General features: G+C 34.9%; 5 protein-coding genes and 1 non-coding gene across 7 annotated transcripts; 3 read left to right on the plus strand and 3 right to left on the minus strand.

The window, feature by feature from the left end:
* Nucleotides 1–5,519: 5,519 nt before the first annotated feature.
* On the minus strand, nucleotides 5,520–209,903 carry LOC133325790 (serine/threonine-protein kinase NLK). 2 transcript variants are annotated; one of them, XM_061534513.1, is made up of 7 exons: nucleotides 209,719–209,903; nucleotides 33,355–33,484; nucleotides 19,862–19,917; nucleotides 15,594–16,185; nucleotides 15,315–15,516; nucleotides 14,377–14,470; nucleotides 5,520–5,614 (listed from the first exon to the last, which is right to left on the minus strand). In XM_061534513.1, the coding sequence occupies exons 1-7, from the start codon at nucleotides 209,874–209,876 to the stop codon at nucleotides 5,560–5,562; spliced, it is 1,287 nt and encodes a 428-aa protein (XP_061390497.1). In that variant the 5' UTR covers nucleotides 209,877–209,903; the 3' UTR covers nucleotides 5,520–5,559. The 2 variants fall into 2 exon arrangements, with proteins under 2 accessions (XP_061390497.1, XP_061390498.1); XM_061534514.1 differs by lacking the exon at nucleotides 5,520–5,614 and adding an exon at nucleotides 14,025–14,084.
* On the plus strand, nucleotides 159,985–160,056 carry Trnap-agg (transfer RNA proline (anticodon AGG)). The gene has a single exon. It is a non-coding gene; the product is annotated as a tRNA-Pro (tRNA).
* An 8,396-nt stretch (nucleotides 209,904–218,299) lies between the features above and the next one.
* LOC133325787 (UBX domain-containing protein 4) lies at nucleotides 218,300–220,633 on the minus strand. The gene is made up of 3 exons (XM_061534510.1): nucleotides 220,548–220,633; nucleotides 219,058–220,441; nucleotides 218,300–218,539 (listed from the first exon to the last, which is right to left on the minus strand). The coding sequence occupies exons 1-3, from the start codon at nucleotides 220,627–220,629 to the stop codon at nucleotides 218,308–218,310; spliced, it is 1,698 nt and encodes a 565-aa protein (XP_061390494.1). The 5' UTR covers nucleotides 220,630–220,633; the 3' UTR covers nucleotides 218,300–218,307.
* A 6,195-nt stretch (nucleotides 220,634–226,828) lies between these two features.
* LOC133325788 (UBX domain-containing protein 1) lies at nucleotides 226,829–227,764 on the plus strand. The gene has a single exon (XM_061534511.1). It carries the CDS (start codon nucleotides 226,829–226,831, stop codon nucleotides 227,762–227,764), a length of 936 nt encoding a protein of 311 aa, XP_061390495.1.
* A 1,432-nt stretch (nucleotides 227,765–229,196) lies between these two features.
* On the plus strand, nucleotides 229,197–231,774 carry LOC133325786 (anaphase-promoting complex subunit 5). Its single transcript, XM_061534509.1, has 3 exons — nucleotides 229,197–229,310; nucleotides 229,558–229,945; nucleotides 230,015–231,774. The coding sequence occupies exons 1-3, from the start codon at nucleotides 229,197–229,199 to the stop codon at nucleotides 231,772–231,774; spliced, it is 2,262 nt and encodes a 753-aa protein (XP_061390493.1).
* Nucleotides 231,775–234,969: 3,195 nt separating this feature from the next.
* LOC133325789 (microfibrillar-associated protein 1-like) lies at nucleotides 234,970–237,062 on the minus strand. The gene is made up of 3 exons (XM_061534512.1): nucleotides 236,264–237,062; nucleotides 236,076–236,200; nucleotides 234,970–235,405 (listed from the first exon to the last, which is right to left on the minus strand). Exons 1-3 carry the CDS (start codon nucleotides 237,053–237,055, stop codon nucleotides 234,970–234,972), a joined length of 1,353 nt encoding a protein of 450 aa, XP_061390496.1. The 5' UTR covers nucleotides 237,056–237,062.
* Between the last annotated feature and the right edge of the window lie 8,336 nt (nucleotides 237,063–245,398).

The following is a 245,398-nucleotide window of genomic DNA, read 5'->3' on the forward strand; positions in this document are numbered from 1 at the left end:
CCACGTCTATAAGACCAACTATTACGATTCGTGGAAATCCGTTAATATGCGGATGTGTTAATAAAAAAACATCTCACATTAAAGTCTTTGTACAGTATTGAAATCAAAATTTATTTTTCATTATATCTTTTTAGACAGAATTTTTTGACATTTTGACGGCTGGAAGTTAATCAAAATGAATTTCATAAATCTTTTTCAAACGATGACATTCGAAAATTTAAAAAAAAAACTGGTTTGATTTCTACTGCCTATTTTTAAGTTGATTTTAAAATAAAATTCTAGGTCCATATATCTTGCTTGTACTTCTTGGATTCTAGTACATACATGTGGGCAATGTATTGGTCTGTTCCCGTACAGCAAGAACCTACTAGATTTTACTATTTTGTCCGATATCACAAAGGAAAGTTCGTTATCGTAGTAAAAATTAGTAGATTCCTGCAGTACGGGAACAGACCATATATCTTTCTATATTATTCGAGTTTTTGTTTTTAAAAACTTATTTTTAAAAATATAAAAAAAGCCTCAACAACTGGGAATTGTGGAGTTTAGCATTTCCAGATCGATCTCTATTTTATATTGCCGAATAGGAAGTCTAACTTAGGTGTCACTGAATTACAAACTGATTAAATTAAAATAACTCAAATATATATTGGACTCCTCATCCGACATGTATGCATGTGGACAATGTTTTTCAAATGTGAAATAGACAAAATTCACATTTGGTTTAGAACGACTGCAAAATTTTTTTCGGTAAGGACTGAGAGACCATCAAAAAATATATTAACTTTTTTGGATAAAGGAAATCAATTTCGTTTTCATAATGAAATTTATAAACCTCTAGGCTACGAATATTTAATTATGAATTAATTTCAGGGAAATTTCGATTTTAGACACAAATCTAAAGGTATTGGTAAGCTAACTCATGTAGAGGTCGATTCCTTGGGCTGTAGAAAAGTTTGCTCTGTGTACTTTAAAAATTATTTATATTAAACAAACGTATTCACGCTGAGTAAATTATTAGGGACGTTTCTAGATCTCTAGACGGACAAGAAAATATTGACCCTATTCGGTCAACCATAGGTCATTTTGTAATTGCCTACAACTTCAGATTATTATAGTAATATTGGTAATTAACGTGAATTAATTTTGATCATAAAGGGATATGATTTTGAAATATTTTAACATGTACAAATATTTTCCAAGAGCAATAAAAAAAATTACACGATTCTAAAACCATGACTAATCTCTTTTTTTTTTCTTCACACAATATCTTTTGTTATCACTTTACAAACAAAACACAACACACAAGCAAACAACTTAAAATGCATAAAATATGATAGAACAAAGCTCATATGTTATAGAATGTGTTTAAATTTTTTTTATGGACAGCCAAATAATCTATGCTAATACAAATATTCGTTTTTTTCCTTTTCATCATTTTTAATCGTATTTTTTCTTTTGTTCTAAATAGAAGAGAGAATTCCGAAAAAATATATATGTATTTATGAAGAGTAAAAGTTTGTGTTTCATCTACAATCCATTAAAACTTATTAAAAAATTGTTATACTAATTTCTAATTAAATTTACATTTATGTTTACATGCGGTTTTTTTGTATTTTGTTATTAATATTATCATTTTTTATGTCTTTGTTGTTTTTGCTTTATTTTTAATTATATAATATATTAATAAGTAGTACGTAATAAATTTTTTGTTATTATGTAGTTGTGTGTAGTTTTCTTTATATATATACTTTTCATATATAATTTGTTTAGTTTTTCTTGTAATTACATATTATTAGTTATATATTTTTTTAAGAATTTGAGGTAAATTTGGCAAATTAATATTAAAAGTAAGAGTTTGTTTCTTGGTTTTTCTAGTAATTTCTATTATTTATGTTGTTTGTATGTGAGAGTTTGTTTTTTGTTTTATTTATTTCCAAAACAATGTTCTATATAAAATTCCAAATGTAAAAAAAAAGAATTTAAATGGGAGAACATTATTAATAATATACGATTTATATTTTCGATATAAGTTGTTTTTATTTACAATTGAAAATAATGTTTTAAAAAATTATTTTTTTTAAAAATACATAATTATTAAGAAATCGTTGCACAATTTTGTATTTAATCTCACTTTTTTAATAAACTAATATTTATAAAAGATTAATTATTAAGACTTTTTTTATTTAAAAATCACTTTGAAATTGTGATTTAGAGTTGTATTTTATCTATAAGCATATTAAAGGTTACATAAAACGATTCTGAGTAATAATGAGGACATCTCCTGAAATCACGGTATTTGGCCAGGAATATAAACAATAAAAGATTTCATATAATAAAATCTCTAGGCTTCTTTTTGTGATTTGGAAAACAATTGTTTATTATTAAAAGAAAAAATCAGGGCATTGATTTTCAGTGAAAAATTAAGTGCATTATCCACAATAGTAAATGAGGAAAGTATAGAAGAAAATCTAATTGGTAGATTTTTATTCAACCGGGTCATTCCATCCAACATTTCGAAAAATGTATTATTAGAAGCATTTTAATATTTGTTCATTATAAACATGTATTGAACTGATCTGCATTATTAAATAATAAAATAAAACCGATCCGTTTATAATGAACCGAAATGTAAAATATTTTGGTCCGGCTTGCCATATACCTTCAATAATCCTAGTACCAATTATCTAGCCCTAATTGGGTATCAGAATTATCTAACCCTAATTGGTATCAGAATTGTCCAGCTTCGCTGACTGGATGTCTAGTCCCTACCCGAAATTTATGAAACTAAATCAAAGTGTTTAAAGTAAATTCAAACACAATATGTTCAATATGAAAATATCCTGAGAATTTAGAGCAACAGGAGTAGTAACTATAAAGATCAGATATCAACATTAAAGATCTTATTCCATGATTTATGAAACAAAGTCTGACTGATTATGACAAGATATCCAGGCATGTGCAGAGCTTTCTTAGTATACGGAAAATGTAACCAAAGACATTTGCCGGTTTTTTTTATTACAAATGGCATTATGGCCCAAGGTGGCATTAAAGTCCACTGACGAAACTCCTATTGTCCAGTCCTAATTTATAATTTATGGTTATGAAAAATCGAACCAAAAATGTCATTATATTATGGCCTAATACCTATTTTTTAGTCCTAACTCCTTTCTGAACAAATGAAACTAAAATATTTAGCAAATATTTAGTCTGGTTTTTCTCATGAGCCAGACACCTATTGTCTTGTCCCTTATTCGGAATAAAAAAAATGTACTCTTTATTTTACAGCTGGCCTTATAAGTCCACTGAACTGGTACCTTTTTTCTAGTCTTGACTTGGAATTTATTAAAAAATCGAATGAAAATCTTTAGTAATTTCTTATCTCGCCCTACATGACATATTTTTAAGTATGGATCAACTTGAAATAGAAATGAACTAAATATTAGAAAATATGATCCGAAATATTGTATTAAGCTCCATTCTCACTATGAGGGATTTTTTCCGGTAATTTTATTGCCGAATGCAATGGGCTGGATTTCGGAATAATATATTAAACTTCATTCTCACCAAGAGCTGATTTCTATCGGTAATTTATTGTCGAATGCAAAGGGTTGTGTTTTATCAGAAATATTTACCTTCTATAATATAAACGGTAACTATAAAGTATCGATGTATTCAGAAAATATCTAAACCGTCAATGGCTAGAATTACCAGTCAAACTATTAAAAGTTTTGGCCAAATAGATTCCATAAATATTGTTTCAAAATTAAAACCATTTCGACTGATGTATTCAAAAAATATCTAAACTGCCAATGGCTACAATTACCAGTCGAGCTATTATAAGTTTTGGCCAAATAGATTCCATAAATATTGTTTCAAAATCAAAACCATTTCGATAAGGAAAAATATTACACAAATTTGCTAGTATGATTTCAAGGAGAAATCAAATAATTTTGAATAACCAACAAACGAATACTTTTCCAAAACCATTTCGCTTCCGGCAAGAGAAAGGGTTATAGAGGATTGCATCTGTATTACATTTCTCTGATATATACTTAGTTTACAAAGAATTATCTATAATAAATATATATTAAAAACTTTTTCATAACAAAATATTTTTGTTTAAAAAATTAAAAAAAATGTATGATAAATATGTGTATAGAAATTTTAACAATTTTGAAAGTATTCTTTAAATTAAAATACATAAGTGAGTACATATTTTAACGATTTTAAAAAATATATGAATTGAATTATAAAAAAAAGTTAATGGGTATTTTGCTTAAAATCATGCAAGCTTTTTCTTAAAAAAAATATTTATAAAAATATCTATATTTTTAAAAAAAAATACATATTTTTTTATTTTTTATTTTTACTTAGGAATTTCATATAGAACATGTTGTCTAATTGTCTTCTTTACATAAATTGTGTTCAATATTTTGTTTTTGTAGAGAAAAGTAATGATGTTGTGGGTGTAAAGTGTGTGAGTTAAAAAAAAATTGAGTTTTTTTTCATTTACATAGAGATAAGATTTGAAATTTAAAAGGGAAATTGCGATCTTTTTTTACAATTATCAATTTAGTTTTTCTCATTTCTTTCTTAAAATTTAGTGTGTGTGTGTGTGTGATTTCTTTTGCATTTCTCATTACAAAGTTCTATTTTAGCTGCTCTATGGTTGAATGGAATATTCACCGTTTAGCCAGTGATATATTCAAAATGACATTTTTGTTGTTTTCTTCTTACTCAGCTGGCATCCATTTAAATTTAATAAAATAATAAAAAAGAAAGGACTAAGACTAGTTGTATTTTATGGTTGCTGATGTTGTTGTTGGTGCGTTTGCTCCTTCCGTTTTTCCTTTTAAAAGTTTTAAGTTATTTGTTCTTTACGTTATCTTTTTTTTAATTCTCTTTTGATATACTTGTTTGGTTTGTGAGTGTGAGTGTGTTGTTTTTCGGTTCTTGTTTAAAAAAATTATCGGTGGTGGAATGATTTCTTTTGGTTGTTTATTTTTAACATCCTGGTTTCAATGTAGTAGCTTGCAAAGTGTCTTCTCTCGTTCGTCGTCTTTTAATTGTGGCAGCTTTCTTTTTTTGTAAAAGTTTCTATCCTCAGAAGGAAAGACTTCTGTGTTGCAATTTACTTTTCGTGGTTTCTTTCTTCCGCTTGAGTCCTTTTTTTTGTGCCGTGAAATAGTTTTTTTGTTCTTGTTTTTCCGTGTTGCTTTTAATTTTGAAGGAGGGCTGGGTTTTCTTTCATTACACTGTTTTGGTAGTCTTATATTTAAAAAAAATGGCTCCTGCTTGTTTGCTTTGTTGCAATGTTGTCCTAGTTGCTTGGTTTACTTCTTCTACGCCGTCATCTTCTTCTTCGTTTTCGTCTTGGTTACAAAATCACGTTCTTTAAATATGGAAGTCTTGTGGTTAGTGTGGAGAAATGTTATAGTAGATGTGTTTTCATAAAGATGATGGTAATGGTAATTGTAGTTTAGCTGGCATTTGCGTTCTTATGGGCTATTTTGTTTAAAATTTAAAATTTTAGGCTGCTATGGCCTCATTTTGCCGTCATTCCCATTGATGGGGTGATGGTGGCAATTCGGAAGGGTGTGCCACTGTTGAACTGGAAAATATTAAAAAGTGTTTTTAATAAAATTGTTGTAGTAAATGAAAGGGATAGGAAATATATTTTTAGGGGGAAATAGAAATAAAAAGCACAAACAACAACTTGTCATAGCTAATAATTATTAAAAAAAAAAAACATCAACATTGTTTTAAAATAAGAAGAAGTTGAAAGTTTTTTTTTACCGATAAAATGAAACCCAACACCACTACAGAAGAAAAACTAAATTTTATTATCCATATACATATTAATTAGGTGAAACATCCTAGGCATCGGTGGTGTTCAATTGTGAACAAGCATCTTGAAATGCAGTGCATGCAAAAATTGGAGCAAGGACCTATGTGAAGAATAAAACCTACTAAACCAATGCTCCCAAGGTGGCGGTTACCGAAATATCGTTATTTCTTAATACGATATTTCGGTGGCGGTTCCTTAATGGCCTTGGGAGCATTTTATAGCCACGGAATGCTTTATTTGACATTTCCATGTTGTCGGATGAATTCAATGGAGTACGTTCAAGTCTTGGAAGACAAATTATTGCCATTTTGGGAAGGCAGCAACAATCGTAATACTCAAGTATGGTTAAAATCGAAAAATATTAAAATTTCCGACCAGAATTCGATCGAGAACATGTGTGAAATCTTGACTCATCGTGTCTATGCAGAAAACCTCCAATACCAAACTGTATTTTACCTCCAAGAAGTGATTATCGATGAATGCCGGTCAATCGATGAAGACTTGCGAATAATTTTGATCAACAGTGTTATGGATAAAATTTTTGAACTTATTAAAAATAAGGGAGGCCCTACCCATTAATTATAAAATTTATTTAATATTTTTATGTTTTAAAAAATATTTTTTTCTAATTTTGTAAAAGTGCGTTTAGTTATGCAACACCAGCAATTTTGAAAGTGCAGAATTCGGCGAAAGAATAAATTAATTATTTTTGTTGGATAATATGTGTTTTTGATCGTTTTATTGTGAACAATAACTTAATGGGTCCATTTTATTTGTCAACTAACATACCAATTGAATTAAAGGTGCGTCTATAGTTATGATACGCAGTGTATTAAGCTTCAAAATTTTGCACTCTTACTGCTACAACTCCTAGAATGTTTGGAATTGAAAATTGCATATTTCAGGCCATATAACGGCAACGCTTAGTTCGGTAATTGTTAATGTTGATCCACTTTTTAGAATAGCCCTTAGAAAATCTCCCAATCAAAAGTTGTCGGTATTGACCGGAGTAGGCCTTATGTAATGACAGTCGCCATTATTTGGTATTTTTAGCTCTAATGTAATATTTTCGACTCTTTTCCACCATTAGTTGGGGCGTAAAATTATACGAGCGAGGCTGATATCTAATGTCACCAATTTATGACGTTTAGACAGATCTTTTAAGACTGGCTATGAATTTCATAGTACTTAATACAGAGGCGGAACCATTATATGAGGACTATGTCAAAATATAGGACTACAATTTTCTGCCAAAACCTTTTTATACTCCAAACCTCAGAAATTACTAATTATAGCCACATCGGTTGAAAAACAGGTCTTCGGCCATCAACATACTAAAATGTGGGGGATAACTACTCCGTGAAGAAGTGTTTCATCTTCCAAAAATCTGGATAAGAGAATTGTCTCCAAAAACCTCCATAATGGCGAATAAAAATCTTAACATAAAATTGCAAACTACAAAAGGCAATTCAATAATCATATTGGAATAGAACAGCGATGGTAGACTTGTCCTCAATGATAAAATCTAGGTAAAAATATTATTCACAGCCGGGTAATTGTCATCGCTATCACCTCTGGTGGAAATTAGATTTAAAGGTCATTAATACGCCACACAATGTTTGAAAAGTATTATTCATACTTTTACTTGCACACAACATCAGAAATAAGGGTTTTCTTCTCTCTCAAGTACGTTTGATATTATATAAAAAAACTGTCCATATTCCAAATTTGTAAAGACAAACTCAAAAACAGTTTTCGATTTTTATAAATAAGACTTTTTAATTGATGTACTTTTTATAGTTTTTTTTTTTCATTTTTTTACAGTTTTTAAAAACAAAAATCACCTGTTAAAACATCGTAGGAACATTTTTAATAATAAATAAATTTTTATCCGGACTTGAAGTGGAAAGAAATTTGATACATCTATAAAAATATAAAAACCCATGTATCTAAATAAGTTTATTAGAAACTTTGTGTCAGTTATTTATTTCCATATTCTATACCAGAAAATATGATGGACAATGAGGTTGCCTATTACTAAACGAATTTATATATATAAATATATATATATCTGAACCCATTTGAATCAACAATTATTATAGATAAAAGTCGAAATCCTTCACGTATATTTTGGTTAGTCCTTGGGAAAATTAATAGCCAATCCTGGACAATTAATTGACCATGTAGTGGGGATATGCATAAATCAATTATCAAATTCATAATACGGAGGTCATCAACTGTAACTATGGGTCTAAGTGTTTTGTTTTAGGGTGTAATATACAATTACACACTAACATATACGACAGGGTAGTATTAAATAATTAACTCAAAGCTGAGTTTTTAAACCATTAAATCTAAGTCTAAAGCAACTAATAATTTGAAAAATGTCTCTACGCAAAATGCCCTTTCTTTCTATATGTCCCAAAAATGCCTTTTCTTTCAATATGTCCCTGAATACATATTCAATCAAGATGGCTATTTTTTATACACAAATATATAAATTTACGTTTTTTTTGTTTTGTTTTAATTGGCAGCATAATTTTTATTTCTATTCTTATTATTTACAATTATAGATATTTTTTAAGAACAAACTTTTACAATTCGCTCATTTACAAAATATTATTTTTTTAGTGTATTAATTTATATTTAGACAAAAAGAAATTAAAAAAAAAATATAAAAATATATTTAGTACGACACCACAATTATAAAAAAATATTAAAGTATTTTCTAATGGAAACATCTCAAAAATTAAAACTTATTTAGAGAATAAATTTTTTTGCAGATGCTCTACATGACCTAAATTAAACATGTTTTGTTTACGAATAAGTTTCACAAAATTAATGAAAAAAAAACACAATAATTAAAAATGTTTAGCAATAATTTATGGTCAAGACTTTATAAGAGTCACAAGTAAAGTATTACAACAAAATAATTCTACTCAATAATCACTGCTGCTTTTTTTGCACGACACGACGTTTATTACAAAAAATTGACGCTCTGGGAAGATGATTTGTGGGGAAGGTTGATGGATGCATTCCAAAACACACAGGGGATGGACGATGTTCTTTTTTTTGCAAATTTGATCAATCGATGGATGGATGTGTGAGGTTATGCATTTTAGTGCCGTTGTTCTCTAATTGTTGGTTGGGATGGCAAATATTTGCCTTTTCTCTCTCTCTTTCTCGCTCTCTTACACATTCTGACATTATTACTTCGTCGATGACAAACTAGGGACAATAAAATGGTAGCATTAAAAAACAATAAGTTATTGAACAGATTATTAACAAAAAAATTAAAATTAAATATTTAAATTATATAATAATTATTATCATTATAAAAACGGGGGGAAATGTACAAATAGTTTACGTTATATTTATTATTATTATTGATTGAATTTATTTAAATGTGGTTAATAACTGAAAGTTTAGTCACACAAATAATTATTTACAAACAATTAACGAAAAGGAATTTTTAATATGAATTAAGTGATGAATGTATGTAAATGTCATTATCATCATTAACGCGTACTCACACACACGCACACACGAACTTAATTAATTGATTGAAATTTATAAATTAGTAAGAAGAAGCATTAAATATGATATATGTATGCTATTTGTGTGTGTTTGAAAATGAAATGAAACAATATGAACAGTAGAAATAAATAGTTTGATATTTTTTACATAAAAGGTAATTATTTAACAATTTTTGTATTGCAATTAAAAGAAAATTATTGTCAATTGTTGTTGTTAAAAAAAAAAACGGACACAAATACATACAATAAAATCACAAAATCATGTAAAAATCTGAACTGCTACATTATTTGGCAAAGTTTTATGACTAAGGAATCCATAAATATTAATCGAAAATATTTTGTGAAACTTTTTCAAATGATTCTTGATTACAAAGAACTATGCAATATAATATAATAAATAGTAATGTTGCATTTTCACAAAGCATGACCTATGAAATTCATACATTGGTTAGGCTACGCCCTTTTCAGTTATAAATCAAAACCATCAAGTATAGTTTTAATTATTTTATTCTTTATTCGAAATCTATATTTGTAAATAAAAAAATTTAATTTCAAATTCAAAAAATCCATTTACATTATATTACCAAATTTAAAATTTTACTTTGATTTGAAATTTTGGCAATATTAAACTGGCTGGCAGATTAATGAAATTGAAGACTTGCAACTTTACATGTATGTATTTGATGATTTCAAGAATAAGAAAATTAAATTTTGTTGCTGTTTTGGAGTTCTTTTTTTGAAATTAAAGAAAATTCCTCATTTCGACGGCCGACCACTGAAAAATCCGAACCCAACATTTCCTACGGCATTCGAAAGAGTGCATGTCTGGCTGGTATTGACTATATCTTCAAGAACTGTTTGCGACCCATATTAATCATTTTTGATAGAAAGATTTTACACTCAATAAGAACTCAAAATTTGCTTGAAATCCGTATCTAAAACACATTATTCAATTCTATTCTAGAACTACTAGCATATAGCTCCATCTTAAATATTGCGTGTTCTATGGCCATTTCAATATCCAGATGAAAATTAGTGTATAAATCTGATTTAAGTTATATTGCGAAAATACAAAAGGGATGACTACTGATTTGCCATATTTGGATCATTCGCACAGTAATCCCATATTAATCCCATTGAACGTTTAAGAGAACATGTGTGGATCGACAAACAAGAAAAAGGGAAATTATAGGTAAGGATTAACTCAAATAAAACCAGTAAGGAAAGTAGTAAAATCGGACTGGGCCGACTATATGATACCCTTTACCACTTTGGGAATACCCTTCACCACTTTGGGAATATGTACATCTGAACCGATTTCAGGGAAACTTGCCAAAGACTAATTTATATTACTTAAGTACGTTGTGTCAATCGGCCTAGCTATGGATCTTTTCACGAAGCTTAACAACATCATTCTGGACATAATTCAGTACCCTATACCAAAATTTGTACAAATCGAAAGGTATATAGGGACTTTGGTGCATCAATTACTTAAAATCGGATGAAAATATATATGAGATCTGTATCTAAATCGTAACAGATTTTCACGAAACTTAGCACACGTCATTCTAGCCATAAGTCAGTACGCTATCACAAATCTCGTGCAAATCGACTGATTTTCAGAGAATTTGGGGCATCAATTACCTAAAATCGGATGAAAATGGGAGCTATATCTAAATCTGAACCGAAACTTCGCACACATCATTCTAGGCTTAATTCAGTGCGCTATGTCACAATTCGTGCAAATGAAAAGATTTTCAGGGACTTTGGTGCACCAATACCTAAAATCGTGCGAAAATATATATGGGAGCTATATTTAAATCTGAACCGATTTTCATGAAACTTAGCACACATTATTATAGACGAAATTAAGTACGCTATGCCAAATTTCGTGCAAATCGAAAGATATATAGGGACTTTAGTATACAATTTACCGTAAATCGGACGAAGATATATATGGGAGCTATATCTAAATCTGAACTGATTTTCACGAAACTTGGCAGACATCATTCTAGACCTTATTCATTACGCTGTGCCAAATTTCGTGCAAATCGAAAGATATATAGGGACTTTGGTACACAATTTACCTTAAATCGGACGAAGATATATATGGGAGCTATATATGAATCTGAACCTATTTTCAGGAAACTTAACACACATCACTCTATACTTAATTCATTACGCTGTGCCAAATTTCGTGCAAATCGAAAGATATATAGGGACTTTGGTGCACCATTTACATTAAATCGGACGAAATCTGAACCGATTTTTCCCAATTTCAATAGGGTTCGTCCTTGGGCCAAATAAGTGGTCTATACCAAATTTCATCCAAATCGGATCATAAATGGGACCTGTACTTTGTTCACAAAAATACATGGACGGACGGACATACGTAAATCGACTCAGAAAGTGATTCTATGCATATTCTCAAAAGGAACCATGTGTCTATCTCGTTTCCTTTTGCCTGTTACAAACATATGCACAAAGACATAATACCCTGTACCACAGTGTGGTGAAGGGTATAAATACGAAGACAGTTCGGAAACTTCTTAGCCTAGCACAAAAAGCGCGGTATAAACAGAAAAAGTTAAGAGTTTTGGAAACATTCATCTCTATTATGAACACATATTAAATATTGCTTCTATCTGGCAACTCCTTCATATAGAAAGAGAAGAAACTACAGAAATTGTAGACAAAGTGCATGATATGGTTTTAAATGATCGACGAATAAAAATGCGTGAAATTGCTAATATCATGAGCATCTCAAATGATAGAGTCCATTTAATTTTGCATGAAGAACTACAGATGAAAAAGCTTTCTGCAAGATGCTTGCCGCATTTGTTAACAGTCGATCAAAAACGCATAATAATGAAAATTTCTCAAGCTTGTTTGGATTGTTTTAAGCGAAATAAAATGGTTTTTAAGCGTCGTTTTATAACTGTTGATGAGACATGGATCCACCACTCTGCTTCAGAGACAAAAGAACAATCCAAACGAGGCAAAAACAATTCAATCGGCTGGTAAGGTTATGGCAACGGTTTTTTTGGGACTTCAAAGACATTTTATTGATTGACTATGTACAAAAGGGTAAAACAATAAATTCACAGTACTATTGCAACTGTTTGGATCAATTAAATGTACAAATACGAGGAAAACGTCCTTGATTACAACACAACAACATTATTTTTAATCAAAACAATGCACCAGCGCACAAGATTTTTAACAATGGCTAAAACCTACGAATTAAAGTACGAGTTGCTTGACCACCCACCTTATTCTCCTGATTTAGCGTCCAGCGACTTTTACTTGTTCCCAAATCTAAAAAAATCTTGCTGGCAAGCGTTTAACCTCAAATGAAGATGCAATTACAGTTGTAAACCACTATTTTGAAGACCTTGAGGAAAACTATTTTAATCAAGGGATAGAATTGCTAGAAAAGCGTTGGACTAAGGGTTTTGAAGTTTCAGGAGATTAAATTGAAAAATAAAAATATTTTTGAAAGCCTTACTACTCTCTTTTATTGATAGGCTGACAATTGCCTGTTGCCTGAAGTACTAAACAGCTTTTGAAACCGATGTCGAGAACATTGTAGGCATTAAAATCAAAGGCAATCAAATAAAATTCTAATAATTTTCAAAGTAGCTATTTTAATATAGTAATTATTTTCATATAGAGAAAATGTACTGATAAAATTTGTTTATTTCAAACAAGAATTGCTTATCCCCATTTAAATATATATAATACAATAAAACATATACAGTAATACATACACAATATAACTCAATAGAGCAAATGACAGTAATTTCCTTTTAATTAACATTATCAAAATACTAATTTTCAATTATTAAAGCAACAAATAGTTATTATCAATTTGTTAAAGAAAATATTGTTGATTTATTCATCAATGAAATTAATCGGAATGTGAATGATAAATAAATAAAAAAGAAAATTGTTTTAATTAGAGTTGCAATTGCAATTATCATATTTGTGTACGCCTGAAAGTATGTGACATAAAATAATGCTAATTACGAGTAGTTGACAATGTCGTTGTTTGTGCTTTTTTGTTTGCGATATTGTTGTTTTACGTTAAAAACATGGAAAATAGGGGAAATATTTAAACATTGGGCGTAATAACAATTTGTGGGAGAGGAGGTTGATTTTCAAAAATAAAATTCATTTAGTTGACCTACTTGGCTTTCACAACAGCTTATATTCCTGTAACTGGCCACAATTCACAAACGGATGTTCGACGACTAGACTTTTTGAAGCAACAGTTTTAATGGATAGGCAGTTATGCTGTTTTGTTTTTTATTTTTTATTGTTGTTCTTTAAAAAATATTGCGTACAAAATGCTATCTCACCTAGGGCTTGGTTGATGAGGCGGCAATATTATATAACATTTTATTACTATTTCATCTATTTGTGAACTCTTTGATGATGTTTATTTTTTTAAGTTATTCATATCTAGATTTGTTTGTAAAATTTGTAAATGCATTTTGTCATTTTGTTTATTTTTCTTTAATAAGAAAAATCCGCCTACGCTAACAGATTTTCTTATGTACATTTTTTCGAATTTCGTTTTGTGTTTTGTTTTCAAGATCAATTATTTTGATCCGTCATTAATCATTACAGTAGTAGCAGCAGCAGTGTTTCTTGCAGTAGAACTATTTTGTAGTTGATCTCTGCTATTTTATTGGCTTTATTGTTATGTTTCGTTTGTTCGGTGTTTGTTTTTATTTCATTTTGTTGCAGTAGTAGCAAAGGAAGAAAAATAACAATAGGCAAAATGTTAAAAATAAATTTAAAACAAAAAAGATTTTAGTTGAGATAGATTTCTATTAAAGTAAAAATGGAAAAAGGGAACAAATTAACATGTTGTTAAGAAAAAATTCGAATCAGTCATAGTTAAGGGACTTGAAAGTTTAGAGAACTTACATTCAAAGGTTATTTAAGGAAGGGCAAGGATAGTGACAACAATATTTAGCTTACCTGGCAAAACTTTTGAATGCTGCACTTTGTGGATTTATACACAGTGGAACACGTCCCGTTTGTAATTGTTCGGCAATGAATTTGTGCATTTCCTCTGTAATAGTTTTATAAAAAAAAATATTAGAATATATTGATATATAGAAATTGGGTTCAATACTACTAAGTAAATAGATCTCTTAAATCTAGACTTCTCTATAATGAGGAATTTTCCATAGAAGAGACCCCTATCCTTCTCTGTATAGAAAATCTTTATATATGCATACGATTATATCTGTATAATAGAATTCTATCATATGAAAAAACCTTATGTCGATAGAGGAAGATCCTTGTTCATACAGAATAGCCTTTGTCACACACAAACACATTGAATTAATAAACAACGAATTTTTAAGAAATTTTTGGGGCTGCACAGTGTATAGGATATATAATACCCAATATTTTTAGTTATTATCACAACTTAAAACTTGTATTTTTTAATCATATTTTTCAAGGGCTATTACAGTACTTATGAATATTTTATAAAAAATATTTTCAAGGTCTATCGCAGCTATAAATATGGATTTTTTATAGAATATTTGTTGCAAGGCCTATCACAGTTTTTTTAAAAAAAATATTAGTTTTTTAATCCTATTTTTAATTTTTTAATTCTATTTTTAAGCACTATTACAGAATTGAGCTTTGATTTTTAAAAATCATTCTACAGATTATTAAAATCTCGTATTATCTTAGTGGATCTTTCTTTACGTCTTAGCTGCATGTCTCTATAGAATATACATCTAGTAGTAGAATATATACAGAATATCCTTGTAACTATGGAATAGCATTACATATATAGAAAAGCTATCTAACTACAGAAAAATCTATCCCTAGAAAAGTTTTTTAAAGACTTTTTTTAAATATAAATTCTATTGGAAAACCCTTCTTTTCATTTCACCCACCTTTAACCTGTTGTACTGATGTCAATTTTCTTTCCCATAAATCATCGAATGCCTGACCGGCCGATGGTTCAAAATCATTTGTATATTGCCGCATACCGGCCGGTGTGGTGAAACAACATTTACACATGCATGAATGATAACGTAAACGTCCTTCGTCCAAATAGGGATGGGCCAATGCATCCGTCACTGAAATACGCTTATCCTGCAAAACAAGCAAAGATACACACCGACATTAAATTACAAAACTCATACAAATGCAAATGCCACATTTTCACTTACCGGATCAAATACCAACATTTGACAAAGCAAATGCACAGCTTCGTGTGTGGCATGTGAACTTAGTGTATAGAGAGCTGAGAATGAGGGCAGTTTGGGTGCACGTCTTAGCATATGTGAACGAGCTCCGCCACAGGCATGACGCATATCCTCCATCGAGGGTGTACCCAGCAATTCGGTAATGAGATCTAATTGTTGTACAGGATTTTGAGCTTGGAAGAGTATACGGCGACCGAGTAGTTCGCCAAAAATGCAACCCACCGACCACACATCAACCGCCGATGAATAATGTCGGGCACCCATTAGAATTTCCGGTGCCCGGTAATATTGTGTCACCACCTCTTGGGTCATGTGTTTCGTTTGGTCGGGCTCCTCGACACGTGCCAGCCCGAAATCGCATATTTTCAATACACAATTGGAATTGACCAACAGATTGCCGGGCTTGATGTCACGATGCAGTATTCGGGCAGAATGTAAATATTTGAGACCACGTAGAATTTGATACAGGAACACTTTGATGTGATCGGCAGATAAATGTTGCGGCGAAACAATAATTTTATGGAGATCTGATTGAAGAAGTTCGGTTATCACATATCTGAAATAAAAAAAAAAAAAAAATAATAATAGTGTGAGTTAAGTACAATTAATTAAGTCTGTCATAAATTTAATTTTTATGTTTAGTTGAGATTTTTTATAGCTTCAAAGGTTTTTGGAATAAGAAACGTGTTTTAAATATAGCTCAAAGCGTAATTGTGATTCTTCAAAATTTTCAGAAAAAAAAGTATTTCCTTTTCTACTATTTTATGTTTATGTATACTTCGAGTGAAACTGTAAACAAATTGTATATACAATTCCATTAAAATTGATTTCCAATGGAAATCGCTGCAAACAAAACGTTTATAAATTGATGCACAGGAAAAATGTTGTTAAATGGAAAGACCCAATTAATGGGTTGAAATATAAATATTTTTTCTGTTTCAAGGATTATCAATTATTGGTTGGAGGACTATCACAGCTGTAAGCTTGAAATTGGTTAAGGATTTTTTTGTGTATGACAATACAAATAAATAATTTAAAAAATTGAATATTCAAAGAATTATTGTTCAAGAACTATTACAGCTCTAAATTTAGATTTTTAAAGAATTTATTGTTCAAGGACAGTAAGACCTATATATGTGAATATTGTAAGGCTATGATTACAATATCTATTACAAATATAGGCCTGGATTTTTAAATAATATTTTAAAGAATGTGGATTTTTTAAAGAATATTTTTTCAAGGGGTGTTTGATCCATAGGTTAGATTTTTTAAATAATATTTTTTCAAGGACTGCATATTTGGATTTTTTAGAAAATATTGTTTTTTAAGAATTGTGCATTTTTCGAGGAATATATTTAAAGAGCTGTGAATTATTTAAAGAATAATTTTTCTGGGCTGTAAGGGCTATAGGTGTGGAGTTTTGAAAGAATATTTTTTCAAGGTCTGTTAGGAATTTTTTTAGAAAATATATTTTTTAAAGACAAATTGTTGTCATAAGAATAAGCTTGGATTTTTAAAGGATGCTTTTATGAGGATAGGTTGAGGTAAACGAGAGGATTTTTTTTTTTTCAAATAGTATTTTTTCAAATAGAATATTTTTCAAGGACTGCCATAATAATAAGCGTGGATATTAAAAACTGTTTTTTTAATGGCAATTACAGCTATAAGCCTGAAATTTTAAACAATATTGGTCCAAGAACTATGACAAATATAAGCCTGAATTTTTAGAGAGCGTTTTTTTCAAGAAGTATGACAGCTAAAAATCAGAATTTTTTAAGAATATTTTTTTAAAAGATCAGAATATTTACCAGGACAATTATATTAAAATTTTATAATTTTTCCAGACAATGACAGCGCCAAAAAAAAAAAATGGCGTTCTCTTTGAAAACATCTTACTCGAGAAATTTGGTCGAGTAAAAATAGTAATCAGGAATGCCTACTTCTGATTGGCTGTTATGTTCATTTTGGCATATTTACTAGATTTGCGTTCCCGATCTTTTCAAATTATTTTGTACTCAGAGCAATTTTCAAATGTTTCCCTTTTACTAGATTTACTATTAAACAAGTGAAAAAGCGTTAAGTTCGGCCGGGACGAAATAGATATACTGACAGGTACTAGAAATGAATATGTAGGGAACATACCAAAAAGTGGACCTATACCGATATGTCTAAAAAGGGATTATGTAAACCATAGTGTAAACCATAATAAAAATTTCAGAACTTTTTAATTGATAATTCAAATTCGAAGATGGGGAATACCGGTCCACTCTTTCTGAAACCTTCACACAGGGGCTAGATCTAACTGCGGCAATAGTTCATTATCGAACATTACGCTCTAATGTTTTATCTCGCTATCCTCCGCAGGTGAAATGATTTCAACAGAGTCTTAGAACCAAACTCAAAACGTGGAACAAATGAGATAACTATTTTAATATAAAAAAGGGGGTTATTTGAAGACTATCCCAAAAAATGGGCGAATATTAAAAATTTTTGGTAGAGAGATTTGTTACCATATACGACTACGAAATACCAAATATCAGCAAATTCGGTTGAAAAACGCGCTCAAGGACCCAAAATACCGAAAATTGGGGGTACCATTATATGAGGGCTATCCGAAAACATGGACCTATATTCATAATTTTTTGTGGAGATATTTGGAACCTATTAAAAACTCAAAATACTAAATTACAACTAATTCGTCGGAAAAATACGATCAAAACCCCCAAAATACTGAAAATTAGGAGGTAGTGTTATATGGGGGCTACCAGAAAAAGTGAACCTATATTTATAATTTTTTGTGGAGACATTTAGTACCCAATAAGAATTCAATGTAGCAAATTTCAGCGAATTCGGTTGAAAACCCCGCTCAATAACCCCAAAGTACCGAAAATCTGAGGGTACCCTTATATGGGAGCTATCCGAAAAAATTGATCTATATTCATAATTTTTTGTGGAGATATTTGGAACCTATTAAGACCTTAAAATACCAAATTGCAACTAATTCGGCGGAAAAATACGATAAAAACCCCTAAAATACTGAAAATTGGGAGGTACCGTTATATGGGGGCTACCAGAAAAAGTGGACCTATATTTATAATTTTTTGTGGAGATATTTATTACCCAATAAGAACCCAATGTAGCAAATTTCAGCGAATTCGGTTGAAAAACGCGCTCAAGAACCCCAAAATACCGAAAATTGGGGGGTACCCTTATATGGGAGCTATGCCTAAACGTGGACCCATGAAGCCCATCTTCGAACTTGACCTGCCTGCAGACAAAAGAAGACCCTATGCAAAATTTTGGCGATCTATCTCAATTCGTTTAGACGCTAGAGTGATTACAACAGACAGACGGACATGGCTACATCGTCATAGAATTTTACGCTGATCAAGAATATATATACTTTAAAGGGTCGGAAATGATTATTTCGATGAGTTACAAACGGAAAAACAAAACTAATATACCCTCCATACTATGGTGGAAGGTATAAAAAGTACTGGAACAACCACTTATGTTTTACATTTTTTGACAGAATACATTTGACCTTGAAAGTCCGACCTTGAAAGTCTAACCTATTTAGATTTTTTGATATAATATATTTGTCCTTGAAAGTCTAACCTCTCAAATGATGTTACATTTAAAATATTGATTAATTTATCACAGATTTTGAAGGTTAATAGGACAATGCCATTTATTTTGACATCATTTTCCATGAATAGTGAAAATATAAGCAGAAAATGAAATAATCCTTACTAATTTTGTCATTTTTTAGGATTTTGTTGTTGCAAGCCTTTAATTTGATACTTGTGAAGATATTCCACAGTATCAACTTTCGACGAGTATGTATTTTTTTTCTTCGAATAAGTTGGACAAGCATTAAAGATAACAATTAAACAAGCAGCTTGTCTACACTACGCCGTTACTTAGGCAGCTATTTCTTTAATTGGCGGGTCATAAAGTGAAGTAAAATGTTTCTACTTATTTCAAGGAACCTTTGGTGCTTCATCGTTCCTCATTCTCCCACACACAAGCCAACCAAAAGTATTCTTGCATAGCATTATCCTTATAAATAATGTATACAAACATTTGATACATTAAAACCACGGCAAGATTACCCCCTGGCGGTAAAGTGGTTCTGGGAAGTTAAGGAACAGTTTTTTCTTTGAATGTTTATTTTTAAATGCTGAAACAAAACGTATAAGGATAGGAAAAAAGAAAACAAAATGGATTACATTTCTTGGAAGAAATCCAAATGAGGTGGCTGTAGTATATCCAATGCCGATAAGACCTGTAATGAGATAAAAACACAAATACGAATAAATTAGTAATGCAAAATATATAAGACAAATAAACTTATAATTACTATTTATTATGTATGTATACAAATTGTGCAGAGAACACAGATTTTATGCAAATTATAATTTACATATTATTAATTGAAGAAATTTGTTTATGCAGTTTCTTAAGAGATTTACATAAATTATTATTATTTTTTAAATAAGATTGAGGTGAAAATTTTAACAGATGGAATTATCGTTTAATAGCGGCTTCGGTTGATTCTCAAAAATGAATGGTAAGAATCAGGCTCAGGTTAATATCATTGATCCGAAACCTAGACCCACATTATTATACCGGTGAAGGAGATCTGGGTAAATATTAAACATAACTGCTCGAATAAAGATCGGTAAAAAATTTATAAATGTCAAATTAACCATGACTTTTGTATGAAAATTTGCCTTTAATGGAGTATATATTTACTCCGGAACAAGAGGTGTGGTTGGCCTTTGTATTGATACCAATATTTTCTGTTATAAATATTGTTTAGTATTAAGTATTATTTCACTATAGTGGGCGAAATATTCGCGTGGATCTTTACGAAATTCACCAATGATGACATCTATAGTTTTTGGTAATTTTTTGTGTTTTTGGTAAAGATCGGTTAATATTTAGGGGATGAAATGGACAAAATACTAAATTTTTGTCGGTGTTCCGTCTCTCTAGAGGCCGCAATTATGGTCCGAATTTTACATGGAGAAGGGAATCGGGCCAAAGAATAAGCATACCTGTTTTCATAAAGATCGTGCAATATTTAGCGGATTAAATAAACCCCGACTTTTGTGTGAAAAATGACAAAAATTGTATTCTATATGTTTACTCCTGAAGGACATAGACCCGAAGAGTTGATAGTATATCCAAGAGGAGTGGTTGACCTTTAAATTGATACCAATTATATTGTCGTATGTACTCGGATGTGGGAGTTACACGTAAATATTCAAAGGTCCTTACGTATTCAGATATTATTTAATAAACCATTAACCATATAGCGCAGATCGCTCATGATCAGATAATAATTTTGGGATGAAAACTTAATTTTTTGTGTCTTTTTCGAGTCGATCTATAGGCCACAATTGAAATCCGAACATCACAATACATCCCTCGGTGAAAGGAATCTGGAATATTTGTTGACCTCTAGTCGGCCAAGAGAAGCATACAATGTTAGATTTTCGTGGAAGTTGTGTAGGGTATCATATGGTCGGCCCGTCAGACTATACTGCTCCGCTCACTGGTTTCTTTTGAGTTTATTGGAAAGTGCAGTGTTGGTTCGAAAATTTTCGGACTGACGATTTTTCACTGCAAAATGAGCAACGCGTAAACCCAAAACGTCTGTGAAGAATGATGACTTGAATGATCTAGTGGAAGCGGATCCAGACGTATCCACGAGGGAACTTGCTATCAGGATGAAAGCTGACCATACAACGGTATTGAGACACCATTCTGAGATTGGCAAAGGTAAGAAGATGGACAAGTGGGTAGCGCACGCACTGACAGAGCGAAATAAGCTGGATCGGTTAAACGAAACTGAACGAAATGGAATATGAAGTTTTGCAGCATCCACAATATTCACCGGATCTCTTGCCGACCGATTTTCATTTTTTCAAGCATTTAAAGCTGTTTTTAAGGGGCAAAGACAGGCATCTACGCTTTCAAATCTCCTTGGGAGAAGTGTATTGAAGCGAATGGAGCATACTTTGATTGAATAAATAGCTTGTGAAGAAATATATGCAGTTTTATACAATCTCTTAAGAAAGTTTATAAATTCTGGCACAGAAAAATGTACAATACACCAGGAGGAATTAAAATAAATATATTTAAATGTTTTTCTCAAGGACTATTTCAGCTGTAAATACAGAATATGTTTTTCAACGACTATCACAGCTATAAGCGTGACTTTGTTAAAGAATATTTTCAAGAACTAAAATCGTGGATATTTAAAGAATATTTTTCTAGAACAAAAAGTGTGAATTTTTAATTAACATTTTTCTAGAACAAAAAGTGTGGATTTTTAAAGAATATTTTTCAAGGACTCTTATATCTGCAATCGTGAAATTATGAAGGATTATCTCAGCAACACCGTGGATTTTTTTAAATAATATTTTCTCAAGAACTACCACAGCCATATATTGAATTTCTTAAATATATTTTCAAGAAGTATCATAGGTATGCCGTGAATTTGTACACCCTTCACCACACTGTGGTACAGGGTATTATGTCTTTGCATATATTTGTAACAGGCAACAGGAAACGAGACAGGTGGTTCCTTTTGAGAATATGCATACAATCACTTTCTGGGTTGAATTATGCATGTCCGTCCGTTAAGGTTAAAATGTGAATAAAGTACAGGTAGCATTCATTATCCGATTTGGATGAAATTTGGCACAAGTCACTTATTTGGCCCAAGGACTAACCCTCTTGAAGTTCAAGAAAATGGGATCAATGGGATATATAGTTTATTCCAATTTTAAGTAAAATTTTGCACAGCGTACTGAATTCCAGCAACGTACACAGGATTTCATTTCGGGGGGCCCGGTAGTATAAAATGAAAAAATTCGCTGTTACAAACAAAAATTTACTGTGAAAAAATTCATTTCCTGCGTACGTCCCTGCTGAATTCAATCCTGTTTGGCGCCATTTCAAAAAAACTTCTCAGAGTTTTTGAAATCTCTCCAGATTTCGATATAGCTACCATACATAGTTTCGTCCGATTTTATGTTAATGGTGCCCCACACTCACAATATTTGTCCGATTTAGAAAACAATTTGTACAATGAAGTTTTGTTGAAATCAGTTCAGATTTACATATAGCATCCATACAAATGGGAGCTTGATTTCATACAAATGTTACATCAAAGAATCCAAGTCTGCCCGATTGACATAAAAATTGTTCATAGGTTTCAGAATGGTATGTGTATATTTATGTGGATTACAATTTTTTTCACCCCATTCCATTTCAATGGTCTTCAAGTGTTCCCAAAGTGGTGAAGGGTATCAAATAGTCGGCTCTGTCCGACTTTTGATCTTGCCTTACTGGTTTAACGATTATTTTGTAGTGGTAATAATCATATTACAAATTCTTAAGTTGGAAAGTCTATCAATAACCTTCCTAGGGTACGAATTAGTATTGTTTAGGGCTTGTTGGATAAACTATGACAAATCCAATCAACTCATGTTTACTTTTTTCTGCTTTACTTATAACCCGGTGTTGTCATATTCCTTAGTGAGGTCCGAACCTATGTGTTTTACAGTCTGCTTGTGAAAACTTTAAGAATTATTCCCATTTGAAAATTTCTCTGAATGCATGAGACAAAAAGACAGAAACACATGTGACGACACTGAAACAAAACAAAATAAAAAACAAAAACAAACGATGGAAGACAATGACAACAACAAAAAAAGTAGCGAACCAAATGAAAAGTGCCGACAATGTAAACATTTTTATTCACTTTTTGTAAGCTGTGCAGCTGCGAATAAAGTGCAGCAGCAGCAACAACAGCAAAAAACCATGTAACAACATTTGTAATGTAATGCAACTGTTCGAGTAGAAACTATGTACATACATACGCACACACACAGCAGCAGCATGACAATCAAGAATATTAAAGAGAGCTAGAGCGGAGAAAGGGGAAAGCAGCAACTTGAAAAGCCCAACTGCAAATAATTTGCCACAAAAGAAATCATTCAACAACAACATCATTCATAGGCCAACAACAGCAACAAAAACAACTCCACCAAACCATAATGTAATTTGTTGTCGGTTGTTGGGGTTTCATGCCATACCTACAACACAAAGTGTCTGCTGCAACAATTTGTGTTTTCTGTTAAACTGACAATTGACTGCCTGATGGGGTATGGGGCAATGCACATGCGCGTATTACTTCAACGAACTGAACCCCACTTCAGCACCTCCACGACCACAGTACCCCAGCAATGCACTGCTGAGAGAGGGGAGGGTCTGACAGCCAGGTCTATTTGATAGTAATTTTTAGTCTTTAACAAAATATTTTCAATTCATTTAAAGAGAGGAGAAGAACATCATTAGCTGGGAAGAGATACAGAGACGGAGGGGTGTTCGGGAGACAGACAGGCAGGCTGGTCGGCTACTAAATAAATTACTTGGCATGTTGTTGGTAATTAGGTGTAATTGTTGTGACACAACATGCATTTATTGTTCATCATTCAAATAGCAAAAAGGACAATACAATTTAAATTGCAAACGTTTTGTTTGAAGAAGAAGTCTAATGGGGAAATTGTGTGTGTGTGTGTTTATGAACAACATATCCACAATCCAAGTTTGTTTGGGCACGTAGACATGAACTGGGAATTATTCCCCGAAAGATCTCTTGATCTCAATATTTCTGTGAGGACCTATGATTATGATTACTTCGATCGGGCCGTTATAAAGAACATTTATATTTTTGTGAACATATTGTAAAAACATGGAACTATATCCAATAATTTCTGGTAGGAGATATTTATGTTTTGAGATTGGAAAACGAAAAAAATACTCTTCTTGAATGCTCCGAATATTTAAAAGGGGAATGGAACATTCTATCGGAACGATGTTAACACATGGATCAATATTCACAATTTACCCTTTAACACTCTGAAATTTTTTTTTACATCCCATCAGCCATGACACGGGAAAAATGTGCCTCATCGAAATATTCCTTTGAACCCAATCCGTTCGTTTGTCCGGACACAATAGCTCTCGAAGAGAGTAACCAAACTTTGCACATTGTAATATTTCTTCCAAACTTAGTTCAAGATCGAAGATGGGAAATTATCGGTCGACCCTTCTGGTACCTCCCACATAAAATGGTCCAAAATGTGCGGAAATGCATTTCAAAATATCAAGCGAACAGAACATTCGATTCAAATCAAACTTTACACAACCTAATATTGTTGGAAGATGGAACATATCGGTCGACTGCCCCCCAAAGGACAATATTTCGAAACTTTGTATATCATATATGAAACGAGATAAATATCTGTACCTAACCTATATCGAATACAGAGATGGAACGCATAAGGTCAAAATTTTAAATATTTGTTAACCCAATAACAATGGCGTGGACTGTCCGATTTGATGCCAAATGTGTACATGGCAATATTTATTTCAATCTTAACTTCAAGTTGGAAGGTGGGACCCACTGGTCCACTCCTTCTGGTACTTCCCCCATTAAATGGTCAAAATTGTTCTGAAAGGGCATTATATAATATCATGCGAACAGAGCATCCGAAACAAATCAAACTTTGGACAACCTAAAATATTTGCGACTTAACGGCCCACTCTTTCTAGTACCTAGCCACAATGGAATGGAACATCTAATTTCATCCAAATTTTCATGTGGCAATATATTTATCTTACATAGATCAAGCTTAAATTTGGGAGCCTTCCGTCCACTTCTTCTGGTACCTTCTCCACAAAGTGTCAACATTTTGAAATTCAAGATAATGGTAATGTCAGATTTGGTCCAAACTTTGCAAATCGTAATACATATTTTCCAATCATACATAGAATTCTACGATTGGTTCTTTAAGGCAACCACATCTAGAACCATTCCAAAGATGGTCAAATCTTATTACTCCCACACCTTCTAGTATTGTGTCCAAATTCTTTGGTTTCCTAATTTCAACTTTATTTCTATCGAATTACTAAGAATTAAAATGGAATTTATATCTAAACATATTTAAGGATATACAATAAATTAAAATCTAATTAAAATCTAAAATAAAATTTAAATCACAGCACAGCACAAATTGCAAAGCTTCTGAACCAACTATCCTCAACATATTAAGTGTAGACTTTTATATTTGAAAAATCCCACTTGTAATTAACTATTTATTACGGTGATATATCCAATCCTCATCCGACTCTCGACTATACAAGAGCACCCATACACATGTAATTTCATATTAAAGATTTTGCACATGCATGCGTACATTGATTCCTAGAAATGGATAATATTATTAATGGTATTATGTGAAAAATTCGATTCTATTAGTTCTATTCGTTTAGTTGAATATAAGTAATTGTTCAGGTGGAGGTCAGGCCAGAGATGGGAATACTGACAAATGTAATTTTTGCTGTATGACGATGAAATACAAAATTGTAATTTTTTTTCTATTAGATTCAATTGACATGGACATCGACATGTGTTAGTTATGTTCGCAATTGCATGTAATTGAGGTGGTATGTGTGAGTGTGTTTACGAGTGTGTGTGTAAGCAAATTATTGTTGAATTTTTACATTGACATGCAATGCAGCTACAAGTACCTATAGTTGAAAAAAAGTATAAATGAATGGGAGTCATTTATTGTTGCTATATTATCATCCTGTTGTAAAGTTTGAATTTTCAAGAAATGGGTGGAGTTTCCACGTGCTTGCAGTGTTACTCAATGTTATTCAAAAACAAATGGGAAATATGACCAAAGAACTTGTAATGAATTATAAATTTTTTAAGTGACCTATTAGGAAATTCCGCTTTGACAAAAAATGTGGGCTGGGTCAAAACATGGTCAATTTTCTGTCAATAAATTTTTTACTCTCCAATAAAACAAAATGTTAAAAATTACACTCAATTCCGATGTAGAATGTACCTATGAACATTAAAATATATAATCGGGTTTCGATCTTTATTTTGGTCAAAATATGAATGGATATTGAGAAGTTTGAGCAAATATGATTTCCATCACCCAAGAAGCCGAAATGTCGAAATACATTCCCTTTGGTTGGATAATGTGGGTAGAACTTTGGAAATAGGAAAATTTTATTGGTATCCAAAAATGGAGACTATACCGATTTTCAAAACTCTACCGTAAGTTGACCTCCCCCATTCTCGATTTAAAATTTTCAAGATTTTCATTGGGCTGGTAAGTGATTTAAACATAAATAATTTAAAATTTAAAAGAGAAGAAAAATTGCAAAATTTGGTTGTTGTTTTTGGTGATTTAAGAAATGTCCTTATTTTTGATGGCGGGCATGATAACTCCTCACTGGAATAACGGAATCCGGAAATTCCAACGGTGATAGAAAGAGTAGAATTATTGACTTCGCTCACAAATTAACAAAATGACGGACCTTTTTCACCGATTGGCTTTATTATATTTCATACGATAGCTATGCACTCCCCGAGAAACGTGTCAAAATTTGGAACCGATTGGATTAGTAGTTTTAGAGTTATCTTGACTACCATTCGTAAAAACAATACTTCGAGACAAATGCGTTGAACGTTTGAGAATCACTCTTGCCGTCACTTGATGTTGAAACAATAAATCGGTTATATCTTCAAGAGTTCTCGAGATTTTCACTTGAAATTTTGTGGGGACATTCTTGAATTAGTGTAGATTCGAATTAAATCAAAAATCTAAATTATTATTTTTGCCACCGAGAATGGGGGTCCCCTTAAGTACTTCAATGTGATTTCAACATTTCTAAATTTGATGAACAGTATATATAAGAGGTCTGAAAAAAAGAACTGGGTTTTCAACCCTTTCGGGAGTTACTTATGTTTGTTATATGTGTTGGTATTTCAGCTATACCAACTTTCGTGCAAATCGAAAGATATATAGGAACTTTGGTTCACTATTTACATTAAATCGGCCGAAAATTTAAAAACCTGAACCGATTTCCACGAAACTTCACGAACGTCATGGTGCACCTAGGGACTTTGGTGCACCATTTTCCTTAAATCGCACGAAATTATATATGGAAGCTATATCTAAATCTTAACCAATTTTCCCACAATTTCAATAGGGTTCGTCCTTGGGCCAAGTAAATGAGCTGTGCCAAATTTCAACCAAATCAGATCCATATCGACTCAGAAAGTGATTCTAGGCTTATTCTCAAAAGAAACAATGGGTCTATATCGTTTCCTTTTGCTTCTTACAAACATATGAACAAAGACATTATAACCTGTACCACAGTGTCTGGAAGTGTATAAAACTAATAATTTTATGAGCAGACCTAAATGTTCTTTTTTTATCGGACCTTGTATGGACCTATGAGTCTAATGTGGACCACCCCCATCGGTACAATCGGTGATATTTAATTTGTATTTATTTTTAGTCTACCCTCTAAAAACTCAATATTAAATATAAAATTTATATTCCAGTAATGAGATTATTTGAGCTTGAGGTTTTTTTCCAATTTAGTTTAAATATTCAAAGATTTCCCGATATTTCGCAATTATCAAATTGCATCTTCAAGGGTGATATCTACCTACTAATAGTCAGGATTTTCTTAATAGCTAATGTAGTTGTACTACAATTGTCTATAGTTGATATTGCACACTCGACATATATATAATTTATATATATAAAGAAATTATAGCTGCTTCGGTTGGATAACGAAGTCAGGACCTTCAAAACATGAAGGGGTATCCAGAAATAGGGACTATTCAAAAATATGGGCCCATATATTTTAGCATTTGATGTTACCCAAAGTAGAAAAAATATTAAATATTTTGTAACAGACAATCCACAAGCCATTTTTATCTGACTTGACCACCTTACCCGCTAAATTATTAATTTCGCCATTTTGAGTTTTTTAAACAAAATTCAATAATATGTTTATATGTCCTGGAATATATTTAGGCAACATATCTACATTCTTATTGAAACAATTTGTTTTTATTTTTTAAAAAATTTTACGCACACAATTAAAAGAAAATGGTGGTCCACATTACCCGAAGTTCCTCTACTTTTATGATTGATCCGCTAAATAGTTCCAATCCACCTCAATAAAATCATAACTGTGGGCACTTCCCCACAATGGGTCAATATGTTTAAATGGTCATTTGTCTAGGAAAACATATACGATCCGCTTCTACTTTTATCTTTCCCTTCCTAATTTTCTAGATATGTATATTTTCCCATATTACCATGAATAACAATGCAACACAAATTAACAACAATATAAGTAAAAAATATTACACTTAGATTTTTAGCACGTGTGCAATATAAACACGTTATCAATTTGGTCCATAAAATAGAATTGCAAATAAGCCAGGAAAAAAAAAACACAACAACAAAACCAAATCATTTTGAACCACATTTATTTTGTTCAATTAATAAATTTTCCATTTTTTTGTTTTACTTTTATTAAAATCCAAATGTAAATTCATTTGACACTTTATTGTTTTTGTGTTTTTTTTTTTTTTTGCTGTCAGTATTCTAATGTAAGGCGTCGCATTCAGCGGTTGTACCACAACAATGGATGCTTGCAGATTATAGCGCCCACATTCAGCTGAGCAAAAAATAAATCGTATCGAAACGAATCGAATTGCCTGACACACTGGGTGTCAGTTGGTTTTTCCTTTGTTTTGGCATAGTTCGGGGTTTTTTGTTTTGGTGGTTAGAATATGTTGTCAACATTTTTGACATAACAATTACGGCGATTTACTGACACCAAAATGACGTCCGCAGACTCACTGGCTCTGTGATACGGTTTTGTGTTGGCCGCCGTTGTGGGCGTTAAAAATAGGCTATATTATTTTGTATAATAGCATAGTTACAATGATTTGTTGTTGATGTATTAATAATGGCTAATATTGCCGGAGAGGTTAAGACGTTGAAGTTGCCGCTGACAGCAGCAAGTCATGGCGGAAAATTCGTATTTTCAAATAAATGCTAAAGTTATTTAAAACTCGTATTTTTTTTTTTAATCTTAAGATCTTCAATATAAAGAAACCAACATCGATGATTGAACATCATCATTGCTAAAAAACTATATACAACATATCGGTTTAATATTGGTCCATGTTTTGGAATAGCACCCTTGAAATTAAAACCCTACTTCGCAAGCCATCTTTATCACAACATCGACGTTAATCGACGAACTACGGGAAGCCAAAATCATAGCAGTGTCAGGAGCTCTTTATCATCCCCAAAAAATACAGCCCACTAGTCTCTCTGACGCTCTACATACTCAACAGCTTTGAGCATTGTCTATTCCCACTGTCTGTGCCCTGACCCCTAAGCACTGTGGCTGTAATTTCCTATTCTAGGGTCTTGGAGGGAAGATGGAGAAAAATACCATGTTTTAGCTGAGCCTCTTTACAAGGGTCCGATTTTATTTTATTTGAAAGGTTATTTCCAAACGGAACTTGGGTTAAAAAGTAATTTCGGTGGACAAAAAATCTTCTGACAGACACATTGACATAGCTCCTCCCATTTTCGGTATCTGTAATGCAGGGATGTACGCCCTTGCACTCTAGCGGTTAGCTCAACTCATACGGATTCTGACGCTCATTTGTTTAATCGTCGTTGAGACTTCAACGAGTAAACATATCTATGGTGGTGTACATCATTTTGCGGCTACGCTTAAGCGGCCCAAACACGTCAAACATGTATGTTTGATCGGTGTGAAGCTCCTAGACCACAAAAGAATCAACAAAACTTCATTTCCAATTTGGTTTTTAAAGATTGAAGATGGACAGCGATAGTGAGTAAAAAAGACCGAACTTTATTATTTAATTAAATTCTTTTGTTTGCACATTTTTGACGTGTGTGGACCGCTTTAGCTTTGTGTACTAGTCTCACAAATACATTTACAAATTGCCATCCTCTCACCGTGTGCATCACTGCTTTAATGTCATAGACGTAGAGTTGGGTAGTTCCGAGAAAGGAACGATCGGAACTAGTTCCAACTCTTTAATTAATATAGTTCTTTTTTTCTGATCTCGTTCCTTTATTTCCATATTTTTCATATTTTTGCACAATTTTCAATCATCTATTAAAAAAATCAACACGGAACTATGTGAGCGAAAAAAAAATAACGATGAAAGAGACTCAAAGGAACTATGTAGGAGTCGGAACTATATGGAGCAAAGGAACTATAAATAGCAAAGGAACTATAAATAGCAAAGGAACTATAAAGAGCAAAGGAACTATATGGAGCAAGGGAACTATTTAGAGCAAAGGAACTATAAAAAGCAAAGGAACGATAAAAAGCAAAGGAACTATAAAGAGCAAAGGAACTGTATGGAACAAAGGAACTATTTGGATCAATAGAACTATAAAGAGCAAAGGAATTGTGTAGAGAAAAGGAACTACATTGGGCAAAGGAACTATATGGAGCAAAGGAAATACATTAAGGAACTAGTTCCTTTAAAAAAAAAAAAGGAACAAGAGAGATCGATCCGCTACGTGAACTAGATTGCCCAACTCTACATAGACGCAATGTTTAACCTGCGTCTCTGTAATATAACATATCGCCTTCTCCAAGGTTACAAAAATACTTCCAGATACAGCCTCCATGGTATTGGTACTCATTTTCCAATCGAAGTGCCTGTAAATAAGCATTTCTGTTTCTCAGAAGATAAGAAACTTCCGCGCGGAACATTTGAAATGCGCCAGGACATTTGAAATGTTGACTATGGCGTTTGGCCAATCTATGATGAGCAGTTATGAAATAATGCTCGTCCTGATCACAGAAGTAATGAATACATTGAAGCAGTGAAATGATTTTGGATAGTGGTCGAATCATCACCTGCGATGTTGCTGATAATATTGGCATATCGTACGACCTAATGGCAAACAATGTCTACTAATGTGTTGGAAATGAAAGATGTGGCTGTGCAGATTACTTTATGGTCCTCCAGATTACATCAAAAATGTCATAACTCGTGGCAAATTATGGGTTTATGGTTATAACATTGAAACCAAAGTCAATCATTTAAATGAAAACCGAAAAAAAACTAGCCAAGTCGGTGAAATTATATTTTGCTCACAATTTTCTTCAAACGGCAATGGTGTGGTTCATTATTAATTCTTGCTACAAACCCGTACGGATTGGAAAATCTGAATCGTCGACAGGCTCCTGAAACACGTTTTTTGATATAAACAGTTCCAGTTCCATTTTTATACCCTTCACCACACTGTGGTACAGGGTATTATGCCTTTGTGCATATGTTTGTAACAAGAAAAAGGAATCAAGATAGACCCATGGTTCCTTTTGAGAATATCACATTATGAGTCGATTTATAGATGTTCGTCTGTCCGTCCATCGTCCATGTATTTTTGTGAGCAAAGTACAGGTCGCATTTATGATCCAAATTGGATGAAATTTGGCACAGCCCATTGGATTGGCCCAAGGACGAATCCTATTAAAATTGGATTTAGATATAGCTCCCATATATATTTTCGTCCGATTTTATGTAAATGGTGCACCAAAGTCCCTGAAAATCATTAGATTTGCATGAATTTTGGCATAGCGTACTAAATTAAGACGACAATGATGTGTGCTAAGTTTCGGGAAAATCGGTTTAAATTTAGATATAGCTCCCATATATAGTTTCGCCCGATTTTACGTAAATGGTGCAGTTGAAGAAAATTGTGAGCAAAAACAAGCTGGCATAGATGGATTATATCTGAGAGGGATTATTTGATAAAGGACGGTGAAGATTTTGATAAAAACTTTATGTTTCTTGTTTGACAGAACTCGTACGATCGTCCCCGTTCTGACATAGCCCCATTAAAAAAATCGCCCCTTTTTCGGAATATCCTGGCATCCTCTATATAATTGTATTGACCGATTTTAAGTATTCTTTTTATAATCGATTCTTGTTATAATCCAACTAGAAGGACTCAAGATCTATAGAATAAAAAGAAATTATATTTTGAGTTTGTGTGGTACGGCCATAAATAAATTTCATTAACGCCCTCTCCTCCCCCCCTTCGAATGACCATTTAAATTTTATTGCCACCGGAGCTTCTTTGTTTTGGCTAGCTAAATGTTAAAAATTATTTGCGTTAAATATATGGCGACTGATTGTCGTCGACTACACCATCAACGCCCTTCTTCCTTTCCAAAGTAATTTAAGGTTTAATAAATTTCCAAACAAACACGCAATAAATAGGAGTTTCCATTTTTGTGTGCCCTGGTATTACCCGAACACTTTAAAGTTTTGTGGCTAAAATTTGGTCTCAATTACCAACTTTGAAACAAGTTGCCTTTTCAACAAGAAAAATAAAAGTTAACCAAGGCATTGTGTGGCTCTGAGATGGTGGCTAATGTTCTTTGAGGAGAGAGTATTCTGAACAACAAAGAATAATTCTGTTAAAAAATATTTTCAAAGAGTTTAATAAATTATATGAATATGAAATGTGATAGCATGATGTGGAAATGTAAATCGTCAATGGTGGTAGCTTCAAATAACTTTTCTGCAGACTTTTACACTTTGAAATTGTAAAAAAAGGAAAAAGTTTTCTTTAAATCTTATTACGATTCGAAAAGAGGTGAGAATTTACTAAAGACTTCAGATTATACCTTATAAGTTTTAATTTATCGGGAGTTGCCGTTATATGTATTATTACTTATTATTTTTAATTATTATGTATAGATTTCTTAAAATAAATAAAAAAACCCAAATTTCATCGATACTTACATTTTCATGTTTGAAAAAACACAGCATTTTTAATTCACGAAAAACTCGCTTTGATGAAACCAATGACTGAAAAACATTTGGAAGTTTTTTCAATGCAACGCGACGTCCATCTCGTGGATCTGTGACAGCCCTGTAAAAAAAGAAAAAAATAATACATGAATTAATTTGAATTTCATTATAATTTAAGAACAAATATTACAATTATGTCAGAATCTGGATCTATACGAGATCTGGAAAAAACGTTATGTTTATTTCATTCTAAAACTATTTATTTTGTCATCAATAACTATCTTGTTTTTAAAACTGAAACGAGCATTTCGGGAATAGCTGTTTCGTTTTGTTCTTTGTCTCCTGAATCGTAGCAAAAACGATTGCCTTTCATTGGTGTCTTCAGTTTTTGGAAGAGGAAAACGTCAGCAGGCGCCAATTACAGTGAATGAGGCAGACAATGGTTTTGTTTAAGGGGACCCCCCAGCGAAAATCTCAAGTACTCTTGAAGATATAGCCGATTTATTGTGTCAGCATCAAGTGACGGCTAAAGGGCTTCTCAAACTTTAAACGCGTTTTTCGCATTTTGCGAATGGCGGGCACGATAACTCAAAACTAATAACCCAATCGATTCCAATTTTTTACACGTTTCTCTGTGAGTGTATAGCTATCGTATGAACTAGGATAAAGCCAATCGGTGAAGATCTTCCTTATTTTTTAACTTTTTAAAATCGGCGATTTTCCAAAAATATTTTTTCAAAAGTCCGCACATTTTGTTAATTTTAGAGCGAAGTCAATAATCCTAGTTCATACGAGAGCCAGTCGTGTACTCTTTCTAACACCGTTGGAATTTTCGGATTCCGATGTTCTGATGTTCATTAATTACAAAAACAACAACAAAACAACAACAACAAACATTTTTTCTAAATTATTTTTCTTCTCCTTTAAATCTTCAAATATATATGTGCAAAGTTACAAACCTTAACTAGCATTGGTATTGATATACCAGCCCATTGAAAATCTTGAAAAATTAAAATCGAGAATGGGTGGGGTTCCCTTAAGCGAAAGCATCGATGTGTCAACTGATACGTTATCATGTTGCAAAATTCGATATTGGGTTTTCCAAATTCTGCGAGTTTCTGGCGAACTGCAAACGTAATATAACTTTCTTTATGAAGCACCATTCTATTGCAGTCGAAGAAAACATTGAGCAAAAGTCTTGGCTCTTCGGTACATTGCTATAGTCACGACCGATTGGGTTTTGCTTTCCATTTCATAGCCATACATCCAAGATTCGTCAATATTTTTGAAAGATAATTTTCCAACGGAAGGGACTTTAACTTGGAATTTCGAATTTCAGAGGATAAAAATATTCTGGGAAAAATTGTCAATATATGAATGTCCATATTTTGACATAGCTCCCATTTTCGGCATCTTTAATGTCCAAGACGCATTGTCCAACTAAAGTTTCTGTAATATGACATATCTTCTTCTTAAAGGATAAAAGAAAACTTCCAAATACAGACTCCATATCATGGTATTGGTATTCATTTTCCAATCGAAATGCCTGTAAAGTGATATTTCAGTTTATCAGAAGATAAGATACCTCCTGAGCAGGGTTACCGTTGTGCGACTAAAGTCGCAATTTACACTTTTTGATGCTCCGTAACTCTGTTTGCAACATTTTAAGTTTCAAAAATTTTGGAAAAATTCTGGCTGCCGCTCGTTTTGTGGTCAACACATTCGCAAAAGGCGATTATCGATGTCTTTAGCATATAAATTTAATCGGTAGTTTAAAACCATCCTGATTATTTTCTAAAAATCCTGTTCAGAAATATATTGATCCGTATCTATCTCTCGCGAATATATTGTATTAACGCATTTAACTTAACGGGATGTATTTGTGGAAAATATTTCATATAATGCACAATTTATTCGAAATTGATTAGTCTTCGTAGATTTCAGATTTTCTGAACATGTATGGGTTAAAAAGTGGAAAAGGACGATAAAAACATACCAATTTCGTTTTCTTATTATCGGGGACCCTACCTAAAATCTTATAATCGAAAGTTTTGTAAAATATTTGGAGGTGAAGAAATCTCGTCCTGTGGTATTTAGTTTACGGATCAATAAAATAAAGACGTACAAGGACTCGAAATAAAAGGAGGACATTTTTTACAAAAATATTCCTCATTCGATTTGGAATGCCATCTCAAAACTAACCTGCAATATACGCAAATAAAGATGTTAAGATTGTTCTCCAAGAACTTTAAAGTTGCCCACATTTTTTGTATTACGGAATATCTGAAAAACTTCAACTTCTTGTATTTTCTTAATATACTCGCCAAGGAATTTCCACCTCCCATCGTCGATTGACGTCGATTTTGTGTCACATAGTTATTAATATCATTTAGTTTTATTTATTTTATTTTTTGTTTAAAATTGAAATCAATTTCAATTTTTTAAACGAATCATATTTGATTTTATATGATAAAAATAACCACAAAAACAATCAATTCGAAAATAAATAAAACAAGTGAAAAAGCATTAGGTTCGGCCGGGCAGAACTTTGGATACCCTCCACCATAAAAATACTGACAGGTACTTGAAATGAAAACATAGGGAAAATACTTAAAAAGTGGACCTATACCGACATTTCAATGGATTATGTAAACCATAATACAAATTTCAGAAATTTTTTATGGATAATTATACCGTCAGCCTTATGACTAAGGACGGTGTATACACTTTAACACGGCGAAAATGTGCCTCATCGAAATAAGAGGAGGAGGGTAGAAATATGGGGAACATACCAAACATTTCTACAAAACGATTAAGGTTCCAACTTATAAGACTTATTATTTCTTCCAATATTAGTTCAAGTTCGAACATGGGGAATATCGGTCCACTCCTTCTGGTACCTCCCACACAGGGGGTAGGCCTAAATGCAAGTTAGAGTTCATATATATGAATATATAAGGTTAATTATCGAACCTTATGTTCTAGTTTTTTTTTCGTATATCCCGCTGATGAAATGATTACAACAGAGTCTTAGAACCAAACCCAAACACGGAACAAATCATATAACTATTTTAATATAAAAAAAATTAATATACCCTCTATAATATGGGGTTATAGGGGACGACCCCAAAAAGGGGGCAAATAGAGATTTGGTACCTATTAAGAACTCAAAATACTAAATTACAACCAATTCGGAGGAAAAATACGATAAAAACCCCCAAAATACTGAAAATTTTGAGGTACCGTTATATGGGTGCTACCAGAAAAAGTGGACCTATATTTATAATTTTTTGTGGAGACATTTAGTACTCAATAAGAACCCAATGTACCCAATTTCAGGGTATTCGGTTGAAAAACGCACTCAAGAACCCTAAAATACGGAAATTTGGTGGTACTGTTATATGGGAGCTATGCCTAAACGTGGACCGATATACCCCATCTTTGAACTTGACCTGCCTGCAGCCAAAAGACAACCTATGCAAAATTTCCGCACCCTATCTCAATTCCTTCAGAAGATAGCGTGATTACAACAGACGGACGAACGGACAGATGGACGGACATGGCTAGATCGTCTTAGAATTTTACCCTGATCAAGAATATATATACTTTATACGGTCGGAAATGAATATTTCGATGAGTTACAAACGGAATGACAAAATTAATATACCCTCATTGCTATGGTGGAGGGTATAAAAACTATGCCTAAAAGCAACATTAATTGAGCACTTTGAGCAAATAAGATAATTTTTTTTATTTAAGAAAATTCATAATAAATTTATGGCGTCAAAAAATAAAAATAAGATTTCTATTTTATCTAGAAAAATATACATATATACAACAAATGAAAACACATTAAAGTTGGATATACATATGGGAAATTACAAAATTCTTTTAAAATTCCATAAAAAAAATTTTGAAAAATTTTTTTCCGAGCACATTCATGATTTTTGGTACATAGGTTAAGAAAAATATGCTGATTCGAAATATGTACGCGTTCACAAATTCGGATGCTGCGCACAAAAGTTATAGCGGTTTTAAATCTTGTATTTCAAATATAAATTAAATTAATTTCTATTTGTTGTAATTCGCGAATTCAAATTTTTTAGATGATTGTTAAATATCGGTATATTCATCTGATAAAAGTTTCGACTGTAAAAATGACTAAATATATTGCAGATACAATACATACAAATTACCAATATTTAAAAGCATGCAATTCGCGTATTAGTTGAAATCAGTTGATGCGCATGCGGTTTTCGTATAAACCGAATCAATGTCTTTCAATAATTATGAATTTTTCGATGTTTAATTTAGCGGTCAAAGTGTGCCGCTCGAAGCACTTTACTATGCAAAAACCCTAAAAATGGCTAAAAATCACACAACGTGTATACGATTTGTATGCGCATCCGATTTCAGTAATCTCCTCTGAAAATACTCAAAAGGACACCTATTTCAAAAGGATCGGTTAAGAACCGCGGATGTGCCTCCATAATCAATTTAGGATAAAATACGCATATTATTCGCGTATCGATATATTTTTGACCTATTTTCACACAGATTCGCGAATATGATAACACAATGATGAATGTATGTAAAATCAATTCGAAGAAAAACGCGAATTTGTCAAAAAAAGTTTTTGCAGTTTTTCCCACATTCAAGGTACCTATATCCGCCGTTTTATTGGGCGGAATTGAACATGGATGGGCTCATTAGATCCGACACGTAAAAAACTAAAATCACGCGAGGTTCCACGGAATTTGAATGGACTTTCTTAATTTTAGACTCAAAAAATATGTTTTTTATAAAAATTTACGCACCAAATTTTCGTCTTTGGAACCCAATTGCAAAAAAGCTACGGTGAGCACATTCATGAGATATACACTAAACGAAGCAAAAACACGAGTTCTACAATCCTATAATTAGTTTAGTCCATTATCTGGATGCGCATCCTAATTATAAGAAAAATTCAAAAAACACTGAAAATCCGGTTTCAAAATGTCAAAATGTCATCCTTTTTGGGTGGATGCAGTGATTATATCGAAAAATCGTACATTACAACCATATTGTCCATGGGGTATTCTGCAACTTAGTCACTGATCACATGTGCGTGCGTTGTGTAGTTTAGCCACAAATCGGGAACAAACACAAAAAAACTCGTTGGCTTCAACACATTTTCACCCATTTTTTTACATTACCACCATCACAGCTTCCACCAAACTTATTATTTATTACCAATATTTTAAGATTCTGACCAGAACACTTCATTTTTTAGAAATGAATTTAAATTATATGCAATATGTTCATATTGCGCGAGTTATAACCTTGCAAACCTCAGCTTCAAGGAATTTAAAAGATTTTTGTATTTTCCCAATATGTATAGACAGAGTATATAATTCTAATACTTAACTAAGAACTAAGAGAAACACAGCACTCAATTCGAAAATAAACAAATAAATAAACGATGCCTAAAAGTCTGCAATATTTTTTGAACACATCGCTACTCATAACGAAGTATTTTAGTTAAGAAATATCATAATAAATTCATCGCGAAAACAAGAATACGATTTCTATTTTGTCTAAATAAATATACAGAAATAAATGAACATATATATATATATATATATAGCCTAAAAGTATACTTTGAAATTGGCAATATATATTTACCAGAATTTTGTTGAATATAGCCATTATTACAATTAAAAAATTAAACGAATAAAATAAAAACTTGAAATATTGAATACTAAAAGTTTTATTTTATTTAAATTGCTTTAAAACAAAACAAAACAATTATATAAACTTTACTATGTTCTATATATAAAATTAATACTGAACTTACAACCACTGGAAACCTCAACACTCAATTCGAAAATAAATAAATAAATAAACGATGCCTTAAAGTCTGCAATATTATTGAGTACATCGTTGCACATACTTACAAACAAAACACATTTTATTTAAGCAATATCATAATAAATGTATAGCGTCAAAACAAAAATATGATTTCTATTTTGTCTAGATAAATATAGCAAAAAAAAATAAATAAATAAATAATTGGGAACTCTCACACACATATGACAATAAATTAAGTTGCCTAAACGTATACTTTGAAATTGTATATAGGTGTAGACATTGTTGCTGAATGTTGGCAACTTTATTTTGTAAACACACTTTTTTGTCTGAAAAAAAAAAAAATAATAATAACAACAAACACAATAAATAAATCTATGAACAAAGGAGGGTGCCAACCAGTCGCAAATAACAATCGTAACGTCATCTCTTGTCTCGCCTTTATTTTTTTGTTGGCTTCTGTGTGTGTGTGTGTTTTTTTTAATAAATGGAATTTTTGGCCCTCATTCTGTGATGCTTATAGATACATACATATATATAGAACGCACACAGACTTACTGTGGAAAGGTCCTGTGTCAAGTAAGTATACTATACAAATAATTTAAATTTAAACGCACGTGTATACAAATACATGAGTGCTACAGAAGCCGTTGGATAGAATTTTCCACTGCGACATATTTTATTTTGAATAATCAAAAATAAAAACATAAAAGAGAAAATTTGTCTAGAAAAATCTCCAAGCAATTAATCAAGGTATACTTTTAGGCGAATGTTACAACATTTTGGAGAAGGTATTTATTAATAAATTTATTACATTAATTTACAGTATATATACTGTATGAAGCCTCAAAACAATTACCTTGGACTGTTACAATACAAATATTTCATTTATCAAGTGTGTCTTAGTAATATATTTTTAGGCAACATTACAATTCCTTAAACAGTGCCTACTTTTTGGGCCTTTAATGTTATAAATAACTACAACTGATATCTAGAAATATTCACAACAACTTTGTCCCACCAACCATTGTGTGTGTGGTGTATTATGCAAATCCCCGGCATTTCGATTCAAGGTTATACACGTGTATCGAAATATGTGTGGGGTGGTTTTATTTCATTTCGTTGATAATCATTTCAACGGAATATTTCTATCTGATAAATGGCACACACCAGCAAATGTTGCATAAAATTACAAATTTGCATACAAATTTTCATCACAACCAGTTGCCGGTACAAATTGAATCAATTGAATTGCATGCACTTGTTTGCCGCCTCAACGGGATTTTTTTTTTTTTTTGCTTCAAATTAATACTCAAATATTGAATGGAAAAATTCTTTCGTACGAAAATTGTTAAATGACAATTTTCTGGAAGATCTTCATCAAGTAAGCGACATTTAAAAAAAATTCTAACCTCTTTTTGGAGAAAAACTCAGAGAGGCCTTTAGACATTTGATGGGATACTATATAAAAAAATTATCTTCTATAAGGAATTTTAAATGTATTCTTTTCATTGAAAGCCTCCAAAATATGTAGAATAATTCTGAAAGGAAGTACTCTACATATTCCAAGGGAAGTAGACATTTCATAGTTATTTTATGGACTTCTATAAATTGAAATTTTCGGAGTGAAACATTTCTCTACGTACTGAGGATCTTGGAAATGTCTTCTAAGTGCAGATGTATTCTTAGCGATCTTCTAGGCATAGAAGGATGCTTTTTAAAACATATTTTTTCTCTGAAAGGCATTCCTTTTGGAGATGATCTCAGAGAGGATCTATGAAAGGTCTTCTTCTGAAAGACCTCTACCATGGGAAGTAGAAATTTTTAGAGAAAGGACATCTATTGTTGGAAAAACTCGGAGAAAAGAATAAGCCGACTATGTATTGGGGAGCTTAGAAATGTCTTTTAAGGGAACCCCCATTCACGATTTTAATTTTTCAAGATTTCCAATGGGCTGGTAAATCAATACCAATGCTTGTTAAGGTTTGTAACTTTGCACATATAGATTTGAAGATTTAAAAAAGAAGAAAAATAATTTACAAAAAAAAATGTGTAATTGTTATGTTTTTTTGGTAATTAAAGAGAAATAATTATTTTTGATGGCGGGCAAGATAACTCCTCACTGGAACATTGGAATCCGAAAATTCCAACGGTGCTAGAAAGAGTACATGTCTGGCTCTCGTATGAACTAGGATTATTGAATTCATTCTAGAATTAACAAAATGGCGGAAATTTGAAAAAATATTTTTGGAAAATCACCAATTTTTGACTAAAAACCAAGTTAAAAAATAAGGAAGATCTTCACCGTTTGGCTTTATCCTAGTTCATACGATAGCTATACACTCACCGAGAAACGTGTAAAAATTTGGAATCGATTGGGTTATTAGTTTTTGAGTTATCGAGCCCGCCTAGCGCAAAAGAGAAAAACGCGTTTAAAGTTTGAGAAGCCCTTTAGCCGTCACTTGACACCGCCACTGACACAATAAATCGGCTATATCTTCAAAAATTGTTGAGATTTTCGCTTGAAAATTGGTAGGGACATTCTTGAATTAGTGTAGATTCGAATTAAATCAAAAAATTTTGACCCCGAGAATGGGGGGACCCCCCTTAAGTGCAAATGTATTTTAAAAAATCTATTAAAAATATTTATTTTTTTCTGAAAGCCATTATTTTTTGAAAATGTACTCTGAAACGGGGGGGGAAGGTGTCTAAATAACTATTGTCTAGGTACAGAAGCACTAAAAATTACCTCTTCTATGTATATAAAAAGTATTAATTTCATTGAAGGTCTCCAAAATATGTAGAATACTCCTAAAAGGACTTCGATATTTTTAAGACCTCTTCCATGGGAAGTAGAAAGTTATTTTATGGATCTTCTGAAAGGGCATCTATTTATGGAAGAACTCGCAAGGGTATTTTATACATAAAAATAGGTAAATTATGTATAGAAGGATGCCTTAAAAATATGTTTTCCTTTGAAAGGCTTTCTTTTTGGAGATAAATGGACTTTTGTTGGGATATTCTATTAAAAATATCCCTTCTATCTACAGAAGAAGGAAAGGTCTTATATAAACTGGACATTTCGGAAAGGGAAGTGAGGGCAAGTCGCCTCTGTTCTCAAGATATTGAAAAAGGTTTCTATGCTTAGATATCCTCTGAAAGATCTTTATTAAAAATACGTATTTCAAATGATTATCGTAGTATCTCTACGTGTAAATAATTATGGATTTTTTTATATATATTTTTAAGGCCCTCCATGGCTAAAATAGTGGATTGTTATACCCACAGTCTGATGGTAAACTTTTTTTGAGTTTCGACCCCTGTGGACCAAATCATATTCAGACAATTTAGTATCGATTTACAAATGTCCGTCTGTCTGCCTAGTTTGCACAATAACGCTTGAAGGCAGTAATCGATTTCTTCCATACTTCGCTCTTCGTAAAATTTCTTTCAAACTTATATCGAAATGGAAATAGAGGATATCGTTCCACTGATTTCTGATAGAAACTCTTCACATCCTTTCATTTTTTTCCTTTCGCTTTCATAGGTCAACTATCGCCTTTATAGGTCCATCATCTCTGATACACCCTCCTATTTTGAAAAATTACAAGTGAATGTTTAGACCGAGTTGCCCTTTTTACTTCTTAAAAATATTTTTTTTTTTATAATAAATTTTTTCAAGGACCATCACAGTGATAGGCGTGAATTTTTGACAGCTTTAAAAAAATGATTTTTAATGAGCATTTTTAGTTTACTTGCAGAACTGTTGTTGAATATCAGGGTGCGCAAAAATTCGCTCGCGAATGATTCAAAATACATTCTCTTCGTTTTGTGCTCAGTTTACGAATGAATTTATGGCGATAACTTCTTTACCAAACGAGCATTCGCCAAAGAATGTTCGCACACACATAACAAACGAGTGAGAGCACACAACAACGTCCGTTCGTTTCGTGGTTGAAATTTTTTGTGACATTCTCTCACGAATGAAAACAAACATTCCCGAATTCTCGCGAATGCTCAAAACGGCAACAACAATAACAACAAACGTTCGTGAAAGAAAACAACCACCGATCAGTCTCGTTTCAGGTGTTGATGAAGGCGGTTGTGTTATCGCTTGTTTTCATGATGTTGATCATAGCAATGTATTATTGCAGACGAAGTTTTTCGAGAGAGCAGGAGTTACTCTCACACACTTTGTGTCTGTGTGACCAAACAAATGCATATGTATTTGTTGCGGAACGCTGTTCCATACAAATTCTTTCATTGTTTGTGTGTGTTTTTATGATATTTTTGTTTGTTGTTGTTTTTTAACAGTGCTCGCGAGAATTCGCAAACATTTGCTTTTTGAGTTTTTCAAAAGAATATTCTTCAGCAAAGAATGCTCGAGAAAGATTGAATCGACGACGCTTGCAGCGAAATTTTATTGTTCGTGAATTTTTCGTACAATGCGAAAATTCGCGAGAGAATGCAAATGCTTGTGCATTCATTCTAACTTTATCATTCGCCATAAATTGAAAACATTCGAATTCTCGGCCGTGAGCATTCGTGAGAAAGAGTGTATTTTAATCATTCTTCGCACCCTGAATGAATATCAAATGTCATATGGTTAACGTGACCATGCAGATATTTTTTCCATAAAAAAACTTTCCATTTCGACGAATTATACTCTGTATAAACTTTTCTAAATGTTGTTAGCATTTTCGTGATGAATTAGTTATAAGAGGCAATATAGCAACTATATTTTTTTCGCTGTTGTTGTTGCCGTTGAGATGTGGGTTATAATATTCATCACACTGCTCACCTTCATGCGTTTTGGTTTTTTGTTCGAAATAAGGTCAATTTTATATTTCCTTTTTTCCGGAATTTTATTTCGAATTTTCATCCATGGCAGAAGTCACATCCAATGAAGGCGGTAGATATAATTTGTTCATGGAAAAGTTTTTTGTTTTAGTGGCTGTTTTTTTTTTTTTTTTTTTGCTTCGTTGTTTCCTTTGTAATGAAGATTGACATGCAATGTTGAATTTCACTTAAAGTCATACTCGCAATCACATGTGCGAAGTTATGTATGTAGATGTTAAAAGTAATGTTTGTTAAGCGTATAAATATTTTGATAGTTTGCGAAAATTGATTGAGTGGTATTTTACGAGTATTTCTACTTTCAAATATGGAAAACAAATTAGAAGTTTGGGATTTGTTGCTTTTACATAAATGGTAAAAAATCGGTGATTTTCCAAAACTATTTTCTCAAAGGACCGCCATTTTGTTAATTTTAGAGCGAAGTCAATATTCCTAGTTCATACGAGAATTAGACATGTACTCTTTCTAACACCGTTGGAATTTTCGGATTCCGATGTTCCAGTGAGGAGTTATCATGACCGCCATCAAAAATAAGGACTTTTCTTTAATTACAAAAAAACAACAACAAAACAATAACAACAATTTTTTGTAAATTATTTTTCTTCTCTTTTAAATCTTCAAATATGAAAATCTTGAAAATGTTGGAGGTTCAAATCGAGCTGGAATCCTGTAATATGAAATTAACATTACCGTCGGAGTGTAGGAATGGGATATGTACGTAGTTTTGAACATTTGTTAATGATGTGTACGAAAATTACAAAATCGTACTATAATTGGTACAATTTCGATTTGAATGAACCGATAGAGCGGAAACAATGTAATTTTGAGTCAGGATTACTGTAGGGGTGTAGGATTGGGGTTTAGTTTAAGCAATTTATATTCATGGGTACTAAATGGTACTAAATTTGGTACAATTTGAATTTTAGGCAAACCAATAGAGCTAAAATCATGAAATTTGGAGTCATGATCACTGTTGAGGTGTAAGATCGAGATATGTAGGAAGGAAGAAGAAAATTTTACTAATGTGTACTAAATTTGGTACAATTTGAATTGTGGGTGGACCGATAGAGTTGGAATCCTGAAATTTGGATTTACGATCACTGTGGAGGTGTAGGATTGGACGTATGTAGGAAGTTTTGGAAATTGGTACTACTGTGTACTAAATTTGGTACAATTTGAATTGTGGGTTAACCGATAGAGTTGGAATCCTGAAACTTGGATTTAGGATCACTGTTGGGGTGTAGGATTGGACGTATGTAGGATGTTATGGAAATTGGTACTACTGTGTACTAAATTTGGTACAATTTGAATTGTTGGTGGACAGATAGAATTGGAATCCTGAAACTTGGATTTAGGATCACTGTGGGGGTGTAGGATTGGACGTATGTAGGATGTTTTGGAAATTGGTACTATTGTGTACTAAATTTGGTACAATTTGAATTGTGAGTGAACCGATAGAGTTCGAATCCTGAAATTTGGATTTAGGATCACTGTGGGGGTTAAGTAGGACGTGTTGGAAATTCGTACTACTGTGTACTAAATTTGGTACAATTTGAATTGTGAGTGAACCGATAGAGTTGGAATCCTGAAACTTGTATTTGGGATCACTGTGCAGTAGGCCTATTCTGTAACTTTTAACGAATTTCGATATTGTTTAATTTTCTTTTGTTATTGTAAAAACAACAAAACAAACAAATGAAATTGTTGTAAATATCGAATGTTGTTAAAAAATTACCGAATAGGCCTACAGGTGTAGGATTGGGGTATGTAAGACGTTTTGGAAGTTGGTACTACTATTTACTAATTTTGGTATAATTTGAATTGTGGGACCGATAGAGTTGGAATCCTGAAACATGGAATTAGGATCACTGTGGGGGTGTAGGAGTTGGATATGTAGGAAGTTTTGGAAATTGGTACTACGGTGTACTAAATTTGGTTCAATTTGGATTTGGGTGAACCTGTAGAGCCGCAATCGTGAAATTTGGTACTAAATGGTATTTGAATTTAATTTATGGTCGATATTAATAGTTCCGTTCCAGAACCTAAAAGAATCTACTCATTTTACATGTTTTCCAACTTTTTTCTCGAAAACCGTTCCTCAACCCACAAAACTGGTAAAACATTAACTTCAATTTAAGAGAGCACAAAACAAAATGGCATTCTCTTTAAAAACTTTTTAGTCGAGAAATTTGGTCGAGTAAAAATGGTAAACAGGAATGTCTACTTCTGATTGGCTGTTATACGATTTTGAAGTATTGCCATCTAATTTTGGCATATTAACTAGATTTGCTTTCCCGAACTTTTCAAATTATTTTCTACTCTGAGAGCAATTTTGAAATGTTTCCTTTTTACTAGATTTACTATTAAAAAAGTACTGGAACAGACCAAATGTGTGGATAGCTAAGTTTTTCTGACATATGCAGTTTTCTGTGAAAATAAAATAATATGTTAATAGATGTTTAAATATATCCCACATTCGTTAACGAAGTAGCGGGTATATCCTAGTTCATCAATAAACTAATTTAGAATGTCGTCATATTCCATTTCCTATTGTAACAATAACAATTATACTATCATTAACGAATTGCATTTCGATTGAAATAATATCCAACAAATTATCTTTTAATATTGGTATTTTCATTTATTACTTCCAATTAATATTGTGGTTTCTTTTCCAAAGAAATTGAATTCGAATATATATATATATATATATATATATATATATGAATCCTTTGTTTACAATATAGATTGAAAGAATACCCAACAATTTACCTCTTTATATAGCTATTTTCATTTATTACTTCCAATTAACACTAGAACGCCGAAGGCAGTCATTTTGACCGCTTTCCAATTTCAAGTACAAAAGCAACTGTGCATTTAATGACACTTTTAAGAAGGGCAATAATTCTTGACACTTTTTTTAAAAATTCGTTCCACATTTGCTGTGGAGTGTGGAAAACCATAATTCTTTGTACAAATTTAGACAAAATTGGAGTCCCCACGTTTAATTTCGGAATTTTTTTTCCAAAAACTTTTTAAATTATATTCTGCATTTTCCAAAATTTCTTCAAAATTCAGAAAGATTACCTCCCTAAACAAGTCTAAAGATTGCCTCTCAGTTTCAAAAATAAAAGGAATTCTTTTAAAATATCTAGAAAAGAATTATTGCCCTTCAATTACTCTTCCAGGATCAATGTTTTAAGCACAATTAAATGAATTTAAAGTAAAACGTTTTAATATTTGGTTTGCAAGTTCTATATGAAAATTAATGCAAGTGCTAACTATTTTGTCTATGTCATTTTTGGGAAGTTTTTATTCTGAAACAAGATCTTTTGCATATAAACCCAAATATACTTCATCATATTCTAAAAAATTGTTCGTGTCCATGATGTAAAATGTAAACTAGACAGAGTACAATGCTGACAAAAAAATGCAGATTTTTATAGCCATTGAAAACGGCTGCGGCTATGTCGCCGATAGTTATAATGATTTAAAGCTGCCAATTTTATATGTTTGTATGGTAACGCCGTATTAAATTAAAAAGTTAGACAATTTGTGTTAATTGTTGAAATATCGGCAATTCTGAGGTAAAAATCGGAAAATCGGCATTTTTCCATTTTTAAAGTGAAAAATCGTCAAAATGCCGATAAATCGGCAAATATGGCAGCCCTGGCACACACATAGATCCGGTGGGAGAGTAATTTTCTGTCTCTCGGTACAGATCGTATATGTTAAAGCATTGCAAAGTATACGACATGTTCGATGTCGAGAATAATGTTGAGTTCGAACACAGAACTGTGATTGTATTGGTACTCTGCCAAAGCGCCCGTGGGCACCTGTTTGGTGAACGTTGCACTATGGTCCCATCCGACCATAGTGCTCCGCTGGTTACGCATATTTTTATATGTGACTATCACTACACCTGAAGAGAAATTGTAAATTGTCTTAGTGAAGACACAAACCAAACGGTTGATGTTAAATTATAAACAAAGTACAGGTCGCATTTATAATTCGATTTGGCTGAAATGTGGTACAGCTCATTTATTTGTTCCAAGGACGAACCCTATTGAAATTTTGAAAAATCGGTTCAGATTTAGATTAGCTTCCATATATATTTTTGTCCGATATACGGACTTTAGTCCCTGCAAATCATTCGATTTGCACGAATTTTTGCATAGCGTACTGAATTAAGTCTAGAATGATGTGTGCCAAGTTTCATGAAAATCGGCTCAGATCAGATATAGCTCCATATATAGAATTTGCGATTTTAGAATCACATGCAAATCATTGATTTGTCGAATTTTTATAGCGTACTGAATTAAGTCTATAATGATGTGTGATGTAAATATATCTGCTTCCATATATATTTTTGTCCGATTTACGGACTTTAGTCTCTGCAAATAATTAGATTTGCACGAATTTTTGCATAGCGTACTGAATTAAGTCTAGAATGATGTGTGCCAAGTTTCATGAACATCGGTTTAGATTTATATATAGCTCCCATATATAGTTTCGTCCGATTTTAGGTAAATGGTGCACTAAATATCCATAGCTAGGCCGATTGACACAACGTACTGAAGTTAATATAAATTAATCTCTGATAAGTTTCCTTTAAATCGGTTTAGATATAGATATAGCATAGCTTCCATATATAATTACGACTTATTCATGTTAATTGTACACCAAATAATCAATAGGTGTCTGGATGAGATTAAATTTTTAACAGTGCAGCAGATTTAAAAATTTCGTTTAACATGTGTAGAGGTTGCTGTCAGTCGGTTTAGATATAGATGAAAATCACATATTTAAGTTCGTTCACTTTCATGTCAAAGTTCTTCGAAAAGGTGACTTCTTTTAGGATGCATATGTAGGATATACCCAAAGTGGTGAAGGGTATCATATAGTCGGCCCAGTCCGTAAAGAATATTTTGAAGGACTATCACAGCTATATCCTTAAATGTTTTTAATAAATTTTTTATTGGGAACTGGAACTGCTAATGAGTGAATTTAGGATACATATTTTTAAGCGTAGATGATTTAAGATTATTTGTTTAAGATCTATCGCATAAAAGAACTTGGATTTTATACACTTCGAATATAGCTAATAAGGGTATATACACTTTGCTACAGCAAAAATATGTCTCATCGAAATATGGGTTTTAAACCCGATGTTTCGTTGGACGAAATCCATTTCAGAAATGAGGGAGCGATTTACAAATTTTCATCCGGCTATCCGTCTGGGTGGTACTCGCGAGACATCTGGAAGAGAGTAACCGATTCATTGAAATTGTTCACATCATAATATTTCTTATTATATTTAAATCGAAGATGGGGAATTTAGATTCACTACTTCTGGAGCCTCTCCCATAAAATTGTCAAAAATGTTATCAGCCGTCATTCCTGGTTGTTGCGCGCGAGAATTCTCGAATTCCATAAAGTATTGAATCTATAAGAATACATTTTTAGCGAATATATTTCATTGACCTTCACAGCTTTAAGCTTGAATATCTTGTTAAGTGCCTACAAACAATTTCTACTACATTTTTTGTCGAACACACCTTCAAATTCGACTTCCATTTGTAGGGGGTTGCATATTTATGGGCGCCCTGTAAATTACTATTACTATTGCATCCTGATTCGCCCTCAATCTATCAATGCAATTACTAGCTCAACAAACGGCATCCAACCAAGAACGACAACAACAAAAATCCAGAGTTAAGTGTCCAAAGTAGATTTTTCAATTTTGTATTGCCATAAATTGTATTTACCCACATAACAAAATCATCGTCACAAACATTTGCCACACTAACGTCAGTCAGTCATTCAGTCAGTCAGCATCAGAAGTTAAGTTGGGTGACCGTGGGTGGGTGTGTAAGTTATGTTTGTGGGTGTAATTTTTAAATAAACCCAATTACCTGTCAGCAGTTGCTTAAAGGATGGCTGTGTCTGCTGCATACCATCAGCCGCCACACTTTGCTATAAGAAATGTCATTATTGTCAAGCATAGTTTTAGGAGCCAAAAGGCAAAATCAGGCTGGTTCCTGCACTAAACGAAATGTTTAGTTATTTGTTAGAGGAAATTGTCCATTACATTTAATAATATAATCGTATTACACATTGGCATGATTTTATTTTCATAAATGTGTTTTTTTTTCATAGTTGATTGCTGGTCTAGTTGGACGAAAAATTATATTATTTAGGGCAAATGTATTTATACCAAACTGTAATTTCCTGTTAAGTATTAAAAGGGAATTGCAGGCTTAATTTAATAGTGTGTATAAAGGATTAAAGAGCGTTTGTGTGTGTGTTATTTTATATATATACTAGCAAAATGTCCGCGACTTCGTATGCGGAAAGGCAATATATTTGTATCAAATATGTACAGATTCCACATATAGTTCCATTTAACACATTTCGAACACATAAGTACACAATTTCAAAACTACCACCACCACTAAATTTAGTACCAAAAACCCTTTTGGTAGTTCTTTCTAACTCTCCGTCAGTGACCCACATTCCAAATTTTAAGTTTCCAGCTCTCTCCGTTACCCCAATCTAAATTTACTGTATTTTCTATTCTGTTTACTATTCATACACATAAATTCGAGTTTCCAAAGTTATCTCCATAGCTCAATACTACACTTCAACAGTAATCCAAATTCCAAATCTCAGGATTCAACCAAATTCAAATTGTTCCAAATTTAGTACCATTTTGTACTTTCGACCAAAGTCCAAATTGTACCAAATTTAGTACTTTCGTACTCATAAGAACAACTGCAAATGTACCTCAATCCTGCTTTGAAATAGTAATCGTAAGTCCAAATTTAAGGATTCCAGATCTGTCTGTTCATTAAAAAACAAATTATACCAGTTTTGGTACCATTCTGTACTTTTCGTACCCATATTCTAAACCTGCTTTCAAATAGCAATCGTAAGTTCAAATTTAAGAATTTCAGCTTGTCTGTTCTCCAAATTGTACTAGGTTTGGTACCATTTTGTACTTTTTCTACGCTCCCAAAGTAACCTAAGTGGCAACTTTCAGAATTCGAGTACAAACCCTTCACCCAAATTCAAATTGTAGCAAATTTTGTGCTTTTCGTACCTCAGTCATTCACTCCAATAATAACCTTAAGGGCACATTTAAGGATCCCAGCTCTATCCGTTCACCTACATCCAAATTGTATCAAATTTAGTACCATTTATTACTTTTCGTAGGCGTTACTACGAATTTCTAAAACTTCTCAATTTCACACTCCAAAACTATTTTTAATGACAAATTTCAGGAACACAGCCCTATCCGTTCACATAGATCCAAATTGTACCATATTTAGTACTTTTCGTACTTATGACTTCGAATTTCCAACACTGTCTCAATCCTGTACTCTAACAGTAATTTTATTTTGAAATATACGTTTTCCATCCCTATCCTTTTACCCAAGTGTAAATTGTACTAAACTTAGTACCATTTAGTACACATAATTACGCATTTTTAAAACTAACTCTATGACTCATCCTACAATCCAATCCTTAATTTTAATTCCAAATTTTATGATTCGCGCTCACACAAAACGAATTGTACCATATTTAGTACCATTTAGTGCTTCTCGTATCCATAAGTACGTAATTGCAATACTACCTTAATTCTGTAATCTTTCATTCCAAATTTAAGTTTTCCGTCTCTATACGTTTACTCAAATCCAAATTGTACCAAATTTAGTACACGTATTACGAATTTTCAAAACTACCGACACATCTCAATCCTGCACTCAAACTGTTATATTAATTCAAAATTTCAGGATCTCAGCCCTATCCGTTCACACAAAAACAATTTGTAAACCATTTGGTACAAGTAATTTTAATTCGAAAATTCTGGAGTCCAGCGCTATCCGTTCACACATAATTAAGTTGTACCAAATCTATTACAATTTTGTACACATACGTACTATACTTCCATATCTCAATTCTATATTCCAACAGGTTTCCAGATCTCTCCGTTCACCCAAATCCAAATTTTACCAAATTTAGTGCCGTTTAGTACTTTTCGTACACATAATTACGAATTTCCGAAGGTGTGTCTGTTGTTCAATCAGTAATCTTAATTCCAGGTTTTCAGCTATATCCTTTCAAGCAAAATCCAAATTGTACTAAATTTAGTACCATATAGAACTTTTCGTACCAGTAAGTACGAATCTCTTAAACTACCTCAATCCTACACTCCAACAGTCAGTTTAATTCTCAATTTGAAGACTCCAGCTCTATCCGTTCACCTAAATACAACTTGCACCAAATTTAGTACCATTTAGTACTTTTCGTACACATAAGTACGATTTTTTAAGGCTACCTCAATCATGTACTCCAATAGTAATCCCAATTCCTATTTTCAGCATTTCATCCCTAGACACTCAAATAAATGCAAATAGTACTAAATTTAGTACAATTTTGTAATTTTTACACACATAAGTACGAATTTCGTCATCAAGTACGAATCCATACATCAACGCCACTTCCCAATCAATTTTCCATATTAAATTTCAAGGTTTTAGCTATATATGTTCAATATATATATATATACAATTAGGACTATATATCGTAATGTTTAGTACACTTATAGGTCGAATTTTAAAAAACCCGTTTGTACATCTTTCTAACTTTCCATCAGTGACCCACATTCCAAATTCAAAAAGAATTCAAGCTCTTCCCGTTCGCCTAATACAAAGGGTACCATATTTGGTATATTTCCAAAACCCCAGCCTTATCTCACGCCTACATTCAATATTTCTAGCTTTAGCCGTTTCGTCTGGGCGATGATCTCTCAGTCACTCACTCACTTAACACTAAGCTCTTTTATATATATATATATATATATATTTAAGTCCAGAAAACATTCCTAATGACTTAGAAATCTTCGCAAGTAGAACGGATATATTGACCCCATTATTGATACCAAACATCCTACCTTTTCTAATTTCATCATATAAAAAATGTAACAATAGTAATGTAACATACCTGTAACGAGAAGAAGAAGAAGAAAAATAAATACATTTTAATTAAATTTTTTGTCATGTAATAATTTATTGAGTGACATAAAATATCACTTATTTATATACTAAACATAAACGCCATTTTTCTATTTAAGTCTACACATATGCTACATTATGATAAGGATTCTTTGGATTAAGGCATTAAAATAAATTTATTTGTATATGTGTGTGTGTGTTTTTCTTTCTTCTATTGTGTTTATGTCACGCTCGCTCACTCTATTACAACATGACACAGATGTAGGTGTGTAGAGAAGTAATATTGATTACTGATATACAAAAAATATATATTAATGACCCTAAAAGTATGCAATGCTAAATGTAAATAGCATATTTACTATAATGATTTATGCTATATAGCTGATTACTATAATCGTTTAGTTTTACAGGAAGTAATTGCTTTCGAATTGATTAAAGGCTAATTGCTTTATTCGTCCTGTCAAATAATATTAACAACAACAAAAAATATTTAGAGTTTAGTATAATTTCGGTGTGTAGGAGTACACCGGCTGACCTAATTACCATAATAATGGCAATTTTAGTTTCATGTGACAAGCCCTTATGAAGAGAGAGAGAGAGAGTAATTAACTTTGTAAGTAAATAATAGCATATTAAATGAATCTCCAATTCCAAGGCTATTTATTTACTTGTAAAATGGTTAAAAGGTGGTATGGAAGTTATTAACTGGGTTAAATTTGGGACTGACTAAGTATTTGAAGAAATTAAAATGTCTATATGATAAATGACATATTTAATTTCGGGCATTTGGTAATTAATAAAAATAACATCTATTAACAATACTTGTTATTGATTATATGTATGTTAATTGAAATGTGTTAAAACCATTAATTTTTTAGGTGAAGGCATTTAGCTAATGGCATGATGGAATTATGACAGTTTTTTTGTTTTGACATAACTCTCATATAACGGTTCTGCGCAATTGTGCATCACGAAGGGACCGAGCTGAACACTAGGACATGTTTACTTGTTTTGAAATTAAATTTAAACCCCGCCTATAAATAAAATTTTAACCAGTAAGGAAAGCAGTAAAGTTGGACGGGCCGACTATATGATACCCTTCAGCACTATGGGTATATTAAACAGGATTATTAACATGAAATTGGATGAACTAAAATATGTGATATTTATCGAAATGTGAATCGACTTAGATCAATCCATAAACAGTCATTCTTTTGTTACAATGGGACAAAAGTATTTTAATCGACCTCAAACAGGTAATTTCAGTACGTTTTGTTCATATCAGCCATATTTTGGTTCCTTGGTGCGTCAATTACTTAAAATCAATTTATAATATATAAGGGAGCTATATATAAATCTCAAACGATTTTCACGAAACTTGACACACATCATTCTGGACTAAATTCAGTATGCTATGCAATATAAGAAATTTGGTACATTATTTACATTAAATCGGACGAAACTATATATGGGAGCTATATATAAACCTGGACAGATTTTCAGGAAATTTGGCAGACATTACTCTAGGAGCTATATCTAAACCTGGACAGATTTTCACGAAACTTGGCAGACATTACTCTAGGCTCAATTCAGTACGATGTGCCAAATTTCGTGCAAATCGAAGGATATATAAGACTTTGGTGCACCATTTACATAAAATCGGACGAAAATATATATATGGGAGCTATATATAAATCTGAACCGATTTTCAGGAAACTAAACACACATCATTCTAGACCTAATTCATTACACTGTGCCAAATTTCGTGCAAATCGAAAGATATATAGAGACTTTGGACGAAAATATATGGAAGCTATATCTAAATCTGGACCGATTTTCACGAAACTTGGCAGACATGCATATTCTCAAAAGGAACTATGGGTCTATCTCGTTTCCTTTTGTCTGTAACAAAAATATGCACAAAGATATAATACCCTGTACCACAGTGTGGTTAAGGGTATAAAAATGCTGCCAAAAAAGCAACTATTGTAGTGGGAATGTATCGACCATTTGTCCCAAGAGAATTCAACGCTACGAAATATTGGTTCTAGGGCCCACCATCAGTACATCAAGCATTTGTCGACTAGCTGAATCGATTTGGTCATATGGGTTCGATCCTTCGACTCTCGCTAATATTTTGTAATCAAAGTACAGATCGCAATTATGTCACGAAATTCGATTAATATCTAGGGAATCAAATGAACAATTTTTTGTGGTCCCTCTAGAGGCCAAAAATTTTAACCTGAGCCGAAAAAATATGGTGTATTATGGCGTTTACCTGATAGTTGTTATCCACTATCATATCAGTGAATGCTTGGCAGAAAGTTAAGAATCAGTGGTGGTTAAGTAGAGCATCGCATAATCGATACTCTACATGTCAACCCCAAGTGAAACCCTCAGCCTATAACTATTTTCTATAGGTTTTACCAAGCCTGCGATGTTGGATATTATTTTTCAGGATCGATCTGTAAGTTTGAGCATTTGTGGTGGACGTAAAGACAACAGGTTGTGCAAAGTTCTGTTAAAAGCGAACATATCTTAAGTTTATAAATATTGAAAAATTTGAATATTTGTGGGTCCCATCTCCGGACTAGTAAATATAATAGGTTGTGCGAAATATGGTTCACATCGGACATAAAATTCGTCTAATATTGCATTTGTGGTTATTGAAAATGTTGACCATTTGTGGGAGAGGTACCAGAAGGAGTTGCAATAGGGGGGTACAATGCGCCCGATCTTGGACTAGATTTATGATTGGTAAAGATAATAGGTTGTGCAAAGTTTGGTTCAAATCGGATAGTCTGTTCGCATGAGTAAAAGTAAAACAATGTCAATCAGTGTTAGCGACAGATGTATAAACTCAGCCTATTGATTACGGAGATCTTCAAAATTACCCACAGGTTTTATTATTATCTCAAAGAGGCTTCGGTTTTTCAAAATTGATAAAATATGTTATTCAATTAGGTTCAAATTAAATTTACTAGTTCATAAAATATTGACCAGTGGGTCTCATCTTCGGAATTGATTTATGCTAGGTTATAATAGGTTATGCAAAATTTGGCTCCAATGGGAAATTTTATTCTCCTGATATTGCATTTATATATATTGAAATTTTGACCACATGTGGGGGGTTACCAGAAGGAGTTGAATAATTGGTTCCATCTTCTTACTTGATCTAAGTAATGATAATTAGTTGTGCAAAATTTGGTTCAAATCGAACATTTCATTCGATTAAAATTTGATTCATAAATTTTGAAAATGTTGTCCATTTGTGGGGGAGATACCAGAAGTAGTGGACCAATGGGTCCCATTTTCGGACTTTTTTTAGGATTGATAAAGATAATACGTTCTGCAAGAGTTGGTTCAAATTGTATATTACGTTCACATGATATTATGACATTAATTTTTGGAACAATTTTGACCAATTTGTGGGGGAGGTACCAGGAAGGAGTGGATCCATATTCCCCATCTTCGAACTTGAACTAACTTTGGTGGAAATATTACGATGTTCAACGTTTGGATGAAATCGGATACTCCCTTCGGAAGTTATTGTGCGCACCAGCCGGACGGACATTTGTAAATGGACTACAAATTGTCTGAAACAGATTTGGTCTAAAGAAACATGGGGTCCAAAATCAAAATTTCGATGAGGCACATTTTTGCCGTAAGAAAGGGAATATATCCGCAATAGACGCAACGCTGAGGGTACAAAAATTCGATGACTTTAAGTTCCCACTTTTTCTATAGAAACAATTCGGAGACCTCAAGTCCCCATTGCTTGTTTTTATAAAGAAACCAGTGAGCGGAGCCGTATAGTCGGACGGAGCCGACCATATGATGACCTACAAAACTTCTACGAAAATCTAACTTTCTGCGATACTATATTCTGAGCTTGTTGGCCTCTTGATCGACTAGAGGCCAAAAAAATATTACTAATAATCAGTACAGCTCTTCTAATTACTTGTCCAGATTCCTTTCACCATGGGTTGTGTTGTGATGTTCGGCTTTCAATTGCGGCCTATAGATCGAATCGAAAAAAAACTCAAAAAATTAAATTTTTGGTCCACTTCATCCCAATATTAGTATCTGATCATTACCGAAAATTATAGGAGTTGTCCTTGACCATACCTGGATACTCATAGAAAATTTCATAGCGATCAGCGTTATATTTCCGCCCTCTATTGTGGTAATGGGTTACTAAATAATATCTAAATACGTAAGCACGTGTAAATATTTAAGTGTAACTCCCACATCCGAGTACATATGACAATATAATTGGTATAAATTTAAAGGTCAACCATTCCTCTTGGATATAATATCAACTTCTCGGGTCTATGTCCTTCAGGGATAAATATATACGCTTTTGTCATTTTCTCACAAAAGTCAGGGTCCATTTGACCCGCCATATATTGCCCCATCTTTATCAAAACAGGCATGTTTATTCTTTGGCCCGATCTCCTTCTCCATGTAAAAATTCGCGATGTATAGACCATAATTGCAGCCTCTGGAGCGACCAGAATATCAGACAAAAATAAAGTTTTTGGTCCATTTCACCCCCTAAATATTAACGGGGTCTTTGTTGCCCAGAATTCGTCCTACATGCAAAATTTCGTGAAGATTGGTCCATAACTGTGGCCTGTATCGTGTTTACAAATTATAATGGACAGACGGACGGACACACATGTCTAGATCGACTCAGCTAGTCGAGATATGGTGATCGTGTGGGTCTAGGACCAAACTTTTGGGGCAGCAGAAAAGCTATAACAACCTGACAACATAGTTGTGGCAATGAAAATATTTCATTTTTTTTTTGTAATTTGAAAATGGTTTAGAAGAATAGTTAGAGTATGTGGAATATTTGGACCAAATCAGTTATTCGTGCGCTGCTGCCTGCAAGAAATGTAAGGAGATTTCTAAAGCGACTTCAAATTGTCTGCAACAGATTTGGTCCCAAGACACTTAGTTTTTAAATCCGCCATACGGTGATGCACAAAGCCATAAGACTGAGGGCATAAAAATCATAGCAAAAGAGGAACATTAAAATAACTCTTGTATGTTGAATTTTCAATAAAATGTGCTTTACTATTATAGATAGAGTACTTTTTAATTGAACTGTTATATAACAAATATCTGTATCCAAAATTATCGGAACTAAATTTTATAACAAAACATGATGCACAGTGTCATAGAGGTCAAAACATGTTATGGTATAAATAAAATTTTGTATTAAAAACAAAATCCCTTTTAACAAAAAAATAAATAAATAAAATAAAAATATTTTTTTCATTTTGAATAGATTTGATTACCCAGAAAACTTTTTGGATGGTATTGGTTTAACATTTTGCTGACAATCATTCTCTGTATTATCACTGCCTATTTCTGTCATTTCGAATAAATAATGGAAACAAAGAAAACGGAGGGCATGTGTGACAAGGGTGGAAGATGATGGTGTTGGTCTCATAGGGAATATTACCACAAGGAGAAAAATATAACGAAAATGGTTGAAAGTTTTCACACGTATGGATATTCAGTGTGTGTTTGTGTTTGAGTGTTAATGTTAATACGCATATGGCTTTAACAAAGTTCTTAAAAGCACAGAAAAACTTACACGCATATATTTGCGTGTGTGTGTGTGTTAATGTAATAACGTCTTGTAAACACCCACAAATTGTCAAACGAAAAAAAAGAAACGTAATGTAAACCTCTACCTATTTCACAACCATTACACAAATAAATGTCCTTGAGACTCTGAAGGATACTCTTGGAGGTCCAAGTCACATCAAGAATGCCAACAGCGTCAGTCAGTCAGTTACAGCAAAGGGGTGAACCTCTCAAAATAACATTCAACCTAACTGTCAGGATTACTCTGACATGTTAAGAGAACAAAAAAGGGACAAAAAAAAAAAACACGCACACTCAAGCCCCAAGAGGGTCGGCGGGGCAATGGAAGAATGGAGGAAAGAAAACAACCGTTGGTGTCACAATATATACTTAAGATATTTTGTTACTCATACACACACACCTACACACAAACGAACATACACATCAAATACTTATAAGTAAAGAAATGTGTTATTCCAGCTCCCCTTTGTAATAAGAAACATTTCTTGTGGGTAACTTTGTACGTTTCGTTTCTTTTTTGTTTTGTTGGCTTTGTTTTCATCTCCTTCATCTTGGTCGCCCAAAAAGGCATTTTCATTCATAATGGACAATGAAAAGTTGAAAGCTGTAACCAACCAGCAGTAACAGTGTGTGTTTTTTCTTTATTTTATTTTTTCTTCTGTTTCTTTTCTATTGTGAAATTGAAATGTTTTCTTCTAGGCTCCCACATTTGTCCTTGGAACATTTGAGGAGATCTCCTAACAAAAACGAAACTAACGTTCAAGCTGACCTTTTGCGTTTCTTGGAGAGGGTATGTACGAAAGGGATCAAATAACTGTTCTACGAATTTATTGTAAAGATTTTTTTTTCGAAGAATTTGAATTTTTTTGTATATCAAGGATGGATTAACAAGATTAAAAGAGCAAATCTCATAAATTTCGTATTGATTAAGTTTTAGGTTTTTTTTGTGGACTTGATAATATATTTTCCTACGAAGAAAAGACAATGTCATGATGAACAATGGGTAAAGGAAAATATGAATTTCCAAGGAAATTTGAATATTTTTAATACATCGTAACCGGGTTATTATGCCCTTATTTACATACATCGCATATCAAATGGCAGAAGGCAAGATATATTTGACTTCCAAATATTCCACAAATATCTACGAACACTAAGAAAATTCCAAAAAATCCCATCTTCCAACGGTATATACAGGCATATTTAAAATATTATACTTTGCTTTGCAATCGGAGATATTACATTCGCAAGATATTACAAAATTAATTTTAAAATAAGTGGACCGATTTTCCCCATACTAAGTTAGAAAAAAGTATTACGATGTACGTAATTGCCATCAAATCGGACGTTACAAACCATCGTTATTGGATTAACGAAGTTTTGACCCATTGTGGGGGAAGTACCTGAAGGAGTGGACTAGTTACAAATAAAGGCTAGGTAAAAATATTACGATATGAAAAATTCATTTTCAGCACAATTTTGATCATTTTGTGTGAGAGATACCAGAAGGAGTGGACCGATTTTCCCCATCTTCGAATTTAATATGGGTTTGAAGGAAATGTTACGATGTGCACAGTTTGGATCAAATCGGACATTCCATTAGCCAAATATTACATTTAAAAATATTGACCCTTTTCGGGGGAGGTACAAGAAGTAGAGGACCAAAGGGTCTTATTTTCGGAATTGATCTACGCTTGGTTAGGATAATAGGTAGTTTAAAGTTCAGTTGAAATCGGATAGTCCATTCGCAGGATATTATAATAAAAAGTTCAGCAAAATTTTGATCATTTTTTTGAAGAGGTTCCTAAGGGAGTGGACCGATATTTCCCATATTCGAACTGAAATTATGTTGGAATGAAATATTACCATGTGCAATCTTTGGATGGAATTGGTTACTCCTTTTGGGAGTTTTCGTGCGCACCAGTTAGCTACGGGCGGACTTCGACTTCGAATTGTCTGAGAAACAGTTTAAAGTTCAGTTGAAATCGGATAGTCTATTCGCAGGATATTATAAAATAAAAAAAGTTCAGCCAATTTTCGATTATTTTGTTGGGGAGGTTCCTAATGTAGTGGACCGATATTTCCCATATTCGAACTTAAATTATGTTGGAATGAAATATTACCACGTGCAACCTTTGGATGGAATTTGTTACTCCCTTTGGGAGTTTTCGTGCGCACCAGTCAGCTACGGGCGGACTTCGAATTGTCTGAAACGGATTTGTCGCAGCAGAGTTTTTGAGCAATAGGCCCATGTTAAGGTGCAAGGCATAAATAACCCAATAACGGCGGTTGCCGTTGATCTGCCTACGATGCACGTCTATCTGTATCATGGGAAGAAGCAGCTTCGTGAGTAAGCATCTCCTGCAGAATTGATTTGATTGACAAACACACAGACAACAAGACCAGACAAGAGCAATCTTGACCCATCCTTCCTATAAAACGGACCTCGAACTCAATGTCTGAGTCGGAAAACGAATATAAAACAGATATAACTGACACAGAATGCCAAAGTTGGGAAGAGGCGAATAAGAAGGTGGAAGATAAGAAAGAAGCAGTTATCTGGGGGACAGAGTCGGAAACTGGTCAGGATTAACGGGAAAAACCAGAACGAAACCCAGAACTATGCTCAGAAGGATAAACATGACGCTCCCTCAATTTCCCCGAAAGCGGCAATGTGGATAAGGTTTCCGGAAGAGCAGACCAATGTCAAACCTTGGAGAAGGAAAATTACTTCCCGTCGACTGATACAAAGAGAAAGCTGAACCAACCTTCGAATCCAATACATAGGAAATTATACTTTTCTGAAGGTCTTCACTAAGAATATCGAATTTCTATCTCATGGTGTTTACTCTGACTTTCAGGCTTAAGTGTATGCCCAACTTTTATAATATTTTTATGTTGTCTTTGTCAGGTTCTCAACTGTCATTCGTCATTTTCTCTCTGTTAAAGGTCCAAGCCCAAATTTTAAACCTTAGTGTCTGCAGTTGCATATTTATATATTTTATCCGGGCAGGAATTTACCACGATGTAGGCTCCATAGGAATGTCTCTATCGATTGTAAGTATGCTGAATGGTCATTTCGTTTCCTTTGACATTTAAAACTTTTTTTAATTTTGCAAATTTATTTTTTTTCTGTAAATTTGTATGTTTCTGAATCTATACTCCTCCACATATTTACATAAAAAAAAATCTGAAAAAAAATCCCTCATATACACATTTCCATTTCGTCCGACAATCAAATTTAAGGAACACCAAACTGAAGTAAACACTCTTTTTATGTACACCTCTGTGTGAAATGATTCTGGTATTCCCTGTTCCACATGAATGGATTCAATACGTTGACTGCATATGTCCATACAGCTGATAGGAAATTCTACAAACCTATCTTACACATTTGGTGGGAATGTAAAAAATGTTTTTATATATATTTGTATACATATTTTATGCATGTTTGAATGTATGTATGTTTTATATTGAAATATTCCTACCTTATTATTACATTATCAACACATGATTCCCTTTTACTCGCTCCCCTCTTATCGCTCTCAAAATTGTTTTACAATAATTTTTTACTTCACACCTGGTTGCCTTTACAATTGAATACGAGCTTAAGGGTTATATCCGAAACGGTGGGATTTTTTTCTTGGGTACGAAAATAGTTTATGTGGCAAAATGTTTCTTTTTTCCTTTTTTGTGGGAAACAGCAGCAACATAATTTAATGACACTTTCGTAACTGTGTTGCCATACCAACGGTATTCGAAAATTAATTAATATTTTGTAAGTCATTGAATTGCCCGAATATTGATGTCAATCAGTTGGAAATGTTTATCTTTGCGATTTCGATTAATTGTAATTAATTAATTGAATACTTACATTGAAACAAATTCCTATAAAAACATATTTTCCGTAATAAAAAATATGTATTGAAATCTACAAGTTCACACGTATGTATGTAAGTGAATTTTAATAAGCAATAGCTGTTGGAACTATAGAAGGTCTTCTATCTCTGGAAGACTTGTAAAGGGCCTAATGTTATAAAAATACATGAGAAAAATTTTTTAGGCCTTTAGTAGACCTCTAAAAGGTATTTTAGCCAGAGAGCCCTTTAAATGTCACATACTCACAAAATAACGTTAAAAAGGTATTGTAGATGCCGAAAAATTAGTTATCGATGATCTGAACAGGCATTTTAAGACCTATAGCATGTATTTTAAACACATAGGACGTGTAAACGGTATAAACGTATGGACGGGTAGGAACGTTATTTTGACCTTAAACGACCTGTAAAACGATTTCAAACCATAGAAGACGGGTAACTGGTAATAGAAGACCCGTAATAAAAGGTTTTCTATCTCTGCAAGAAATATAACGGGTTTAATATCGTTAGAACACCTGAGAATCTTCTATTCTTAAAAGACCTCTTATAGGTATTCTACTATACTTATCAAATATAAGTAAACCATGGAACACCGGTAAAAAGTCTTCTGTATCTAAAAGACCAATAAAAAGTTTTCTGGCATTAGAAAAACAGTAAAATGTCTTTAAGTGACAGAAGTCATAAAAAACGACTTCTGGGCATTGATGTCTATATGTACATGGTTTTGTACCCATAGAAGACCTATTATAAGTCTTCTACATATAAAATCTTCTATTCATAGCAGACCCACAGAGGCCTTCTAGCCACAGAAGACCTACAAAAGACATTCTAGTCATAGAAGATCTGTAAAATATTCCCTAGCAATAGAAGACACGTAAAAGATTCTTATAGATATTGGAGACTGTCTACTAAAAAACCTAAAATAGGTATTATTCTCATACAATTTTTTCTAATTTTAGAATCTTATAAAAAGTCTTTCAAAAATAAACAGAAAAAAATTTTAATGAATATTTTCAAAATTCCTATCATACGTTAATTCATCATATTGTCTAGGTACCTCACTTAGAATACGAGTAAAATTTCTTATAATCGTGAAAAATATCCTTTTTTCAAAAATATGTAAGAGTTTCAATTATATCAAAACTATTTGCTCCCAATTTTATTCTCTTTTTTACTATTCTCTCAAAAAAAGAAATCAAAACCACCATTTACTGTTCGGCTGTATTTTATTCTGACATAACCAATCCGTCTCTCCTCACCTCTTCGTTTCAGACACTGCATTGCTATTATAAAATTCGCATATGTATTTTACAAAATGTTTCGATATAAGTATCATAAGTAATGTGTCAACCATGTGTTGATTTGATTAACTTCTTCCATCCTTAGAAGACCTGCAAAAGATCTTGTGACCATAGAAGAAGAAAGTCTTATAATCATAGAAGACATTTGAAAGATCTTCCGGACATGGAAGATCCCAAAAAGGTCTTCTAGTGAGAGAAAACCTGTTAAAAATCTTCTAGATATAACCACAGAACTACAAGATACGGGACAAATATATTGTAGTCTTAATGGTATTCTACCTTTATAGATGTAGCAACCTGTAAAAGGTCTTCCAGTCCTGTAATAGGTATTCTGGCCTATAAGACCTTTAAATAGATTTTCGGTCTCAGAAGACTTGTTAAAGGTCTTCTGGCCGTAGAAGACATTTAAAATGTCTTGTAGCCTGTAAAATAGAAGACCTACAAAAAGACTTATTGGCATGGAAATGTGTAAAAGGTCCTCTAATCATAGAATACATGTAGAAGATCTTTGGGTCATAGAAGACATATAAAAGATCATCTAGCCATATAAAAGTCCTCTAGTCATGGAAGACCTGTTAAAAACCTCTAAATATAGAAGACTTTTGATTCTTTTTATAGAAGCTCGGTAAAAAGTTTTTTTTTAACCACAGAAGATCTGTAAAGGTCTTGTAGTCCAGTAAAATGTATGGCCTTCGTAGGCTACAAGTCCACTAAGGCCAGAAGTCATTTTTCTGACCTTAAAACATCTTTAAGATATATTTTAAACATAAACACCCTTTGAAAGGCCTTATTGCCCTTAAAAGTTCTGTAAAACCTCTTCTAGACCTAGAAGAAGGCCGGAAAAAGGGTCTACTGACCTTGTAAAAACTCTAAAATGTTTTTCTATATCCACAATTACTCGTACAAATTATTCTACCCTCAAAATATATTTGAACAAAAATGAGCAAAAACATCGTTAAATTCGGCCAGAGCAAAAGTAATTGGGAATCCCAGTTTGGGCAAGGACCTTGAACATACGGAAATTATGGATGGCGGTTGAAAAAGATGTTTGAAATCCTCAAAATCCAAATAGTGGGTGATTACAGTTATATAGCAAAACCGACAACGATATTGATTTTTAGTGGGAAGATGATAACCCAAAATACAAAATTACAGCTAATAAGGTTTCAACCTAATCCAAAATCCCTAAAATGGCGGCTACACCGAAACTTGAGTCAATATAATTGGTATTAATTTAAAGATTAACCACTCCTCTTGGATATAATATCAACTTCTCGGGTCTATGTCCTTCAGGGGTAAATATATACGCTATAGAATAAAAATTTTGTCATTTTTCACACAAAAGTCAGGGTCCATTTGACCCGCTAAATATTGACCGATCTTTATAAAAACAGGCATGCTTATTCTTTGGTCCGATCCCCTTCTCCATGCAAAATTTCACGATGTTCGGACCATAATTGCGGCCTCTGGAGCGACCAGAAAAACCGACAAAAATTTAGTATTTGGTCCATTTTATCCCCTAAATATTAACCGATTTTTACCAAAAACAATAGGGGTCTTCATTGGCCAGAACCCATCCTACAAGCAAAATTTCGTGAAGATTGGTCCATAACTGTGGCCTGTATCGTGTTTACAAATTATAATGGACAGACGGACGGACGGACACACATGTCTAGATCGACTCAGCTAGTCGAGATTAAAGGTGGGTCTAGGACCAATATTTCGAGGCGTTACAAACTTTTGGGGCTGCACAAAGCTATAATACCCTGACAACATAGTTGTGTAGGGTATAAAAAATAAAAATCTTTAAATATTCGGAATAATGGAGTATAGCGTTGTATGGGGGCTATACCAAAAAGAACAAGTGAAAAAGAGTTAAGTTTGGCCGGGCCTAACTTTGGATACCCTCCACCATAGATATACTGACAGGTAGTTGAAATGAAAATATAGGGAAAATACCAAAAAGTAGACCTATATCGACATTTCCACAAACCGCTTATGTAAACAACAATGTAAATTATAAAACAAATTTCAGAAAATTTTAATGGACAATTATATATATATATATATATATATATGGATAATGTGGTTGTATACATTTTGACACGGTTAAAATGGTTCTAGACCCCATGTTTCTTTGGACCAAATTTGTTTCAGAAAATTTTGATTTCATCCAAACTTTGGCCATCTTATTATTTCTTCCAATCTTAGTTCATGTTCGAAGACGGGCAATATCGGTCCACTCTTTCTGATACCTCCCACACAGGGGCTAGGTCTAAATACGGGTTATAGTTGATATATAGTTCATTATCGAACCTTACGTTCTAGTTTTTTATCTCAATATCCTCCGAAGGTGATATTATTACAACAGTGCCTTAGAACCAAACCCAAAACGCGGAACAAATTGCATAACGATATTAATATAAAAAGTGGGTTATATGGGGACTACCCCAAAAAGAAATTTGTTACCATATATGACTAAAAAATACCAAATTTCAGCGCATTCGGCTGAAAAACGTACTCAAGAACCTCAAAATTATATGGGGAATATCATATATGATATTTGGCGCCCAATAACAACCAAATGTACAAAATTTCAGCGAATTCGGTTGAAAAACGCGCTCAAAAACCCCAAAATACCGACATTTGGTGGGGTACACTTATATGGGGGTTACCAGAAAAAATTGGCATATATTTATAATTTTTAGTGGAGAGAATTGTTACCCAATAAGAACTCAAAGTACTAAATTACAGCCAATTCGGTTGAAAGCTGCGATCAAAACCCCCAAAATACTGAAAATTAGAGGGTACCGTTATATGGAGGCTACCAGAAAAAATGGACCAATATGTATAATTTTTTGTGAAGAAATTGGTTACCCAATAACACCTCAATATACCAAATTTCAGCGAATTCGGTTGGAAAACGCGCTCAAGTACCCCAAAATACGGAAAACTGGGGGTACGCTTATATGAGAGCTATCCCTAAACGTGGACCGATATATCCCATATATTCGGACTTGACCTGCCTGCAGACAAAAGACGACTCTGTGCAAAATTTTGACGATCTATGTCAACTCGTTTAGACGCTAGAGTGATTACAACAGACTGACAGACGGAAATTAATATACCCTCCATACTATGGTGGACGGTATAAAAGTGGACCGATATTTCCCATTTGCAAAACCAAACATTGTATAAGTACTAGCATACCTTGTGCAAAAGTTCAGAGCTCAATTTTAATTATTGTCATCTCTACAGACGGGCGTGTGTATATAAACAAAAAAAAAAAAAACGTTAATTTCGATTATATTGCTCATTGATACTACCGCCATGTGTGTACTTTGAATATAAAAATAAGAATCTCCACGTTATATATATATATGATAATGTATATTCTTTACAAAATTGATTAATGTGCTTCGCCAAAGAAAAATGTGTCACTCTCCTTACACTTAATCATCATCATCATCATCGTGAACAATATCCGACTCATTATTGCAGTGGCAATGAGTTCACCAAAACAAAATCTTATATAGGTATTGGCATCAAATCAAAATTAAGATCTTAAAAAAAAATAAAAATAAATAAAGAGAAATTCCGTAACATGTGGTGGTGATACGTCATCATCGGTCATCGATTTGCCGCAGCAAATACGTATTGGTGTTGTTGTTAATATTTTACGTTTTGTTCTTTTTCCCCCGATGAATATTTATAAGATCAATGGCCTAATTTTGAATTTTAAAAATATAAAAAACACGTTGTGAATTTGTATGAAAAAAAAAACAACAACAACAATAAAATAATACAATGAAATGAATAAGATAAACAAAGGAAGTGAATGCATTGCATTGTTGTAGATCAGATAATAATTTAAAAAAATAATGAATAAATACAGATGTCGCCAGTTGGTTCATTTGTTTAACCTCAGTCTTATGGCTTCAAATTGGAAACTTTATATTAGTTTGATATCGTTTTCATAGGACTTTTGTAAGTACTAAGAACAAGTTTAAGCTTTGGCCGAATAAAAAGTGCAATTGATGGTTAATCTGCCGTACAGCCAGACTGGATACGCACTAAAGATGAAGTAGAGAGTGTTTCCATAATTGCATACTTGGGCAAGCTCTTTCCTAAAGCAAAACGGAACTAGGTCATTCATTTAGTTCCAGAGTTCATGGGCTGATGTCAGTTACTTCTGTCAATAAGCATGAAGATTTAGATAAATGATTGGACCAAATCGAACTAGGTAAAGAACTAGAAAAACGAAAGAACTTGACAAGAAAGATAGGTACGAATATTTCCATTTACGGAATAGTTCCATTGAACTAGTTCCTTCCAAAACGACCGAACTCTAAAAAATCTTGGAGAATACTATGGAAACGCAGTAGAATTACTTTAATTATATGTCCAGAAATATATAGTACTCCGTAGCGTGACATCCCCCTCTCAAGTGTAAATAATATTTTTAGAATTGATCTAAACGAAAGAAGTGGACATAGTACCGATCGTTCAATTTACGGAATAGTTCCATTGAACTAGTTCCTTCCGAAACGACCAAACTCGAGGCAATTGGTTTCAGTGCATTAATAAAGAGATAATTCGAAAATAAATAGATTCAGTTTCATTATTAGGCCAGAAATATATATTGTAGTCCGCGTATAGTGATTGAAATCCCCTAAATTGTCGCCCGATTTTTTCATATTTAAGGCCTTTGTTATTTACCAACCAAAACTGCTCTATGTTGGTATTTTCGCATCGAAGAGTGAAGGAACACTCATTACACAAATGTACGTGCTTTATTCTGTACATTTTGTACTGATAAGAGTTCATAGTTACTTTAGATGTATCATTCCGGTAAATAATAAATAAAAGTGGCCCTAAAATACTACCTTGGTAGCCACAATTATTTAGAGAGATAGAACCTTTCGATTTGCTAATTTGCTCAAAGTGCCTCCTCCCATACAAAAAAACTCTGATTAAACCATTATCTTTACCTCTCACGCCACACTATTCCAATTTTTCTAATCAAATATTGCAAATGCTCTGCTGAAATCGTAGAATATTCTCGCTACACCAAAAACCCCAACATCCAGATCCTAACATATATTGTTTACAGCCCTTAAAACAAGTTCATCAGGGCCTCCAACTTTCATATATACATATTGCGATGAATACATTAACCTTTGATTTAAAACTTCATCAGCGCCTCCTACTTTCATATATACATATTGCGATGTATACATTGATAACCCTTGATTTAAAACTTAATTGTGTGTATATTATCCTTCAAAAATCATATCTATAGAAGACAGAAGCACTCTAGACCCGTAATGTTCTGCTGATGTTGCTCGAGTAATCTTTGGCATGGACACCAACTTATGGAGTTTTAAGATATCAGGATATAATATTGTTGTTACCATGACATTAAAAATTTAATCCTCACCAGGACACTTCACATTTCTCCTGTTTTTAATAATATCCCCAACATAGGTAATTGTAAATCTCTGAAATTCAAACCTGGACTTGTATCTTCTCAATGATCGTAATTGATTCCAATGATCACCAATACTCCTAGGTATGCTATTTTTTAAATCATTTACAGAATCCAACAAATTGTTATTTAATATTGGACATATTAGACCTTTCCAACACATAATTTTAAAATCTCCAGCACTTCTTTGGATTACGGATAAGTAATTCGACTTTCGATTAATCGACTTTTTGTATTCAAAAGTATAAAACTAGATTTTTTTATAATCGTGGAAATCCAAAGTCGACTTTCGATTTTCTTCATTAATTTTTGGTTTATTGCCATAATGTCCAAATTGCCCAATTCATATTCCAGAACTTAATTTCGTCTGTCGACAATAATTGATAAGAATAGTATGCTAAGTCTGAAAAGTAAGTTTTTCAAAAAATGTTCAAAGTATAGTTTGTTATATTTACGTGCCATGCTAAGTACATTTTTGCTTATAATTTGGTTTGGATTGGCCGATGATTACCAAAATTTCAGAGAATTTAAATTAAGAACCGTAGCATCTAAAAACGTAAAGAACTTTAAAACATGCTAAGTCGTTTTAGCATACTATGGTTCGGAGGCGTCGAATTGATATAAAAAATACAATTTTCAGAAGATTTTGTATTAGTCGGTAAAATTCAAAAATCGAAAAAGATCAAAGAGATGACTTTTAGTCAGAGGCAAAAATCGAAAAGTCTAAAATCGACTTTTTGGTTTTAATATCCTCAACAAAAATTGAAAAATTCTAAATGCCGCCTTTTGCTCTCGACAATTGATTCCTTCACAATACTGGATCACCAGTATTTATCACTGAATTACTTCTAAAAAAGTTGTTCATACATATTATTTGAGCTTTCCTTATAATACTACTAACCCTTTAAGGGAACCCCTCCCATTCTCGATTTTAATTTTTCAAGATTTTCAATGGGATGGTAAATCAATACCATTTTCTTCATTAATTTTTGGTTTGTAACTTTGCACATATATATTTGACAATAAGATTTTCAGAAGAGAAGAGAAGAAAACTAATTTACAAAAAATGTTTATTATAGTTTTGTTGATGTTTTTGGCAATTAAAGAAAAGTCCTTATTTTTGATGGTGGTCATGATAACTCCTCACTGGAACATCGGAATCCGAAAATTCCAACGGTGTTAGAAAGAGTACATGCCTGGCTCTCGTATGAACTAGGATTATTGACTTCGCTCTAAATTTAACAAAATGGCGGACTTTTGAAAAAATATTTTTGGAAAATCGACGATTTTTGACCACAAACCAAGTTAAAAAATAAATAATATCTACACCGATTGGCTTTATCCTAGTTCATACGATAGATATATACTCACAGAGAAACGTTCCAAAATTTGGAATCGATCGGAATATTTGGAATCGATCGGAATAGTTATCGTTCCCGCCATTCGCAAAACATTGTTTGGAGAAGAACGCGTTTAAAGTTTGAGAGGCCTTTCAGCCTTCAATTGATGCGGACACAATAAATCGGCTATATCTTCAAGAGTCCTTGAGATTTTCACTTGAAATTTTGTAGGGACATTCTTGAATTAGTGTAGATTCGAATTAAGTCGACAACATTTTTGACACCGAAAAGGGGGAATATTATTTATGCCTGAATCTCTTCTTCAGTTCCTCCTCATTTGCAATAATCTTTTCTTCTCGTCCATCAATGACCACAAGTTATTATTTATCCAAGGCGCTACATCATAATTATTTTTTCTAGATAAGTTTACAGCATTTTTATTATAATATCAATAATTGTCATATTATAATGTCATAATTGAAGGATTTCCATTGGCATTGATATATTCATCGATATTATTATAATTTAAATATACAAGTTTTCCTATTATTCTGTGATTTTATAAATCGATTTCATCCTGCAAAATATTTAATTATGATCACTTAACAACCACCAACACTGAAAATTATCCATTTACATTCGAGAACACGTTATCAATACTTGTACACTTCTAGGTCTAGTGAACATATAGTGGCATTCAAAATCGTATGAATGGAACAGATTAAAGATACTATCAACAAAAATCTACTCCCATTAATGTCAATATTTGAGTCCCCCAGGACAATAGACCGCCTTTCCTCTAATGCACAGTCGGGCGAACCACCGCACGCGTGCTCTCTCGCGAGAATAAGTATCACTATTCTCTCACACACATTCAACTGAATCAATTGAAATCCATTGACACACACACAAAGACAAGTGCGTGAGAACAGAATTTTTTATGCTCTGTGCCTGCTCTAATGTATCCAGTAATCTATAGAATGATATGATTTCACACATGTTTCCACACACCTTGAGATTAAGCGGTTGTAAATGAATAAGGTTTACAATAAATATTTCCGAAGAATATATTTTAAAGAAATTTGTACACAATAAATATGTCTAGTTAGTTTGAAAGTCATTTAAGCGTAACAAATGTACTCATATTTATTTATATAACACCTACGCATGCATGGGTGTGTGTTTGTTTGTGTGTGTGTCACCTGACATTGACATGAAAACCCAGCCGAGACAAATACCATAAACTTGCAGCAAAAACATTTTTTTTTAAATATTCTAAATAGGTGTATATGTGTACGTGTAGTGTATAGATACACTGCAGGATAAGAGGTATTCAAGGATATCTATATGAGACGATAAAAATATGGGTAAAATATAAATTTTGACCCCATAGTTACTTGTGGCATTGATTTACAGTAGTAATAATAACCACATGTACCTATATATACATAAATAGTGTATAAAAGGATTGAAATTTAAAATATTGTCAAATCAAAAAATTCCAAAGAATATCATAATGTGATGAGGAAGTTACACATTAAAACAAAAAGTATATTTTCTCCGGTGAACCTACAATATATAGGAATTACAGCAGTTGCACTGAAAAGCCCTTCAAAGCACCAAAAACCAATCCTATTGAATGTCGGTCAGGAACAAGTTATTTTATGTCCGATGGACCAATCAAGGTATTACGCAGGGCGAATATAGCCGTGGACCCTAAGCATACAATTGCGGCCGTAAAGCACGGAGGAGGAGTAAATCTCGTTGTTATGGAAAGAATTATGGATAAGATTTATTATTTTAACATTCTAAAATATAATTTGAAATGTAGTGTGAAAATATTGGGATTGGGACAGCATTTCAATTTTATCAAGATAATGGATGGATGCTTTATAAAAGTGATCAAACCCCTCCTCAGTCCCAGGATTTATATCCTATAGACAACTTAATCTCAAGCATACCAAGTCTGAATGGGAAAATTTCTGACTAGAGTTGGGCATTCTAGTTCCTTGAGCGGTTTTAGTTCACTCGTTCAATGGCAAACGACAGTTCGTTTGGTCAATGCTGCCGTCCATGCTTCTGACGACCGGATTCCTTGAGCTAGTTCGTACCAAAACGATAAAAATCTTATTCGGACGTCTTGCACGGAAAACATTTTTATTATAAACCAGTAAGGAAAGATCAAAAGTCGGACGGGGACGACTATATGATACCCTTCACCACTATGGGTACATGCAAGACATGTTAATATCTACAATATCCTGTTGATATAGAAATTTCGCATACATTAGTCCGCACCTAATTCGGAACTTTGTGCAAAATTTTGCTTCAATCGGAACAATATTGGGAGTTTGGAGCACAATTTACATTAAATCGGACGAAATGATATATATGAGAGCTATATCTAAATCTGACCCGATTTCAACAAAATTTCACATACATCAGTCGGGACTTAATTCAGTATTCTGTGCAAAATGTTGCTTTACATTAAATCGGACGAAACTATAAATCGGAGCAATATCTAAATCTGAACCGATTTCAACAAAACTTGGCATATAACTATCTAGACCCAATTCAATACTCTATGCAAAATTTTGTCTCCATCGGATCACTATTGGGAGTTTGGTGCATCAATAAGTTAAAATCGGACGAAAATATATATGGGAGCTATATCTAAATCTGAACCGATTTTCTCCAATTTCAATAGGGTTCGTCCTTGGGCCTATTAAGTGACCTGTGCCAAATTCATCCAAATCGGATCATAAATGGGACCTGTACTAAAATACATGAACGGACAGGCGGACGGACATGCATAAATCGACTCAGAAAGTGATTCTATGCATAGTCTCAAAAGGAACCATGGGTCTATCTCGATTCTTTTTGCCTGTTACAAACATATGCACAAAGACATAATACCCTGTACCACAGTGTGGTGAAGGGTATAACAAGTGCATACTTTTAACACCAATCAAATTAAATGTGAAAGGTGCGCACGTGATTACCATACAATGTGCTAAGGTTTCGTATTGGAAATTAATTGTAAATAAATATTTTTCGCTGCATGTCTTATCAATCAGGGGATGTAGCTCAGATGGTAGAGCGCTCGCTTAGCATGTGAGAGGTACGGGGATCGATGCCCCGCATCTCCAATTTCCTTTTATTTGAATCATTTTCTTTGGAAAGTTTTCAAAAAATATTGGTATGTGCAGACTTACTTGATAAAAAAAATCATAGTTTAATTTTTGAATATTCGAGTTACATACCTGAAATGAAAAATAAAACAGATTATAAATAAGTGTATCGACACATATGAGGTTGCTTTAAAAATTAACATAAATTTGAAATTTATGTGTGTGTTTGCTTTTACTCCTTAAATATATGGGACATTTTTATTAAATCGGTGTTAATTTTGACATCTGTAAGGACACATAGTGAGCACGTTAGTCCTCTTTGCTTCCAACAAACTTTGAACAAATGCTCGTATCGATTGGTGCAAAATTTATTTGAAAACAAGTCAAATTTACAAGTTTCGTCAAATGCAGACCCTTTGTAGGGGAGGTGTGTGCCTGTTATTTACGTTTAGACATTTGGAAGTTTAACATGTATCATGGAAATCCAACACCATCTTCTATAGAAAAAAATTAATCTCTATTTAACAAAAAATGGAAATCTCCAGGCGGAAATTATACCAACAATATCCTATTTTTAGATTCTATTGCAGTTGCCATTAAACTAATCATTAACAACAAAAAATAACATAGCCAACAGACAACATTAAATTCCGAATAGAATAAAATGAAAAGAAAACAAAATAAAATAAACAATTACGCACAATATCAACAAAATGACTGAAAACCGCTGGCAAAGACAAAGACAATTTGTCTGTGCCGCCATGTGAACTGGAACATAAACAAGGCTGGGTGCTCGCCTCTGTTCGCTGTCAGATGATAACATGGCTGGGCTACGTCAAAGACATGAAACAATGTGTGTATGCGCTGCAATATATATTCCAGCATGGTATTATTTACGCTGAGAACCAAAGTGAACTAAATGCAATTTATTCGAAAACCACAATATTATGAATTATATTTCGAAATAATATACATATCTTTCTCAGCCAAATGTTGTCATCTAAATAATGAACGAACGCTATTTGATTTAGGTCGCTTTCATTCTCATCGTCGAATTTTGTAAATAACGGCTAAAAAAATGAAACTTAAATATTGTGTGCCAGCCCCTTTGTCGTCAAAGCGGAATTGCCTATAAAAATTTAAATAACGAATATTATTTCGTCGAACGATATGACAAACGAACAAGTTTTTTTCTTCTTCTTCTTATTCGGTCACTTTCACTATCGTTTCAGTTGTTGTTAGTGTCGGTTCTCCCGAGCCATGGCTTATCATACTACAACAACATTGTACTACTACTTCCCCCACAGACATGGAACGTGATTTAGTGGTGTGGCTGGCTAGCTGTCGGGTTGCTTGGTTGGTCTATTTAGTGCGTCACTTTTGGGGTTAGTTGTGTCGACTACTTAAAGACAATTAAACTGATAGCGTAGTGGTGCTAAAAATAGAGCACGAATATTATTTTGTGCTTACCATATATAAAATAATAACGGTAAATATGGGGATGTAGCTCAGATGGTAGAGCGCTCGCTTAGCATGTGAGAGGTACGGGGATCGATGCCCCGCATCTCCAAGTGAAATTTTTTGTTTTATTAAAATTTAACCAAACATTTCATTCGATTTTCTATGTTTGGAAACTATTTTGCCTATATTCCGAATTTTTCTAGGGATATTCATTTTATATACATATTGTGATCTATGCCACTGTAAACGTTTGGTAGAAATATGCGACATCTACTGGGAACTAAATTAGAGCGCCACCAATTCCCAAAATCCCGAATAAATAGTAGGCCATTATTGATCATTTAGGAAGATTTACTATTCAAACGTACCCAAACTCCATGAAATAATGAAATTTGAAAATTACCGTTATATGGGACCAATGTGGATAATTGTTTGGCAGGGTGATGTGCTACACTATGTAAATTCAATAGAATAAATTATTGTCAATTGGATTAAAAAAATGTGCCCAAACTACCCGTATACACAGAAAACCAGTAAAAGTAGTAAAGTCGGACTGGGCCGACTATATGATACCCTTCACCACTTTGGGTATATTCTACATGTATGTATCCTAACAGACGAACTGTTTTTGTTATAAATCTATATCTGAACCGATTTCAGGGAAACTTGCCAGAGACTAATTTATATTACATCAGTGCGTTGTGTCAATCGGCCTAGCTATGGATCTTTTCACGAAGCTTAGGAACATCATTTTAGACTTAATACAGTACTCTATACCAAAATTCGGGCAAAAAAAAAAGATTTCCAGGGACTTTGGTGCACCAATTACCTAAAATCGGGCGAAACTATATATAGGAGCGATATCTGAATCTGAACCGATTTTCATGAAACTTCGCACACATCATTCTAGACTTAATTCAGTACGCTATGCCAAAATTCGTGCAGATCAAAAGATTTTCAGGGACTTTAGTGGACATTTTACCTTAAATCGGACGAAGATATATATGGGTGCTATATCTAAATCTGAACCGATTTTCACGAAACTTGGCAGACATCATTCTAGACCTTATTTATTACGCTGTGCAAAATTTCGTGCAAATCAAAAGATACATAGGGACTTTGGTGCACCATTTAAATAAAATCGGACGAAACTATATATGGGAGCTATATCTAAATCTGAACCGATTTTCACGAAACTTTGCACACATCATTCTGGATTTAATTCAGTACTCTGTGCCAAATTTCGAAAGATATATAGGGACTTTGGTGCACCATTTACCTTAAATCGGACGAAAATATATATGGGAGCTATATCTAAGTCTGAACCGATATTTCCCAATTTCAATAGGGTTTATCCTTGGGCCAAACAAATGAGCTGTGAAAAATTTCATCCAATTCGGATCATAAATGCGACCTGTACTTTGTTTACAATTTAACACCAACAGACAGACGGACGGACATTCATAAATCGACTCGGAAAGTGATTCTATGCATATTCTCAAAAGGAACCATGGGTCTATCACGATTATTTTTGCCTGTTATAAACATATGCACAAAGACATAATACCCTGTACCATACCCTGTACCTGTATGTAAACATTTCATTAAAATCATAACTAATTTCCTACTTCGCTTTACTGTACCACACCTTGCGCTCATTTTTCCACTCCCTCTATCTTATTTTGACAAAAAAAAAACAAATGTATTCGGTATTTAGAATTTTATGAATCGGTATTTAAAATTTTATGCAGAAATTCCGATATTGGGAACACTTTCTGACTAATTTTCATATAATATAAATTTTTTTCTGTGTATAGAATTCTGTAAAAAGAAATCCGTTTGGAAATTATTTATGTACAAAAGTATGGTCTGTTAGGATATCGGTATCTATCTTGTATCGGCAAACTATTAAAAGGTCTTCTGAGTATAGGACACCACGAGAGTATTCTTTTAGATGGAAGGTCTGTTAACATAATCTCTCTATATAACATTTAATATCGTGAAAGACTCCGAGAATATGTTTTGTTTATCAAAAGAAAACGGGAAGTCTTCCTATAATATCTATTAAAGACGATAAAGGGTTTAAGAAATTAATTTAAAAGCAGAATTAGGTCCTCATATAGTATAATATATAGAAAATTTGAAATTTTTATAAATATATGTCGTAATTAAAATCTCTAGTATGTGTATCTGTGGAGACATAGACCACCCACTTAGGTCCTCATATAGTATAATATATAGAAAAAATTAAATTTTTATAAATATATGTCGTAATTTAAATCTCGTGTTCGCCAATGGATGACTTCCAAAACGGCTTTAAAATATTTTTAAACGACATTTTATTAAAAAGAAATATTGCAGAAGATTCGATAAATAGCAAATATCCTTCCTTTAAAATGTCATAATGGATTTTCAGAAACTGTGCCATGTGGGGATGTAGCTCAGATGGTAGAGCGCTCGCTTAGCATGTGAGAGGTACGGGGATCGATGCCCCGCATCTCCAAATCGATATTTTGTTTACTATTTAATGTACTTATGTTGGTTAATGTAGACGAATGTCGGCCAAAGACAAATAATAAAGAGGTAAAGTAGCATATTGAAACAAGGGGATGTAGCTCAGATGGTAGAGCGCTCGCTTAGCATGTGAGAGGTACGGGGATCGATGCCCCGCATCTCCAAATAGTTATTTTACACTTTCATAAACTCCTTTTGGGGATGAGATCCCCTAACGGCAAGTATATTAAGATCCCAAAAGAATAAAAATTGGCATAGGTCATCGAATGGGGATTTTTGTTCCTGTGCATCTTTTTTGTCTACACTTTTTTTCAATCTTATCCTGAATACGACAGGACATTATTTTTTGACATCCAAATATTTAAGATAGAGTTCCCATAGACAATAACGTTCCACTATAAACCGATCATTGTCTTTTTCCACTTATACTTAAAAAAAAAACTTCGTATCTATGTGAAGACCTTAGCGGATTACTCTGAAATATTTACAGTCAAATTTTTTATAACGACATATCGATTAAAACGACTGTATCCAAAGTCCCGGGAACAGCTCTTCTCTTAATTTGACATTGTTTATAACCACATATTGCTTTTAGCGACCATTTGCGCCGGTCCCTTGACCGTCGTTTTAAGCCATTTCGATTGTACCATAAATTAATGAAAGACATATACGGATCCCTAATTTTTTAAACCAGATTTTAAAATAATAACCGGTGTTCATTTCAAATTTTGACATGACACAATTGAAATATAAAAAAAGTAGACTTATTTGTCGGTAGCAGAAATGAAAGAAATCGAATTTTCCCCTCGACAAATTTTAATTTAATTTTTATTTCCTCATATATTTATAAAATATTTCTTTTTCGGATATATTTATTTAATAATTACAAAATAAAAATTCGACAGGAACAAAATTTATCTCTAAAAAAAGTTATAAAAAATCCTGCCTCAAGGATTGAACCTAAGCCCAGAAAAAACTTAATTTCAAACGCATAACTGTAAGGGGATGTAGCTCAGATGGTAGAGCGCTCGCTTAGCATGTGAGAGGTACGGGGATCGATGCCCCGCATCTCCAATTTGATTTTTTTGGTAAACAGTCGTATATTATTTTTTTCTAAATATTGGAATATAATTTTTATTTTTATTACATATATTTTTAAATATTTTAATACCAGTAGAGGAATATCGCTAACATTAAAAAACATATAAAATTAATGTCGTTTTCTACACAAATAAAACGAACCATTTACAGTTAGTGAGCTTATTACCAATGCCCAAGCCACATGTCTTGACCTTGATTTGGTTGGTTTTAAAAACCTGAATATTTCAAAATGTGCATTGGTTTTGATATAAATTGTAGACAATACCGTTAGTTTGTGCAAGCCATGTGGGATTGGCTATTGAAGTTGTATTTAACACGGTCGAATATTTCGGCTTCGCTATTGTTGGGGATGTAGCTCAGATGGTAGAGCGCTCGCTTAGCATGTGAGAGGTACGGGGATCGATGCCCCGCATCTCCAAAGATTTTTTTATTTTATAAAATTTAATTTTTTTATTAAAAATTTTAGATATTTAACAAATAATATTTTTTTATAAAATTAAATTTGTATGTCTATGGATTCGCCTTGATTTTCAATAACACATTGATTACATAGAAATATTGAAAATATATTTTTCCAATAAGGGGATGTAGCTCAGATGGTAGAGCGCTCGCTTAGCATGTGAGAGGTACGGGGATCGATGCCCCGCATCTCCAAAATTATTTTTTTAATCACAACAAAAAAATTATAAAGGCTTTATGGAAATTAAACGATGATATATATAAGTCATTTATTATAAGCACAATATTTTTGCAAAATATTTTGTTAGTGCATTCCGGAAATCATCCTTGTCAATTTTTTTTATTTGTAGTATCGGAATTTTCTTCATCTGATGATGGCAAATGATGATTCCTTGTTTCCTGCTTTGCTCTTCATGCAAAATTCACAAAGGCAATACTGCACAACAAACCAGTCCCTATTACGCTATTTCCTTTGTGGCAACAACTCATCTTGAAAAATTGTGTGATTGATTACTCTTTGGGCCAGAAAAAATAAATCATATGCAAGAAAAACTTTACAAATCGACTAGTACGTAAATTAAAGCTCCGTAACTAAGCAATCACAACTCAGTGCAACAACAAAAAACCCTGTGAAAGAGGAAATATAAATAAATGGGAAATATTTATCCTAATGGGAATGATGTATAAAGAGAAAAGGTGAAGAACAAGTCTTCATTAAAACACACACACACAAAAACATGTTCTCATCAAAATCTGGAAGACTTTTAAAAGACTAACCGCGGCCCTCCTATAAAATATTAAATATTGCATTCTACAAAAGGATAATAGCAGATTTGGGTAATCTCGCTTCGGAAGCGGTTACATCGTTTTCGTTTCGCTCCGCAAATAGAACCAGGTTAGTCATTAAGTTAAATCGTTCATTGGTACTCTTCAGTTAAATCGCTCAATGAACAGGAAGACATAAGTGAGCGATTGCTAAAAATAAACTAAACGAATGAAAAAAAAACGAACCTAGTACCAATTGTTTTTCTTCGTGAGTAGTTCCTTTAAACTAGAAGAGCTATAGCGTATAGATGAAGAGATCAGTTTATAGAAGAAGTGATTGGTCTTTCTTTAAAACGCCAGGTAAATATTTCTACAAAAATTTATGAATATTTTCATAATTCTATTAACAGTTTATTTTTTCCATTTTGTACATGTACCTCGCCTAGAATACATGTAAAAATTCTTACAATCATGAGAAAACCACCATTGTTCCCAAAAATTTTAACATTTAATTAATATAAAGACTATTTTCTTATTTTGCTCTACTTTAGAACTATTTGCGCTCATTTTTCCTCTGCCTCTTTTCATAAAAACTAATGTATTCCTTCCATGAATAACCGCCACCACCTTTCATTGTGTTTTTTATTTTAATATCGTTCTCCGCATCTCCCCTCACTTGGTGGGTGTTACTGTTTCTGTTGCTAACAACCGCCGATTTCTCACTCACTCGATTGTGGTAATTTTGCTTTTCATTGTTTCTGTATTTAAGACACTGTTACAGACCACTGTTTTGGTGTTAGATAATTCGCATATGTATTTTCCAAAATATTTCGATATAAATGCCAAAGAAGATATACAGTAACGATACGAGCAACAAGCCCAACCGAATGTTTATCATTGTATATAACCAAAGACATAGAAACTGTAAAGACTCGACAAAATGCAAAATATATCTAGGGGGGATCATGCATAACGGCGGCATGTTAACAATAAAAACGCGAATACGCGAAAAAGTGTGTTTAAAACGTAAATAAAATCAGAGATCTGCACTTAAAATATATGTTTTTATTTTATAAGCTTGCGATACAGCCCTTAAAACGTTTAATATTGTTTGCTTTGTTGTTATGATATCGTAACAACAGAGGAAAAGCCATCTGTTGGAAATTGTTTACGTATCGATTGTCGTATCTTTATACTTTTATGTCAAAGACAAAAAAATTTGCTTCAACAGCAATTTCCTACCATCCTTTTGTGGTGCCGACTGAAGAATACGAAATAAAAAAATGATTAATGATGCACACGTTTTTTGTTTGTTATTTGTCATGACAAAAAGGATGTGCGAAAGAAAGTCAGAACGAAGATAATTTGTTCGGAAGTTCTGCAGTGCCAATAGGCATAGTTGCAAAGTGATTAACGGCAACCAACTATGAAATATGATTGACTATGCCAAGCAGGATGATGGTGGACGATGCCACCATCAGTTATACGCAAATGGTTTTATGACTTTCATGCCATCATCTGATAGGTCAATGACCATCAGTGGTAATAAAATGTGGATAGATGGTTTTTCGTACAGACAGTAAAAGTCTATATTTTACAGATGACGGAATGATTGACGTAAAAGAAAATTGAAATGAAAATGATAGTACATATTCCGTAATCAAAATGTGGTTCCTACATGTCTTCTGAGGAAAGGGACAAGTTCTAAGGGTTAAAAAAACAACTTATTACATTTTGTTAAAAGCTAAAATTTTTGCTAATTTGGCATTCTCATTTCACATATTTGTTCTTGATTTTTAAATCGCATTTATTTTTTCCTACTCTTAAACTTCACGTTTTGCTTTTATTTTCGCTTTGCTTCCCTCTTGTGCTATATTCGCACGATAGACAAGTGGCCTATTAACACGACTGGCTGTTGAACCATAACCTAACTCAATACCACAGCGATTGCGGAATTTGGGACATGGGAAAGGAAAACGAAAAAAACAACAGAGAGACAGAGATAGTGATAATTAACTTAACGAATTATAGCAAATGTTCTAGGAATAATGTGTTTTTCATTTTAAAATCATCAGCTTATCAGACTCTTATACGATGACCTTACGCACAAAAATATTAGATATATTAAAGGAACTTAAACACATATAAAGAATAAATCGTATTGTATATGAATAGGGTTTAGAAAGTGTTGCCAGTGTCGGGATTTCTGCATTTTATGAATGCAATTCATGAAAACTTTAAATACTGTTCTATAGTAAAAGAGAGTGACAAAAAAAACAACTTTAGAGTGTGTGTTTGGTGGAGGTGGATTTCTATTTTTGATTTTATATTCTCTTTTTCTTTGTTATATCTCCTCTCGTTTCTTCTTATTTACTTAAATGCTCTGCGTCATTAGAACAATTATCACTTGTCTAATATATCTTTTTTTGCATTTATATCGAAATAATTTGGAAAATTCATATGAGAATTTTGTAACCCCAATGCAGAGGTCGGTACGAGTGTCTGAAATAAGCAGACAATGGAATGCAAAACAAGACACAGTCGAGTGAGTGGAAAGTCGGCGACTTTTAACAACAGAAACTGTGGTCAAATAAGCGGTTGCAAAAGTAATCGGAGAACGAAACCAAAACACAACCGAACTATGGTGGTGATGTTTTTTCTTGGGAGGAATACATTTGCTTTTGTCAAAGTAAAACCAAGAGAGAGGTAAAATGAGTGCAAATAGCGGCAATGTAGAGCGAAATAGGAAAATACTTGTGATATTAATGAAATGTGTAAATTTTTTTGGGAATAAATAGTGGCTTTCTCTTGATTATAAGAATTTTAACATGTATTCAGATTAAGGTACATGTACAATATTAATAATTATGAGTATATAAAGAATATGTTGTTTCTGTGTCAATTAAAATATTTTATATTTATACCCTACACAACTATGTTGTCAGGGTATTATAGCTTCGTGCAGCCCCAATAGTTTGTAACGCCGCGAAATATTGGTCCTAGCCCAACCTTTAAGTATACAGATCGTCATATCTCGACTAGCTGAGTCGATCTAGACATATGTGTCCGTCGGTCCGTCTGTCCATTATAATTTGTAAACACGATACAGGCCATAGTTATGGACCAATCTTCACGAAATCACAATGATTGGTAAAGATCGGTTAATATTTAGGTTATGAAATGGACCAAATACTTAATTTTTGTCCGTTTTTTCTGGTCGCTCTAGAGGCCGCAATTATGGCCAAACATCTCGATTTTTTACATGGAGAAGGGGATTGGGCCAAAGTACAAATATGCCTGTTTTGATACATATTGGACAATATTTAGCGGGTCAAATGCACCCTGACTTTTGTGTGAAAAATTACAAAATTTGTATTCTACAGCGTATATATTTACTCCAGAGGGACATAGAGCCGAAAAGTTGATAGTCTATCGAAGAGGAGTGGTTTACCTTTAAATGGATACGAATTATATTGTCGTATGTACTTGGATGTGGGAGTTACACGTAAAAATTTACAGGAGCTTACGTATTCAGATATTATTTAATAAACCATTACCACACTAGAAGGCGGAAATATAGCGCGGATCGCTTTGAAATGTTTCATGAGGTTCCAGTTGTGGTCAAGGACAACGCCTATAATGTTCGGTGATGATCAGATAATAAATTTGGGATGAAGTGGACCGAAAACTTATTTTTTGTGTTTTTCTATAGGCTAAAATTATAAGCCGAACATCACAACATAACCACGGTGAAGGGAATGTGGACAAGTAATTAGAAGAACTGTAATGAATATTGGTAATATTCGGAATATATGTCAGTGTAAGGAAGAGGTGCTGTTTATTTCTAATCGGGCAACAGGGTGAAACTATCACGAAATATTGTTAGAGTTCCGTGGTAGTTGTGTAGGGTATCGTATGGTCGGCGTCGTCCGACTACCGACATAAATAAAAAAATTGATTTTCAGAAAATGCGTTAAAGTATTTAATCCACTCACATCTCACAAGGAACAGAGGAACTTCTACAGCTTCTCAGTCAGAGTGTAAGAGATATTCATCTGAATTTTTTGCACCGCCTAATACCGAGATACCGCCTAATTATGCAAAAGAATCAGTGCTTGCAACAGTTAGGTAGAGGTCATTTAAATGATGTAGTGCTTCACGCATAATGTCAATATTCAGACCTTCTAATAAAAAATATGTATCATGCAAAAAATATATGGTAGAAGTTTTATTTACTTTCAATTTTGAAACCTCAAAATGGGTAATCCTGTACAATTTATAAAAGGACACAATATTACCTCTTATCATGATCTAATTTAATTCGAAATAATTCGATTCATTATTTTATTAATATCGATCTTCTTTACCGCCTATATATACGTTTTAAAACAATACCTACAGTTAACCACAACAATTGTAGTTAAATTGTGATTTATTTCGATATAAAAAAGGTGTTTGTTATCACAGAAGTGATCCCTTAGGCCATTCCTATTGTAAAGTAGCTTTAACTATGACAACCTGTACTGGGTTACTAGTCCTACATCTGTCATATGAATCAAACGTGAATAATTTTTTTTATTAGATTCCCCCCCACACACAGACAAAATAAATAAATAAATATTTGTCTATTTATAAAAAGGTCTAATCATTGGACTATGTGGCTGGCGTCAGTTCGCCATACGAAAACAAAATACACTCATCGTCAATATTATCTAAATATACAAATCTACACTTAATGTGATATAGCGTCGTATCTATCAACGCGGTGATAAAGAGGTCAATGATTCGGGCAACTAATTTTTTTCGTCATATAGAAGCCAACAAATAATTGAAATAAGTTTACTGCTACTATTTGGGTTCAAAACACTCGATTGTATGGCATATTTTTCTTCTTCTTTCCAATTAACAAATTAAATTTAGAAAATAAGCTGTAGTGTTATTGTTTTTCAATGGCTAATGATACTGTGTCATTGGAGGAAAAAATCTGAAACTAACAAATAAAGTGACGTTAAAATTCTACAGTTTTATTGGGGATTTGGTGTACCAATTAAGTTTTAGAGATAGTCTAAAGTAAAAAACGTCAATTTATTCCATGTGAATTACAAGGCTACCTCCCGCCAGACCAGACTCACACTTTACAATACGCGGATAATACTCGTGCTGTTATATGGATCTGAAGCATGGGTTTTTGCGCAAGCAGATGAGGCAGCTCTTGGGGTGTTTGAAAGAAAAATTCTCCGAAAGATATACGGGCCGATCAGCGTTGACGGCGAATATTGGCGCCGAATGAAACACGAGCTTTACAATTTATACGCGGACATCGACATAGTCAGTCGTATTGAGCTGCAGCGACTACGATGGCTATGCCATGTTCTGTGAATGAATGAGAATACCCCAGCTCAAAAGGCATAAAAGAGCGAGCCTACTGATGTTTCCCGTAGAAGGGGAAGGCTAACAACATCTTGGAACGTGGTCATTCAAATTGGAGGAGATGCGCACAAGACCGACGCGCTTGGAAATCTTTTTTAAAGCTCGGCTTATGGAACAACCGGTCTGTAACGAACCAGCTAAGTACGTGAGTAATTACAATATTTTCACCATCAATCCATTTTCCATAATCTGCATTTTATTTGAAATTTTTTCGTTTTCGTAGGCATGAGGTTTTCCGAACAAGAATCGATAAAAAGTGCAAAACGACAAGTGCAAAAACATACGAATATCGATTTGTTGTCTTGGCAAATCTTTCAATGATCTAATGAGCGGTATTTTTGTAGAATATTTGGAGGTCAAAAACTCTCGATTGTGGTTCATCAAAATAGGGATAAAAAAAGATGTCAAAAATGTTCGCTTGTGGTTCATGAAAATAAGACTAAAAAAGACGCATAGATCTCGAAATAGAAAGAGGATATGTTTTACAAAATATTTGTCATTCGATTTGACTGGAGAAATAGCATTTGAAAAATTGTCTGCTGTAGCCACAGTAGCAAATTCTTCAAAAACTTGAAATATGGCGAATTTGTCCTACTCGGTTTTAATATACTCGCCAAGGGCTTTCATCTCCATAGGAAATTTCCCACTCCCAGACCAAACGCTTGACCAATATTATGCTTGAAAATGGGGGCCCCATGCGGTCCACTCCGTTGATATCGGCCTAACAGTGATGCAAATTTTGAAAATTCCTATATTTTCTATGAAGCTAACTAAGTCGGAATTGACACAATTTTTTTTCTCAAACATCTACCATGCCCTAATATGTGGCTAATCGGCTATATGGTCATACTTTTAAAAATCTTAATCCCATATCTACAAAATTTTAACCCCATATCTACAAAAATCCCAAAAAATCGGCCAATTCTATCTAACATCTTCCTAAAAAGTGCTCAACATTTTGAGAAATAAGTAAAAATAATAGCAAGATAGCCGAGAATACGAATTGATAAAAAATCGACAAATTGTAATATTTTTAACAATGGATCCAAAATGGGCCCACATGTTAAAACTTACTAAAACTTGGTGTATCCCATATGAAATCTGAAGATGGGATCTGTTTGGCCACTTTTTCCTTTACAACTACCATTGATCAGCAACTTATATTTAGACTGAGACAGTCCTATGGCTAGTAGGGTTATATGCGACGAAAATGCCACTCCGGGAAATATTGATTTTAGACCCCATGTCCCTGTGGACCATATCCGTTTCTTTCCTGGCATTTTATGAATGACCGTTTGTTTGTCTTGCTAGCTGGTGCGCACTATAACTCACGAAGGGTGTAACGATTTTCGTTACGTCGATCGACGTTTTAAAAAACGTACTTACTGAGGAAACATTTATTCTTTTCATGGAATTATATCCTTGTATGAAGAAGCCATGGAATTCAGAAATAAGGACTTTCGGAACTACAGGGAAACAATGAGGGATCTTTTCATTAGGTTGCTATTTTCTTCTGATCCAAAAATATCAAGTTTGCCTCGTAATACATCTCTCGTAGTACATCTATATCTGAAGAAGCCCTTAAACTACTGGAGGATCCTTAGCATTGGATTCAGATCAAAACTAGGATTCTAAATGTTATTAGTATTTAATAAGTAATGCCTAAATTTTATAAAATATATATAGTTCAATGTTTTAGATATATGTTTCGGAATTTTTAAAAGAAGCTCCCATTTTGGGAGTACTATGTGTAAAACGTTTCAAAATAGTAATTTTCAACTAAAAATTTAAGTTTTTTCTACAAAAAAAAAAAAAAAAAAAATCGGCGCGTATTGGGTTAATAAAAAATTTGCTAATTTTTTTCATAAAATAATTAAAATTGTCCATCTAAATCTATTCATATCCCAAATATCGATAAATATAGTGTAAAACATCTACTTTTATTTTCTGCGCCCTAGATGTGCATTTTTTCCCACTGTGCGTCGTATTATGTTTTCCAAACCTACGAGGGCAGTTCGGAAAGTTCTAAGCCTAGCACAAAAAGCGCGGAAAAAAGTTAAGTGTTTTGGAAACTTTCATCTATGTTATGAACACATGTTAAATTTTGTTTCCATCTCGTAACTCCTTCATATAGGAAAAGGTGTTCAAAAAAGAGACATCCGCAATTTCTTTACAATGAAAGCATGCATTTCTAATTTTATCATTGTAAAAAATTGCGGATGTGTATTTTTGAACATATGTTTCTATATGAAGTTGCCAGATCGATACAAAATTTAACATGTGTTCATAACAGAGATGGAAGTTTTCAAAACACTTCACCTTTTTCTGTTTACACCGCTCTTTATGTGTTAGGCTAAGAACTTTCCGAACTGTCCTCGTACATGTACTTCCTCACACATGGTAAATCCAAATGTCAGAATACTACATATCGCTTATTTGCAGCAAACAGTCGTGATTTTTGAGTTAATGATGCAGAATTTTTCGCTATATCAGACTTGATTAACACCTCATACACACTCTGATTGAGACGCTGTAAAAGTTCCTCTCTTCCTTGTAAGGTGTGACTCGATTGAGAGTTTAAAACGCATTTTGTTTCAAAATCTATTATTTTATTTATGCCGGTATTGAAAGACCTATAGCTATTCCACTTGAGTGAAACTTTAAGATAAAATTATTCTTAGTGAAAATGTTGCCATATTGATTGGCATATCTAATGTAGGTCCATTTTAAAATGTATGCTTTTGTTCTATCACCCTGACAGGTCTGCTTGTTTCTTTTCAGATAAGCATCCTAAGAAAAAATCTATTTACGTCACATCTTGACGAACTAATTAAAATGAGAATGCCTTCATCAACTGGAATAGAGGAGTTGGCTTAGAAAAAATCTGGTATTATATTTTTGTTACGCATTTCTTAATACGTATCTGTATGTACAATGAGTTATTTATATACACACATGCATATATACATATGTATGTTTGTACTGTGGAATATATTTGCATATATTAAAATTAATATGGGAAGAGTATCACTGTCAATTTTATGGCCCTGGGTAAATATGAAATTTCTTTGATTAGCAAGAATTTTGAAAAAAATCAAAAAAAAAAAATTAATTTAGACATATCGAATATCAATATACTAATTTCATTAAGTGATTTAAGGTGCCACATGTTGCTGAACAAAAAAAAAAAAAAAACGAAACCAACAACAATAAAATGTCATCAATGCCAATGTTGGCACAGACGAAATTTCTTTTTTTTCTGTAATTTTCTTTTCATTTAAAAATAAAAAAAAACGATTTTATAAAAAAGTACCTAAACAAAACAAACAATGCGAATCCATGTCAAGTTCGATGAAATTTTATTTTCGATTTTCTGGTTCATGACAAAAAATGTTTTTTATAAAAATAGAAATTGTCTGTGTATGTTTTTTATAAAACTGTGTCGGATTAGCGGTCAGAATATTTGAAAATGCCTAAATTGAGGCGGTACATTTACAGTGGGGTTTATTCAAAACAGGGATTTGAGGGGAAGCTCTGAAGAAGAAAGGCTAAATCCTTTGGTATACATCTTCAAAGAAGCTTTGAATTTTGTTGGGGAGGTACCAGAGAGGGTGGTCCTTTGGGTCCCATTTTCCGATTTGATCTAGGCCGAGTAAAAATATTACGATGCACAAAGTTTGGATTAAATAGAACATTTCAACCGTATGATATTGCTTTGGCACACTTTCAAAATTTTCATACTCTGGGGGAGAGGCACCAGAAGGAGGGGACCAATGGGTCATAACTTCGGACTTTATATAGATAAGAGAAAAAAATATAGAAACGGTTGTTCAAAAAAGACGCATCCGCAATTATTTACAATGGAACAATTAGAAATGTGTGCTTTAATTGTAAATAAAAATTGCGGATGCGTCTTTTTTGAACACCTGTTTCTATATGAAAGAGTTGCCAGATCGGGAAGTTTCCAAAACACTTAACTTTTTTCTGTTTGTACCGCGCTTTTTGTGCTAGGCTAAGAACTTTTCGAACTTTCCTCGTATTTATGCCCTGTATATACCCTAAATGGGCATGATATTGAGGGTATAAAAATATAATATTTTCCTATTCAAGTACTAAAGAAAGTATGCATATGCCAAACGTAGACTTCGAAGAGTATTTTTATTAAACTGGTAGACATTTCTCATGGCGTTCTCAAGATACAATTCTGTTCACAAAATCCAGAGACTATTTTTTATAAGAAGAATTTTTTGTCCCCATCAGGATACAATTTTCTTCATAAAAAGATCGTAGTTTACCCTCGAGACCCAAGCGGATTTATTTGTTGTGTCCTATTGGGTACACCATTCGATTTAAAAGAGGTTTTTAATACAACTATATTTTAATGACAAAATTATTGGACTCTCTCAGACGCCAAATCTTTCTACCGACAGAAATTGATTATTTCCGCAGGAGGCTGATTTTCCACAAGGAATTTTTTCACTACAAAAAAATGTGTTTGATCCCTATCCCAATTTTCAGGACGCCAATTAACCAACTATATATATATATATAAATGAGGTTTCAGATTTCTGTAAATTTTATGTGGGAAATGTTCATTTATGTGGGTAATTATCAAAAGGGGTGAACCGATGTAATAACACCATAGAGGACTATTTTTGGTGTGGAAGAAAATACTTAGGCTCAGAGGACTATTTTTTATCGAAAATATTTTGTTGGTGTGGCATATTCAATTGACTTACATTTTCTACAGAACATACATTGTTTCCACTGATCTATAAATTAATTCGTTTTGCTTACCTAGAAAAGAAAAGAAACAGAAAATTGTGGATTCAATAAATTTTTGCCATGACAAAAGAAATTTTGTTCGCAAATTAAGATATCACAGGTAAATAATTTATGAAAATTTGAATTTGCACTCCATTGCATGCACGATGTGCTTATCGCCAATATAATTTCGAATAGTCAGTCATAAATAAATTTTTTTCTCCATTGTGCGGCTCACCTGGGTATCGTTAGTTTGTATTTTTTGTAAGATATATTTTTGTATGTAAATCCACGAAAAAAATAGAGAATTAAGAAAAAACTCAAACATTGGGCAACAAACACCATAAACGATTGCTTGTTCTTTATTGATTTGTCGTCATAGTCCACGTTTTGTTTGCAGTTCGTCAGTTCAGTTCGAGTGCAGAGAGGGTGTTCGGCCATTGTTTCACAATAAAATGACCCCACGGCGAGGGTTGGCAATATTTTTTTTGGAAAATTTGCGGGAACATATATATGGAGGCTATGTCGAATATGGACCTATATTGAAAATTAGTTAATACACAGAAAACAGTTATTAATGAATATTTTCAAAATTTCATTCACATTTTTTTTAATATAGTTTTTTTCATATTGTACATGGACTACCTCGATTTGAATTCAAATAAAAATTATTATAATCATTAAAAAGTCACTATTTTATTTCCTTTCAATGTAAACTTTTCATTAATATCAAAACTATTTTCTTATTTTGCTCTACTTTACCACAAGTTGCGCGTATTTGCCCTCTCTCTTTTCACAAACAAATGTATTACTGCCAAGAAAAAACTCCACTACCATTATTCATTGTTCGGCTGTATTTTGTTTTCGGGTCGTTTTCCGCCTCTCCCCTACTTGGTATTTTGTTTTTTATTTTTCAACCGTTTATTTATCACACTCACTTAATTTTGTTACAAAATTCGCATATGTATTTTCCAAATTATTTCGATATAAATGCTAAATAAAATATCACGAACAAACACTCATCGCACTCATAAGACGATCAATAAAACATCTAAAAACACCTGTAACCGAGCAGTGCTAGTATGACCATATAGTCACAGCACAAAAATTGATCCTGTCAATTATTCTGATAAGAAAAAAGGATACAAATCAAATTTTTGGATTCAGAGACCCACAATCTAGAGACGCTGAAAGTTTCGTCTCACAATTCGAAAAAAAAATTACAGCACTATTCGAGTTAACATTGTATATGATTTTTCAAAGAAAACATGTATTAAATAAGAATAGAAGAAGAAGAAGAACACATAAAATCAAAATAGAAAAATTCAAACGAAAAAAATTTTCTGTGCCATAGAAACATGCCACCACCACCAAATCACACTCCAAAATGTTTTTGTCACTCTCTCTGCCAATAAACCTGTATTTGAACTTTTATGAATTGCATTCATAAAACACAGAAACCCCGACATTGAAAACACTTTCTGAACACTATTCATGTAATATATGAATTATTTTTTCCGCGTATACATATTTCGCTTCCTGACATTTATGACATTTACAACTTTCATAACGTCGACTCTTTGTGGGGGAGGTGCAACAGAAAGTGGACCAACAGAAAATACCTTTCGCTCTATATCAAAGTTTTCAAATTGAGAATTACTAATATTTGTTGTCTGTATTTTAGTTCCTCACCCACAAAAGCCCCATATTCGCACTTTTTTGCGAAAAAAATTAATTATTGACAAAGATTGAATCGATTGATGGGGATGGCAATTTTTCGAATAAAATTTTCTTCAGCGATGAATTACATTTCTCACCCGATGGCTATGTTAATAAACATAAATGTTATATTTGAGATTCTGAGAATCCTCGATAAATTGAAGAAAGGCCATTACATCCAGAAAAAATCACTGTTTGGTGGGATTATTGGTCCGAAAATGTGATTGGACCCTAATTCGTCGAAAACGACTCTCATCTTCTCATCTCATCTTTTTGGGGTAGTCCCCATATAACCCCATTTTTATAGTATGGAGGGTATATTAATTTTGTCATTCCGTTTGTAACTCATCGAAATATTCATTTCCGACCCTATAAAGTATATATATTCTTGATCAGGGTAAAATTCTACGACGATCCATGTCCGTCCGTCCGTCTGTTGTAATCACGCTATCTTTCGAAGGAATTGAGATAGGGTACTGAAATTTTGCATAGGTTTGTCTTTTGTTTGCAGGCAGGTCATGTTCGAAGATGGTATATATTGGTCCACGTTTAGGTATAGCTCCCATATAACATTACCCCCAATTTTCGATATTTTGGGGTTCTTGAGCGCGTTTTTCAACCGAATACGCTGAAATTTGGTACATTTGGTATTTATTGGGTAGTAAATGCATCCACAAAAAATTATAAATATACCTCCTAATTTTCAGTATTTTGGGGGTTTTTATCGTATTTTTCCACCGAATTGGCTGTAATTTAGTATTTTGAGTTCTTAGTAGGTACCAAATCTCTCCACAAAAAATTATAAATATAGGTCAATTTTTTCGGATCCGATATTTATAATTTTTAATATTTATATTAATAAAAAATTTTTAATATCTCTAATAAAAATTTTAAATATCGGTCAACTTTTTCTGGTAGCCCACATATAAGGGCACCCCAATCATGGGTATTTTGAGGTTCTTGAGCGCGATTTTCAACAGAATTCGCTGAAATTTGGTACATTGGGTTCTTATTGGGTACCAAATATCTCTATTAAAAATTAAAAATATCGGTCCACTTTTTCATTTCAAATACCTGTCAGTATACCTGTGGTGGAGGGTATCCAAAGTTCGACCCTGCCGAATTTAACGCTTTTTCACATGTTTTACGTTCACTTTTGAAACCAAGAAATATAAAGCCAGCATTATATTATATATATATATATATATATATATATATATATATAGCTTTTCCAAATATTTCCTTAATGCAGAATTGACTGTTGTTTTGGGCCAAATGGGTGGTAGACAATGCAAGGCAAAAAAATTAAATCCAATAGACACATGTGACCAATGAGAGACACAAATAAAAAAGAAAACCCGAAACTAAAGTGCACAGAAATACATTTTTTATTGTACTGCTGTTTGTTTTTCATCTATGTAAACATGCAGGGTAGTGAGTTAAAACGCACTGGCAGACAACAACGTCAATTGCAAAAAATGAAAAAAAAAAACAAAACAAAAAACAAAAAAACATTCGTGTGATAAATTATTTATTGCATTCCATAAACGATTAATTGTAATGAATTGCCCATTTTTGCCGACCATAAGCGTATGCATTTGGCTCCCGCCCAGACCACAACCGTCACCTATCTCACACAGAAGGCGATTACACAGTATACAGATACCGGTTTACACATGTCAAGTCGATAGACATGTCTATGCGATAGTGAATGAGCTGGGGAAAATGGAATAGATTTTTGTTTTGAAAAAAAGAAGGATCTGTATGACGCACAAATTTATGCTGCAACATATGTTGAATCATAGTTAGAACAGGAGGGTAGATTATTGTTCGTACAACTTGCGACACATTTTAGGGTGGTGATTCGCTCACACCTCACATACATAGGTATGTGTATTTGATGTTTAATTTTATGCTGACAGTTTGACAATTTAAATGCAAAGGAATCATGGGAGCTGAGTTGAAATTCTGACTCATTTGTCGATAGAGAAATAAAATGGATATTTCACAGAAGTAGGATAATGATAGAATGGCAAGTCTATGAAACTAAACCCACTAAATTGTAATACGGAATGAAAACTAAACATACAGGGTTGTCCATATTCGACGGATCCATCTGGCAACGCCATAACTTTTGACAGAGATGTCAAATCGCTTAATGACATACCGCGTTTGAAGCGTCAGTCCAAGCAGATTTTTACCATGAACCAATACACGCCACGCGAGCGCTCTGAAATAGTTGAAATATACATTAAACAGAAGAAGTCAATTGTGCCGGGACGTTTGATGTCGAAAAGTGGTGATTTGGACTGGCCACCGCCCGATTTGACACCGCCTGACTTCTTCTTGTGGGGATGTTTGAAGTCAAAGGTTTACGTTAACAAGCCAAGGGCCGTAGAAGAGCTCAAGGACAACATTCGTGAAGAAATAGCCGTTGTTCCGGCCGTAATGTTGGCAAAAACGATGGAAGATGCAGCAAAAAGGGCACAATACGTCATCAACGCCAGAGGCGGCCATTTGAGAGATATCATAGGTTATCATTTGATGTAAACAAATCTACTTGGAACAAATTAAATGATTAACATTGCCAACCGCCAAATTTTGATTAAAAAAAAAACATGGGTCCGTCGAATATGGGCAACCCTGTACTATAATCATATCAGGTTATAGGTTATTTTTTAATACTTTACACCATAAAAAGGAGGATATACTAAATTTTCGATTGTAAAAACATGAAATATTTCTCGGACACACAAGAGAATGAATCGAAAGTTTTCAGTAATTTGAAATTGAATGACAATCAACTGACTGTGTACACCATATGAGGGCTACTATATATATTTCGTATCTGCATATTGTCGAGGAATTTTTCCTCCTCCTCTTGAAACACAACATTTTCTTGCATCTGGGTATCGCATCAGGCTGGTACAATGAATGACCTTTAAATTTCTCGTATTAGCCGGTCAAAAGAATGCCGACTTGAGCCGATGTGTTGTCATTGTCATAGAGCCCAGAGATTTGTGCCTCTTGGTAGCTTTTCAAATTTGTCCGAAAACTTCACGCAAACCAACTGAGGTGTTCCTAGGTTATCAAACGGAATATTGTCAGTTTTGATGAAGACAAAGGCGACCATTAATGTGATTTTTTCCGGAAACATATTTAAATAACAAACAGTTAGCGGAGGAGTAGTCGGACGGGGCCGACCATACGATACCCTACACAACTACCACGGAACTCATTTTCTGCGGATGTTTATTCCGAGTCTCGCAATATTCTCTTCCTCTTCCTCACACAGACATATTTTCCGAATATTACGAGTATTCAGTACAGCTATTGTACAGATTCCCTTCACCGTGGGTTGTGTTGTGATGTTCGGCTTTCATTTGTGGTCTATAGATCGACTCGAAAATAACACAAAAAATTAAGTTTTCGGTCCAATTCATCCCAAAATTATTATCTGACCATCACCGAAAATTATAGGCATTGTCCTTGACCATAACTGGAACCTCATGGACCATTTCAAATCGATTAGCGCTATAGTTCCGCTCTCTAGAGTGATAATTGGTTACAAAATAATATACGAATACGGAGATACCTGTAAACATTTAGGTGTAACTCCCACATCCGAGCACATAATTGGTATTAATTTAAAGATCAACCACTCCTTTTGGATATACTATCAAATTCTCGGGTCTATGTCCTTCAGGGGTAAATATATACGCTATAGAATACAAATTTTGTCATTTTTCACACAAAAGTCAGGTCCATTTAACCCGCAAAATATTGACCGATCTTTATCGAAACAGGCATGCTTATTCTCTGGCCCGATCCCCTTCTCCATGCAAAATTTCACGATGTTCGGACCATAACTGCGGCCTCTGGAGCGACCAGAAAAACCGACAAAAATTTAGTATTTGGTCCATTTCATCCCCTAAATATTAACCGATCTTTCCCAAAAACAATAGGGGTCTTCATTGGCCAGAACCCATCCTACATGCACAATTTCGTGAAGATTGGTCCATAACTGTGGCCTGCATCGTATTTACAAATTATAATGGACAGACGGACGGACGGACACACATGTCTAGCTCGACTCAGCTAGTCGAGATATGACGATCGGTATACTTAAAGGTGGGTCTAGGACCAATATTTCGCGGCGTTACAAACTTTTGGGGCTGCACAAAGCTATAATACCCTGACAACATAGTTGTGTAGGGTATAAAAAATCGATTTTTTAAACCGAGAAGGTTGGGGTCCCCTTAAGTCAACTTTTTTGGCAAATTGATTTTTCAAATCTGACCCACTAATTCGAATGGTTAACATGAAGACATTCAGATTATAATAAGACCTTCAGGTCTTCTATAAGAAGAGCTCCAGGTATACTCTAAGAAAACTTCCAGTACAAATACCACCAGGTCTTCTATAGGAAGGTTCCCAGGAAAACATAATTCGGAAAATATGCCGCAGAAGAGCAGTTTACATCTAATAGGTCAATAGATTACGAATATCGCGAAATATTATCCAAAATCGGAATATAGATCTGCAGAAACTTAGAGCACAGTGGTAGTTGTGTATAATAATATATAATAAAACCTCCAGGTCTTCTATAAGAAGAGCTCCAGGTATACTCTAAGAAAACTTCCAGGACAAATACCACCAGATCTTCTATGGGAGGTCCCCAGGTCTTTGATAAGAAAACCCCCAGGTCTTCTACCTTGGGGAAAACATAATTCGGAAAATATGCCGCAGAAAATCAGTTTACCTCTAATTGGTCAATAGATTGCAAATATTGTGAAATATTAACCAGAATCGGAATATAGATCTGCAAAAACACAGTGGTAGTTGTGTAGGGTTCATATGGTCGGTGCCGTCCATTATGAAAGCTGTTATAGCACAGAATGCACTCGGCTAGAAGAAGGTCGGGACTGGGACTCTTCATAGTTGAATAGTGGACAGGGGAGATCCATAAAAGGGGGTTTCGAAATATAACTGAGTCTTTGAACTCGTTAAATTCCAACTCTCGACTAACAACAAAGATCTTGAAACCATAAAAGCCAGAATATCCAAAATAGTTATATCGAAAACTGTTGAGTATATACACTTTGATACGGCATAAATGTGCCTCATAGGAATTTTGGTCCTAGACCGCATGTTTCTTTATTTAGCTCCAATCCGAAGATGGGATGCATTGGTCCCCACCTTCGGGTACCTCCCCCACAAAGGGTCAACATATTCAATATTTATAAAACCAATATTAGGTAAATGCAATGTCGTATTCAATCCAAACAGTGCACGTCATAATATTTCTTTCAAACTCAAATTAAATTCGAAAATATGGAAAATAGGTCCACTCCTTCTGGCACCTGCCTCAAAATACCGACAAATGGAAAATATTTTATATGTGAGTAATTTGCTTTTGAAACCACAGAATGGATAACCCAATACCATTTATATTATCCATGTATTACCAACGGGTTTTCAACTGTTTCCGGCAATCATAAATCGGCATAACGCCACATCACTATGTATAACACTCCCCCATAAAGCTTCACTTCTGAATATCATCACATCAGATTTCGAACCGCAAAAGGGATACTCGAACACTAATTATTGGCCAGATATTTTTTTTATCATATTCTAAAACACATTTCTCTACAACAACAACAACATAAACACTTCAAACCAAATGTTGGCTGCATACTCGGTCATACGTAAAAACTCACTTCTACTCGTACATACATACATACGCTGTATATGTACCGAACCCAACTTGAGTTGATAACCTTGAGAGCGTTTTATGCGAAAGTTCAATGAATTGCTTACTTCCACATTTGTGCAAGGAGGAATATTTCTTGTTCTTGTTCATCTCGATGTCGTTGTCGATGTTGTTGTTATAAAATGGAGAGTATTAACATCATCTGCGATGAACAAACGCAGCAACAACAACACCACCATCCAGCCAGCCAGCCAGATTATAATCATCATCATGTTGGTTGGTTGGTTTGGTCAAAAGCCCAGTTCCCAGTTGTGATAGCTGGACACTAAGAATTTATTCCCAAATAAGGAAAATGGTGAAATACAAGAGAACAAGAATAACACAAAGAAGGAAGAGAGAAATATTAAAGACCATAACATAATTACGAAATGGTTAATAATGATGATGCAAAAACAAATAAAGTAGAAATAAAAAAAGGATTCTCAAATGTGCAACTACAAAACATAAATCCACAAAAGAAGATGAACCAGAACACAATGAACCAAACAAAACAAGGAAAATAAACCACAAACAAACATTATGATCATAGGGAAGCATTACAGGCTTGATTGGGTCCCTAAGATGGAGGTAGACCGATTAGATACCCCCTATCCACCAAAGTATAATTTTCACGTTCATCAACAAGGACTATTTCACAGTATTCCTGAACCATTTGAAAGACGCCAATTGACTCAATAGGTCAGATAGAGACCAGTGAGCGGAGCAGTATAGTGGGACGGGCCCGACCATATGATACCCTACACAACTTCCACGAAAAACTAACTTTCTGTGGATCTATATTCTGAGCTTGGGCAGTATTTCGCGATATTTGAACCATCTGGACCAACTATTAACCGCTCTTTACCCAAAACAATAGGGGTCTTCATTGGCCAGAACACATCCTACATGCAAAATATCGTGAAGATTGGTCCATAACTGTGGCCTGTATCGTGTTTACAAAATAAATACACATATCTAGTTCGACTCAGCTAGTCGAGATGTGACGATCGGTATACTTAAAGGTGGGTCTAGGACCAATATTTCGCGGCGTTACAAACTCTTCGGGCTGCACAAAGCTATAATACCATGACAACATAGTTGTGTAAGGTATAATAAGATATATTCTATAGTAAGAAAAACCTGCAATAGGTCCTAGATAACCTCCAGTAAAATCCCTGTAACAATTTTCTTTGGGGCTTCATTAACTAGACGACCCTCTATATTTTTTACACGCTACACAACAATGTTGCCAGGGTATTATAGCTTTGTGCAGCCCCAAGAGTTGGTAACACCGCGAAATATTGGTCCTAGACCCACCTTTAAGTATCATATCTCGACTAGGTTAGTCGATCTAGAAATGTGTGTCCGTCCGTCTGTCCATTATAATTTGTACAGGCCATAGTTATCGTCAAGAAATTTTGCATGTATTACCGATTCTGGCCAAAGAAGACCCCTATGGTTTTTGGTAATAATCAGTTAAATTTAGGGGATGGACCAAATGGACGAAAAACTGAATTTTTTCCCTGTTTTTCTTATCTCTTTAGAGGCCACAATTATGACCCGAACTCCATGAAATTTTACACAGAGAGAAGGATATGTTCATAGGATAAGTATTACAGTTTTGATGAAGATCGGTCAATATTTAGCGGGTAAAATGGACCCAGACTTTTGTGTGAAAAATTACAAAATTTGTATTCTATATCGAATGTAGTTATTCCTGATGGACACAGATCCAGGAAGTTGATAGTATATCCAAGAGGGGTGGTTAACCTTAAAATTGATACCAATTATATTGTCATATGTACTCGGATGTGGGAGTTTAATATTTACAGGGGTCGACGTATTCTAATATTGTTCAATATTACTATTACCCCACTAGAGGGCGGAAATGGAGCCTTAACCGCTTTGAAATTTTACGTGAAGTTCCGCTTTTGGCATGAAGTTCCGCTTTTGGCCTGTAATTTTTACGTTATGTTGAGATGATATTTAGGGGATGCAATGAACCGAATTTGTCCGATTTTCTAGTCGCTCTAGTGACAGAACATCACACATTTTGTTCATAGAACGGCTGTATAAATGATGATCGGTCAATATTCCGAGGGTCAAATCAACCAAATCCTAATGTGGCCAAATTTTTAGTTTATGACGTAAATATTTACTTCAGGAAAACAATATTTGGAAAATAGGCCAGGGTAAAAAAGTGGAATTCTTGACCTATAATCGATCAAAAGAATGCAAATATTGCGAAAAATTATCGGAATATACATCCGCAAAAACTTAGACTTTAGCGGCAGTTGTGTAGGGTATCATATGGTCGGCCCCGTCCTACTTTACTACTCGGCTCACTGGTTTTTTCATAGAGAGGCTATGACGAGAATCTTCTACGAAGCCTAACAACTAAGACAAGTGAAAAAAGTTAAAGTCAGGCCGAACAAAGTTCGGAAAATACCAAAATTGGAAAATACCAAAATTGAACCTATAATGATAAACGGATTTATGTAAACCATTATGTACACCAAATACAACCATTTTTAATGAGGATTATTCCAAAAATTTGAAAACCTCAAAGCATGGACTGATACTAATAACGCGAGGTAGAGTATAAAATCCTCAAACTACTGCAATTTAGATTGCAAAGTTATATGAGGCTATGCCTAAAGGGAGACCAATTTTGATTACATAGTGTAGGAATTAGCGAATATTTGGGATTATCATTATATGAGGGCTATGCCTAATTAATGACCGATATATATCAATTTCGAACCTAATATTTTAGTTATGTATCATTATATAGAGGATATGCCTAAATGCCTGCCGCTATACATGAAATACAAATTTCAGAATTTGTTATGGATATTTTTCCTAAAAACCCCAAAAAGCGAACCGATATTGACGACGCATGGCAGGATGGAAAATCCCCAAAATACTGCAATTTTAAGGTTACAGTTATAAAAGGCCATCACCACTGTTTTTATTTCGAGGGGTTAGGTGGAAACTGCTGATTCAACATAAAATGTTTCATTGCAGAAAAAATGTAGGCGATACCTAAATGGGGAGCAATATTGATTACATCTTGTATGAATTACCGAACCTTTGAAGTTATCATTTATACACAAAATCCCAAATTACAAAAAAATGGCTGAAAAACTCGTTCAAGAACCCCAAAATACCGAAAATTGGGGGGTACCCTTATATGGGGGCTACCTGAAAAAATTGACCTATTTGGTAATTTTTAGTGGAAAGATTTGGTACCCAAAAATAACCCAAAGTACTAAATTACAGCCAATTCGGTCGAAAAATACGATCAGAATCCGCAAAATACCGAAAATTTGGGGGTATCGTTATATGGGGACTACCAGAAAAAGTGGACCAACATATTTATAATTTTTAGTGGAGTGATTTGGTACCCAATAAGAACTCAATATATAGAAACCTAAATTACCGAAAATTGGGGGTACCCTTATATGGGGGCTATCCGAAAAAATGGATCTATATTTCTAATTTTTAGTCGGGAGATTTTCGATTCCATAATGACAAATTACAGCGAATTTGGTTGATAAAGGCGCTCAAGAACCTCAAAAAACCGAACCAGTGAGCGGAGCAGTATAGTCGGACGGGGCCGACCATACGATACCCTACACAACTACCACGAACTCTAACTTTCTGAGGATGTTTATTCCGAGTCTGAGTAATATTTCCTGATATTTGCCCCCTCTTGTACAGCCCCCTCTTGTACAGCCCCCTCTTGTACAGTCCTTCTAATTACTTGTCCAGATTACCTTCACGGTGGGTGTGTTGTGATTTTCGGATTATACTCTACTCGAAAACACACAAAAAATTATGTTTTCGGTCCATTTCATCCCAAAATTTTAATCTGATCATCACCGAAAATTGTAGGCGTTGTTCTTGACCATAACTGGAACTTCATGAAAAATTTCAAAGCCATCAGCGCGATATTTCTCCCTTTAATGTGGTAATGGATTACTAAATAATATCTGAATACGTAAGCACATGTAAATATTTGACTGTAACTCCCACATCTGAGTAGATACATCACTATATTTGGTATCAATTTAAAGGTCAACCACTCCTATTGGATATGTTATCAACTCCTAGGGTCTACATCCTCCAGGAGTAAATATATATGCCATAGAATACAAATTTTGTCATTTTTCACACAAAAGTCAGGGTCCATTTGACCCGCTAAATATTGACCGATCGTTATCAAAACATGCACGCTTATTCTCTGACCCGATCCCCTTCTCCATGCAAAAATTCGCGGTGTTTGGGCCATAATTGCGGCCTCTGGAGCGACCAGAAAAACCGACAATATTTAAGTATTTGGTCCATTTCATCCCCTAAATATTAACCGATCTTTAACAAAAACAATAGGGGTCTTCGTTGGCCAGAACCCATCCTACATGCAAAATTTCGTGAAGATTGGTCCATAACTGTGGCCTGTATCGTGTTTACAAATTATAATGGACAGACGGACGGACGGACGGACGGACACACATGTCTAGATCGACTCAGCTAGTCGAGATATGACGATCGGTATACTTAAAGGTGGGTCTAGGACCAATATTTCGCGGCGTTACAAACATTTGGGGCTGCACAAAGCTATAATACCCTGACAACATAGTTGTGTAGGGTATAAAAATGGGGGGTACCCTTATATGACAGCTATGCCTAAACGTGGACCGATATACCCGATATCATCGAACTTGACCTGCCTGCAGCGACTCTATGCAAAATGTTGGCGATCTATCTCAATTCGTGATAACAACAGACAGACGGACATGCGTAAATCGTCATAGAATTTTACGCTGATCAAAAATATATATACTTTATAGGGTCGGAAATGGTTATTTCAATGCGTTACAAACGGAAAACCAAAACTAATATTCCCTCCATACTATGGTAGAGGGTATACAAATGTCAAATTGAGATTTACAAGTTTTCAAAATGTTGATCCTTTTGGGGGTATCAAAACGGACATTCCATACCATTTTTATTGGATTATCAAGTTTTCAAAATGTTGATCCATTGTGGAGGAGGTAGCAGTAGAAGTGGACGGATGGGTCCCATTTTTCGATTTGATCTTTTCAAAATGTTGATCCATTGTGGAGGAGGTAGCAGAAGAAGTGAACGGATGGGTCCCATTTTTCGATTTGATCTAGGCTATGCAAAAATATTAAGTTGTAGAAAGTTTTGATGAAATTGGATGTTCCGTTCGCTCCCTATGATAGTTACATAGTTTCAAAATTTCGACCCTTTGTGGAGGAGGTACTAGAATGAGTGGATAGATAAGTCCAATATCCAAGTAATATACCGGCATGATTACTATATTAGGTCTTACAAAGTTTAGTATGAATCGGGTGCATAATATATAAAATGCATTTTCAGCTCAATTTTGACTATTTTTTGGAGGTAACAGAAGGAGTGGGCCGATTTTCCCCATCTTCGAATCTAATTTGAGCTCAGCTCAATTTTGTCTATTTTTTGGAGGTAACAGAAGGAGTGGACCGATTTTCCTCATCTTCGAATCTAATTTGAGTTCGAAAGAAATGTGCACATTTTGGATCCAATCGGACATTGCATTAGCCCATCATCAGACTTGATTTAGGTTTGGTAGAAAGGTGAAATGTTGGATTCAAATCGGTTAGCCCGTTGATATTATAAAATTAATTTCCAGCAAAAATTTGACCATTTAGTGGGGAAGTTAGCAGAAGGAATGGGCCGGTTTTTACCATCTTCGAAGTAGGAAGGACATTTGTAAATCCAAATTGTGTGAAACGGATTTGGTCCAAAGAAACAGGGAGTTAAAAACCAATATTTCAATTGGGCACATTTTTGCTGTAGTAAAGTGTATAGAGCCTCCTTAGCCACAAGACTGAGCGTATAAAAATAATTGTTCATCAAGAACTATACTGTTACCTTTGAAGTAATCCAACTTAGATTTAATAAACGCATGCCAATATATTTTTCAATCCTCAAAACACTTCTTAAACTCACTTTTGCCGACTATTTTTAATAACTCCTTCATATTTTGTGTCGTTTATAGACCCTTCCATTGAACTACTCTCAATAATTTAGCTCTTGATGAAAGTCCGTCATAGTTGTTATATATATAGGGTCTCATATATAATTTATGTTTCTAAACTGTTTTCATTTGATTTGAAACTATATATAGCCCAAAACATTTTTTGCAGAAAAAAAACACGGACAGAATAGAGAGCCCTTGCTGAGCCAATAACACATGTCTGTACACAGCGAAATAAATGGCTCATGAAAAGCTGACCGGAAGAGAGGCGGAAAGAAGGTGGATTATTGTTTCAACGGGATATAACAATGACGCCAAAATATAAATACACAACTTTTTTTCGGCGAAGGTGGTAACGAAAAAGAAAAACAATTGTGGGGCCAACTTTAAATGTTGGCCACACTCCAGAATACAAAAAAAAAAAAACAACAATTCTAAATTAAAGCTAAGATAACACAAAATCCACTAAGAGGACGTGGAAAGAGAATTTCAGAAAGAAAGAAAACACAGTCCTCTTCCTTTTTCCTTATTTTGAAAAGATGATGAAAAACAAAGTAACAGCTAAAAACAAAGAGGAAAAAAGAAAAAAAAAAACACACAAACAAGCCATCAACCATTTTTTTAACTCAACAAAGTTTGTACTCTCGCTTTCTCTGCGCTACAAAAAACGTCAGTAAAACAAAAACCACTAAGACAGAATTTTATAGATTATAGAAAGGAAGAAAAAAACTCGAATTTAAAACTCAAACACTTGTGTCTCGATGCAATTTTCAAAGGCATTTTAACATAATCGCCAAATAGGGGTTGATTCAAGGCATCAAGGAAACTCCGACAAACTTTAGTCAAGTTGAGGTAAATATAAAAAAAAAAAACTTTTCGGGGGCTGAGTGGCGACAATCACAAAATAAACAAGTGAAATAGCGTTAAGTTCGGCCGGGCCGAACTTTGGATACCCTATACCTACTGACAGGTATTAGAAATGAAAATGTAGGAACATACCAAAACGTGGACCTATACAAACATTTCTACAAACAGACTATGTAAACCAAAATGTACACCAAATTAGAGCAATTTTAAATGGGGATTTTTCCTAAAATCTGAAAGCTCCAAAACGTGGACCGACTGATAACGCATTGTAGAGTATACTGTAATTTAGATTATAAATGTATATAGGCTATGCCTAAAGGGGGACTAATATTGATTACATAGTGTAGAAAGTAGCGAATATTTGGGGACATCATTATATGAGGGCTATGCCTAATTAATGACCGGTAAATGCTATTTTAAACCCAATTTTCAATAATTTCTTATATTAATTCTTTCGTTCAGGAGGTATAATTATATGGAGGAGATGCCTAATTGTCTGTCGATTATTGTCAGGTTAGAGTTTATTTCCACGATATCTTTAGAAGGGGGATGATTATAACATATGACTTAATCGTCTTTGTAGGGTAAAAACTGACTATTCCCAGTAAAGACTATGGCAGAATAGAATGGGGACACAACCCCCATCACCGGAACAAATCAGATAACTATTTAAATATAAAAACCAGTAAGGAAAGTAGTAAAGTCGGACGGGGCCGACTATATGATACCCTTCACCACTATGGGTATATTAAACAGGACTATTAACATGAAATTGGATGAAATAAAATATGTGATATTTATCTATATGTGAATCTACCTAGATCTATCCATAAAGTATGTAAATCGACTTCAAACAAATATAAATAGGTCATCCGTTGAGCTATGTCTGTACTTCTAGAAAACACAACTTCGTAATTCTATGCTAAATTTTGTACGTTGTGCAAAATTTGATGTCAATCTGACTAACATGAGGAGTATGATGCCCAATTTACTTGAAATCAAGCGAAACTATATATCGAAGCTCTATCCAAATATTAAGCAATTTCAAACAAACTTGTCACTGGTTAGGTTATACTAATTTCAGAACGTTTTGTTCCTATTTGTTCCTTGGTGCGTCAATTACTTAAAATCAATCTATAATAAAAGGGAGCTATATTTAAATCTGGACCGATTTTCACGAAACAAGGCAGACATCACTCTAGGCTCAATTCAATACGTTATGCCAAATTTCGTGCAAATCGAAAGATAAATAGCGAGTTTGGTGCACCATTTACATGAAATCGGATGAACTAAATGTGGGAGCTATATAGAAATCTGGAACGATTTTCTCGAAACTTGGCAGACATCACTCTAGGCTCAATTCAGTACGTTATGCCAAATTTCGTGCAAATCGAAGGATATATAGGGACTTTGGTGCACCATTTATATGAAATCGAATGAAAATATATATGGGAGCTGTATCTAAATCTGGACCGATTGTCTCGAAACTTGTTAGACATCATTCTAGGCTTAATTCAAAACGTTATGCCAAATTTCGTGCAAATCGAAAGATATATAGGGACTTTGGGGCACCATTTACATGAAATCGGACGAAACTATATATGTGAGCTATATCTAAATCAGGACCGATTTTCATGAAACTTGGCAGACATCATTCTAGGCCCAATTAAGTAAGTTATGCCAAATTTCATGCAAATCGAAAGATATAGAGGGACTTTGGGGCACCATTTACATGAAATCGGACGAAACTATATATGGGAGCTATATCTAAATCTGGACCGATTGTCTCGAAACTTGGCAGACATCACTCTAGGCTTAATTCAAAACGTTATGCCAAATTTCGTGCAAATTCAAAGATATATAGGGACTTTGGGGCACCATTTACATGAAATCGGACGAAACTATATATGGGAGCTATATCGAAATTTGGACCGATTTTCACGAAACTTGGCAGACATCATTCTGGACCTAAATGATTAGGCTGTACCAAATCGAAAGTTATATAGGGACCGTTTACATTAAATCGGTTAAATATATATATGGGAGCTATATCTAAATCTGAACCGATTTTTCCCAATTTCAATAGGAATAAGTGACCTATGCCAAATTTCATCAAATTCGGATCATAAATGCGATCTGTACATTGTTTACAATTTAACATGAACAGACAGACAGACGGGCGGACGAACGGACATGCATAAATCGGCTTAGAAAGTGATTCTATGCATATTCTCAAAAGGAACCATGTGTCTATCTCGTTTCCTTTTGCCTGTTACAAACATATGCACAAAGACATAATACCCTGTACCACAGTGTGGTACAGGGTATTATGCATTATCAGCAAATTCGATTGAAAAAAATTTGAGCGAATTCGGTTGAAAAGAACCCCAAATACTGAAAATGGAGGGGGGTACCCTTATATGGGAGCTATGCCTAAACGTGGACCGATATAGCCCATTATCGAACTTGACCTGCAAACAAAAGACGACTCTATGCAAAATTTGGCGTTCAATCTCAATTCGTTTAGACGCTAGAGTGATTACAACAGACAGACGGACATAGATTTTATATTTCATAGAATTTTACGCTGATCAAAAAAATTTATACTTTATAGGGTCGGAAATGATTATTTCGATGCGTTACAAACGGAAAAACAAAACCAATATACCCTCCATACTATGGTGGAGGGTATAAAAAAAACAAGGTATCAACACTTACCGAGGAAGGGCTGAACGTAACGCGTGCGAATGCTATTTTAGACTCTAGAGTATGGTTTTTACTGACATATTGCCTTAATTTAAGTAAATTGGCGTATGACTTACCTGTAAATAAGAGAAAGGAAAATAACAATTATTAATTAATATGCATATGTATATGAAAAATTAATAATAAATTTAGATATTTACAGTCACAGCTATAGACAAACATCTGTGGCTCTAGACAATATCATCATTTTGACCAGGAACCACCACCACCCCGATGTTCTATTAAAAAAAAATATTGCCTAACTTGAGTTGTGGTCCTTTTATCCTTACATATTTTAATTTATTTTTAGTTTATTTTTTATTCGTGTACTTTTGAAATAGCTATAATACAATTTTAAAGCCAAAACATGCTTTATTTCAACTTTAAATACAAATATTAACCTTCGAATAGTATAGTCTGCGATTATTCAATTTCCATTTAAGGGAACCCCACCCATTCTCGATATTAATTTTTCAAGATTTTCAATGGGCTGGTAAATCAATACCAATGCTTGTTAAGGTTTGTAACTTTGCACATATGTAATTGAAGATTTAAAAAGGAAGAAAAATAATTTACAAAAAAATTTTGGTGTTGTTTTGTTGTTGTTTTTTTTGTAATTAAAGAAAAGCCCTTATTTTCGATGGCGGGCATGATAACTCCTCACTGGAACATCGGAATCCGAAAATTCCAACGGTGTTAGAAAGAGTACATGTCTGGCTCTCGTATGAACTAGGATTATTGACTTCGCTCTAAAATTAACAAAATGGTGGACCTTTGAAAAAATATTTTTGGAAAATCGCCGAATTTTTACCAAAACCCAAGTCAAAAAATAAGGAAGATCTTCACCGATTGGCTTTATCCTAGTTCATTTGAAGTCGATTGGGTTATTAGTTTTTGAGTTATCGTGCCCGACATTCGCAAAAAAATGTTTAGAGAAAAACGCGTTTAAAGTTTGAGAAGCCCTTCAGCCGTCACTTGATGCTGACACAATAAATCGGCTATATCTTCAAGACTTCTTGAGATTTTCATTTGAAATTTTGTAGGGACATTCTTTAATTAGTGTAGATTCGAATTATATCAACAAAATTTTTGACCCCGAGAATGGGGGGGGGGGTCCCCTTAATAATACAACCACACTCAAATATTATTACAATATCCAATCCCCAAGCATTTATGGCGATTCTCAACATAATCTCATTTCAAGAGCTCGCATGATTTGCTGATCATCGATTTGCAACCTCAGTATAGAATTCATTGTAAATGAAAATATTCACACTAGTCCATGTGTAAATTTTAATATTTTCGTATAAATAATAAAAACAATTGCTACATATGTACACATTTCTAAAAAAAAAACCCTACACAAATAACAAAATAAAATATGCAAAACTATCGTTTACATTGAAACATATTTTTCGGGATGGAGTGAAGTGCTAATCTACTTGACCAATGAACGAATGTTAAATGTTTTGCATTCGCTTTAATTGAAATCATATTTAATGGGATTTTCGGTTTAGCAGCACATTTTGTTTAGATTTCCAATCGATTTAACAGTGACCAATCAATTGAAGTGAACAGGAAAAAAAATTGAGTGCACAGCATCCAACAATCACTAGCAAATGAAGTTTTCATAAAAATGGATGTCGCCTTCTTTTTAAGACCTGAGCAGATTCAAATCGAATTATAATAGTGTCAGATGTGGTTGTTGTTGTTTTTCTAAGTATATGTGGTCCATCGAGGGAAGAAGGAAATTACCGCAAACAATAAAAACCCAATGGTAGGGTTAAATAATGTTTTATGAAACCCTGTAGATGTCCGCACACATTCCACATGAATGCTGTATTGTAGTCAAAGTAGTAGTACTAAAATAAAATTCTGCTACAGTGGAGCCCTATTCGAACGTTTTAAACGATGATAGGTAAGGATTTTTAATAGGTGACTATGAAGGCGTGAAGAATGGCCTTTATATAAAAATATAGACCTCTTCAAGGCGTAAATTTTTTTAAGTAATATTTTTTCAAGACCTTTTCAAAGCGTGAATTTTTAATAATCTCTTCCCAAGGTCTTTTCAAGGGTGGATTTTTAAATACTGCTATTCAATCTGTGGATTTTTTAAATATTCTTTTTCCAAGACCTGCTCAATGCCTGGATTGTTCAAATATTTTCAATTTCCTCTTCAAGGCGTGGGTTAAGAAGTTCAAGACCTCCTCAGGGTCTGAATTGTTTCATTTTTTTCCATAGCCTCTTCAAGGCGTGGGTTAAAAAATTCTACACAAATAACAAAACAAAATATGCAAAACTATCGTTTACATTGAAACATATTTTTCGGGATGGAGTGAAGTGCTAATCTACTTGGCCAATGGACATGAATGAATGCTGTATTGTAGTCATAGTAGTAGTACTAAAACAAAATTCTGCTACAGTGGAACCCTATTTGAAAGTTTTAAGCGATGATACATAAGGGCTTTTCGGTAACTGTGGAGATAGAAATTACACTGTACTATTATAGCTAATAATATTTTTAAGCTTTATATTTTTCCTCCGCATGGAATTTATATAAAAATATACCCCTCTTCAAGCCGTAAGTATTTTTTAAATAAATTTTTCCAAGAACTTTTCAAGAGGAGGACTTTAAAATACATTTTTCCAAGAACTATTCAAACCTCGGAATTTTTAATATTTTTTTCAAAATGTGTGGATTTAAAATTAAAAAACCCAAGATCTCCTCAAAGTCTGGATTGTTAAAATATTTTTTTCCATTATCTATTCAATGCCTGGATTTTTGTACAATTTTTTCCAAGACATCTTCGGGGCGTGGATTTTTCAAATAATTTTTTGCAAGACCTTTTCAAACTGTCGATTTTTTAAATCATATTTTCCTAAGACTTACTCAAGGCCGACATTGTTTGTTTAAATATTTTTCCATCACTTCTTCAATGCGTGGTTTAAAAAAGGGGCTGGATTGTTAAAATATTTTTTCGTGGCCTCTTCAAGGCGTGATTTTTTTTAAATAATTTTTTCCAAGATATCTTCGAGGCGTAGATTATAAGATTTTTGCAAGACCTTTTGAAGCTGTGGATTTTTTAAATATTTTTTTCTGTGACCACCTCAGAGCTTGGATTGTTAAAATATTTTTCAATGACCTCTTTGAGGCGTGGATTTTTTAAATATTTTTTTCCACGACCTTCTTAAGGTCTGGATAGTTTAAATATTTTTTTCCCGACCTTCTCAAGGGCTGGATAGTTTAAATATTTTTTTCCACGACCTTCTTAAGGCCTGGATAGTTTAAATATTTTTTCATGGCATCTTTAAGGCGTGAATTTTTTAATAATTTTTTCCTAGACCTCCTCAAGGCCTGGAGAGTTTTAAAATATTGTTTCCAAGACATCGTTGAGGCTTAGATTTTTATAGCCTACACAACTATGTTGTCAGGGTATTATAGCATTGTAGTTTGTAACGCCGCTGTGGTTTTTTTAAATATTTTTTTCTGTGACTTCCTCAGAGCCTGGCTTGTTAAAATATTTTTCCATGACCTCTTCAAGGCGTGGATTTTTCAAATAATTTTTTAAATACATTTTTAAATTGTGTTTTTTAATAATTTTTTCAAGACTATTCAAACATTTTTTCCATGACCTCTTCAAGGCGTGGGTTTAAAAGGCGTTGATTTTTCAAATAATTTTTGGCAAGGCCTCCTCAAATAATTCTTTTGCAAATCCGCTTTGAGGCGTGGATTTTTTAAATATTTTTTTCCACGACCTCCTCAAGGCCTGGATAGTTTTAAAATATTGTTTCCAAGACATCGTTGAGGCTTGGATTTTTTAAATTATTTTTTTTTTCAAGACATCTTCCAGGCGTGGCGTTTTTTCCAAGACCTCTTTAAGGACCGGATTCAAAGAAAGAAGGAAGGTCTATTCAAAGCTTTAAATTGTTTCAAAAATCGTTTATACGTCCTACTCAAAAAAATCTTTTATACGTCCTACTCAAGGCATAGATTCTTTATATTTTTCTCCAAGACCTATTCAAAACCCCCCGAGGGGGGTTTTTTGAAATATTTGTTTCGAAGTCCGATTCTAGGCCAGTATTTTTACATTACATTCTATAAGGCGTGGAGTTTGTAAATTATTTTTTCGGGGCTCTAAGGTTTTCGCATAGACAAGCAAGAGGTGACTTCTAATACACGACAAGATGATTTCTCAGACCATAAGAACCAGAATGTATTCTATGCATGAAGATCAGATGGTATTCGTACAGACGACCAAAAGGTGTTCTCATGGAAGATTCGACCTTATGATCTCAATCAAGACGACAAGATGATCTTCCAGTGGAAGACCACAGATATTTTTCCCGAAAAGGTAAAGCATGAAAGAAAATTCTTCCCAAAGAAATTCTGAACTCCTTCTTACGGAAGATCAGTACGACGGTAAAACCCAGATGGTCCATCCATATATATGTACGACGAAAAGATGTTATCATGAATTATTTTCCCAGAAGATGAATGAAGTCCTGAACGATGGTAAAATCCATATGATCTACTCTTAAATATCAGACGATTTTATCATAGATGATGTGATTAATTTCTCTTACAAGTCCAGAAATTCTTCACCCAGAATAGCAGAAGAATTTCAGATTAGAGGCCTTCGCTTAAAATACATTAAACTATTTTCATAGAAGTCCAAATGACTTCGCTCGGATGGTATGAAGTTTCGCTTCGCCTTCGCTTAAAATACATTAAACTATTTTCATAGAAGTCCAAATGACTTCGCTCGGATGGTATGAAGTTTCAATCCTTATTTTTCAATTTAAATGGGTGAAATTTGACCTAACGGGAAGACTTCTTTAGGAAGACCCTCAGGTATTATCGTGGAAGACCAGAATAACTTCTCACAGAAGATCTAAAAGTTCTGAAGTTCTTCTGAATGATGACAAGATGGTGTAGTCAAAAAAGATTACAATGACTTCTTTTCATAGAAGATCTTCTCCTTAGAAGGACACCCCATGTTACCATAGATGATGTGATTAATTTATCTTAGAAGTCCAGAAATTCTTCGCCCAGAATAGCAAAAGAATTTCAGATTAGAGGCCTTCGCTTAAAAGGCATTAAACTATTTTCATAGAAGTCCAAATGACTTCCCACGGATGGTATGAAGTTTCAATCCTTATTTTTCAATATAAATGGGTGTAATTTGACATAACGGGAAGACTTCTTTAGGAAGATCCTCAGGTATTATCACAGAAGAACAGAATAACTTCTCACAGAAGATCAAAAAGTTCTGAAGTTCTTCTCAATGATGACAAGATGGTGTTGTCAAAAAGATTACAGGGTCTTCTTTTCATAGAAGATGTTCTCCTTAGAAGGACACCCCATCCTCAGTGTATGTTACCCACAAGTTATTTTTTTACCCCTACAAAAGAAATCTGATTTCATAGACATTTAACAACAGAAAAAAGTATGACTACAAAGGTTTTACTGTAGTCACTATACCGTATTTGATAGCAAGAAACAGAAAAAAGTGATTGCGAAAAAACCCTTTCTCCCTACAACAGAACCTTCTTCACAGTTTACATCAAAATATTCATATCAATGTGTGTGTATGTGTGTGCATTGTAATAATAACTAGCCATACATATGCATGTAGTATATGGTAAATATGCATAACTGAGGTTTAACACCCTAGGCTACAACTTTACCACAATACCAATGGACAACAAACATTATCCAAAGTGGATCGGTATCAGATGTGTCAGTAGCAAGCATACGGATGCACTTGTGCATCCTGTCCAACATCATCACATCAATCTTTTTTGCTACTGTTGCTCGTGTTGTTGTAGTTTTGGCCCTATCAAAACTTTATGATGATTGAATGAACGAAGCAATGACTGACGGACTGAATGGCAATCAGAAGCAGAAGTATTAAAAGTCATTATCATGTGGAAAGTGTTGTTTTTGGTTTTTATTTTGCGTTGTTTTATAATCGTATCGAAAACAACAACAGCACCATCAACAACAGTAACATGATCGTCATGCGCCCCAGATAATATGTACATGGAACTGCCAACAGACCCATAAACAAGTTACATCTCCCCATCCATACTTGCATCCATGTGTACTTTTGACCGCAAAACATTAAGGACTTCTTCTTCTGCTGCTGCTGCTCGTTTCACATTACAATTTTCATGGCAGATAGGTGGCTCCGACTGCTGCTGTCCCAACAATCAATTCTGCAGATGACAACACCTGCAGCTATCTCCTTTTGCATGACTGCATTCATTGGCCTTTTTCTGTTAGCCTGGCAGTCCGTGGTTTGGCCAGGTAGGAAGATGAGCTGCTGCGTCATTATTGACATTTTGCAAATGAGAACAACAGCTGCGTGGTATCCACTTCGCATAGCCTGCAAGTTTTGAAAAGGGACAATAATTGAATTGAAAGTTGCAACAATAATTATCAATTGTTTCCAAGGGATATTTCAGGGGCTAATGAAAAAGTAAGAGGGTGTTGTGGGGTCTTAATAACTTTGCAATGTGTGAATTGGAGGTTGGGTCCTTTTTATACCCTTCACCACACTATGGTACAGGGTATTATGTCTTTGTGGATATGTTTGTAACAGGCAAAAGGAAACGAGATAGACACATGGTTCTTTTTGAGAATATGCATAGAATCACTTTCTAAGTCGATTTATGCATGTCTGTCCGTCCGTCTGTCTGTCCATGTTAAATGGTAAACAAAGTACAGGTCGCATTTATGATCCGAAGTGGATGAAATTTGGAATATGTCATTTATTCGGCCCAAGGACGAACCCTATTGAAATTGGGAAAAATCGGTTCAGATTTAGATATAGCTCCCATATATATATTTGTCCTATTTAATGTAAATGGTCCCTATATATCTTTCGATTTGCACGAAATTTGGTACAGCCTAATAATTTAGGTCTAGAATGATGTGTGTTAAGTTTCCTGAAAATCGGTTCAGATTTAGATATAGCTCCCATATATATTTTCGTTCGATTTAAGGTAAATCGTGCACCAGAGTCCCTATATATATTTCGATTTGCACGAAATTTGGCACACTGTAATGAATTAGGAGTAGAATGATGTGTGTCAAGTTTCTTGAAAATCGGTTCAGATTTATATATAGCTCCCATATATATTTTCGTCCGATTTAATGTAAATGGTCCCTATATATCTTTCGATTTGCACGAAATTTGGCACAGCATAATGAATTAGGTGTAGAATGATGTGTGTTAAGTTTCCTGAAAATCGGTTCAGATTTAATATAGCTCCCATATATATTTTCGTCCGATTTGAGGTAAATCGTGCACCAAAGTCCCTATATATCTTTCGATTTGCACGAAATTTGGCACAGCGTAATGAATTGGGTGTAGAATGATGTGTGTCAAGTTTCCTTAAAATCGGTTCAGATTTAGATATAGCTCTCATATATATTTTCGTCCGATTTGAGGTAAATCGTGCACCAAAGTCCCTATATATCATTCGATTTGCACGAAATTTGGCATAGCGTACTGAATAAAGTCTAGAAATGATGTGTGTTAAATTTCGTGGAAATCGAGTCAGATTTGGATATAGTTCCCAAATATATTTTCGTCCGATTTAATGTAAATTGTATACCAAAATCCCTATATATCTTTCGATTTGCACGAAATTTGGCACAGCGTAATGAAATAGGTCTAGAATGATGTGTGTTTAGTTTTGTGAAAATCTGTTCAGATTTAGATATAGCTGCCGTATATTTTCTACGGATTTAATGTAGCTCCTATATATATTTTTCCCATTTTATGTAAATTGTGCACTAAAGACCCAAAGTTTTTCCGATTGCCACAGAATTTTGTACAATGAACTGTAGTTAATATAAATTAATCTCTGGTAAGTCTCGTTGAAATCTGTTCAGAGTTAGATATAGCTTTTACATATATATTTTCGTCAGATTTTACACGAAATTGACACAAAATTTTGCACAACGTATTGAAGTTAGTATAACCTAGAAGATAGATATAAATTCTACACCAAACTCCCCAGGTGGGTCCGATTGGCACAAAATTTTGCACAACGTACTGAAGATACTATTACATAATGTGTGGCAAGTTTTGTTGAAATCGGTTTAGATTTAGATATAGCTCTTAGATATAGTTTCATCCGATTTTAAGTAAAAGGTGCACAAAAGACCCAAAGTCAGGCCGTTTTCTACAAAATTGTGCACAATGTACTGAAATTTATATTGACTAACGTTTGCAAAATTTTGTAGGAATCGTTTCCGATTTAGATATATCTCCCATATATAGTTTCGTCCGATTTTAGTTAAATGGTACACCAAAGACCCAACGTAAGGCCGATTGACATAACATTTTGCACAACATACTGATGTTATTGTAGAAAGTTTTGTTGAAATCGATTTGTTCAAATTTGGATAGAGCACAAAACATACTGAAATTTGTATAACCTAACCTGTGACAAGTTTCGATTAAATCGGTTTATATTTCGATATAGTAAATGGTGCACCAAACTTCTCATGTTTATCAGATATTTATCCAAATAATCAACGTGTCTCCGATTGATATTTGCTTTAAATTAATTTACAATGTTAGAATTCATCTGTTGAATATACCCAAGGTGGTGAAGGGTATCATATAGTCGGCCCCGTCCGACTTTACTACTTTCCTTACTGCTTTGTAATATTCATGTCAATTTGTTGGATAAACACAATTCTGAGTAATTACAATCATACACATTAGTTCAAGGACAGATCAATAATTCCGTTCTATTCCGCGAATTTTTGAATAAAAAATGCAGCTGCTATTTTGGTACTTGAAATATTTTATGATATGAGAAAACCTACGATAATGCGGCCAAGACCTTCAGCATTCCGAAAATTGGCCGTGAATTTCATAGGGGACCAAATTAAAGCATTTTTAAATATTATTCCCAATAAACTCTTCAAAGAGGCGTCGATTTTTATACTCTCCACCATAGTATGGAGGGTATATTAATTTTGTCATTCCGTTTGTAACTCATCGAAATATTCATTTCCGACCCTATAAAGTATATATTATCTTGATCAGGGTAAAATTCTAAGACGATCTAGCCATTTTGTCCGTCTGTCCGTCTGTTGTAATCACGCTATCTTCTAAAGGAATTGAGATAGGGTGTTGAAATTTTGCATAGGGTTGTCTTTTGTTTGCAGGCAGGTCAAGTTCGAAGATGGGATATATCGGTCCACGTTTAGGCATAGCTCCCATATAACCGTACCCCCCAATTTTCGGTATTTTGGGGTTCTTGAGCGCGTGTTTCAACCGAATACGCTGAAATTTGGTACATTGAATTCTTATTGGGTACTTAATGTCCCTACAAAAAATTATAAATGTAGGTCTACTTTTTCTGGTAGCCCCCATATAACGGTACCTCCTAATTTTCAGTATTTTGGGGGTATTTTTCCACCGAATTGGCTGTAATTTATTATTTCGAGTTCTTAATAGGTACCAAATCTCTCCACATACAATTATAAATATAGGTTAATTTGATCATATATTCCCCATATAAGGGTACCCCCCAATTTTCGGTACTTTTGGGTTCTTGAGCGCGTTTTTCAACCGAATACGCTGAAATTTAACACATTGGGTTCTTAATAGGTACCAAATCTCTCCACAAAAAATTATAAATATAGGACAATTTTTCCGGATATCCACCATATACGGGTACCCCCCAATTTTCGGTATTTTGGGGTTCTTGAGCGCGTTTTTCTACCGAATACGCTGAAATTTGGTACATTGAGTTCTTCATAGGTTCCAAGTCTCCCCACAAAATATTATGAATATAGGTCCATTTTTTCGGATAGCCCCCATATAAGGGTACGCCCAATTTTCGGTATTTTGGGGTTCTTGAGCGCGGTTTTCAGCCGAATTCGCTGCAATTTGGTATTTTGTAGTCGTATATGGTAACAAATCTCCCTACCAAAAATTATTAATATTCGCCCCCTTTTTGGGGTAGTCCCCATATAACCCCCTTTTTTATATTAAAATAGTTATCTGATTTGTTGCGCGTTTTGAGTTTGGTCTAAGACCCTTTTGTAATCATTTCAACTGCGGAGGATAGAGAGATAAAAAATTAGAACGTAAGGTTCGGTAATGAGCTATAGCCGCATTTATACCTAGCCCCAGATTGGAGGTTCCAGAAGGAGTGGACCGATATTCCCCATCTTCGAATTTGAACTAAGTTTGGAAGAAATAATAAGATAGCCAAAGCTTGGATGAAATCTAAATTTTTTGAAACGGATTAGGTCCAAAGAAACATGTGGTCTAGAACCAATATTTCGATGAGGCACATTTTCATCGTGTTAAAGTGTATACATCCTCATTAGCCATAAGGCTGAGGATATAATTATCCTTTAAACATTTCTAAAAACTTTATTATGGTTTACATAATCCGTTTTTAGAAATGTCGGTATAAGTCCACTTTTTGGTATGTTCCCTATATTTTCATTTATAGTACCTGTCAATATAACTATGGTGGAGGGCCCGGCCGAACTTACCGCCTTTTCACTTGTTTTAAATAATTTTTCCAAGATTTAAAGAAGTTGTATAAATTAAATTATTACTTAAAATATTTTCTTTTTCAAGGCCCATTCAATCTGTAGGCTTTATTGTTTGCCTTTTTTCAAAAGGTGCTTGCAAATGTTTATGCAATTTTAAAAACTAAAATGTGAGTCTGTATTGAAAATTTATTTCTTGGCGAGTTTCAAAATATTGCAATGAAAATTATTTTAATACCTTCAAAATAAATCCAACTTTGGACATTTCCTAACACCTCTTTACTGAAATCAATTTTGCATATGCATATATGTATGTGTGTGACTGTCTCAGCGCCTGTATCCTTAATGATCTGTAATTTTTATTTTATTTTTTTTTTTAACAGCCGTCAAAACTATTAACCACTATTCTACAATTTGGGGAGTTGTTTATTGCAAAAAATAAATAAATACGACTGAAATTACATTTTAAACACGGTTTGATTAATGGCCATCAATTAATTATGGCCTCAAGTATGTAACGTTAGAGTTTTTTTTTTTTTGGGTGCTTGGTTGGTTGTTACCACAACATGTCTCTTGGCCAAAACGTTTTTAATCGTGGCGTTATATCTTAACAAGAAATAAACCGTTGTTGATTTGTTTACCAAATTTACATTGAGTCTGTGGCCTCCCTGGGCTAAGGAGCCAAGAAAACAAATAATCATTACGATTGGAAATATGAATGTTCGTCGCAAAGAAACAAATTGTTGGCAGCAATAAAAATTCAATCATAGATAAGCTATGAAGCAATTTGATTATGCTAATGGTTGGTTGGTATACGATATAGGTAAAGTTCAAGTTTTGTATTTTTTTTTTTTAATAATTTATTATTATTAAACCACCAAGAGAAGAAGAAGAAGTGGAGGATATTAAATTTCCATTTACAAGTATTTTTCTGACTCAAAACCGAGATGGCATTAAGAAAAAAACTGAAAGAATTAATGTCGAAAGGAGGAGGTTAGGACAAATATAGGAACGTGGTGTCTGTTGGAACTAAGACAAGCTAACCCGAGTATTTGTTCGCCGTCCATCAGAACTGTAATCGTGCATTTTTTTAGAATACTTTTCAAGGGCCATCAGTCCTGTAAGCGTGCATTAAAAAAATATTTTTAGAGAACCATCTGACCGGTAAGCATGGATTTTTAAAGAATATTCTTCGAGTAGCATCAGACCTGTAAGTGCGGATTAAAAAAATATATATATTTTTTGATGACAATTATTTTGTTCGAGGACCATCTGACATATAAGCGTGGATTTTTTTATGCTGTATTTTTCGTGGATTTTTTAAGGAATATAAGGAATAATTTTCTAGGTCCATCAGACCTGAAAGCGTGGATATTTTAAAGAATATTTTTAGAGGACCATCTAACCCATAAGCGTGGATTTCTTAAAGAAACATAGTCCTGGAAAATCTCCCCTATAGGCGTGGATTTTTTAATGGATTATTTTTCAAGCACCATCTGACCTGTAATGTTGGATTTTTTAAGAATATTTTTCGATGACCATCTGGCTTGCAAGCGTGGATTTCTTAAAGAATAATTTTAGAGGACCATCTGACCGGTAAGCGTGGATTTTTAAAGAATATGTTTAGAGGACCATCTGACCAGCAGGTGCGGATTTTTTTTTAACAATATTTTTCGAGGACCATCTGACAAGTAAGGATGGATTTTAAGTAAGGGTAGATTTTAAGGACGTTTTTTCGAGGACTATCTGATCTGTAACATGGATTTTAAAAGACAATTTTTGAGATGGTCATCTGACTTTTAAGCGTGTTTTTTAAAGAGTATTTTTTCAAAGACCATCTGATCTAAAAGCGTCCTTCATCAGACCTGTAAGTGTGGGTTTTTAAAGAATATTTTTCGAGGTCCATCAGACCTGTAAGCGTCGAGTTTTTAAATATTAATTTTCGAGGATCCTCTGACCTATAAAGGTGGATTATTTCATGGTATCAGACCTGTAAGCGTGGATGTGTTAATGAATATTTTTAGAGGACCTTCTGACCCATAAGCGTGTATTTTTTAAAGAATATTTTTAGGGAATCATCTGACCCATAAGCGCGGATTTTTTAAAGAAACATTGTCCTGGAAAGACCAGTAAGCGTGGATGTTTTAATGAATATTTTTAGAGGACCATCTGACCCATAAGCGTGGATTTAAGAAAAAAACATTGACCTGGAAAATCTCCCCTATAGTGGTGGATGTTTTATGGATTATTTTTCAAGGACCATCTGACCTTTTATGGTGGATTTTTTAAAGAATATTTTTCGATGACCATCTGGCTTGTAGGCTTGGATTTCTTAAAAAATAATTTTAGAGGACCATCTGACCGGTAATCGTGGATTTTTAAAGAATATTTTTAGAAGACCATCTGACCAGCAGGTGTGGATTTTTTTAACAATATTTTTCGAGGACCATCTGACAAGTAATAATTGATTTTAAGGACATTTTTTGGAGGACCATCTGATCTATAAGCGTGGATTTTTTAAAGACTATTTTTCAAAAATCATCTGATCTATAAGCGAGGATTTCTTCAGAGAATTTTTTCGATTACCATCAGACCTGTAAGTGTGGATTTTTTTAAGAATATTTTACAAAGATCATCTGACCTATAAGTGTCGAGTTTTCATAGATTATTTTTCGAGAATCCTCCGACCTATAAGTGTCGAGTTGTTATAGATTTATTTTCGAGGATCCTCTGACCTAAAGACGTGGATTATTTCCCGGTATATCTGATCCATAAGCGATGATTTTTGAAAGAACAATTTTTCGGAGACTATGTGACCTGTAAGCATGGACTTTTCAAGGAAGGAAAATGAGCAATATAAGCATTGATTTAAAAAAATATTTATTCCAGGACTACCTTTGCCATTAAAACTTCTTCAAACCATCTTCAAATGATTTACAACCTGAACGAGAGATTCTATAAAGCATTTAAAAATAAAATCCTAATGATGAACCTGTTTCTAAACATAATTGTAACACAATCATTGTAACATACGAGTTAGAGCTACGCAACATCGAATAATCACTTCAACACACAATTGTAAAGATTTAACCACAGTGGATTTCCCATTTCTCCATGAAATATACTTCTAGTTGGATTATCTCCCACACACATTGACACACAACTTCTGGGGTAAGGAAATATGGCCCCAACAATTGCCAGAGTGCCAAGAACTCGATTCAACAAACGGGTTCCCCCTGACGTTTGTTTGGCTAAAAAAAAGTTCTTGAAATTTTCAACACTAATCGCTGGAAACTTACAAGTGCAGCAGTTTTCATGTTCCATAGCACTTGAGATGAAAGCTTAAAGCGCAACTGCTGCAGTGAACTAGAAGAACATCATTGTCGTCATCGTCATCGCCATCATCATTATCCATATTTGCAGTAAACGTTAGCGCAATAATAGCGTCATCATAGTGCTCGATGACTTCATAAGTTTTTTCTACGATTTTTTCCATTTTCGTTTTTGTTTTTTTTTTTTTTTTTTTTTGGCTTGAGGGTATATTTTTTGCTTGCGACGATTCTATAACCAACCAGGAGAGGCCATGCCATTAAACAACAAACACCGAACCCAAATAACGACGCCAACACCAAGAATCCCATCATTGCCGCAACAATTTAAATCCAACAATTGAGTCATTCTTCAATTGAAGAGGATTCCGTGGCACTGCCGAGCTGAAGAACAAACAGCTATCGAAAAGGCAATGGAGTAAGCAAACAAAGAAGAAGAAGAGGAGGAAAACAAACAAAAAAAGTTGAAATCCACCCTCGTCGTCAATGCAACGAAATAAAAAAAAAAAATAATTGCTTAGTCTGACACTTGTATATGCAGCAGCTGTTCTGATTTTAAAATTGTGTAACCCCAAATCACATTAGGGTTGGGTGAAGAGAAATTATGCACAACGATTACTACTTTTTCTGGGATGTATGGTATTGAAAATGGAATATATCGGCCCATGTTTAGGTGTAGCCTTCCATATAATGGTTCAGCTCCATTTTAATCATTTTGAAGTTTCCAGATACATTTTCCAATAAGCGAGAGCTTTGGGTGAGAAAAACTTCTTTGAAGAATTTTTTCAGAATGGATCCATTTTTTGACATGGTCCCATATAAAGGTTCCGCCAAATTTTGGGTATTTTCATGGTGTTTAGATTGATGTTTTAATGATTCTAAGGCCCATTTTTCGAGACGAAGTGCCTTTAATATGGTATTCTTGGTGTGGAAAAATTTGTTTTAAAAAAGTTCCGCCCAACATCAGTGTTTTGCAAACTCTAGGTCTCCTTTTCCCAACCGAATTGCCTCAAATAAGCATTTTCCGATTCTTACAGGGTAAAACACTAATGTTCAGGGTTCTAGTTTGCTTTTTACATACGAAGTGCCTGTAATTTGGCAGTCCGGGCCTTGCTGGCAAATGACAGTATTGGTCCATTTATTTACTTTTTTTCTATAAAGGTCCTGCTTAATTTTGACGTATTTTCCAACCACCATTTCGGATTCTGGGTGGGTACTTAAATTAAATATAGCTCCATAAAAATATCGCTAGGACTATTTTTGCCAAACGAAGTGTTTGTAATATAGAATCCCGGATTTTTTTTGGTTAACAAAAAAAAAAACTACTTCGCTGGAAAATTTTCAGTGTCCTAGTAGTTTTTTCATCAAAAGTGCTTGAAATATGGCATTGTGGGTCCTTCGTGGGTGCAAAAATTCCACGCAACAACTTGTCGGTTATGGTCTATGTTTAGAGATGGCTGTAATATGGAATCCGGTTTTTTTTTTTAGAAATTACTTCACTGGAAATTTTGCAGGGTCCCAGTTGTTTTTTTTCCTTAAAAGTGCCTGAAATATGGCATTGTGGGTCCTTGGTGGATACAAAAATTCCACGCAACAAATTGTCGGTTATGGACTATGATTAGACATGGCTCTCGAACGCCCCATCCCGTTCCATTTTACTTATTTCAAACAATGTGCCTAATTTGACGTTCAGGGTCCATTGTGGTTAACAAAAGGCCTCGCTGAATATCGTCAGTATTGGTCCTGGCTTTAACATACCTTGAAGGTCCAACCAGATTCTCGGCATGAAAAATAGTTCCCAGCAGCAATAGTCAGACATAAACATAGGGCTTTGAAGAATGTTGTCATTGCCCATCACCGTCATATCCGTGTTTTTTAAAGAATATTTTTTCTTCAGGACTTTTTGAGATATAAGAGGTCTATCGGACAAACAAATGCTTTTCAAGGTCTATCGGAATCATAGGGCTACATTTATTAAAGAATATTTTTTTCTGGGACAATATGACCTAAGCCTTCTATTTTTTTAAGAATATTTTTCAAGGACTATGTCATCTATAATCGGGATTTTTTTAAAGAATATTTCTGACCAAGAAGCCTAAATTTTTACGATTTTTTTTTTCAATTAATGTCTGGCCAATAATATTTTTTCAAGGCTATCTGACCTATTACCATAGATTTTTTAAAGAATATTCTTTAAAGGACTATTTTAGCTATATTTTTGAACTTTTAAATAATATTTTTTCAAGGTCTATCGGAACTATTAAAGCATAATTTTTCTACCTGACCTATCTAAGAACCTAACTCTAAGAAAAAAGTGTTTTTTTGCAGTATTAAGATTTTGTGATAAACACCTACGAGCATAAACTTGTTTAGAAACTGTTAAAATAAAAAAAGTGTTACATGACGAAGGTGTCATATGGCGTTGTTGATGTATATTTAATCCTTTTTTATGTAGGTGGATAATGTCAAGACCGATCGATCGATCCGAGGAGCGAGCATCGATTCGTACCATTACCTTGTGGCAGCCAAGGTACGCACCCCTCTTAATGTAGCAGCAAAGGTGCGATCTAACACAACACGGAAACTCGACGTCGAAAAGCTGCAAACACAACAGGTAGCCGAGGCCTACTCCGCTCAACTTACCCATCTGCTTGAAGAAAGCACTTCTTGTCCCGATAATAGTATAGAAGCACAATGGTAAAGAATTGCCCACTCCCTACAAACTGCAGCAAAAACAACACTTGGGTACCAAAAACCACCATCAAGAAACCCATGGTACGATCAGGAGTGTCGTAATGCTACTGATGTGAAAAACGCAGCGTATAGGGCAACCCTGCAGACAGTAGAAACACGTAACGTGATGGTGAATTATCGGGAGAAAAGGAGAGAGGTGAAACGTGTTTTCAGAAAAAAGAAGACAGAACAAGAAAAACGTGAGCGTGAGCAAATCGAGATGTACAGGAGTCAGAATTATGTTCGGAAATTTTACAAACGAGCAAAACACCAAACCGAAGGCTTTGGCGCAAGCACATCCTCCTGTAGAGATGAAGAAAGAAACCTGGTGACAGATACAGAGAGCGTGTTGAGGATCTGGATGGAGCATTTTGAAAAGCTTCTGGTATCAAATAGTGGCGTTGAAGAAGATACCCCAGAACCAATAAGAGATGATGGTATAGAGTGTATACCATCTAGCCAAGATGAGGTCATAAAAGCAATTAATCAGCTCAAGAACAACAAAGCAGCAGGAGCCGATGGGTTACCAACTGAACTACTGGTGGCCAGATGCTGGTCAGGAGCATGCACCAGCTGATTAGTACAATTTGGCTAGATGAATGCATACCCAATGATTGGAACCCAGCATCGTGACCCGTGCACAAAAAAGGAGACAAGACGATATGTGCCAACTATAGGTGAATAAGTCTCCTTCCCATCGCATATAAAGTGCTATCCAGTGTGCTGTGTGAACGATTGAAGCCAATGGTCAATGACATCATCGGACCATACCAATGCGGCTTCAGACCTGGCAAATCCACCATTGACCAGATCTTCACTCTGCGCCAAATCCTGGAAAAGACCCACGAAAAACACATCGACACATACCACCTATTTGTCGACTATAAAGCCGCATTCGACAGCCCTATCCGTTCAGAGGTGTTTAAAGCCATGTCTACGTTCGGCATTCCTGCAAAATTAATACGGCTATGCAGGATAACTTTAAGTGGCACACAGTCAGCAGTTAAAGTAAAAAAAGAACCTATCGGAGCCCTTCAATACCGAACGAGGATTCAAACAAGGTGGCAGTTTGTCTTGTGATCTTTTTAACATCCTGCCGGAAAATGTCATACGAGACGCAAAGGTGAACAGAAATGATACTCTGTACACCAAACAACACATGTTACTCGCCTACGCCGATGACATCGATATAATGGGTCGAACATTGCGAGCAGTAACAGCCACCTTTGAATAAGTTGAAAAAGAGTCTGCCAAAGTGGGTCTGGCAGTAAACGGCAAGAAGACCAAGCTTGCTATCAACGCGCAAGACGTCCAGTAGACTCGGACCAACTGTGGAACTAGAGAACTACAGCTTCGAGGTAGTTAAAGACTTTACATACCTTGGTACCGCCATAAATAAAACGAATGACATCAATTTTGAAATTCGGAGAAGGATTGTGATGGCCAACAGATGCTACTATGGTCTAATTAAGCAGTTTAGAAACAAGGCCACCTCCCGCCAGACCAAACTCACACTTTACAAGACGCTGATACTACCCGTGCTATTATATGGATCAGTAGCATGGGTACTTGCGCAGATGAGGCAGCTCTTGGGGTGTTTGAGAGAAAAATCCTCCGAAAGATTTACGGACCGATCTGCGTCGACGGTAAATATCGGCTTCGAATGAACCACGAGCTTTACAATTTATACGCGGGAATTCGACATAGTCAGTCGTATTGAGCTGCAGCGACTACGGTGGCTAGGCCATGTTGTGCGGATGAATGACAATGCCCCAGCTCAAAAGGTATATAAAAACGAGCCTACTGATGGTTCCCGTAGAAGGGGAAGACCACGAATTAAATGTAAAGACCAAGTAGAAAACAACATCTTGGAACGTGGTCATTCAAATTGGTAGATTTGCGCCCAAGACCGACACACTTAGAAATCTTTTTAAAGCTCGGCTTATGGAACAACCGTTCTGTAACAAGCCAGCTAAGTAAGTAAGTAATATTTTCAGGGACTACCTGTTTTCAAGGACCTTCCTAATCGAAGCATGGATAAAAAAAACAAATATTTTTTCGAGGTCCAATTAGCCTGGATGGATTTTTAAAGGATATTTCTTCAAGAACCACAGACCTATAAGCCTGGATTTTTAAAGAATATTTTTCAATATCCATCCGACCAATAAGTCTAGATTATTTTGAAGAAAATTTTGTAGATGATCATCTTGCCTATAAATGTGGATATTTAATATTAAAAAATGTATTTTTGTCAAAGGTTGCCACAGCGATAAACTACTTTTTTCGACAATACTATTTGACTCGTTTATTGTTCTTTGCCCATTGTCCTTTGTAGATGTACTCAAAAGAAAATCTCTGCATAGCACCTTTTTTGAAATTAAAACTTCAAAGTGAATTAAAAACAAGAAAACTGCTGAATCGACATCGAACTACGCGTTAAAAGTAAACAACAAAGACAGAGACCAATGATGTACCTACCTAAAATAAATGCAGATAAAATATCTCCACCACCAACAGGGAAAACTCAAAGACAAAAAAGTCTCAATGGCAAATAAAAAATCGCGTTTATAGCTTCACATGACATCCCACAACTCTCAGCGATGTCTGAACCAAGGCAGCTGTGGTGCTGTGTCACCTTTTAGTCAAAAGTCAATTGAGTTGGTGGCATCAGTCGGTATTAGGTGGTAGAGTAACTGTAATCAACGTCATTATTGTCGTAAATACCTTTGGAACATACACCAGCCAGCCAGCCAGTAAAAATGTACAGTGGTTTAAAGAAATTAATATGCAAAAATTGTTATCATATTTTTTTATTAATTGATTTATTTATATTCATTAAAAATTGAGACTAAATACCAAGTGGCGTATACGTAACGACGCAAGTTATACGTCTAGGTGGCCATTGGTTGGTTATTCGGCTAAATCGTCATTGTCGACACATAAAACCTGTTATTTTTTCGACAATAAATGTGCAGTTCATTTCGAAAATCGAAAAATCTTGTAGTAAATAAAATGGAATAGATACAGAATGCCTCTGAAGTACGTATTCGGTTTGATTTACTGCCGAAGATTTCAAAATGGTTTCCATTGCTGACATCCACTGTCCATGACCTAATCCTAGTATTTGGTATAGCTAACCACCAAAAAATTTACATAGAAATGGTTTTTGAAAACAACGAAAGTCAGCATCTCTCAAATGCCAGCCAAGAGAAAAGTCTCTCTCTCACACAAAAGTAGTCACTCACAAGGGAAAATATATTCATAATTTTGTAAACTACACGGGAATATGGAAATTCGAAAAAAAATTACAAACAACAAAGCTGTAGTGGGTGTTTCAGTAACTTTAAAGAAAAAAATGTTGTTGTTTTTTCTGTATTGAGATTTTGTAACGCTTGGATGGTTTCATCGTCAATGTATTTTTCGGATAGTAAGGTGTAAACGCCTACGCGCATAAACTTTTTTTGTTTTTGTTAATAACAACAATAAAGTGACGAAGGTGGCACATATGGCGTTACTGATGTATATTTAATCCTTTTACTGTGTAGGTGGATAATGGCAAGAAGCCCCGCAAAATGTGATGACAGGATATTTTTTATGGAATACAAGACATTTTTTTATAAATTGTGATATTCTCTACACTTCTGTGAAAATTTCGACAAGTGTATAACAAACAAGACTTGTATCTGTAACACAAGTGTAGGTTAGGATGTACAGGGTTATACATTTTAGGTTTTCAAAAGTATGGGATTGGAATTGGACATCTGTAAAACTAAGATGTTGAACCTTTGTTATACCCCCTTCACCACAGTGTGGTACAGGGTATTATGTCTTTGTGCATGTGTGTGTAACAGGCAAAAATAATCGAGATAGACCCATGATTCATTTTGAGAATATGCCTAGAATCACTTTCTCAGTCGATTTATGCATGTCCGTCCGTCTGTCCGTCCATGTATTTTTGTTAAAATTGGTTCAGATTTAGATATAGCTCCCACATATATTTTCGTCCGATTTAAGGTAAATGGTATACCAAAGTCCCTATATATCTTTCGATTTGCACGAAATTTGGCATAGAATACTGAATTAGGTCCAGAATGATGTGTGCCAACTTTCGAGAAAATCGGTTCAGATTTAGATATAGCTCCCATATATAGTTTCGTCCGATTTAAGGTAAATGGGGCTCCAAAGCGCCTATCCATTTTTCGATTTGCACGAAATTTGGCATAGGGTACTAAATTAGGACCAGAATGATGCGTGCTTAGTTTCGTGAAAATCGGTTTAGATTTAGATATAGCTCCCATATATAGTTTCGCCCGATTTAAGGTAAATGGTGCAGCAATGTCTCCATGTGTATTTCGATTTGAACGAAATTTGGGACAGAGTACTGAATTAGGTCCAAAATGATGTGTGCCAAGTTTCAAGAAAATGGGATCAGATTCATATATAGCTCCCATATATATTTTCGTCCGATCTAAGGTAAATGGGGCTCCAAAGTGCCTATATATCTTTCGATTTGCACGAAATTTGGCATAGGGTACTGAGGTCCAGAATGATACGTGGTAAGTTTCGTGAAAATCGGTTCAGATTTAGATATAGCTTCAATATATATTTTCGATATATATTTCGGATTTAATTTAAATTGTGCGCTAAAGACCCAACGATTGGCCGATCGGCACACAATTGTGTACAAATTACTGTTACTATAAGCTTTCCTGTGTCAAGTTTTCTTGAAATTGGTTCAGATTTACATATACCTTCTATATATATATTCGCCCGATTTTATGTAAATGCTACACTAAAGGCCCATACCTAGACCGATTGACAAAACGTACAGAAATTAATAAAAATTACCATGTTTCTATATATCTTCCATATATAATTTCGACCTATTCATGTTGACTATACACGAAATAATCAATGGGTGCCTGATTGATGCATTTGAAACTGTGAAGCATACCAAATAGCGTGTGTAAAGTTTGCTTTAAATCTATTTACAACATTTAGAATAGGTTGCAGAATGGCAAGTGTTGGAATTGATGTTAGTCGGTTTACTTATAGATAAAGATCGCATATTTAAGTTCGTTAAATTTCATGTCAATGTTCCTTAGAACAGGTAAAGCAACGTCTGTTAGGATTTTTTAACATAGTTTGTGGTAAAAAATATCCCCAAAGTGGTGAAGGGTATCATATAGTCGGCCCAGTCCGACTATACTACTTTCCTTACTAGTTTTTTCATTGCAGTTTTTAAATTTTTGCCAATTTGTTGCTTACGCTAAATTATCTCACAACGTATACTAGTTATCAAAAACCAGCTGTGATTCTGCAACTCATCATCCAATTGACAAAATTGTGAAGAAATTTAAAGGTACTGGAGAGGTTAAAAAATATTGTCATTGAAAGTGTCATTGAAAGTATTGCCAAAGAACCAAATCTGTAGATTCATTGTCGTGCTCAGGAATCAGGAATGTTCTACGACACGTTATGGTGTATTTTAAATTAAGACCCTCATCCATAAAAAGTCCAGCCCTCACAAAAACTGAAACCAGCTGGTCAATCACAACATCATATATTCGTGGAATGAGAGGTGTTTGAACAACAATTTTTCGAACGAAATTTCCTTCAGCTATGAAGCAGGAAATTTCTCACACGATGTGTATGCTAATAAACAAAATTGTGGTATTTGGGATTTTGAAAATACTCAAGTAATTGAATATATGCTATTACATCGTGGAATATGCCTCGAATATGTGACTCGAGCGAGATATTTCCTGGCCGCGTATCTTATCGTCGTGGCAATGGCGCCGAATATATGTCAATGAGTGATCGAAAAATATCTCAAAAGAATTAATGTTTGCAACTGTTCGCATTGTGGTTTTCTTGAGTGGGTAACCATGCGGCATTTTTAAATAGAATATCCGACTTCTTTGATTGAAGACGTTGAAGTCTTATTTAATACACTACTATGAGGTCTATTACAAGAGTGGGTAACCATGCGGCATTTTTGAATAGAATATCCGACTTCTTTGATTGAAGTCGTTGAAGTCTTGTTTAATAGACTACTAAGAGGTTATAAAGCCCTCCTGCACAGACGGTCCTTCTTATATGAAGGACCATAAATAAAGTTTTTATGTAGACGACTATGTAGTATAAATTAATGGAAGATCCTGAGGACAATGATGTATTCTTGTATAGATTTTGATATTAGACTATATGGAATTATCAATAGAAAATTTCGATTTATTCTTAAATAGAATTCTTTGAAGTCTTCTTTAACAGAGCTATATGGAATATCAGGAGATCTTCTGGAGAACTTTTTTTATTTAGAACACTACGATGTTTTCTTATATGGAACACCATAAGATATTCGTAAATAAAATACCAAAACGACGACTTATACAAAATTATTTCCCTACTTTGATCCACTTTACCAATATTGGCGTTCTCTCTCTCTCTCTATATATGTCCTCCGCCTCTCTCTTAGCTTGGTTGTTAGTTTGCAACCGTCGTCTCTCATGTGGCTACTACTTTTGCATTTCGTTGTTTCTTTATTTTAGACTGTTATAAAATTCGCATATGTATTTTCCAAATAAATTCGATATATGAAGCAAGTGTTGATACGAACAACGAATTATTTGTTTCTGTGTATAATGAAGACATTTCATGCAGAATATTTCTCCTATATAGAATACAGCGATGCCTTATTAAATAGAACAGGCAAAGCTTCATCGTGAGAGAAAGACTTCCTTTTGGTCGAGGACTTGTTTATGCGTACTGTATGTCATTCAGTTCCTCTGAACAAATTTTACACATTTCAGCTAGTTTATAGGAATAGGCAGGCCTATTATTTGTTTATAAAGATGTCCTAATTATCAACTCTTCTTTAAAAACCCCCTAGTTTTAAATTAATCTGAAAGGACTTCGCCTATTAAGGACTTCTCCTTCGTCTGTTCGTCTTAGAAGGAGATTTAGCTCATCAGATCTATTCAAATACTCTATAAAAATGCTCTGACTTTCGGTCATCCTTCCAACGCGTCGTCTACAAAGATTTTGTGGACTTCGGTTCGTATGTGTGTACAGACACCTTCAATTATTGAGCAAGAACACCTTCCAAACGTCTTTACATATTTCCTTAATCTCGTCTGATCTGGTCTCCAGAATTTGTAAAAAATTAGCATTTGGCTAAATGCTGGACCAACGGCTTTTTTATAAGGACTTCATTCTGTGCATAAAGACTATAAAGTTCTCACGTTCTTTAAGTTGTGTAAACATGACACAGTCTTGCAGATCTATATATATTAAGATTTGATTGCAATGGTTTGAGAGACCTCTTGGCCCTTATCTTGTCTACAATGCACAATGGATGTCTCCCCACATCTATTCTATAATAATGGCATACATTATTATTATCTTTTTTTTTTTGCATACATTCGTGCTGGTTGAGCATATTTGCCCTCATGAACAAGTGAATACTCACTCAGAATTTTCGGCACATGTTGAGTTTACATTTTTTTTGACATTACATACCTGGAAAGAGTAAAAATAGGAAGACATTGGAATTAATCATATGATTACATTTAGAATTGTGCATAAATTTCATAGATCTTATCTCGTGTCCACATTGGGCGCCATTTTGATAAAAATATTTTTTTATAAGAAAAATAAATCGAGCTAAATAAAGAAGTGATGTTATATTCAATATCGGAATAAGATTTTTTCGGGCAATCATTAATGTATGACAAGTTTACGAATTGGGCGCCAATTATATAATAAAATCATAATGCAAATTTCATAACCGAGAATTTTATTTTCAATGTTATCAATCATTGGCCATAACTAACAAATCTAATTTTGATAGCTAAAACAAATCTACAACTGCTTGAATGTACCAAATTAAATATTAATTAAAAAAAGAGAAAATAGAAAAATACTTTCACTGATTTTCATAATAATTATTAGGTGTATATATAACGCTTTCATAGCAGTAATAACATCATAATACAGACACACACACTCAACATCATGCCCGCTTCATCATTTTTTGCCACAGACACACAATCTTTGTCAGTCTTGAGAATGACCTGATTTTTGCTCTTAGCCAAATCATGACTGACTGCCACCAACCAACAGCCAGCGCCGTGGAAATTATGCTGTAATCAGACCTACTTTTTGACGTGTCAACCTCAGACTATAGCTGAGACTAACAACGCAGCATAAATATGTGTGTAGCATCAGAGCACATATACTAAACCCTGCTATGTAGGCAGCAGCAAATGTTTGTGGCATTAGAAAAAACCGACTCTGTCAGACCAATGATTCTTGGAGACAAAAACTAAACTAACTGAAGCTGCTGTACACTTGTGTCGTAGTAGTGACAACAACGAATATAAATTGAAAATGCAATGGGATTTGTATGTATATGTTTTATGTATTCATATGAGCAGCTATGCAGTTGCACATGAAAGAGCGATAATAGATAGAGATATATAGCACACATAAAGAGAGCTGAAATTTTGGAAACAGAAAGTTCTCCTTGACCAGATAGGTACTCCTATATCGTTCATAAAGACTGGTATAAAAAGACTTACTTCAGCTCATCCGGAAAGACTCATTTCAGCTTGTCTAAAAAAACTTACATCCGGTCTTCTAAAAATACTCACTTCAATTCGTCTGCAAAGACTCACTTCAACTCGTCTAAAAGACTCACACCAGCTCGTCAATAAAATCTTAATTCCAGTCGTATATTAGGACGTCAAGGAGCCCTTTAGTTTCACTATAAAAAACCCCTCAGCTAATCTATAAAGGCAACATTCAATTCGTTTATAAAGCGACCTACAACTCGTCTTAAAAACTCCTTTCAGGTCGTCCACGAATAAATAAAGACATTATCATTTTGTCTACTAGAATAACCATCAGTTCGTCAATATAAACACCCTTCAGCTAGTCTATAAAGACGTCCTTCAGCTCATTTATAAAGACGTCCTCATCTTGCCTAGAAAAACTCCGCTCAGGTCGTCCACGTAGAGCGTATTTGTAAATTAGACGAGCGTATTCGTCTAATTTACAAATACGCTCTACAGCTTGTCATTAAAGACACCATTCAGCAGGTCTATAGAAACTCATTTCTGCTCGTCGATAAGGACACCCTTCTTTCGTCTTTAGAGACGCCATTCTGCTCGTCTTCAAAGACCCTATCCGACTTGCCTATGAAATCTCCCCTTTTGGTGGTTCGATAGGAAAAGGAGACTCCGTAAATCCGATTGTAATATTTCCGCCTAAGTTTTCGTCTTTATAGACGCCATTCTGCTCGTCTTCAAAGATCCTATCCGACTTGCCTATGAATTCTCTCCTTTTGGTGGTTCGATAGGAAAAGGAGATTCCGCAAATCCGATTGTAATATTTCCGCCTAAGTAACCTTCTTTCCCAACAATAATAATATTTCTGTTGTATGCCAATCACGTTATCAAGTCTGATAAGTTCCGCAGCATTTGTTTAGAGGCTATTGTCGACACTGTTGCAATGGGTGAATGTTAAACAGAAGCGCTTAGTTAATAAACAATACGGAGATATGAAAATGCAGAGAATCGCATTAGATCGAAATACAGCAGCAACAACAACAACAACAGCAGTAAAAATTCACATGCCATTTTTCAATCGAATTGACGACAAACGTCATCGATTTAGGTAAGTAACACAGTTAAAGCTGCTTAGTGTTTTTTTTTTCATTTTTCAGTTGTGTTCTACTATTTTTCCGACTGGCTGGCGCACACCTCAGCATCGGTGTTGAATGCAATGGAACATCTAATCGAATCAATGCAGCTTTGTTTTACCTTAACTCAATTCAAACCTACTGAATAGCTCACTGACTGACTGACTGACATTGTTGTTGTTAGTTTTTCCGCTGCATCGACGAAATGCTGTTTGCGACTGGCAATCGTTTTAATACACTGACGACACGAGATTCCATAGCAATTGAAAAAACAAATAAACAACAACAACTGCAATGCCAATAGAGTACATCAACAGTTGTTGTTGTTGTTGCTGTTTTAGTAGTACAACGAGCACATGACACAAAAACGTGCAACATATATTTGTTGTTGTTTGTTTGCATTTGTTTTCTTTATGATTTGTTTTTGTTTAATATTCTTTTTTTGTTTTGTTGTCGTCATATTTTTTTTTGCAGCATTGTGTTGTTAAAAGATTCTCAACATTTGCAGTTTTGCTTAGAATATCATGACAACGAAATATGTTTATGGCAGAGTGATGATGACGATGTTGGTGATATGAGGTTGCCAGATTGATTAAAGACTATCCCAGGGAACTGAGGAATTTGTTTCTATGGAAAATATAGTATTTCCTGGGACCTAAGGATTTTTTCTATATTTCTCAAGAATTTGTTTCTATAGAAAAAAGTCTTCTTAGGGTCCAGAGGGATTTTTATCTATTATCTATAGACACAAAATTTCCCTAAGGACCTGACCTGAAAAACTTTTTCATAAGAAAAAATGATCGTCAAGAACCTAAGGAATTTTTAATAGAAAAACTCACCTCAAGGACCTGAGAATTTTTTTCTATAGGGACCTGAGGAATTTTTTTCTATAGAAAAAAGTCACCTCAGGGACCTGAGGAATTTTTTTCTATAGAAAAAAGTCACCTCTGGGACCTGAGGAATTTTTTCTTTAGAAAAAAGTCAACTCAGGGACCCGAAGAATTTTTTTCTATAGAAAAAAGTCACCTCAGGGACCTGAGGAATTTTTTTCTATAGAAAAAAGTCACCTCAGGGACCTGAGGAATTTTTTTTCTATAGAAAAAAGTCACCTCAGGGACCTGAGGAATTTTTTTCTATAGAAAAAAGTCACCTCGGGGACCTGAGGAATTTTTTTTTTAGAAAAAAGTCACCTCAGGGGCCTGAGAAATTTTTTTTCTATAGAAAAAAGTCAACTCAGGGATCTGAGGATCTCCTCATGGCCTGAGGATAAATCTCCTCAGGGACCTGAGGATTTTTTTCCTATACGAAAAAGTCACATCAGAGACCTGAAGAAATTTTTTTTCTATAGAAAAAATTCTCCTCACGGCCTGAGGATATTTTTCTTATAGAAAAAAGTCACCTCAGAGACCTGAGAATCCTTGCTTCAGCTGGTCTGTAGAGACTCCCCGCTCCAGCTCATCTATAGAGACTCCCTTCGGTTCGTCTATAGCCACTCCCTGTTTCAGCTCGTCTAGAGAGTTTTCCTTCAGCTCGTCTAGAGATACATTTTTTCTGAGGATATTGGTCCACGTTTAGGTATAGCTCCCATATAACAGTACCCCCCAATTTTCGGTATTTTGGGGTTCTTGAGCGCGTTTTTCAACCGAATACGCTGAAATTTGGTACATTGGGTTCTTATTGGGTAGTAAAAGTGTCCCCTAAAAAATTATAAATATAGGTCCACTTTTTCTTGTAGCCCCCATATAACGGTACCTCCTAATTTTCAGCATTTTTGGGGGTTTTATCGTATTTTTCCACCGAATTGGCTGCAATTTAGTATTTTGAGTTCTTAGTAGGTACCAAATCTCTCCACAAAAAAATTAAAATTATAATTATTATAAATCGGTATTTTGAGGTTCTTGAGCGTGATTTTCAACCCAATTCGCTGAAATTTGGTACATTGGTTTATTATTGGGTACCAAATATCTCTATTAAAAATTATAAATATCGTTCCACTTTTTCATTTCAAATACCTGTCAGTATTCCTGTGGTGGAGGGTTCGGCACGGCCTTAACGCTTTTTCACTTGTTTATAAAAAAAATCTCCTCAGGCACCTGAGACTCTTTGCTTTCAGAGACTCCCTGCTTTTAGAGACTCCCTTTTTCAGCTCGTCTAGAGAAACTTCCTTCAGTCCGTATATAGACACACCTTCGCTCGTCTAGAGAGACTTCCTTCAGCTCGTCCATAGAGACGCCCTTCATCACATTTATAGTATTTATAGTATATAAAACCGGCCATTTTTTTCGCGTCTAGATTATTTTTATGCAATTTTCACCCGGCCACAACTAAAAGTGAAGGGCATACAAAATATGTGACCAATAATAGAATTCCATTGTAATGGACTACTTTTTATTTAGGTGAACAACAGTTAACCTTTGGCCACAACCGCCGCCATCCTCCAAAATGGCATTGTTGTAATTAGAATTTGCATAGCATTAAACATTCTGACCATTTTTCGTTGTTGTTTTGTTTTATTAATGGGGACAACCTGGACAAGAATAAAATTTGAATATCTGGCCCTGCTGCTGTTGCTGCAGGCTACAATGATGGCTGCTATGATTCATTTGAGTGCACAGATACAGCCTCAGGAGCCATAAATTTTGTAACCCGCATTTAGTTAAATGTTGGCCATATTTAAATTGAACTTTTTGTTTGGCCAACAGCTGCAATGAACTTTTGGTCTGTCGTTGTTCGCTTCTCTCTCTCTCTCTTTCTTCGCCGTTTCTGCAACAGATAAAATAATACTTGGTCTTGGTCTTGACCACTGACTTTAAATAAGTTTTCGAGAAAAAAACAAAAAAGTAATTCCTAATGTATTTTTTTTAAAGAATAAGTGTATATATTTATGGTATTTTTTTCAATAAAAAAGTAACAACAACGTAACAAGTAATAAATTGAAATAAATGCACAATTTGCCTAAGCACAGCGGAACAGTAAAGAACACAAATAACAACAATAACATTTAAAGCAATTGCATAGCATTTCAGATTTTTATGCAATCGAAAAAAATCGCTGAAAAAACAACAACAACACAACTTGGACACCCTTTTGGCAAAAACACTGTTATCTTACAAAAATAAAACAAAAACAAAAAAACAATACCAAAAATAGAATGAAACCAACATCATTGAATGTTGAATGGCAACCGGGTTTTTACGTTCCGTTCCATTCTGTTCTGTAATTCAACAACTGCAACAGCAACAACAACATGTCGATAAAAGTGGGTCAACTGCTGCAACGATGTGTTTTTCGGATTTTCTTGGAACAAAACTAAAAAAACCAAAAACAGCTGAAATAAATATTTAATGTTGAAATCTATAACACCCCCATGTTCTTATCCTCAGCCCTCCCTGCTAACATAAAACTTTCAAAAATTGGTGTCTAACGAAATATATAGAAATCACTACTGATGGACTTATTGGCGATGTCCAAAGCGTCTTATAAGAAAAGAATATTGTGTTCTAATCGCCCACATTTAACTTTAAAATCGATTCTTTTTTCATTTGTCACACTTAAAAAATCGAAACACCTCAGCCTTACCTCACATTTGAAATTTAATTGCAAAATTCTTGAGTGACATCAATAATCAAAAGCAGTGACACTGATACGAGATCTGCCAAGACCTAGATAAACCGAAAAAGGTTATGCTCTCTGAATGTCAGACCGAAGGTGTTAGACATCTCAGCTGTTCATTACATTGATGTCGAACAAAAACAACAACAACAATAATTGATTTTTTAACATGTAAGTACGAGTATGTAATTTTGAGAACAGTATTAGGTTGATTACAGTCTTCGGTGGTTTTTTAATAACATAGCGATGTTAAAATAAATTCATAGTTAAAAACTTAATGAAGTTTTGACAGACAGACATGCAGACAGACATCATATCGTTTATAATTACAGCTTGGATTATTTTGCTTTTGGGCTCAGTTTTACTTTGGATGGTAGTACAGAAAAGTTTATAAAATATTAGTTAAATATCTTCGATGTTCAACTAGTATTTTACAAATTGCATGTCCGGAAGAGATTTCAGTTATTAACGGGTAACGTGAAAAAGGAAGTAATTAAGCTAATTAAATGGAACAAAAAACAAACAGATAATTTAGAGAATATGTAATGGAAAAATTAAAGAAAGTTGATAAATAGAAGATGCGGATTTTCCGCAGAGACGAGCTGAAGGGACGTCTCTATAGACGAGCTGAAGGGAGTCTCTATAGACGAGCTGAAGCAGGGAGTCTCTATAGACGAGCTGAAGCAGGGAGTCTCTATAGACGAGCTGAAGCAGGGAGTCTCTATAGACGAGCTGAAGCAGGGAGTCTCTATAGACGAGCTGAAGCAGGGAGTCTCTATAGACGAGCTGAAGCAGGGAGTCTCTATAGACGAGCTGAAGCAGGGAGTCTCTATAGACGAGCTGAAGCAGGGAGTCTCTCTATAGACGAGCTGAAGCAGGGAGTCTCTATAGACGAGCTGAAGCAGGGAGTCTCTATAGACGAGCTGAAGGGGAGTCTCTATAGACGAGCTGAAGGGAGTTTCTATAGACGAGCTGTAGGGGAGTCTCTATAGACAAGCTGAAGGGGAGTCTCTATAGACGATCTGAAGGGGAGTCTCTATAGACGATCTGAAGGGGAGTCTCTATAGACGATCTGAAGGGGAGTCTCTATAGACGATCTGAAGGGGAGTCTCTATAGACGATCTGAAGGGGCGTCTCTAGAGACGAGCTGAAGGGGAGTCTCTAGAAATGAGCTAAAGGGGAGTCTCTAGAGACGAGCTGAAGGGTGTCTTTATAGACGAGCTGAAGGGAGTCTCTATAGACGAGCTGTAGGGAGTCTCTATAGACGACCTGAAGGGAGTCTCAATAGACGAGCTGAAGGGAGTCTCTATAGACGAGCTGAAGGGAGTCTCTATAGACGAGCTGAAGGGAGTCTCTATAGACGAGCTGAAGGGCATCTCTATAGACGAGCTGAAGGGAGTCTCTATAGACGAGCTGAAGGTAGTCTCTATAGACGAGCTGAAGGTAGTCTCTATAGACGAGCTGAAAAATTTAATAAAATTAATTCAGGAAATATACATTGAAAATTGAAGTGCAAAGAATGTAATTTCCTTATACAGAAGATTGCTCTAATAACAGACCTCTTCTTTATACGAAGATTCTGAAGATTCAGCTCTTCCATAGAAAAATTAGGATGTTTTCTTCAGATAAAATAAAATAATCCAATCTTCTATCCAGCTATAGATAGAAGCTATTTTTTCTATAGAACGGATACACAAATCTTCAATAGATTCGGGGTTTCAATACAAATAAGTCTCAGATCTGTGCTTGATAAAATAATCATGTTTTCAAAAAATGAGGAGCCAGGGTATTTTTGTGTAGAAGATCTGAACCAACTTTATGTCGGTTGGTTCAGATCTTCTATAGAAAGCAGTTTTACGTCTTGCTAGAAGGGCGGTCTTTTGTAGAGATAGATTTAGGTCTTCCATGGATAGAATTCTTAGGTTTTCTAGTAGGCCTTCCCTATATAAATTATAGGTCTTCTGTATATAAAACTACCTCCATGAACAAGAGACTCAGGAAGCCCGGAAATTCTATAAAAAGTAGACTTTGATTTTTAATAGACGGAATGGTAATTTTAAAAATAGAAACCCTAGAATCTTCCAGAGTATTTTAATAGAAGGAAGACCTTTCATAGATCCAATATGGATAAAACAACTTTAAGTGGTATTCTGTAGCAAACCGAGTTCTCTAGGAGAACATCCAAATGAAGAATATATTTTGCTGATCAGGTCATCATTCTTACCTGTCAGTTATCTTCTTTAAATAGGATCTTTCATGAGGATTTTTTACATTTTTTATATATATAACTAGATCTTCCAGTGTATTTCTGTAGGAAAAATACCTTTGAAGAGTATTCCATGTTTTTAAAGATACTCTGTAGAAATAAGTTTTTTTTAAGAGACATTTGAACATGTTTCTGACTAGTCAGTGATCTTCATTAAATAGATTATTCAAGAGGACTTTTTTCTATTTTTTTAACGAAAATAAATCTTACAGGAAAAAATACAATTTTCGGAGGCTTTCTATATATTCAACAACTTTCAGAGGCATTATGTAGAAATGCGTTCTTCAAGAGAGTAGAAACAATTTAAATGATAGTTGGTCATATCACATTTCTGGCCTCCCAGTGATCTTCGTGAAATAGAACCTAGATATATGTAGAAAAGAACCTCCATATATGTTCCTCAGGTACATGCGGGGTTCTTCCAGAATTCGAATTCGAAGAAGAAAAAAGTTAATAGGTTTTCTATAAACAGACGTTCAGAAGTCGTATATATACATAGGGTCAGTTCAGTTGTCTTTAGATTAAATGTTGGATCCTAAAATTAAGTTGATCTACTCTGTCGAGGGTTCATCCATTGGATACAAGACACAGGACTTCTGGAGATTGAATAGAAATGACTTCTATGAATACAAAGCATTCTATCGATCTTCTCTATATATGGAAGACCTTCTAAAGCTTGTCTGGATCTAGAAGTTCTGTCGTTAATTTATAACAAACAGTGACTTATATAAAACCTCTGTTGCTAAAAAATAGCATAACTTATACCAGTTTATATATAGAAATCCTTCTATCGGTCTTCTATGGATTGAGAATATTCTATCGATCTTCTGTATACCTTCTATATGACTCTTTTATAAATTAAAGACCTTATAAAATCGGTATATCTTGAAAAAAAAATGTTGTAAGACAAACTCTAAGCTTTCTTGTTGCCAGACAATTGTCAATTGGCTCTGAACCGTAAAGTTTATTAAACCCATTTTATATTTATGTACTACTGCTGTTGTTGTTGTTGTTGCTTTAACTATTCACATACTGGCGTCTCTTGCCAGTTTTCATGTCTCCTCTTCTTTTATTTTGCCTTAATAATAATTACATTTCCATGCAAAATACAAAAAAAAATAGTTTCAATTGTTTAAGTGTTTGGCATAACTTTTCGGGCGGAATAATGTCTGTCGGTCGGTCGGTGGTAGTAGAAAAACAAAGTTTTTTTTTCTTTTCTTGCTTCGCTTTACTAAACTCACTCACACTCATACACACACTCAAATAGAAGTTTTATGATAATACCACCAGGGTTTTATTGTCTCTCTAACAACGTCGTCTCAGGCACCACCGGCAACAGTGCGTTAAAGCCAATAACATCCACAGCTACCGCTTACCGGGAAACTTGTCAAAGGTGAAGGAGACCCATTTTAATTGTGTAGCGGAATTTTCTGTGTTAGCGGAAAATTTTAATTGTCAAAAACGAAAAAAAGAAGAACAAAAATAAAATTGAATATCATACTGCGAATTTAAATTAGAATTCTTAAAAAGAACATTAATGTTTTTCTTTTTTTCTAAGGTATTGGAATAATGGTTATTATTGTGGTAATGGAAATATCTGCTATTATTGGAAAAAGCTACTTTGTAACCGGCAGGGTGCGGAGAATGATTAAAATACATTCTTTCTCACGAATGCTCACGGGCGAGAATTCGAATGTTTTCAATTTATCGCGAATGATAAAGTTACAATGAATGCACAAGCATTTCCATTCTCTCGCGAATGTTCGCATTGTACGAAAAATTCACGAACGATAAAATTTCGCGAACATTTGTTGCTGAAGAACATTCTTTTCAAAAACTCAAAAAACTAATGTTCGCGAATTGTCGCGAGCACGGTTAAAAACAAAAACAACAAATAAAAATATCACAAAAACACATACAAACAACGAATGAATGTGAGTGTAGCAGAAAGTGTGTGGAATAACAAAACACATGTCCAACAACTATTGAGTTCACGAACGTGTGTTATAATTGTTGTTGCCGTTTTGAGCATTCGCGAGAATTCGGGAATGTTTGTTTTCATTCCTGAAAGAATGTCAGGAAGAATTTCAACCACCAAACGAAACGAACGATCGTGTGTCTGAACCAGAGAACAACAACAAGTGGCTTTTTTATACTTATGCGCCACTTGCTAATTATGAGTACAAGTATGTTTTGCCACTTGAAATACAAATTCACTGATTCATCGGCACTCGGGTATGTTTTGTCGAGTCGTTTTGCGCACTCTGTTAAATTTCTTGTCTTACTCTCTTCCTCTCTGTACATCAAGTGTTGTTACTTGTTGTTGTTACTCAGTTGCTTGCCTTATGGTTTTCGAGAGCGAAAGCACAACGATCAGAACGAATAAGAAGCAACAACTTGTTTTTCTAACAAGTGGCTAATGCACTTGAGTGTGTTATACGCATGTTTTGATTTTCACAGGAAAATGTTCTGATTCTATTTTAAGTTTTCTTTAATTTGAATAATTAATGTGATTCATCAAAAGAGTTTTAGCAGTACAGTTTTTTTTTTTTTTTTTTTTTGTAACAAAAAATAATAAGTTTTTTTGGTGAAATAAAATAAATAAATTTTGAACTGTAAAACGTTTAAACTATAAAACTTTTGAAACAAGCATTTTCATTTTTTTAATGTAGGTATGCTCTTTTCCTAACCTTGTACAGAATCATTTACAATACTACAAACAATAGCACACACAACCCTCATGTTCAATGAGTATACTAGTTTCCACGACATCTGAAACGACCCAACACAACAAGAACTGAGTATAATTTGCCGATTGACAAATCTTACACGACCACTTGTGAGTTTGTATACCTTTTACTCTCTCATACTTGTTTTGTTTTGTAATATTTGATGAAAATGCAATTATATAATATTATTATTGCTGCTATTGACATTTGATGATGACGACGAGTAGTTGTTCTTAGAAGCAAAAACAAAGTCGCACGTAAAATGTCATTATTAGAAATATCTATCAAATTGACCTTCACCCAATACCATGGAATCATAAAAGTCATTCACACACACGCACACTCACACATGGGTAATGTTTGTCCATTTGTTGAATTGCTGTTAAAAGTCCATATGCATGTACAAACATCTGTACACATGTATGCATACATTCATATGTGCATTTTATAATTAGTTGGACAAATTAGCATCAGAGTATGTTGCATCCATCAGCTGGGTATAATTATCTTCAAGAGCAGTTTGAATTACCAAAATAATTAGACTAAGAAGAGCATCTGCAGGTCGCCAGGTCTATACAAAACAAAAACGTAAAATGTTTATCCATAGAGAACTGGGGTATTATTTATATAACAGAAGAATAAGGTCTATGTAGATGGATGCTTCAGTTCGATAGAAAGAGAAATACTTAGGGGAAGAGTGGAGTTCTTTTAAAGATCAGACCATCTGCAGATATTTCATACAAAAAAACTCATCTATGGCACAATCAGGACTAAGACCTATAAATAGAAGACACAATACATTTTTTAATGGAAGTTTCAGGTCTTCTATAAAAAGAGGAAAATGTTCTCAGGATAATACCTATAAAAAGAGGAAAATGAAATGGCACTCTGTACACCAAACAACACATGTTACTCGCCTACGCCGATGACATCGATATAATGGGTCGAACATTGCGAGCAGTAACAGCCACCTTTGAACAAATTGAAAAAGAGTCTGCCAAAGTGGGTCTGGCAGTAAACGGCGAGAAGACCAAGCAGATGGTATCAACGCGCAAGACGTCCAGTAGACTCGGACCAACTGTGGATCTAGAGAACTACAGCTTCGAGGTAGTTAAAGACTTTATATACCTTGGTACCGCCATAAATAAAACAAATGACATCAGTTTTGAAATTCGGAAAAGGATTGTGATGGCCAACAGATGCCACTATGGTCTAAGTAAGCAGTTTAGAAACAAGGCCACCTCCCGCCAGACCAAACTCACGCTTTACAAGACGCTGATACTACCCGTGCTATTACATGGATCAGAAACATGGCTACTTACGCAAACAGATGAGGCAGCTCTTGGGGTGTTTGAAAGAAAAATTCTCCGAAAGATCTACGGGCCGATCTGCGTCGACAGTGAATATCGGCGTCGAATGAACCATGAGCTTTACAATATATACGCGGACATCGACATAGTCAGTCGTATTGAGCTGCAGCGACTACGGTGGCTAGGCCATGTTGTGCGGATGAATGAAAATGCCCCAGCCCAAAAGGCATATAAAAACGAGCCTACTGATGGTTCCCGTAGAAGGGGAAGACCACGAATTAGATGGAAAGACCAAGTAGAAAACAACATCTTGGAACGTGGTCTTCCAAATTGATGGATTTGCGCACAAAACCGACGCGCTTGGAAATCTTTTTTTAAGCTCGGCTTATGGAATAACCATTCTGTAACAATCCAGCTAAGTAAGTAAGGAGACCCAATAAACGGCTCAAATCTTAAATGGAAAGAGAGTTCAGACTTTTGAAAGTTAAAAGACTTAGGAGAGTAGTATAGGTCTTGTAAAGACAGAAGACCACCTGCATGTCCTCCATACAAAAAAGGCCTTTGAAAGATTCAGTCAGTTAGTTCAGTTCGAGGGGATGCTGAAGTATTCGATAGAAAGATGACACAGGACGTTCCATAAAAAGTGGTGGTCTAGTAAAGCAATACGAAAATCATATGCAGGTATTTCATTCAGGACTAAATATATATAAATATAAGCATTCAGGACTAAATAGAAGACCCAGTTAATTTTAATATGAACGGCTCAGGTCTTCAGAAAAAAGGCTTAGATTTTAAATTGTTAAACGATTTATAAGAAAAGCCTTGCAAAGGCAGAAGACCATCTGAAAATCTTCCATAAAAAGATCAGGTCTTACGAAGACTCAGGTATTTTTAATTTTAAGGACAGGGACTGGTTCAGGTTTTCATTAGAAAGAGGGCGTATGTGTTTGATAGATAGAAGACATAAGAGAAGAACAGAGGTCTTGAAAAGATTTTTTTAATAAAGGACTAAGTCCTACCTATAACAGACTCAGTTTACTTTTTAATAGAACATTAAAAAGTGCACTGAATGATCTTGTAATATATATCGTTCTTCTAATCATAGAAGAGTTTTTATAAGTTCGGTAATATTGAAGATGTGATATTTCGATCCACGTGCCGACAAAGTTCCGCCTTATTTTCATTAAATTAAACAAATCGAAGTGGCTATAATATGACATTTCGGAGTTTCAAAGGTTAAGCTACCACATTCCAGAAAAATTTTCAGGGTCTACTTTCCGCATAATTGTCCCGTTCCATTTAAGGTATTTTGAAGATCCCAATCTCATTTTCCAATTGAAGTAATTTGGAAATTCGTTTTCTCAGATGTTTTACAATAAATGATGGTAAAAAACTGATCAATGTAGACCAATGTTTTGACATAGCATCATCATTGAGCAATGCAAGTGGCAGGTTTAGAAATGATATCCTCGGAGAAATTTTTCTATATAGGTCAAATTGATATTAGTTGATGGGCGATAATAGCTCCTTTGAATATAAAATATACACCTTAGTACGGATATATAGCTTATCTATATAAAAGACCCTGACGAATATTTTTTGTTCATCATACTTTTTTCCTAGCAAATTAAATATAAAAAATAAGCATGATACCATAGTAAATGCATTTCATTTTCGCTTCAACATTTTATTTCATTAAAATAAACGCACACAGCCACACACACACCATGACATTCAACCATGGCAATTTTACCTCTTTTGGATAATTTATTAAAAGTTTTGTGCACCAAAAAAAAATTATAACAACATCAACAGTTGAATATTAAAAATTCTAATTAGATTTTAGTTATGGACTTTTTTTCTCAGGACTCGTCCTTTGTTCAATTGAAAACTCAGCTGGAATTGGAATTGAAACTAAGAAAAAAACCCCTGGACCATTCTATGGTATATAAAAGTTGTAAACGAAGAACGAACAAAATATTTGTAAAGTTCTTAGCAAATAGAAAAATTGCAGATTTCATTCAGTCCTTGTTTGTTGCCTGGCTTTTTGAGTTGTAAAGTTGAAATGCTAATATTTATGTGTCGTGACTAGAATAATGTGAATACGTTGGGAAACCGATGCGATGACCACTAAGTGGTAAATTGTTCAAGCATTTGGTAAATTTTAGGAAAATTTATGTTTTATGTGTCTATGAAATGTGTCCTTTTGCCGTACTATTTGAATGAGTTTGAAAAATTTACCATGGTCCCCCATAAATGTTTAAAATTAAATTAGTATACATTCGAGTCAGATCCAACGAAAGTTATTCGTAAAAGAAAAGCAAATGTTCATCCAATTTTCAGTAGTGCACTACAATCTATATATATATATATTAACAAATGGGCTGATGCCGCCACATTTAAGAACAGAGAAAACTGTTTAATGAATATTCCTATAATTTACATTTTCCATATTGTAACTCGCTAAGAACAGAAATAAAAATTCTATAATCATGAAAAAGCCACTATTTTTTTCAAAAAATGTAAACATTTCATTTATATTTCATTTCATTTTCCGTCTGTCTGTTGTAATCACTCTAGCGTCAAAACGAATTGTGATAGAACGCCAAAATTTTGCATAGAGTCGTCTTTTGTCTGCAGGCAGGTCAAGTTCGAAGATAGGTTATATCGGTCCACGTTTAGGCATACCACCCATATAAGGGTACCCACAAATTTTCAGTATTTTGGGGTTCTTGTGCGCGTTTTTCAACCAAATTCGCTGAAATTTGGTAAAAGGGGCTCTTTTTGGATACCAAATTTCTCAACTAAAAATTATAACTTTAGGTCCACTTTTTCTGGTAGCCCCCATATAACGGTAAATCCAAATTTTCAGTTTTGGCGGGGTTTTGACCGCATTTTTTCACCGAATTGGCTGTAATGTAGTACTTTGAGTTCTTATTGTGTGTCAAATCTCTCTACAAAAAATTACATATATAGGTCCATTTTTTCGGGTAGCCCTCATATAAGGGTACCCCCAATTTTCGGTATTTTGGGGTTCTTGACCGCGTTTTTCAACCGAATCCGCTGAAATTTGGTACTTTGAGTTCTTATTGCGTAGCAAATCTCTCCACAAAAAATTATGAGTATAGGTCCATTTTTTCGGATAGCCCCCAAATAAGGGTACCCCCAATTTTTGGTATTTTGGGGTTATCGAGCGCGTTTTTCAATCGAATTTGCTGCAATTTGGTATTTTGTAGTCGTATATGGTAACAAATCTCCCTACCAAAAATGTTTAATATTCGCCCCCTTTTTGGGGTAGTCCCCATATAACCCCCTTTTTATATTAACCCTACGGTCAATAACCAAAAAAGTATACGTAGATCAATAACCGTGGTACATTTGTACCCATCCAAAGATAGCTCTGTAACTCATTAAAAAAGTGGACTATCGTGAGGTTTTTTGTTTTAAATTAGTCTATGCGGAATATAGATGTAGGAACTCAAAATTATATATACATTAAAATAATATATATTTAAATCCATGCTTAAATGATAACTCTCTCTCTCTCTAAAACTCTCATAGTAAATTCGTTATAGCTTTCGCATGAGTTAAGCTTTTTTAGTTATTTTTTATTGGGATCTTATTTAGGTGCTCCTCAACCCCTCTGCAAATGTTTGTGGCCCTAGACAACAGGGGGCCATCAGGGCGACTCGTGGAAGTCAGAAACTACGCTGGTTTTCCCTTGGATACAGGGACTAAAAAAATTATTATTGCCAATTATTCACCTTTTTTGAGTTTAGAGATTGTGATTGACACATTTTTAATACTTTTTTATACTTTAAAACGTTATTTAATGATAGTTTATATATTTACGCCAATTTAGGATTGTAATAAATCAGACTAATTCGATTATAGAAAAAGTTTCAGGCCCAATATGAAGAATAATTGGATAATTACGGACAATAATCATTGTTTTTGTCCCTGTATACCAAGGGAAAACCAGGGTAGTTTCTGACTTCCACGAGTCGCCCTGATGGCCCCATGTTGTCTAGGGCCACAAAAATTTGCAGAGGGGTTGAGGAACACCTAAATAAGATCCCAATAAAAAAATAAATAAAAAAGCTTAAGCCATTCGAAAGCTATAACGAATTTACTATGATTGTTTTATATAGATTATCATTTAAGCATGGATTTATATATATATTATTTTAATGTATATATAATTTTGAGTTTCTACATCTAGACCAGATCCGCATAGACTAATTTAAAACAAAAAACCTCACGATAGTCCACTTTTTTAATGAGTTACAGAGCTATCTTTGGATGGGTACAAATGTACCACGGTTATTGATCTACGTAGGTAATAACTTTAAAAAATTGTAAAAATTATATATATGGAAAATATTTATAATTTTTTTCTTCGATTATGTGTGAAAATACCTCAAGAATGATTCCTCAAAATTTGATCCAAATATCTCCATTATTAAAAATTTTACAGCATTTTTATTCAAAAAAAGGTACAAATGTACCCGGTTATTGACCGTAGGGTTAAAATAGTTATCTGATTTGTTCCGCTTTTTGAGTTTGGTTCTAAGACTCTGTTGTAATCATTTCACCTGCTGAGGATAGCGAGATAAAACAATTAGAACGTAAGATTCGATAATGAACTATAGCCGCATTTAGACCTAGTCTCTGTGTGGAGGTTCCAGAAGAAGTGGACCGATTTTCCCCATCTTCGAATTTGAACTAAGTTTGGAGAAAAAATAAGATGGGCAAAGTTCGGATGAAATCTAAATTTTCTGAAACGGATTTGGTCCAAAGAAACATGGGGTCTAGAACCACATTGAGGTACATTTTCACCGTGTTAAAGTGTATACATCCTCATTAGCCATAATGAAGAGGGTATAATTATCCATTATAAATAAATTTTAAATAAATTTCTGAAATTTGCATTAAGGTTTACATAATCCGTTTTTAGAAATGTTGGTATAGGTCCACTTTTTGGTATGTTCCCTATATTACCCGTCAGTATATCTATGGTGAAGGGTATCCAAAGTTCGGCCCGGCCGAACTTAACGCTTTTTTACTTGTTATTTTTCACTCTCTCTCTCTCTCTCTCTCTCTCTCTCTGTGACAAAAAAGAGTATTATAAGTTTTATGTATTACATTCATAAAATGTAGAAATCCCGACATTGGCAACACTTCCTAAACACTATTCACATAATATAGGAATTATATAGAATATCTACAGCTAGTTTGTCGAAGTCTGTCGCAGCCGAAGAACTTTTGTCTATAGTAGTCCAATAGGTGTTCTTCTGTATATAGGAAACCTGTATAAGTTCTTTTATCTGCAGAAAAATTGTAAAATATCGTCTGTCCATTGAAGTGTTGTAGAAGACCTTTTGCCTGTAGAAGATCTGTCCGCAGAAAATCTTCCACCGATAGCCGTCCTTCAGAATGCCTTCTATCCATATGTATCTTTCATAAACAAAAGACTTTTATAAATTATTTTGCCCATAGAATACCTGTAGAAGATCTTCTTTTGAAAGTTTTGTATTTATATAAAGTTCGAGGAAGGCTCAACAAAAGGTTTCTTGTCAAAAGACCTGTAGAGGGTTTTGTGTCAATAGAAGACATATAGAATTTATTTATTGTTAATAAAAGATATTCTATCAGTAGAAGACCTGTAGAAGATATTCTATCAATAGAAGTCCTCTGAAAGATCTCCTATATAAAGAAGCCAAAAAGATTTTTTCTCTATAAAGGAGGCCATTTGAAGATAGTTTATCTATAGAAGACCGGGAGAAGATCTTCTGTAAATAGAAGAACGGTAGAAGTCTTAATTTATGGAAGTCCTGCGAAGGGTCTAATTTCTATAGTAGTCTAGAAAAAAGGTATATGAAAAAAGTACAAAAAGAAGTGATTCTGTATATAGAAGACCCACGAAGGGTCCATTTATAGAACAAGTAAAAAATGACGTTATGTTCGGTCGGGGCGAATTTTTTAAAATACATAAAATCGATCGGGACTTTTGAAAAGGATGTCAACAATTTTCAAAATAGTTTAATGTTTGCTATACCAAAACGGAGGCCGATATTGATAATTTTTGGCACGAAATAACAATCCAAAACATATACTTACAGCCAATTTGGTAGAAAATCGTGCCCAACTAACCCAAAATGTCAATATTTGGTTTGGGGGATACCCTTATATGACTGTTAGGCAATTTGGCTACGCATTGATAACCCAAAATACCAAATTCAAAAAGTCAGTTCGGTTGAAAATTGTGCCCAACATCCCAAAATACCGAATATTGGGGTTACCGTTATATGGGGGACCATTTGCATAACCAAACATCCTAGAATGTCTCTAGAAAATTTCGTGATTTCAACAGCCGGACAGACATACGGACATGGCTAAATCTTTATAGAATTTTATTCCTTACGTGGTCTTCGATGGTTTTTTCGAGCTGATGCAAACGAAATGATAAATTTACCTTATAAAACCTACAGGATATCTAGAAGATTTCTAAGAGGTCTTCTGTAAATAGATGACCTCTATAAAGTTTCCCAGTCAAAGAAGACCTTCTAAAGGTATTTTTTCTATAGAATGCCTACAGTGGGTCTTTTGCTTAAAGAATGCATTTAAAAAGTCATAAGATGGTTTTATGTCCGACTTCTTTAAGAAACCCATATTATTTCTCTACAAGACCCATAGGAGGCATTCCGTCTATAACATACGAAAGATCTTCTGAATATAAAAGACCTATAAAAGGTTTTCTCTCTCGGCCTATAGAAGTTTTTCTATCCATTGACTACCCATAGGATGTCTTCTATCTACAAGATATTTTAAAAATGTAGTCTTCCACTGAATGTCTTTTGTCTACAATGCTGTCACGTCCCTTTGATTAACACTGAAATTCAATTATTGGATAAATTTTTGTCTCTTCTTGGAACAACCGATATTGATACTTTCACCTTCTTTTGAACTTGAACAAAGAGACGAACAACCGACCTGCTCCAACTCATCCATCCATTTCGTAATCTATGGAAAATCCTATGAAAACTAAAATCTAATTTATGATCAAATACAAAAAAGCCTGTTTACAAACGCACACGCACACACAGATATTACTGAAATGTCAACAATTGTGTCCTTTTGGATGAAGATTTTTATTAAGATTTCATTTCATGAGGAGGATGGCTATCACCGAGGACTCAAATAATACATTGTGCATATATATTTATTATATAAATTGAAAGGATGTTTTTTTTTTGGGAGGAATACATATTGACAATTTTATTAACATCGTCCTTTTTGTGCCACATTGACAAAATAAACGTTGCCAAGCAAAGCAAGCTGCTAAGAGCGTTAGGCATCTCTTCAATTGTCCTTTTCATTCCTCTATCCAACATTCTGTTATGCTATGATTCCGGAAAAAATGGAAGAAAAACTCTTCGTTTTCTTTCCTTTTTCTTTTCACTGCAAGGAACTCGCATTGACAGTTATTTGCCTGGGAATTACACAACAACCTCCAAGTCGCAGCAGTCGATTGTTATGTAAACTTCATTGTGGCATAAAGGAGGATAAAAGATCTGTTGTAGACCACATCCTTGCGGACATAGATTTGAACAATGTGGCTATGTGTGTGTGTGTTTGCATTTGCTATACAAAACTAGGCGTATGCGTATTAACATATTACAAAGGAAAGTTGTTCAAAGGCAAGCAAAGCGAAAAAGGAAAGTCATTAAAGGATAACTAAAGAAATAACAAAATACGGCAGCAAAAACTTCGCACTTCGGGATATTTTTGTTGTACACAAATATACATTGTTGGATTTCACTCCGGAAAGTTTCTTTTACTGCCACGTGTCCTTCTGGAAATCCAAATATGTATTCTGTTTTGTATTGATTTCAATGTTATAGGACAATAAAGGACACAAATTATTCCATGTAAAGAAGGGAACATCTTTGCCTATATCCTTTGCCTTATGGCTACAGACAACATGCAGCGTTCCTGCCATCCAATGCTGTACATGGAGATGTCATATTTATCGGTTTGATAATTTGAGGGTGACTAGGTCACAGAGGAAGATATTCCACTCTCTCTCTCTCGCTCTTTCAGATTAGAAAAAAATAGTTTAAAACGCGAAGCATTTTTTACAAAAAAATGATCAATATTTACCCATGTATTGGGTTAGAGCCCTTTGAATATTGTGCCGTTCACTCCAGGGAAACATAATTCGTAATAAATAAGGCCGAGGAAATCTCCGACTCTAATCGGTTGACAGGTTGAAAATATGGTGAAATATTGGCCAGGCTCGGGATATAAATACGCTGAAAGCTAAAGTGCAGTGGTAGTTGTGTAGGGTATCATATTGTCGCCTTCGCCCGTCGTACTAACTTACTTAGCTGGCTTGTTACAGAACGGTTGTTCCATAAGCCGACCTTAAAAAAGATTTCCAAGCGCGTCGGTCTTGTGCGCAAATCCACCAATTTGGAAGCCCAAGATGTTGTTTTCTACTTGGTCTTTCCATCTAATTCTTGGCCTTTTGAGCTGGGGCATTCGGAGAAGTTTTCTTTCAAACACCCTAACAGCTGCCTCATCTGCTTGCGCAAGTACCCATGCTTCTGATCCATATAACTGCACGGGTAGTATCAGCGTCTTGTAAAGTGTGACTTTGGCCTTGCGGGAGGTGGCCTTGTTTCTAAACTGCTTACTTAGACCATAGTAGCATCTGTTGGCCATCACAATCCTTCTCCGAATTTCAAAACTGATGTCATTCGTTTTATTTATGGCGGCACACAAGGTATATAAAGTATTTAACTACCTCGAAGCTGTAGTTCTCACGTTCCACAGTTGGTCCGAGTCTACTGGACGTCTTGTGCGTTGATACCATCAGCTTGGTCTTCTCGCCGTTTACTGCCAGACCCACTTTGACAGACTTCTTTTCAATTTGTTCAAATGTGGCTGTTACCGCTCGCAATGTTCGACCCTTTATATCGATTTCATCGGCGTAAACGAGTAATATGTGTTGTTTGGTGTACAGAGTGCCATTTCTGTTCACCTTTGCGTCTCGTATGACCTTTTCCAGCAGTATGTTAGAATGATCACACGACAAACTGTCACCTTGTCTGAATCCTCGTTCGGTATTGAAGGGCTCCGATAGGTCCTTTCCTACTTTAACGGCTGACCTTGTGCCACTTAAAGTTATCCTACATAGCCGTATTAATTTTGCAGGAATGCCGAACGTAGACATGGCTTTAAACACCTCTGAAGGGATAGGGCAATCGAATGCGGTTTTATAGTCGACAAATAGTTAGTATGTGTCGATGTGTTTTTCGTGGGACTTTTCCAGGATTTGGCGCAGAATGAAAATCTGGTCAATGGGGGATTTGCCAGGTCTGAAGCCGCATTGGTATGGTCCCATGATGTCATTGACCATTGGCTTCAATCGTTCACACAGCACACTGGATAGCACTTATTCCTCTATAGTTGGCACATATCGTCTTGTCTCCTTTTTTGTGCACGGGACACAGGATGCTGAGGTTCCAATCATTGGGCATGCATTCATCTATTCAAATTGTACTAATCAGCTGGTGCATGCTCCTGACCAGCATCTGGCCACCAGTCTTGAATAGTTCGGCTGGTAACCCATCGGCTCCTGCTGCTTTGTTGATCTTGAGCCGATTAATTGCTTTAATGACATCATCTTGGCTAGGTGGTATACACTCTATACCATCATCTCTTATTGGTTCTGGGGTATCTTCTTCAACGCCACTATTTGATACCAGAAGCTTTTCAAAATGCTTCTTCCAGATCCTCAACATGCTGTCTGTATCTGTCACCAGGTGTTGCTACTGTCTGCAGGGTTGCTCTATACGCTGCGTTTTTCACATCAGTAGCATTACGACACTCCTGATCGTGGTGGTGGTTTTTCGTACCCAAATGTTGCTTTTGCTGCAGTTTGTAAGGAGTGGACAATTATTTACCATTGTGTTTCTATACTATTATCGGGACAAGAAGTGCTTTCTTCAAGCAGATGGGTAAGTTGAGCGGGGTAGGCCTCGGCTACCTGTTGTGTTTGCAGCTTTTCGACGTCGAGTTTCCGTGTTGTGTTAGATCGCACCTTTGCTGCTACATTAAAACGGGTGCGTATCTTGGCTGCCACAAGGTAGTGGTCCGAATCGATATTCGCTCGTCGGATCGATCGGACGTCTAAAACTCTATATGAATGCCTTCCGTCTATCACAACATGATCAATTTGATTTCTCGTTGCTTGATCAGGAGAGATCCAGGTTTGTGTATATTGAGATGCTTGAATCTGGTGCTGCTAACTACCATGTTTTTTGCTGCCGCGCAGTCTATCTATCTAATGCCGTTGTCGGATGTTTGTTCATGAAGGCTGAATTTAGCGACGGTGGGGCCAAAGATATTTTCCTTTCCGATTTTTGCATTAAAATCTCCTAGCAGAATTTTAATGTTATGGCCAGGCCAACGGTCATATGCTGTTTCTAGGCGCTCGTAAAATATGTCTTTGGTCTGTTCATCTTTTTCTTCGGTCGGAGCATGGGCGCAAATTAGACTGATGTAAAAGAACTTCGCTTTTATACGGATTATAGCAATTCGCTTATCTACTGGAGTGAATCTGGAGACAAGGTCTTTTATTCTCCTGTTAACCATAAATCCGCAGCCAAATTCATGTCTCGTTTCATGGCAGCTATAATACAGGGCGTAATCGTCTGATTTACTTACGCCTGTCCCTTTCCATCGCATTTCCTGTAAGGCAATAATATCGGCTTTGTACTTCTTGAGTACATCCGCCAAAGCGAACACTGCGCCTGTTCTGTACAACGTGTGCATATTCCAAGTGCAGATTCGCAGATCGTGGTCCATGATACGTTTGCGGGGGTCGTCAACATTAGGGGGGTTCGTTTTCTTTTTCTTAGCTTGTTCATAGTATGTAGGGTTTTCCGAGAGTGGGCAACTAACACGACGCCCAACCCATTTTTTTATAGTTCTTATGGGTGAACTCGAGGCACATATTAGCTCAGTATTTCATCGGTATATTTACTTATTATCCACCTCTCTTTTTGTTTTCCTCCCTCCCTCTCTTTTTTGCACAAATAAAATACAGAAATGAAAAGCAAAGCAACCCAAAAAACATTCTCTCAGCAAACGAAAAATATTCGTGCAAATGTTATGTAGCAGCAACCCCCTGCCGTAGGGCGGTGGCGCACAAAAGCAAATGACAACAAAAACATTACTGAAGGTCATTGATCTGAAACATGTACTCCCCCGCCCTACTTCTACTTCTGCTCTCACATACAGCATCAAATGGATATGTCAACAAATATTTATGTTTGTATGCCTGTACATACATACATATGTTTGTATGTTTTTATTGTAGGCATCGTGAAGATAAAGAAGGAGAATGAATATTGGCTATATATATTTTATTGTTTTAGGACTCATTTTGTAGACTGCATTGGAAACAGGGGAAGTGGAGGACAAAAATAAAAGGAGGAATAAGGCGTCACAGTGGTGAGTCCAAAATGTTTGTGGGGGCCAATGTAAATAATTAAATTGGCTTGGTTTAAGATGGCTGAAGTCAACTGGAAATGTATGTGTGTGTGTGTCTGTAATTCGGTTCCATGAAGTAAATTAGTCGGGTAATTGTAAGTTCTTATAACATGGGTCGACATAATCACCCTAAAGGTTGGAGAATTTAATAAGTGTATATATTTCAAAAAATTAGGAATCAATATGACTTTTCTATCGAAAAACTTAATAACTTCCCTTGCATTATACTAACAAATAATGAAGTTTTGGCAGGCCTTAAATCTTTACGTACATCTAACCTATCAGGGCCTGATGGTGTTCCCACTCTTATTCTTAAATCCTGTGCAAATGAAATTTATTTACCTCTGACTGTGATCTTTAATGAATCTCTACGTCAGGGTTATTTCCCAATATTCTGGCGATCTAGTTATATTATCCATCTTCACAAATCTGGAAATAGAAGTTTGGTAGAAAATTACAGATGTATTGCAAAACTAAGCGCTATACCTAAACTTTTTGAGCTATTGATATGTCGCAGATTAAAACATTTCACAAAATCTATAATATCGCCTTTTCAACATGGTTTTATTCCAGGCAGATCTGCAACTACAAACCTTTTGGAATTCATTAATGAAGTTCACAAGGGTTTTAGTAAAAAATTGCAGACAGATGTTATATACACTGATACGGTAGTTCATAAACTGTTGCTTTATAAACTTAGTCTTATGGGATACATTCTTAAATTGGATATCTACCTACATAGAAGGTCGTTCGCAGAAATTGTCACTTAATGACTCATTTTCCAGGAATATCACTGTCGTATCGGGGGTTCCACAAGGTAGTCACTTAGGACCTCTTCTTTTTATTCTTTACATCAATGACCTTCCTTCCGTTATCCGCTTTTCAAAAATACTAATGTATGCTGATGATGTTAAGCTTTTCCGGCATATCGAATCTTCAAGTCATCCCAATCTTTTACAGTTCGATTTGCATTCTTTGGCTAACTGGTGTAGAGCCAATGGACTGTTTTTAAATCTTAAAAAATGTAAGAAGCTATCATTATTCAGAATGCAACAAATCTGCATTGATTATCACATTGGTTCTTATATGTTGGAAAATATTTCGTCTTTCGTTGATCTAGGAGTAATATTAGACCCTAAACTGAAGTTTAATCTCCATATAGAGTCTTGCATTAATAAAGCAATAAGCGCTGGTCCAAAGAATTTGATGATCCTTACGTTACAAAACGCCTATTTATTACTTTAGTTCGACCAACACTAGAGTATGGTTGTATTTTATGGAGCCCCTCCTACACGTGTTATTCTGATAAAATATAATCTGTCCAAACTCAATTTCTTTTGTTTGCTTTGCGGGGTCTATAATGGGACCCATCTGTAGGGCTCCCCCCATATGAAAGTCGCTTAATGTTTATAGATTTGCCTACCCTTGAAAGTAGACGTTTTATGCTAAGGGCGATTTTTATAATAATATTGATACGTGGCTTAATCGATTCCCCTAATTTATTAATATTCCATTCCGTACTACCCGTAACTTTATCCCAAGATAAAGATCGTAAGATCTAATTATGACGCTAGTAGTCCAATACGAACTTTGTGTGAAACATTTAACAATATATATAGTAGCTTATCACTGACTGAACCATTAGATATAATAAAAAAAAATTACTATTGCGTATGTAGCAGAGTGCCAGATGTGTAGTTTGTGTAGTTTTTAAATATTAGAGTGATTCTATATTTACTTTAATTATAAATGTGTTCATTTATAGTAGTCTATGCCGACTGATAAAATATGTAGCCGGTCATTCCACCATTTACTAACCCCTCCATAGTCCGGACTATGGGGTTTCGCGTTCCCTTCGATATAGGGAGGTCGCCCCCACGGTCGGTTGGGGCGGGTGTGAGTGGCGTGGGACCGAAAAAAAGATATACAGTGAATCACAGTCAAAAGTATGGTATTTTTTTTTTTACACTATTTGATGGGGCACATTCGGCATCATAGTCATAGCCTGCTAATGATCACCATTATCAGTCTGCTTGAAATTCAGGCCCACTAAATGTTCTATTTTGTTTTAATATGCGACTCAAAGTTTGACTTTTAAGGCAATCGGCCCAACATTGGATGCACCATTTACTTAATAAAGGAAGAAAATAGGTTGAAATGCCGATTTTTAATATGTTTTTGTTATGAGAATCCAAAATACCAAATTTAGAAAACCCCAAAATATCGAATATTGGGAGGTACCGTTATATGGGGCTACAACAAAACCTGGATCGATGTATCGCGGACCAGTTGCTATACCAAACGGAATGACAAATTTAGTAGACACTCCACCTTTTGGTGGAGGGTATAAAAATAATTTGTTATAATAGGTTCTTTTTTTCCGAATATATTCGCTTAGAAAAATGCCGAAAAGCATGAGTTAAGGGAGACGTGCCCCTCATTGAACACTGTTTGCTTTCACGACTCATAAAATTATAATCATTTTCATTATAGCTGAGGCAAAAATGTGCCCCATCAAAATATTGGTTTTAGGTCTAATGCTACTTTGGATCAAATCCGTTTCAGACAATTTGGAGTCAATTTGCAAGTGTCCGTTTGTCTGGCCGGTGGATGCGCACGATAACTCTTGAAGGGAGTTAACGATTTCATCCAAACTTTGTACGTGATAATATTCCTTTCAAGCTTAGTTCATGGACGATGATTCACTCCATCCACTCCTTCTGGTAGCTCCCCCACAAAGGGTCAAACGTTTTAATGTCTATAAATTAAATATAAGCGAAAGGAATAGCTTTGATCTACGACCGAAAAGCTAAAAAATGTCTTACGGGTCGAAAATGTTGTTTACCCATTGTCAAAGGTTCCCCTATCACCTACCAATATATAGAGACTGGAACATTGCAATCCGTACCAGAAACCGTAACTTTGCGTCGATGGTTAAACACGTATTCTCTTATTTCGGCATTCGTTGTTGATGACACATTCCATGGCCCAATAAACAGGTCATGTATGAAGCGAATATTATCGGCCATTTTGGTAGAAAATGTCCCAAACTGTAATTTTTTTAATTTATTTTTCTTTTGAGATGAGCTACACTTGTTGGACATGGCTCTCAGCAGTTGGGCATGGCTCGCTCCACTTTACAACCGATTATTCGCATTGATTTGCATTTGTTCCCGTACAAAATTCAGTTGACGCAAAGAATGTTGCCTGCGGACAAGCCTCGTCGATTGGAATGGGCCCAAAGAGTCATCGAAATGGCCGAAGATGACGAGCAATTTTGGAACAAAATTATCATGTCCGATGAAGCCCATTTCACATTGAATGGGACCGTAAATAAGCAAAATTGCCGTTTTTACGCCACTTAAAATCGTCAGGAGATTCAAGAAGTGCCTCTTCATAACTAAAAAGTCACAGTTTGGTGCGGCGTTTGTGTGAAAACGGTCATTGGGCCGTTTTTCTTCCAAAATGAAAATGGCCATGCTGTTACCATTAATCAGGAGCGTTATCGCGACATGATGACCAATTTTGTGATGCCAATTATTCGTCGAAAGCGTACGAGGCAGTTCTGGTTTCAAAAAAAACGGCGCTCCACCGCACACAAGTCGCATAACAATCGATTTTCTGAAGAATTTGATGTCGAAAAGTGGTGATTTGGACTGGCCACCGCGTTCGCCCGATTTGACGCCGCCTGACTTCTTCTTGTGGGGATATTTGAATTCAAAGGTTTACGTTAACAAGCCAAGGACCGTAGAAGAGATCAAGGACAACATTCGTGAAGAAATAGCCGCTATTCCGGCCGAAATGTTGGCAAAAACGATGGAAAATGCAGCAAAAAGGGCACAATACGTCATCAACACCAGAGGCGGCCATTTGAGAGATATCATATTCAAAAATTGATGTAAACAAATCTACTTGGAACAAATTAAATGATTAACATTGCCAACCACCAAATTTTTATATTTTTCTTTGATTTAAAAAAAAAACATGGGTCCGTCGAATATGGGCAACCCTGTACATTCCCACCATTATGCGACGCGTTTCGCCATTGGTTAAGCGGCTCATGGTCTTATCGGACGACCTTATTATTGGGCCATGATACATTCGAAGTTACGCGCACTAAACTGGAGGTACTCAAAAATAGAGGCGTCGGAGAGTAAATGAGAAACCGCCATATGAATGAATATAAAACTTTTATACATAATAGTTTTTTATACATACCGGACTGATATCAATATTTCGTATATGAAAATGTAAACTTACCTAAAAAAGATAAAATACAAAAAAGTATTACAATGTGGCAAATTAAATAAAAGGTGATATTTTTTAATATAAACAGTATTATTCGATTGAACTGAAAAGTGTTCATGGAAATATTCAATATTATTAATAATTATAATCATTAATTTTTTTTTAATATTATAACATTATTTTAATTTATTTCTATAAAGAAATATTTCTTTTAATATATAAAAAAATCCTTTGAAACATGAAAAGTTAATTTGTTAAATTTTATACACCCTCAACATTTGAATATTCCCACTTATATTATACATTTAATATCTTATATCAAACCATAGGCCTTCCCATCCCCATCCACTTTACTGATACATACACATAACCTGACCCACTCACACTCCGTCTTCTTGTCAGTCAGTGGCCACAAACCAATGCTGGTGTGTGAATGCTTTGAACATCAACATAGTTGAGATTTGTGGTGAACGTTGTGTTTATCAACTGGCTCGTTGGTCTAGGGGTATGATTTCCGCTTAGGGTGCGGGAGGTCCCGGGTTCAAATCCCGGACGAGCCCATGTGAAATTAGTTTTTTTTTTTTAATTTTTGTGAAATGTGATATTTTTATACAAGAGATTTTTTTTCAAATATTTATTTACTACTATAAAATTGTTTTTTTGAACAACTAATCTTTTTAAACAACTACTACAACAATTGTGACAAAGAATATTTTTTTAACGAACATATCAGCCGTAAGCTTGGCACGTTTAACGAATATTCACAAGTGTTGTTGTTTTTTATACCCTCGGAATATCGGTATACGTTATGTTATATGTATATGTATCGCATATAGCTGTATATTGAAGATTTTGTGTTGTATTTTGAAAAATTTAGCCACATTACTCAACTAAATAGGGAATCACTTGCCAATTGACGTTCTTGGACGGTGAAAAGTACGTTTTGACCTAGGCTTCATCAAAAAGCAGAAAAAAATAATTCGTATATTATATGAATAGGGTTCAGAAAGTGTTGCCAATGTCGGGATTTCTTAATTTTATGAATGCAATAAATAAAATTTTTAATACTGGTTTCTTTTCATATATAGTGACAAAACAACTTTGGAATGTTGGTTGGATGGTTTGGTCGTGGGTTTCTCTATATGGCAAAAAATTCTTAGAATTATTTTTTCTATTTTAATTTAATTTTTTCTTCTTCTTTTTTATGTCTTGTCTCGTTTCATATTTTTTACAAGTTCATGTTCTGCGTAAAACAATTGTTTTACATATTGTTTTTTGGCATTTATATCGAAATAATTTGGAAAATACGTATGCGAATTTTGTAATATTAATGCAGAGGTTGGAAAATTGAAAAAATCAAAGTGTCGCTTTTCACGAGTTGTTGTTGTTGTTGTTTTTGTATATAGAATACTCCAAAATAGAGAGACGTGATATTTATTAGTGCTAAATATGAGGTACCGTTACACATCTGGCCGTGCAATTCGTTCAATATAATTTATTCTATAAATATGTTTATATTTTTGTGGTGATTAGTTAACTTTGAGTGCGTATTATTTCGATTGTGATTAAAATAATTAATTAGTGTAAAATGGAAGATATAGATACAAGTGAGCATATTTATATTAAATCAAAACGTTTTTATGTTTGGGACACTATACTTGAAAATAACCCTTTTGCCTACGAAGACTTTAAAGAGTCAAAGTAATTTGATATATTGACTTTCAGTAAACTTTAAAAAAATGACTTAATATGACCTCTTTGAATTTTGCACATAAATTAAGTGATAACTAATGAGTTATTTTCAATTTATTTCAAGTTGCGATTTTTTGCGTTTTGAGAGTAATGCCTCTTTTTCTAGGCAACCTACGTAAAAAAATCGATCTTTTTGAAATATGGCGAAAAGAAGGTAACAAAATAAAAAAAGCTGATGCTGTTTTCAAACATTAAGTGAGCAAAATTGATGTCGACAACATTTCGGATGAAAGAGAGAAATATTTAAAGCAAACAGTTCATTTATTTAGCTGAAAATTAGCCCAAAGTTGGTAAAAATGTCACAGAAACATGAATGTTTTCAAAGTCAAAAATCATGAATGGCTATATTCGGATTTAAATTTTTTCCTTAACAGTCATTTGTCATTTTCTTTTGTATATATGTCAAATAAATCCTCATAAAGAAGGTTAACCCGATAAAAAGTTCTAATGTATATGCCGTTTAAGAATTGTTCTGAAAAAACGGCACCTAATAAAAACTTTGAATTTAGTAAAAGGAAAGAAGCTACTGACCTTTCAACTGAGAAACGTGACACCCCAAGAAACCCAAAAGCCTATTCCACTTTCTGCGGATGAAGCTCTAGCTTTCCTTCTAGAATATAACTCTTCAAAAGGTTGGTATAATGCAAAAGAGTGATAGTTGAAATCGGATAGAACATATATATGAGAGCTATATCTAAATCAGATCCGATTTGAACCAAATTTGGCTGAGACATTTTTGATCTTCGTTATGATCGGGTGTATATTGTGATTTTGGCGTGGTTTAAACGTAAAATCGGATGGAACATATATATGGATGTTATATCTAAATCTGACCCGATCTGAAACAAATTTTTCTGAGTTGTTGTTAGCCTATAAAAAACATGCAAACTAAATTTTACGATGATCGGATGTATTTTGTGGGTTTTGAGTTACATAGACGTGAAATCGGATAGAGCATATATATTGGAGATATATCTAAATCTGAAACGCTTTGAACCAAATTCGACACACTTATATGCAGGTTCAAAACAAATCGAACAAACCAAATTTCATCGCAATCCGTTGTATATTACCTATTTGATGCATTTTAAACCTGAAATCGGATGAACATATATATGGGTGCTATATCCAAATTTGAACCGATTCCTTCCAAATTCAACCATAACAATTTTAGTAACAAAAAAATCAGTTAGGCCAAATTTCGTGATGAATACTATGATTTAGTTGCCGCTATTAATTTTGTGCAGTGGTCATTTGACCTATAGTGCAACGATGGCCGTGGTGTTTTTTATTGAGAAAAATACTTTTGTTTTTGTCACAATAAGAGAGAAAGGAATCATGAGCGCAAACAGAGGTAAAATAGAGCAAAGTAAGAAAATAGTTGCGATATTAATGAATTGTTTTTTTTTTTTTTTTTTTTTGTTTTTTGAAAAAATAGCGTCTTTCTTAATAAGGCTAATTTTCTATTGTTCAAGGCAATCCGAATATTTGGAGGTTGTCGTTGGTATTTTATAAAATTCGCATTATTTGACAAAGCCCTAATAATAAGATGCCGTGCCATTTCAGAATTTGAAAATTAATAACCGCATTTTCCATCTGATGGGAGTGTAATTCGGATTTCCAGATCATTGAAGGATTAAAAACTTATTTAAGGGGACCTCTTCCATTCACGATTTAAAAATTTCAAGATTTACATTGGGCTGCACTATAGGTCAAATGACTGGTTTTTCTGTGCAAAATTGAAAAAAATCAAAGGGTTGTTGTTGTTTTTGTATTTAGAACACTCTAAAATAGAGACACGTGATATTTATTAGTGCTAAATATAAAGTACCGTTAAACATCTGGACGTGCAAGTCACTCAATACAATTTATTCTATAAATATGCTTACATTTCAGTAGTGCTTAGTCAATTTTGTGTGCGTATTATTTCGATTGTGTTTACAATAATTAATTAGTGTGAAATGGAAAATATAGATACACGTGAGCATATTTATATTAAATCAAAACATTTTTATGTTAGCGACACTATACTTGAAAATAGCCCTTTATCCTATGAAGACTTTAAAGAGTTAAAGTAATTTGATAGATTGACTTTCAGTAAGCTATTAAAAATGACACAATATGACCTTTTTGCACATAAATTAAGTGATAAATAATGAGTTATTTCCAATTTATTTCAAGTTGCGATTTTTTGCGTTTTGCGAGTGATGCCTCTTTTACCTAGGCAACCTCCGTATACTAAAAAAGTCGAACTTTGTGAACCAAAGATTTTCACGAAACTTGGCAGACATCACTCTAGACTCAATTCAATACGCGAATTTCGTACAAATTGAATGATATATAGGGACTTTGGTGCACCATTTACATGAAATCGAAAGAAACTATATATGGGAGATATATCTAAATCTGAACCGATTTTCAGGAAACTTAAATCACATCATTATAGACGTTATTCATTACGCTGTGCCAAATTTCGTGCAAATCGAAAGATATATAGGGACTTTGGCGCACCATTTACATTAAATCGGACGAAATTATATATGGGAGCTATATCCAAATCTGAACCGATTTCTTCCAAATTTAACAATAACGATTCAAGTAACAAAACAATCAGTTGGGCCAAATTTCATGACGAATACTATGTACAAATTTGGAACCGATTGGATTATTAGTTTTTGAGTTATCGTGTCCGGCATTAATAAAAACAATGTTCGAGAAAAATGCGTTTTAAATTTGAGAATCACTCTTGCTGTCACTTGATGGTAACACAATATATCGGCTATATCTTCAAAAAAATTTTCGTTTGAAATTTTATAGGGACATTCTTGAATTAGTGGAGATTTGAATTAAATCAAAAAAACTATATGATATTTTTTACACATCGAGAAAGGTGGGCGACCCCTAAAAGAAATTTGAAATATGTTTTTACATAGTTTCCACATAAAGGTACCGCCCTATTTTCGGTATTTTAAAGGTTTTATATGCTTTTTCTACCGAAGATTTAGTAATTTGGCATTTCGGGTTTTAGAGGCTTATACCAAATTTAGATAATTTTGATGGCCTTTCATTTTAACATAGACGCCGACACACTTTCTGTATTTTTGAATGTTAGGGGCTGTAATTTGGCATTCCGGGTTTTGAAACGTTAACAAAATATTTAAAAAACATATTTTGACACAGTCCTAATATAATTAATTTTCGATAAGTAGAAGTTCCATGTGAAGAAAAATTGTAGAACGACTAACACAGCTATAGATAGGTTTTCAAGTGTTCAGCGACGATTTAAGTTTTTATTTTTTTCGAATCAAATTACAAACATTCTAAGCCCCCCTTAAAGATTACAAAAAACAACTCTACTCGTTGCTCTGCCCCCTACTATTTCATGCAGATGTTTATAAATACGTCAACTAAGCTGTGGTAAAGCCAAAAAACAAACTTCGCCTTAGGAATGACAAAAACCACTACAAAACGAAGAGTTTAGAAACGAGCAACGGCAAAAAGTAAAACATCGACTCTAACATGAAATTTGAGCGGTTCAAAAGTCATTTAACAAATCGTTATCATCAACGCGACATCGATGGCCTCCATCTTGTCACTGTCATCGTCGTTATAGTCGCCATCATCATCAACATGATAACGAATAGGCCAACCAACAGCGATGAAGAACAGACGCATTAGCACTGGAAATGTTGTCAACACTTGTTTGGCTGGCAGTGGTCTTTTATTTTTTGGTTTTTTCGTTTTCCATTTTTGGTTTTTTGCTTACTACCCATATTTTGTAAACGTTTGTATTTGGTTCTTTGATGCCTTCTGCCGTTCATTTATCTTGTTTTTTTTGCGTTTTTTCGCTTAAATGGTAGGCAATCTGTATGACCATCAACCGATCTCCAGCATATGCCCTCTATTGGCCATTATAAAACAGAGATTAGAAATGTTTTATTTACTCATCGAGGTTCTTTGTTTCGTTTTTTTTTTCTCTAGGGCAATTACTAAATATTCCACTGTTTACGAAGGGATAAATTATTAATAAAATACAATTTTTTAAATACAGAATTGAGAATCATTAATAATTAAGGAACACCGATATACAAGAGGTAAGATATAAACATTGGTCTGAATATATTTCCTTGATAGCAATGTTCTTAATCGACTTTAAATTATTTGGTAGCTAAAAAATGATTTATGGACCCTTAGAGAGTTAATCCATAAATATAACGTGAAAAGGCAATAAGTCCACTTTTTCTAAAAACTGAGTTTTTGATACAACATGTTCAGTAAGTTAAAATACATAAAAAATAATAGAAACAAGTGAAAAAGCATTAAGTTCGGCCGGGCCGAACTTTGGATACCCTCCACCATATTTATACTAAAAGGTAGTTGAAATGAAAATGTAGGGAAAATACCAAAACCATAATGTGAACTATTTTCCAGAAAATGTTGATTTCATCCAACCTGTGCCTGTCTTATTATTCTTCCAAACTTAGTTCAGGTTCGAAAATGTGGACTATGGGTCCACTCCCTCTGATACCATCCACACAGGTGCTAGGCCTAAATGCGGGTTATAGTTCATGTATAGTTCATTATCGAACCTTACGTTCTAACTTTATCTCGATATCCTCCGCAGGTTAAATGATTACGACAGACTCTTAGAACCAAACCCAAAACGCGGAACAAATTAGATAACTATTTTAATATAAAAAAATGGGGTTATATAGGGACTACCCCAAAAAGGGGGTGAATATAAATAATTTTTGGTAGGGAGATTTGTTACCATATACGACTACAAAATACCAAATTGCAGCGAATTCGGTTGAAAAACGCGCTCAAGAACCCCAAAATACCGAATATTGGGGGTACCCTTATATGGGGGCTAACCGAAAAAATGGACCTATATTCATAATTTTTTGTGGAGAAATTCGGTACCTATTAAGAACGCAAAATACTAAATTGCAGCCTATTCGGTGGAAAAATACGATCAAAACCCCCAAAATACTGAAAATTAGAAGGTGCCGTTATATGGGGGCTACCAGAAAGACCACCTACTGGCTGTTCAATTAGCAAAAAGAAATCTACTGCTAGCAAGCTGACAGCAAATGGTCTGAGGAGCATCGGCGCATAACATTAAAATCCATCTGGCTCGAGGTTTCATGACGTATGTTGGACTCCCTGGGCCAACAACTCTATATAGACTCCCTATCTTGACAGCTCTTCTATAGAAACTCTCTGGCACTACAACCTGTCTATATAGATTCTCTGGCTTTCAGCTCATATCACCCTTTAGCTCGTGAATTGAAAAAACCCGATCCTTCAGCTCGTCTATACAGACTCCCTCGCCCTTTAGCTCGTCTATATACACACCCTGACCCTACAGCTCGTCTATATACACTCCCTGACCCTACAGCTCGTCTAAAAACACTCCTTGACCCTACAGCACGTCTGTAGAGAATCCTTTGTCTATAAAGACTAACTTCAGTTCGTCTATAGAGATTCCCTGGTCACGCAGTTCTTCTATAGAGACTCCCTGGATCTTCAGCTCGTCTTTAGAGACTTCCAGACTCTTCAACACACATCAGCTGGTCCATAAAGACCCCCTGACCCTCCTATAGATACTCTCAGGGATTCTTTCTGGATCTCCCTGGCCCAACAACTCGTCTATAGACTCCCTGTCTTGACAGCTCGTCTATAGAAACTCTCCGGCACTACAACCTGTCTATATAGATTCTCTGGCCTCTCAGCTCATCTCACCCTTTAGCTCGAGTATTGAAACAACCCGATCCTTCAGCTCGTCTATACAGACTCCCTCGCTCTTTAGCTCGTCTATATACACTCCCTGACCCTACAGCTCGTCTAAAAACACTCCCTGACCCTACAGCACCACGTCTGTAGAGAATCCCTTGTCTATAAAGACTAACTTCAGTTCGTCTATAGAGATTCCCTGGCCACGCAGTTCTTCTATAGAGACTCCCTGGATCTTCAGCTCTTCAACACACATCAGCTGGTCTATAGAGACTCTCTGGTAATTCTTCTATAAAGAATCCCTGAGGATATACAGAGACTCCCTGGATCTTCAGCTCGTCTAAAGGCACTCCCTTGTTCTTTAGATCGTCTAAAGCCACTCCCTGGCCCTTCAGCTCGCCTACAGAGACTCCATGATCCTCCTATAGATATTTTCTGGGTGCTCAACTCTTCTATAGAGAATCCCTGAGAATCTACAGAGACTCGCTGGTCCTTCAGCTCGTCTATAGAGACTCTGACCTGAACCTTCAGCTCCCTAGGACGTCAGATCGTCTATAGACATTTCTCAATGATCCTACAGCTCATCTATAGACATTTCGCAATGACCCTACAGCTCATCTATAGAGAATTCATTATCGATAAATACTCACTTAGGTTCGTATATAGGGACAAACTCTTATAGAGACTTCCAGGACCTTTCAGCTCGTCTATAGAGACTTTTTAGCCTTACAGCTCGCATATATATACATACCCTGACCCTGAGGCTTGTCCATAGACACGAATTCCTTGGCGGAACATTTTCAATGTTGGTCCTCGTTTTGGGGTATCAAGTAGCTAATTATTCCCCAAAATTTTTTAAAAATTTCGCCAGATTTTCTAACAGAATTTTCGGTGTAATTTTGTATTCCGAGTTCTTGGTTAATAGAAAACTTCTTTGCAAGAATTTTTATTATAGCTATATATTTTGAAATATAAAATATAAAGTTCCGATCATTTCAAATATTAACTTTTTCTACAAGAGAATCGGCTGGAATTTGACTTTAAGGCTTATTGATGGTTAAAACACTTTTTCTCGAAGAATGGTCTAATACACCCATTTCTTGACAATGTCTTCTTATAAAGATTCAGTCACATTTTCGGTATGTTAAAGATCCTAACACAGTATACTTACAAAAAACCCACGCCATTTCCTATGTGTTAATGATCCTGTCTGCATTTTCCAACCTAAATGCCTGTATATGGGGTTTTCTTTTCCTCGGAGTACAAAAAACGCTTTGCCAATAATTTGCATTAAATTAGCCTCTCCTATCATGATACCGACTTCTTGGTTCTGTATACGTCCAGTTTGTGTATAGGTCCCTTATAAAGATGTCGCCCTCTTTTCGGTATGTCAAAGACCCCAACCGTATAGAAAAACGAAGCTGAACGGTTTCTATTAAAATAACTGGCTAACATTTTTGTATAAAAATTCCTACACTAAATAAAATGTAAATACAAAAAATTATTTAAATTAGGTATTTCGAAAAATATAAATTTTCGAAATAGTTTCAATATTTCGCAAAATGAACGTAAGTAATAATTCGAACCCCCTCCTTTTATCGATCACATTACGAAAAGGGCTTTAAAGGGCGAAAAAGCAAAAAATAAGAAAGCATACAAGGATATCAAGAGGATACGACTATAAAAACCCAAAGCAACATCGAATAAATCCTGCCGAACAGGTAAACATCCATACAACCACGAAGAACTAGTTAATAAACAGAAGCAACCATAAAAGTGGAATGCACCTGGTGTTTTCATTTTTTTTTTTTGCTTTTGGTTTTGATTATGTTTCCTTGTTTCAAAAACTATATTCCATTTAGGGAGCCCCTATATTTTGAAATTGAAACAGCAGCTGTTTCTTTGCGAGTTTCGTTTCTCTTCACAAATCGTATTGTTTTCTAGAAACTCTCATCTGCTAAGGCGAACAGAAAGGCAAAAACTCCCGAAAAGCAAACGAACATACACAACATATTTTTCGAGGATCACAAAAATGTCGAAGACAATGAGGACAACACTAATTTATCTTTGGCTAACATTTCAAAAGAATAACAACAAAAAACAAAGACACCAATAACAATAACAAGGAAAAGAAGAAGAATCATGTTTGTAGAAGGAAGAAAATATATTTATATGCGACTTGACACGCATGCTTGGTAGGCAGGTAGAGAAGTAACCATATACGTTTAGGCACAAATCCGCACACACACACGTACACATGGCATGAATGAAAGGATCAAGGTTCATGACTAGTTTTTTTTTTCTTCTTCGAATCTACGAAACATGTTGCTGCACAGTGATTTACGCTGTGCAACATGTGTTTGATGATCAATTAATACTTGTTCGACATAATATGATTCCAAAAAACATATAACCAGAGAAAAATTACCGTCCAATATGGAAATATCATCCAAAATCAAGGATGAAACATTTCGAGAACTTTCTGTTTTTCATTATCCTAGAAAGATCGGAATGCCAAATTGTAGCTCCATCGCTGAATTTGACCTTTTTGGCTCACTTTGGAACCTCATTGACCCTCGTCCATGGGTCCATGGGTAATATCAGAGTTTTCAGCACGTCTATAGAAACCCTGGGCCCTTAAAGACTCGGACACTATATAGACTTACTTCTGTTCATCTATAGAAACTCCCTGGCTCTTCAGCTCATCTATAGAAAGTCCCTGGCCCTTCAGCTCATCTACAGAGAATCCCTATCACCCCAGCCCGTCTATAGAGACTCACTGGCCCTTCAGCTCATCTATAGAGACTCACTGGCTCTCCAGTTCGTCTATAGAGACTCCATGGCCCTCCAGCTCATCTATGTAGACTCCCTGGCCATCCAGCTCGCCTATAGAGACTCCCTGGCCATCCAGCTCGTCTATGGAGACTATGTAGCCCACCAGCTGGTGTATGGAGACTATGTAGCCCACCAGCTCGTCTATGGAGACTCCCTAGCCCTTCAGCTCGTCTATGGATACTCCCTGGCCCTCCAGCTCTTTTGTGGATACTCCCTGGCCCTCCAGCTCGTTTATAGAGACACCCTGCTCCTCCAGCTCGTCTATAGAGACTCCCTGGCCCTTCAGAACCCATAGAAACTGCCTGACACTTAACATTGGCTGCAGCTCTGCAATAGATTCTCACTTCAGCTGTTCTATAGAGTCTCACTGCAACTCGTATGTAATGACTCATTCAGCTCCTCAATGTGCCTCAGCTAACCTATAACCTGACATCAGCTCGTCTATAAAGCCTCCCTTCTGGTCGTCTATGGAGACTCTCTAGCCCTCCAGCTCATCTATAGAGACTCACTGGCCCTCCAGTTCGTCTATGGAGGCTCCCTGGCCATCCAGCTCGTCTATGGAGACTATGTAGCCCACCAGCTCGTCTAAGGAGCCTCCCTAGCCCTTCTGATCGTCTATGGATACTCCCTGGCCCTCCAGCTCTTTTGTGGATACTCCCTGGCCCTCCAGCTCTTTTGTGGATACTCCCTGGTCCTCCAGCTCGTCTATGGATACTCCCTGGCCCTCCAGCTCTTTTGTGGATACTCCCTGGTCCTCCAGCTCGTCTATAGAGACTCCCTGGCCCTTCAGGTAACCCATAGAAACTGCCTGACCCTTCACATTGGCTGCAGCTCTTCAATAGATTTTCACTTCTGCTGTTCTATAGAGTCTCACTGCAACTCGTATGTAATGACTCATTCAGCTCCTCAATGTGCCTCAGCTAACCTATAAAAACACACTTAAGAGACTCACGTCAGCTCGTCTGAAAGACTCCCTTCAGCTCGCCTATGAAAGACTTACATCAGCTCGTCTATAAAGCCTCCTTTCAGATCGTCTATACAGACATCATTCAACCGTCAATAGAGACTCATTTCAGCCGTAGTATTCAGTTCGAAACTTTATAGCCTTCGTTTCGTGTTTAAAGGCACCTTTACGCTTTTCATATCAGTTCCTTTCTTGAATATCTACCATATATGAAAACCTTCCCCCACATTTTCTCTACAATAATTTCCATTCCCTAGATTTTCCTCCACCGCCCATTAAAAATTACCACACCAATGTGCTAAAATCAGACGTTCATTGCACTTTGCCAACAACAACAAAACAACTGCACTGCAAATTAAAGGGAGGGAACTGAACAAAATGAAATTAGTATTGGAAGTGCCTGGCAGAAGCAGAAGAATAATAAGAGAAAAAACAACAGTAACAACAACAAAAACCACAATGAAAATGATGACAAAAACAACAACTGAAACACATTCTAGCCTGTCCAGGCGTGGATATAATCAGGCAGGCTGGTTCGCTGGCATACATGCATCGTTGTGGCACTTCTTTGCCATGCTGCAGCAATGGAATAAAATGGAATGAAATAAAAAGAGGCAAAGACCACAACAACAACAACTGCAGCAAAAACATATATTTTTTGGTTGAAGAGGTCGTTGTCGTTGCAGTCAGCAAGCATTGTGGTTATTGCTGCTGGTGTTCTTTAATACATAATTTCCTTAGCAGCAAAACGCCTTGCGGGTGCTCCAACCTATCCCAAGTTTAAGTTTTGACACGCACCCAGGAGAGGGCAGACATCATGCATGACCAATACTTATAGTAATACTTTAAGTCTTAGGTGTGTGTGTGTGTGTGCATATATTCCATGTAACCAAAACAATGGACAGAATACCTGATTGTTATGTCTGTCCTAACAAAAAAATGAAAAAAAAAACAACGATCATTTAAGAAGGTGCACATAATCATGTACGGTTGTGCATGATACTCTCAAACGACACGACACCAACCAACTAACTAACCAACCAGTCAAGTCGAGTCAGTCACCCAACCAACTAAAGATACTATAAGCAGCCATCCACACAAACACACACACACACACATCTTCCCGAAAACGAGACTGATAAACCAGACAGGTCGCTTTGATTGTTGGCCCTTTTGTCTTGACTTTGTCTGCTGTAATCATTTCCTACAACCGTATCATTGATCCTGACCGCTAAGGCTTACCAGTTACATTACTGATGGATGACTTCAAACAAAAAAAATGTTTCGCATGCGTTGTTAATGACTGAGTAATAATCGCTGGAGATAATTATTTTAGCGACATAATTGAAATATTTGTTGTTCCTCTATAAATATTCCCTTCTCTCAAACCTTTCAATGCATATGTCGAGATTCATTTGAATTTCACTTTTATGGATTCTAATTGAAAAAAGATTCTTCTGCAGTATTGGAAGTCTCTTTAAAGACCCCCATCAGCTCGTCTAGAAAAATTGTCGAGGGTGTAATTTCAACTTGTCTGTAAATACACCTTTGAGTTTCCCCATAAAGACTAACTTCAGCCCGTCAATTAAGATTTCTTGACCTTCAGCACTTCTAAGCACTCTCCCTTCTACTCGTTTATCAAATCTATAAAGACTCACTGAAAAGACTCTCTTCAGCTCGTTCAAAAGTACTGTCCGACAATTTAGCACTTCTATGACAATTCACCACTTCTATGAAGACTCCTGATAATTTAGATCGTCACCATCAGAACGTCAGCTCGTCTAAAAAGACTCCCTGTCCTTCAGCTCGTCCATAAAGACTCCCTGTCCCTCAGCTCGTCTATAAAGGCTGTCTTCCCCTTCATATCGTCTTCAAAGATTCCCTGCCACTTCAGCTCGTTTATAAACCCTTCAGCTAGTCTATAAAGGCTCTGGTGTATAAAGACTCCCTTCATCTCAACTATAAAGGCTGTCTTACCCTTTAGCTCGTCTATAACGACTCCCTGACCTTCAGCTCGTCTATAAAGGCTACATGGCTCTTCAGTCTATAAAAATTCCCTGACCCACCAGCTCCTCTATAAAGGTTCGTCTTTAGGACTCCCTTGAGATCGTCTTAAAGGGTTGATGTCCCATCAGCTCGTTTATAAAACTTCTCTTATCCTCCAGATCGTCTATAAAGACTCACTAACCTAGCTCGTCTATAATGGCTTCCTAACCCTTCAGATAGTCTATAAAGATTCAGTGACCTATCATCTTATATATAAAGACTCCCAGACCCCTACCTCGTCTATATAGGCTGTCTGACCCTTCAGCTCGTCTATAAAGGCTGCCTTACCCCTTAGTCTATAAAGACACTCCGACCTTTCAGGACGTCTATAAAAGCTGCCTGACCCTTCCACTCGTCTATAAAGACTCCCTGACCATTCGCCTATAGATACTCCATTCAGCTCGTCTATAGAGAATTACCCTCCAGCTCTTCTCGTTTATAAAGTCTGCCTGACCCTTCAGCTAGTCTATAATAACTCTGTTGTATAAAGACTCCCTTCATCTCAACTATAAAGGCTGTCTTACCCTTTGGCTCGTCTATAACGACTCCTTGACCCTTCAGCTCGTCTATAAAGGCTACATGGCTCTTCAGTCTATAAAAATTCCTTGACCCACCAGCTCCTCTATAAAGGCTCGTCTTTAAAGACTCCCTTGAGATCGTCTTATAAGGCTCAATGTCCCTTCAGCTCGTTTATATAACCTCTCTTATGCTTCAGATCGTCTATAAAGACTCACTGACCTAGCTCGTCTATAAAGGCTTCCTGGCCCTACAGATAGACTATAAAGATTCAGTGACCTATCATTTTATCTATAAAGACTCCCAGACCCCTACCTCGTCTATAAAGGCTGCCTGACCCTTCCTCTCGTCTGTAAAGACTCCCTGACCATTCGCCTATAGAGATTCCATTCAGCTCGTCTATAGAGACTTACCCTTCAGCTCTTCTATAAATAATCTGACACTCCAGTTCGTCTATAAAGGCTGGCTTACCCTTTAGCTCGCCTGTAAAGACTACATGATCCTTCAGCTCGTCTATAAGGACACTCCAACCCTTCAGCACGTCGATAAAGGCTGTCTGACCCTTCCTCTCGTCTATAAAGTCTCCCTGACCATTCCCCTATAGAGACTCCATTCAGCTCGTCTATAGAGACTTACCGTCCAGCTCTTCTATAAAGAATCCGACACTCCTGGCAGTTCTATAGAGACTTACCCTCCTGCTCGACTATAATGGCTGCCTGACCCTTCAGTTTGTTATAAAGGCTGTCTTACTCTTGAGCTCGCCTGTAAAGACTACACGATCCTTTAGCTCGTCTATAAAGATTCCCTGACCCTTACGCTAGTTCGTCTATAAATGCTGCCAGGCCCTTCAACTCGTCTGTAAAGATTGTCTTACCCCTCAGGTTGTCTTTATAGATTCCATGGCCCTTTAGATCGTATATAAGGACAAACCGACCCTTCAACTATATAAAGTCTATAAAGTATTCCTTAAGCTCGACTTTCAGTTAGTCTGCAAAGAATGCCTGAACATTTTGTACGTCTATTAAGACTGTCTTGGTTGTAGCTGGTCTATAAATACTCCACGAACGTTCAGTTCGTCTATAAATACTCCCCGAACGTTCAGTTCGTCTATAAAGACTCACTGAACATTCAGCTCGTCTATAGCAACTCCCTGGCCCTTCAGCTCGTTTAAAGAGACTCATTGTTATTGTCCTGGTCTTCAGCTTGTCTAGAATTTTGTCTATTAAGACTTACGACTTAGATCGTCTATAAGGACTAACTGACCCTTCAACTATATAAAGTCTATAAAGTATTCCTTAAGCTCGACTTTCAGTTAGTCTGTAAAGATAGCCTGGACATTTTGTACGTCTATGAAGACTCTCTTGGCTGCAGCTTGTCTATAAATACTCCCCGAACCTTCAGTTCGTCTATAAATATTCCCCGAACGTTCAGTTCGTCTATAAAGACTCACTGAACCTACAGCTCGTCTATAGAAACTCCCTGGCCCTTCAGCTCGTTTAAAGAGACTCATTGTCATTGTCGTCTATAAAGAATCCATGGCTTCAGCATGGCCTGATCGTTTATTTCCTCTAGAATCTTTGGCCTCCAGTTCGTCTGTAAAGACTACCTGGTCTTCAGCTTGTCTAGAATTTTGTCTATTAGCTAAAGAGATTCCCCTCCCCCTTCTATAAAGACAATGTTCAAATAATTCCGCGTCAATAACAACAAAGAAAAGAACATTCCTCCTGACAAATCTCCTCAATTAAATTTTTAATTTTCTGATAAATATGAAATGCAAATGCAATTTGAAAATAAATAATGCACAGAAAATACAACAACAACAACGACAACAAAGCAATTCAAGGTTTTATGCCAACGAACTTCCCATGAGAAATGCCGGTAAACCGCACAATAGGAAGTATGCAATCTATCACTGCGTAGAAAAAAAGTGAATGGATGAATGTGACAGATTCATCAACCGTCGGGGCTTAGTTAGAATCTAAAATAATAACATTTGCAGGTACATACACATGAATATACATATGTATGAATGTAATGAATGCAAATTCATCTAGGGAAATCTGTATAGGGAACACGTCAGTGAGATGCATTACGGAGTTTTATTAAAGGAACGAGGATACAAATTGGCAGCTGGAATCTGGGGCCTTTAATAATTTAAAGGTTTGCTAATCTTCAATTTTTTTCTATTCCTCCCTAATACTTACAACATATTGGTCTGTTCCCGTACTGCAAGAATCTACTAATTTTTTACTAAGATATCCATTTCGTTATTTATGATATCGAAATAAAAAATAGTAAAAATTGTAGATTCTTGCAGTACGGGAACATACCATATACAGTAGATATCGGATATAAGTACATCTTATATAAGAAAAAATCGCATATAAGAAAGTTTATCAAAAACACCGAGCTTATACTTTCTTATATCCGATAATTCCCTATAAGAAAAAACGCAAATAAGAAAGTAATCTCCGGTTTTTTTGAGTTTCTTATATCCGATATCCACTGTATAATATATGCACACACATTTCTGTATCAATGCATAGCGCTGAAGAAGAATATGAAAATATTAAGAACAACCGAGTGCGTGAGTAAAAACAGTAATCCAAACAAAATCTGCAAAGAAACGGCAAAAAAAAAGATGTAACATCGTCCCAGTGAGAAAAAGTCCATGAACTATCAGTGTCAGATTTTGAAAACAAACAAAAACAAAACACACACACATACCGTAAACCACAAATAATCAGCAGCAAAAAAAAGTTGTGGTTGAGGAGGTGGTGTTTTGTGGAGTGTTTTTCAACTTGCGGCGTTATTAAAATAACCCGAAGGGAAATGTTGTGTGGCAGGATGGGAGGGCGTTGTACGAAGAAATTGCAAATGACAGGCAATCATCATAAAGTGCAGAATTTAAAGAAACACAAATTTATAGAAACATTTATATTTTGTGCGTTTCTTTTGCATCACAAGTGTGAAAGAGAAATTTGGCTCATTTCGATTTTTTGTAGGGCCTATTGGCCTATTCTGTAACTTTTAACAACAAAGAAATTCATTTGGTCTGTTCCTGTGCTGCAAGAATCTACGAGTTTTTACTATTTTTTTTTTCGATGTTATAAAGGAAAAAAGTTTTATCGCAGTAAAAAATAGTAGATTCTTGCAGTACGGGAACAGACCAATTATTTTTATATGTATGTACGCTTATAAGAAACAACTTTCTTATATCAGATAATTCCATATAAGAAAAAAAACGTATATAAGAAAGAAATCTCCGGCTTTTTTTGAATTTCTTATATCCGATATCTACTGTAATACATAATTTTTATCCACCACCTGACTCTCGAATATAAGGAATTACGGGCATATAGACCGCTTGTGTCTTTAGCTCGTCAATAGAGTCTCTATGACTTGAGTACAGCCTATCTGGTCTTCTTCTCGTCTATAAATATACCCGGGACTTCAGCTCGATTGTAAAGACCCTCTGGCCTTTATAAAGATCATCTGGCCTTTATAAAGACCCTCTGGCCTTTATAAAGCTGTTTTACATAGACTCCCTGTGCTTCACCTCATCTATCAAGTTTTTTTCTTTTTTTTTTTTGTTCAGGTGGTCTTAACAGACTCACTGGCACTTAAATTCATCTATAAAGACTCACAGGTTTTTGCAGCTCATCTATATATTCTCCCTGCGCCTTCAGTTGGCCCCCTGTCCTTCAGCTCTTCTATAAAGATTCCATGGGCTTTTATTTCGTCAATGATGGGCTTTCAGCTCGTCTGTCATTCACTTCAGTGCCATTCACTTCAAATGCCCCCTGGGGCCCATTTGGCCTTCAACTTGCCTATAAAGATACTTTGGCCTTCAACTCGTCTATAAAGACTACCTGGACTTCAGCTCGTCTAACAAGACACCATGAGATTCACCTCGTATGTAGAGTATCTCACTGCATATTGTCTGTAGGCACTCCCTGGTTTCAGCTCATCTATAAAAACTCTCTGGGCCTTGGCCTTCAGTTCGTCTATGAAGACCCCCGGGGTTCAGCTCTTCTACGAAGATTCCCTGGCCGTCAGATTGTCTGTAGAGTGTCATTAGACTCCCTGGCTTCAGCTTCAGCTCGCCTATAAATATCCTCTGACATTCAGTTCGCCTATAAAGACTGTCTGTAGGCACACCTTGGTTTTAGCTCATCTATAAAAACTCTCTGGGTTTTTGCGCGCCCTGGCCTTCAGTTCGTCTATGAAGACACCCGGGGTTCAGCTCATCTATGAAGACTCCCGGGGTTCAGCTCGTCTACGAAGATTACCTGGGCTTCAGCCCGTCTACGAAGATTACCTGGGCTTCAGCTCGTCTGTAGAGTCTCAATAGACTCCCTGGCGTCAGCTTCAGCTCGCCTATAAATATCCTCTGACATTCAGCTCGCCTATAAAGACTCTCTGGACTTAAGCTCGTCTGTAGGGACTTTTACGACTGATAAGGACTCCCTGGTTTCAGTTCGTCTATAAAGACTTCCTGAACTTCAGCTCGTCTATGAAGGCTCTATGGGCTTCAGTACGTCTTCAGAGTCTCGAACTGCAGACCCAATAGACTCCCTGGCTTGTCTTGTCCATAAAGCTTGTCTATAAAAAAACCTAGAATTTTGCTCGGTTGTAAAAATTCCCTCTATAGACTTCTTGGGTTTCAGTTCGTCTATAAAGACTCCTGGAGCCACAGTGTTATAGCTACACCTACATCATTTTTTATATTAATAAACTAAAAGTTTACAGCTCGGCTATCCTTTGAGGACTCCCTGTTTCAGTTCGTCAATAGAGAGTATGTGAGAGTCTCACATCACCTTGTCTATAGTAAATTTGTTCAAGTTATTTTATTAGATTTTCAATTTCCTAACATAAATATGTTCGAATAAAATTGGAATATGTATCCGTATCTATGTATGTACTTTAAAATGTGTCATGATCACATTGTCGATAAACGTGATGCCGCACACAAGATAATCATAATTATTGTCTTGTTAATTGCGACAATGAAGTTGTTTTGTCGACGACGACGTCAATGACTATTTTTTTCGACCATACAGCTTTGGTTTTTAGTCATGAAGGCTAGAGCAGGCTGTTCGTCAAATCCACCACAACGTCGTCGATGTAATGTAGCGATTACTTTGAAAAGTTGTCAAGTGACAAAGTGTCCGACGGACATAATAAAGTGGATATTTGTACAATTTTGTGTCGAACATAAATTAGATTTTGGGAGAGATGGGCTGATTGGGATATTAGGAGGGATCGGAATTAAAATTGACTTAAGGATAATCCAAGATATGTTATATGAGGCGATTGGTCGTCTTAATGTTCGTCGGATAAATGTGATGTCTGGAAAGAGAACAGGCTCTCTTAAGCTCATTTTTAGAGTTTAAATCGCTCAGATTTCCAATTGCCAAAGGGTGGGTGGAATATACTAACACACCATATATATGGAAAAATGGAAATTTATAGCTATATCAAATTTCGGAAATTAATTTGTACATATATGTAGGTATTTGTCCAAAGGCTTTATAAATCCAATGTTCCACAGGGCACCATATACATAGATGACATTCTTAATTAAATAACAATTTAGCTCCCTTCTTGGGCTAGACATTTTGACATCCGATCTGTGTTTTTTAATTTTATTTTCAATTATTTGTGGCGCCACCTATTAGAGTGTCAATTTAAATTTTAAATTGCTTGTCCGTTTGTTGTTGTATTTTTACTTTTTATTGACTAGACTGTCATATACTAAATTTTTACGCATTTCATTGATGGCTATTTTGCCAGCCAACCTGCTGCTAAATAGTTTAATCACATTGCACACACACGCACACACCAAACTGAGTAACCGGTAACCAGTTGTAGTGGTACTGGCAAATAATTACAACAGCGACGTCAACCACGTTCTGCACTAGTTTTGGATGTAGACCGGCAATCCAAAAACGTACAGCAGCTGAGCATTTGCGAATGTATGGCATCGCTTCCAACACACACATTCACACGAAGGTGTGCATGATGTGACAAACGAACAATATTGCAATGCAGCAGCGCAGTTTACGTCGTTCTACTTTGTCGACTGCGATTATGTTGTTGGAAAAGTGGCACAACATATTTTTGCAACAAAACATACCTTCAACGACGAAATGTGCAAATTTGTGCAGTCATGTGAATATGCGAGTGTGTGTGTGTATATGCGCTGCGCACGATAGATATAACTGACTTCCAACTAACTTGCTGATATTGCAAAATTTACAATTATGCTGCCGCTGCCACTGCTGCTATCTGTTTTATTTTTTGGCCAAGTGCAGAATTGTCGCTGGCATGTTTTTTTCTGCATCAATCCGCGTAACAAGTTAGAGCCTTTATTTAAAAACAATTCAAAACAACTCACACTTACCAATGTATATACATATTTCAAACTTATATAAAATCTGTGGCCCCATCGATGTCGGGTAAATCAATTCAAATTTTGATGAGCTTAACAGTTTTTTTAAACCAGTCAGCTTAGTTAGCTGAAGTGGGGCAAAGATGACTATTCTGTACCCTATAGGGTTTCATGAAGTGAATTTCTGTAGAATATGTTTTACCACTCTTTCATGGGTATTATACCCTCCACCTTGAGTTGAAAGGTAATATAAATTTGGCAAGCTCCATGGCAATTCTAGGCGCATATGGAGACTCCAACATCCAAATCGTCTATAGAGACTCCCTTCAGTTCGTCTATAGAGACTCCCTTCAGTTCGTCTAAAGAGACTCCCTTCAGTTCGTCTATAGAGACTCCCTTCAGTTCGTCTACAGAGACTCCCTTCAGCTCGTCTATAAAGACTCCCTTCAGCTCGTCTATAGAGATTCCCTTAAGCTCGTCTATAGAGACTCCCTTCAGCTCGTCTATAGAGACTCCCTTCAGCTCGTCTACAGAGACTCCCTTCAGCTCGTCTATAAAGACTCCCTTCAGCTCGTCTATAAAGACTCCCTTCAGCTCGTCTATAAAGACTCCGTTCAGCTCGTCTATAGAGACTCCCTTCAGCTCGTCTATAGAGACTCCCTTCAGCTCGTCTATAGAGACTCTCCTCACCTCTCTCAAGACAAGCTCAGCGTATCTATATACCATATAATCTTTGGCCCTTCCGCTCTTCTTTATACTCTCCATGCTTCTTCAGCTATATTATGAAGCCTCTCCGGCACTTCAGATAGTTTATAGAGGCTCCCTGGCCCTTTAACTCGTTTATGAAGACCTATTGAGCTTCATTTTTTTTAATTAGATTTCGGTCTAAGAAGAAAAGAAGAAGAAAATAAATTGTTTACCCTCCGGGAATTCGGAATGCCATATACGGACACTCCTGTGCGAAAGTGAGTCGATCACCTTCAAAATAGTTAAAAAGGTTGGAGATGGAGTCTATGTGAAAAATTGGACCCATATCAAATATTTTCTGCAGAGATGTTTTGAAGGCCATATTTTGACCATATATAAAAGTCCTCCGTCATTTGTCGGTATTTCGAAAGTTTAGGACGTTTTTTTGTCAAGGAGGTGGATGTAACGTTACACTCCGCATTCCTGATATATACAAAATTCTTCTCGAACAATTTTCAATATAGATCCATTTTTAATGGCCCCCATATAAAAGTCCAACGTAATTTTTTGTATTTGGTCGATCCTAGCCGAACTTTACAACCAGATCTACTTTATTATATATAACTACTATAACATTTGGCAATGAGGGTCAATGTTTTGACATAGCCTCCACATTAGGGTACCGACCGATTTTAGGAATTTTGAATATTTTTTTCTGGGTGTCAGAAGTTGGTAGCGACGACGTTTTCATTTGTTCATGAAAATTTATTGAGGACTTTCGAGGATCTAAGAAATATGGGGGTATTTGAAAATAATACATTTTTTCTAGGACAATGTTTTTTGTAATAAACTGGATTACTGTCATGTTTGAAATAAATATTCACAGATAGTAGTTTTTATTATTTTAAGCAGTCTAGGTGATTTCTAACAAATATAACAAACAACTGCTCATCGAAATCATGTACCATAATGTGGTGTAGGGTATGAAAATAACATTCAAACTGGATCACTTTCACTGGAAATAATTTGTTTTGGCAATTTTATAAACAAGTTGATCTTACAAGGAAATATAAATACACTTACAAACCCAACATTACTAATACAATGTTAAAAAGGGGGATTATCAGTTAATACACAATGTATTTCGATTTTGTTTATATTTCAGATTGAGGATCCCAATCTATTCAATATTTAGTATCGGTGTCATATTTTATATACATACCGATTTTACATAGTATTTATTTATTACGACTTACCTGAAAGATAATAAAAAGAAAAATTATTAATGAAAAATTTTTAAAATTAATAATTAATTAAATTAATAAAAATTAGTACTTGGTTTCATTTCATTGACATATAAACTTATGACAATGAAATTGTTTTTTTTTTATTTCTCACCTTCCCTGTTCTAGTGGTGTACTGTATCCCAATTAAATCCTTAAATAACAAACTTCCCATGTACAACCACTAATTGTTTTAAAACTACATAAAAACGAAAGGATTTCCAATCTCAAGTAACTAATGCAGTTATTTGTTTAATAGGGGTTTGGTTTAGGAAAAAAACTAATATTGGCTACATTGATGAAGTTATCAGTTTACAAACTAAATATCCTCAATGCATAATGCTTTATACAAATTGCAACACTCGCTCCCTATCTGTCTCTCCCCTTCCCTTCCCTCCCTCCAACTACACAACATTTATGGCGGCAGGTTTATTAAGTTAATATCCAACAACTTGGAAAACATTTCATCGCATTGCAATGCCACCACAATTAAGGACGAGTGCAAAGATACATGTCCATTCAGGCGTAACCTAATATAGGATACAAAATAGAACTGATAATAATGCTGGTTGCCGATGTGGCTGCTGCTTGGATATACTTGTGGTTTTGTAGTTACATCCGCCGTCAAACCTAAACAGAATAAAGCTCATATTGATAATGGACAGTGAATACAAAACAAAAACCACGACAACAAACAATGATAAGTGATATGTGTACTCACAGTGAGCGAGAGAGTGAGTGAGTGACAAGAAAATAATGGAATGTCCATCCCTAATTGATGTATGTGGCAGGAAACTGTAATAAACGTTGTTATCTATCACAAATTATAAGCATGCTGAAAGGCAAAACACGGGTGCCCATGGCAACATGTTCGATTTTGTATATGAATATGAATGAATAATACTTGTTTGGGAATGGGTGGAAGGTGTGTGTTACATGGTAAATAAGATAAATAGATCGGGATTGGAACTTCACTCATAATCATGGTCCAATACTAAGCTAATGCTGCCCATGATGAACTCTAACTAGATAGGCTTTAAAAATTATAAAAAATATTTATAAAGTTGGTCGATTGAAAAGTCCCTATAATTGGTGAAAAACTACGGATGCATCTTCCATCAACTTCTCGCTACGGTTGACCGTCTTCATTATCTTCCAGGGCGGCACATCCACAAACCTCTTCATATTAGCAATGTAACCGCTTTTTGTTGGCGGCTCCGAATCTTCGGCTGCTATCTTCGTCTTATTGGTGGTATCATCGACAAGCTTCGTCATAACCACCACTTCCTTCTTACGATGAACGACACATTTGTCCTCGGCCTTCATTTTCCCGGCCGCAGCTTTACGATTTATATCCGCAATATTCCTTATAGGGACATCTGCAACTAACGGCCTTTGCTTACATACCCAATCATCGTGTTTTGTCAATTCATCGTCATTGTCCGCCTGCTTCATCTTCATCTCCGCAACATAATAATCAACTGGCGGCTCACACTTCTCAGGCTTGACATCTTCTAGCAATCTCTTTCGCATCCTTTGAAATAGCTCCTCTCTGGCTATTTCATATCGTTTATTCAGTTCTTTATTTTTTTTCAGAATATCCCTTTTCTCCAAACATGAAGCCAAGCGCCACTTTGCTTGTCCCAGTCGTCCACCAAACACTCCAACAAATCCATATTTATTTTCCAATCTCATTTGCTTGAGACTTCTTTAAAATGTGTGGATCTTAAACCATACAAAGTTTGAAAGCCTGCTCTCCTCTTCGACCGGTGCCGAGTTATCTGCCGATTCGTCCTCCAGGGAATATGGCTCCATAGACGCATCCCTTTTGTCTGATGCCCTTTTGCCCAGAATTGAGGCCCCCTCGGCGTTTTGGCTCGCCGTCACCGCCGTCTTCCTTGCCGCAGTCTCTTTTTGACTCAGCATTTTATTTTTTTCAATTGTTTTTTTCTTTCTGTGGATTTTTAACCAAGCTGACAGAATTTCCTTGACCGTTAAGGTAAATTCTTCAGCATCAATTTCCTCCACAATCGGTCACTGATCCGGCTCGAAGAACCAATGAAAAACTAGGGATCTGATCTAGATTACGCGGATATTGTCCGCGGAGTGATAGCACGTCTGTATCTTTTGCTGTGATTTTACACACTAATTTATTTGACTAAAAAGTGTTTCTGAAGAACTAAATATTACAATATGACTGGCAATAGAAAACTCCTATCTTATTATTGTGTACAAATATTCAAACAAAATAATCTCTTATCTCAAGTGGACTGTAGACAAAAATAGATCCCTGTTTAACTAAATATTCTCTCTTCTACACCAAAAGACCCACAGCAAGACATTCACTATCTTTATTATACGAACCCCTTGTTCTCTACGTGAACAATTGGAAAAAAATGAAAACTTTTGTTACGATATTCGATTTTTGAAATTGTAAATATTGAGGTATAACTCCCCGATCGTGAACATATTTGAATATAATTGGTATATCAATGTCACACCTCTTGGTGTGTATGATCTTCCCATACTGTGGCATATATACTTCCATAGTAAGTATATATGACACAGAATAGGAATTTTGATATCTTGGTCCATTATTGAACCAAATGGCCATTTCATGAATATTTTCATAATTTCTTTTTTTTTGTGAATGCACGATGTTTGAATACAAGTAAAGAAAATGTAAACATTTCATTAATATCACAACTATTTTCCTACTTTGTCCATTTTACCACTATTTGCGCTCATTTCCTTATCTCCTTATTTCTGCAACCTTTCTGTTGCTAACAACTGCCGACTTTCCACTCACTTCATTGTTATTAGGTTTGTATTCCATTGTTTATTTATATCAAGCACTCTTGCCGACCTCTGCATTAGTGTTACAAAATTCGCATATGTATTTTCCAAATTATTTCGATTAAAAAGTTACATTTTAAACACTCCAATGTTATTTTTTCACTCCCTCTCTCTCCGATATGAAACCAGAATTTAAAGTTTTTATGAATTGCGTTCTAAAAGTTGTCTTTTTTCAATAGAATTTATTTCTATAGATCTATATAGAAAACCAGTAAGAAAAGTAGTAAAGTAGGACGGAGCCGACTATATGATACCCTTCACCACTTTCGGTATATCCAAGAGATTAAACCTAAAAGACGTCGAATTTTTAAAGGACCAGGGACAAAATTATGAAAACCAATTATAAGCATATATATGTAAGCTATATCAAAATCTAATCCGATTTGAACTAAACTTGCCACACGTTATGTTATAGTAACTTCAGTACGTAGAGCAAAATTTTGTGCCGATTGGACCCACCATGGTAAAGCATTTAAAACTAACTTCTAGTTTATTCTAACTCCAGTACGTTGTAAAAAGTTTGTATCAATTTTGTGTAAAATCGGACGACAACATTTACATTAAATCGGGCGAAAATATATATGGGAGCTATATCTAAATCTGGACCGATTTTCAGGAAACTTAACATACATCATTCTACAATTAATTCATTACGCTATGCCAAATTTCGTACAAATCGAATGATATATAGGACTTTGTTACACCATTTACATTAAATCGGTCGAAAAAATATGTGGGAGCTATATCAAAATCTGGACCGATTTTCACGAAACTTAAAACACATCATTCTAGACATAATTTAGTACGCTTTGCCAAATTTCGTGAAAATCGAAAGATATATAGGGACTTTGCTACACCATTTGCATTAAATCGGACCAAAGTATATATGGGAACTATATCTATATCTGGACCGATTTTCAGGAAACTTAACACACATCATTCTAGAGCTAATTCATTACGCTGTGCCAAATTTCGTGCAAATCGAAAGATATATAGGGTCTTTGATGCATCAATTACCTTAAATCGGACAAAGATATATATGAAAGCTGAACCGATTTTCACGAAACTTAACACACATCTTTCTAGAGCTAATTCATTACGCTGTGGCAAATTTCATGCAAATCGGAAGATATATAGGGACTTTAGTGGACTATTTACATGAAATCGGGCGAAACTATATATGGGAGGTATATCTAAATCTGGACCGATTTTCACGAAACTTTGCACACATCATTCTAGACTTAGCTCAGTACGCTATGTCAAAGTTCGTGCAAATCGAATGATATATAGGGACTTCGATACACCATTTACCTTAAATCGGACGGAAATATATATGGGAGCTATATCTAAATCTGAACCGATATTTCCCAATTTCAATAGGGTTCGTCGTTGGACCAAACAAATGAGCTGTGCCAAATTTCAGCCAATTCTAAACATAAATGCGACCTGTACATTGTTTACAATTTAACATGGACAGACGGACGGACATGCATAAATCGACTCAGAAACTGATTCTATGCATATTCTCAAAAGGAACCATGGGTCTATCTCGATTATTTTTGCCTGTTACAAACATATGCACAAAGACATAATACCCACAGTGTGGTGAAGATTTTCTTTCTGTAAAGGTCAAGTCATACTGAGTTGGCTTTTCTGAATGGCTAGTCTAAAATGACATCTTTCCATAGAAATCCTCAAGCGGTACTCTTAGCAATAATCAAAATGCATAGCTGTAGAATGTATATAGAGTAAATATATATGTCCTCTTGACATGTCTATTATCTGTAAATCATTAAGGGAATGTATTTGTCAGGAATCCCCCCTATATCAGTAGTCTCCTCTCTGTGATTGCAGTCCTTCTACGAAAGAGGACTCCCTTTAAAAGAACTCATATAGGGTCCTAATGCTCGTATATATAATTCATCTGGGTTTACGTTCAATATAAATCAAAAATCAATATGAGTTATCAACGATGTTTCCATAAAGAATAATGAAAAAATGACTCCGAAAACGAAATTCAATCGACTTTCGGACGAAACTCGTACATTTCCTCTCTCACTCTCTTTTACGAGTTATCTGTTAATGAGCATCCAAAGTAAATTGTATATTGAAAATTCATGTTCAAATAATTTAAATGGGATTATATACAAACATTTTTTTTCCCGATATACACCTGAAATGAGGTTTGAGAGTGATATTTCGGGGAGTAGAAAATGCAAGTACTCTCTATTCCATGGACATTTTTCTTATCCTATTTCAGTGTGTAATCAATGTATTGCAATTTATGATGAGGTTTTGTCTTCAGTGTAATTGATTTTGGTTTCTCTGTCCTGGAAGACCACATAACCAAGAAATGTTAACAAAGGGAGAATACGTCTACAGAAGATACATCGAAATAGGAGAAACGACATACTGTTTTACATTATGTGCGGGTTAAATGTGTTCATTGCAATTTACAGATGGTGTTTCGAAGTGCACACATAGTGTCCTGTAACCAGTATAGATATGTATATGGATGGATACATGTTTGAATACTTGACAGGTCTTGTGTGATGGTGCAGGGCGACAATGAAGTTGATGATGATGATCGGCATGTCTGCGTTTAATTCCTTGTATTTTTGTAGACATTACAAAACACGTACCAGCTGGTGGATACGACTATGTAAAACCACAGAATGAATGATGTTGATGATGCATCTGGCGAAGAAGTATATATATATATATATGTATGTTTGTAAGTATATATGATCATGGCAGTAGGTATTGATACAAAATGAAATAATGCCATAAGAAAACATCATAGTGTTTCAATTCAATTTTCCGCAATATAAGTATGCCATGCTGGCAAGACATGTGAACAGACAGGATTGCTACCAGCCAGCCAGCAAGCATGTAAACCTATTCAGCCACAAAATTAAGGAGCTATAATTTTTGGTTTTATGACGAAGCAAAGGACAAAAATTATATTGAAAAGTTGGAGGGTCGCTATTATCACTTCACCCATCTTGAAATAAATTTGCAGAACCAAAAAAAAACGAATTTTGCCAAAAAAAAGGGCTTTACAATAATAGTACGGGAACTTTTCAATTTGCGAGTTTTATATAATATAGAGAAGTATATATATATATATATATATTTAATGGAGATCTCTTTGAGTTCATGTATCCATTGTATGCTAATAGCTATAGAAGTCCCCTAGAAGATTAGATCCTTTCAGATGGACATTTACGAAACATCTGTAGCTCTCTGGAATATATATGAAATCCAAAAGAGTCCCTTGCATGATATGGGTATTCTTTAGATATGCATATCCTATTTCTTTATGTATTTTATATACATAAAACTCTGAAGATGGGCATAAGCCGGTAGGCGTCGAGTATACGGCATCTGAAATCTTCTCTAGAAGGTCTTCTATTTTTGAGATTCCCTTAAACGGCTATATAAAATTGTTAATGATTATATTATTTTTTCATATTGTATATGTACCTCAATTAAAAGAGAGTAAAATTTGAGAAAGCGACTATTTTTTCAAAAGTATGTAAAAGTTGCATTAATATCAAAACTATTTTCGTTCTTCGTTCCACTTTACACTATTTGTGCACATTTGTTGTACTCTGGTTTGCTATATTCTCAAATGTATTCCTCCAAAAAAAGAAAAACAAAAACTAACACGATTCACTGTTGGGTTGTGTTTTGTTTTGACATAGACAATCCACCTCTTCCTTCACTGGATGGTTGTAAGTGTTGTATAGGCGTGTTTGGCTATTGCACCGCTTGCTAACAAACACCGTCTTTCCACTAACTCGTTTGCGGTTAGTTTAGTATTTCATTGTTTGTTTATTTCAGAGACTGTATTGCTATTGTAAAATTCGCATATGTATTTTCCAAAAATTTTCGATATAAATGACAGATACCTACCGAATTTTTAGCATTGTTATATGTGATGATTGTTCCAATTGTGACTTAACATGCGAATATGGACGCCAATAAAGCAACGAGAGACAACACACAACAAAGTACAAAAGGTAAAAGCGAAACAGGAAAATCAAAACTACTGAAAGTTTCTGTGCCATAGAAAAACTAACACCAACCACCATCTTTCTCTGATAGAAATCTGAACATTGGCAACCTTTTGTGAACACTATTTGAATTCTAGATGGATTATTTTTTCCGCGCGTACCTATAGGACTCTTCTAGAGTTAGATAAGACTACTTATATATGTCGTTTATACTGAACCTCTCTAGAATATCTTCCATCATATAAAAACTATTTTATCATTGGAATATCACTAATCTATACGAATCAATTAAGAGCTACTTTGTTTATAGGGTTCTTCTAACATATTTTTTCTATCTGAAAAAGTTCCATAGATTGAGATTCAATGAAATTCTTCAATGTTACCCTTTTATCGAAGTCAAGAGACATTTATTAACAGTATAGTTATGACAAAAGTTCTCCCTATGATAGAATTTATCTGCAAGATTTTCAATGTACGGAAGATTTTGGAAATTCGAACTAGAAGGGTACGAAATGTACTAAAATGTACCAAATATGGTACCCTTTGTATTAGGCGAACGCGAAGAGCTAGAATTCTGAAATTTAGAATATGGGTCACTGATAGAATGTTATAAAGCTGTACAAAAGGGTTTTTGGAAATTTGATCTATAAGTGTACTAAAAGTACTAAACATTACTAAATTCAGTTCTAATTGTATATTTATTGAACATATATAGCTAGAATCTTGAAATTCTATACGGAATAAAGGTTGAGAAGTGGTGTTGATGTATGGAAATGGTTTAAGAAATTCGTATAAAAAGTACAAAATGGTACTAAATTTGGTACTATTTGCATTTAGTTGAGTGTATAGGGATGTACTCCTGAAAATCGGAATTAGGACTACTATTGGAGTACAGAATTGAGGTAGATTTAAAAAATCGTATTTATGTGTACGAAAAGTACTAAATGGTACTAATTTTGGTGCAAGTTGGGTTTAGGTGAATATATAGAGCTGGAATTTTCAAATAGGGAATTAAATAGACTGTTGGAGTGTTGTATTGATGTAGTTAGGGAAATTGTAAATTATAGGTACGAAAAGTACTATATGGTACCAAATTTAGTACAATTTGGATTTTGCTTGAAAGGATAGAGCTGAAATCCTGAAATTTGAAATTAAGATTACTGTTGAAAATTGAGCTATAGAGACATCTTTGGAAATTCGTATTTATGTGTACAAAAAGTACTAAACGGCACTATATTTCGTACAATTTGGATTTGGGTGAACGAAGAGAGATGGAAACCTAATATTTGGAATAATTGTTGCTGTTGGAATATAGAATTGAGATATGGTACTTATGTGTACTAAATGGTACTACATTTGGTACAACTTGATTATGTGTGAACGGATAGAACTGAATTTTGAATTTTGGAAATAAAACCAATGTTGGAGTGTAGGATTCATATAGTTTAGGAAATTCTTAATTATAGAAACAAAAAGTACTAAATGGTACCAAATAGTTTACAAATTGTTTTTGCGTGAACGGATGGGGAAGATATCCTGAATTTTTTAATTAATATTGCAGTTGGAGTGCAGGATTGAGATATGTAAATTTGGTACAATTTAGATTTAAGCGAACAGATTGAGATTGAAAACTTACATTTGAAATAAAACATACAGAATTAAGGTTGTATTAGAATTTCGTACTTATGGTTACGAGAAGCACTAAATGGTACTAAATATGGTACAATTCATTTTGTGTGAGCGGAAACCTAAAATTTGGAATAAAAATTACGGTTGGAGTGTATGATGAGACATAGAGGTAGTTTTGATGATAAATGGTTTTAAGTTTAGTACAATTTAGATTAGAGTGATGGATAGAAATAAAAAAATTATATTTTAAAAAATAAAGAAGATGGAGTTAGAAGGAATAACTAAAGGGTTTTTGGTACTAAATTTAGTGGTGGTGGTGGTACGGATGTGGTCTTGAAAATGGGTACTTATGTGTTCGAAAAGTACTAAATGGAACTAAATGTGGAACCTGTACGTAAATATATAATTGGTATTCTGATCTATTCTAAATCTGTGTAATCGAAATAAGAAAGAGATTTAGGAATTAGTGCTTATGGTAATAAAAATGATATTAGATATAGGAATAGAGGTGGAATTCAGAACTATAGTACACAAAAATATACAGTATTCACGACTTCCATATGAAATATTATTTTCTTTTTGTATTCCCTTTCCGCATACGAAATAGCGGGATCTTTGCTAGTCCTTGTATATAACATATTTCTAGAATATTTTTTCAATGGGACCTCTCTACAAAGAATTTTAAATATCAAGTATAAAAGTACTTTCTATAATATAAGAATTCTCTACACGACTGTATGGAGAAGTACTGAGAAGGAAAGAAATATAAATGAGTCCCTTAGAAGATATATTTAAGGGGTTCTATGGACATCATCCCTCTAGAAGGTATTATTTTTATAAGAATCCTCTAAAAACATCCAAAACAGTGAACTCTCGACATGTGAACTAATTAATGTCGGGATAGTTCATATTTTCGAACTTGTTCACTATTTCGATTTGAACAGTTTATTTACCGCTAATACCCTAATTTTTTTAATACTTTAATGTCAGTTTGAGTGTTCAAATTATCGAGTTCAGTGTATATATATTTATCGTAAATATTTCTGACCGATCCGTCATTTCTAAACAACGTACAATTCATTCGAATTTTATTAGTGTTCGTAGAAATATTAGGTTTTCTAAGCAAGAATGTAAAAACATAGGTAAACCGGTATATTTTCGCTGGGGACCTTATCTAAAATATTACGTGCAACATTTTTGTTGAATATTTGGAGGTCATCCAACCCCGTCTTGTGGTATTTAGTTTACATTTCAATAAAATATGGACGAAAAAGACCCCTAAGCACTCGAGATAGAAGGAGGATAGGTATTACAAAAATATGCTTCAAAATATAAATTTTTTCCTGAACGTTAGAGTAACCAGCAAAATTCAAAATGTTATTCTACAACCATACCCGATCATCTTGCATTTCAATTTCCTAAACGTTTACTGTAATTTCTGGAGCTCATGTTATACTAACAAAATCACGCCCACACGTACATCTACTGGAAAAATCAATTTTGTTCATATATACGTATTTTCAAAATGAAATATTGTCTGGTACACAACTACACAAGTGCAGTGAAACACACAAACACTGCAAGCAGGAGTTCCTGTGTTTGCACAACATTCCCCAGCTTCCTTCATTGATGAAAAATAAACTGCATTACAGGAATGTGTCATCATAACAAGTAAATCACATTACGATGTTGGACCCTTAGGTGATTTGATGTGTGCAGGCAGGCGGACAGACAGACACAGGAAGTGAAGTAAAATATTTACTTTTGCAAACAAAAATGAACCAAAAAAAAAAATATTGACGATTTCTCTCACAATTTCCAATCAACCTCCTGTCGTCCTTTAAAGTGAGAAATATTTTATATTACACTTCAACGACTAAAGAATATCTTCAAACTGTAGATTTAACAAACAATGCAGTGATATTTCTAAAATCCATTTCAAAAATGTTTACTAACGGATTTCAGTTTCTTATCAGTAGAAAAGGCCACCACACTTCCTTATTGTAATTTTTCGAATTTCTAAAGAAAGGCATACAAGTTTGTCGCCTATCAATATGGATGTAGGTTTTTGAAAATTCTTTAATTAATTTGAACAGCATTGAGAGAACTATAAACATCAGCTGCGTGCATATAACAGCAACAACTCCATCAGGCATTGTCATTTTCAGTAAAATGCCACTTTGCCATCATTATACTGACGATGTTAGTTGTTGTCTTTATCTTCCAGCATCGATTCAGCATCCAGGGAAAAGTGTCTCAAACAGAAAACCTGAAACTCATTTTGAGATTAAAGTCCATAGCAGCAACGAGGACGACGACGACAAGAATAAAACTTGAAATGTTTAGCAGCTGTTGTTTGTTGTCTGCCGAATTGTTTGTCAAACTTATAAACATATATACGGGAATAACCACATGCATGCACGCATACATACAGACACATATGGTTATTCATCCTGTTTACAGGATATTAAAACTCGTTTTCATGATATACACAATAATATACACACACGCAGATATGCATACATACATATGTATGTGTGTGTAAGAATTGAGAAATCCTTTTTAGAGGGTTTCTGAGTATCATTTATCTACATTTGCCGTATTAAAGATGCAGGGTATTATGTGTATGTACACGTATTCGTCTGAATACTGTCATGCAGTCTATGTCGAACATTGTTAAAATTTCCACTACAGTGGGCAAGGAATTGTTTTAAAATGATCAAATCATCTATGGGATATGGATTTAAAATTAAGTACAATTAAGTCATCTCAAAAATAATCTGCAATTGCCACTAACTTTAGCGTTGCCAACAAACATATATCACACCATAACTCAAAAATTTGTCCTCTGTATTCTTAATATGCTCGTCAAGAGCATTCAACCCCTTAGGAATTTTCCACCTCAATAGATAAAGGACCGAACATTTTTCTATTGACTTAAAAAATTTTGTCGATAGCATATATTCAATGCATACACAGAAAAAAATAATTCGTATATGTTCAGAAAGTGCTGCCAATGACCGGATTTCTATAATTTATGAATGCAATTCATAAAACTTTAAATACTGGTTTCTTTTAAGAGAGAGTGAAAAACAAATGTTGAGTGTGGTTTTCGGGGTTTTGTGGCTTTTTCGTTGCTTGCTCGTATCGACACTTGTTTGGCATTTATATCGAAATACTTTGGAAAACACATATGTGAATTTTATAACACCAAAACAGAGGTATGAAACAGTATCTCTTAAAGAATGAAACATTGGAATGCAAAGGGTTTCGGTTGTGCGACTTATGTCGCAATTTGCAACTTTTTTGGTGGCCTTTAACGCTGTTCGACATTTTTTAAGCTTTTTGTGATTTTTCTTCCCTTTTTTGTTTTTTAAGTTGTATTTTCCTTCTTCATGTGTAAATTTAAACCAATTTGGATTCATCTACGTCGTTTTTGAGTTCCAAGGGTATCTGACATATTCTCAGAATTGTTTTATTGTAAAATTTACTTTTCTGTGTGACTTTTTTTCAAGAGACGACTTTTTTGTGAAACTTTTTTAAAATTCCCAGCGGTAACGCTGGTGTATCGGTCAAGTTATTTTGAGGAATATATTTGCGTTTGTCGCATTGTATAGGTCCTAGAAAAATATTCTTTAAAAAGTCTGGTTTAAAAAAATTATTTTCGGTCTTGAAATAATCTTTTTTTTTAAAGAATCAGCTTTAGACCTTGAAAATATTATTTAAATAATCCAAGCCTTGTGATAGTCCTGTAGAAAATATTCTTGTTTTGCTGCTTAAAAAAGTTGTTGTTTAAAAAATTAACGCCTAAGATAGACCCATTGAAAAAATATTGTTTAAAAAATCATCGCATATGATAGGTCCACCAAAATATTCCTTAAAAAATTGACGCCTTTTATAGATCCTTAAACAAATATTCATTACTAGCTGAACCCGTGGCGTTTCGCTGCCCCTACTAAAGTTATTAACATTGGATAGTTAACGTCGAAAACTATTTGTAGGTATTTCGTAGTGTAATATCAGTAATAATTGCGGTCTATGTATTAGTATATTTGATTCTATTCAATAGATTACAAATACATTTTTAAATAATCTTTGAATAACGGTGGTAGTATTAAAAATATATTTAGCTTGAATTTTCTAATCAGTTGTAGTAGTACCATACACAAATATATTTTCTCCAATATTTACATGTTTTTCTCATAATATGATTGGGATCCCTTTCTCACTCCGAGTAATATCGCTTATATACCTGACGTATGATCCTGGTTAAGTTTGAGTTGTATATTTTTAATTGTTTCATTGCCAAGAAAAATTCACAATATTGCATTATCACATCATAATATTTTTACCGAACCTAGATATAGTATTGTTATTCTTAAGAAACAATGATCAAGTCCGTAGATAGGATTTGTGGCATTTGAGTTAGTCACTTCCTCTATACATCCTCGAAATATATCAGCTATAATGATAAGCCACCACAGATTTCGGCCTTTTATATCTTTTATTCCACAATCAGCATTTTTCGTTTGGATATCTCCCATATTGAATTCATAGTCTTTTTCTTCAATGGTGGTTGAATTTTTAAAATTAAAAAAATCCAAAATTTTATTTTTTTCACAAATTGACAAAATGTAAAAATTAGAATGTCATATGTAGATAATGGAGAGATGAAAAACAGCAGACGTTAGCGGAATTACTGAACTGGTGGTTTTTATCATTACTGAAATAACATAAGAGGACCAAAAATGATGAGTCGAACAGGGAACTAAAAATCCTCAGGAGATTCAAGAAGTACCTCTTCATGACGAAAAAGTCACAGTTTGGTGCGGCGTTAATGCGAAAACGTCATTGGACCGTTTTTCGAAAGCGTATGAGGCAGTTCTGGTTTCAACAAGACGGCGCTCCACCGCACACAACTCGCATAACAATCGATTTTCTGAAGAATTTGTTTCCGGGCCGTTTGATGTCGAAAAGTGGTGATTTGGACTGGCCACCGCGTTCGCCCGATTTAACGCCGCCTGACTTCTTCTTGTGGGGATATTTGAAGTCAAAGGTTTACGTTAACAAGCCAAGAGCTCAAGGACAACATTCGTGAAGAAATAGCCGCTATTCCGGCCGAAATGTTCGCAAAAACGATGGAAAATGCAGCAAAAGGGGCACAATACATCATCAACGACAGAGGCGGCCATTTGAGAGATATCATATTCAAAAATTGATGTAAGCGAATCTACTTGGAACAAATTAAATGATTAACATTGCCAACCGCCCAATTTTTATTTTTTTCTTTGATTAAAAAAAAAAAACATGGGTCCGTCGAATATGGGCAACCCTGTATATGGAGCAAAGGAACTATATGAAAAAGAAAAGAAAAAGAAGAAAAACACAAAAAGAACGATGAAAGAGAGAGATTCAAAACTATGTAGGAGTCGGGACTATATAGAGCAAAGGAACTACATTAAGGAACTAGTTCCTTTTTAAAAAAGGAACGAGAAAGATCAATCCGCTAGGTTGGTTGTTTCGAAACGAACTAGCGCATTAATATTATTCCGAGAAACAAACTAGTTAATCTCGATCGTTTATTCCTATATTCTTAGGTAATTCACTTTAATTTTTCCCATGCTTCTTTAAAATTAGGGATATGTAGAGTTCAGAAGTAATGTACTGTAAAAACTATTTTTTATTCAAGTGGTTCATTTTTAATTTTTTGTTCAGACTTGTGTTTTTTCTGCTCCGTCTTTGTACTTATCTTGTGGAAATATTAAGTTTTCATATTCCGAGAGTTCGTATGTTGCTCACGGATGTAGTCGACAAAAACATAGTTGGTCTGTTTTATCCAGTAGTTTATGTAATTGTGTTCCTTTAACAATCATGTTGGCAAAAATCATGAAGTAGAATAATCTCCGGTGGTATAGGTCCGAAATGAACTCTAAAGTATCCATGTTATGAAATCAAATCCTAGATAAACATAAGTAGAAGATGAAATTCAAATCTATAGTACAGAAACCTGAATTGAGTTCAGTAGATCGGTAGAGAATATCAAAGACATAGGGACATGTAAAGGCAAAAAGTCATTAAATGTCAAACTCACTCCACTTTCTATTGAACGAATGTAACAATAAATTATGATTATTCCAATGAAAAAAACCAAAGGTAAAGTTTTACACACTACTTATACCGAAGAGATGCTCTCCGATTCGTTACGCAAACAGCTGCATGCAACTTTTTCCCTGTCTGTTCTTTGTGTACAACTTTTTCAAAAAAAAGTTACCCTTTTTTTGGAAAACAGCCTTTGTCGTTCAATTCCACCACCAAACCTCAGCCGAGTATGTTAGATGAGAATTACAAACTTTACAATTACTATTAATTAAAAAAAGGCAAATGCAGTGGTTGAAAAGTGGAAGTTGTTTCAAATTACACAAATTGTGCAACATTTTCCATAACAACTGGAAAAATAATAATTTCAAGGGAAAGGGGAGAGGGAGGGGGAAATAATTTGAAAAATCAGTTAATGAAATTGTGAATTACACTTCAACAATTTTTAAAAACTTATGAGTGAACGAAAAAATGTCCGTAGCATGTTCTTACATGGGAATGTGCATAAACTACGGCATCTGTAGATAGAAACTTCTATGTAAAATAAAACCATACAAATATAATTTCCTATATCTTAATACATTCCGTAGGGAATAATTGTAGTATAATAATTTAATTATTTTTAAACCAGTGAGCGAAGCAGTATTGTCGGATGGGGCCGACCATACGATACCCTACACAACTACCACGGAACTCTAACATTCTGCAGTTTTGTTTCCGAGTCCGGCCAATATTTCGTGATAGTTGCACTCTCTTGCCCGATTAGAGGTTAACAAAACCTCTTCCCTACACTGACATATTTTCCGAATATTACTAACATTCAGTACAGCCCTTCTAATTACTTGTCCAGATTCCCTTCACCGTGGGCTGTGTTGAGATGTTCGGCTTTCAATTGTGGCCTATAGATTGACTCCAAAAAAAAAGTTTTAGCTCCACTTCATCCCAATATTAATATCTGATCAACACCGATAATTATACTCGTTATCCTTGACCATACCTGGATACTCATGGACAATTTCAAAGCGATCACCGCTATATTTCCGCCCTGCAGTGTGGTAATGGGCTACTAAACAACATATGAATTCGTAAGCACCTGTAAATATTTAAGTGTAACTCCCACATCCGAGTACATACGACAATATAATTGGTATCAATTTAAAGGCCAACCACTCCTCTGGATATACTATCAACTTCTCGGGTCTATGTCCTTTAGGTGTAAATATATACGCCATAGAATGCGAATTTTGTAATTTTTCACACAAAAGCTAGGGTCCATTTGGCCCGCTAAATATTGACCGATCTTTATCAAAAGAGGCATGCTTATTCTTTGGACCGATCCCCTTCTTCATGCAAAAATTCGCGGTGTTTAGGCCATAATTGCGGTCTCTGGAGCGACCAGAAAAACCGACAAAATTAAAGTTTTTGGTCCATTTCATCCCCTAAATATTGACCGATCTGTACCAAAAACAATGGGGGTCTTCATTGGCCAGAACCCATCCTACATGCAAATTTTTGTGAAGATTGGTCCATAACTGTGGCCTGTATCGTGCTTATAAATTATAATGGACGGACGGACACACATGTCTAGATCGACTCAGCTAGTCGAGATATGACGATAAAGGTGGGTCTAGGATCAATATTTCGCGGCGTTACAAAATGTTGGGGCTGCACAAAGCTATAATACCCTGACAACATAGTTGTGTAGGGTATAAAAAATGTTTGTTCTATTAATCCAATCAAAAAGAAATAGAGTTAGGTCGTTCAGGAATGAACTAGTCCAACGGAACTATTCTGCAAAAGGGACGATCGGTTTTAGGTGCTGTTCATCTAGTTCCTTTTTGATGCAAACGTTCGTTCGTTGACCCTATTACCTGACATATACCAACGAACGATTGGTCTAAAAGGAACTATGGAACTAAATTAATGGCCTACTATGACTTGGTCATATCGTAAATTATGCACACTGCTTACAACGAAGAACAATTGAACTAAATGGAGCTATGGAACTAGTTCCTTTTGCGGAGTGAACCGAAAAAGATCGAACAACTTCAAAAAAGAGATAACCCAACCCTATAAATAATTCTGTCGTTGAGTTATTTAATCGAACCATCTAATTTATTTCCAATACATTTCTAATTAGCCAAATCGTATTACCAACCTAAATAGCTTCATAATTCAGTGACGTCATGCAAAAGGAAATTAACTAATTGCTTTTAACTGAACTCCCCCATCAAGATAGTAACAGAATGTTACGAGCAACACCACCAACTACAATGGGCGTTGGTGTTACCTTGCAGTGGACTATTAAAACTATTTACTAGTCGGTCATCAGTTTGTCGGAACTTTGTTGGCGTTGTCGATGGTGTGAAAGAAAGAAATATGCACTTAAATGGTTTCGACATTTGAACTGTGTTAATGGTTATACGACGGGGGATGGGATAAGCGTTGTTCTGTATTAAATAACTGTGTTGTATCGAAACAAAAAAAAAACTGTTATTTATTAACTTCAAATAATGACAATAGCCAGTTGTTAGAAATGAGGTCACAATTAATGACGTTAGTTGTTGTGTTGGAAAAAAGTATTTAGTGCAATAAGATTGTGTAAAAAAACACGTGAAGCCTTCCAATTCTTGCAAGGGGAAGTTTCGAATAATCGGAGGATACATAATACCAATATAGTTTTGCATAATATTTATCTCCTAGACAGATCATTAGAGTTGGGTAGTTCCGGAACGAACTAGTTCATTAGAACTATTCCGAGAAAGGAACGATCGGAACTAGTTCCAACTTTCCACTTTGGTCTCATTCTTTTTTCTGATCTCGTTCCTCTATTCCCACATTCTTCATTCGTTCGTTTTTTAAATGTTGTCACATTGTTAACAATATATAAAAATACGCTCATCAATTTATTATTGTATTTATTTGTAAAAAATATTTAATGCTTATCGTCCTGCAGTCGAATTCTGTAGCTTAATTTCGTTTTTTTTCATTTTCGCACAATTTTCAATCATCTATTAACAAATCAACACGGAACTATGTAAACGAAAAAACAAAAATAACGACGAAAGAGAGAGAGAGATTCAAAGGAACTATGTAGGAATCAGAACTATTTGGAGCAGAGGAACTATAAAAAACAAAGGAACTATAAAGAGCAAAGGACCTGTATGGAGTAAAGGAACTATATGGAACAAAGGAACTACATTAAGGAACTAGTTTCTTTAAAAAAAGAACGAGAAAGCTCGATCCGCTACGTGAACTAATATGCCCAACCCTACAAATCATCAAAATGTCCAAAAAATCGAGCCTGAAAAATTACCAAATATTTTTATAAAATTGGTGGCAAAGTTGGTCATTTTTGACTAGTTGAGTGATAAGCACTATTATTCACCCAAAATAGATCATGTCAGGCATAACAGAAACTTTCGTTCGTCGTTCTTTCTCTCGCCTCAGTATCTAACTAGTTCATTGGAACTATTCCGAGGAAGGAATAATCGGAATTAGAATTAGCTCTTTAAATTATATAGATCCTATAATTAATGTCGTTATTTTATTCGATCTCACTTGATCTCGAACTGGTTCATTGTAACAATTCAGAAACAGAAATGATCGGACCTAGTTCTCGTTAGTTCATGCAGTTCCTTTTTTGTAGCCTGCTCCTTTATTTGATCTCTTTCTTTTTATTGATCTCTTTCCCATATTCTTAATTATTTCTCATTAATAGCATATGCTCGTCAATTTATTATGTTTCACATTAAAGGTGTACATCAATAGAAAGTCAATGAGGACATTGCTAAAAAACAAGAACGATGAAAAGGACATTCAAATTAACTATTTGGAGTTTACCAATTTCGACTCTGAAGCAGTTCTATCTCATTCGCTCTTGATCAATCACTTAGTTTATTTTAATTCAATCATTCCTTGGTATAGGTCAGTTAATTCGGTCAATGAAAGAGAGATCTAAATGGAGAATAAATGAAATATAGAAAAAAATAGACGAACAAAATATCGGCACCTAGTGTCTACCGTTCCTTTTGAGTAGTAGTTCTTTTAAACTATATCGCTCCGGAACGGCACAATTTTAGATCTTAAAACTTGTCCTCAAATAAATATATTTTACTTGTATAATATTGTAATGGAACATGCGAACCAGAATGAAGCAAGGGGTTTTTCGCATCTTATAGTTTCTTTTATTTAAATCTTTGATATAGATTAGTTTATTTGGGTTTTGCAAGGGTAGATCTAAATGAACGATTATATCAAAAGAAACTATGTGAACTTGATAAGTAATGAATGACTGGTGTAAAGGAACTGGACGAACAAACGATACGGGCCTAGTACCGATCGTTCCCTTTGAGGAATAATTCTTTTGAACTTTAGACGAAACGACAAAATTTTTGATCTTAACATTTGTTCTCAATAATTTTTGACACTATTTCCAAAACACGATGACCAGAACGAAATAAGAAGAGAAGATGATATTTTTTACTAAACGAAAACAATCTTATCCTCTATAATAAACAAATTAGGATATCAATAATTTGGTCTTTTGGATTCATTGGATAATAATACGTTCTAGTCTTCCTGAAGAAACCCTCAGAAGCACTATGAAAAACTTGTATTTTTCTAGGAAAATAAACTCGTTTGCGTTTGAAGTCTTTTTGACCCTCGAGAGATAAATGAACTATTGAAACAAAGGGAACTAGACGAACGAGAAATAGTTCATTTGAACTAGGCATATGAAAATATGTGTTGAACAGAACTAAATCGACAGAAATTATGTGAAAGAGTAACTGAGAGATCATCATCAAAAATAACTGACGAAAAGAGAAAAAAGAGAATACGTGTTTAGCTATCACCGCTTGTGCATTCCTGATGTAGAAGAATGGCATGCCGTTTTGGTCTTCTATGAGAAGTATAATTTTTAGTCCTCTATAGAAGTAGAAGTTCTGGTCATCTACCAAAAGAAAATCCTTATATAAACCAATCTACTATGAGAAGAATATATTTACCTTCTGTATGAAGAATACCTTATTAAGTCCCACTTGCATTCTTGAAGTACTCATAGAAACGAAAAGAGTTTTACCTTCTAGCCATTCAAGTAGAAGCAGAAGAGCTTCAGAAAAATACACCTTGGATTCAAAAAGAAAACAAAAATACATTATTTGAAGAATATCCATATAATTCTATGAGAAAAATAGGCATTACATTCGTTTAAGAATGATTACCTTCTAGTCTTTTTCGAAGCAATTTTTGATCTTCCATGTCTAAAGGCAGATTGTCTCGAATCTGTTAAAAAGAAAAATTAGAGAAAATGAAATTCTTCTATAAAGAAACCCTTTCAGTATTCTGATAAAGGAAATCAGTACGCATACTAGATGTAGAAACCCTTAGGGTCCCCTAGGCCACGAAGCCTTTCTCCCTTAGATGTATCAAAATGTAATCTATTGTGTCAACTAAGTCCACCACACAAAATATGTCCAGAAAAACTGTCAAAAACTGAAAAAAACCATGCGTTTTAAGATCTACATCAGAAGTGAAAAAAATAATAATAAAGTCTCCAAAAACGGAATGACGTTGACTGCGGTTGCATAACATAAACGAGGGCTTAAATACTTTAACCAGCTTCGCCATCATCATAAAGACAACAACATTGTCATGCCAACAGCAATGATTCCGGCCAATCCTTTGGATTCGTATTTTTATGTTGCAATCTAGACGGGCAGAGGTAGCAGTTTTTATCGTTGTCTTATTCGATTTTTTTGGATGCCCCATCTGCCTTTGTTTCATTTTAAAGGAGTTCTAGACGGTGCCAATTTCATGAAACAAAATCCAACACAAAGACCAAACTTATGGCTGCAAAGACAGCAGAGGAAGAAGTAGAAAGAAGCAAATCAAAAAACTACATCTCTATGGAAGAATTGGACAAAGACAATTTTCATTTTTGTACTTTGTTTCAAATGGAAGAACTGGCAACCTTCATCTACCTGCAGCCAGACAGCAACTAGTTTTTTGCTTTGATTCGTATGTGTTTTTTTTCTCGATTTTTTGTTTCGGTTTTAGAGCCCTCTTCTATACTCCTCGTTATTCTTAGTTTTCTGTTTTTTTTTTTTATTTCTTCTTCTTGAATACACATTTATTTGAATGCTGCTGGTCAACTGCGAACTGATGAGAACTAAGTCGAGTTGGATTTTCAGTTAAGTGCATTTCAGTTCTTTTAGGTCATTTTGTGGTCTTGTATCTTCGATGAAGATCCATTTGAAAAGGCACTTGTGTCTAAGCATGTCCTATGAAGGGGTGGACACAATGTTTGATCATGGCCAAAACGTAATTATGTGTGTTCTTTGACTGTGTGTATGTGTCCGTTTGTTATTGTTGATCTTAGTCTCCCGATCACTGATCAATGAATTCTTGGAAGGTCTGTCTGTTCACAAAAAAAAAACATAAACCGGTCTGAAAGGAAATCTACATTGAAATGTGGCTTCACACTTTTTGACACAACTCCGATAACAACCACCAGCCGGAAATCTTCACCAACAACAAACCTGTAACACTAATCACCGTCATGAAGTTTTAGTTCCCCAAACCTGTTGTAACGGGAAAAGGGATAATTTATAGATAAATGCTGATCGGGATTGGTTAGTTCTCACTAAAAACACGTCCTAATTTATGTTTATGACAAACTCACTGATAATCAGTGATGAGAATTTTCGATTAGGATTTCGAATGGTCGACTGAACCGACCTTATTATACCCTCCATAATGAGGTGGACATTGAAAGGACCAAAATCATCCTATCGATTATGTGGTAATTATGTCAAAACATGAACCATTATTGTAAGTCAGAGAGTCTGTAAGAGAAAGAAATTCCAAATTACCGGCACATAGGGTGGAAAATTCGGCTAGGACCTTAAACTGACTATTGGAGGGATTTTTATATGGGGCTAGGTCCTACGGAAAAGAAGAAGAAGAAGTTTTTAAACCACAATGATTCCGGAATACCAAATTGCATCCCATTCGATTTGAAAATACATATAGGACCATAAAAATTCATAAAATATAGCAGGGCTTTAATATTGAGATGTGTATTCGTTCCATGGACCTTGAATAGAAATTCCCATATTGGGTTTCTAGTTAAACTTATGCTCCTCCATGGATAGTCGACTTAGAATTTTACGAGTAGAAATTATTTTGTATGAAGACAAAAAGGGCCACCATTAATGGGAATACATTCCTTTTTTAGGAAACGTATACCATCAGATGCTCTTTATGGATTGAATCTTTCATTTTCTGGACTTATATATCATGAAGACCTCCTGGAAAAAATGGCTTTCACTTAGAAGAAGACAGGACCTTTTATATGGAAAGAAGGTCTATTTGAAAAAAAATCCTCTGTAAGATGATAGGTCTTTGACATGAGAGAATTATATCCTATATAAAATGCGAAGAATTTCTCTACGAAGAAAACATGTTGGTCTGCTATGAGAAGAAGGTCTTCCAGAATAGAAAACAATTCAAACTTATGAAAAAAACATAAATTTCGATATTTTTCAAGAATTATTTACCTTCAGATCATCTTTATGGATAGAAAATCTTCAGATCATCTTTGATTTTCAGGTTGAATGCGTCATAGCGTTCATTGGGAACCGACATAATCTTCGATGGGAAGATATGTCTTTCTTTTAGAAGAATACGGAACGTTTTATGGAAAGACAGGATCTCAATTGGAAAACAACTGGTGGGTCTTTATGAGAATTTGGCTTGCTGATATCCAAACTGGAGATAACCTGCTGGAAAACTAAAACAAGGATAATGTCCTCTATAAACACGTTATGAGCTATTGTCCTGTCCTACCTTCTTTGAAATATGAGTTTCTTCAGATCATCTTCTGGTCTTTTATAGGATGAAGACCCTCTTTTGTTCTTTTTGTTTTAACAATAAGAAGATATGGTGGCATTCTTTGTAAATATCCCTAGAGTATTCTATAAGAAGTCAACCTGGCCTGCTAAACTCCTAATGATATACACTGAGTAGAAGAGATCAGCAGGTCTTTTATGAGAAGATGAGCTGTCGATATTAGATAAAAACAAGTCATGCCGTCATGTAAGATTAAGACCATATTCCTTTAATGAGAAAACATGGTGGCTTTCAATGAAATATGTCCCGATTGTACTCTATAAAAATCCTGAGAGTCTTCTACAAGAAAGAGTGTTGATTTTTTAGACTTTATATAAGATTTTCTTCAGAAACAAGTAATGCTGCACTTCTAAGAAAAGAATAATTGTTAGGCTTCGGAGGAAAATCGTTTTCGGTCTTCTATGAAATGAAGCATTACTGGTCTGCCGATCTTATTCTAGAAGAAAACTTGCAGGGGAAGACCACCTGCTCTTCCCTGAGAAAGATACATATCGATCGTATATGAAAAAACACCTGTAGTTTTATGAGATGGCCTGCGGAAATTCTAGGATGGTCCTTTACTAAAATCAGGCCCTTCTGATCATCTCTGAAACATTTCTTTGATCTTCTATGAGAAGATGTCCTGCTTGTCCCCTATGAGAACAATACCTTTTGGCTTATATACGAAAAAGAGATATCGTTTTTCCATTTGCTGTACCAATGTTAGAAGTTCGGTAGGTAATTTTCTCTCCTGAGAGAAAATGGCTTATCTGACTTATTTTTGAGGGTCGTATCCTGAAATAAATTCACTTTTATGAGATGGAGGTATACTGGTGGGGTATATATGACCAGCTGGACAAAAGAAGAAGAAACCATACTGGTCTTCTGTATGAAGAATATATTTTGGTCTTATGTGTGAAGAAAGTTCTGTTTTTGGTCTTCGATGAAAATAACTTATTTTTCTATGAGAAAAAGATAGACATAACTTATCTGAGAAGAAAATATAGAGGCCTTTTATCAAAAGAATACCCTGCTATTATATTAACTCTTTCAGGATATATAGCCTCCTCTTGTAGTCTAGCAGAGGAGAACTGCTGTTTTTCTTTAGGGAAGAAATCTTTCTGGTATTCTATAAAGAATCTTTGCTAAGTTTTTTTACGAATAATATTTCTTGATGTTCCCTAGAAATGAGATATCCTTCTATGAGAAAAACACCTGCATAAGTTATCTGAGGTCTTTTATGAGAGAAATTCCCTCTTGGTCTTTCAAGATAGGAAGACCCTTCTGGTCTTCTAGGATAGGAGACGAAAACCTCTACGGATTCTCTGTGTATGAAGAACTGCTGTTATTCTATGACCCTACATATAAATAGAAGACGTACCGATCTTCCAAGAGAACGACTTTCGCTATTCTACCCATATTTTGCTAATCAGACCCTGCTGGTCTTCTGTATCATGATTTTTTCTTGTTCTTCTATGAAAAGAACCTACTTTTCTATGAGAGTAAGACATGCATAACATACCTGAGAGGAAACCCTTCGGGTGTTTTATGAGAAGAATACCCTGTTGTTTTACCTTTTAAGAATAAGTGGACCCCTCTAGTATTCCAGGAGAGGAGTCGAAAATCCTACAGGTTCTCTGTGGTTCTTTATCCACTGTAGATTTTTCCTAAAAAAGAAAACCTCCTGGTATTTTATGAGAAATCCTTGCTGGTTTTCTTCAAAAAGAATTTTTCTTGATGTTCTCTGAAAATAAGAGATTCTTCTTTGAGAAGAAGACCTGCATAGGCCTCCTGTGATTTTATGAGAAACCACGCGCTCATCTTCTGTTATGAGAAAAATTTCCTCTTGGTCTTTCGGGATATGATTACCTTTCTGGTCTTCTAGGAGGAGAGACGAAAAAATCTCCAGGTCGATTGTGGATGAAGAACTGTTATTCCTCTTGTAGAAGAAACACCACTGGATTTTCCACGAATAGAATAACAATATTCCATTGAAAAATATACATTTTGATCTTCCACGAGTATATCGTCTATAGGAAGAGTGAAAATGCGCCCAGATATTCTACGAAACAACAGTATAATATCTACCTATCGATCGAATCCTTTCTATGGCTATGCCAAAACAGGAACCTTTATTGTCAGAAGAACTTAAAATCTTCCATCAGAAAAAATACCTTTCGATCTTCCACGAGTAGATCGTCTATAAGAAGAAAGGACAAGACTCCAGATATTCTAAAAAAATAGAGAATAATGTATACCTATCTCTTGATCATTGGGTCCTATATGAACATAGAATACTTTCTGATCTTATTTGATAATATATGATTTGTATTGGGGCCATCAAGCATATGATGACTTTCGCGATTCCCATCAAAATATGTGTATTTCTCTTATGTTTTGTGAGCCGATAATCTTCTGGTTTATCGTTCTATGTCAAAGTCCAATATCCTTATCGGATGGATTCGTTCCATAAATGCTATCACTCAGACACCATTTAATTGTTGGCCCAAAGATTGAGCTGATGAAGAAAGGAAACGAAGTTTTTTTTAAGTTATCGATTCTGATGCCTTTTTGCCTGGATAACAACAACAACAGAACCCCGACGTATCACTGGATAATATTACTCATGGTGTTTTTCTGATGTTTTCTTCGTGTTTCCCTACAAAAGCCTTAGGCTTGGCCAATACTGGAATACATGGTAGCATGTTTGTGTGTGTGTGTGTGTGTCTGTATAAGAAGTTGCTGGCTGGTTCCTCAGCAATAAAGTTGGCTGGTAGTGTTGAACGACGGCAACGACTGGAAGAATGGAGCATGCAGACAACAGCCAACAATTTCTGGTGTTGTTTTTGTTTTTCTCTTTTGTTTTGTTTTGTTGTTGCCTCTTGCTAAGCCAAAGTAGTAATAATGCCTTTTGGCTTCTTGTTTGCACCATGGCCAAGCCAAAAAAAAAAGACGGCGACAAAGAAGAAGGGTCTTTAACACTCGTTCACTTGCACATTTGACTATAGGTTTGTTTGTATCGATGTGCGTGTGTTTGTGTGGGATATATGTATGTTGACGCATATGCGCGAGTCCGTACAACGATTAGGTGTGTGTGTGTGTTTGTGTTTTTTTTTTCTTTTCGGATTTAGTGATGCATTCAAGTTTTGTATTTAGCGTTTTTACTTCTTAGGTGGAGAATTTGGTTTGGGATTTTTGTTTAACTCGTCTTTACGTGTTTTTGTTTTTATTGTTGTTGTTTTTTCTACGGGTTTGTTTATTATTTTTGTAGTCCGTTGTATTTTCTGTTCGTTCCTCCTTTGTTTTGGTTGTCGGTGTAATGAACGAACGGTATTTGTTTGGCTGTCGATATTGGGCTGACTAACAGCCTGCCTGCTTGGGCCTTCTTCTTTGCCTTCCCTCTTCATTCCTGTCTTAATGTTTTATGTTTTGAGTTTTTTTTTCAGTCTGCTTACATTTTTGCCCAGTCTGTCAGGCCTAAAAGAATGTCAGGGAGAAAAAAAACGATTTTTTCCATTTGATTACATCCGGAAATGCCGTTCCACACGTGAATGGAAAATTTTATGTCTGAACATGGATAACCTGCCAGCCATCCAGCCAGCTAGCCATCCAGCCAGTCAGTGCATAGTTAGAAATTTGAAAAGAAACTCCTTTTATCGCCGATAATCATTAGTCAGAAGAAGGGTCTTTGATTTTTTTTTTGGAAAGTTTTTCCCTTGTCTTTAATGTGTTTAACGAGTGTTGAAGGAAGGATAAAAATGGTCAAAAAATAAACAGTCTGGTGTTAATCTTTCGAAGAAAAATAGATTACCAAACTAATTTTGTTTTATTATAATTTTAGTCTGGTAACACTATGCAACGATATGGAACTCATGGTCATGGTCAGGAATGTGGAAAATTATTTATAAGAATGAACGTCCTTAGTTAGTGTATCAAAAAACCCAGAAATTCGTCATGGGTCAAGTTTTTGAGTTATGGCGTGATACATTTTCTGAAAGGTTCAGAAAGACAAGAAATCGATATCCGCATTTTTCATTGTTCTTTTTGACTTTTAACCGATCCTTACTCAGAAAATCTTTGGAATAAATTATGCAGGACATATATTTAGAAATGTCCGTCCTTGTCTTGATCGTGCCCTCGATAACATCCAAAGGTAGTAACCGATTTAATCCAAACCCCCCACACCATAAGAATTCTATTAAACTTAAATCAAGCTCGAAGATATGGAATATCCTTCTGATACCTCCCTCACAAAGTTTAATAATTTTGAAATTTTGTTAAGGAAGTAACCGATTTAATTCAAACTTGCCACATCATAATAATTCTATCAATCTTAAATTAAACTCAATGACAGGAAGTACGTGTCAAAGATAAGCCCCTTCGGTCAACTCACACAAAGGTTAAACATTTTGAAAATTTGTAAATCTTACATTATCCTGATTGTATTCGAAATTATCCTATTTTTTTCGCGGCGTAATACTATTACTAAACCGTGATCAAGTCTGATAGCTGTCCCCAAAACCACTGATACCTCCTGCCTCAAAGCTGCTGTTTAATCAGAAACTAAAAAAATATATAGATATAGCTCCCATATATATTTTCGTCCGATTTTATGTAAATGGTGCACCAAAGTCCCTTTGATTTGCACGAAATTTGGCGCAGCGCAATGAATTAGGTCTAGAATGATGTGTGTTAAGTTTCCTGAAAATCGGTTCAGATTTAGATATAGCTCCCATATATATTTTCGTCCGATTTAATGTAAATGGTGCACCAAAGTCCCTATATATCTTTTGATTTGCACGAAATTAGGTATAGTGTACTGAATTAGGCCTAGAATGATGTGTGTTAAGTCTCGTAAAAATTGGTTAAAATTTAGATATAGCTCCCATATATATTTTCTTCCGATTTTAGGTAAATAGTGCACCAAAGTCCCTTTTATATCCTTCGATTTGCATGATATTTTGTATAGCGTACTGAATTGAGTTTAGAATGATTTGTGGTAAGTTTCGGGAAAATCGGTTCAGATTTCAATATAGTTCCCACATATAAATATATATTCGTCCGCTTTTACATAATTCAAAGTAAATAAAAATAAATTTAGCATAGGTTGCAGAATGACATGAGCATGTTCCCTCGAGGGCACATTGATATAAGGATTGATTGTAAGGATATACCCCAAGTGGTGAAGGGTATCATATAGTCGGCCCAGTCCGACTTTACTGCTTTTCTTACTGGTTTTGAATATGTAAATTGTTTCAAACATCATTCGCGACAGTATTGTATAGATCAAGGTGACGTTGGAAACTTTATTGTAATTAAATGTAAATATCCTCGCAAAAATGTTTAAATATATGTTTTAAACGGTCAGTTCCTGGTTTCTTTCCTCCGGACTTCTCAAATAAACTCAATTCAAAAACTTGTTTACATTATTACAATCTCTCAAATCGATTATTTCAGAACCCATATTTTATATTAAATAAAAATTGAAGGAAATTCAAAATTCAAATACTACTTACCATACTACACCAAAAGCACCATAACCAATTGGTCGATCTGGCTGGACATCCTGTGGTACAGCCGGTGGCTGATAATATGGTGCGGCGGCAGCTAGAATAGCACCTTGGGGTGCACCGCCAGCAGCTCCACCTTGTACGAGTGACATCGAAACGCTCATCGAATGTTACCACCACCAGAGAGAATTTATTTCACGTGTTTTTTGGGGTTTTGTGCCTAACAAACAATTTCAAGTTGTGTGGCGAATACCCTTTCTAACAATGGAGCGGGGAAGAGGGGGTGACAATGATGTGATGTATCTAGATGGTAATGTAGATTTTGCCAATTGTTGTAAGGACAGGACAGCAAAATTATCCAGTTTTCCAATTTTTGCATGAGCTACTAACGAACCCACTCACTCTTTCACTCTGGCATCAGTAAAATGCACAAAAAAACACTAAATATATATTTTCTTTTTTATACACACGCGCGTATTTTTTCCATTAAAATAAGTCCTTTGTGACTTTGATTTTTTTATTTTATTTTTATTTATTTACTTTTTTGCTATGGATGCGTACTGAGAATTTCGTTATAAAACCGTTAATTATAGGATTTCAAGCTCGTGCAGATATTTTTATTCTGGGACTTGATTTAATTTAGATTTATGTACAGTGAAAGAAAGTGGGTGGGTGCGTTGAGGTAAATATTTAATTTATTTCGCAGAAATTCCAATTGATTTTATATCCCTGAAAAGATGAAATAATATTAAAAATTAATAATATATAATAGTAATGCTACGCAATATATATGAAAAAATAATGTAAATTAGTTGAATTACAAATTGAATAATTTGAAATTCAAATTGTATATTTTAAACCGAATAATATAATTTCCAGATCAAAATTATTGAATTATTCATTTATATATATATATATATATATTTGAGGTGTGCTGCTGAACAAACTCATTATGTGTGTCTAAACACAGTAATCTACAGAATTAATTTAAGGAAATAAGATTCAAAAAGATTTGTTTATATCCGGCTCGAAGGACCAAATTAAAAACAACGGCTCATATTCGGTTGGAGGGCCATATGCAAGAAGAAAAATTGACTCAGATTACATGTATATTGTTCTGTAAAGCAGAATACTGCACAATAACTTAGTATCCGAAATTTTGGGTTCCAACAAATTGAGGCAATAATGGGCTTATAGACAATATGTGAATCTATAGAATTTGTCAAGCAGTTATCCAACCAAACCACATGAATTGTCCGACACTTATAAACTGTAGACTAAAACCTTTGTTTCGAAATTCTTTGATCCGAATGAAAATCAGTAGCAAATATCACATTATTATACCATACATCAATTTGGCCCAATTCTTCTTTCAAACGTATATAAAATTCGAATATGGAAATATCAAAGCACTCCTTACGTATATCCACAATTATATATCATGTGAACGAAGTTTTCGATTTGATCCCAACTTTCCATATGTCTATTAAGCCTAGATCAAACCCATTAATATGATCTATAGAATATCCGATTCGATGTTAAAACGATTACTTATGTATCTAAACTATATCAGGCCTAAAGATAATGCCAATTGGTCCACTCCTTCTGATAATTCTCCCAAAATTGTAAACGTTTCTAAATCTCAAGTGAAGCTTATGGAATATCCGAATCGATTCAAAATTTACACATCGTTATGTTATTGTCATACCTTGTGCAAATACATATATGCGTCCTCCTATCGGTTCACTCCTTTCGGTGGGAGGACCTCAAATCTTTAACATTTGAAAAAATACTAACGGGAAACATAATTCGAATACCCTACACAACATGTATTTTGGATTCTTAACAACTATTTATTGGGGTATGGATCCGACTAGGGATAATTAAATGGACATTCCACTGATTTTTTGGTATAGAAAAGGTCGACTTTTGATATTTGAAGATATCGCAAAGTCGACATTTCAAGAGCGACAAGCCGATCGTTAACATTGTCGATTAAAACTTTATTTTGTCCCTTTTCTAACATGTCACAATTATAAACCAGTGAGCGGAGTAGTATAGTCGAACGGGGCCGACCATACGATATCCTACACAACTACCACGAAACTCTAACTTTCTGCGGATGTTTATTCCGAGTTTGAATAATATTTCGTGATATTTGCCCCCTCCTTGTCCGATTATAGGTCAAAACAGCACCTCTTCCTTACATTTTCGAATATTCAGTACATCCCTTCTAATTACTTGTCCAGATTCCCTTTATGGTGGGTTGTGTTGTGATGTTCGGATTATATTCGACACGAAACACACAAAAACATTAAAGTTTTCGGTCCATTTAATTCCCAAAATTTTAATCTGATCATCACCGAAAATTCTAGGCGTTGTCCTTGACCATAACTGGAACTTCATGGAAAATTTCAAAGCGATCAGCGCGATATTTCCGCCCTCTAATGTGGTAATGGGTTACTAAATGAAATCTGAATACGTAAGCACCTTTACATATTTGAGTGTAACTCCCACATCTGAGTAGATACATCACTATATTTGGTATCAGTTTAAAGGTCAACCACTCCCCTTGGATATACTATCATGATATCTGAATACGTAAGCACCTGTAAATATTTGAGTGTAACTCCCACATCTGAGTAGATACACCACTATATTTCGTATCAATTTAAAGGTCAACCACTCCTCTTGGATATACTATCAACTCCTCGGGTCTATATCCTTCAGGAGAAAATATATACGCCCCAGAATAAAAATTTGACCCGCTAAGTATTGTCCGATCTTTATCAAAACATCCATGCTTATTCTTTGGCCCCACCACCTTCTCCATGTAAAATTTCGCGATGTTCGGGCCATAATTACGGCCTCTGAAGCGACCAGAAATACCGACAAAAATCAAGTAATTGGTTCATTTCATCCCCTAATATTAACCGATCTTTTCCAAAAAACAATATGGGTCTTCATTGGCCAGAACCCATCCTACATGCAAAATTTCGTGAAGATTGGTCCATAAATGTGGCATGTATCGTGTTTACAAATTATAATGGACGGACGGACGGACACATGGACACACATGTCTAGATCGACTCAGCTAGTCGATATATGACGATCGGTATACTTAAAGGTGGGTCTACGACTTATATTGTTACAAACTCTTGGGGCTGCACAAAGCTATAATACCCTGACAACATAGTTGTGTAGGGTATAAAAATATTTACATGTATGTATGTATTTATGTATTTTTTTATTCGTATTAAGAGCTATATTTTTTAATTTTGATTATAGCAAAAATACGTGTAACAAAATTTAACAAATTGTAGCAATGCCAGATTTTTTCAGGAACTTTTAAGGCTGCACCAACATTAAATTTAAAAAACCTATACCGACTAGGTGACTAAATTGTGTAATTTTAATCATTTTTCTAACAAAATGTCATGGCGAATAATATACAACAATTTTGTTGCGGAATTTGACCCTGTTATCCACCCTCAACATAACCTCTTAAATAGACGGATGGCGGTATACTAGAAAAAAAAAAAACACAAAAAAATGAGTAGATGAGACCAGTTAAGGTGTGTCCTTACTCAATTCACATCTCCTATATGACACTCTTAATATTAACACAATTATTTAAATTTCATTTTATGAATAAAAAAATAAACAAATTTGTATCTTTTTTTCAAAAAAATAAAGAAACATACCAAAGAAACACATTGTCTACACAACTCAACCAACACATGCAACATACAAGTCCAGCCATGATACCAGAAGAAAAAAAATCAGCAACAACAAAAAAACATCGAATGCAAAATGTTTGCTCTCTCAGATCCCAGAGTTAGAGAGTGAAAGAGACAGAACACTCGAACAAAAAAATAAAACAAACGACAAAGGAGAAAAATATCCATTATCGCCAATGGCCGGCCTTTTTTGGAAGAAAAAGGGTAGAATTCGCCAAAGTAACGGCAACGGCGGATACGGAAGAGAAGAAACAAAAGTCCGATTCAGTCAAAAGAAATTAATAAACAAAATTTAAAATTAAAATAAAAAATAGAACAAAAACAAATGAATCTTAACCTAAATACCATATAAGACTTACTTTTGTTGTTATTATTTTTGTTGCTGTGATTGCTAATGCTTGCTGTTGCTAATTTGCAATTCAATATTTAACACATCTTCTCAAAACATCATAAACGAATATTGATTTTGGTTATACATACATACATATAAATATATATATATATATGTATATATATTTTTTTTTAATTTTATGCCGAATATATTTCACTTTTCATTTATAATTACAAAATTTCTCTTTTATTATTTGGTTCTTGTTGTTATTGTATACATGTTTTCCTTTTCCTTTTAATTTAGTTTTGTTATTGGTGTTTATTTTTTATTTGCAATTTCTTTTTGTTATTGTTGTTTAATAACAATTTCTAATGTTAAAACGCCGGTTGTGGAAATCAGCAGCACAACGCCATCACCACCACCATCAACTAGGCCGCGCACAATGCATTGACGTTGAAGCAGCACAACAAAGGCGAATCTCCGATAAACGGCACAAACAAACAATGTGAATTCTGTTGTTTGGCAGCTGAGTAGTTTGAAATAAAGGAAGAAGAAGAGGGGAAGCTGTTATTATTGTGGGCTCTTGTGTTCTCGCTCTCTCACTGGCCGTCACACAATTGTTGTACAGATGTGCGTGTGTGTGTTGTTATTGTTGTTACTTCACTTATAAACCGAAACCAAACATTAAAGGAAATCAAAGGAGACAGAGAGCATGCGAGTTGCAGAGAGCTGGGGAGAGAGCACTGAGATTACTGGCTGGAGCTGTGTCAAATAAACGCGACGAGACGCCAATTGAAATTTATTTTTCGTTTTTTTGCTTGTGTTATTACAACACTCTGCTGCTACCACTCTGCTTTATCAATTTTATTTTAAACAATAAATTGTTGTTATTTTGCTGCTCTTTTTGCTCACACACTTTTGTTATTGTTTTTTGGGCTTAGTTTTCTACTGTAAAAGAAGAATAACAGTATATTTTTGTATTTTATTTCTTTTTTCACTTCAATTTGTTATATTCAAATTCGAACAGACAGACTTATATTTTTTTCTTTCTTGTAACAAAAGAAGAACACGTTGGGGGTAGAACGAACTAGTTGTTTCGTTTCGTTTTATTTTATTCTTTTTTCATTGTTATTCTGGGATGAGAGGAGAGACAACTTCTTTTCTTGCTATTTTTTTCTCTACAAATTTTGCGTACACTTTAGCAGAAAAGAAACATGCAGCACACACGAAAAAAAGAAGAAAAATACACTTAAATTTACAAACGACTATTAGTTTAGGTTTTTTTCTGTTTCAAACAAAGACACAATCGTACATACGCACACACACTAAACACATAGATATATAGACGTTATATATGTATGTAATAATATATTTATATATAAAAATTTCTTAAATTGTGTGTTTTTCTTTCTTAATTTTCTCCCTTTAGAGATATGGGATGTGCACTATTATAATTACAGGTTAATTTGTAATATATTTCGTTTTTACACTCGTTATTTTCATCGATGCATTTTCCTTTTCCGGATTTTATTTATTTGTTTAGTTATTTACACACTAAACATAAATGATTCTGTTTGTTTGCATTTAGAACACTTGCTTTGCTATGTTGGAGTTGGAGCTGCTAGTTGTTCTCTCTTGTTTTATATTCTATTTTTCTTTGCTTCTGCTTTGTGTGTAAAGTTGATGGTCGGTTGTTGCGATACCTCCACGCTAGCGTTATATCTACCGACTTAACGACTTCACGCCGAAACAATCACTGAATCACTGCCTTCAAAATCTGTGTAATAACGTCGTTATCATTTTACAGTGATTTGCATTATACGTTGTTATCATTTTTGCATGAATTGTAAATTAGTGGACATGTGTCGTAACGTAACAAAAATAGACGGAAATGTTTTTATATGCGGGCGTTTTTACACGAGACGTGTTTTCTAATAAATCGTAATTTAAGTTGTTGGTTTATGTTGTCATTTCCAAAGCCTATATAGAGAAAACTTATGTTTAACGTCAATTTTTTTGCCGAGGCGAAAACTAATTCTTCGCCTTTAAATAAAAACACATCCAAAACACAACACAATTTATAATATGTAAGATAATTTACTTGAAAATCTTTTTTAAACTCTTAAAATAGTCCAAATGTGCTTCACAAAGACGATATGAATTGAAAATGAATTGAATGTTGAAAAAATATTAATATTTTCGTTTTGACGTCTAACATAATTTTTTATGTATGTATATGTTTCAAAATATGATTTGACAGCAAACTTTATACTCAGCTGTGCTTACTGGCCGACCTTATATAGGCCTTGGTCATTTCCTTTGTGTGTAGGACAAATAAATAAAAATTTCAGTAGATTTTAATTGTCAACCCCATTACATGTATGCCAAGTAAATCCTCATGCAAATGCAATTTAAAACTATTGCAATATGTTGTTGTTGAAAGGACCGTGTTTACATTGTTGTTGAAAGGACCGTGTTTACATATATATTTGAAGATATAAAAGAGAAGAAAAATAATTCACAAAAAATGTTTGTTATTGTTTTGTTGTTGTTTATTGCAATTAAAGAAAAGTCATTATTTTTGATGGCGGGCATGATAACTCCCCACTGGAACATCGGAATCCGAAAATTCCAACGGGTTTAGAAAGAGCACATGTCTGTCTCTCGTATGAACTAGGATTATTGACTTCGCTTTAAAATTAACAAAACGGCGGACCTTTGAAAAAATATTTTTGGAAAATCGCCGATCTTTTACCAAAAACCAAGTTAAAAAATAAGGAAGATCTTCACCGATTGGCTTTATCCTAGTTCATACGATAGCTATACACTCACAGAGAAACGTGTAAAAATTTGGAATCGATTGGGTCATTAGATTTTGAGTTATCGTGCCCGCTATTCAAAAAAGAGAAAAACGCGTTTAAAGTTTGAGAAGCCTTTTAGCCTTCACGTGATGATGATACAATAAATCGGCTATATCTTCAAGAGTTCTTGAGATTTTGTAGGGACATTCTTGAAATAGTGTAGATTCTAATTAAATCAAAAAAAAAAAATGACCCCGAGAATGAGGGGTTCCTTAATCGTCGTTTAGGATGAACGGCATTTACATTAGAGGTTTTTACCGGCTTAACCTACTTTATGAGGATTTATTTGACATGTATACAATGACAATTGAACAGAGCTCCGATTTGCTCGATTTTACTCGCGAGTGAAAAATACTCCCGAGTGGGAGTACGAGAAGAGTACGAGTTTTTTAAGGAGTATACTCTTCACTCTTTTATTTTGTTTGGGAGTGCTCGCGAGTACTCCTTATTGAAGAAAAAGAGTTCGAAAACGTTCGAAATAGAGTAAGAGTTCACTCTAAGAGTGAAATCGAGTGGACAATTAAATTTGATTTTTTGGTTGTTTGTATGTGCGTAGTAGCAAACTGTTAATGTTGTTGATCCTTTGTGTGATGTGGGGAGATAGATCATATACATCATTACACATGTGACGAGTTACAAACCAAACATCACAAAACAAACAAAGAACACAAACAACATCAAACGGAACAACGGTATCAAAAAAAAAAAATAAATAAATAATAATAAAAGAGTACTCGACAAGAGTGGAATCTGCTCGATTTCGAGCGAATTTCACTCCCACTCGAATATGAGCGAAGCACTTGCGCTCTTATTTGAGTGGAAGAGAAAAAAAGAGTATACTCGTTTTACTTTTTCTACTCGCAGGAGTACTCCCGCTCGAATTCGAGCAAGTTTCACTCTTTACTCGAATTCGAGCGAGCATTTCGGAGCTCTGCAATTGAAACTCACTGGTTAACGAAATCCGGTACAATGTAAACGTACTATTATAAATTATTGTCAGTTAAATGACAATTTACGTTAAACATGTCGATGTCTTTTGTTTGAAGAGAAGAACTAATACGTTTTTTGTTCTTACTACTATTATAAAAATTTGGGAATTGATTACATAATGGTATAGTAATTTACACTCACAATATAATTCACATTTCCCAGTTGCCAAAATTTTATTAATAGTGGTGACCATAATTACGATTTTCTGAAAAATATAAAATACGATTAAGTCTTCTCGTAAAGGACCATTATGTCTTCTCATAGAAGATCACTAGGTCTTTTCATGGAAGACCAGTAGTTCTTAAGAACATTTAGTATTTCTTTTTTTCTATTTCAAATTCGAACACAATTTGTCTTTAATTGGACTATATATAGACCAATCATATATATTAATAATTTTATTTAATTATTGCATAGACGATTTATATAAATTTGTAACTAAATACAAAGCATTTTGTTTTTATTTTCAGACCCAAACACATACATAATTTTTTTCAGTTTTTCTTAAATATTTAGAAACAAAACAAATACCAATTTCACAAAACATTGCATTTGGATGGGTGTGGGATTCCTCCAATTACTTACAATTATAAAAGAAATCTTAAAAGGAATTAATATTTTGTTTTTTATAACATATATATTGAAACAAAATAGATAGATTGCAAAAATGGAATTATTGTTGTTGTGTGGAGTTACCATTCCATGTGGCATTTTCATCATCCGAATCCTTACGATTATCGGCAAGGCGATGTACATTCGAACCGGAAACATAACGGCGATAGGCTTGAGATGAGGATGATGGCGGTGAATCGGAGGGACCACCACTGCTGGTGTTTCTGTTATTGCCACTATCAGAAACAGAGTTTCCACCACCTACAAATCGATCCAGATTACGACGTTTAGCACTGTCAAAAAGATAAAAAAAAAAATTATTAAAACCATGAAAGATCGATACTATAACATGCAAACGTTAAGATTATCCAAAACAAGGTTGATTTCTTTCAGCAGTCCAATTCAGCTTATCTGAAAGTGTTTATAACCAATTGGCTATAAATTGAAATGTTGAATTAAGATAACAAATTCGATGTTGTTCTTTGAGAACAAAGGCGTTTAACATTTTTGGGATCACCAAATGTACTAGGTATCTTGATATCGTTGTTAATGTTGTTGGCATACATCAGCTTACATTTTATAGTAGCATACATTCAATAATGCAGGAAAAAAATACATCTGCAGTTTTGAACAAATAGCGGGAATTACGGCTCATGATATGATTTGATTTGTTTATTCGTCGCCATAAATCAAACCAAGCTTTGGCTTAATATGATTATTATTTTCTTATAGATCCTATTTATCAGCAGAACCATTGTACGATTTAATTTACTATTATTAAATCAACAAAACCTAATATTTTTTTACTTACATATCATCTTGAACACCACGTTCTTCATTGGCTCGTTTCTGTGCTCCTGTGCCTTGGGCATTATTATTGTTATTACTACCTGTCATCCAATTCTTAGCCGCATTGAATAACGAAAATACCGGATTCAATATTGACATAACAATCATATAGAATATATTAAAGATGCCGCCTTGTTTGGCTATCATGGCACTGGGACCAGTGGCTTCTTTGCCTATGATTAAAATAACTGCACTTGGTATCAGTTCGAGATCGATCATTGTCTTGGAATAGTGCTCTGGTGTGAATTCTCGTTTGGGGTAAGTCGTGGCCAAGGTAAACTCTTTAATGCCAGTGCCGGGCAGCAGTTCATTTTTCACATAATCACGTATTTCCGACAATGTTGTGGAACATTTGAAATTTTTAGTCTTTGAATCTCCGCTGGCGAAACGGAATTGTAAACGTGTTTCATCCGAAGCTGCAGGTTGTGGTGCTTTACTATTTTGCTGTGCAGTTGAATTGGTTGCAGCAGCAGATGCTTGTGATGTTGACGCTTGATTATTGCTGTCATTGCCAAATTTATGAGCTCGTTCAGCCTTGTCGGCAGCAATTTGGGCAAGAATTCGTTCTCGAGCCGCCTGTTCTTCGAGGCGATCACGTTTTATGCTATCCTTCAGGTCTTTAAGTTCCTGGTCCCTTTGCCAGGCTCGCAAATTTTGCATATCTTTGCCCTGTTTGCGACGTTCCAGTTCACGCTCCTTCTCCAGACGTTTCTCTTCTTCAATGCGTTCACGTCTTTTTTGTTCCAAGATCTTTCTGGCTTCAGCCAATTTTTCTTCCTTCTCCTTTTCCGATAGTTTGGCAGTATCTTCTGCAGATTTCTTTTCCACTGTTGCTTCTGTCGGGCCAGATGCTATTGCTTCCTTGGGTTTTTTATAACAAACACCACCTTCACACACAACTTCCGTCGAGTTGTCGACCGATTTTGTGTCGATTTCCTTAGGTTCGTGGGTCTTCCCCTCAGATTTTTGTTCGCCTGACGATGTTGCTGCCACAGTTGGCTGAACACTGGTGCTAGCCTTTGCTTCTTGATTTATAAATGCTTGGCTCATTGCTGCCCCACTGGATGTCTTCGGTGACTTGCCTGCAAGTTCTAATACCTTGAATATTTTCGATTCCAGTTCCTCGACACTTGCCACTACACCAGTTGTAATGTCAAGAGGTGTTCCCGTTTTACCAATGAAAAATATCGAAGGCACTGGAACAATTTGGTAAATGGCTGCGAATTGCATGTAGGTTTCACTTTGTGATTCAATTTTAATTGCCACAAAGTCATCCGATTGCAATTTATCCTTAATTTTAGGATCATCAATGAATTTCGACAACTTGGCCGAATTTTCATCTTTGCCTAGAGATAATTAAAAAAAAAAAAAGAATAAAAATATGAATACATTGGGATTTGCATAAATAACGAAATGACGTGTTCGCTTGATGGTATTTTCCATTGCACTCACCCTCAACGTAAACGACAAATATTGCATTTTGAGTTTTGGATTTGGCCACAGCCTCGGCTATATTACCACTGTACCAATTCATGTTTAATTTTCTAATTATTTCCTTTACTTTCTCGTACAAATGAATTTGTTTTCGATTGTGTCTTCCGAAAGAAACTTTTTAACACGACAACAAAACAGTCACTGCAGAAAAGAAATATTGAAAAACGTTCCACCTTTACGAATGGGATGGGATAAGACAAAATGCCCGGTAAAGAAGAAGTCAAAAAAGAAGACGGAAAGTTACGAATGAGGTGGGATGGAGACTAAAAAGGAGTTGGATTGTTTACGAATGAGGTTTAAGGAAAGGATGAGAGTAGCAAGGGTAGCTCACATTCATCAGTTTGCAAATTACAACCGTGTACTGTGGTGAAAACAAACGAGACGAGAACCAACTAAACAGCTGTTTTGCAGAAGGAACTGACATTCACTGCGATGTGATAACATTTACCCCAAAATCTAAAGGTGATGGGTTATTCATAACGTGAAAAGTTAACTATTTCATGGTTTAAACTCGGAATTGGACTTATTTTCAGTTAAAAATCTTACAATGACGAAAATGGACCGCTTAACTATTCCACAAAGCATAACAATTATCAAAACCAACTATAAAAATGGATGGTGATCCACAGCCATATACTGGCTTTAGTCGTCCAAAATACGCAAAATTTCAATATGCAAAATTTTGAAGAAATTTGAAAAAAAAATAATTTTAGTATGTTTATTAAAAGTTATTTTAACATTGTACATTGAAAATATCTTTCTTTTTTGCAATTATTTGGGCAGTATTAAACCCCATTTTTCTTTCAATTAACTTTTATAACCAAGTTAGATATACTGATAACTTACAAAAATATTGCCAAGTATTTATTTTACAGCCCCGCTTTATTTATTTCACTAGCATGTGCCCGCTACTTCGTTATTTAAAACTTATGTTCTCCTATAGTACGTATTTCCAAAACTATCTCAATATCTCAACACTACACACAAATTCTGACTGGATCAGAAATCTAAATTTAGTATAATTTATTATCCTTTGTAAGTATTACTTATTCCCAAAAAATGCAAATTTCAAATATAGGTTCACCCAAATCCAAATTTAGTACCAGTTAGTACCATTGTCAATCATATGTACGTTTCCAAAACTTCCCACATACCCCAATCTTTTAATTTCAAATTTCAGGACTCCAGCTCTGTCGTTCACCTAAATCCAAATTGTATTAAATTTGGTACCGTTTAGTACACATAAGTACAAATTTCTATTACTACCTACATCATCCAATGCAAATCATCTTATCCAATTTAAGAATTCCAGCTCTATCGGTTCACCCACAATTTAAATTGTACCAAATTTAGTACATATTAGTACTAATTTCCAAAATTACACACACATACTAATCTTACTTTCAAATTTTAGAATTCAAGCTATGTTGGTTCACCTAAATCTAAATTGTATCAAATTTAGTACGATTTAGTACCCATAACTACCAATTTCTAAAAATACACACATTCCCCAATCCTACACTTCGACAGTAATTTTAATTCCAAATTTCGGGATTTCAGCTCTATCGGATCATCTAAATCCATATAGTATCCAATTTAGTAACCTTAAACACAAATTCCCATTACTACCTACATCATACAATCTAATAAAAATCGCATTTCCCAATTTTAGGATTCCAGACTATTTAGTATCCATAACTACAAATTTCCAAAACTACACCCATTCCCCAATCCTACACTTCAATATTAATTTTATTTCCAAATTTCAGGATGCCAAGTCTATCGGATCACTTAAGTCCAAATTGTATTAAATTTAGCATCATTTTGTACTCATAAGTACAAATTCCCATTACTACCTACATCATACAATCTAATATAAATAGCATTTCCCAATTTCAAGATTCCAGATTATTTAGTACCCATAACGACAAATTTCCAAAACTACACACATTCCCCAATCGTACACTTCAACAAGTAATTTGAATTCCAGATTTAAGGATTCCAGCACCATCGGATAACCTAAATCCAAATTACAACCAACATCATACAATCCAATAAAAATCTTATTTCTGAATTTCAGGATTCCAGAACTAATGGTTTACATTAAATCCAAATTGTACCACATTTTGAACACAAAAGTACGAATTTCCAAACTATTTACAAACCTCAAATCTACACAGCAGAGTAATATTATTTCCAAATATTTAGTATTTCAGCTCTATATGTTCACTTTAATCAGATCAAATTTAGTACTTTTCGTACACATAAGTACAATTTTCCAAAACTCCATACATATATCAATCCAAACACCCCAACAGGAATCCTAACTCCATATTTTAGAATTATACCTCTTTCGGTTCTTCCAAAATTCAAATTTAGTACCATTTAGTACACATAGTAATGGAAGTCAGCCGTGCGTACACACCCCTGTTATTACCGTTTGTTTTCTGTGTAATACTCACACACACACATACATCCACAAATGCACAGATGCAATCTCGAATAAAACACCATTTCTTTTACAAATAAATTGTCATTGTAAATTTTATTTTTATTTCATTGTTTTGTATGTAAATTTATTTTATTTCTGCAGGGCTAGGTTTAGCTTTGAACATTTCATCATCAATTATTGTAAAAATGATTTCAATATTTGTTTTCCGTTTTGCAATAAAATAAAAATACCATGTTTAATAATAATCAGTATCTTCTAATTGCTAATTGCACACATACATATTTATGTACATGCTTCTATCGGAGTGACACAGGCCAGCAAGGAAATCATTAGAAACTCTTTGGCCAATTGCTTCTACTGGACCAATACACCATCTAAATTTACTAGGCGCCTAACGCGTACTACCATATTTCTAATGTTTTTGGGTTTGGTAGTTTCCTCCTTGCAAGTTGTCGGTCTGCTGATTATAGCTGCCAAAAAAATCAATTACATTAAAAAAAAAAAAACATTAATCATTAATGATTTATAGGCACATACCCATTTGACGCAGTTCCTCGTCGTTGTAACGTTGGAGACGTACCGTGCAACGTTTCATGGAAACTTGCTCACGCACTTCGTCCAGAGACTCATTATTGCGTTGATTAGTACGCTTTATCCTTATCGATATATTCTTTAGTTTGGGTGAATCCATTTTGTAGAGATTTCCTTTTGAATCTAATACGAACGAAGTTTCTTTGGAGGAGTTATTAGTGGTTTGTTTTCAATCTAAAATGGAGTAAAGACGCTTGTATGTTTTTATTTATCACTGACAGTACGAAGTCACAAATGTTATTGAACGGCGTTTAATGGTGAAATAAAAATGAATGTAGATGCGCGTAAGCAAAATGAGAGCGTATTTTACGTTGCTAAACTATAGTTCCGTTCCAGAACCTAAAAGAATCTACTAATTTTACAAATTTTGCAACTTTTTACTCGAAACCCGTTCCTGAACCCACAAAACTGGTAAAACATTGAAGTTGAAATTTAAGAGAGCACAATACAAAATGGCGTTCTCTTTGTCAGTAGTCACACGATCAAAATTTCATGACAAATTTTCTTCTCAATTTCTTTAAAAATTTCATTGTTGTTTAGACACGCAAATAACTCTTGCATCAAATTTATGAATTTTCTAATTCTTCCCTACACTCATGTTCTCGTTTGACCATTATTCATGAAAATTTAAAAATGGAATTAAAATAAAAAACTTATACGGCATTTACATTAGAACTTTTTACCGGGTTAACCTACTTTACGACGATTTATTTGACATATATTCAAAGGAATTGAAAATTTAAACCCACTGGATTAACCAAATCCGGCCCAATGTAAACGACCTTTTGATTGCAATGAAGACATATTATGTGGTTTTTGTAATCTGAGAGAAATGTTTGAAATGTTTCCCTTTTACTAGCTTTACTATTAAAAAAGTAATGGCGCAATCCATATACCAGAACTTTGTGGCTCACAGACGTAACCTGAGAAATTGTTTATGGAAATCGAGTGTCAAATGAGAATTAATTTAATTTAACTCCTCATTTGGAACATACATATTAGCTCCGTTCACGTACTCTTTGATAGCGAAGCTGCTTAATGAGCGTTGTTCTAATGATTTTATTTATAGAGAGAGGAAAATTATTCCGTTAGCTATTTACGCCCTCAGTTCAAGAAGTTTTTATGTAGTCTTGCTGATTACTACGGCAACATGCTTAAAGACATTTTATCGTTCAGCGATTGGTATTTTACAATAGCAAATATATAGCCCAAAATTCAACCTTTTTATTTTAGTTTATGTTCATTAGTTTTTAAGTTATTTATAAGTTGTTTTATTTATTTTTTGTTTAATTTTGTAAATACGACTCTACAAAAAATGTCAAGTGTCGGGAGCAAACACTGTTCTTCAAATTGTTACATAAATTGTAAAATTATTTTACTACAAATACGACAAGCACCTTTTTGAGTAAAAGGACCTTGTCGTATGCCTAATAAAATTTGATGTATTTGCTTTTACTCACTGCTCACGTTTGATCTTTTCTTGCTCAGTTTGAACTTGAAAATTGAAGTTGGATGAGATTGTTCTCATTTTCTCATAAAAATAAGTTTTTGCTTACTTTTGCAAGCTCTTGCTTAACTTTTGTTGAGCATGCCTCTTAGTTGACTCGCGTACACTAAAAAAGAATCATGGCTGAATATTTTATATCACAAATAAAACAGCGTAAGAAAAATTTAGCAAGTGAGGATAAAAAATTATACAGGCTTCTTATCTTAATTATTATTTTTTTATATAATTGATAATAAAATGATAAATACATAAATTTGATGGTAGCAGCATTTGCTGGTTAGCGAATTATTTTTTGAGGAGTCAGAAGAAAGGCGTGGTGGTGCCAGCAACTCAGCAACAACTGGATAGCACAGAGCTATGTCTTTCAATTGAACCTAAAAAATATGTCTAAAAAGTTGGCAGCATGTTAATCCTTTTGTTATTGATTTTTTGGGTTGCAAATTTTATGATTTTATTAAACTGAGAATGTTGATCCTTTTTTACAAATGTTTCAAGAAACAGATACCACTGTTCTTTGTAAATCTGTTTATTCTTACAAGATCGCAAAGAAATCCTCAAATTCGAATTCCCTTACTAACTTCTTCTTAAACGATCGTTCCTTGCCCGGGTTACTCGAGTATATAAAATATTACCAGTACCCTTAAAAACATTCAATCATTCATTAGCTTGGTTTAAAAGTAAAATGTTAGAGTATCTTATTTCCAATTACTCATGATTATATCAACTTAATCAAATTTTATAAATTATTATTGCCCAATATTGCTCACTTATTTTATTTATTTTTTTTTTCAATGAAGAATTTATAAATCATTACGTTGTATATATTTATAAATTGGAGTAGTTCAAATTCAATTCAATTTTTTAATATACGTATGTATGTTTAATTTTTTGTGTATTAACAACCATTCCATTTCTACTGGAGTTAATCAAATTTTTTAATCATAACCTATAATAATAAAAAAAACTTTTTTTTTGTAATTTGATCGGTATAATATTCTTTAGTAGTCCAATATCCCTTACTTGATTAATTGCTTACTTGACTCAACTCATCGCTATTGCTCGGTTTTATGCATGAGAACCAATAGCTCTGTCTGTTTACTCGATATTTGGTAACAATTGTTACCAAATGTTCGTCCTCTGTTTGTGGTTTATTTTGGCGCAAATCAAATGTTTTCTTGAATTAGCTGTTTATTTGCTAAATCTTACTAAATGTTGTCTGTCTACTTTTCTCAGTATTATCGCAAAAGAAAGTAAAGTAAAAAATCAATCAAAAACGTCCAGTGTAAACATCATCAAAAGTTAACCACACATCGCAACTTTTGCCGCCGTTATTATAAACCTTCGTGCTGCCTTGTCTTCTGAAACAACAGCTGTTCACCGTTTTTGGTCGTTTGTCCTTCGTTTGTTTTCAATTCATTCGTAAACACTGAATTGTCGTCAGCTCGTTTACTTTCACCTCAGTTTACAGGGATGTCATTTGCAAACTATGAATGTGAGCTACCCTTAAAGCCGACAAAGCAAGTCCACCAAACAGCGAAACTTTTGCCGCCGTTGTTGCATGTTTTTGTGCAGCTTTGTCTTCTGAAATCAAAGTCATCTTCTATTTGCAAATTTGTTGTTTATATTTCCCAATTCGCGAATAATCTTTTGAATTTATTTAAAACAGCTTCTGACAATTATAACGAAACAATGGGCGATGTACAAACGTTAATGGATATGGGCTTCCCCAAAGAAAGAGCGGAATACGCATTAAAGGTTACCAGCAATAAAGGTGTTGAACCGGCTATGGAATGGTTGTTAGCTCATGTCGATGAACCAATTCCGCAGCAACCTGCTGCCGAGGAATCACCCAGCACCTCAAATACCGAGAAAGCTGCTGCTGGCGAAGCAAAATCACTTAAATGTGACGACTGCGGTAAACTGTGTAAAGATCAGGGTGAGGTGGAATTTCATGCTGCCAAGACGGGTCATAGCAATTTTTCGGAATCTACCGAGGAAAAGAAACCCTTAACAGAGGAGGAGAAAAAACAACAACTGGCTCTGATTGAAGAAAAACTCAGGCAAAAACGTTTAGAGCGGGAAGAGCGCGAAAAGCAAGATGCTCTAGAACGTGAACGTAATCGCATTAAATCGGGCAAGGACATGTCTGAAGCTCGTAGGCGTGCCGAGGAATTGGAAATGAAAAAGATAATTGAACAGCGTAAACGTGAGAAAGCCGAAGAAAAGGCAGCACGCGAACGTGTAAAGGCTCAAATAGAGGCTGATAAAGCCAGACGCAAAGCCAGTCAGACATCACCCACTGCCGAAACAACACCGGTTGCTTCATCGTCGGTGTCGTCCACCACAACCACTGCTGATGTTAAATCTCCTCCAAAGGAATACAAGGAAACCCGAATTCAAATACGTCTCCAAGATGGTTCTACTCTAACGGAAACATTTAACGTTAACGAACAACTATCCGCTGTACGTGTGTTCATACAAATGAAGACCGGTAACGAAACGCCATTTGGTCTAATGACAACATTTCCTCGCAAAGTTTTTGACTTTGATGACTTTGAGAAACCCTTAAGCGCCCTGGGTCTGGTACCATCGGCCGTTCTCATAATGACCAAAGTCAATGTTTGAACAACCACAACAACAATATGTTCCGTACTGCAAGAATTTACTAGATTTTATTATTTTTGTCGATATCATAAATGAAGTTTGTTATCGTAGTAAAGAATAGTAGATTCTTGCAGTACGGGAACAGACCAATGATGTAGTCGTCGTTGTGCATTTGGATCGAAACGATGCCAACCACATTAATAACGAATAAAGTCATATTTAATCACTCTTTTTTGGTAATGCTCGGAAAATTTTTTATCCATATTTGTATATTTATTTCAATACAGCAAAGTGTCCAGGGATTTGAGTTGTTTTTTTGAATAAACCGTTTGATACCAACAAATAAAATGACCTTTTAATAAATATGATAAACCGCTTTGCTATGTTGGTTTATTTTCGGGTTTTCAAATTTAAAATTTGGTAACATATTTTTTGATTGTACAGCCGCAGAATTGTGATGACTAAATTACGAAGAAGCAAATGGTTTAAGTTACCATGAAAAAATATGATGATATGAAAAAAATATTTAACGAACATGATTAAATCATTTTAAGTTTACCTATGATAAATTGTTCTGAAACTCATTTCAGGTCGGTATTACCTCCATAATCACGGAGATCCGAGATATGAGTCTTTAATTTTCGTAATATGCATTTTTTCGTTAAATTTTTCTAGTTTTTGAGTGCGGGACAAATTGCTGAAAAATTTGAACTTATCGTTTATAAAAATATTTTTTTAAAATATTTTTTTAAAAATTTTAAGATTTCTAATGTAGATGCGGAACGTTTGGACTGAACGTACTATTCTTTCACAAAAGGTACGAATTTACATGAATGTACCAGATTTTTTTTATTATTCTTAATTACATTTATACTTAAATTATAAGATGTATTATCATTTGATGTAAAATTGAAAAGTACCTTTTCGTACTTCTTATTTCTATCTGCGGCAATTTTTGCCAACCGTTCTATCAATTTACCAATGAGAGAGTGAAAAAAAAAACTCGCATGATGCATGACCAAGATTCGTAGTGTAAAGTAGGCCCTTCACCTTAAAACAACAGCTGATCGTTTTACAAACATCTGTTTAGGTGGCATTCGTCTTCTTGGCTTTTATCCCAGTTTACAGGGTTGTAATTTCCAAACTGATGAATGTGAGCTACCCTTGCTACTCTCATCCTTTCCTTAAACCTCATTCGTAAACAATCTTTTAGTCTCCATCCCACCTCATTCGTAACTTTCCGTCTTCTTTTTTGACTTCTTCTTTACCGGGCATTTTGTCTTATCCCATCCCATTCGTAAAGGTGGAACGTTTTTCAATATTTCTTTTCTGCAGTGACTGTTTTGTTGTTTACATTTTCGCCGGCCAAAAAGTTTGCAAAAATAACAAAAATAATATAAATATTTAAATCTGAAAGGATTTTTTCCGATCTACGCAGTAATTAAAGCATAAAATGCATTTTGAAGAACTGGAGGCATTGGATCCTCGAAATCCAACGGTGGCAAGGATTGAGATGCCGACACCACACAAAGTCTCTGTGTTGATATTAGTTCAACAGTATATAAAGGTAGGTGCAAGGACATTATAGATAGTCTTATCGGTATAGATTTTTTATATATTTTTGTCACTGACTATATCTCCATTATCTAGTACAATTTTGAACTTGATTTTTTATTGAGATTGACTTAAATCATTTCATATTTAGATATAGCTCCCACTTATCCGATATTCCTTTTATCCTGCCCAGCTTGGAACTAATTGTTTTCCATCCGATATCACACTTATTTACTTTTAAAACTTCTTTCCTTTTGTAGGCCAAAAAAGCTGCCACCGACACTGGTCTATTTTATCCCAACAAATATCGGCGGAACTTTTGCATGTTGCTGTTGAAACTAATACAATATCCCGATATGACCTATAATGATCTGTATCAGTTGTTGTGTTCGCCAAAATTCAAAATAGATCCAGTACATTTGGAGGGCTTTGAAAAGGTAATGACCGACGTCTTCTCGGTGGGCATTGAAACATTATTTGATTTTGCCGAAATGGATAATATTGAAAAAATGTTGGCCGAACAGTTGGGCGTTAGTCAATATAGTTTGATTGGATTGTATATACGGAGAGTTGGAGTGATCCTGGAACGGTTATCATTTCCGGAAATGATGGCACTACATAAAAACATATGTTTGTATTATGAAAAAGGTAAATTTGTCCCACAATATTTTAGGGGACTCCAGACATTAATTCGTTCTAATTTTTGGTATTATATAGGTGTACGATCACTAACATTGGGACCACGTAAACCACATTGTGGTCTACCCTCTGCAACAAGTACCACGGCAACCAATATTACAGATGACGATGAAAATACCATAGAAGAATCTGTATTGGACACCGAGACGGTTCATCAAGATCGTAATCCACACAGCAAATGGTCACCCAAGCAAGCCCATTTATTTGTCAGCCAACAATGTAATCTCTTGGAGAAAAATGAATTACGAGCTCTACCACCAATTGAAATGCAAACAAAACTAAATGAAATCATACAGGATAATCCTCTGAATGCCAAGGCATACTTTTTGGGCTATATGAATCAGTTGCGATTGCGTGATGTATTTGGTGCATTGGATGCTTTACATCGATCCTTTGATCGCAGCCCCAATATGATAACACAAAATGATCAAAAAGGTTTTCAATATTTCAGTGTAAATCTAGCCATTTTACATGCCACATTCAATCACAAGAAGGAGGCGTTAAATGCCCTCAAAGAATGCATCATGTTAGCTCAGGAATGTGGCGACAAACGTTGTCTCGATTTGGCTAATTCATGGTATTGTCTATTGAATAGCAGTCGTATAGGGCCATTTGAAAAGAGCCTTCCAGACATTCAAGACCCAGGACTCATTCAAAGCCTGTCGTTGGCCATTGAGTTTGTGGTGGCATTTGGGGCCAAATGTGGTTTCTTACCATTGGATTTGTTTGAACTATTGCTAAAGAGTGATGAGTTGAATAACAAAAATACTCTGCTAGAACATGTTTCAGACTCATTGGCCTTACGTTCAACACTGTGGGTTCTCTATGGACGCTATGAAATGTCAGCTTTATACTCACAGTTATTATTGAATCTCAAGAAAACATGGGTCTTTGGCGATGTTAGTAACTCGGAGAGTGTTAGTAAGGTGCTTGCCAACCTTGCTTTGTGGTTTAATGCACAGGGAGAACATCAGCTAAGTGCTGTATTGCTATACCATGCGCGTACCAGATTCCCCCGTCATCCCTTTGCCGCTGATTGGATGACCAGTGAATGTCATATTTCCATACAACAGGCGATCTATCGTGGCCGCTGGCAGGATGCTTTACGTTGGTGCTGTCAATTATATTTGCTGGACAAACATGATGGCAACATACAAAGGGCTATTGTATATATTTCGAAAAGTTACAACAACACGGCGCGTAAGATTTTACAACATTTACTGCAAGACAACGAACTCGATGCGCTGCGACAAGTTCGTGTCCTCACTCTTTTGGCCTGTAATAGCCTGAATGAAAACAATGTTTCATCGGATACTATTGACTTGCTAATGCGGGCATCTGTGATATCAGAATCATCGTATATGCAATACGAACATGCTATGGTCGATGTAATAATGGCTCAAGTTCTATTGCAAATGGGCTTGCCCCAAAAAGCCCTGCAAGCTTTACGAAATTCCATTGAAACAATTTACACCAACGGAGGTATTTATGATCGTGCAAAAACTGATTTTATTTTTGCCCGTTGTCAAGTTGCTGCTGGTCGAGATCGTGAACAACAACATAAACATCTCTTGAAATCTTTGCCCGTTTTGGAAAGAGCCATTGAATCGTTTCGTAAATTGGAGGCACATGCTAAGGTATTGGATGTTTTAGTTTATATATCGAAGACATTTAATACGTTCGGTTTTATTGCCGAACGTAATAAGTATGCGTGTAAATTTAAACAATACTATACGGAGAATCCTGTGCCGCGTGAATATTTAGGCATGGCATATTGAAGTTGAAATAAATGTTATGATTTAAAGAAAACATAGGTTTTAAATTCATTGGAATAGGTTTAAATATTGACGACTGAATTTGTAAGATATCTAGATATTTATCTATATCACTACTTTTTCTGGAAGTAATCTACAGTTATATAATGTAAAGTTTTTTCCTGAACAAGAACCATAAAAATAGTATGTTCAACTATTTTTATGGTCTTCTTAAACTGGTCTTAGATAACCTCCAAATCAGAGTCAGTGAATCGACATAAAATAAGTTCCGACTACATCCAATCTCTTAATAGACCTCGGTATATTCAATAATTCTTTTTTAGGGTTATTTTACAAGAGTTTCCAGGTAGTTTTGTGTAAGAGGTCACACAAAACTACAGACATCAAAAGTGGTCTTCCATAAAAGTTTAGATTTTAAGAAGAAAAAAAATGACTTGTTATTAATTCCATTGGCCGTTAATATTCTTTGGCGCTAATTCGTTATCTTAATTCCCATGGGCTGTGGGTAATTTTAAAAGAGAAACAAAGATATCTTAAAACATTTAAAAATTAAAAAATAGACTCATAACTCTGGTGTCGCATAGCACACCAGTTCTAACTGATTCTGATTCTTCTAATTCCTTTTCCAATCCCTACAGTATCAGTATCGGATATGTCATCCAGATATCCGAAAGAAAATAGGAAGGCAAGACTGCAGATTTTGTAGATCATGGAATAACAACTCCAGCGTCGAATGTAGACAAGCCATTGCTTCCAAAGGTAGACAGCAATTGAGGAAGATGTTGATATAAATTTATATTGATCTGTAATTTATATTGGTCTGTCTGTAATGTCTTTGTTACCATTAACCAATTTTAAAAAATTAAGGGAATGGGTCTCTAAAGAGACTCGTACAAAAGCGGTCATTACACAGACTATTAAATAAAACAGAATGATGAGATATATATTAGCATATTTTACCATCTACGAGGGCAGTTCGGAAAGTTCTTAGCCTAGAACAAAAAGGGCGGTATAAACAGATAAAAAAGTTAAGTGTATTGGAAACTTCCATCTCTGTCAAAAAAGACGCGTCCGCAATGTTTTACAATAGAAAAATAAGAAATGCGTGCCTTCAGTTTAAAAAAATTGCGGATGCATATTTTTTGAACGCCTGTTTCTATATGACGAATTTGAAACAAAGTCGGAACAAAATTGTGTGAATGTGCCCACGAATTCGAAAAATTTCGTTGGAATTTCTTAACGAATTCTAACCCAAATAATTCAGATGGCAAAAGGGACTTTTTGTGGGAATTTTCGAGTTTGTGTTCAAATTTGGACAAAACTCTAAAGGAACATTCGAAACAGAAGACAGAAGATTTTCGGATACTTTTTCAGAATTTCTAAAAATCAGATGTAAATTATCAGATGGTTGACCCGAAATTCAAAAAAAAAAAAAAAAAAAAAAAAACTGAGAATAATTTCGAATGTTTTTTTCGAATATCGTAAAAAAATTCATACATTTATACGGTGATTCGATAGTAATTATGAAAATAAAAATTTTAATTCGTTATCTTAATTCGGTAGGAGGTTTTTGTTCTTTCTCATATATTTACTTACAAAATGTTAATTTTTCCGAGGTGTTTTTTCTTTTAAATTTTAGAGTAACTTCGGGTAATGTGGACCATGCGTCAAATGTGGACTATCAAAAAAAGAAAATGGTGGTCCACATTACCGGAAGTTACTATAATTTTCAATTTAAAATCGCCTTTTTTATAAACTAAATTTACACTATTAAATTCCTCTTAAGGATATGTGCAGACTACTCGGAAAATAATGGGAAAATGTTAGAGAATTCGGAAAAATCTCTAATTGTTAGTTGGGGAGTTGCAAAAACATACAGCATTTTTGTAGGCGCTGATATGGCTTTAAATTATCTGCAAATATTTAGCTACATAGTTAAACAGATAAAAAGAGTTGGAAATCCAAAACACCCAAGTCGTGTCAAAAATGACAATCTTGAGAAATCAAAACCTGTTTTGAGCGCCAAAATTAATTATTTTAATCTGTAAATACAGTTACACAAATAATTATTTTTATATGGGATTTTCTGATAAGATATCAACATTTGCACTATATGTAAATCTAATACGAACATCTGAAATTTTACGCTAAATATTTTTGAATGTGTTTTCCTCATCGATGTATTTCAATACATACAATAACTCAGGAGATATGGTTATATGTGACTCGTTAAAGACGTGAAATTTACTCGTGCTGAAATAAGCTTTCATGTGAATATCTGATTTCGACGCCGCTGTGTTATAGTAGTCAAGTACCATATTCCACTGGTTATGTTTGCCTTTCCAACGAAGCCAACAATATTTTTACAAATTGTAGTTAAACAATTATGTTTTGATTGCTATATCAGTAGTGCTGAATCCATCACTTGTTATGTTTGTTGATGGATTTCTTGAGTGTATTTTGATTTGCAATATCAATCAAGTTCAAGAATATACATTTTTAAGTGTTTTTATAGCGGCAATGACACTAACTCTTTTCCTGGAAATAACTACAACTTCTTAAGTTCTAGTGTCAAAAAATGTTCGCATGCTGTTGCAATTATCCTTTTTATTTTAAATATTTTTTATTCTCCAAAAAATTGGCATGTACTAATATGAGATGGTACCAGTTCTAACCGCTTTTTTCTAAACACTCGTTCGTCCAGTTCTCAAGGTACAGAAACAATATAAATTTGATGGATTATACTAATAGAAAAATCCCATGTACACGGCATTTCGGCTAATCTAATGTTGGCCTTTTTTGATTATCTTGAAGTCTTGATTTACAAGCTGACAGCCTTAAGTGACCGACCAGTCCAATTGAATGAAAGAAAATCAATATCACTGATACGCCACTTCACGGTAGAATGTGATTATTGTTTGTTGTGTATTTTTCGTGTATCTGTCAAATCAAAATACGTATGTAATTGAAATCCATAACAAAAAAGAGTAACTATAAAAATGCTAGTTAATTCGTGATCATCATTCTGTTCGTACATGTGCTCCTAATAGTGCCAAATGGTGTTAATATATAAATAATCCGTTTTTTGTTCATTGGACACAAAAAAGAGGTAATTTTTAATAATCACTTATTTACTAAGTCTAGACCTTAATCTAAAGTCTTATACAAATTTATTGTATAGTCATCCCGTGAACAAAATTAATCCAGTTTTTTACGTTTCGAAAGTGAAGGTTTCTCAAAAACTTGCTTCATGCCGCCACCACGTTCACTGTGAAATTTCAGATTATTTGCTGTCTCGGCATACCATGGTGAATCGAATTTCGTTGTATCTTGATCAACTAAATGTGTATATTTGGTACGACCACAACGGCCGAAATTTTTCACTTGCATTACTTTGGGAAGGATGGTCTTGTCGAAGTGATCTTCGAGAGTGGCTTGGGCGAAATCACGTTTCAGCACATCGTTTTCTTCATCCAAATAGAAGGCACCACGATGATAGTATTTTTGTAAGAATTTATATTTGCCCTTGACAGCTTTGTTGGTAACAATTTTCGGATTGACACGCAATTCTTGTCGTCGTTCTTCTTCTGTGAGATTTCGCATACGCTCAATTTCGGCCTTTTCGCGTTCGGCACTGAAAAAAAAGAAAAAATGATTAGTGACTAAGTGAAATATCGACAAAGAAATAATCGACCACACGTTTGCCAATGAATTACAATTTTTAATAATTACTTTTTTAAAAATCAAAAGAAACGGCAGAGTTTGGTTACAGCTTTTTTTGAAGTATTTCTACACAAAAATCCGGTTGGCCAATACATATATGCCTTTGTTAAATTTTACGTGTAGATTTTCTATCATGTGTTTTTCTATCAGTTTTATGTGACAGCTCAGTATTATGATATGCATATTTTCTCGAGGAGTATTATCCGCTGACAGTATGAAGTTCCAAACATAAAGATTAATTATACAGAGAACTTTCAAATCTAGCAATCCCCGATAATTTCAGTATTCCTAATATACATATATACATTTCCCAACACTTCGTATGCTTTGGATCATAAAATTCCACGAATTTCTTTTTAAAGTGATCCTGTCATGAAGGTGGAGATGCAATCTGACCCTGTGTGTTTTGAATTCGATTGGAGAATAAATTAAAAAGCTTTGAACTATCACAATCTGAATTACATTTTACACAATAACCTATTAACATGACCCAAAGACCCAACGGCTAATGTAAATATGTCTGTTAAAGGCATGTTAATTTGAATAATTTTTCCCAACAAGATCATAATTAGATTACTCACTTTTCTCTTTCTTCACGATCGCGTTTCATGCGTTTAAGTTCACGTAGTTTCCATGCTTCATATTCCACTTCGTCGTTCTCATCATCTGTGCAAACATCTTCAATTTGTGGTTCAGCGGTATCGTTCTGAAATAAATACATTTTAATTAAGTATGCCTTTTACAAATCACGGCAATGTGATGACCTTACCTTTGTCTTTTCCAAATCTTTTTTGACACTCTCCTCGACCAGACGCAAAGTGTTACGTCTCCTCTCCTTGGCTAAACGCTTGGCCTCAAGTTCCAATTGTTTTTGTTTCTGGGCCTCACGTTCCTTTTCCTGTATTGTGGCACGATCTTTTTTACGCACAAACAAGGGCTTCAAACGTGGCTCATTATCTTCCTCACTCTCAGTTTCCTCCTCATATTCGGAACTCTCGGAATCAGATGATTCAGATTGTTTCTCTTCTTCCTTTTGGAGAATTTCCTCTTCTTTTTGTTGTTGTAACATACGTTGACGTAACTTGAGACGTCTTTGTTCCAATTCCGTTTCACTTACATCTGAATCGGAATCCGATTCGGAAGCCAATGTAATTTTATTGGTGGCTTTTTGCATAGCCTTCTCATCTTCATTTTCTTCTTCTTCCGAATCACTTTCTTCCAGAAGTTCAGGTTCATGGATGTGACGATGTCGTTCCATACGTTCTCTTTCCAGTTCATCTTGTTCAACGGGGCGGGCACGTAAACGTCTCAGACGTGGATCATCGACATCCTCATCATCGTCGTCGTCATTGTTTTCGTGTTTGTCTTCATGGCGTCTACTTCTGCCCTCCCTATCATGTTCCTCATCCTTAGCATCTCCCCTGTGGTGCCTCTTTTCATATTGCTGCCTTCGACGATGTTCCAGGAAATCGTCGGTATCACTTTCCTCAGAACTGGAATTGTATTTGGCATAGTCGGGACGTTTTCCGGATATATAACGTTGGACCTTTACCTTTTGCATAGATATTTCACCTGGAAGTAAAACAGAGTTAACAAAACAATAGACGACCACACCAAATTGTCTGACTTACCTTTTTCATTGCGTACGGCTACAGCACCTGCCGTACTTTGGATGCCCAGTGGTACAGTTGGATTATTCATTGTGCTTGTGATTTGTTGCTTCTTCTATCCACAACAAATTTATTGTTTTTATAAGTTTAATACCTCAGAAAACGATTTTATTGTTTATTTCCCTACGTTTTCTGAACTTTTGTCACAGTGGAAGGAATTAGTTCAAATTAATGATTCTATGTTGGGAATGATCGGAACTATTTCCAAATGATAAGAATTGTAGGAAAATAAAAGAATAGCCGATAAAAAAGTGTATAAAGCGCAAGGCATGGTTTATCTTTCTGTTTACGAATGGGTACAATGAAAAATTTGTATAACTATTATTTGTTTAGAATGAGACAAGGGCGAATGTGATAATCAGCTGATATTGTTAGGGAAGTAAAAGTCGACTTCATAATTTTTATTTGAATAAAATTATGTTTAGATTTACGAAATCCACTCGATTTTAAATCTCAATTTCATAGCGTATATGTCAAAGATAACGTACTGGAATAGTGATTACGATTAAGTGACGTATACACTATAGAAAAGACAATTGAAATCTAATGGATTTATAGTACGTTTATATTGTACCGGATTTATTAAATCCAGTTTATCTAAATTGTCAATTCCATTGAATATATTTTTTAAATAAATCCTTATAGAGGAGGTTAACCCGGCAAAATGTTCTAATGTAAATGCCGTTTTAGTAGTCTAAACGCGCTCTAAGGTAGTATTGGGATATACATTATGGAATTGACATATGAGGGTAGAATTTGTTATGACAAATGAGTTGTGACATAATCATAAATCATATCAATCAGCTGGTCGAACTAACCTATGGAATTCAATGTATAAATCATAAAATAAATTAATTTTTAAATTAAATCGAAAAGTGTTTTGAATTTTCGTTTTTTAGTATGGTTAAGGGAATACGGTTTTGCCTTAATCTTCTAAAATATGCGACGCTTTTTTCTTCATTTTTTTTTAGATGATTGTTAAATATCGGTATATTCATCTGATAAAAGTTTCGACTGTAAAAATAACTAAATATATTGCAGTTACAATACATAAAAATTATCAGTGTTTAAAAGCATGCAATTCACGTATTAGTTGAAATCAGTTGATGCTCATGCGGTTTTCGTATAAACCGAATCAATCTCTTCCAATAAATATGAATTTGTCGATGATTCATTTAGCGGCCAAAGTATGCCGCTCGATGCACTTTACTATGCAAAAACCCTAAAAATGGCTGAAAATCACGCAATGTGCACACGATTTTTATGCGCATCCGATTTCAGTAATCTCCTATGAAAATACACAAAAGGACACCTATTTTAAAAGGATCGGCTAAGAACCGCGGATGTGCCTCCACAATCGATTTTGGATAAAATACGTATATTATTCGCGTATGGATATATTTTTGACCTATTTTCACACAGATTCGCGAATATGATGACACAAGAATGAATGTATGTGAAATCAGTTCGAAGAAAAACGCGATTATATACGCGAATTTGTGGAAATAAGTTTTTGCAGTTTTTCCCAAATTCAAGGTACCTATATCCGCCGTTTTATTGGGAATATTGGAATTGAACATGGATGGGCTAATTAGATCCGGCACGTAAAAAGACTAAAATCACGCGGGGTTCCACGGAATTTAAGTGGACTTTCTTAATTCTAGACTCAAAAAATATGTTTTTTATAAAAATTTACGCACCAAATTTTCGTCTTTGGAACCCAATTGCAAAGAAGCTACGGTGAGCACATTCATGAGATATACACTAAACGAAGCAAAATCACGAGTTCTACAATCCTATAATTAGTTTAGTCCATTATCTGGATGCGCATCCTAATTATAAGAAAAATTCAAAAAACACCGAAAATCCGGCTGCAAAATGTCAGCATCCTTTTTGGGTGGATGCAGTGATTATATCGAAAAATCATACATTAGAATCATATTGTCCATGGGGTATTCTGCAACTTAGTCACTGATCACATGAGCGTGCGTTGTGTAGTTTAGCCACAAATCAGGAACGAACACAAAAAACTCGTTGGCTTCAACACATTTTCACCCATTTTTTTACATTTCCACCATCACAGCTTCCACCAAACTTATTATTTTTTACCAATATTTTAAGATTTTGACAAGAACATTTCATTTTATAGAAATGAATTTAAATTATATTCAATATGTTCATATTTAGCGAGTTATAACCTTGCAAACCTCAGCTTCAAGGAATTTAAAAGATTTTTGTAATTTCCTATATATCAATTTCAAATAAAATGAAAAATAAATTCCATATAATTTTAAGTGTGTCGATTGGCCTGTTTTCAATATTTTAAACAAAATATATTCTCCAAAGCCGAAGATTATTCTTAAGATTTAACAATGGTTGTTACAGCTTATATTTATAAGTTTTTAGAGGCAGAGATCTTCAAAATATTTATAAGTATAAATGATTTAGCAATTTTCGCCACTGAAAACTGAATGCTGTCAAAGACAAATTTATGAAAAAATTGGAAACATATTGTTACGAATATAACTTTAGATTTAAGTTAATTTAGATGAATTCCGTTAATTTAAGAATTTGAATTGTAACGTAAATTTCTACTACGCAGTTTATTTGAATAACTTCACAACAACAACCACTGTATAGATTTTTCTACATCCTTCCATTTCCTCTTTCATTTTCTATTTTGTTATTGTCGTACAATTCTTGTTAAACGTCATTCCTCTTTCTGTGTTATTCCCTCGCCTGTATATGTGTTGTTGTTATTCCTCTTTCTTTGTTATTCCCTCGCCTGTATATGTGTTGTTGTTATTCCTCTTTCTTTGTTATTCCCTCGCCTGTATATGTGTTGTTGTTATTGTAAGTTTGTTTACTCAAGTTTGTTGTTATTGTTCACTCAGTAAGTTTGTGGTTGTTATTGTTACTCAATGTGTTTGTTGCATTGGTAGATTGTTCGTGATCTAGGTGTTACCAGATCGTCTAGAAACTTCTGTAGCGACAGGCAGGGCTCATATAAATAGAGGGAATGGAAAGGCAGTGAGTCAGTTGTGAATCAGATCGCGAATTGAAACCGTCGTGTAAAGTAAAGTGCAAAGTAAAGTTGTGTGAATAAAGTCATTGTAATAATCGTAATCTGAAATAACCCGCGTTTTATTTGGTACGAATTGTATCGGGAAATAAAACAACGTCTACACGGGATTTAGTAAAATCCAAGAACGTAACAATTGGTGTCAGAAGTGGGATTACGATAATACTACGATGAAGTTCAAGGATCTACGAGTGGAAGACTTGAAGAAGGAGCTCAATAAATTGGAATTGTCCTCTACTGGCAACAAGGCTGAGCTACAAAAACGTCTGTTGGATGAGTTCGGGCGCCGTGGTATGAACATCGATACATATGAGTTTGACAGTAAGGATGAAGTGGATTTATCGGAAATTAGCGAATCCAACGGTGGGGAAGCCTCGTCAGTAGCTGCCAGGGGTGACGATTTAAGAGAAATGCTGGCTAAAATGTTTGAGGAAAATTACAGAAGGAGCGAGGAAAATTCGAGAAGAATGATGGATAAACTCGAGAACATTACAGAAGTTATTGGAAGGAGAGTGGAAACCGTGGAGGTCCAAATAAAAGAGTTGGATAAGAAAGTGCAGTCGGTTGACGAGAAGATTCTGTCTGTGGATGAGAAATTTCTGGTCCACGACCACAGGGTTACGAATCTGGAGAAGAAAATATCAGAACTGGAAATTAAGGGTGGTCCGGTGCGAGTTCCTGATAACACACTAAAAATCAAACCTCCTGTATTCGACGGCTCTACGTCATTCAATGTTTTCAAGTTACAGTTCGAGACAGTGGCTTCTAGAAATTCGTGGAACGACAGCGACAAAGCGGTTGCACTACTTCTGGCATTGAAGGGCAGTGCTGCTGATGTTATACAGAGTATTCCTGTCGCTTCTAGAAACAACTATGAAGATGTTATTGCTGCACTGGAACGTAAGTACGGTGGCGAACATAAACAAAACATCTACCTTATGGAATTAAGGGGAAGAGTGCAGAGGGCAAACGAGACGTTGCAAGACTTTGCAGCTGAGGTGGAACGTTTGGTGCTAATGGCGTATCCAGGAGAGAATCACCCATTGGTGGACCGTATGAAAATCGAAACCTTTGTGAATGGCATACGTGACCCTGAGATTAAATGTGCAACATATGCGTCACCAAAAACGTCATTTGCCGAAACCGTGACGTTTGCCCTTGCCCAAGAGACGGCAAGAATAATTGTTAAGCCCCAGACCCACAAGATTCGCCAACTGGAGACCGAAAGTTTCGAACCCAAATCTCTCGTTAACTCGATCGAGGACGCCATGAGGCGGGTAATAGAACAAACAAAGTTAGTAGGGATGACTAAGCCCAGGGTTAGATGCTACAACTGCGATAAAACAGGTCATATTGCGCGCGAATGCAGAGCTAAGCGCAAACGATCCAGGTCATCGTCACCACCTCCAACGAAAGATGGTAGACGAATGGCTCAACAGTCCACCAATGAGTCACCGTTAAACTAAATCGAGCCAGTCCAGCGGGGCATGAACTGGCTCCCATCGACGATGGCCCCACAATCTCCATAGCAATAGTACAACAGAAAAGTCACAACCTAACAACAACTGGGTATATCAATGGTGACAAGCGAGTTCTGACGTTAGATACTGGCGCATCAAAGTCCATCATAAGATCAGATCTGGTAAAGGGAAACATAACGCAACTTAATGGAGTCAGACTGCGCACAGCAACGGGGGAGCCCGCGGCAGTACACGGCAAGATTACCCTGAGACTAACTATTGCCAATAAATCGGTGAATTACGAGTTTATAGTTGCCGATATCGTAGACGAAGTGATAATAGGCGCAGATTTTATGATTGCCTTCGGTATCAATCTGGATATGAAAGAGCGTGTGATGACCTGGTCTAACGTCGAAATTCCGTTAAACGTGGGCTACGATGAAAGTACACCCATTAGACGTCTGACTACGGACCATCCAGAGATAATACCGCCCTGTGCCGAAGCAATAATATGGGTACCTATGGATGGAGATTGTGGAGCCGAGAAGTTGTGGGTGGTGGAACCAGCAGAAAACAGATACAGTAACATCCTAATAGCGAACGCCCTGGTGAAAAGCAACGAGGACGGATTGATTCCTGTTAGAGTTTTGAACCTGTCAAACAAGCAAGAGCAAATTTGCCAATTTTCCGATGTTGGACAATGCACACCAGCTGAAGCTGTGATTAATTTGGAAACTAGCACCGAAAAGCCAGCAGCCATGGAGAAGAAGAACCTCGACGGCTACATAAAAGAATGGACACACCAATTATCACCTTCCGAGAGGAACAAGGCTAAGCAGCTATTATGGAAATATGCCTCTACCTTTGCGTTGACAAAAGAACACCAAGGAAGAACATCAGTGGTGAAGCATGAAATCCATACAGCAGACGCGAGACCCATTAAACAGCCTCCAAGAAGTGTTCCGCTGGCAAAAAGAGACGAGGTCCAGAAGCTGATAAGTGAAATGGAAAAGAGTGGTGTAATAGAACCATCGTCAAGTCCATGGTGCTCCCCAGTGGTCCTGGTCAAGAAGAAAGACGGAAGCACCCGATTTTGTGTGGACTACCGAAAGTTGAATGATGTCACCAAGAAAGACAGCTATCCGCTCCCAAGAATCGACGACACCTTTGACACATTAGCCGGGACGTCATGGTTCTCCACCCTCGACCTGCAGAGTGGGTACTGGCAAGTGGAGATCGCCGAGAAAGATAAAGAGAAAACAGCGTTTGGCGTTAATGGGGGTCTCTGGCAGTTCAATGTCATGCCATTCGGACTCTGCAACGCCCCGGCTACATTTGAAAGGCTGATGGAGCGTGTGTTAAAAGGGCTGCAGTGGAAGTCGTGCCTCATATATCTGGATGACATCATAGTCATGGGACGCAACTTCGACGAACACATCAAGAATTTAAAGGATGTTCTTCAGCAGCTTTCGTCTTCAGGCCTCAAGCTGAACCCAAAGAAGTGCAGTCTCTTCCAACGAGAGGTGAAGTTCCTGGGGCATCACGTGACGCCGGAGGGCATATCGACGGATAAGGAGAAAATTCAAGCCGTCAGAGATTGGCCGCAGCCCCGAAATCTCCATGAGCTGCGAAGCTTTCTGGGTCTCTGCACCTACTACCGTCGATTTGTCCCAAATTTTGCCAACATCGCCGCCTGTCTACACCGCTTAACGCAAAAAGGCCAGAGGTTCCAGTGGGGCAACGACCAAGAAGAGGCGTTCAGTAAACTCAAAGACATGCTATGCAGAGCCCCCATTTTGGCATACCCTATACCTGGCGGAAAGTTTGCTCTGGACACAGACGCAAGTGCGTGCGGCATCGGTGGCGTCCTTTCCCAGGAAATCGACGGACAGGAAAAAGTCATCGGGTACTACAGCCGGACATTGTCGAAGCCTGAGAGGAATTACTGTGTGACGAGGAGAGAGCTGCTTGCTGCCCTTGAGAACGTTAAACACTTCCACAAATACCTATATGGCCAGCATTTCCTGCTGAGGACCGACCACGCTGCTCTCCAATGGTTGCTGCGGTTTAAGAATCCGGAAGGTCAACTAGCCCGTTGGATCGAGAGGCTCCAGAGTTATGATTTCAGAATCGAGCATAGAAAAGGCGGAAAACACGGTAATGCTGATGCCCTGTCTCGTCGGCCATGCAAGGTAGAATGCAGGCATTGCTCAAAGGCTGAGAATAAGGAGAATATCGTTGATGTCCGACTATTGCAGTTTGAGTCGGGTGAAGATTGGTCGACGGAACAACGAAGAGATCCCATTCTGGGCAAAGTAATTTCGGCCATTGAAACGGGCAAGCGACCTAGTCGTAAAGAAATTACCTCCGAAAGCCCTCTTTTAAAATCCTATTGGGCCCAGTGGGACAGTCTACTTATAAAAGATGGCTGCCTATATCGCAAATGGGAAAGTGAGGACGGTAAATCTCACCGGAACTTGATCGTCGTCCCAGACTCCAAAATAAGAGATGTCTTGTCGGAGTTTCACGATGGGCCAAGTGGAGGACATCTTGGCATAGCAAAGACCGCTGAAAAGGTGAAGCAGAGATTCTACTGGGTCGGCTGTCAAAAATCCATTGCCGACTGGATCGCCAATTGTGAAAGGTGCATAAAAGCTAAAGGTCCAACACGGAAGAGTCGAGGCTACATGCAGCAGTATAATTCAGGAGCCCCTTTTGAAAGAATCGCAATGGATGTAGCTGGACCGTTCCCCACAAGCGACTCTGGGAACCGGTATGTCTTAGTGGTCATGGATTACTTCAGTAAATGGCCGGAGGTTTATGCTATCCCGAATCAAGAAGCCAGGACAATTGTGGATGTGTTCAGCAAAAATTGGATTTGTCGCTATGGTGTTCCATCTGAGGTTCATTCCGATCAAGGTAGGAATTTTGAATCAGCGATCTTCAAGGAAATGTGCGACTCCTACGGAATCAAGAAAACCAGAACGACGCCCCTACATCCACAATCAGATGGCATGGTGGAAAGATTCAATCGCACCCTGGAAGAACATCTACGGAAAGTGGTGGACAGTGGCCAACGAGACTGGGATGAGCATATTCCAAAGTTTTTACTGGCTTATAGATCGGCCATTCATGATTCCACATCCCGGACCCCAGCCAAAGTTCTGTTCGGAAATGAATTAAAGCTACCTGGCGATTTGATATTCGGTGCTACCCCAAACGACGATGTGAACCAAGATGAAGACAGCCAAAACTCTTTTAGTAAAGTCCACGATGCAGTCCGACATCGAATAAAAATGGTAAGCAACCGCATGAAGGCAAGGTACGATCGAGCGGCAAATACCGATGGGTTTCAAGAAGGGCAACTGGTACTATTGTTCAACCCACAACGAAAGAAAGGACTATGCCCCAAATTGCAAACGCACTGGGAAGGACCCTACAAGATTGTCACGAAAATAAATGACGTCGTTTATCGCATCCAGAGGAGCGACAGTCCCAGGTCGAAGATGAAAGTTGTACATTTGGAGCGGCTGACCCCCTACGGAACGGGAACTGTGCCTATTCGGGACGAACAGGCTTAAGCGGGGGGCAATGTTACGAATATAACTTTAGATTTAAGTTAATTTAGATGAATTCCGTTAATTTAAGAATTTGAATTGTAACGTAAATTTCTACTACGCAGTTTATTTGAA

The sequence above is a fragment of the Musca vetustissima genome, unplaced genomic scaffold, assembly GCF_032173495.1.
Source record: "Musca vetustissima isolate MV318-11 ecotype Yass unplaced genomic scaffold, APGP_CSIRO_Mvet_v1 utg12994, whole genome shotgun sequence".
Lineage (NCBI taxonomy): Eukaryota > Metazoa > Arthropoda > Insecta > Diptera > Muscidae > Musca > Musca vetustissima.

What these genes read in the sequence shown, in the direction of transcription:
- LOC133325787 (XM_061534510.1), bottom strand. Translation starts at nt 220,629, where the DNA reads ATGAATTGGTACAGTGGTAATATAGCCGAGGCTGTGGCCAAATCCAAA. An exon ending in ATTTGTCGTTTACGTTGAGG is followed by an intron (nt 220,442 to 220,547) that starts GTGAGTGCAATG and finishes AATTATCTCTAG; the next exon opens with GCAAAGATGAAAATTCGGCC. An exon ending in CGTGGTGTTCAAGATGATAT is followed by an intron (nt 218,540 to 219,057) that starts GTAAGTAAAAAA and finishes TCTTTTTGACAG; the next exon opens with TGCTAAACGTCGTAATCTGG.
- LOC133325788 (XM_061534511.1), top strand. Translation starts at nt 226,829, where the DNA reads ATGGGCGATGTACAAACGTTAATGGATATGGGCTTCCCCAAAGAAAGA.
- LOC133325789 (XM_061534512.1), bottom strand. Translation starts at nt 237,055, where the DNA reads ATGCAAAAGGTAAAGGTCCAACGTTATATATCCGGAAAACGTCCCGAC. An exon ending in AAGATTTGGAAAAGACAAAG is followed by an intron (nt 236,201 to 236,263) that starts GTAAGGTCATCA and finishes TATTTATTTCAG; the next exon opens with AACGATACCGCTGAACCACA. An exon ending in GATCGTGAAGAAAGAGAAAA is followed by an intron (nt 235,406 to 236,075) that starts GTGAGTAATCTA and finishes CTTTTTTTTCAG; the next exon opens with TGCCGAACGCGAAAAGGCCG.
- LOC133325790 (XM_061534513.1), bottom strand. Translation starts at nt 209,876, where the DNA reads ATGAGCGTTTCGATGTCACTCGTACAAGGTGGAGCTGCTGGCGGTGCA. An exon ending in TTGGATTTCTTCCAAGAAAT is followed by an intron (nt 16,186 to 19,861) that starts GTAATCCATTTT and finishes TTTTTATTTCAG; the next exon opens with ATATGTGATAACCGAACTTC. An exon ending in ATCAGTACAACAGGTTAAAG is followed by an intron (nt 14,471 to 15,314) that starts GTGGGTGAAATG and finishes AAACTATTACAG; the next exon opens with AGGAAATGCACAAATTCATT.
- LOC133325786 (XM_061534509.1), top strand. Translation starts at nt 229,197, where the DNA reads ATGCATTTTGAAGAACTGGAGGCATTGGATCCTCGAAATCCAACGGTG. An exon ending in TAGTTCAACAGTATATAAAG is followed by an intron (nt 229,311 to 229,557) that starts GTAGGTGCAAGG and finishes TTCCTTTTGTAG; the next exon opens with GCCAAAAAAGCTGCCACCGA. An exon ending in ATGTTTGTATTATGAAAAAG is followed by an intron (nt 229,946 to 230,014) that starts GTAAATTTGTCC and finishes GGTATTATATAG; the next exon opens with GTGTACGATCACTAACATTG.